Source organism: Pangasianodon hypophthalmus, chromosome 10, assembly GCF_027358585.1.
Source record: "Pangasianodon hypophthalmus isolate fPanHyp1 chromosome 10, fPanHyp1.pri, whole genome shotgun sequence".
NCBI lineage: Eukaryota > Metazoa > Chordata > Actinopteri > Siluriformes > Pangasiidae > Pangasianodon > Pangasianodon hypophthalmus.
In genome coordinates, this window is record NC_069719.1 from 11394711 (window position 1) to 11626262 (window position 231552).

Consider the following 231552-nt stretch of genomic DNA (forward strand, 5'->3'; position numbering starts at 1 on the left):
AAAGGAATCAGGGCACCTTTTACATTTATGTAGCTTAGACTACTGTGCTAACCTTACTAGTCAAACCTTAGGAGTTCTCCTGCATAGGAAGTGCTTTGGTGAGGCTGTACTCATGCGTGAATGCCAGGGCTAGTTCACTGCTACAGAGAGCTGAGTATACCCTTTTAATGTGGCAGCTAATTGGCAGTGCAAGGGCATAAAGTTACAACAACAGGAAGCAGTTCTCTTTGCAGTCTCAATATCACACCTGACCCTCAAACCCGTGTTTCCTTGAGTAGAGGCCAGTCTCCAGCAGGGTGCAGAAAAACACTGACATTCAACCCGCTAGTGTAAAAATCACTTTTTCTAAACCCTGTAGGACATACAAAAGATACCTTTCTTTTTACATTTCTTGTTGACTTTTTTCTTCATGCTAATCTGAGATGCAGGAAGAAAAATCATCATATGTATTTTAAAAATAAACACAGCGCCTGTGTAGAACATCAAGGGATCTTCTGGCTTTTCTTTTGCTTTACTGACACAATGAACCAGCGGAAGGAACCGGTCAACTCCAAAGAAAAATACCTGCATAGGCTCTCATGTAAGCTGGTCGCTTCAATAGAGGTGGTCTTTGTGTGGGAACACACTCATATAAGTTTGTGTGTCATGCCTGTGTGTGGGAGGTTTCAGTTATTTCAGATGTTTACAGTTCTCATCAGCTCTATTATGCTCAGGATGCTGTTACATTTTTTTCTGTCCATGATGGTTTAAATTTTAGCCCAAGGAATCCTTACTCTCAGAGTGGACTGATATCTTAAACTACAGTCCCTTAAAATATGATCAAATGTAAGAATGTTTATCTTTGTGTTTCAATTTGCTGTTTCCCCTTGTCATTTGTTTCTAAATAAAGATAACTTTAAGACATGGCATCATTCTTTACACACTGCCTTCATCATAAATCACACACTGCCTTGGTTCACAGTGCTTTATACTGTTCTAGCAGGATGTGTGTATTTTATGGGCTGATCTACATGAGAGAATGTGTCCGATTGTGTTAGTTTGTTTCCCACGTCTGCCAGGAATTCAAATCTTTCCCTGCTCCTAAAGAGCCACACTTGAGCTGTGACCTCATTTGCGAGGTGAGCACCTGCAGAGTGCAAACAATTATCCTATTAGTGTGAGAGGTGGCTGTCTCAGCTCGACCCTGCCTCTCCTTGCTGCACACTGCCACTCCTCCTCCACCACATCAGACGTGCAGGCTTGAGAGAAGGAGGTGTGCCCCAGAGATCAATGGCCTCCTCTTGGTTGATGGCGCACAGACAAAAAGCTCCTCTCAGACAGGCCAGCCCTCACACACCTGGATGGCAAGAGGAATCACAGGGAAGAAGCCAGGGCTTCAAAGACCAGAGAATACCACCTGGGCCAAGAGAATGCCCAGCCACAAACGTCTGCCTCCATGCAAACACATGCACACACAAACACAAATTGCAGCAACATACGTAACCACACAGGCAGACATAGAACCACACAATGCAGGACTGCTGTGTTTGATATGTACTGTTTCTCAATATCGAGATATCTCTCAACCTAATCCTTCAGATTTTACATTCAAAATCCAGGACACTGTGAACATACTATTAGCAGTAGCATTCGGGATTTGCTTCATTTAAACTCGCATCCTTCATATAATATTTTTTGGAATTCACATTTGCCATAAAAGTTTCATTAGACAGATGACATCAGAACATCATTCAACGGCTATCAAGATGCCATCCTCTTGCTCAATAAAGAACTGGCTTCTGTTCACAACAATTTCCTAGCAACTGTATTAAGTCTCGTCCTGGTCAAGTGTCATACATATTTTTCATGGATTTTGACATTGATTTTGGTTTGTGTTTACATTTAACCAATTCTCAATTAATTACCATTTGTAATAATCTCAGCATTTGGCCACTCAGAGGACACAGCAAACCCAGGGTAACAGCACAAGTAAACATTTTTACGTGTGCTCATGCCCTTGGCACGATAGTCAGACAGGAATGTAAAACCTTTTTGCAAAACAAGTAACATTCCAGCTTGCTTGCCACTTTTTGCTCAGAGCCCTGTTCTTGGCTGACAGGAGTGTTACAGATCAGCTCTAGTAGTCCAACTGCCTTGGGGTTCGACATGTATGTTCTGAGATGCTTTTCTGGTCACCACAAATGCAAAGAGTGGCTATTTGAGTTACCATAGCCTTCCTGTCAGTTTAAGCCAATCTGCTTATTCTCCTCATTCAATCTGCTTACCTCTCTCATCAACGAGGCATTTCCAATCCCCACTGAATGTTTTTGTTTTTTGCACCATTCTGTGTGTGTGAACTCTAGAGACTGTTGTGTGTGAAAATTCCAGGAGATCAGCAGTTTCTGAAATACTCAAACCAGCCCATCTAGCACCAACAACCATGCCATGATCAAAGTCAATGAGATCACATTTTCCCCATTTTGATTATGTATGTGCATGATTTTATGCATTGGGCTGCTGATACAGTGCTGGCATTTTTCTCTCTCTCTCTCTCTATGTATATACAGTCAGGTGCGGAAGTATGTGGAAAGTGACAGAGTTTTTGCGATTTTGCCTTTATACACCAAAACAATCAAGAAAATCCTTTGCATGTCCTCAAAACTGAAATTCTGAGATTCCTCCCTGGAGATGCTTTGCCGGGCCTTCACTGCAGCCACCTTCAGTTGCTGCTTGTTTGTGGGTCTTTCTGCCTTCAGTCTTGTCTTCAGTAAGTGAAAAGCATGCTCTATTGGGTTGAGATCAGGCGACTGACTTGGCCATTGAAGAATATTCCATTTCTTTGCCTTCAAAAAGTCTTGAGTTGCTTTCGCAGTATGTTTAGGGCCATTATCCACCTGCACTGTGAAGTGGTGTCTTATCAGTTTTGTAGCATTTGGCTGAATGTGAGCAGAGAGTATAGCCCTATACACCTCAGAATTCATCTTGCTACTTCTGTCAGCAGTCACATCATCAATAAGCACCAGTGAGCCCGTTCCATTGGCAGTCATACATGCCCATGCCATAACACTGCCTCCACCATGTTTGACACATGATGTGGTATACTTTGGATCTTGAGCTGTTCTTTTCTTTCGCCATACTTTTCTCTTCCCATCATTCTGGTACAAGTTAATTTTGGTTTCATCAGTTCAAAGAATCTTATTCCAGAACATGGGAGGCTTTTTTAGATGCTTTATGGCAAAGTCTAATCTGGCTTTCCTGTTCTTGAATGTTACCAGTGGTTTGCACCTCGTTGTAAACCCACTGTATTTACATTCATGGATGCATATCTTGATTGTAGATTTTGATAATGACCTTCTCCAGAGTATTCTTGACTTCTGTTGATGTTGTGAAGGGGTTTTTCTTCACCAAGGAAAAGATTCTGCGATCATCCACGTTGGTTGTCTTCCGTGATCTTCCAGGCCTTTCGATGTTGTTGAGCTCACCAGCGCTTTCATTCTTTTTAAGAATGTACCCAACTGTTGATTTGGCCACACCTAAGGTTTTTGCTATCCCTCTTATAGATTTATGTTATTTTTTCAGCCTAATGATGGCCTCCTTCACTTGCATTGAGATCTCCTTGGACTTCATTTTGGTAGCTCCAGTCGAACAGCTGCCAAATGCCAACTCAATACCTGATATCAACTCCAGACCTTTTATCTGCTATTTGTCTTGAAGTAACGAGGGAATGGACCACACCTGGTCAATTAACTTCTTGTGAGTCAATTGTCCAAATACCTTTGAGCCCCTGAAAATGGCTGTAATTCCTAAACGGCAAATGCCATATTTGTGGAACCTCTTAAAATAAAGCTGAAAGTCTACACTTTGATCACATCTTGATTGTTTCATTTCAAATCCATTGTGGTGGTGTATAAAGGCAAAATCACAAAAACTCTGTCATTGTCCAAATACTTCCGGACCTGACTATATATATATAAATATAAATATATATATGTATACATACACACACACACTACAAATATCAGCCATAACATTAAAACCACCTGCCTAATATTGTGTAGGTCCCCCTTTTCCTGCCATAACAGCTCTGACCCATTGAGGCATGGACTCCACAAGACCTCTGAAGGTGTGCTGTGATATCTTTGGTACTAACCACTGCATACTGGGAACACCCCGTAAGGCCTGCCGTTTGAAGATGCTCTGACCAGTTGTCTAGCCATTGCAATTTGGCCTTTCTCAAAGTTGTTCAGATCCTTACACATACTCAATTTTCCTGCTTCCAACTTCGAGAACTGACTGTTCACTTGCTGCCTAATACATCCCAGCCTTGACAGGTGCCACTGTAATGAGATAATCAATGTTACAGACACACACACACACACACACACACACACACATTCGTACATACGTACACGGTATATCAGGGATATATACCCATCTAGCTCGTCACCAAATTCATCTGTCCCAGTGCAGACCCATGCTTAACCACCAAAGATAGCCATTGTGCACATACTTCCACAGAAACACTGCCTCTAGCACACCTAATAGATATACTGTATATGTTCACATGACATTGGGGTGGCTGGGAACCTCACTGTAACACTGCAGTAGGAGCTGTTTGAAGCCAGCTGTCACAACCTGACAGGCTGTTGTTTTAGAGGCCTTTGGTATGGCCGAGGGGCCAAGGGGAGAAAAACAGCACCAGGAATGTGTACAAGTCAAGACCCAACAGTAAATCCGTCGTTCGCTTCCTTTCCCCCTCTGCAAATGAGAGCCAGTGAGCTTGGCCCAGGGGGAAGGGGGACGTGGGAGCTGCCCATTCCACACTCTGGACCAGCCAATCCCCCTCCCATAGCAGGCAACTGTTAAAACACCTGAGTCCAAACCTGTACTCAAGAACATCGCACTAAGCTGGAGTAAAGGGAGAATAACGCTCATTGTCAAGCTGTGTTTTTAGCTTGACGTATAATCACATAAGTTCAAAGATTACACTAAGAATTTAGCAATTCAGCAAGTTGAAAAGACTTCTCTAATATACTAGAAGATTCTTGTTCTCAGCTGGCTTGGGCCTCTATTTTCCTAACAAGTGCTCACACCCATGGGCTCCTCTTAGAAGAGAAACAAAACCATGTGTAATTACCCAGATCCGAGAAGACGCTTCAGGCATGGAAAGTATCTCTCTCTCTCTCTCTCTCTCTCTGTGTGTGTTTGTGTGTGTGAGGTGAGAGCAATCTAGCTTGCTACATCACTGACAGGGTCCACACACAAGAAAGCTGGGTTATGTGACCCCGGTGGTCTGAGAAGAACGGAGTGCTCGTATATCACCTCCCTTAACATGGAGAGTACTCCTGTGCAGGCTTTGAACTGAACACGGTTCACTGAGGAAACTACTGGTGCCCTATAGGAATAGAGCCAGAACCACTGAAAATCACCAGAAACTATGTGCTGAAATTTTATGGGGTTCACGGTGGAAAACTCAGCAGATGTTAGCACAAAGATTGCTTCGGAGGTTTCACACAGTTTTATAAAATTTAGTCTATGGATATAAAGATAGATAGATATAAATATACCGATCAGCCATAACTTTACAGATATTGGCAGCAGATCCTTTAAGTCCTGTAAGTTGCGAGATGGGGCCTCCATGGATCAAACTTGTTTGTCCAGCACATCCCACAGATGCTCGATCAATTTGAGATCTGGGGAAATTGGAGGCCAAGTCAATACCTTGAACTCTTTGACATGTTCCTCAATTTTTGCACTGTGGCAGGGCACATTATCTTCCTGAAAGAGGCCACTGTCATTAGGGAACACCGTTGCCATGAAAGGGTGTACTTGGTCTGCAACACTGTCTAGGTAGTAACATCCACATGAATGCCAAGACCCACATTTCCCCAGCAGAACATTGCCCAGAGTATCACACTGCCTACGCCGGCTTGTCTTCTTCCCATAGTGCATCCTGGTGCCATCTCTTCCCAAGGTCAGCGACGCACACTCAACCCGCCATCCATTTGATGTAAAAGAAAGCATGATTCATCAGACCAGGCCACCTTTTTCCATTGCTCCATGGTCCAGTTCTGATGCTCACGTGCCCATAGTAGGCACTTTCTGCGGTGGGTTAGCATGGGCACTCTGAACGGTCTGCAGCTACGCAGCCCCATATGCAGCAAGCTGCGATGCACTGTGTGTTCTGACACCTTTCTATCATCGTCAGCATTAATTTTACAGTAGCTTTTCAGTGGGATCAGACAAGATGGGATACCCGGTTCTCCCCATGTGCATCAGTGAGCCTTGGGCACCCAAGACCCTGTCACTGGTTCCTTGCACCACTTTTGGTAGGTACTAACCACTGCATACCGGGAACACCCCACAAGACCTGCCATTTTGGAGATGCTCTAGTTGTCTAGCCATCACAATTTGGCCCTTGTTAAAGTCAATCAAATCCTTATGCTTGCCCATTTTTCCTGCTTCCAACACATCAACTTCGAGAACTGACTGTTCACTTGCTGCCTAATATATTCCACCCTTTGACAGGTGCCACTGTAATGAGATAATCAATGATATTCACGGCAGCTGTTAGTGGTTTTAATGTTATGGCTGATCAGTGTAGATGTCAGGAAACATGCAAGGACTCACTTAATGAAGGACACTTCATGATTTTTAACCATTTATAGTTACATTTAATATTACAGAATAGGGCCTTTCGCACCGCTTTAGTTCCAGAACTAAATTTACAGTACTAAAGTACTGGGCGATTTTGCGCAAACTATTTCCCAGTACCGTTTAAAGGGTTGCATTCACACCGGCAATGGGCACTAGGAAGTGACGCAAGCCGGTCGACAGCGACGTCATTTGTGCGCGGCATTCATCAACGGAAACAAAGAAGAACGATGTAAACAACCGGAGGATGGAGGATGCTGTGATCGGAGCTGTGTTTTTGTTGTGTCTCGTGTCCATCTATCGCTGTTCTCCATACTTGCGAAATAAGTTGACACTACAGTATGTTTACACAGCGTTTTAAATCATGGTGGGTGAGGGCATTTTCGTACACGTTTGGCCACTCAACGTCTACTTACGTCATGGATAGTACCAGTTGTGCTGGTTAGACCTACCTGGAGTAGGAGCTAATTTGGTTCTCGAAAAAGGCAGTCCGGTACTAAAATCACACCCAGTTCCGGAGGTGTGAAAACGCCAAAAAGTGGGTAGTTCCACAATTAGTTCAGGTACTATGAAAAGGTTCCCGCGGTGCGAAAGGCCCTAATGACTGCAAGACATGTTAGTCCCAGTTACACAAAGCTGGAAAACTTGACAGAAAACTTACTGATGGGTACAAAGCACTCACACTGGAGACTCCAGAAATTTTAAACAAACATTTCCTTTAAGAAAACTTCACAATATCAATAATTCTACATTTTCCTTTGTTAAATAACAACACATTTTCTTACTCTGTTTATTATTAGGCTTAGATTGTGTGAAGCGTCTGCCATACAATTCCCTGGGAATGAAATGTTAGTATAGAAACAATACAATATTAGAATGAATACATTAATATAAACAGATCATTTATGTTACAGCCGGAACTAATGAGCTGCTACGGTAGAAAATTAATCCTCACCTTCTATTTCGAGAATTCAACATCACTGACATAGCAGAAAAGTTGCATTTTATCCTGAGCTCTGCTTTTGACAGCAATGCAAAAAAATGTTTAGAGGGGATGTCGTAGGCATGTAAATGCAGAACAGCCAGCTAATTGAGAGTGGGAGAATGAGAGGTGGTTGAAGTTCAGCGGCTGACTTCTGACTCCCCTCCTCTGCCCAAATCTCATTAACACTGACAGGTGTTTTGTGTGAGCAAGCACAGAACGAAAAAGATAATGTAAACATACAGTCCCCCCAATGCTCCACAGTATGGAAGATAGTGTAAACACATCACACACACACACACACACACACACACACGCACACATAGTTTCTCTAATGAGATGTAGTTTGAATTTGCTGTTAAAAACCATTAGTAAAAACATTCCTGATCAAGTTTGTGTGGGTAGCTTACTGCATGGCCTATAGGAAAAGTGATACTAATTATTCTGAGATAAGCCATGAAAAAAATGGTACTAAAATTTATCATTGATTTTCACTGATTAATATTTATCTTTCACCTGGAAATGTGGATATAGTGTATCTTTAAAAAAAGGTTAAAGGTAAATAATTGGACCATAATTACCTTTTAGTAAAGCTTGTGCTCCTTTCTAGGTAAACAATATACACTAAATGTACACTTGATGGTACCACCCCAATGACAAGCAATGGTACAGTTTAGTTACCTTTTCTTCTGAGAGTGTGTTTTTTCTCAGTGTTTGATAGTATATATGACAACAAGCTGGTCACCCCAATAACTCATACAGTTGAGTGCCAGAACCAGCAGTTTGGCCCCTGTGGGCCCCTCTGTGGCCCTCCAGGGCCCTTCACTCTCTCCACTCCAGGAAGCAGGGCCCTATTTCTGTCGTTCTCTCCACCACGGCTGACAGATAATATTTTTCTGCTGAATCCGTGTCTATAATCTTGCACTTCCATGTAGAGATCCCATTACGGCTTGACTTGAGTGGCCCAGCTGTTCAAACAGAGTGATTAATTAAAGGAATTCTGCTTGTAAAACAATCCTCCCCCCTTTCTTGCTCCTCTCCTCACAGAAATAGAGCTCTGTGCTGGCCAGCTTACAACATTATTAAGGTCCTGGATGGGTCCATTGGGCTGTTCTGCTCGCATTAAAGGCTGATTCTCCCAGAGGTATCCCACATTAGCAAGACAAACACTTGAGTCGTCCATAGAGGGGGTGAAAGGAGGGGGTGCTGCAGAACTGTTCTACTGCTCAGCGCTGAGGCAGGTGAGCTCTCATGTTGCAAACTGTGAGCAAGGGTCATTCTCTCACTCTCTCTCCCTTTCTCTCTGCCTGTCGTGAGCAGTGCAGGTGCTCGCTATTCATCACGTGAAGACGCATGCTTAAAATCCCATTAGACCTGAGTGCGTGGTGACCTAGCTCCCTCATACCGGTGTTCAGTGCAGAGGCCAGGGGTCATCTGAACTCCAAGCACTACAACGCGCCCTTCCATTGGTCTGATCCAGATGTTACCAAAGGAAAGAGCAGTGAGATGCAGTAAAGAGACTAAACTAGAGTGGGCCCAGCCGATGTGTACACTGTGGTCTGCAGTGAGCCATAAGCAGGCCTTCCATTGTCAAATGAGAAGTTGGTTTGTATAAGAAAACATCTCTGACCCCAGAAATTAGCAGTGTTAAGATAGCTGCACTATTAAGCCCTGTGCAATGACCCAAGAGCGCTGAAAAACATTCAATTCCATCCTACTCAGGTGAGAGTTAGGCTTTTTTGACCAGGGACAAGCCCATTACCTTGTGACCAGGGTTCATACTTCAAACACACTCTGCTACTTTTTAATCCTACAGCCCACCTGCTTGAACAGAACAGCAGTAAGGAAAGTGTCATGTCCCCCTTGCTAGTCTGGCTCTTTTCATCACCCAGCAAGATTAAGGGCCAAGACAGCAATATCTTATGTTAATACAATAGAAGCAAATATTAGGAGAAAAAAATAAATAGGGGAAGGTATGAAGTGATTCAGATGAATGTTAGGCATATTCATGCAGCCGTTGCAGTTAGCCAGTCAAGAGCTTCAAGTAGTACAAGTAGGTTGATTTGCCTTAACCAAAATCAAATAAACATAACAGAAAGGAGAACCAACAGTGGGCTGAGATCGGGCCATGCTGCAGTCACAAAATGTGCAAGTGGACAAAAAGCCCAGGGTCCCCAGTTTGTATTACTATCTGTGTTGAGTTCCAAATATTCTCCCCTCTTAGTTTCCTCCCAACTCCCAAAAACATGTCAGTAGGTGGATTGGCTACTCACATAGTAAAAGAGTGTGCATGTGTGTGGTGCCCTGTGATGGACTGGTGTCCCATCCAGGGTGTATCCCTGCTTGGTGCCAAATGTTCCTGGCATAGGCACCAATTTCCCCAATACCCTGACCAGGATAAAGCAGTTACTGAAGATAACCAAATGAATGAATCATGGAGAGGGAGAATCACCCATGATGGCTAGTGCTAAGCCACCATAGTTCATGAATGCCATGGAAATGCAGGGGAATTATGCCACTTCAGAGCAGCTTACAGCAGCTCTGCTTTGTTCCCCTGCTTTCAGGGATTCCAGGGTGGTATCATGTGATTCAGACCGGATATCCCTTTGTCTGTGGCAACTGGCATTTGCTTTCCTTTCCCTAGGCTCCAGGATGGGTGGCATTCTAGCAGACCTTCCAGATAAAGACCTGGGAGAATGTTGGCTTGGGCATCAGAGTATCTAGAGTGGATGACGTATTTAAAGCAGCTTCCAGCAACCTTCCTATGTACTTATGTGTACTTATGAACTTCTGTGTACTTATGAACTCATAAATGAGACAACTCTCCTAGATTATGGCAAACCCGGTTCCAATTCTCCAACACCCAGGCCTCATGTCTCAGCTGTGCTCATTAAAAGTACAAAAATAAGAAAACTCTGTTTTTTTTAAAGGTGTAGCCTACAAAAATTAAAAAAAAAAAAAAACCTCTGGCAAACAAATCCTAAGGCAGAACGTGCGTGTGCTGTTGATTTGGACCCACTGTTCTCTCCAACAAGGTCTTCAGGGAAACAGCTTGGGGGCTGGGGGGGTGTGTAGGTTAAATTGGGGGGGGGTGGGGGGGGGGGGTGTGGGATGAGAAATAAAAAACATCTTGAGCTGGAAGCCTTCTTCCACCCTATCAAATCCCGGCTGCACCTGTGATGACAACCTTTCGAACGCAGTGCACTGATTGTGTAACATGTAGAGGGGGTGAAGGGGCATCATCAAGAGGGGGGAAAACATCACGAGTTTCTACTAAAGTGTAAATCCCTGATAAGATCCATGCAGTTGTAACAAAAGACCTGTCCATAAAAAAGAACTGTGTTCAAGAAGGGCAGTGGTGGAGAAGCAGAGGCTCGGTGTTCTCTTCCATCTGTCGCTTTCAGCTGTGCCTCACCAGTTTAAGTCATAACAGTAACCATGCCATAATCACATTATTGCACACATGGTGAATTTGACAAGTGGGGGGGAGTCATGTGCCGGGGATTTGGCTGCACTTGTGGACACACGCACGCTGACACACACACACACACACACACACACACACAGTTCTTCCAGCTGTGAGCTCACCCTCCAGACACGTCTGTGTGTGTGTGCGGGCATGTTTTTATATATTGGTGGGGACCAAATGTCTCCATAAAGTTAGGAATATATGACAGTTTTGACCTTATGGGGGAAATGCTTGGCTGGAAAACCTTTTTTTTTTTTTTTTTGCAGATTTTATTAAAAAAAGAGACTAAAATAGGCAAAAGATTTTCTTTTGGTTACTGAGGTTAAGATTTGGGTTAGGTTTAGGTGTAGGCACAGCATTAATTAACCACAGAATTATTAATTATTAGGTAATCATTATTGTCAATGGAAGGTCCTTACAAGGATAGTATAAACATGCTTGTGAAATGTTAAATCCTGGACTACCTTGCACTGCTATTCTTACTCAGCATTAGATGAGAAAAGCACAGGCTTACAAATATATGAAGGGCCCTCAGAGGTTGTTTTTTGGCAAAGCATTTGAAGGTTTTTTTAGCTGCAGACATTCAGAGGAAGCAGAGAGCAAAAAAAACAACCAAATGCAAAGCTCATTGGTGAAGCTGCACTGAAATGGTTATTTATGACCCAAATACAGTATATCCGCTCTCCTCTCACTACGATACTATACAGTGATATTTCCATATTTCTGTCTAATCTTAATTCTACAATCCATGTTTACTCATGGGTTGATCAGCCTAAAAGCCAGGTGACTCAGGAAACTCTTCACTTTGTCACTGTATCCTATATTTTCTGAGCAACAGCTGTGTGTGATAAGAAAAAGTATACTTGTGCTGTCACAGAGCTCAGACAGGGATACAGCCATGTTATCAAGCTCAAAGAAACAGGAGGGTTAAATGAAGACAGAGGCTCCCCGCCTCAGGATACCGTGCGAGTGGGAAGAGGTCAGTGTTTGAACGCTTTCTCTCTCCCTCTGTTTTCCCAGAGGTGTGGCTGCACTTACGGCCACACCGCTAACAAGATCAGGCTGCAGGGTGGGCCGCCATTTGCCAGCTGTGCGTGCATTTGTGTGTGAGAGAGTATTTGTGTAAGCATGTACGCATGTGTTTGTGAATGTGGAGAAGAGTGACAGCTTGTAAAGCTGAAACATACATGTAGGTAAAGAAACTGCTAAAACATGACCAATTATCATTTAAACAAATTTGGAGCTTAAAGGCCTTATAGTTAGAAACACACTCTCAGACAGAGACTCTGGAGCTGCAGAGGTTCTAGGTATTGTCAACATGTTTAGCAGGGCCCTGATTTATTTCATAGACAGAGAACTCTGGGTTTCCCCTTCCATCCCCTGAGTCCAGCTGCTTCCCTCAGTGCTGTCTGGATCAGAGCAGGGTGCAGGGATCGGATACACATTCAGCCACACAGCCACACACACGCATGCATGCACGCACTCATGCACACACACATACACATACACACACACACAAACACCACACATACACATAGGAATACCTACCAAATAAAGAAAGCAGATGTACTTCAATCCCCAGATCTGCAAAAACAGACCACTCAGACTTTCCATGCAAAAGCCGATGTAGAGCTTTCTGCTCAATAACGTGCTGACTGAGGGAATCAGAAATGACAATCACACCCATCTTACAACACTCAGATCAATGGGTTTGTGTAAGTAGTGCACTTTCCCTCAAAATATTTTGCTCTGATTAAACACATGTGCGATAACTGCATACCATTGAATCATGTGCAGTAACAGGAGATCAGAGTGAAACATTTTTTTGAGGATTTTAAGGATCATGCTGGGCACGATCTCAACATATTGCAATGTCTCGACTTCCTGCCCAGTTTTTTGCTTTATAGTGTGGTGGTCAAAACATGAGATAAGCCTCACACCCCAGGAATCTGTGGAATGGCTTTGTTTGACTTGCCTTCAGAGAGAAATAGTTTGTGACGAAGGTTAGAAATATGATGCCCATACTTGTCTCCTATCTTTGAAGATGTCAAAAGAGCCAAAACCATCAGATGTCTTTCTTCGTAATAACTGAGCAGATAAGATGTGTCCGAGGACTGTCGAGGACCTGCCTACTTTTTTTCCACAGAGACTGTTATCTTGTTGCTGCCACACAGGGCTTCTGCTCTGTGAGAAAACATGAAATAAAAACGTGATCAGTAATCGTAAATGTCTCAAGATAATCCTTATCGGTCTTTGTGAGGAGCATGTGGGTCTCACCACACTAATGCATGCTGCACATTACAGACATGGAAGAAGGCAAGTAAAGAAATCATGTGTTTCTGTCATGGTGACCAAGGACTTCTCTACTGTTTTGTATAAAATCTAGTCAGAGACAAGTTGTAATTTCTGTTCCTTTTGAAGTGTGTCTGTATGGGAGTATGTGTAAATAGACACACATACAAATACATAAATGGCAGGCCACAGAGCTCTGGGTTAGATGCATATTCCAGGCTTCTGTCCTTGAAGGCACACTGGATCAGGCTTTTTCTCAGCTAACCTCTTCTAGGCCATTGGCTTACAGGTAGTCGTGGGGAAAGAATGTTTGCCTCACTTAAAGCTCTGTTGTCTATTTTCCAAAAAAAAAGCCTGTGGTAATTACCAAATTTTCTGATCATATAAACAACTGTTCCAACATTCCTCCTTCTAAACGACGACAACAACAACAACAGTGAGCAGATTGGCATAGTGGGTAGAATTGCCAACTCACAGCCTGGAGTGTCTAGGGTCTCTGTTTTGATCCTGGGGTTACACGCTATGTAGAGTTTTGCATGTTCTGCCCAGGTTTACTCAGGGCTCTCTGATTTCCTCCCACCAACTAAAACATATCTGTAGGTATACTCTAATTTGTCCCTAGATGCGAATGAGTGTGTGCATGGTGCCCTGTGATAGATTGGTGTACAATCCAGGGTGTATTCTTGCCTTGTGACAAGTGTAAATGAGTGAATGAAACTTTCATATGCAGGATACTGCCACAGCGTCAACAAACAATCCCAAATTTCACCATTCCCAGAATAGTGACCTGTTGCCATGATAAACACTACTCTGGTTCATCTGTCTCTAATCATTGCTCATTAGTCACTACAAACTCTGCCACTCCTCACTTTATTGCTGTCTGAGTGGTGCGTATCTAGGCCTTGTATTTTTCTTATAGTTTGCCACTAGCATATTTTCTGTTATTCGTTTATATTTTTTGATCACCCCTTTGTTTTTATTGCCATGATTGGATCTGTTTGGTTTTCTTGAATTTCCTTGGCTCACAGCCCAGATTTCTGAAATTAGCCAGGGTATCTGCGTCACCTTTGCCTTCACCATTCCATGCACCAAAGGTGAACAGTGGATTGAGTTACCCAGGACTGTTTACCCCATTTTGCAGGGCCAGAAATCTTGGAATCTTAATTTTAAATGGCCACAATCTTTCACCCTAAAATCCTATATTGGAATGGCAATCTAGTCATCCAGCAATTTTAATAGTGTTACCCTTGGTCCAGGCTAGTAACATCTTCTGACTGACCTACTTTTTTCCTGAAGCTTAGCACAACCATTTCTTCAGCAGTCACTGCTGGGATATTTCAATTCAAACGATGCATGGAGGGTCTTAAAGTGCTGCTTCGCATCTGATTTTTTAAAATACAAGTCATTCTGTCTGAAAAGAAGGATATTTATTATATTTTATTTTTCACCTTTTATAGCCAAGTATTTTCTCTCCCTCACTCCGATGGTAGCCTGTAGGTTCCCTGAGATACAAATGGGGGTTACAGGGGTTTCGTGCACAGAATCATGACTCATAGAATATTTCAAAAATAATGATTAAAACCAACCAGTAATTAATTTACCAAAATTTCATTAGCTTAGAATATGTATTCAGTTTGGATGATTGCCTTTTTCTTCTTTCTTTCTTGAGCGATGCAACATCCATACTGTTGTGGGCTCAATGTACATTTATTCATAAAAGCATCATTAAATGTGTAAAGAGAGAACCCATGTAAGATCAACTGTGATGTGTGATGTGAGGTATTGCCCTGAATATGATATATGTCGAGTCAAGTTTTTGATCAATTTTAATCTTAAAATAAAAATGGTCCATAACATTTTGGGGATTATGCACTATTTTAAAGTAATGTACTGTAAATTTTCCTCTAATTCAATAAAAAGGTTATGGGGTGGAGTGGTGAGAAATTTGGGCCCTTAAAATGAGATAACTGACCAAAAAGGTTACCCCTGTGGTAGCCTTTTAACTTTGCACTTAACTTCTTTTTTCTTTATTTTGGTTTTGAGTCTGGAGAGCAAAGTGGTATTTATCCAGGAACAAAAATGTAACAAAAAACATGTTCATCCTTAACTGTTCCAGAACAAAAAAGTTTTTAAAAATGTTAAGTATGCATTAAATAGATAACCAAGCACTTGTGAGAATGAGAGAAAAAAACTTAAGTTAATTAACCCAGACTAGAGATGGGAATTTTTGTACCCAGCTAGCACATCTCTGCATTTTTAATTTGATAACTCTATCGACAATGGGTAACATTGAATTTAGACTTATTTTGATAATAACAACATCAGTAAATTATTATAAGCTATTTCATAGCTATATGCTGGAGTACAAACAGTAAAATTCAAACCTGTGTGTGAATATGTCCTTATCATTACAAACAAAGCTGCAGTATGTAATAGCTTTCCAGATTATACTAGGTCTACATATAGCCTATATCAAAGGAACAGAAGTAATCGTTTTTCTTTTTTTTTTTTAACTGGTTCACAAATGTTACATTGTGATTGTTACACAAGAATAAAAATGTTAAAATATTGATTTTGCTCAGTGTCAACAGATTTTTTTTTTTTTATTTTGTTCTTGAGCCATTAATTGAGGTCTAATATTGGTGCTCCATAAGGAATTGCAAAGGATAGCTGTGACTCCATATTTTTATCTTATCTGTTTACCTTGGATTTACACTTGGGATATTTTCTGGACCAGCTTTAAAACTTGTTGTCAATTGTTGTGCTGACTTATTTATTTATCATTGTAAACTATACTTAAAACGCAAGTAAGTTATTGGTCTTACTATTGGTTTGAAGTAAATTCAACTGAATATGGCTTTCTAAAAGCTAACTTGTTCCTTCCTAAATTACGGCATAAACACTCCTGGGTTCACCAGCACACCAGGCAGCCAAACTCTTCTGAGATACAGAAAGTCCACTAATCATTAGGATTTAGGCCTACAGTAATGCTTTTTTAATTCCAGTCTATTTGCTGAAAAAAGCAAATGGTAGCTGCTAATGTTTAACTTGGTATATCTCTGTGATGTTTCAGGGAATTTTGCAACAGGAGGCAGCCATTTGGCATGCAGTATGATAGCGTGGCAGGTACCTCCGGGCTTCCAGAAGCTTGATAAGAGTGTGTGTCATGCTACAGATAGTACCTTGGAAGCTGTGAAACCCAACGCTTTGCAGGATGGACGGCTGTCAAGATAACACACCTGTGTACTGATGGAAAAGCATGATGTCAAAACAAGATTAAAGCAGCATGATTTCAAAACATGATGCTGAGCCACATCAGAATGAAAACATACAGGAAAGGCTGGAGCAAGTTAAGATAAAACATGTGTTTGTTCTGGGTTTGAGTTTGTGATATTATGTGAGAAATGCTGCTCAGATCTGGGATGTATATCAATATCAGACTGCATGTACAGCATACTGGTGTTGATGATGATGATGAGGAAGCCTTGATCAGAGAAATCAGCTAGAACTGATTTAAGACAAGAAGATCTTAATCTTACTCTTCATATTTAGGTTCCAGTGCTTTATTTTCCCACCACAGGAGATAAGTTGTTGTCACGTAATAACACTCATGGTCTACTGGCAAAAAAATTCCATCTCAGACTAAGGTCAAGAAGTACAAGATCTGCTGCCCTAATGTTTCACCACAAACTGACAGGATCAGATTTGTTACTGTGAGTGTGGCTTGGTATGCCATGTGCTGGTGCTTTACTTACAGCAGATCAACCCCAGGTGCTAGGATTGAGATAAAGGGTTTTTTGCGCTACATGAAGTAGTGGATCCTTTGGCACCCGAACATGAGAACTGTGATATTTCTATAGGCCATTAGTCTAGTACCAAAAGTCCCAGTGTATGGTTTTTACATACACAAAATAGCATGACCTTATAATACTAGGGGATGGGGCTACTAGCACTGTGCATTGCAGATTATGCACGTGAGACAGCATATACAAAAAAATAGTTGCCATTTTTAAAAGAATTTTTCTGAAGGTTGTGGGTTGGTTAAGTGGAATGACCAGATATCAGATCCTACAAAATATCAAAGTTAGTCCAAAGTAAATTCCATAGTAAAAGTTAGAAGTTATTATGTTATTACATGATGAAATTATGTCATTTTTACTAATGTCACCACAGCTTATAAACTGGAGGAAAATGGTGGAAAATGAATTAAACCCGTAAAATTCAGCTGGCTCCTGTCTGAACCATCTCTGTGGAAAAACATCTAAAAAATGATTTGTTCTTTTGCACTCAACTGTCACAGTGATACCTCTCCTAATAAGTCAAAATGTTGTTATGGACACATTATGATTCTATATTTCATTTGTAGTACCTTTGCAACACATTATATATTAATTTGGCCATAGAAGAGAGCAGCCACAACTACTGAGAACTAAGCTTCTGAGAGGCATGAGCTGCACTAAAAAGTATTTCACATTGATCTCCCTGGCGTACATCTAAGGCTGCTAGAGTGTTTGAGAGTGGATTGACTGCCATGAGGTCACTCGATGATTTACAGACACCAGCCCCTACGGCAGTGTTGACATTAGCAACAAGACGAACACATTTGAACAGAAAAGCTGTTTATTTGTGATTTACGTTACCTCGTAATGGTGTTCCGCTTTACAAGCTGCACAATAATGACTCTCCCAGGTACCATATCTCCCGAGTGGGCCAAACAAGAAGAGTAACGTTTACACATTTCCAGAAATCTAAAACCTTGGAGTGCTTGGCTCCAATCCACCAGGTCCTATGTCTGAGAGTGTTTATGAAGTGACTTTAAGTGGGAGTCATTACTGCTCATTTGTGCCTTTTTGCTGGTAGAGCCTGATCTTCGGGTTTTGAATCCTGACTTGATTTGAAATGCTGATGGTCCCAGCAGACTGTCACTGAGAATTAAAAGAAAAAACCAAAATGTTCCAATTTCCAATTATACAGACCAAATCTGTAGATTAAAAAAACATCACAGACCACACTGAACATCAAAACATCATTTTCATTTATGACTTGTAGTAATGTTTCTTCTTTATGTAGCAGCAAAGTTTTCTTAACAGTATATTTTACTTTAGGATGTTGGGAAAAATAACCAAATAAACTTTTTCCAGCCAGGAACAGGAATGTTCCCTCAAGGTTCAAAGTCAGCAGAGCCTTCACTACCCTGGCCTGTCCGGTGTTTCAGGTGAACATGTTTTACTGAGACATGAGACGCAATGGGGAGGAGGTTCAGGAAGAGATTTAAAATTTTAAGAGAGAGAGAGAGAGACTGAGAGAAAGACAGAGAGAGAGACAGGCGCCCGCCCCAGCTTTGACACTTTGACACACCCCAAAGAGCGCCAAGAGAATTCAAACAGCATCTCTCAGATGTTCCACTTCCTCTTGTAAAGCAGAGGAATTCTTTCATGTTACAAGTGCTTTGTTTTATTGCTGTGGTCCAACAAGTGGCTTGTAGGCCTGGTGCTGGGCCTATAGCCCCCACACTTCTCCAGGCTCAGGCCTGCACTGCGCGCTGACAGAGGAGTAGGACAAGGGAAGAGGAGGAGGAGGAGGAGGAGGAGAGCAGGGAGGGAAGGGAAGACAGCTCTCTCTCAGACCTGGCAGCCAGTTCATCAGTCCTCTTGTTATCCCAGCTGCAGAAAACCGCGCCATGGTCCATTCTTTCCGAAGAAATAACACGATGAGCATTCCAGTGTAAAGTGGCATGGTCCACAATTTATGGCATCTCTTCCTTCTTCCTTCTTCCTTATTAGGGCCTGATAGCAGCCAGGCCTTTCTTTCAGGCACAACAGACAGAAAACACAGACGCAAGATCTTGTGTTCACAGGCCTAGACTAAGATATTCAGAGGATGACCAAGCGTCCAAACTATGACACCAGTACTGGAGTACTGATGAATCCACATACACTGCTTCACACACTGATCCTGTGGGAATGTGGTAGTGTGTTATGTGAGCCAAAGGCGGTGTTAGGGAGACTCAAGAGACAGACAACAGCAGCGAGAGGCTGAATTTATTGACTTCCTTTATTCTTAAATCAATTTCTTCGAGCCAGGAACAGCAAGTGAAGCATACTAACTATTAAAAAACAAGAAAAAAGTAAAAAGGACAGTGGGCTGAAAGAAGAATATCACAAGTATGTCAGTATGACAAGTACAATTTAAACCTATGGGGATACGCAACAGTGTAGCCCTCAATGACCTCCTATAAGCGTAAATATAATGAATATAATAATCATTTACGGCCTGGTGTCTAGTTAGCCAGCTCGGATTAAACCATCTTTTCTATTAAGTAAGACAGAACATGACTCATGGCTAAATATTCTAACATAAAAAATTTATGCTACTCACTAATCATACAATCCAGTAATAAAAAAAGTCTTTAAATAACTATTGTATTCCTGTCCATAAAAACAAGCATTATGTGCATTGTGTGCATATATATATTTTTATATATTATATTATGTTATAATTTTATATTATATGCATATATATATATATATATATATATATATATATATATATATATATATATATATATATATATATATATATATATATGTATGTATATATATCTTCAACTGTCCAGTTTTTTTTTTTAAATAGGAACACCTGAATACTTGCTCATTCATGCAGTTATCCAATCAGCCAATTGTGTGACAGCAGGCTCACTGAAACTGGACAGTTGAAGAAAAAGTACCAGGCAATGTTTTTCCAATCAGTTTTTCAACTGTTTCAGTGAGCCTGTGCCCACTATAGGCTCAGATTCCTTTCTTGGATGAACGGAGTGGAACCCGATGTTGTCTTCTGCTGTTGTAGTCCAACCATTTCAAAATTCGACGTGTTGCAGATGCTTTTCTGTTTACCAGTTTAGACTTCCTGGCAGCTCGAACCAATCTGGCCAATTCTTCCAGTGATCTCTTTCATCAATAAGGCTCACAGGATGCTGCTCGCTGGATGTTTTTTTTTATTTTTCTCACCATTCTGTATAAACTCTAGAGAATGTTCTGCATGAAAATCCTAGGAGATCAGCAGTTTCTGAAATAATCAAACCAGTCTAGCACAACAACTATGCCACAGTCAAAGTTACTGAGATCACATTTTCTCCACATTCGGATGTTAGATGTGAACATTAACTGAAGCTCTTCACCTGCATCTGTATGATTTTATGCATTATGCTGCTGCCACATGATAGGCCAATTGGATAATTGCATGAATGAGGAGGCATATAGATATTCCCATTAAAGTAGCTGGTGAGTGTATAACTTTAGAAAAATGAACAAAATGTAGCTTAAAATTGCAACTATATGGAAGTAACCATTCTGACTAACCAGAATCACATTGGTATCATTCCACGCATGACAGTATAATGCCTGAAAGTAATGCCTACTAAGTTTTTACATTAGAAATGGTTTCCTGCCAGCACTTTAGGTTTCCCAAGGTGAAATCATATTGGCAAGCTGAAATGATAATATACCTCCACTTTGAATTAAAATTTATAAAATATGAACTATCCTTTCTATATAACAATCATTTATTTAAAAATTAGCTTACATAGCATGACAACGTTATTTCGTGCACAGCTAAATAACACATTGAGGTGAAATAGCCCTCCATTACTAGTTACTTACATTTACGCAAAATTATGCGAATTACTTTTTTTCCCTTTAACCAAGCCAGTTTAACACCATTTCTAAATCATTATTTAAAGGTTTAAATATCAGAAGTTCAAGAACTGCTTTTATAACTGTTGCATATTTGTGCTTCATGTGCATTATTGCAACTTAATATGCACACTCATTCACAAACAGATAAATGGCTACAAAAGACTTACAGGTGCTAATGTGCTGATCCCCCATAAATGAAGTAGTAATCAACAGATGATTTTTTTCTTCTTCCACAATTTAAGATTTATGGTGCAATTAATTCACGGTATAAATAATTCATGGTAATACATTTGCTATGAGCATATGCTGCTCACTACCACTACACCGAAAATCTAATTCATGCCTCTCCACAAAATAAATAAATAAATAAATAAATAAATAAATAAATCATCAAAATACAATGAATAACAGCTCATGTCTTAAAAAAAACTAAGCCACAAGTTTCTAACTCTGAAACTGCTCAGAGGAAATGATGTGGCTTAACAATAGTGCTTAGGTAATGTGACCGTTTCTTAAAGGGCACACATCAATCCTGGGCTTTGTATAAAGAAGACATACAGCTCACATATGGGCTTTTTATTTGATACACTTGCTGAGGACGGATAGTTACATTCAGAGTTAGGACACCTTGGCAGCGCACTCAAACTATGTTGCCTCTTGCTTTTGTTGTCTGTTCCAAGAATCTCACAATGTTAATGGGGAGTGCATTGAAGTCCAACATAAACGTTCCTATGGATTCAATCATTTGTCAGTTCCTCTCTCTCTCAAGCTTCTCTTTGCACATTGTGCATCAGGTCCATAGAAATATAGGGGAATATGCATGAGCTAAGGTTTCAGAAAATGCAAAGGCTCAGGAGGTTCTCTCAGTGCGTGTCTGTGCCAATTGAGGCTTTAGTGCACCTGTGCCTGGCAGGAGTATGTGAGAGAGCACAGCATTAACCTGGACTTCCAGCACCTGCACCCTGCTCCAGCTGCTTTTACGCTGATTTACAGAATGTCTTCATGCTTGATTCATTTATGTCTTGGGCTGGGAGGTCAATCTTCTGTGTGTGTGTGTGCACCTCTGTGTTTGGCAAACGTTCCACTAAGACATTCTGTTCACAGCCAAATCTTAAAGCACAGTAAATTAAAACAGGTGTGTGCTGTTACATTTGGGCCTAACATGTCCAATGTTGCCGTGCTAAGCCTTTTCTTTTCTGCCTTGTATTATAAAGCAAGTTTTAGCGAGAAGGGGAGCTTCAAAAGAGAGAGCTGAAAGTGGCAATTTGAGGGCCAGATACATGCTGCTTCTTCTCAGTGGGGTAAGGCTATTGAATTTTGCCTGACAGGACCACAGACTCAGTCACCACACACCCTGCAGTCTTCCCCCAGCATAGCTGGATTAACCATAGGCCCTTCTTTTCTTTCTTCAAACATCTCCAATGCACAGAAACACAATGGAATATATGTCTCTCTCTCTCTCTCTCTCTCTTTCTCTCTGGTTGCAATTGGGAGATTTACTTTCAGTTCTTAATCAAGATGACCATGACATTCAGCTTTATACTGCTGACTGTAGTTAAGAAATATTTATCTCCACATGCCACTATCACCTTGCACTCACACACAAGGCAGAAGTCCCATAGAATTGTGGACACAGGGAGCTGGAATGTGGGATTCGTCTCCCTCTCCATTCTGCTGTCCGGAATGAATCATGCTCGTTTGATGAAACTCAAACAGAGCCAATGTAAGCAGAGTCTTGACGAGAAACACCAAAAACTGTCAAACTGTTGAGGTCTGCAGTCAAAACTACAGCTGTGGATAACATTTTAGCGCTGTCATTTTCTGGACCTTCTCTCTCCCTTTCCCCTCCTTCTTCTTTTTTCCTCAAGCTCTCTCTCCCTGGTTGGAATTGATACCAGCCCATGCTTGTAAGAGTTACAGTACCCGAGCCCTAATACACTCCAGACATCCTCACTTCCTAATGACTCGCTATGCTCCGAGCCTTTCCGGGCATGCCTGTGGCCGCCAGCCACGCTTACACACATGGTGTCCAGACAGAAAACACACACACACAAACCAGCAGGCACCTGATAACACCTATCAGTCAAGAGAAGCTGCAGGTTAGTGATTCACCACAATGGCACAAGCCCATAACCAACCAAAGCATCCAGGGCAAATCCCCATACTAAATAAAAATGGCTGATAATCCCCAGAGAGACTGTATGCTTTTCAGGTATCTGGTCTTCATTAAGTTTCACTACTCTGCACTCTTTCTTCTACTGCTAAGGCATGTTAAGCATAGGCAACCGGCAAAAAATGCTGCAGAGTAAACCTAGAGCAAACAAAGACAGTGAAAAAGCCTCACTAAAAGACTTCAACAGGAACACTTACCCGTGCTTTAGTCCAGGCGCTGCCATTTGCTTGGTGCTACCTGCAATTTCAGATTAGTCCTTGGGGCTTCCTCAGCGGGACAATGTTGTTTGTTAATGTGATTTCCCCTCTCATTTCTAAATCACTGCTGAAGGATTATAGTGCTTTTTTGCATTACTGGATCCTTATGGAATTTGTGGCAAATGTATTCTCATTGAGAAACAAACCATTCATCCTTAAAAGGGCTATGAAAAAGTTGACCAAAGGGCAACCAGAGCCTGTATTCTTGAAGCATCTCACAGTAGGACAGCAATTTCTGGATCAGTTTCCTTTCAGCTCATAGTGCCATGTAGCAGGAAAAACACAGAACCACAGAGGTTTCCTCCTCTCCTAGATGATAAACCTTAATGCAGGGGTTTTCAAACTTTTTGCAGCCGTGGACCCCTTTAAGTGTAAAAGAAACTCCATGCACCCTTTCAATACAGACTTATTTATGAACATAATCCCAATATTCAAAACACTATGTTCATTATTTAAATGTGTACAATCATATTTTGGCTATATTTAGAGGCATATAGCTTTTTATTTTTACACAACACATTAGATCCAGGTTGACAGTAATTCGCTTTTGAGTTGTTGATGTTTGGATTAAACTCATTCAATTCATGTGACCAGTTAAATACAATAATAACTATAAAAACTCAATGAATATAACAACTTTGAAAATAGTAGGTTTGAAATTTCCAAAACTGTAACAAATAAAAAAATTAATTAACTAAAAACCACAGAAGCCCTGGATATGCTTCACAGACCCTACTACTGCCTTAATTAATATAAAATGATAATTATGCACTGCATCTTTACCAAAGTTCTCACAACTTTGCTCTAATTAGTGTTGTGCAATCTCTAATCAAAGCCCTCTAAATGCCTACATGATTATTACGCAACAAGAATACATTTAGAATCAGCATATGAAGTATATGAATCACATTCTAGCGCACTGTCACAAAAATTGCAGTCTAAAAGTTGTATGAATTTGGAGACTGCATGGGCTGAAACACTGTCCACTTGCCCTCTATTTATACCTGTTTAATATTAAATGCCTGTTGTATTCCCAACTTAAACCTTTCTAAAAAAAAAAAAAATAAAAATCATCTTATTTCACGTTTCATAACTTCCTTTCTAACTATCCATTTCATTAACTGTCAATATCATACGTGTTAAATAAGAATGAAATCTAACATTTGTTAGGAAACCTCTGAGGAAAAGTTATTTCAATTACTAGTCAGGGCATAATTCAGTGAGATCACTTCTACATGTCCTTACATTGATGTCAAATGTATACAGCTGTGTTGCAAACATATGCCAAGTTCATCTTGATGCCTATTACTAACTCTTACGACAGAGGGAGTGGCCATTTCACTTGGATCTGAATGTAGGAAAAAGTGCAAATGTATTTTCCCTGTGGGACAAATGCATCATGCAAGTCTACAGATGCAAGTCTACATAAATACTATTCAGTGAGAGGTGGCTAAAGATCCAGCCTATACAATTGTCTGTGTGCACTCCAAAAAAATACCATGATGATATGATTTTTGGTCTATACTTTGGCATGTTGATGTAATCGTTTTTTGAGTTAGACCGTAGTTTACATGAATACATTCATCATTCCTAACAATACACAAACCCTGTGTAAACCTTGATTGTTGCTATTGCCTTAACAAACACTTTTAATTTTATCACTCCAATCAAGTTTAAAATTACACAACCGGTCTTCAAGACAAGCCTTTTGATCTGGTTATACTGTTGAACTGACGTGTTGCCTCCTACCAGCAGAGGGTGCACACAATGTACCCTTATCCACCTGGTCATTTTTCAGGGCTATTGTTATCGCCACAAAGTGCCCTATTGACTTTAGGCCACGTATATCCGTCCTCCCTCATGCTCTCCCCATTCTGTTCTTACTCTGTACAATCACACAAACATTCACAGACATGCTCAAGCACACTTTGCTCACACGTTGTCATGTATCTTGCCTGGTGTGCCCACTGATGTCCACCCCAGCTGAAACACACACTGAGTTTTACATCCCCAGCCACTCTGCCCAATGGCACTACATCATTCATTCAGCTGTTTCTCCTGACCATGTTCATCTCGGAGATTCAATCACTACCACATAGATACATTGCAGGTATACAATTACTGGTTGTAGCCCATCTGTTCTCAGCCCCCTTCTATCACATTCATCAGGGAAAAGGAACCACCCTAAGACAATTACTGACTAGATCTTACATGGGTGGTGGACCATATCGTAAAACTACCATGTCAGTGTCACTGCTGCCCTGTCAGTAATTGAATCCTGACAAAATGCACCTCTATAGTAGACTTACTTGATAAATTCAACAATGAAGATAGGTTCATCATAAGATAAAACATTTTATATCGCAGCACATTTGTATTGGGGACATTCCGCATAATCTTAGTCTAATAATAAACAGATTTAAAATGTGCTGTTTTAAAAAAGAAAACATACAATCATTGACATGCTGAAGCTTTCTGCTAGAAGACATTTATTTAACATTATGGAAAGTGTCAGCGCTTTGTAAGAGTCAGTAAGTTTTCCACCACAGGAGGGCCTTCAGGATTTTATGCTCTCCAGTTTCTCTGTAAAATGATGAGCTGCGTTTTGGTTTTCTTCATCTTATTAATTTCAAGAAAGAGAAAAAAGAGAGGCTGGTGAGGGAATGACCATATATATATTATAGCTGCTATAAGGTAAGTGATAACAGAAACTAACTTGTCTCGTGGATGTTCCACAACATTAAATGTAACTATAAATGGTTAAAAAGTATGACATGCCATTCATTAACAAATCAAAAAGTTGGCAAATCACTGTGGTGTAAGAGGAAAAAAAAACACTTTGTGCATGCTGTTAGAGGAAAATAATCCATTTCAGTGTGGCGATGGTATCACATCACCTTGTCTTGGATTATTTACCTATAAAAGCATGCGGCTGTTATGTTTTACTGTTTACATATTACATTTTGTTTGCTCCCACTGTAGTCAGTGCATTTTAATTGACTGACTGATTTCAAGGTTGTCAGTAATATTTTGTGTATACAAAACCATAACAGAACATTTATAACAGCACATTTTATGTGACAACTTTGCAAGATGTCTAAAAGTTAAGCGCTGGTGACAGACAATATTTCTAATAAAAAATATAAATGATTTAAATATATCTTTTCTGACTGAATACTGCTTACTGTACCAAATAAGGAAAGATTTCTCCAAACATTTTTCATTTTCTCAGATCTGTTCAGGCAAAAGGACCACCTGGAGGACAAATGGTTAGGTCATCTAGGGTAATAGAGTGACAAGAGTGGGTACACTCTGTCAATAGCATCTGGCATTGTTCTTCCTGCATGTGCACTGATTCATCACCTGGAGCAGTTAGCTGAGAGGAGCAGAGACTGTTCACCATAAGCCCTTCAGCAACCCCAAACACAGCCTGTATCCCTAACCTCCTTTGACACTTCAAAGCCCAGTCGGCCCAGAGAGGCAAGGCAGGGCCTGGGGAATCATAGGAGACAAAGGAAGCGATTAAGAGATAAAGATCAGTCTGAGATATGACATTTCATCCCAGGCAGATCCGGTGGACACACTCCATTCAGAGAACAACACTGTAGAGGAAAAGGAAAAGGCAAGGCAATGCCCCCCCCCCCCCCCCCCCCCCTCCATTACTGCCTTCACTGTCTGTCTGCAAACATGGGAAAGGGTCGACTGCTCTCCAACAATCGCTTCTAGCCCGTGCTCCCAACCAGCCCACTTCAAAAAAAAAAACAAAAAAAAAAAAACACAGCAACAAGGTGACACGACTTCAAAGGAAGGAACAGCCTAAAAGCCACATTAAGAGGGAGGCCCACATTGTCAACCAGTGTCCAAAAGAAACACGCACACTAAAATTACTACATACAATTACAGATACTTTAACTTTATATTCTTTTGACCTAATAGGCCTATATAATATTCATCTTGGCTTTAATTTTCTTTCAAAAGTTATTATCAATACAAAAGAAAGGAGTAAAAAAAAGTTCTATTGTGGGCCTAATTGCCACAAGGTCAAGTTACGGATCTAGTTTCACATTTGTGCTTTCAAACTGCAGCTTGCTAACCCAGAGCACAGTCCACCTGTCTCTTTCAGGTGAGCTCAGTGGCAATATATTAACAGAGAACCTTTGAGAAAACAAGCATGCTGATTCATACCTGGTATCAGGAACCTTTGCCATGTGTTTTCACATGAATGTCAACAGAGGCCATGTGCCAGAACACTTCTGATTAGATTTAACTAGAGTATTTATTGAGTGGATCTTTTCTTTTTCTCACAAGGCAATTGTAATGTTTGCACTTGTCACAATTAGTGCTTTGTTGGAATCATCTAAGAGTTTAAAATCTGGAAATCATCCCATCATAAGAACTGAAATTATTTGGCTCCCAGTGAAATTCCTGTCAGGCAGATGCAGGACCTTCAGTCCAGTGAACAGCACACCTGTTGGAACAGTTAATAGGGATGCTGGGAAGAAAGTAGAGGTCAGTGCACAGTTAGAGGGCAGGGAGAGCCAGGAGGCAGGGGCCATATTTTAATTAGTTGTGTCTAATGAAACTGTACAGCAACTGAGTAGAAAGCCCCACCACTGAGACTCAGTACCTACTGCAAAATTACACTGCCACTCTAATAACAAAAGCGGCATTCCATCCTCACAACAATACCAGCTCTTAATACCCAACTTCCTCTGCACAAGGAAATTTCCACTGTACCAGTACCCAGTAACCTATGTCTGGGTTGAGAAGTCAAATTTAATTTACAAGAAATTTTGAAATTATTTGTTGCATAGTCATTTAGATAATATAAATAGTACTCATAATATAAATATATATTTTTATTGACTAATACTGTGTTGGTTTTATATGGAAAACATCCTCAATGTCTGCCAGTACAAGCAGCTTTTCCATAAGTCTGTTTCCCCTACTGAACAGAGAATCTCTCCAGAATTGCTTAATGTACATAAATATCCATGTAACAGATATGTACATATACATATGTAACATTAAACTGTACTTTTTGTTGTGACTGGGGGAGGTATCCTCAAGTGTACATTTAAAATAGAATAGATTTTTATTGTCATTGTTTTGAACAATGAAAGACTGTTTAGCAGCTCTCAAGGTTTTGGCATAATAGACAAATACAAATAAAAAATAAAACAGACAAGAAGAGAGGTATTCCAAAAGGTAATATATACAATGGTTAGTGCAAAATATTGTAGTAATAACTGGAGCAAATTAAACAAGAACAACAGTGCAGAATACAGTATACCTAGTGTTGTTGTATACTCTATGAATGTATATCAGGATATATGAATAATAAACATTTTATTATTAAATAAAAAATTTTCTACCTTTAGTGTGTACCTATTACAAGGTAATGTGAATTGTGTAGTTTACCTTTATAAATGCATAAATGGATCTTAAGGTCCACTTGAGTACCTTTAATTAGCATTAAAAGGTACACTACATACGCCTTTCCAGGCAAAAGATACACACTGAAGGTATAAAAGATGTACCCTTGAGGATACTACCCCAGTGACAAGGAAAGGTACAGTTTACCGTGAGCGTGTAGATAAGTGACAAAGTGTATTAGTAAGGTATTGGGCCACCACAAGCCACCAGAACAGCTTAAATGCACCTTGGCATATATTCTACAAATCTGTGGTAATGTAAAGAAGGGATAAACTTCTTCCAAAATATATTCCCTCAGTTGGTGTTTTGATGATGGTGGCAGAGAGCACTGTCTAACACTTTGGTCCAGAATCTCCCAAAGGTGTTCAACTGGGTTGAGGTCTGGTGACTGTGAACCCCTGTGCCCTGTAGATGGAGATGAGTCATCCTGGGGGAGACCACTCCCATCAGGACAGAAATGTTTCATTGTAGATCAGTTAGAATAACTTAGTATTGATTTGCAGTGACATTTTCCAGTATGAGGACAAGTGAAGCCAAACCATGCCAGCAAAATGCCCCCCAGAACATAACAGTGCCATCGGACCCCCTCACTATAGAGATCAAGCATTTGGGCCTGTGCTGTTCTGTTTGTCTGCTCCACACTCATCCACTTGTCAAGAATACGGTGAAGGATAACTCACCTGACCATATCACATTTTTACACATCGCTCTACACCAGTGCCTGTGGTTTTTTGCAACACTGAACTCTCAAATGTGCATTCTTCTTTATAATGCATATAGAGTTTATGCACTGCGACACTACTATAATATCCCTCTTTGTGTGGTTGTGGATGGATTGTTCTTGCTGACAGTCTGATCACGCCCTGCATTATAACTCTCAGTCACCTAAAGAACAGCTCTCTTCTGTTTTTACTTACATATGGCACTAATGCATGAGCATATCAGTCATTGAATGTGTGCTTTGAACCTCAGTTTCCAAGCCTATTTACTGATGGCTTTCCCATAGACATAAATGTAGATGTCACTTTAGTTACTGTAGGATGTTAATTGCTTAATATATAATTATTAATATATTATATTATATAATTACAGTACACCTATCCAGAAGCATCTGCACTCATGTTTCTCTACTCATTTATTCAGGCTTTTCCTTTGTCACCCATGTCTGTGTGTTTGGGCCATCAGTAGTTAGTTCTTGATGTACTTTAACTGTTTTAATACACACACTGAGTTTGTTGGCGGTACAATCAATATGTCCAGTGCTGCAAATGGACAGCCTGTTGATATCATTCACGTGTTTATGTGGTTTTGATTTCCCAGACAGAGTGTGAGTGCTCCTGACCAGGTGCTCTTGCAGGGCATTATGGAAATGCGACCGTGACGCCTCTGGCCATAACCCTTTCACCTGGACGAGTTCTGGAGGGAATCCAGACTCACCAGGATTAAACGGGTTGTCCCCTGTTCAGCCAACTGCTGCATGGCAGTGTTCTCTCTTGCATGACAGCCCATGGCCGAGTGCAAGTCTCAGGTACCATGCTGAATCACAGAGGTGTCTCATAGGAGCAGAGGTGCAAGCAAGGGTGAGAGTGTGTGACACGGTTAACCTCCACAGATGGAAAGCGGCTGCTTCTAAAGTTTCACCCCCCTTGGCTCGCACTCTACACACTTGGGACCTGCGTGTGAATGCAGCGCAGTGAGTGGGAGACTGAAACAAGAGGCTTTGACCTCCAGCTGCACTGACATCGGCTGTCAGCACCCAACTCACCCCCCACCCTCCACCTCCAAATAAACCCCCATCCAATCGGCTATAAGGGGCGGCGCAAGGGTGCAGGATGAAACGGGTTTGCGCTGAAGACCGCACAGAGCGAAGACTCTTTCTCAACAACAGGGGCTTTTGAGTGCCCAATCTACCGTAGGAAAGCACTCTTTTATCTGAAGCGGCTGCTTTCAAACAAATCAAGTGACTTATTAAGCTGAATCAAGTCAGGTGTGCCAGTTCTATCACGAAAGACTGGAAAGAGAAAAAGAGTAGGATGGCAAAAAAAAAGCAGGAAAATAATTTAGCTTCACAAAGGAACAATTTTGAAATTTAATTACCATCAACTATTTTTACACAGACAGGTGGGCTGGGTTCATCCAGAAATACAAGGTGATGTCTTTTCTGAAGGATCTTCTGTGTATAAACTCCTGAACTTTGAAACCAAAGTCCTTGTAAAAGGCCATCTTGTCTAATGGCTAATCTACTATATGAATTTTTTATGACTTTGTTTTAAGTTTGAGAAAGCATAGACATCAAATGTTTTGTTATAAAAGAATACCTTGCTTGAAAGAACAGGTAAAATACACTTAAAACTATAGTAGTTAAAAATGATTTTTAATAATTCTGATTTTTCTTTTCAATATCCAACTTTATAAAGCTCTCTAGTTTCACATTCCATTAAATGGTTAAGTAGGCAAACACCAGAAAAAGATTGAAAGAGAGACAGAACATAGAGGGATAGAGAGATAGAGCTGTCTTTTCAGTCTGAACTGAAAAGCATTATGTGGTAACATCACATATGACTACATGATTTACCTTACATAAATGTTTAGAGTACAGCGCTTCCTGTCTTCTCAGGACATTTTACAATGTGTGCCTTCTTTGTGAAGACAAGGCGGGATAATGAACTGCCCAACAATTACCATAACTTGGTGATTTTATCTTACTGCAGTAGAGCAGTTGAAATGTGTGTAATTGTTGTCAGTTGGCTTTAAAGAGTTCCCCTCTGCCCTCAGCCACTTCAAAATTAAATTCTTTTCCTTCTCTCTGTCCGCTGACGAGTCTCTGTGTGTATGTGTGTGATAGGCAAAGGTTCAAAGAGAAAGCGAAGCTACAACCTCAGGCTAACTAGAGCTTTACTGAGGTGTGCAGTCTTTGTTGGCCCTGAGGGAGAAGACTGTTACAACTGCCAGGTAAATTAACACTAAAAATACTAGCCAAAAATAATAGATATATAATTAGGTGGCTGTCTTACTCACATTAAGAATGGCCTGAAAAAATGCATTTGAACAACAGGGAGGTTAGCTTTTTCAGTAACCCAAAAGTATTTGGTTGTTATTTTTCATTATTTTAAACTACAAGGCACTTTTTCAATAAGCCAAATGTTATTTTATGTTTCACAGACCTACTTTTTCAAAAAAAAATCCTTGGGATATACACCATCACTGTTTAAGTTTTTCAGAAGAAAAAGGCTGAAAGTTGAAGGTAAATAGATTATGCTAATTAGACTAGCCTCGTCAGAAAAGTGTCGACGGTTTACTTAAAACTGGAGGTGTTTACCTTTAATTTAAACGGGTTTTGTTAAACTGTCCACTTATAACCTATAGCAGAGGTACTCAACTAAAATTTGTTTAGCTCCTGTTTCATAAAATTCATAAAAGTCCGGTTTAATAAAATTTCATATTAGCCAACCATCATGACTGAATGGTGACAGGTTAGCTTTAATGCTGATGATTAGTTCTTGACTATAAATAGCCTAAAACACATCGAATTCGAACTTTTCTTCTTCTTTTTCAGTTCGGGCTGATAAATACCTTGCTGTGTCTGCATCCAGGTGATAAACCCTGACCCACAGGTTATTATATGTACTTGAAAAGACACGCAGGTCATCTCACTGATAAGTTGTACCGACATTATTTCCTTTAGCATGCTGAGCTCCGCCTCCATTTTACACTCGCGCCGCTATCCGCCAGTTCAAAGCGCCGCCATCGGCATTATCACTGAATATAGCCTGTAGTCCTTAAGGCCGTCCAACTGTAAATAAGCGATGCAGAAAGTCTATTGTCTCTTTGGGGCCACAGGTTGGCGACAGGCGTCTCTTTTCATTCGGCAGGAGCTGTCGGAGACAAAAGCAGGAGACAGTCGGTCTAACCTTTGATTCCTCTCAGAGAGAGGTGACAGCGTCTCAGCACACGTCTGCAGCCATCACAACGTAGCCGCCATGTCGGCAAATTTGTAAAGGAGTCACACTTAATCAGCTACTCTAATTGCATCTTCATAAAGGAAAGCGAACTAAGTGCGATTTTAAAACGCAAGCTGATGATACTTGCAAAAGCCGGCGTGTCTGGAGCTCTTCCGCTATTTTTATATTCATCTCACGTTGTCTTGGAATTTCACAATTTATTTAAAAACACATTATGGGGACATCTAAAAAAAAAAAATAATAATCACATGTCTAAAAGTTGACGAAAAAATGTGAATAAAAAATCAAAGTACATTTATGATTTCTTCAACTGATTTATCACACAAATCAGTTAGTTGATCATTTCACACAGTGCTCTGTTTCCATACACAAATGATGCATTTGTTGCATTTGTTCATCTGCTCAAATAAGAAGTTGGCTGGGATGTTAAGCATTTCTCACATTTTTTTTCTTTTCCTTTTTTTTTTTTTTGTAAATGTGTATAGTATGAAAGAAATAAATATTATCAGTATATATATATACTTTATGTTTGGTGATTTTGTAAGCTATTTTCTCATTAAAACCCCTTATACAATCTAATATACACCATGAAAAGTTGTACAGCTTCTTCTTAATGTTTAAAATAAGGTCTCACTTTTATTTTTAATATGTAGATATAAATATATATATTTTGTCAAAATATATGCTCATATGGTCAAGGAAACAAAAAGGAGACAAACAAACATCTCAACATAAACGTTATAAATAAGCATCCAAGTGAAAATATTTAGATATACAATGGGGCCATTAGATCTTGCCTTCATTGCGCTAGCATTTCTTAATGCTAAACTCAGCTAGCGGCAGCCACAGCCCTCCACAACCATTTCCTGGTAGTTTTTCAAGACTACCCTGTCAGTCTCATCCAGGTAGAGCATTGAGATGGCACTCAGCTCGGTGGGCACACAGCAGGCCTTGGGAATATTGCTATTCAACGAGTTGACCAGTGTTTGTACAATAGCATGGTTCGTGGAATTCAGATGGTCGGCTAGAGGGAAAGGACAGTCCCCGTGGCAATAGTAGGCCTGATAGCCCGGTGGTGCCACTATCCAGTCATTCCAGCCTACGTCGCTGAAGTCCACATACAGCGCATGTCGCCGACAGTTGCGGTTGCGCTTGCGGCCTCGCTGCTTGGGGCTGCGTTTGGTCCTGCGTGTCAGTGGGTGGCCTTTGCCATCATGGCCGAAAGTGACCAACAAAGGACGCAGCTGGTCCCACTCTTCTTCTGAAGTGTGGTGCAGTGAGCGGCTCATGCGCACATGCTTGCCTTGGTGCCGCGGTGTTTGGTTCAGATGCAGAACCTCCACAGCGAGTCCATAGTTTGGTAGCCGCTCATGGGTCCAACGCAACACAGCCGGGCTCACGTCAAAGCTTTCCCAGCTGGTGGTGTTGTGGCTAACAAGGCGTGTGTCCAGGAGGCGTGTGATCAGCTGCCCAGGCCGCGGCGGCTTCAGCACCTCATACACATTGATCCTATGGAGGTCCTCATTTCCCAGATGCTGGGACTCCAAACCAGGCTCCTCAATCTGCTGCCGGTACAGTCGCAGTTCTGCCGTGGAAAGCAGCTCATCCTCAGGGATGCCGCTGAGGTTAAAGAAGAAGCGCAGAGGAGTCTCAGTGCTGTATGGTCTGTCTGACGGCACTTGCTCCATGTGCTCTGAGGTGAGACGAGACACATATGTTATGTAAGTATGTATGTAAGTAATTAAGGTTAGCATTTCATAAGGGTAAGGGTAGCAAGTAAGGGTAGGCACTTCAAATCAAGACTTTCCCTTCTATAATCTATAGACTCTAGTGGCCCAGCACTCTCATTATGTTCCCAAAACCTTATCAACAAAATCCCTGAAACTTGTGTTTCTCCACCTGTACTAGACTACAGAATGCCAAAACAATTAGATGCTACTAAGGAATTTGAAGATTATTTTAAAGTAAACCAGAAATTTGCAGGGGCCAGAAATGCGAAAGACACCTTAAGTGATACATACACATTCACTTTCAACAGTGTAAAGGGTTTATGCAACTAACATATAACTACATTTAAATACATACTTCTTTATCAAAAGAATCTGAAACAACCACCCCTTTCCCCCAGATCTTCAGGACTGTTTACTGTACCATGGCTGCACAACAAACAAAGGGGAAGGCAAATTCTCTCTGCTCAATCTGCAGATTTCTGGCAAGATCACCTCTGTAGGAAAATGAATGTTGTGCTTGCCATGCTCTTGTTCAATTTGGCCATGTTATTTCACACCCAGGACCTGATCTCGGCCAGGTGGTTCTTGTTATTGTGTGTGTTTTTGATTAGATCTGTAGTTTGTTAAATAGCAACGTTTATCATTTTCATCAAGAATAATCATTAACCTTTCACTCACATGGTGATGGGTGGCACAGACACTGGTTAAATACTGTTGTAACTGCATTCCTTGCATAATAACTGAACTGCTCTTTCAAAGTGTTTCTTAAGTGTATATTTTTGGAGTAAATACTTTGCATTGTTTCACACCTTGTACATAATTCTACTTGTGATAAGATGTATGAGCTCTTTCACTGATAACAATAGGAATTCTCTAAGCAAATTTCTAGACAAGATTCTAAGCATTCTGCTTTTCTCTTGTGCTCTCTGTGTGCCAGACAGGCCAATTTAAGACTGGCCTTAAAGACTGCCTTCCTAATGGCAGACATCTTTGCTAGTCTTTTTTTATTTACTCTCCTCTGCAGCATCCCTGCACATATGGCCCCTTAATATGATCTTTTTCAAGAACAAATATTGCCAACAAAATCAATAAAAGACAAAATAATGAGTATTCCTGGTGCCATGCTGGTGCCCCTTTATCACCTTGGCACTGTGCATTTGTTTTTTCAAGGCTCCTGGGCACTCTGTCTGCCTTAAGTGCCCACACTGTTGGCAGCAGGACTTTATTTAGAAGTCTGCAGAGTAGCATTAAAGATAATTGCATGTTGAGGACAATCCCTCAAAAAGATCCACATAATTGAAGACAGAGGTACACTGCTGTAGAGCATTTTTTTATAAGTGTTTGCTCTGAATAGTGTTTGAATATCACTTGCAATAATACGAATATACTTTTTTATTTCTTGAGTGGCACACAGAATAGCCTAAATGGGTCTTACCTTCATGATGGAATGCTCTTACAGTGTTGGCTCGGCTAGTGGACTTCTCAGGGTATTCAAAGCTGACATTGTGAGCTTCAGCCTCTTCCACTTCTCCTGACTGCAGCCTATAGAGGTCGAGCAGATACTGGGGCACCACTGCTGAGCGGCTGGGCCGCGGCCGCCTCTGCAGGCCGAACATGTGCAGCAGCGTGGCCTCAAAGTCCCGTAGCAGTTCATGACTTTGACCCGGGTGATTGCTCAACGCCTTCTTCTTCCCTTCCTCTGGTATTAGACTAGCATGGCTGCTCTCTCCCAGTACAACTTGGCATAATAAAATGACCATCAGCATTCGATTACCAGGAATCATGTTGTCTCTGGTGGACAGTTGAGGATGAGACAGAAGGGACAGCAGGAGCAGAAAATGGAAATGGAAATACAGAAAGAAGGAGGAGGAGAGAGAGGACACAATGTTTTAAGATAGGTTTACCTTTCAACAACACCACCCCCAACAATTTTGATGTCCCTGCATTATAATTCCCAGTGAAAACATTTTAGGAGGTAATAATTGCTCTGTCTTGCTTGTTTAAAGGTCAGTGATCACATACGCTATGTTCTTTTTATCTACAACAACATCCTTAAAGCACTAGTAAAAGAGCAGACAAACTATTTCTGAATGGAATTTGCAGACCCATACATTCCCCTTCCCTCTTCCCCAGCAGGATGATTAGACAAATAAGACAGGAGCAGCCTCAGGGTCAGAGCAAACTCTAACTCGATAAGAAGCAGGATCCCTACAAGCATGACCTGACTAAGGCCAAACAAAGGACTACGTTCCATGCATTTCAAACTTTTAGAGCAAAAGTCAAAAAGGCACATTTATTATTGTTTTACTGGAATGACCAATGTTTTTAAATTTTTCTAAAATATAGCTATTTAAATCCCAAGAAAGCAGCTGTGACAGATGGCAAAATTGGTTAGGTGTGGTCCACTTACCGACAGAAAATAAAGCATGGGGAAACAGTCCATGTTTGTTGGGAGCCGATGCAGGACGGGTTCCTTAAGGAAATGCTATGTGGTGCTGGGAGGCTGCTTGAGACTGGAGAGAGTCTCCTCCTGAAAGATAAAGTTCCAACCAGAAAGCGTTATTGATTTTTCGTGTCCTACCAAGCTAAAAAAAAAAAAAAAAAAAAAAACCTTTTCGGTTCATCTAACAAGAATACACCCAAAAAGTATGAAATTAACAGTTCCATTACTTATGGACAGACAATTAATCCTGATTACTCATCACAGCTCTTTAAAAGTCCATGATAGCATGGTACATGATAGCAGAGTCCATTGAGCATTAAAAAGGGGAGCATTTGTAAACAAACTTCTTCCTACAACTTCTCACAAAAGCAATTTGGTAATCCCCAGCCTCCGCCCAGAATTCACCTAAACTGGCCTACGAAGTGAACTTGCTGACAAAACATATTGTGCGCTCAAGCCCATTACATCTACTGTATGTTGAATGAGGCACACAATTCCCACCAAAAAAAGCATGAATAAATCATCTGAGTAAATACATCCTCAAAGTTGGACACAATTCCAAATACAGTTATATAAGTTGGACATAAGTACAAATAAAGGTGAAGAAGGGCAGGGCCTAAAAGATGGTACACGGTTGACAATGACCAGAGTGCAGCTGGATTGCAGTTGATGTACAGTCACCCTTATTTAGAGGGCATAACTATATGTATGGTTAATCACTGGTCAAAGTACAGTGCTAATAAAATTAAGAGTGTTTGCCCTAAATGGCCCAAATCAATGGGTCAGAGCAGCAACGCATGCATTTTGTCATCTTTTGGATTCAGTTCTACTGGATCAAGCCCAATCATTACAACAGAAATGATGCATAACAACAAGAACGCAGCGTGAGTGTGTGTGTGTGTGTGTATGTATCATGAGTACCCAATTGTTAGCATGTTTTATTGCTCCATTTGCTTGTTCTTCATGCAATCAGGGAATGAGTCTGGATCCAGATCATGGTGGTGACCCTTGTCTGACCCTGTATTCTCAGTCGTTATAGTGTGCGGCTTGGATGGGGTTTGCATGTGTGTTTGATCATAGGGCTTTACTTTCCAGAGATAAGTTCAATCAAACTGGTGTCCCATGTGTGAGGTGGGGTGAGGGATATCAATTTGCTACAGTTTTTAGTATACTAATGTAGTACAGTTTACTAGGTGCCAGGGCCCATAATAGCTTAAATACACAAAAAAATTTGCAAACTAAAATAATTTCAAAATGTAACCTCTCGTGTTCCATTTTATCAGTGCAAAAACTATGAAGAATTAAACATCATAAAATGCTCATTCTCATATAAGCACACACACACACATACACACACACACACACCTGGAGTAAGTTCAGACCACAAATTCTTGCTTGAAAACCAAATGTGCACTGTCCAAAATATTTACAGGATTTTATGTGAATGTGCTTGAGGATAAAGAAGAGCTATGCAAGCTCTTTTGCAATGAGAGCAGCTTATGGTGCAATTTGGCTCCGGCAGCTTGCTTCCTCTGGTTTGGCAGAGTTCTGTGGGCCTCACAGCATTTGACTTCACTTTCCCTAACCTGACTTAATGAGAGCGGACTATGCACATGGCCCTTTAGATGTGTTTCCTGAGGAATTTGACAAGGAACGGGGGGAGCAGGTTACCACAGGAACAGACAATAGTAAGGACCCAATTTTAGCATTTTATCTCTGTCACGCTTCATTCAGATCTCTCCAGAATGCTCTTCAGAACTTGCCGCTCAAGCTCCAAGAAGGTTGTATTGTGTAGTCCCCTGGTTTTGGGCTCTAGTGCACAGATGTATAATGTATAACAGGCCCTGGAGTTGTTAGGTTGTTAAGGTCAGCTGGAGATTTACATTCCAAAATCCATGAAACAGTGACAAAATGGACTACGAATAACAAGTTAATAACATTCTTTCCCCCCTGCATATGCTGATTAAAACGTTTTGGAGCACACATAACTTTTCACTCTATTTACATTCCAAACACTTCATTTTGCCAATACTCTGCAATACTCATGATTTGCTTAAAACTAAACAGAGAAGAACAGAACTGCAGAGTATCCATATTTCAGGTTCCACCAATAATAATATTTGCAAGTGTTTCTGTTAATCATTCACTACAGAAATTTTATAATATGATTTTTTTCCAAACATAATCTAATCACTATATCAAAATAAAGTAAAATCTGTTAAAAAAAAAAACAGTGAGTACAGGATTTAAAATAATAATAATAATAAAAAAACAGAAAGTCATCAGAGGAACTCGTTCTGCGTGTAACTAAAACTGTGGGCCACTATATTTAACTCGCTCTTCCCTATTGTTCTACTACAGCTTTAGGTTTCCTAAAATATAAGATGCAAAAATACACAAAAACCAAACATCTCGGTTTGGCAACGTCAGCCTCCCTGGAGTTGATTTATTACCGAGTCAGAGCTCTGATGGTGATCCGGTTTTAAAACCTGCTTATGTTCCGTTTTTAGCCCTAACGCCCCCCTCCACCCCGCACCCCGACCCGCAAACCCCAATTTGCGCAAAATGAAGAATTAAAATAGGTAGCGTCAAAGCCATCTGCGCACAGGACTTCTGGATATTCTTTACGCACACAATAACAGAAGATAATCATATGATAAGCATGTGGTGTGATGTTTTAAAAGGACTTAATTCGGTTTACACTCTAAACAGTTAATTATAGGTCTGCTATTAAAGTTCTCATATTCTCCTGCAAGGTTCTTCAGCGCTAAACGAGAAAACCACATGGACCGATAAAGCAGCATCTGCCGCCAGTGGGTTTGGCATTTACACAAAAACAACAAACTATTTTTGCGAAAGCGCGTGAGTCTTTAAAAGTTTTTGAATACACTAGGTAAATGTGATTTATCTGCGGGTTTATTGTAGAAGCATGTAGAAGGACTGGATGCAATACATTACTATAGCAATTAAAACTGCGGAAAACAGAGCCGACCCATGAGCTAAGCGCTCAGCGAGTCTCTTCCGGCTTGTGTGTGCGTGTGTGTGTGTGAGCACCGCACAGCAGTCATGAGCGGGCAGGTGTGTGTAGGGAAAACTGGATGGCTGTCCAAGCGTGCAAAAAACATCCTGGTCCACATCTTTACCTAGACTATCAATGCAGGATGAAATCATAGAGCTTGATGCATTGAGCACCGCGCTTCTATTCAGACATTTAAAACAAAAACTGAACTTGAATGGATACACCTTTAATTTTGGAAATGAATGAAAGGTTCACGTCTGTTTGAAAAGCCATGACATGCGGGCATGTAAGACGCTCCAACCCTGCGTTGTGAACGCGTATACATTTCACAGGCATCCACTACACGTGAGAGAGTGGAGAGCACTCACCATCGGTAGATGCGCCAAGCGTATCCTCAACACGAAGTGAACTGAGCGAAGGCGCTTTCCACAGAGTCCCAGCGCGCAGCATACACTCGGGATATTCAGGCAAAAAGCAAAGCGGCAAGCCTTTGGGTTATTAGTCCCGAAAAAGTCCCTCTATACGGACACAGCTGAGTCCACTGGGCTCCTGGGTGTAAAGAGCAATGAGACACTCGGCTCCTATCTCCACTAGTTCATCATGCGTTTATCACGGCCACTCTGATCGCGCGCCTGATGTTGCCTGCAGTTTTTATGTGGCCGCCCACTTGAGTCGCTGCTCCTCCTCCCCCTCTCCCCCCTCACACACAGCCCAACACCTAAGTTCGACCGCCCACCCCCCTGCACCCACCCGGATCCCCGGAGAACAGAACAAAAATCATACCGTTTTATTATTACAACTGCTACATGCCCCCATTTTTGTCTTTGAAAGAACAGACGGCGGAACTTGTCATATTTTTGTAATATATGGGTGGCGCACCAGCTCCCTTGGCCGCCACATGTAGCCTATTAAAATGCCTTCAGCGCTTACGGTGTACAGGTTCAATACACACAAGCGCGCACGTACACACACACACACACACACACACACACGCTCGCGCGCACACGCACACGGATGCACACACGGACGCACACAAGCACACGGAGAGAAGGAGAATATCCACAATATCTTATAGAGATTTAAATTTTTTAAATAACAGCTGCAGTTTTGTATTTATAAAATCACTTTCCTCATGGGTCCAGTCAAATGTCCAAACAAGGTGAAAATTATCATGTATTATTATGACCATGCGGATATTTTGTCACCATAAAGAGCTAATGCCCACTCGCATACATACATACATACATACATACAGAGAGAGAAAAAGTGATAGAGTCTGTTTAGACCTCTTAATTTTTAAAGCATTACAGGTGTTTACCCATACCTTAAAAATCCAAATCCTGTTGTAAATGCAACCTCTTTTTCAAAGAACCAAGTCTGAAAACAGGCCTGTTATGGCCTTAACACAAAATATAAAAATCATAAAAATACACCCTCTGGAATTAACTGCTATGCATTAAAAATACTCTAGATCCCTAGTTCTTTGGCCAGTGTGGCTTAATTAGCCTGACAAACTACACACGCCATAAATATTCAAGTGAGACTGAACAAACTTAATGCAAATGACCAGGCCGATCACTGAATTTTATGTATGCCAGTTCATTTACACGTCCATTGACATATACAAACAACCCCATGAGGTTTTGGAAGCCACTAACAACCAGTCTGTGAAGCAATTACGCTGCAAACGTAAGCCCATGTAAGTTTTACAAAATGTTTCATTAGTGTCTAATTACACCAGTGGGTTATCCAAACAGCTTCATCACCTCACAGCTCTTATAGAAAGTCATCACTGCTGAGGAGCAATTAAACAGCATTGCAGTGCTCGCATTGTTACATGACCTTTACAGGAGAAAAGGAGATCAGTGAACGTCCCTTATCACCACAATCACTGCAATTCTCCTTTTGCCCTCATTCTGCCCACTAAAGGCCCTGTAAGTGAATGAGTCCTCACAGACACCCGCTCATTAGCATACTGCTTCCCTGTCTGCTGCATTCACTTTAGAGACAGAAGGACAGAGGGTACCTTTAACTCATCACCACCCCCTCCGAATTAACTGTAAAGAAAAATTGCTCACACGTCACACACAAGGGCAAAAATCTACTGGGGAAGGGGGTGGTGGGGGGGGGGGGGGGGGGGGGGTCTATCATTACGACACTGTCATTACAATTGTCATGTAAATGTGATGAAGTAACTGCTCACTCAGTGCTATACATAGACAGTTGTCAGCCAATAAGTAGACTGTAAAGTACGCTCACTTTCTATTCATGACACATCTTCATTTATTAAAATTTGTCATGTTTATTGTACAGATATATCTAAAAAGCAATTGACCGACAGTGTAACATGGTGCACTGAGATAGGGACGAGGACCCCCCCCCATGGCTGGCTCGCGTGCAACTGCACAACAGCTGTGCACTCACACAGTTCCAGCACAGGGTGCACTGCACTCTTGACACTGTGTCTACACACATACGCCCCGGCCAACAGCCCAGCTGTGCTCTAGTGGCTGATTCTGACTTTCCAGTGGCTTGCTGTATTAACAGGTTGCTCATATGTAGTCAGTTGTCAGTATCAGGAAATACTTGGGCTTAATCATTTATGCTGTACATTCCCTATTAAGAGTTTTTCATCATCAGCCAAATGTCAGTTACAAACATAATATCATGCAGCCATGCTACCGATATCTTACAGTCTAGTACAATAGGAGTGATAGAGTCTCACAGTGAACAACTGCATACAGGCTGACCCTCACTATGGATAGCACCTAACATAGCTTGAACCTCATATGTAAGGTAAGGTACATTTTCCTTTTTTTTTTTTTTTTTAGAAATGAAGTTCCTGAGTGCCCTATTCTTTGAAAGAAATCTCATGAATGCAAACTTCACATGTTTGGAGAAAGCACATGTTGGCCCAGGTTGGTAGCTATTAGCTAAATTAGCTGAAGGGTAAGAATTAACATTCTTCCAGTGATTACACTGGGAGAAAATGGGGTTAAAAAGACAATCTGACTTTATATACATTTCTATTTGAAAACAATGTCACAATCCAGTTCATTAAGAGCATATTTCACAATTTCATGTGTGTTTTATATAAGCATAAATACCAGATGGCTATATATCTTGCACACCTTGTATATTTAGGTTTTTCCATCTGTGCCTTATGACACATCAAATACATTTGACTGATGATCAAGCAAGAAGAAGATACAACTCAGTTTGGAGATGTTGGTGAGAATAATATTAGTCATGCCCAGAGGTGAGGGCTTTGCTCAGGTTCAATTTTTTTGGTCTGTTGTTATAGCAGCAGAGTGTGCATGTATGTGTGTGTGTGTGTGCACATAATTGAGGTGTGCTCTGAGGCGTTGACCAGGCTTAGCCTCCTGAGATCACAGAGAGATTGCCTCCCGTGGGTGGTTCTGCTGCAGGCATTATGTGCAGGAGGGGACAGAGATTCCCTACCCCTGCTTAGCTCCTCTCAACACCAAGTCAACTCCATCTCTACCATTTAACACTCCTCAGCTCACAATCAATGTAAACTAATACTACTACAGGCCACCTTAAAAGGTATCTAGTTTGTCCCAAACTGGTTTTATCCTGCCATGTTTGGTATTAGGTTTTGAAGGTACATGAATCATCAGCTGCCTGGCCCTTGCTTCTGTAATCTCTAAACTATTTCACGTCTTTACCTGGTGTCATGTGATTGAAAAGGTTAACTGTGTGACATCTGCTATTGGGTAATTGTAGAGGTCAGAAGCACACCTCTGTGGAAGATGCAAATGTGAGTCAGAGAAGGTGGATAAAGCTCAGAATCTTCTCACGTGTGAACTCTCATCCACAATCAATGACTTCAACAGCAGCTCAAAGCTGACCTCAGAGAGAAAACCTCCTGTGCAATGTCACAACACACTTTACTTTTCTCTCTGTTCTTCTTTCCCCTCGGTCAGCGCCAACTTCTCTCTCTGTTCTTCTCTCCCTTCGGCCAGCTCACTAGTGGAGACACGCGCCCTGCTCATTGATCAAACACAGCTTTTGCGGCGCCTCCTTTTTTTGCTGGAACATTCTTTGGGCCCAGCTTCCTTTTGGCCACCTGTAATGGCATGAGCCGCACTAAGAATGGTCCTAATCCTTCCAATTCAACTCACGGCTCTTAAAGTCTGTAAGTACTTGGAGGTTTTGGTGTTTGCAAGGGAGGAGAATGGAGGATTGGGCAAACTATTTTAATCCATGTGATGGAAATGGCATGTAAACTTTGGTGTCAAAAGGTAAACTCTAAGGAAATGACGGGGAAGGTCTGCCAGGATTTTTCCAGGTTGTTACATTTTTTCCAGGTTCTGATACACTGAAAATCGCATTACATCCCTCTGTGCTAGAACAGATTAGTGATAGCTCCTCACTCATATTACTCATATGCATATTAACAAACACAGTGTGTTTTATATCTTAGAGTCATGGATGGGTATTGGTGTAATCAGTGTTATACTTTTATCTGTACAGTAAAAGATTTTCTTTATTCTGAAATACTTGGAGCAAGGTAGATAACTTTTAATTTAAGACATAAACATTTATCATAAACCGTATATTACGACTTATGTTTTATGACGTCAAACATTTTGACAATTACAAGTGAAAAAGAAGACTTTCCAGTGATGTCTGCTAATTAAACAAAAATACAATTTCTTTACATTTTTCAGATATTATCACTGGAATAATTCTTCCAGTCATAAGTAGCAATAATGCAATTTATTACATCTCAACAATTTAATGTATTAGTATATAATATACAGTGTATATACTATTATATTTTTCAAAAAGATTATTTGTTAAAGTGGCCAGTTGTCATTTTTAAAATTGCTCTCACCTAGTCCCACTAATAGCACTGTCTATGTCAAACCCTGCCAGAGATAAACCTGATGCTGACATTTCTTTGTTCTCCAAATTTACAGTTGGCAGAGAGATAGAAGGATGGACTGGCCTCCATTTGGCTAAGTGACTGACAGGCCTCTAATGTCCTTCCATCTCCTTCCATCTTCCACCTCCTGTCACCGGTGCTAAGCAGCTCCTGGCAGATGTTATCAGAACTGTTTGCTGAAGAGTGAGGTGTCCTGGGCCTTTTTTAGTCAGCTGCCACAACACTCTCCAGACCCTTCATAGAGTGCAGCAGTCCCAGCTATACTTGTCTGCTCTGCTAGTGGGGGTTACAGAGGGGACTTTTCTCAATGGATTAAAAAGCTTTTTTATCAGGGGCTGGTGTGCCACTTGAAGATAGTACTTTAATCTGAGGGAACAGATTGACATAGTGGGACCAGAGCAATGCACAACTCACAGCCACAGTACTGTGTCTTAGTTTATGACCTGATGATAGCCTGTCAGTCAACTACACCGGTAGTTGAAATCACAGTGACGCCAGATTTGTCTTTCTTTCACTGTCATTTTAATTAATGAAAGCACAGATATCAGGTGATTGTGCGATCCAAAAATGTTTAAATAAAAAAGGACTAAATGTGATCACTCTCAGCATGAATGCAGTGCCCTTGGATTAATCTGACAGAGATAAGTCTACCGAGTAATTCAATTATTTTATTTTATTATATTTCAGCTCAAAAATGCTCTTATATTGTGCAGCTTTGCATTTCTCATTGAAATCAGTAAAATCATAAAATCAGTATCACAACAAACTCAGTCTGATTCAGAAAGCAGAAGTGAGACTTTTTGATGCTGAGAAAATAGCAATAAATTCATCCAATCTGTACATCTCTGTACATATCTATATCTGCATTTCCTGTGCACTATTCACGCTTCCATTTTTCTCTATACCTCACCCACTCTTTTTTTCTCAGCATATTTATTTTTACTGTGCATCTATATCCTAAAGGCCTCTTAGAATTTCAGGCCATTGAGAGCCTCTTAAGTGGATGAGCAAGTGTTAACTGTGTCTTTTCAAACCTTGACATTTAATACTCAATATAAATCACTCCAGGGACCTGTTATTCTTTCAAGAATGTAATTACATACTTTCAAATAAAACTTGAAAGAGCTCAACACGTTTTTAAAACACAGTGTGTGCTCTCTGGACAGCAGGAAAGAATTCCAAGCAGTCAGAATATGCTAACATCCCAATGTGGGTGAACCATGGGATTTTGGCAAGACAGTGCGGGAAGCAGCGAGGCGATTAGCTCTTCAGTCTCGACCGAAAAGACAGAAAGAGTGATTAAACCCAAGTGAATCACGGTATAGCCATGTAGTATGCACTAGGGAGCACTTTCCCTATGGCCTCAAAAGTAGAAACAACCTTTAAGTCACATGTGCAATAATATTTTGGAATGAGCTCATTGACAAAGCAGGGGAAACGAGTATACAAGAAAATACATTTTTTGCAATAAACATCGTAAAGGGATTGGTTTTTAATTCACAGTTTGAGTCTTTACAGCTGAGGCTGTGAGTGAAATTTTCCAGCAACAATACTTCATTTGTCACCGGATGTTGTGAGAGCAGCTCTTAGTAATTGATAGAGTACTCTGTTGATGTAGGGAAACAGTGATAAAAAGCAGCATTTTTATTAAAAATCCATCACAGAAATGTTTATTAAATTCTCTGTCTATGCCATGAGTGTTTGTTTAATAAATTTGTTTGCACTGTTAACACTGTACAGTAGTTAGCTGCAGCTAGACAAGCAAATCCAATAGAAAAGTTTTTATGCGTGTTGTGAAACGCGTTTCCTTTAGCAAAACCACGAATCTATACTGTGGGCAAGTGCGTTTTAAATTCGGTTTGAAAATATCGGAGCTTCTGAGACACGTCTCCATTCAGGAAGTATACATTCACATTTATGTGGTTGGCCCACTGACGCTAAGCTCTCACCCAGTGAGGTCACACATTTGAGGCAAATGCTATAGTGAGAGTACTCAGCGTCATCTCTACTGCTTGGTGGAGCAGTGTGTGGTCAGGCAGTTAGGTCATTTTGTGGCTGCCAGATTAAAAATCACCAGTTTAACCTCCTCCTCCACCCCTCCTCCTAGCATTTCCACATTTCCAGTCTCTCTGTGGGACACAATGTATTGCATGTGAAGGCTTATGGAAAAAGAGCAACAGCATGAGCCAAAGGCTTCAGGTTTGACCTGAGAATCATAATTAAACAAGGAGGATATTTGACTCACTTTAAAGAGAGTCGCTCTCGGCTTCTTTCCGGACGGCATGTAATTACCAGGGCAAGCGCTGCTGAAGCTCTGGGAGTGGTCAGGATGTCTTGGCAGAACTCAGGGCAAAATAGCTTTCTGCGTAAGTATGGGTCTGCTCTTGGCCTTGTTTGAAGAGCCACTTACTGATACTACCTCACACAGAAATACACACAGACACATACACACTACGCCGCAAATGGCCAGCTGAATTGCCAAGACTTTCCACCTCAAACTAAACATATAAACCTTGAGTGTAACATCCCATTACAGAGCATGCCCTCTACAGTGTACAAACCTGCCATCAGCTAAAAACTTTACTGTGGAGAGAGAGCAAAGGTTATTGTGCAGGTTTTTGAAGGGGTTATGGCAGGGGGTTCCACAATAGTCCTCGTTTGTAGCTGACCTGCATCCTCTAATTTCTTGCTGGATGCTTGATTGAAAAGGTAATTTATAGGTGCACTTGTAATTATGGGTCATTTTGCATATGACTGCAATTTCAGTTTTGATAAACAAGTTCCTTTTCCTGAGCAGTGTTTATTTCTGTGCTTTGAATTGTGTGCTATGTGCATGGGGAGGGTTGGAATGAGCTGTGTTTCGGTTTCAGGCCACTTCTGCATTGTTGTAATAGGTTTGAGTCCTGATGTGTGATGGAAGTCAGGGCTTCATGCAGTTTTTCCCATATTCCCAAGATGTGCGCTATAATATGGAGGTCATGAATGCTTCATTTAAGGCCTAACCAAGAAGCCCTGGTGAAAGATTCTATATGGCTCTAAAAGTATTATAACTTTAACCTGGTTGATGACAATGATGATGTGTAACTTGATTAACATCTTCTCTGGGTGAAACTGGATTTGTTACTATATGTGAATATGAATATGTGTGGTGATTATGAAGTAGCATTAAAGGCCTAATACTGTGAGAAATCCAAAGAACAGCAAAAATACAACTCTTATGAAAGCCAATGAGTTGTTCTTTGGCTGTGTTTGTTAAACAAATAAAACAAATTTAGAGCCAACAGGTCTAATTAAACCCACACTGGTTCTCGTCTACTTTCAACCCAGGACTTAGAGGCACATTGACATGACACAAATTTTCCTCTGTCAATAAAAACATAAATAAAAAGGTTGATCCTAAAGTGAGTCACACACATTAGGCCCAGTGTTTTTACAGTAAGAGACAAAAGAGGACTGTAGCTGTAGATCACACAGTGTTTTACAATGGCAGGAGCACAGAGTCTTGGAAACTGAGTGGGGATACATTGGGAGGGGGGCAGCATCGAGAACATTCCTAATAGCACATTCAAATTCAACTAACATTAACAACCTTAAAGTTCAGTCAAGGGATTCCCCATGACAATTTTTTTCTAACTTTCAGTTTCACCATGTATGTAAACCTAACCACTATTTCCACTTAAATCAGTCTGTCATTTGGGAAAAAAAAAACTTAATGGCAAAAATTTTAAATGAGTAAACTATTTGACTTACTATTTAAATTGAAAAGGCATGGGATCATAATTTCCAAACAACGGGTCACAATTATATCATGCATGAGTTAAAACATCAACAGCCTCAGACTTCCCACTATGATTTTTGCCACCACAAATGACTTCCTTTACAAGCGAGTGTAAGAGGTTATTGGTGATCCTGATTTTCTGGAAGCTGTAATGAACCCCCTCCTTTTCCCCACCCCAAGGCAACTCTGAGGTAAGCACCAACTCCCTGCTCTCCTGCCGTTTTTCTCCCTGGAGCAACAGGAGCAAAAAAAGAAGGTAAGCACCAACTAGGGGCCTAGTCGTCACCATGGCAACAGATGAAACATGGCAGCAGTTGATGTTAAGTGCCAAATTTGTTGCATTACCCCATCAGTTTTGCCTCAAGTGCCTTGCTCCATCTGCAGGGAGCCTCTGTCTCAGCAGGGAAGAGGAGGTAAGAAGAGGAGGAGGATGAAAAGGGAGCATCCCTGGACCCTCAGTAAGGTCTTGAACCACCCGCCTAGTCTGGTTTTAGCCATATCACCAGCGTTGCCCACAGTAAGCCTCCCAGCAGGACCTCAACTTTTAGCAGCCTGTAAAATAGCCATTTTATTGCACTGTATCTGTTATTTATTTCTCACCCTGAGTAAGAGAATCACAAACAATTGGCCCATGCAGCTGCTTGTGCCAGGTTCAACCGCATTCAACCGCAAGATGATTTGCCGCCTGTTCTTGGCCCATTTGTCAGAGAACGGCTGCTAATTATCACTGGCTCACTCATTGGTGGGACCAGATCCAAGGAGACACCTGGGTACTGGCTGAGCCAGGGACCACCCCCTGCCCGCAGTACCCCCCCCCCCCACCCCCCACACACCACACACCAATCTTCAACAACTGCAGAAAACATGATTAAAGCTCTAGCCTCTTGGGGGTTTTGATGATAGTACAACAAACATTTACACAGGCAGTCTCGTTTTAGCAGCAGAGAACAGAGTGGGTTGACGTCATAGTGTAGTAAAGTACTGTCAGGTTCACATGGCTATTTTGGTCTTGATTTTAAGCCCAGCCATGTTTTGCCTTCTAAGTAAAGACACCTCCATCAGTTTGACCATAGCGATTATTATTATTGCTTGCATCTGCTGGAAACCAAATAATGCTGAGTGGTCACATTTCATGAAGCTACAGGATTCAGGTTTGTAATTTGAACCATGCAACTTCTTTGAAATGTGACATCACTGCTTTTAGACTCACATTTTGTATATTTGCCAGGGGTGAAAGCAGACATCTGGGCAGGGTGTGGGCCAGGGCATAGTTAAACCGACTTTTATTTACATGCCTGTGTTTTGTTTGGGTTTGAGTGCCATTTTTCAAGTTGTTTTTGCATGACAGACCCATTTCACAGTAATTGCTAGGCTTAAACGGAACACTGAAGGATGATCTGCAAAATCTGATGGAATGCTGGTTTCGCCAACAGACAAGCAGAGCCACACTTGGTACCACTAATACGTCAAATCGTCTAGCTCACCTAAACTTGGCCCTAGTAGCAGTGGAACCCCGACCTTATCACTAAATCCAACAATGTTACCACATCTTATGCAGCATGACCCAGAGGCCATACTGTTGCCTTATGAAGCCGGGTCTGTCCAGACCAGGCTGCTGAGGGGAAGCGCTATCTCGCAGCTGTTAGCTGAGAACTCTGAGGTCTTCCTGCATAAATTTCACTGATATCACCTCCATCAGAGGCCCATAAAGCTGATTTATTATAAATACAGCTCTCTTGTGTTTACTGCATGCATTCTTCTGCCTGCAACATCTTCGAAATGAGCACTTGCAGGTGCTCAGTGTCCGTCTTAGTGGGGCAGACTGAGGAAGAGATACACACAGACAAAAAAAAAGCTACGGGACCCAGGGAAGGAAAAACAGAGCAAAAGAACGAGAGAGAGATGAAAGTGGCTAGGAGTGGAGAGATAAATAAGAAAGGATAAAAGATAAAGGGCGTTCAAACGTGAGAATAAAGGAAAAAGGGAGAGAAAAAGAGAGAGAGATAAATTAAGGCACAGGGGTAAGAAAACATGGCAGCCATCACCCTGGTGATTAAGCTGAGGCAGAGTTGATAAGGATAATGTGCTACGTGTTATGTTACTTGGATCGCCTCATGTTCACGGCCCACTGAATAAGTCTGAGGACGGGGATGTTGGGAGGGAGGGTTGGGGGCACTACTTAAATTTGCTACAAGTAAATAAAAAACATTCAGACTTCTAACAGTTCACGGAAGCATTGCTGCTGTTGGGGTAAGTAGGAGTGAAAAAAAAAAAGTTTCCCTAATATATCAATTATGTTGGAGTTTATTAATGCATGTTTGTTTATTATTGTAATTATTATCATACAATAATAATTATAATATTATTATGATATTGTATGATATAAGATATAATATTATTGTATTTATTGTTACAATTCTGTACTGTGCCCAATTAATCAGTCCAACAGTATAGCAAGACTGCTCTATTTCAAATGCATCAACTATATCTCTTTTTGAGAAGAAGAAAATGGAAGTATCTGACCTTGCTTCACAATAAGGCATTAAAAGATGCCCAAATATGCAGTTACGTATCAAAAGAGCGTCAGTTCATATCAATTTGCTATTAATTCTTTTCTGAATAACAATATCACAGACAAACTGGGAGGAGAGGAAAAAGAGGTCTTGGCATAGTGATTAAAAAACTTTAAGCAGTGTAGCAACAACAAAGGGCAGAACAGAAAAAAGGGAAATGCAAGAAATTCCAGAAATGTGAGGGAGTTGGTTGGTGTGGATACAGAAGGAGATTTGACCAAACCCAACAACAGGCCATACAGCTGATGATGGTACTATGTGTGTGTGTGTGTGTGTGTGTGTGAGAGAGAGAGAGAGAGAGAGAGAAAGAGAGAGTCTCAGCCATTCAAAGCTCCAAATTACATGACAAACTGGCATTAAAACCCCTTAAAACTCCTGGGACCTGTGGTGGGTCCTCAGTCTCTTAAGAACATATGGTACATTTCCTATAAGTTTCATTGTAGTTATTGATTAAAATGATTTAAGCTTCATTCATTCATCTTCAGTAAGTGTTTTATCATGGTCAGGGCTGCCCTGGAACCTCAACTCTTCCTGAACACCCAGGACGGATCACCAGTCCATCAGAGGTGACAGTAACCAGAGCTCAGAATTGAACACTAGACCTTGGCACTATGGGGTTCCAACAAAACCTGCTGCACAAAAGTGTCACCCATGTAATAAGATAATAATAAGTAACAGCTTAAAAGGTGCCTGTGCATTGAGAGTGAAAGAAAAATATTTATATAAATTTAATTAACAATTTTAATCCTACAAGCTTAATTTTATAGATATAGCTTCAAAAATCAGACTCAAAACTAACATCATTGAACAATGTACACTATAAATTCCATAGAAAGATTTAGCTATGATAAAGTATTAATTCTGAGAGACTTTAGGCCTCAAATAAATATTGTGGGAAGACCATGAGTTTACTTTGTGATCATAGAGATCTTTAACAGTGCTGAGTAGAAGTGAGATCCTCTTCCTGCAGACCGAGGCCTCAAATCCTCACAGTGCCGTCATTCCACCAGGCCTGCTCTGGGCTGTACATGATGAATTCACTGTGATTTCATCTCTGTGGTTGTTTCACTCATTGCCTGCACTCAATTAGTTTTCTGGATGCTTGTGGAGCATTTTTGTTGGTGCTACAGGCATGGGATGAGAACAGAGAGAGAGAGAGATAAGATGCGGCTGAGAGAGCAGAATCTCAAGCATTTTGAGACCCCAAGTAAAAGAGCAACTTGAAAGTATGTCAGAGATTTTCTTAGGGACATGTGTTGAACTAGCCAGGATGGCTAGACACATAAGCTGGTCAATCCCTGGGTGACTGAGAGTGAGTGGATTTGTCTGAGGTCTGGGTCACCGTGAGGGCCTCTGGAGGGACAGAATGGCTGAAGACCCTGATGGAGACTCCAGGGGAACAGGCATCCCTCATCACCACTCCACACCCAGGCTGCTGGAGCGCAAAACAATTAGCCAGCGTGTGAACAAGGCCTTGTTTATTGACTTAGTGGAGAGACTTTATTAACCCAGGCTGCGTTGAATGGGAGTCACCTGCTGTTCACACTTAGGCCGTTATTGTGAGTAGGGCTGGAGACGGGAGGGCCCTTATGATGCCCACTAAAGCCTGCTGTTCCTTTGTCCAAACCACCTTCAACCAGCAATAGAATAGTTCAGCCTGCATAGCAACACGGCTTTTATTCAGCAACATTGTGGGATAGACAGTCTCAATCACTTGTCAACGACGCAATTACACTAGCTGTCACCAACTTCTGTTAAACTATACTGTGCGTGTCAAATTAGCACTGCTTTTGCATTGTTTCTCTTACATGCTCTAACCAGAGTCACAAGTCCCTTGCACATAATCTGTATGCAATATATGATGTTCAGTAAAACAGTCAGGTCTTTCATGTGGTGTAAATGTGTTTCACTGCTAGTTTTAAATGCAAGGCAACATGTCCAGGGCAGGAAAGGATTCGAGACTCATCCCAGTGAGTGAGATTTCCTCTAAAGTGCATGGTGTCAATAGCTGACTTTCAGCGAGATAGATAAAAACACAACGGCCTGGTTTTTATCTGCCTCCCAGGGACTAGTGCTGCAGATAACAGCTATTACACCGACAACCGGGAGGCGTGTGGAGATGCGTGGGCTTATCTAAGACTGCCAGTAAACTCTGTGTGTGTGTGTGTATATGCATGTGTGTGACCCATTATGTCGTTTCTTTGCATGCAACAATGTTTCTCCAAGTCTGTGTGTATTTATTTGGGGCTTGAACAGGAAATTAGGTAATTGGAAACCAAGAAAAAACTTCAGGCAAACATTCACAAATATTCATGCTGTGGACATTTACCCCTTAACCTGATTTAAACCCAGTTCAATTGCCTGAATATAAATGATGATGTCCCATTTGGCAAACATGTTTTCATTCAATGAATGCAATTTAATGTATTGTCCAATACTAAACTAGTTCTTCTATGTTCACCGTCCAGTAACATTTGTTTATGTGTTAGTTGTAAGCCCAATGAGAATGTTTCAATTTCTCTACTTTTTTATTTTCAGAATCAAAAAAATCAATAGCTGTGAAAAGATAACTAAACCATTGTTGTAAGTTGATTTCCACCTTATTATGTAAATGTTCTTATTAATTTGTTTAATGCAAGTCGTGTTACATAGACTCATAATAATCATGAAAATCTGTAAAAAAAAAAACCCAAAAAACAGTTTTTATCTTTAGTGATCTAAAATACTAGTTGCAGTACTTTAAAAAGATAACCTCCTTGAGTACTTCAGTTGATTTTTCAGACTGTGCATTTATTCTGAAATAATAGCTCAAACAAAAATTTAAATACTTTTTAATCCACTGAGCATATTAAGCATGCTCAGAAAAAACTGCAAGTACTGGCAATTTTAATTCTATCAGCACCTTTCTTCAAATAGAGTCCAAAAAATATTTTGATCCAAGGACTACCTGTACACTGATTCAAATAGTGATATCTTGATATACTGATATACTGATATTGGTAGGCAATAATATAATAAAATATCGGTAGGTGGAATGGCTACTCTAAATTGTTCCCAGGTATGAATGACTGTGTGAATGTGTATGCATGGTGCCCTGTGATGGACTGGAGCATCATTCAGGGTGTATTCCTGACTCGTATCCAGTATTCCGATAAAAGGCTCCACGGCCCTGACCAGGATAAGGTGCTTACTGAAGATGAATGAATGAATGGTAGGCTGTGACTGACTAATATGCAAATCAGTCAGTCTTAATAGAAGTAAGGAACCTTAATGAGACTATGTACAGTAAAGAAAAATGAGGGGCAAGGCTCCTCACTGAGAGCAGACAGACAGCTTGTATTTCCTCATGTCCAGACATCTGTTCACCTCCTACATGTATAGCAATTGTAGCAAAACTCTACAAAAGCTCATTTGAGTAAAAAGCCAGACTTTGCATGGTGTGCCATTGCAGAATATAAACAGATATCATTATTGAAGCCCTTATTGCTTTTTCCTCTCTGATCTGTTTAATCTAAAAGGAGAGAGAGAATGAAATGGTTTCTGTGGTGCCTTTCAAGAGAAAGGCCTTTGAGAATGAAGTGGACTAGGCTAGGGAACAGGCAACAGGCCAGATTCCAGAGCTAACGTATAATCAGCCTAGGACATGTATAATTATATCTGAGACGTGAAAGAACAGAAGGGAGTGAGAGGGGAGGAAGCGGGGAAGAGATACACAGTAGCAGAAGAACCAATGCTGCTTAATATTTGTTTTCTGTTTGGAAAATGAAGAATGGTTATGACGGCTAAAGTGGTGGCTAGGTGGTTTGGAAGGGCACAACATCTACTACATATGAAGCTTTCTCATTACATCTAGTTAAACATGTACTTACAGAAACACTATCCACATACACACACACACACGTTTGTCTTACTATCCTTATGAGGACCGTCCATTTTCAAAATTATTAGTGCAGCTAATTAACGCTATGCCTACACCTAAATATAACCCTAAACTTAATCTCTGTGACCAGAGATAAAAACGTTTGGCTCATTTATTTTTATTTTTTTTAAGTAAAAGCTACAGTTTTTGAGGGGAAAAAAGAAGAAAAAGAAAAATGCATTTTTCCTCATGGGGACCAGGCCAAATGTCCCTACAGGTCAAAAGTGTCAGATATGTGTTAAGTTATCCCTTTGTGGGGATATTTGTGCCCCACCAAGATGCCCCCAACACATACACACACACACACACACGCACGCACGCACACCCGCACACACACATGCACACCTTGCATACACAGATCTCTCTTCCAACCCACATGCGTACAGAGAGTTTATGGTGGTTAAGGCCCTGACATACTGTCCCTTAATTCAGCTCTATTGACCGCTGCCTGTTCGAATGCTGTACTGCATTTCCAACTGACTAATTAGCTGTGCCTGTGGTCACCAACAACTCCAGTGGCCTTTCCTGAGGAGAAACTGATTTCAGCTCCAGCTTTGAAAACCAAATGATTCCCAGAATGTCTTGTCTGTAATTGGAATGAACTTGCTGACTTGGTAACTGACCGTAGCCATAAATACCTGTTTTCCTTTGCATCACCTGTGCAAAGATTGTGGCCAAACCTCTGATTCTCACCTGGCAAGCTCTCTCTATTTTCCTTTTTCCCCACAACTTCAAGCTGGCCTGATGTCACACTATTTCCATAAATATGCTGTGTGTATTTTCTCTGTTTTTCCTCAACAACAATCTATTGCATTGGAAAAATACTTACTCAATAATAAAGTTACCCACCCTAAATCTTCCCCTGATCCCCTCGTTCAAGCATCTGCACAAGACAGGCTCTTTTTTCAGACTGGCTGATGGATCACAGGTAAGGACTGTGTGTGTGTGTGTGTGTGTGTGTGTGTGTGTGTGGGTGGGTGGGTGTGTGGGTGGGTGTGTATGCATGTGTGTGTAGGCCACAGACAGGGTCGGCAGAAGGAACGTTAATCACACCTCTCCTGTCAACAACAAAGAGACAGCCTCCTTCAGCAGCAGAGCCATAAAAAAACTCTCCGAGAAGGTGTCAAAGGAAAATGCAGCAAAACTGATGATGAAATTTATGAGAGAATGGGAGGGACGAGAAACAGCATTTTGAACTAAAGTGCACTAATTACACAGCACAATCATAGTCTAGCACCTTCTTTTCCCTAAATCTTAAAATGTCAAATGTCTAGTAGTTATTTATAAAGTTTCTCTTTATGAGACACTAGATATTTTGAGTCTTCCATAAAAAGAGCACTGTAGTTATTATATCTTTTTGGGAGCATGTACTAAATAGATGAGTGTGAGAAGAAGTGTGCTGTGTGAAGACGCAGATGGAAGCTGGCATGTTTAGTGTAGCACTATAATGAGGGCTGCAGTCTGGCCAGTATCACTGAGTTCATTTACCCTTAGTGGCTGTTCGAGCCAGTGAGATGTTCTCCCACCCTCTTCTTTTTCCTTGCTTTTGGCCAGTACAAATGTGTTGTTTCAAGCTTCAGTGACAGAAACTCAAGACTTTCATGGAGTGACCAGACCATGACCTTTTCCTGGGTTATGTTTCGGAGGAAAGAACACATCTTGAATTTTTCCTGCAAAAGAAAACATCATTGGGACTTGAGATTCTCTCGCGCTGTTCGTTAATGTCCACACAGCAGAGATCACAGCCATTCCTCCGCCATTCCAACCTTATTCCTGACATACAACCCCCAGGCCTACAACCTTCTAACCTCTCTCGGTCTTTCTCTCACTTGCTATCTCCCTCTCACACAAACCATTTTTACTCTCTCCAAGGCTAATACCAAGGTCTTATATAAAGAAAAACCATAGATAATTTATCTCATTCTGCACTGTGATACCATTTCTAAAAGCCATGCTTCTCCCATCTCATCTTCACCTCTCTTTGAATCTGATGCCAAGAATTAAAAGGCATGTCTTCTTCAGAAACAGTTACACAAAGCAGCTGGACAGTTACTTTACCTCTTTAACAAATATGTCCAGATTTACATCTCTATTCATAACCAGAGACCACAGTTCCTCCTACTTTTCCTTTAAGCTAAACAGATTCCTCTAACAGCTTACTGAGGCAGTGTTTCACAGTGCTTTAGTGGCATGGAATAAATAACAGAGGAAGCTGATGGGCTGTAGTGAGCCTGGGGCAGGAAGTGACATAAAGGGAATGACTCTGAGCAGCAGTTGTTTTGAATCTGGTAAATTCTTCTCAGGAACAAAAATGAGAGAGCGAAGAAGAAAAAATGTAATTTGATTAAGGTAATTGCCCACAGCAGCATTTGCAATTCTAAACAAGTTTCATCCCCCAGCCTCAGATGTAAACACTGTGTGCCCTTCGACCTGTGGAGTAAACATCTGCTACAAGATAAGTTTTCACCCTCACTGGCAGAGTGGCTGACATGACATTCATAAACACAATTTGATCTTAAAAGCAACATCCGGTAAATGACCTCCACACCCCCTCGCCCCCTCCTTCCATCTCCTCCTTCAGCAAGCACTGTGTAACCTACCACTGGAGTCCTACAAAACGTCTGCACTCATTTTCACTAAATATAACCTAACGAACAAAAAGCCTGAATGAACACACAGCTTGGTTTGTGTGGCAATTAAATGTTATTATGCATGTTTTTATGCATGGATTGCATTTTTGTGTCTTTTGTTTGTGCATTATACTGCACACGCAGCTTTAAATATGGCAAGATTCAGCTCTGCAGAGATCTGGTTCACCAGTAGGTGTAGCCACATGCAGCACACAAACTGACACTGACCCCCTATTGAGAGGACGACCCTGGCTCAGAAATATATCCGGAGCCCTGCCTCATAAAACCACCGAGTGATGGAGACAAAGAGAAGCAGAAGCAAAGCAAAAAAGAATAAAACAAAAGGGGATGAAGCAAATTAATATGCACAAAGTCACAGGCATAGGAGGTACCAGCTGACTTTTCTCATGTCAGAGAGAATCTAAACACGGAGAGATTCAGACAGGCCAGAGAGGTGGCTCAGGAGAGGTGAGGCAAAAACGATGGGCTACAAAGAGAGGCCCTAGCTGACCAGACCACCGCTGAGAAAAGGGGCAGCCTGTCAAGACAGACGACTTCCTATTTCACTCTGATTATCCCCCAGAGGCCCTCCGAGAGCCCTATAAAAACCTTCTCATTAAGAAGAGTCACTTTATAGGATCTTAATGAGTCTAGGCTAGAGAGACAGGGGAGAGAGAGAGTGAAAGAGAGCATGTGTTCTTGTTTACCATTGTGTTGAATCTGACGGTGAACTATGTTAGGCCAGTTCTTTATGGGAATTGGGTGCTAAGTTATTATTATTATTATTATTATTATTATTATTATTAGTATTATTATAATACATTCATTTATCTTCAGTAACCACTTTATCCTGGTCAGGGTTGTAGTGGATCCTATCCAAGGAACACTGGGCGTGAGGCAGAAATACATCTTGGATGGGATGCTAGTCCATCACATGGCACCGTAGACATGTACATTTACACACTCATTCACATCTAAGGGCAATTTTATCATAGACAACCTCCCTACCTAATTTTATTATATTATTATAGTTATATATTATTATAGTTATATTAAGTATATGATTATACATTAAATATTGAATTCATTATACTCTTATAATAATAATAATAATAATAATAATAATAATAATAATAATAATAATACATTGGGCAGCCATTCATAGATCAGGATCCTCTAGGAAAAACTCCTCTAGGAAAGTAATTAAATGGGCTGTCTGTCACTAATAGCAAGGTATATTTTTGCAACACAGATCCAAATGCCCAAGGGCAATTCTACAGTTGCCTGTATATATAATCAATACACAGTTCCATGTGCCCATATTAATCAAGATCATGCTTTGTTTATTTCCTGCCCTTGAAGGCTTTTCATCACATAACTGACATTCATTAAACATTACAAGAGTAGCTGTTCCTGAAAAGAAACAAAGCACTCAGCCAAATATTTAAAAAATATATAGCAAAAAAGACCTTTAATTACAGTACTGTACAAAAGTCAGAGACCACCGTTTTGTTTTCAACCAAATAGCCATTCGGTAATTACTGTTAATTATTTGGTGGCAAACAATAATGACAGGAAAATGTACAGTACATAAATTATCATGCAGTACTTATTAATTCAGCTCAATATTAAGTTCAATATTACAAATAAAATATTTAAAGATTTCATACTGTTTTTACTTTTGTGTGGTTTTCTGTTAATTACGTTTTCCCCATAATTATTGTTCATTATCGTTATTGTTCATAAATCACACAAATGCCTCCATTATTGTTTTCCACCAAATAATTAACAATAAATACTGAATGGCCATTTGATTGAAAACAAAAAGGTAGTTTCTGAATTTTCCACAGTACTGTATATGAAATAAAAAGCTTCTGAAAGCTGTTTTATTTCCCACAAGATATAAAAAGTCTCATCCTGCACTTACCAGGACTCAATGCCAAAGCTGCGGATTATAGCAGGAGAGAGGCTTAAGGCAGCTGCTAAGAGTCCAAGCAACAAGATCATAAGCTGCCCTTTGTTTATCATCTGATAATAAAGTATTATAACAGGTCCCGCTGAGCTCAAAATTGACAATATATTAATGGTTATGATTATGGCTACCAATTCTATGTAATTTGCACAGCCAGCATGTTTAGCTTCACACACTTATGATATCCTGATATTTACATATTTAACAACTGAAGGTCTATGTAGTTCCTTCATAGTCTTCATTGAGCACTAGTGATGAGTTTTGGTAATTTTCCCTTATGTGTACAATATTTAGTCCTGTGCTCTTAGCCACAGTATTGTATGTTGCATCAAGGCTCACTGTATGCGTGTATATTGATAGAATCACTATATGGCTGACTTGACTAGATTAAATCTAGGTGGAGAGTAAGAGAAGAATGTGCTATGGTGTGTGAACTCCAAAAGCAGTAAGCTGAGAACAGTCCCCGAGAAACCACCCACAGCAGCAGGGAAAGACCTCATGAGTTGCCTTGCATTGGGACCCATGAAACCTGGCTTCAATATTTTGTGTGTAGAGATGCTGAGTGGAGAATGCCTGGAATGTCCAGCCCTGTTTACAGCCCGGGTTGCTTCACACCTGCAGGTCAGGGGGCTATCACTAGGCTCCCCCTCTACAGCTAAACTCCCCCAGAACCCTCCCTTCCCACCCCCCCCCTCATTACACCAGGGTCAAGCTCAGAGGTGACCTAATTAAAAGCTCATTACATCACAGACAATCTCCATTAGCATGCCAGGTCGAGTTGTTAATCCATTAGAGCTTCAGAGGCCCTCGGTCTGAGCTTTACATTCCAGCGCTCCCGCACACACACATACTATCTGAGATTTACAGATTTACACACATATATATCAACAACACTCCCACATCACCCGTTGCCTGCCTCACAATTCAAAGAGTCCTTTACTACATGCACACACTATGCCTGCATGCACACCTATTACCTACCAGTCAGTGCACAGGTTAGTTGTTTGGGCTAATCACAGGGACTGCAAGAGGTTACACAAGGCTTAAAAATGCATGAAGAATATGCACACACTTCCACCTGTTCCACACTATCCCATATCACACAGAAATTTCCATAATAACTCATGAATATAAAACTACTATCTGCATTGCTATTCAACCTCATACAGCTTTGTGTTTTAAAGTCAGTAAACACAAATCTACAACATGCTCATCACACAGGTTACAGGTCTCTGACTTCAACTCTAAAGCCAAGTTCTTCTAGACCATCAAAACTCATCATGTGCAGGAATGCACTGTTGCAAATGTAGGGTTAAGGTTCACTAACCCAGTCAAGCAAATAATGTATTGACTGTACTCTATCAGTAACACATATGCTGCAATTTGCTTATTGGTATTCAGACACGGACAGAACCAAGGGTGTTAGCTAACCGTAAAGTCAGTGAGGACTTTCCCCTCTTCTATTCCTACTATGAAAGGGAGCATTCAAATGAAATTTATTTCCAACCAGGGGAGCCAACACACAAATCTTCAGTGTCAACGAGGTTTGGGATGGTCCCACATATTGGGCCCCTTTTAAAGACTTATGGAGAGAAACGGTGGCAGGTGTGCCTCAGGGTTCTACAAGAACAGGCCTCTATAAAAACTTTACCTGAGTGTTTGGACTGCTGCTTAGGTGTAAAGCAAGCTCAAACCATGTTTGTTCTTCTATTTCTAACTACACCTGCACAAGATGGAATTTTGATCCAAAATAAATTCTTTTCTCCACAGAGTGCTCTGCAGGGAAAAAGTGAAGTCATATATCTTACTGCCATTTTTCTGCCATGCACAAAATTACTTTTGTGGTGAATTTTCTTCCTTCAAGCAACTCTAAATTAAACCATTCTTTAAAAAGAAAATTGAAAATCTACAATCTTCGATCTCTAAATTGGGAGATTCTGTGCTGCACAGCGATTAACTGAGATGGTTAAGGTTTTGTTGAAGTGGAGAGCCGTGCACCTGCATGTTGAATGCATGTGTATTTATCTCCTGGCTGGGGACTTGGCCATACAGACCCACTCTGCCATCTCTTTGAACCTGTTTTCCCTTGTGGCTCCCCGGTCATACAGTGCTCAGTGCTTTGTAAGTGACTCCATTGTTGGGGCTAGATTGACTAGAAAAAGGGGTTGACCCAGGGAAGAAAGGCTTGGTAAAATAGGAAGAGAGAGAGAGAGAGAGAGATAGAGAGAGAGAGAGAGTCTGGAAAAAATTCTTTGAGGTCTGAGTTGGCAGGAATGGATCAAAGTGCTCCATGGTCACCTGCAACCTTTGTCCAACAGAGTGCCCTGGACTCATCAAACTCATCTCTAGAGGCCAGTCCAAATGTTTACTGTACTCAGCTACCTGAACCTACAGCAATCGACAGACAATCCACTGCCACCAATACTTCCAAACCACTATGCCCTTCCACCCCTGCTTTTTGTGTCCACCTCTACAGGTTAAAATGGATATGGGGACCAGCTACAGAAAACATTTAAATGTCATAGTCGTTCTAAACCTCCTGAGCAGGTCACAGGTTCTGAGCTTTCACAATTTGGGAGAGGCAATCACAGACCACATGCCAAAATATGATAGAGAGGCTATAAGTGTGGGTTGCAGGTTACCTTGATATGACCTTGTACTGTAAAGATTATAAGGCCCGGGATTGTAAAGGACTCTACAGGGTGATCTAATAAAATAAACCTAATAAGATATATAATGTATAATGTGAGGTTGATGACAAATTTTTGGACCAGGTTTTCATCAAAATAGCTAATTTATTAATCAGAGAGCAAATTGTAAGGAATTATATCAGTAACTCAACTGTTTTGCACATCTAAATCTATCACATTTTGCCTAAATAAGCACATTTTATCTAGATCTAAATCAATGAAAATTAAATTCTGTCTCCCAGACTGTGATATTTAGTGATATTTATCATACTCCAGAACTATTCTGCCTTTAAGCCAAATTAACTGCTTATGGTCCAGAAAAACTAAGAACCCCTTCAAACACACAATTTTCTAACATGTAATAATGTACATATGTATCATAAAATTATAAAAATATCATAAATTCATAAAAATCCATCAGATACTAAAAGATATTATTACCCAAATACAGTCACAACAGCTTCTCCCAAGTACAGCAACATTTAGATTAATTTATTTCATACTTTTGATGACAATTTTAATATTTTTTAATAAGAATTTAAGTCTTAAAATTAAAGGTACTGTATGATTTAAAAAGTTTCTTAAAGAAGAGTTTGCTATACTGTATTCTTCATCAGGTGCTTCTAGGATAAACAATATGGGTCTGCTTTTAGGGAATGAGGGTCATTTTGGAGAGGCTACAATCTGATTTGGAAATAATGGATGTGCCACAAGCCTCTGGTTGCTGATGAATGAATAATAAATTGTGTTTAATAAACGCCACTTGCTTTGAAGCCCTCGCTGGGGTATAATGAATGGGCCGGAATCTAAGTACTGTTTGGGGGAGAGAGGGAGAGGTGGGATATATGTGGAGGAGAAGGAGGGAGGTGGGGGAGTTTGGGAGGAGGACCAGAGATGGGGGTTTAAGTATGTTGGGAACGAAAGCACACAAATTGTCCAGCTTTCATTAGCGTGGTGAGTGAAGACTCTGCAGAGGGCTTGATTCCCAAGACTCTCAGATAACAAGTGGCTTCTCACACTGGGGCTTTCTGTTTCCTCCTAATAAAACTAAAAAGAGAAAGAGAAGGAGAGAAAGAGAGAGGGAGATGGAGAAGGTGAGTGGCCACTGAGAGAAAGGGGAAAGGGACCCCCACAGCCAACTGTTATCTGCCTAACACTCAGTCATTGTGGAGGTATTTTGGTTTATTTTCTCTGAGTCCAATGAATGGCTGCCGACAAGGCATTTCTGATGGCTTTGATAAGGGCTCCCTCCCTCTACGAATGCCCCCTTCCTTTAAGTTAACCTTGCCTCCAAGAGCCATTAGTGAAAGACATAAAACCGAGAGGCATCAGAGGGGACCTCCTCAATGCATTCAAGGGGTTCAACAGAACTTCCTCTAAAGTAAATCCACCTCAAACCATGTACTTTAACAACTTAAATCTATGTACTGTAAAGAAGCTACACTCATTGACACTTATTTTTTATATGCTTTAGAGAGTTATAAAACAACTGTAGAGATTGTATATAGGGGCCTATTGGCTGTTTTTTTTTTTTTTTTTTTTTTTTTGCCTAGGGCCACCTGATAATTTACCTTCACATGGTGCAGCAAAAGGTTTCACAAGAGCACTTATTTAGTGCCTTCAAAGGAGTTAATAGCCACTGGGCAGGTGCACTATCTAAGCAGAGCTGGATTCCCAAGGCTCTACCTCCTCTTCTCCTGGAGATTGACTGTTTAACAGCACATAAAAGCAGGACTGAGGAGAAATGTGGTCCATGGGTCTGGTCTTATTGCCTCCTTTTCCCTCCCAACTGGCCTAGATACAGTATAGCCTTTCAAAATACTTCTGTCCCATTCTTACACATCAGCATTTCACTCAAATTGCTTCTCATTTTGGGCTCCATTATAGAGCACTCAACCACCAAACAACACTCACAGAGGCTGCCTGTCCACCTCAGATAGCCACTGAGAACCCAAAAGCAGCAAGCAAGGGCTGAGTGCTGCAGCTGCGGGGGAAACACCAAAAAGGTGATAAACTATGACCTTTCCCCAATCCTGCCACATGTCTAATAGCTGCCCTTGCTGGCCTGTCCAAGGTGTCTGCATCTGAAGAAGGAGTGTATTTTTATCAGCTGCACTATGCCCAGCGTCTGGCGAGCCGGAGTGAAGAGGGAGAGAGAGCTGGCACGCAGCGCTGGCAGTGCTCAGGTTCCTGATAGCTCTCGGTTCACTTTGATGTGCTTAACCCCCACCCTTGGCCTCCTCCTTCTCAGGAAATTGCATTCTGTCCACTGCCACAGCAGATAAATAAGGCAGGATAGGGGCTGCACACTGTCACTAGCTGACCTGGCCTGTCTAACACCATGGCCTGCAGTGTGTTAGCAGTGTGTGGCTTCATCCGGCAACATCGTCTAGCCAGTGTGTACATCCAGATCTGCTCACACACACACACACACACACACACACACACAAAGCGCACTTAAAAGTTTTGCCATAGTTAGACTCACAATATGTCACTGAAGAATTAATGGTGACAGTTTCTCATAAGAGCAAATGTTGAGCTAATTTTGCAGAAAGGAGCACCATTCTGGGAGTGAAGTTGGCAAGAGCTTTTCCAGTACTATTCCACGGAGTTCGGATAAAAGATTAAAGGCAGAAGTAAAGTAACCACGGTGGAATGTATTTACAGGAAGCATTTGTTACATATTGTGAGATAAGTGAAGAACAATGTTTAATTATCATTCAATGCACAAATGTTTTATTCATTAGTAATGAGTTACAGATGCAGTTATGTAAATCCTCTTAAGAAACTTTGGATTATACTTCACAATTCATTAGTTTAGGAATGAGAAGGAATTATAGTTAACAGTTCATTTTTTTTGTGCTCCACCAACTAAGGTTCTGAAACCATAACCACAGGAACAAATAAATAAACAAACAAACAAACAAACAAACTCAAAATCAAAGATAATCCTGGGGCAACCTGACTGAAGTTTTAAAGTTTTTTTTTTTTTTTTTTGTAATAGTTCTTGGTTGTTTGTTTCTTGTTCTAATTTAATCAAGGCTTCTTTCTGGCTTTATAATATAATATGTAAGGGCATTTACTAAGGTCAGCAAAAAATGCCAAATAAGAATGATAAGTAGATATATAGTGTGGTAGTAGTCATCAATTTCTCTACTCTGGCCTTACAGACCCAGGTAAGTGTAGCTGTTGATGCAAGAATTATTCCTAGTGGTGATTGAAGAGAGTAAGGCCACCAGCATCTCCTGTTCCATTCCAGACAACCCCCTGAGCCTCACTGGGCCTCTGATTGACAGGTCATGAAGATACACTGACATGGTCCTCATTTCCTTCAAGTACTATGCCACCCCTCCCCGTTCCCAACACCCCTGGAAAAACACACTTGAGACTGAGTGTTGCAAAGCAGGAAGTGTCCTGGGGAGAGAAAGTTTGGTTTCGGGTCAGCGTGCTCCACTGGGAGAGAAGGTGTATTGGGGGAGGTGGATTTGGAAAGTGGAGGGAGAGAGGCTAAGCAGAAAAAAACACTGGACGAGGTGTTTTTTTTTTTTTTTTTTGAATGGTGGTGGTGGGGTGGGCGCTGGTGCAGCTTGGTCCTGAGAGGAAACATTAGCAAAGTGAGGAGGAAAAGCTGCCAAATTAACTTCTCACCCTTTCAATCACGCCCAGGAGAGTTCCTGTCCCACTTCACTTCTGCCGATCTGGGTCCATTTTTTTCCGCCTCAGTTGGGCTCACACCACGCAAAGACCCAGCACCCTCACAGCAACCCCAAAAGAGCTTGGAGCCCCAAGTAAATGAAAGAAGAAAACACTACCATAACATACCTGTAGTGCCAAAAATAATGGACAATACTAGCAGATAATACAACATTACAGAAGATAATCAATCATGGCCACTGCTTCGTCCAGCTAAAGCACTATCACTCATTTGTTTTTGTTTCATGGCATGCTAAACAATAAGAATATGGTATGGTAAAATATTTGAAATCTTGTTGCCCTACCTGCCTGAGCTCTGGCTCCAGACTTGCTTGCTGTATCCTTTGTTTGTGTTTACCTTCATTGCCACCATACTCCTGATTCTCTCTCATTTTCAGTGTGTAAAAGATTAAATGGTCATTAATCCTTCTCAGGTTTCTTTCCTTGAAAATAGATGATGGGATTCATTCTCCAAGACAAATGTAACTTTTCTGAATGCTCTAAATCTGTTTAGGCACATTTAATAGTGTCAATTATTGTGGGGCCAGACAAGGGACTCGAGGATTTCTTTAGCCGAGACCCTTAATAACATTCACTTCAATGAGAAGCAGATGCTGACCTGCTTGGTCCCTTTGAAAAAAGACATTTGAGTAGCTCTGCTTCTAATTTATGAGCCTCCTTCCACATCTGGAATTCTTTATAATTAAAACGTAAACCCCAAAGTTCTACTTCCACCTGTCAAATGTTGAAAAGATGAACACAGTAATGGGCTTCTCCAGCTTGGTCGAGAGTCATGGATTTTTTCCCTCCTTTTTCAGGTTGGGGGTGTGCCTGGATGAGAGGTTTGTGTTGATTGTTTTCCTTTTATCAGGTTCTGATTGAAAAATATTAGATGAGGTGATAAGCTCAAGAATGTTACTTATTCAATAATTCCATGCCCTTCCTATATCTGAAAACACAAGCACACTCTTACAGAAAAAAAATCCAGAACCCTACTGGGTTCTTCATTTCATCCCTCTGGGAGAACCCATAAGGTAAATCCATACAACAAAGTCTTTCGCTATCAGAGAGGGATCCAAAGTAGAATCATTTTTTTTCTAATAGTGTACTGTATGTGATTTGAATCAAAGTTCTTAATTGTGCATGACGACCATGTTAGTTATGCTGCAAACTATTTCAGCAAAGAATTCAATAAACAAATAAAAGAATTCAATTGTTATGGTCCAGGAAGTAAATTCCACATAGAAAGAAGTCCTTTCTTTTGAAAGTCCTTCAATATTGTCAGAAAAACCAATTGGGCTAAAAGCATAAAGGAGCTCGTGACTCAACATGATGGAAAACATCTGAAAACAGATTTCAGATTTAAAGGTCTCACAATGAAATATCCGGAAACATCATGCTTAAGATTAAATGATTTGCTAACCCCATTATTAGCTAATACAAGGAAAGAAGATGGATTTGCTATGGCTGGTGGATAGCGTAATTGCTCATAATAGGGTTTATTCTCTCAACAGAGCTGTAAGTACTTAGAAGAGTTTGAATTTCTGCCTGAATGTGTGTGTGTGTGTTTGTGTGTGTGTGTGAAAGGCTCTCAAATACAAGCCCCTTCATTAAATCGAATTAAGATCCAGCACCCAGCAGATTAATTTTCTTTGTCTCTTCTTTTTTCCCCCTCCCTCTCCTTTTATTCTCCTGCCTTGAAAGCGGGACAAAAGCAGCTGTGAAACTGCTCTCAAGATCCCCAAGCTGGCCGAGAGCAGCTCGTGCAGTTAATCCCACTGTGAGCATGGCCATGTGGACAGCATTCCTGCCATTTTCTCCTCTATTACCAGATCACCATAATTAAGTCTTCAGCATTAACTGGGCAGCCCAGTCTGGATAAGGGAGAGTGCTAATCTCCAGCAGCTTCCTGTGGCTACTGGTACTAGTGCGACCTCTGTGAGGCTGATTCCTAAACTCAGCACTCACTGGAACCTGAAACATGGATGTACCTCTCATACACAGTACATCAGGATCATTCATTCTTAAACAAGGCATTGAATCATGGAGTCCATGTTCCCAGGTAGAAGCTATACAGGTGCCATAAACCTGAACTACACAAGCCTGAATATTTTACAAGAGTTAAAAAGCAAGGGCAAGAAGGCAAAACAATAAATATGCAATAAATCATCTGGCTTAACAGAAAATCACATAGGATTTTTATTCACCATAAATGCAGCCTGAAAGGTCATGTGCTAAATAACATTTCCAAAATAACCGTCCACATATCGTCTGAAGTACTGCTCTGAAGCATTTCATCTGCAGACTGTGGAGACATAATTTCCTGTGAGTCTGAAATCCCATCATCTTTAAGATGAATTGTCCTTCTGGTAAATGATCTGAGTGTTTTCCAAGTTTTGAGAAAAAAGCCAAGCATGTGAAGTATATTCCAAATGTGTGATTCGTTACCAGTGCATGAAAAGAAAAATGCCTGTGAAGTACGTTATTTAATAAATAACTGTTAGTTGTCATTACATTTGAAAAATATTTCTTCTGCCTAAAAAACCATTAAGGGAGTTACCTCTGTTTAGACTGGTCAAAATTAAAATGCAAACCTCCAAACTGTAAGACTTAATTTAAGCACGCTGTCACGAATAGTGCAGCACTCCTCAAAAATATCCATATCTAAGCTATATCTATTATCATGTGCCACACTGTCACACGTTAAAAAGCAATACTATGCCTTCTGGTTCAGCTCGGTGCACCTGCCAGGAATGATGTCTAGAATGGTGATAAACCATACCCAATGGTGATTGCAAGACCAGCCAAACATAAAACATCATGGCAGCTATCATGACAGTTGTTGGTAATGATAACATGAGATGATGCAGGGTTCTACAACTATCTTTCATATATTGTATATGGTTTCTAAGTTTTTCTTCTGGCCTTGGTCTCATGCAAATTTCAACAAAATGAGCTCAGCATAGCTGAATTGCTGCAAATGTGTTGCCTATAGAGGCCAGATTGGAAATGGTTTTTTAGTTCTTCTGAAAAAATAGAATGTTTTGGCATATATATATATATATATTTTATATATATATTTTATATATATATATATATATAAAAATCGCAAACTATTTTCTATGTACTCTAAAGTACATTATACAATATATAAAATACACTGTTTGATACAGGGAAACAGAAAGAGAAGGAGAATGATAGGAAAAGAAAGGGTGATAGAGCAGAAGAATCTTTGTGAGGGGAGCTAGAGAGGGAGGCGGGCCCCTTTGTGGATCATTGGCAGATAATGGACTCATTAGCCCAAACGTAGTTTAAAAGGCTCTTGCTCTCTAAACAAACAGAGCAAGCACTGAGGAGATGGACTTAAGGGCCCAACATGGTGGAAAAGATAATGAGAGCCCCCACCTCCTACAGCCCACTCGGTTTAGAGGCCTACTAACAGGCAACCTGCTCAAACGTGACTATTATCCCACCCCCATCAAGGCCAAGGAAGAGGACCGCCCAACTGGCGGCTCATTTCAACCTCAACCTTCTCACTAAACTCCTCATCCCTTCTGACAGCTGTATACAGCTGAGAGTAGGTGTTAGACTGAATATTACCTAACAGAGAACAGGCGGCCATTTTGTGTGATCGCTCCCATGCAGAACACCTGCAGTTCACCCTTGGGAAAGAAAACACTTTGGATTGTTAGAGTAAGTTGGGTATTGGTGAGGTACATTTACAAAGGATTTGGAAATAATAACCAGACGCAGAGCTGGAGGGCATGCAGTAGAATCCCTTGAAATGTGGCACAAGCTCTGTCGTACTTGAACAATTCAGAAAAGTCATGTTCTTTCATGCTATCATATAGCAACATGCTCAATTGATGTCCTTGACCATGAACACTGAGCAACAATATAAGCAGGAACAGACATAAAATTCCTTTTTAATCAGCAAGAGTTACCACAGGGCCCAACCATACACCAACTAAAACTGTCACGAGATTTACTGTGAGAAGATCAAGCAAGCTACTGCCATTACAGGATGTTTTCCTTTGTTTGCTGTTATTAATCCCAATATATTACTCTAAAAAGCAGGGGTGCATTTCAACCAGAACTGTACCCAGGGATAATAAATGGAAGCATTGTGAGGGCCTGAACGTTTTTGTTCATCTCCAGCTGCTTCCCTGCTCATCACGCAGAGAGCTAACATGAAACACACTCACGCTATAGCCTCATTTCAGAGACATCTGTCATCCATTAAGGACACCAGCCTCGGCCTCTGAGGGATGGGGTCCGATCTTTTAAGTCTTCTGGCGTGTGTGTGTGTGTATACATATGTTGTGGTTGGGAGGGGGTGTCTCAAACCAGACACAGTTACTTTAGAAGACCAGTGCCAGCGCTGAAGTAGTGCAGGCAAGGTTACACAGACATTCATGCAGAAAGCACCTAGGCCACTGGGGAACAGCATTACCTGCTGACCCTGAGTGTCTCTCTGTCTTAAATGTGGCAGCTTCATCAGTACAAAACACTTCCTACCTCATGTGTAGGTCAGTAGTAGTGGAGACACCATGGCTCTGGAAGGGTATCTTGTTTGTTTAGTGACCACAGCAGGTGTGAAAGTATGTTTTTTTCAGACAGTGGAATTTAATTGCATATAAGGTGAAAATATACAGTGGAGCAGTTCTACTAAGAACATTATTCTTCCTGTAATGTAAAAAAGCACCAAACTTATCCTGACTGAGTAATCAGTAGATTGCGTACTGGCTAAAGCATGATTTCTCACTTATATCTCAAACACTGTGTACCAACTCTACAGAGGTCCAGATCACTCCTAAGGCATGATAACAGAAGAAAATTATGCTCATATAATCACACAATGGATCTTCTTACTGTCAAAATAGACAGATTTTAGCTCTGATGTTCTAAAAATAGGTTAACAATAAAACCAGCAATGGATAAGCTGCTTGGATGAGCACCAATGTCTTCACCTAATACTTCCCACTCTCTATTTTCTCTGTATACACATGCATACATACACAATGGGTATGTGGGAGACACACTTAGTTAATCTCTTTGACACTTAAACTGCATGATGGTCTGTTGTAGCAGCACGTTTACTTTTATGTGAGGTGAAAGTGACTAATGTTGAGACCAAGTGCTCAGCATCCAAAATGTTCATTATCACCCACAAGTAATAATTTACATGGCTTGTAATTTTCATACCATCTTTTTTGCTTCTGACCTTTCCAACCACTGGACCTCTCATAACATGGAATTCCCCATGTGTTAGAACATACTTGTTCATTTCCAGTGGATATTCTAAGCCTCATTCAGTCTGTTTTGGCATGCTATAAGTACATCTATGCTTTGCTTTACCGATCCTCCTCTGATGAAAGCTGATTTCTCTTCTCAGATTCACTCCAACTTCTGAAGAGAGATCTCAGTAGAAATACAAACCAGGTGGTGACCTGTCCATAATCAGGGTGTGGTTTGTTGCTGAATGAAAATAAAGGAGGGAGAAAAGATTTTTCACAAATTTAAATAAAACACTTGATATGGTTCCTAGAATCTAGATATAATAAAATCAACCAAGTATGCAGCACTCAATGTTCTCTTGTTTCTTGTCCAACAAACAATATCTCAGCAAAGCCAAAGCTACTTCTTTTCTAGGAGGAAAAAAAAACCTCTGTCATGGAGACAATTATGGCAATACTAACTCAAAACAGTAAAAGTGAAATACTACATTAATGCTGTCTGTTCTACTTTCAGCTTCTAGTCTGCAGCCCAAAGTATTTATAGGGCTGATCGATATCAATGTGGGAGTGTTTATAGGACTTAATAATACTCATTCTGGAATAACTCTCAATGTAGTCTGCTTCAACACACCAAATGGATGCCTGCCGTTGCATACACACAGATATTGCACTCAGGCTCCGGTGAGGTGGGATATCAGACCTGTGAATTGTAGTGGAGTTGGAGGGGGTGAGTGAATCACAATGGACAGGCAGCCCTGGAGGAGGTCATTAAGACCAGGCACAGGCAGTACTGTGCTGGATTCAACAGCCCAATGACTCACCTGGCACCTGGGGCCCAGACGGCCGGGAGGAAATAGAGCCATTGGGTGGGAGACGGTCCAAAGTGTTGCTGCTGGGGACCGGTGCCCTTTACCAATCACCCCTGTCTGCTCCGCCAAGCACGTCTAGGCCATCAACATGCTTAAACATCCAGACTAGAGATGCATACTCCACCCCCACTCCAGTTGACTGTCTACAGGCAGGACAGTACACAGCAATACATTCCATTTAAGGCTCTTTCATTTAAGATAATCACCAAAGTAAGGGCATATAAAGCAAAGGGTATATTTAGATCACAAATTTTGATTCTAATCCATCTACATAATATTTTAAAACCTAAAATCTAAAATATGTGTCTTTATATTTATTCACTTGGCAAACTCTTTTATTAAGTTACAGTGAAGGGATAAGGGACTTGTTCAAAGGGCCCAACGGCAGCTCACCAAAAGATTTGAACTCAAATTCTTCCGATCACTATTCCAGACCATTAACTGAAGAGTTGCCATAATGTTATCGTTATTATTGTGCTAGTGGTGTGCAACAGGTCACTGGCTTCTCAGGCCCTAGTCTCTCTCTCTTTCACAGGTTACATGGTCTCATCATCTTCATAGAATGGAGTGAGAATATTCATTTAAGAAGATAAGGAACCATAATGGGTCTTCTTTCTGTATTTCTGTTGGGGCCCTGCACTGTCATCCTGAGATCGATGAGAGCAGTTTCCACTCCATCTCCCAGCATCCCTGCCGGTGCAGTAATGGCCACACGGAGACATCAAGCACATTCCAAGGCCTGGCCCAATTATGGGCAGATGAACGGCAGATCTCTTTGTTTAAGAACAAAGCCAGGAGTGACACAACTGGTCTTTAAATGGAGCTCACAGCAATAGTGGTAGAAGACACAGCGGGAGGGGGGGAGGTGACCAGCTGGTTATAAACATCTATTTGGTCAGTTACTGGAAGGAAAATTTGCAGTTTGTATGTAGTAGAGTAGTCCAGGTGGTGGGCCATTGCAGCACACTCCAAGAAGTGAGAGAGAGAGAGTGAGAGCAACAACTCTTTACCACACAGAGCATAAGCACTGTGTCCGCTCCTAACCAACAAGGATAGCCTGCGGCCTATTTATACACAAAACAAATATAACTTTCAGATATTTTTTTCTTCTTAAATTGCTAAACCTATCATCAATTAAATATTACAATCACAGCTACACTCATGTTTCCATTCTCCTATTTTTACCTGCCTTTTTTTTAATGCACACAGTATTACATATTCTGGAGTTTAAAGACAACTTCGGAAAGTGATAATAAACCCAACTGGAAAAAACATTTTCCATTTAGGATCTAAAGATCCAGGATGTACTCAATGAGTAATTAATCAAATTGTTATATCTTAATGAAATACTTGCCAGTCCGCCCTAGATAACCTTACATATATCAGTACTTTACTATTTCCCTGCAGATAGCCTGAAATCCTGGATTATTACAGATGTAAACCATTAAACTACAGGGTATTAGCATTACTAACCATTCCCCAGGCCATAATCCTTCCCACATCCCTACTCTCTCGTAAGTGGCACATGTGCACTTTACTGCAAATATCAGTAACAATCTCAGTGTGATTGCACAAACACTCACTGCTCAGGTATTTAACTGTACATTCTCATATAACCCTCAGGGGTCTATGCCTACTTTTGCCTGTTTTTGATACATAGATTTAACAGTCAACAGAAAATGCCCCAATTTCAAATACACTACATGGCCAAAAGTATGCGGACACCTGACCATCACACCCATATGTGCTTGTTGCACATCCATTTCCAAAGCTAGCCCTGGAATATGTTTGGGCTAGGCCTCTTAGTTCCAGTGAATTGTGTGCTTCCAACTTTGTGGCAACAGTTTGGGGAAGGCGATAGTCAAGTGTCCACATATGTGTGGTCTGTAATATAATTTTTAGCACAGAATTATGATGATTAACAAAATGTATGTTTGGTCAAATGGTCTTGTTTTGAGTACAGCTAACCTCATGAAACAGTGAATAATGTTTTTTTAATCATGGAGTGCTGGTTTAGAAACCAAAATAACAAAAAACTGTGAAGATATAAGTGGATCTGCAGTAGTAATTTTGCTCCTACGTATCTCTGTGGCAAGATACAATTTAAAGAAAGTATCTATGCCAAATAATTCTTAAATTATTAAGCAATAGGTAAGACATGATCTTTCCTAGCATGGGCACCATCACAGACTTTTAATATACAGACTTGAATTGTACCAATTATTCAATATTTATAATATATAATAGATACTTTGCACTAGGGGGGCATGGTGGTTAGCACGTTTGAATCGCACCTCCGGGGTTGGGGGTCCGATTCCCACCTCCGCCCTGTGTGCACGGAGTTTGCATGTTCTCCCCATGCTTTATGGAATTTCTCCGGGTACTCTGGTTTCCTCCCCCAGTCCAAAGAGATGCATTGTAGGCTGACTGGCATTTCCAAATTGTCTGTAGTGTGAGTGTGTGTACGATTGTGCCTTGAGATGGGTTGGCACCCCGTCCATGGTGTCCCCCTTCTTTTGCCCCCAGTCCCCTGGGATAGGCTCCAGGTTCCCCCATGACCCTGTTTAGGATAAGCAGTAAGGAAAATGGATGGATGGACATCCTTTTTTTACTGTATTTGTATACTGAACACCGTTCACATGGCATACTGTGTACTCCATTTTTGCACTGTACTGTTTTGTATTGTAATTGCATTTTTATACCGTTTGATGCATTTTTATGTAATTGCATTTTATACTGTCTTGTATTTTAATTTAGGTCACACCACACCAAATGGAATTCCTTGCCCATTTTGTAGCCTACCTGGAAAATAAACATTTTGCTTGTAAAATAGTACAAAACCACCAGGAATAAATAGGATAATAAAGGTTTCCATGATCATTTCAGTTGAACACATACAGCAATATTACTTATAATACCAGATGATGGGATGCTAATATTCTTATTCTAATGTTGAAAATACTTACTGTGTATTTAAAGTTAAATACATATGCGAAGACCAGACGTTACAGCTGTTACCTTACAGCTGAGGAGTGAAACTCTTATACAGAACTACATATAATGTTTACAATAAAGTGTCGACATCTAGTGGTACTTACCTATAAAAACATAATTCTTTTTGGCCAACCCAAATAAAATTATGGATATTAAGGGAGAGCTATTAACTGTTGTACCCCTGTGCTCAGAGCAAAATGACCTTTTCAAAGTGGATCCATATTAATTTTTTTTTCTCTACTCTCCTCCCCCACTCCAGCCCATGTATCTATTTACACAGGTCATGTGCAGGGCATTTGACCCCAGCATGCTCATGTTTTATGTCATGACATTTTGTGTGTCTTTACTTTTTTTCTAAAAACATTGAGAAATATACTATTTTCTGTCACAGCTACCCAAAGTCAAATTCACTGAACTACACCCATTGCTAAGCAGGAAACAGAACACAGGGGTTAACTCTGAGCTTAAACCATCCACTATCTTTCATTAAATTCTGTTCACAGCACTAGAAAAGAGTGACTCCCAATCCCATGATGCATCTCTGATTATATCTCATAATACACGTTTTGTTTATATGAAGGTCGATGGAGTATTTAGTGCTGTGGAGTCTGTGACAGGGAAATGGTTTACTGGAAGGGATAGAAGTAAAGAAGTATGGCTGATTAGGTTAATGTTGGGACACACAGCACTGAACTTAACTCCCCTTGGACGCCGGAAGAGCTGAACACGCAGCGCAGGCTGATGCGGGGATTCTGGCTGATGCGGGGAATAGAACTCAGTTGTTCAACCATTCATCACCCATGTGCAATGCCATCGCGCACAACAGGTGGCAGTAATGTTCGCCAAGATGCTGCCACTAAACCCGAAGAAGAAGAAGCAGCAGACGAAGAAGACGTTCCTTTATTCATCGTGGCGAATCCAGGCGTTCCCCCTTCAAGGCTAAGGGGGAAAATACGATCAATCACACATTAACATTTTTTTTTTTTGCTAAAGTAACATTAATAGATATTCAAGCTTCTTTGCTTCTTTGTCGTAATCACTATAGTTTTCGGTAGCTGGTTACTGTTCTTTTTTTTTTTCTTCACATCCGTATTTAGACAAACCCCGCCTCCCGACGCATAGCTCTTCTTCTTCTTCTTCTTCTTCTTCTCATTATTATTATTATTATTAGTAGTAGTAGTATTGTTATTATTGATGTTTTCTGTTTTTTCTGGTGTTACTGTTGTTTGTATTGTGTAACAGATGCTTTAGCAACATACATGTATTATAAGGTCATGCTAATAAAGCTGCTTAAATGTAATGGTGTATGAGTGTTAATTGGTAGCCAGTACTACATCATTGGTACCAGTACTACACCAGTGGATCCACTGGTGTGCAGCGTGTCCAAAGTGGTCCAGGGGATCATGTAATTCTCTGTGACTGGTGGCTTATCTGAGCAGATCAAGGACTACAGAGAGGTCTGACTTATGTACCCTTTGTGTTATGTTACATAAATCTGAAAGGCTAAAGCAAGAGAAACCTTTCTATTATAAGAAGTGTCACTGGTTCTTATAACCCAATCATAGAATCGGTGCTGTTCCATCTAAAGGATTGAAGATCATTTTCTTTTATTGCTGATTGAGATGTACCCAACTCTGGTCCTATCACTAAGCATGGGGAGAAAAGTAACTAAGGACAGCTCTAAAGCTGTTTTCTTAGAGTGCTTTACCCCTTGTCCATATTCATCCAAATTTAATCCAGTTTAATTTGTGTTCTTTTGTATTTCACCTTAGATTACGAGGTGGTTGTGAAGCTATCAGACTGATTTAACTGAGCAGATTTAAGAAGCAACTTTCTACCTTTTGTGGATGTCTGATTCAGTTTTATGATATGCATTCAATGTTTATGACTCTAATATCATGTTGTTGCAGGTATGCACTGAGTAAGTAACTCAAGAGGAGTTCATGAAAGCAGTGTGTAAAGTTGAAGACCAGAAACTGCTATCAAAACCTACATGGCTACAAGTCTGTTTAAAACAAAAATATAAAAAATGGCACCAATACTCTTTTCTTGTATAAGATAAGCCTACACAGCACCTAAAAACTGACGGAAGTAAAACAATTTTACTGTGACCAATTTTTTCTCTACCATTGGACAACACTGTTTGGGGTGTATTAAACCCTATATTTAAGGGTCATATTTGATATCATGCTTTTTATCTAGGCTTTATGTTTTTCAAGACCAAATTATAGCCACAACGTTTTGAAAGTATACTGATTTTTTTTTTATCTTAATTGATGCTGGCAATGTTGATGCTGTAAATTTCGTGTCTAGATCATACTGGTGTGCATTATTTAAAGCAAGTTAATGAAAACTGAATACTAAAATACTATAGATGACGACACCCAAAAATACATTCACCTCATATACTTTTGCATTTACCTCATTTGGCTATCATTTGTATCCAAAGCGACTTATAATTAAGACAGAATACAACTGAGCAGTTGCATGTTGTGTGTTTGTTTTTGCAATATAGTGAACACAGTGGAACTAATGTAGATTAAGCCAAGAAATAAAAGATATACTAGCCTATACATTAGCAACACTGAAATAATGTGCATGAAGTGTGCTGAGTAAGAGTGATGGATAATAAATCCCATAATGTAAAAATGGCTTTCATCTCAGGGCTGATGGTAAGTTTGGATTTAACCAGGAATAAACAGAGATGATGGACTTGCTGCTGGCCAATCTACCACGCAGAAAGTCCCAGTACTGAGGTGCCCTATTACATTACAGTCGGATGAAACAGCCAAAGAGGCACTGGCGCACAAAGAGAGCAGGATTATGTGTCTACGGCCAAGAAAAGGGCTTTTGACAGTGCCCTGATAAGATTGCAAAGCCGATATCAAGTCATGCTCTGCTTCACCCTGGATGACACTGCAAAAGGTGCCATTCTGTAGAATCGTTGTAAGTTCGTGCATTCATCATTTAACCCCTGACAAGTTTGCCAAATTTCACATTCGAAATATTGATGATAACAATTTATCTAATGTGTTTGTCCCATTAATGATTGGTTCACATCAAGTATGAGAGCTATGCCATAGTCAGAATATGTGATGAACTCACAGAATGTATGAGAGCTATGCCATAGTCAGGATATGTGATGAACTCACAATATGTGTGTTCATATACATGGCAGCTGAAAAATGAGCAAATTGATTCTGATATCTTTGAGAATATTTTGAGAAGATTTTTGACATCATGCCCTTCCTAAAAAAATTAAAAAGGTAACGTCATATAAAGTATATAGCTTTAAAGTACTAATGTAACATTGAAAAATGGAGGGAGAGTAGCTGAAGAATTTCTCCTGGCCTTAAATACACATAAGAGACTGGAGTTTTTACTTTGTTGGGCTGGCAACAGCAATGAGGTGGTGACCCTGGTTTAAGCAGTACAGGGGACTACAGTAGTAGAGTGCTTCTGTCCATGCATTGCTTGCTATCTGGTAATTAAAGGCAGGATCTCTCAGCTAGGTTGTCGAAGGTGTGTCAGCAGGAGTATCAGGCATTCAAACCTAGCTCTATGTAGACACACTAGATTCACCATGGAACTGAGAAATCAACATAGAAAAAGGAAAGCTCGGCTACTCAAATAAACAATTAAACATGCTCTAGAGACACAGTTTTGTCACTCCATAATTAAGTTTAGAAGCTTTCAAATGATCTCGTATTCATGTTAAGTTTGATTTAAGATGAGTTCACTCATGTAATTCATTGTAAAGAACATGACATGCATTTCAAAGAAGCTCCAGATAACCCTAACACCAATTAATAAGTTCTCCATTTTAATGATGATTGTTTCCCAGTTAATGTGACTATTATGCTGTTCTAATGAAGATAAAACATGAAGCAATGATGAGCACTCATTAAAAATTAAAGGCAACACTAAATTGGATACAGGCAACATTAGACCTCAGCATCTACTTTACAAATAGTATGGCTTATTAATGAGATGAGTTGTAGTTGGATTTAAAAATAATAATAATAAAAATAATAATAATAATTTGCAATGAATACTAACTGCTAAACATGAACTATGCATAAGATCATGGTAAAATATCTTTGTACAGCATTTTAAACATTGCTACAGAATGAGGAGCTTGGTGTGAAGACTGTCAGCCCTTTACTCTTTAAGATCTCAGCCAGAGGTTTATCTTTTTCTTATATTAGCTCAATAATTTTGTAAAAGTTTTGGGAGATGGCATGCAATTCATGTTTTCAATTATGACATTAGTTTGCTAAAGACCTGAACAGAGGCTAATAATCTTGCATTGCAGAGTAACACATGACACCAATTTGAGTGGACAAAGGTCCCATATAGCAACTGGAACAATGCATGCTGAATAATTAAAGCTGGAGACAGTTTGCCTTTGTTTTGAAAAAAGAAAATGTGAACACTGTTTTCCATTACAATAAACCAACCATTTATTGTTGTACAGATGCATTTCACCTGTTAGACATATTGTGAAGACTGAAGGATTAAACTAGCACAAGGTTTTCTAGATTATTTTGTCCACAAAAATGATACAGTGAATATTAAAAAACTGGTCTGTTGCAATATTCTAACATTTAGCTCATTTTCACATGCCTGATTTGAGATAATAGGCAGGTCATAGTATATGAGAACAGGGAAGCTGATTTTTACAATTGCATGATCATTTTAAATCTTACACTTGCAAAATAGAAGGAACTGAAACTTTATTTAGGAAAATATATGTGGATTTTTTTTTGTTTGTTTTTTGGTATGCTGCATTTTGTAGCGTACCTAGTCATTGGTAACCCAGAGTGATGACTCTCAATAGGATCTAGTTCTAGTTACTAGTGTCTCAGGTTCAGCTCTCATACACTATTAATTGGTGTATCGCATCTCTCTTGCCCAACTCCATCCTTGAACCAAACCAAATTCTTTTGGCTTACTTTGCTTTTGGGGCCTTTCTGTTTCTGTCAAGTCAATGTCAGTTTTGACTATGTAAAACAACTTGTTTGGAGTCACATTAAACACTGGAGTTTCTTCTACGTGCAGAAGCTCTGAAGAACTGAAGATCTGGTCTATTTTATGGTATGTAAACTTTTATAAACTATACTGTTCATGTCACACTGTAAAATAGCTACATCTAAAAATCAACATTTGTCTCTTTATCAAATAGTTCAATATTTTAGGGCCTGTATTTTTTACATATAGGTAATTCATAGTAAACCATTTTTAGTTTTTTCCCAATTGTTTTTGAGATAATATTACAGTATCTCAGAGCTGATTAATGAAATAATCCTAAATGCTTCATGTGTGTAAATTAGAAATGCTAACAGATTCCTCCGTAATTACACACTCCTGAAGAAAAGGATCACTGTGGTTTATGTAGATAAGTACAGAAGAACTTCATAGGAACTTTCATCCCTACTTTTCTGATAACTGCCAATTTTATTAGATAGCTGTGTCTAGTATTTGCTTTCCATTAAAAAATGTTTCTGCCAGAGTTTTTGTGGAAGTTTTTTTTTTTTTTTTGCTGCTTTGCTTTGCTTGGTCTACCTCATTTTCCAGTTCTTTTCTAATCTTTCTACTGTGCAAATGTAATTGATGCCATTTAGCTACAATCAATTAATGTAGACCTTATTATTACAATGAGAGGCTTTTGAAATGCATCCCTGCCTTGTTGATGGAATTAGGTCATCCATTTTAAATATTAAAATCCCCCTTGAGGCCAAATTATCACAAGATACTAGGTTTGCTGTGCAACAATACCTGAGATGGTTGGGTGGAAAAGTAGGTGTAAATTAAATATGGGATAAAATGGTGCACAGCTAAGGTACAGTTCCTCTAATTCAATGATAATTAAAAGTGACACACATTACAGTTTACAAAGTACACATGTATTAATTAATGTTAGGTGTTAATGAGGGAGGACATTCTAAAATTAAAAAATTTTAATGCTTTGTTCAGGTAAATAACTTACTAACTAATTACAAGATTCTGTGTAATATTCTGTGGCATTTTAGGGACCAAACTCTTAGAAACTTAAAAGTTAGAGAAACCTTTTTAAGGGCTCTTCAACGGTTCTTTAGATAGTTAACGGTTCTTAGCTTCTAAAAATGATCCTCCTCCTAGGAAACCCAGTCTGAAAGGATCTGATTTATCATTCTACATAGAACTTTTAAAGGTCCTTCCCTGTTAATTTTATTCAAAATCATTCAACTGTATGTTTATAGGGCAGCATGGTAGTGTTTACATAAAGTGGGTATCATTGCAACCTCACAGCACCAGGGTCCCTGGTTAGATCCTAAGCTTGGGTTACTATCTGTGCGGACTTCCAGGTTTCCAGTTTCCTCCCACTGTCCATAAACATACAAATAGGTGAACTGGTTATGCTAGATAGCCTGTGGGTGTGTGCGAATGGCCCTGTGATGGACTGGTGTCTCATCTGGGGTGAATTCTCCTGCCTTGTGCCTAGTGTTCCTGGAATTGGCTCTGAACCCACTGCAGTCCTAACCAGAATAAAGTGGTTACTGAAGATGAATGAATGAATGAATGAACATATCTTCATTGTACACTGTGTATTTCTTCATTGTATATGGATATTAAGGAGTAACTAACAGTGTAACTTTCACATTTCTCCTCTCTGGCTCACAGAGTGGAAACTAACTTATTTCTCAAATATGAAGCGTGGAAAGTCCCGTGGCTCTAAGGATGATGGGAAAGGTAAGAGCTATAATGTTCCATTTGAACTTTCCATTCCATTAGTAATTATAGGATGCTTCTTTGGTCTTGTTTTTATTTCACATTACAAATGCAAGTGTAACCTCACAAGTAAGCCAAATGCAGTAAACTAAAATGTTAATGTCAAAAAAGTGCTTATCACAATAACCCTTCACTGTCTGTTGGTATTCTAAGATGAGCCAGCCATCCTGGAGACAGAGGACTTGGACAGAAGGTTTGGCAGAGGACCAGACCCTGACACCATTTCACTGGCCTCTGTCACTGCTGTAACAACTAATGTTTCTAACAAAAGGTGAACATGCATTTAACTGCAAAATATTATACACTGCATTAAGATGGTGAAGTGTAACAAAAAGCATATTACTTTATATTATCTATTTTACTTATATTTCAGATCAAAGCCTGACATCAAAATTGAACCTAGTGCTGGAAGACTGATGGATTTCCAAGTATGTTAAATAGCACACTTATCTAACAATATTAATTTTCCCAATTATAATTGTGGACATAAATTGAATCCACTACATCTACTGAACTATCTTGATAAAAATTGAACTGTAGGACTCCTTAAATCCTAAAACCTTAATCCTTAAAATCATGCATGGAAATTTCACCTATGTACATTAATGCATTTTAGATCAGTGTTACAGTTATTGAGGCCCGACAGCTAGTAGGCTTGAACATGGATCCAGTGGTCTGTGTTGAAATCGGTGATGAGAAGAAGTACACTTCAATGAAGGAGTCAACCAACTGCCCTTACTACAATGAGGTAATGTTGACCACCAGGGATATGAACACATCTCTGTAGGGTTCTACATACAGCATTTAAGGATTCCTGTAAAGGTTGTTTACATACTAATATATGGTATCACATCATAATATATTTAAGTGACTTCATTTCAATACAATAACTCAACATTTTCAATTTATACAATTTTGACTTGATCTTTTGTACCTCACATTTTTTTAGTACTTTGTCTTCGAGTTCCATGTTTCTCCTGATGTCATGTTTGACAAGATCCTGAGGGTGTCAGTAAGTTCTCTTTTAAAGCTACTCAAGATAGTGTTTAATCATCCTTTTTCAGCTGTAGAAAGATTTTTCTTCACCATAATATAAATTCTTTATAGGTAATCCACTCTAAAAATCTTCTGCGAAGTGGAACAGTAGTTGGTGCCTTCAAGATGGATGTGGGAACAGTTTATTCACAGCCTGGTAATGAGCAAATGCCTCTTCTTTTCTGCCTAAGCTAAATATTTTATTCTACAGTGAGAGTAAAATCATTTCTTATACTGTACCTTTAGCAGCTGCACAATCTTTGCAAGAGAAGAGTATGCTAGAAAGTTAATAAAAAGTTCCCTCCTTCACAGACCACCAGTTCTACCACAAATGGGCTGCTTTATGTGATCCTGATGACATCACTGCAGGGTGTAAAGGCTATGTAAAATGTGACATTGCTGTGGTTACAAAAGGTGACAACATCAAAACTCCACACAAGGCCAATGAAACTGACGAGGATGACATCGAGGGGTACAAGGACAACCTACTCCATCATACATAATTGCCTACATTAGTGAAAAACAAAATGATATTTCATTTATATGTTATTCTTTGGTGTAGGAATCTTCTGTTGCCAGAAGGTGTTCCAGCTGACCGTCAGTGGGCCCGATTCTATGTGAAAATCTACAGAGCTGAAGGCTTACCTAAGATGAACACCAGCATTATGGCCAACGTGAAAAAGGCATTTATTGGTGAGAATAAAGACCTGGTGGACCCATACGTTCAGGTGCAATTTGCTGGTCAAAAGGTGAGATTTTTCTTTAACTGGTTAACATTGATTTGTCTACACTCACACTTTAGCATGTCATTTTAAATATGGCCTCTTTCTTGTGATGTGTAGGGAAAAACCTCTGTCCAGAAAAGTTGCTATGAACCAATCTGGAATGAGCAGATCATTTTCACTGAACAATTTCCACCACTGTGCAAACGCCTGAAAGTTCAAATCCGTGATGCAGACAAAGTGAATGATGTAGCTATTGGATCACATTTCATTGATCTACGAAAGATCTCAAATGATGGAGATAAAGGTGAATATTACAGGTCATATTTTGTTACTATATTTTAATATTGTAGCCTTTTATATAATGTAATATCAGATTAAATATTTATGTATTCATCCTTTGATTTCTTACCAGGCTTTCTCCCAACTCTGGGGCCGGCCTGGGTGAACATGTATGGTTCAACACGGAGCTACACCCTCATGGACGAGTATCAGGATCTGAATGAGGGACTGGGAGAGGGAGTTTCATTTAGGGCCCGTCTACTGATCAGCCTGGCTGTGGAGATTCTGGACACGTCCTCTCCAGAGGTAGTGAGCTCTCCTGAGGTCCAAGTGGAAGGAGTGCCCAACATTTCAGAGGTAAGTAATTGAAAGATAGGAAAGTTCTTTACTGGGCAATTACTGTGAATTATTGTTGCTCTTTTTAAATGAATATTCTACATTATTCATTTAGAACACCTTTTGTTAGGTGAGACAATCTTCGCCATAGTAGGATAGAGACACTTTGCTTAAGTGTTAACATTTAAATATATTAAGCATTTAATTCAATTATAGCAACAGTAATAGTATAAAACAAGCTAAAAGTTTATATCATATAAAGGTACCAATTTTAACTGTAATAATTTCTTTGATGTTGTTTCTGTAAAAACTTCACTGTGCTGTTGCTCTTTAAGTCAAAGGTGCTTGATTTTGAACCTGCAGATCATATCGGTTGATATTGTCTGGTTTTCAAAAAAAAGCTAGAAATAATTAGGTTTATTTTATTAAAAGGTTTGTTTCCATAATATATTGTAAATATAATTCTGTACAAACTCTACAGCTTGATTAAGCCTAGATATGAATGTATGTTTTCATAGGTTTGGGTATGGCACATCCAAACTGTATTTATTTAAGTGTATACTTTTATTATATGCTCAGTTTTATGTATAATAGTACAGAAAATTATAGGAAGTTACAGAAAAAAAAAAAATTATAGAAATACCAGAAGAACAGGTATATTTATGTGTTTTGTCTCTGTGTCCCTAAATCTAGAATGCCACTGGAAAAATCGAGGAATTTTTCTTGTTTGGAGCATTTCTAGAAGCAACAATGATTGACAGAAAGATTGGTGACAAACCCATTAACTTTGAAGTTACAATAGGTAATGGGAAAAATCAACATTTACCATCCGATATTTATCCCAAAAAAAGCCAAAGTTAATAAATTGTCTACTTTATACTAGGAAATTACGGCAGTGACGTCGATATCCCTACCAAACCAATAACAAAGAAGTCCAAGAAAGGAGAAGGTGATGAAGAGTCTGAACTCATCCAAGCCTCCAGTGATGAAGAGGTGGCTGATGATGGAGAACTGGCATCGGTGTCCACCACTCCACCAATGAAACCAGTCATCACTGACAGGTATGTGAACATCTCTATCGAAGTAAAGACATGTCCATCACACTACACTGCTATTGTTGGTCATTTTCTATTCATTCCACAGGAACTACTTTCACCTTCCATATTTTGAGAGAAAGCCGTGTATTTACATTAAGAGCTGGTGGCAAGACCAAAGACGAAGACTATACAATGCCAACATAATAGACCACATTGCAGATAAGTTGGTAGGTTATACATTTTAAATATTTTAATACATTTTTGATGACTAGATGTCTAAAACTAATTCTGATATTGTTTTATTACTTAAAAGGAAGAAGGACTGAATGATGTTCAGGAGATTATTAAAACGGAGAAAGCTTTTCCTGAGCGTAGGCTCAGAGGAGTTCTAGAAGAACTGAGCAATGGCTGCAGGTTTGAAAAGTTTTCCCCCATACACCCTAGGGCTTGGTTTCCTAAATCTTGTCCTGGATGGCTGGAGTAGAAAACAGTTTGGAAAATTCCCTCCACAAAAAGCTTATTCAATGCACCCGCTAAATACCAGGCTTAGAAGGTACATTAGAGCAGGGAAATCAGCAAACTGTGCCAGCCATCCCTGACAAAACACACTGCATCAAATAATTTTCTCATCATTACATGGTGTTATTATATACATTTAAGAACTAAAATAACTTCTCTTTTAGCAACTTTCTAACACTGGCAAACAAGGACCAAAGCCAGACAGGGGTCACAAAGTTGGATCGAGAAAGGCTAAAATTATGCATGTGGGAGCTGGTACGGTACTCAAAGGAGCCACAAAATCCACAAGCTTCAAATATGGTTAATATTTAACTTTTGTTCTATGTTGTGTTTTTTTTTACTAAACTGTTGAATTATGTCTTTAGGAAACTATGGGCCAACAAGCAAAGGCGATGCGATCTCAGGTGAAAAAGAAAACTGTCAAGGATAAAGTCAAATTGGCACAAAACTTCCTTCAGAAACTGAGATTCTTGTCTGATGAGGTAATATTGATAAACTCTTACAAATAGTTCCTTGGGCTACTTGCCCATGTTATTTTACAGTCTAAAAGTGGAAACCAATACAATATGTAAAATCGGTTTTATTGCAGCCTCAACACAGTGTTCCAGATGTTTACATATGGATGGTCAGCAATGGAAAACGCATTGCATATGCTAGAGTGCCCTCCAAAGACCTCCTTTTCTCTAATGTGGAGGAGGAGAAGGGGAAAGACTGTGCAAAAGTCAAAACCATTTTCTTCAAGGTGGGATTCAATCCAGTAAAGAACTAATTTCTCACATACTCAAAAAAGTCAGACTGCCCTATAATATATATATATATATATATATATATATATATATATATATATATATATATATATATATATATATATATATATATGTATATATATATATAATTCTAAATACTTCTCTATCGATTTCTCTAGCTCCCAGGTAAAAAGAGCTTTGGACCAGCAGGCTGGACTGTCCAAGCCAAGACTGAAATGTACCTCTGGCTGGGTTTAAACAAGCAGCGCAAAGACTTTCTGAATGGACTACCAAATGGATTTGAAGAGAACAAGGCTGTCAAAGGCCCCGGAATGCACTCATCACCACCAATCAGCTTGATCTACACCAGTAAACAGAATTTATTTGGCTAACAACATAAATTAAATTTAAATCAGATGTACTTGTGTCCATAATCTAACTATTTGAAATTGCTTCTAACAGTGAAGCAAGTCTTCCAGCTGAGAGTACACATGTACCAGGCAAGGAGCCTGTTTGCTGCAGATAGCACAGGTCTTTCAGACCCCTTTGCCAGAGTCTTTTTTTCAACTCACAGCCAGGTCACAGAGGTAAGAATCTCCTCTTTATAATAATACTTTTTTACCTTCAACTTAAAAAATCCAGTTCAAATAAAATCACGTGATTCCCTTCTCTCAGATTGTGAACGAGACCCTCTGCCCCACATGGGATCAACTTCTAGTATTTGACAATGTTGAATTATATGGTGAGGCTAGTGAGCTGAGGGATGACCCTCCAATTATTGTCATCGAGATCTATGACCAAGATAGTATGGTAAGCAAGTAAATGCTTTAACATTCTAGTAGCATGCTCAAAAGCAGGTCAGCGTTGACAATGCACATTTTGATCTATTTGTAGGGCAAAGCTGATTTTATGGGAAGGACATTTGCAAAGCCAATAACTAAGATGTCAGATGAGCATTATGGGCCACCACGATTCCCTCCTCAGCTTGAGTACTACCAGGTGTACCGTGGAAACTACACCGCTGGTGAAATGCTTGCAGCTTTTGAACTACTGCAGGTGATAAGACTACAGTGATATGCCTAACAGATTTTTTCAAATTGTATTAATGCAACTGAAGGTAATTAAAATAATACAATTTTCAACAAATATTTTAGATTGGACCAGGTGGAAAGGCTGATCTCCCCCCCATAGATGGACCCACAGATATGGACCGTGGTCCAATTCTGCCGGTTCCCATCGGCATTAGGCCAGTCCTGAGCAAATACCGCATTGAGGTGAAAAGCTCTTTTCTACATGCAAGCATAAGTGATGCTATAAATATAGTACATTTCAAAATCAAAGAACTAATAATATGAGTTTATTTTCTGCAGGTTTTATTCTGGGGCCTGAGGGACCTGAAGCGAGTAAACCTTGCCCAAGTTGACAGACCACGCGTGGACATAGAATGTGCTGGAAAGGGGATACAGTCAGCTCTCATTCCTAACTACAACAAAAATCCCAATTTTAACACGCTGGTCAAATGGTTTGAAGTGGTGGGTTTCAACTGGCATGTGAATTCCAAAATTGGATAAAACTGGTCTTAATTAAAGATGACTTGCTTACATGAGAGGGTACTCCAGTCATAGGGGCCAGTGTCTTAATAAAAAGTTTATTATTCCCTATTCCCAACACACCTGATCCAACTGGATCAGTTGGATCGAATGTGTTAGAAGGAGATAAAACTTGTGCAGGGCAATGTCTCCAACACTAGAGTTGAGAATCCCTCTTTGCATCATTCCAATTTATGAAATAACAGTCAATATTACAACCGGAAAAATAACAATATTATGACTTACTAGGACCTGCCAGAGAATGAGCTTCTTCATCCTCCTCTGAATATTCGAGTTGTGGACTGCAGAGCTTTTGGCCGTTATACACTGGTTGGCTCAAATGCAGTCACCACACTGCGCAAATTCATCTACAGACCGCCAGACAAGAGTGTCAACAATTGGTCTGCTATGGGTGGGTATACAATCAAAGTTTGAATAAAATTATATTGTAAAGTTCTTGACTAAAGAGGGATGCACTACTGTCTAGACCATAACCTTTCCCTGTGACATAAAAGCAATCTCATTCTATTAAAAGGAAAGCTGGTAAGAAACACTTTCCACCTTGATACAGAGAAATGGTAATCAAAGTGGAACAATTAGCACTGTGCTTGAAAGTCCTACATAGTTTAAAGTGAAAAAATAAATAAATACACTCTTGCATTCTGTATTACCTACAGAGGAAATTGTGATCCACACTGAACCCGAACCTGCAGTGAAGAAGATGGAGACAATGGTCAAACTTGACTCAGTATGTACCACAAACATGCACTTCTGCTTTCAATTTTTCCCAAACATGCCTTTTCTTAAAGTAGGAGGCTTTTATCTTGCTAAAATGCAATAATTTTTGTTTTGCCCCAACAGGCATCCGATGCAGTTGTTAAGGTTGATATGGTAAGCATGTACCACTTTATATATGGTTAGGTTTCAGGTCTTGCTCAGATGACATGCCCTTCCATATCGTTCTATAAAGACATCCAGACAATGAAACAACCTTGAAAGAACTTGATTAAAATATTCCCAATGTCAATCCATAATTCCAAATCTGAACTATAAAAACGTAAAACCTTAAACTGGACCACAATAAAATTGTTGCTTTCCTTCTTCTCTAATGGTTACAATAAGTTGACTGGCCAACTAAAATGGTCAAGTAAATCGTAATGCGTTCAGCATAGTATCCTCTTAATCATAGCCTGATGACGACAAGGAAGGAAAAGGAAAGAAGAAGAGGAAGAAAGGGGAAGAAGTTGAGGAAGAACAGCTAGATGAGAGCATGCTGGACTGGTGGTCTAAATACTTTGCATCAATCGAAACACTCATGGAGGTAAGACACAAATTTTATACACTTATAAAAGAATTGTTGAAGATCTACCTAGTGTCTTTAGAAACATAATTAATATTAATTTATAGTTATGTTAAATTGTAATAATAATGTTAATGTAAGTAACATGTTTCTTACTATGAAGATCCTAAAAGCTCAAGAGGCTGAAAAGGCAGAGGCAGATGAAAGAGATGACACTGATGCAGATGGGGCAGGTAAAGACAGCAATATACTTCATGTCACAGATAGAATAAAAAAATAATTTATTTATAAATAAATAAATAAATAAATAAATCTGTTCAACTCTGAAAAATACAAAGAGGTAAGGGGGAAATTAAGTCATTATTTTACATCATTAATAGACCATAGGTATGAAACTACATGCTCTGTTATGAACCTATATGAATGATCCCATTCGAACTGCTAAAATGTTGTTTTTTATTGTAATGTTAATTTTAATGTAAATTTCTCTTTTAAACTCAAATATAAAATGCATGTGGCATGTTAATATATAGATGACTAGTTTTACCAGTATTATAAATACATTTCAATAAAAATGTGGTTAAACACTTAAAAACAGCCAAGTACAATGCTCCAATTCTGCCTTTTTATTGTCAGAAGTTTGCAATTTGTTTGATCATATGCAGGCTAGTAAATTGTCTATGTCTAGCCTAATTTGTTGAGAAAAGACGCTATAGTATCGCAACTTGCATTAAGAATTCATGTCTTAAGTTTGTGCACCCCTGGTCTCCTTTCCCTTGCTCACCTATGAACAGACATCAAACCTGACTCTAATGTGAAAGGAAACAAGAAGAAAAAAGGAAAAGGCAAGGATAAGAACAAAGCAGTATCCGGGGAGGGCCCACCTGACAGGAAAAAGCCTAAAATTGAGGAACTGAAAGTAAGTGTTGCTATTAGCTTTTATTTGTTGACACAAAATGTGACTACAGTAAGGTTATTTCGGGGACAGTGATGAGTCATTTGCTCTCAAGGTTATCATTAAATAGTTGTGGACAGTATATTTGTTTTTTTTTTTCAATAGGTGTACAACAGAGAGCTAGAGATTGAATTTGATAACTTTGAAGACTGGCTCCACACTTTTAATCTTTATCGAGGAAAGAGTGGTGATGATGATGAAAATATATTGGATGAAGACAGACTTGTTGGCAAGTTCAAAGTAAGCCTCATCAAACAAATAATAGAAAATAGTCTTTGCTGTATTTCTAATAAATTGATCTAAAGGTCAGGTGTTCTTTTGTTTGTTTGTTTGTTTGTTTGTTTGTTTGTTTTTGTTTTGTTTTGCAGGGCTCCTTGTGTATGTACAAAGTGTCAGATGAGCTGTATAGAGAAATGGGAATTGATTCCAACATGGGCACTTTCCAGAACATTCCACACAATGACCCAGTCAATGTTTTAGTTCGAATTTATGTCATAAGGGTATGTACAGCCAGAAAGAAGAGTACATATGTTACGATGTCTTATGTATGTGTGAAATCCTAACTAAACTAAATTTGTCCCAGGCTACTGATCTGCACCCTGCAGACATAAATGGGAAAGCAGATCCATACATTGCAATTAAGCTGGGAAAGACAGAGGTCAAAGACAAAGAAAACTACATCTCTAAACAACTTAATCCTGTCTTTGGAAAGTACGTTTATAGGAAGTTAATGTTGATAGAGAAGAAACAACTTATAAAAAAATAAGTAATTTTAATATGTTTGTGTATGTGGCTAAATATGCTGTTAACTAAAATCCATTTCCCTAATCTTTCTAGATCATTTGACATTGAGGCTACATTCCCCATGGACTCTACCCTCACCGTGTCCATCTATGACTGGGATTTGGTCGGCACTGATGACTTGATTGGGGAGACAAAACTTGATTTGGAGAACCGCTATTATAGCAAGCACAGGGCTACCTGTGGTATTCCTTCAAGCTATGCAATGTATGTGGTTTTCTGCCAGGAAATATATGTTCAAACTAATTTGCAGTCTAGCCTAACATTGTACACGTTACAGGGATAATATTTAGTCCAACATCCAACAAAACTCTACAGTAGTGTTTTTTTTCTTTACTCATTTTATCCATTTATATTTGGCAGCTATGGTTACAATGTTTGGAGAGACCCAATGAAGCCAACACAAATCTTAGCAAAACTTTGCAAAGATGGCAAATTGGATCCACCCCAGTATGGCCCTGGAGGAAGAGTGAAGTTGGCAAACAGAGTTTACACAGGCCCAACTGAAATTGAGGATGAAAATGGTATGCACCTATTTTACAAAATAATCTGATTTTAAGGTAAAGTAGTCTGCTCTCATGTAACATGAAATTTTTTATATTAAACTAGAATATTTGTATTCTATCTTAGCCCTTAATAACCACTATGGGTGCTGAATATCACCTAGATACTTTGAGTATATGCACATGCATGCTGAGACCTATGTCCGACCTAATGTATACATTATAGAGCTATGTTACATATCTACATATCTACAGTCATAGGTACCTTCTCACAATAGATGCCTATAATCTCCTACTACCTCATTATTATCTCTTTTGTTGTATTTGAATACTTTAGTTGGGGTGAGTCTAATTTGCATACTTTTTAAGTCCATAAGTCCATTCAGAACTCTGTGGCTGATAGCTTGATTTGGATTTCCTCATTAGCTTGCTAGCCTTGCCGCTAACCATGCAGCCTGCAAGTTAGCTTTGAATTGTTCAGCGCAGCTCCTTCAGCAGACTCTGTTTTTCCACATCACCTGCCATCTAGTGACCTGTGGGTTGAGTTGTATAGCCTCGTCATATCACTCCCTTCACCATTGAGATTACAAAGTTACCTGGAATCCACTAACATTCACACTGGAACCCTGTGTGCCCTCATCTCAGCAAGTGGTGCTTGAGGTCTAGCTTCCTGGAGACACAAGGCTTTTCTCTCAAAAATAGTCTGCCTGAGAGAGATGCTGTATTGGAGAGTCACCACAGACTCTCCTCTCACTGGCTGTGGGGCATTGTGGTGCCACAGGGGCACAGAGGGTGTGTTGAACCCTGTTTTGGGATCAGAACATATTGACCAGCTGAAACTGAGGGCAGTCTTTGCCAAGCACTTGTCCATTATAAACAACGATGTGGCAGTCAGATACATAAATCACCAGGAAAACACAAGAGCTGATGGTTGTCTCACACTTGCACAAAAATTCCTCAGGTGTTCCTACCCATGATTAGCTCAAGACACCCAGGAAAGTGCACCCAGAAGTGGTATCCCAGATAGTGGAACAGTTTGGCAAAAACCTCTTCTGATGCCAGATCTACTCTGATTGTGTTGACTGTGATTCTCCCTGTGACAGAGTGACTGGCTTCAACTTCTACTATATGACCAAGTCCCCATCTATGCTACAGGTGTATGTGGCAGCCATTACAGTGCACAACAGTACATTGCATCTCATTGGGGGCTCATAAACATAGTACAACATTTCTGAATTTCAGTCAGTCCTATGGTGGGTTTTCCTGACACTGTGGCATATGTTATCCAGGTGATATTCACAGCCACTGGCAGGTAGGGAGATTAAATAGAAGGCTAGTTACATATGTAACTGTGGTTCTGCAAACACAAGTTAACCTCAGGGGATTTTTTTGTCATTTGGGAACCAGTGCCAGCAAGAGCTCACTGAGAAGTTTCCAGGCAAAGACGTCACTTTGTGACTTTGTTGGCAGCTATCCAGTGTTCACAGAACACTGCATAGCAGGTGTTTTATCCAATTCTGTGACAGTAGACAGTTATCAAGATATTGACTTTGGGGTCTTATATCTAGAGATCTAAAAATTTAAAGTGGGCAACACATCAACCATATCACTAGTCTTAGACATAATCAGGTTCAGTCAAGTAGAAGTAGTACTTGACGCTGAAGTTGAAAATAAGAACAATCACTGAACAAGTCAGTTAGAAAGTTTGCTCTGCATCCAGTAGCAATGGCCACTTATCAATTGTGAAATGATGAGATCTCAAACCATGTGACTCCAAGTGTCTTTTTAATCATAGTACTTAGGTACCAGTTAAGACAAACATATGAAAATACTGTTTACTGTTGTATAATGAGGATAATTTCTGACAGGGCTCAAAAAACAGACAGATGAGCACCTTGCTCTAGCGGTTCTTAATCACTGGGAGGACATTCCACGAGTGGGCTGCAAACTTATCCCTGAGCATGTAGAAACAAGACCTCTACTGAACCCTGATAAACCTGGGATTGAGCAGGTCAGTGATCTATCTCTGAAAATCTAAATTAGTGATAATTACAATTCCTGAAATTCTGTAACTAAACTAGAACAATGGTTCTGTAAAGCAATTGCATCAGGATCGTAACACTTGGTTGATTAGCTTTATACTCAATGTGAAGAGGCATTAAGTCCTTCTCCACCATTCTATTTGACCCATTTGTTTTGTGTAGGGGAGAATTGAAATGTGGGTGGATATGTTTCCAAAAGACATGCCTGCACCTGGACCTGCTCTTGATATTTCACCACGCAAACCAAAGAAGTAGGGTCCTTACATTAACATTAATTTTGGCTCCTATAATCCACATTTAAAAGTTATAAATGAATGTCAGCTAATACATGACTGAAGCTTTTAAGTGTCATTTTCTTAATGACAGGTTTGAACTCAGGGTAATCATTTGGAATACAGATGAGGTTGTCCTGGAAGATGATGATATATTCACAGGAGAAAAGTCCAGTGATATTTTTGTGAGAGGGTAAAATGCCTTTGTTGTTATTTATGATCACCATTTAACATGATAATTTTGCTGGTTATGTCCATGTGAAGTTCAACTTTTGTGCCTCTCAGATGGCTTAAAGGTCAACAAGAAGATAAGCAAGACACAGACGTCCATTACCACTCCCTAACAGGGGAAGGAAACTTCAACTGGCGCTTCATTTATCCCTTTGACTATTTAATGGCTGAAGAGAAAATTGTCATCTCAAAGAAGGAATCCATGTTTTCCTGGGATGAGACTGAGTACAAGATCCCTGCCCGTCTGAATCTGCAAGTTTGGGATGCAGATCATTTCTCTGCAGATGACTTCCTGGGTGAGATACTCAATTGTTTTGCAAATTCACTTTCTGACTAATGTATGCACATCTTTAAGACTCAAGGTTTTCATCACAAGTGTATGACTGTCATGTCTTTACATGAGTACTTCGGTCCCCATTCAGGTGCAATTGAACTAGACCTGAACAGATTTCCTCGTGGTGCAAAAACTGCAAAACAGTGCACCCTTGATATGATTCTTAATGAACAAGACATGCCAATGGTCAACATCTTCAAGCAGAAAAGAATCAAGGGCTGGTGGCCGTTCGTAGCCAGGAATGAAAATGATGAGATGGAAATCACGGTACATGAAGACAACACAATTCATAAACTACAATAATGACTCACTAAATGTAAAAAGCACATACTTGATGACAGATTATTTCCCTTAAAACCAGTTTATCAGTGAGACTGTATCTATCTTTTAGGGAAAAGTAGAGGCAGAACTCCACCTCATGACAGGTGAAGAAGCTGAAAAGAGTCCTGTTGGTGAAGGACGGAATGAGCCAGAGCCTCTAGAGAAACCCAAGTAAGCTGATAATACTGTCAAAAATGCAGATTTGCATCTCCTTTTCTCTGATTAATACAACAATACAGCAAGTAATGTTATAGAGAAAGATTTCAGGATGAGTTTTTCATGTATAGAAGATTACATGTATAAAGGTTTTGACTGTTATAGGACACCAGTGCATAGCATCTCAAAGTGGTTCTGTGTTACTTTTCTGGGAAAAAGAATGACACAGAACAATGACACGTTGTAGCTGATTAGCATAAAAAAATAAAACAATTTTTTAAGTGTTCTAACTACAACAACTCCATTGTACAGTGAGAGACAACATTTTCTTAGGCTATGCACAGTACATGAAGCCTTATAAAGCATGCACTCTAGACACCTACAGTATGTCTTCTACATTTAAGATCTGCTGCCTGAGTACAGGCCAGTACAGGGCCTGAACTGTAGGAGGTAGTAGGTCTTGCTCTTTCTGCGAGGATTCCCATGATAAACTTTTGTGATTAAATTTGTGCTCTAAATGCATGGAAACATTGTTCACAGACACAGAAAGAAATTCCCCTCAAAGAGCAAAAGATTGTAAACTGGTCTAAGTAAAAGATCACGGTAGACAAATATTCATTTTAAATAGACATAAAAATAGAAAATGTAATCGTTTTAACTCGGGAAACGGATACAAGCTCGGGAAACGTTTTAACTCGGGAAACGGATACTTATGAAATGATTGTTTCTGCATCCAAAGTCCGGATTTGTACCAACCTCCTTTGTATGGTAAGTAGTGCTCTAAAAATAATGGTTATAGTGTAACTATAACCATAGTATGAAAATTTACATTCACATAAAATAGAGAAGAGAGAAAGTAGAGAAAATGACTATACCAAACAGGACCTATATTGCTAAATAGCAGTTGCGTTATACTGCCACATTTTACTAAAACAATTCATTTTTTCACTGTTTCTTTTCTTAAGAATGTTTCTTAACAGTCCTGAATATTTGCTGACCAATCTTTTTGTTCTACAGTCGTCCTGACACAACGTTCCTGTGGTTCATCAGTCCACTCAAAGCAATCCGATATCTCATCTGCAACAACTACAAATGGCTGATCATCAAAATAGTGGTGGCTTTGCTGCTGTTAGCAATGCTGGGCTTATTCCTTTACAGCATGCCTGGGTATATGGTGAAAAAACTACTTGGTGCCTAAAAGGCAGTTCTATTATTCATAATAATAGATAATAATAATAAAATATTACTCATTTTACACTGGCATCATCCTAGATGCAGTAACTTCAGTCTTTTTAAGTAGTAGTGATCTTTGAAATAACGAAAATGTTTGCGTATTGTTTGATCAAAACCACATTTCCACGCTACAGTAATAGTAACAAAACTGTCATGTGATTACATTTAAGACATTTATTACATTTATGTGATTGCATTTAAGAGATTTTCTTTGCTTTGGCATATGTTTTGCTAATAAGATGAGGAAAATGGCAAAATACTTTTATATGTATGTGTATTTGAGAATTGGTGTCCCCAACACATATCTCTCTAGCGCAATGTTTAGTAAATGTTTCTGGCAAATGTATGCAGTGACTATGTCAAAAGATTTAAGATACTGTGGAAGATTTAAAAGCAACTCAAAAGAAGCACTTTTAAAGGCTGGTTCCAACCCTTCAGTCTACCCTATCATTATTAAGTAAACTTGCTGAGTATTAAAACTAATACATATAAACTGTTAAGGCACATACTATTTTAACTCAAATTTAGCTTTCCATATTTAACATTTTCAAGTCTAAGTGTTTTAATGCTCTAAATTAGGTGACTAGGTCAAGGGCAGTATGGAAAGTGGGTGCAACATACAGTACAGGGCTTTAATTTACATATAAACAAATACAGCTTGATTTATCATACAATTCTTAAAATAGTGCATTGTTTGAAGGGACTATTAGGGGAAATCAGTTTCACATTTTCTCCTTGTAAGGTTTGCATTATAGCCCAGGCTTTACAGAAGACATGTTAAATGATAAGAATTCGTGCTTTGTTAAATTGTTAGACACAAACAACAGCAGGCCATCAGTGTGACTGCAAACTATATTATCTTTGTGGAAAAATAGTAGATTGACAGTTTCTTAGCTATTACTGGTTTGCACTGCTTGGGTTGATGTTACATAAGGTTTTGTAATGACTCCACATTAGCACTCCATCTTGATTGTTTATAGTTCATTTAAATTTGTATTTCCTCATTGTAAGGTAATACATCTGTGCTTTGTGTGACCAACATAAATAAATAAACTCTACCCATGTACTTATTTCTGGACCTTTTCTTCAAAGACCAAACATTTGTCTCATCTGCAATTATACACATCTGCAATAATCTGTAATAATCTGTTTCTAGCCAGGCTAGGTCAAGCTTTGCATGGACTACAAAGGGCATGCCCTACAAAGTAAAGTGATATTAGAGAAACTGGACATGGAATACTCTAAACAATACATAATTTACAACAACGCACAACACCTGATGATTAGTTGTACTTGCAAACCACCCGCAACTTTACATTGTGTCCAAAGTGTCAAAGTACCCAAGTGCACTTAACCATGTGTAGGAAAATGAGACAGGCCCAAAGTAGTCATGTGCTGAAGGGAGTCTGGTTTAGCTATTGGATAACACCATTGATGTCAAACATACTGACATGCATATTTGTCCCTTATATGAAACACCCAGTTACTATGAATAGGCCAACAAGCACATTTTAATCTTCATTTAAACTCACCTATAGAGCTTGCTTTTATATTATACTCTATTCCACACCTTAGGTGTGACATAAGGAGAACATTGCCTACTGGTTATACCTAAACTGCAGTAGTATCCCTGCCTCAGCTATGGATTCAAGATGGGCTACACTGCTTCAGGAGATCAGCAAGACATGCCATAGCTAAACCATTTAGAACTTTAAACATCACTTAAGCAAAAATTAAAACAGGCAGAGCTTTGCAGTCAATGTAAATCGTAACTGGCAGCCAATTTAGCTTGAATAAGACTCTGACTTGTTTTTTCCTGGTAACAGTGTGGACTGCAACCTGCTGCTACAGTCCAATCTAGAGATCCAATCTTATAGATTCTCTGCATCATGTAGGGTTAGCATACATTTTATTTTTGTTATGTTTCTCAAATTCAACTGTTCAGCAGAAATGTCCCATGTGTTATTTGTTAAGGAAAATGTAATTATGTAATTACATAATTATTATTATATAAAGGTAATAATGTTATTTTTATAAGACCAAATGATAGACTGCAATCAAGGGTAGTATAAATGTCCATAACTGTAGCTTTTGGTTTTGCAAAATAGTCATCAAGCTCTAGGGTGAGCAACCTTATTGCAGAGAAACACAGGACCAAATATCAGTATTTCTGTTTTAAGAGAATTTTGAATAATAATAGTTCAGCTCTTCTGCTAAATCTGGCTGGATGAATTAATATATTTGTGTATCATTAGGGCAGAAGCCAAGACTGTGTCAGTGAATATGTGCTGCGCACTAAGGACTGTATACCAGTTACTGCAATTTAAGGATAAATTAGAAAGAAAGGTTTATGAACAAATTGGTTGACATCAAAACAAATCAACAGGCCATGTACATTAAAAAAGAGGATGTTTATAGCTTGACCATCTGACTTTTTGTTTGCTGTCAGTTTGAAAAGCAGGTGGTTTGGGTCAACAGAATTTTTTACATTATTACAGCTTGCTTGTTAAAGGAATAGCAGAATAAATGTGCTCTATGAGACACTATATAAAACAGTTAAGCTTCTCAAAATGGTTCATAATTGCTCATGATTTTGGTCAAAATTTGTTCAAAACATAAAGCTTATGTTACTCTTTTGTCTCAACAGCCGTCCAGACACTACATTCCTGTGGTTCATTACCCCACTAAAAGCAATCCGCTATTTTATCTGCAATCAGTACAAGTGGCTTGTGATCAAAATTGTCCTGGCTCTGCTCCTGCTCGCCATCGTGGCCCTGTTCCTCTACAGTATGCCTGGTTACATGGCCAAGAAACTTCTTGGAGTCTAAGTAAGGAAAATAACAGGCTTTATTTTTTATCTTTAAAATCCATCTAGTGAAATGCTGTGCTGAAAATCTGATTTTGATTTATTTTTGGAAGGAAAAAATATATAATTGTTGCAGTCAGCATGTGTTGTGTTTTCTCTATGTTTTAAAGTTTGACAATAAAATGTTGGCCTGTCTAATGTTATTTTGAGCTGATTCATTTTCTTTAGGTGTTGGCTGCTGAGTGGATTTAGCAGAATTCTTTAAATTATGCTGTTGTTAGGTATGTTGAAATATGCCTTATGGTATGTGCACACTCAATGCTAATTCACCCTCTGATATTCCTTCCATTTTTTAATTAATGTATATTACTTATTTTCCATAACGGGATCAAAATTCAAGTGGTACCTATGTTGTTCATTTTTACAAATCACTAAACCTACTGTATTAGATTCAGCTATTCACCTATTCAGGCAAGTGTTTTTGATCCGTCAAATTTATTCTTTTCATTTATAAATTTATAAGCTTAAAATGTATATCCTGAGTTTATATATTTCTGTAAAGCTGCTTTGTGACAATGGCCATTGTTAAAAGCGCTATACAAATAAAATAGCATTAATAGCATTAAAGAGCATTAATTCCTGTGAAATGTGCTTTCTTTATATGTAAAGCTATAAATTGGGGCATAATCTATAGATGTATCCATAAATGAAGAATAAATATTTTGATAAAACTTGGTCACATATTGTGAAATATGTGAATTATGAAATATCTGCATTATCACTGGGGACTCCATTTATTAACAATTTGCAAACTTAGTTGTTATTGTATTTCCCAAGGCCAAAGAAAATTACTTACTATTTTTTCTCCTTTAAACCACTTGCATCAGGATCTTACCCATACCCCCTTGCTTTATACTCATAAACAGAATCTTTACTGTATACTTTACTGGTGTACTTGCAATCAGGCATGCGCTTCCGTAGTCTGATGGCTAAAACTGAGAGGCTCAGGAGGAGCTTCTTCCCTCAGGCCATCAGACTCCTCAATATGGATATGTCCACCACAAAGACCCCTTAAGACTCCATAAAGACTCTCCAGTGCCACTCTTTGCCCCTTGTATTGTTACTACACATAACACATTTTTGCATATTCATTTTTGCACATTCCTTGCTTTTTGTACATCCCTTTTTGCATATTCCCGTACATATATTTCTTATTTATTATTATTTCTTATTCATTTCTGATTTTTAAATTAGTATTTAAATGCACAGTCTATAGAGGAGTAGGCCTCTATTTTATTTTACTTGTTTACCTGCATGTCATGTGACCATTAACCCACAACGGAGAACCGTGAACATCCGAATGTGTTGTTAAATTATTGAAATAATAACTTAAAATCTCAGGGGGCACTTCAAGTAAATATTTTAGGTCAAAGTTGGCCGACAAGAAAGTATGGGAAGCCCTGCTTTGCAACAATGTTCCACTGCTGCCATCTACTGGGCATTTCTTTTCACACTGCTGTGGTAACTGTTATTCCTTGTAGTTGTGGAGACTTTTTCTCCAAGAATTCATAGAATCCGTTAGTTATTAGATTACTCAGTACAATTTTTCATTGACCTATGACTGCCCAATGGAAGATATGCTAATTACTTGCTAGTGACAACATACACACATACAGTCTTTGGTTCAAACGTTTCAGAAACGCGGCTGATGTGAGTTTAGTATCCTTTAGCACTGAAGTGTCCTTTAATATCCTTTTTGTTGATACAACACAGAAGCTTTGCGTCATTGAGGTGAACAATACAGTTCCATCATATTTTCATGAGACAGGTAATTAAATAGCAGCACGCACTGCACGGTAATGTGTCCTGCAAGTGATCGAAAAAGGGTTCCTTCGAGCCGGATTCGAACCAGCGACCTAAGGATCTCTATGAGTAATCCGCTACAGTCCTCCGCTCTACCAACTGAGCTATCGAAGGCCATACAGACAGATTGACAGCTGTTTCTTATAAGCATAATCACATAACTCAACGGTACCGATGCATCGCGCTTAGAATATTTCTTTCTGATTATGTCGGGAGAAAAATCCGACGCTCTGAAGCACTAAACAGAGAACACAGAGACATCTAGTGGCCTCCACGAGTTATTCACGACAATTTGAAGCTGACACCGGTTTTGGTTATTAAAAATTTAAACACAGGACAAGTTGCCAGTGCTCATACAAAATCATTAATAAATAACGCACAAAGGACTGTTGAAGCCTTTACCGTTTTGGTTATGTGTATCTGAGTATGCGTCTTCTACAGAAAGAAGGAAGACGTGGCTCACACGTGATTCCGCTCTCCATTTTAACTACCAAAGCAATCTGAAGCGCTAATGCTAGACAAATTGTTATTATTGTTGTTGTTATTGTTATTATTCATGATAATAATTAGTATATATTCAACATAGAAATTTAGATTTTTTAAGAAGTCTTATGATCAAAATATAATAAAAATGCTTTAAAAATGATCATAATAATTTAAAAGGCAGATGTATGTTGTTGAAGACATGTTGATTAAACGTACAGATCTTGCTATAATTTCAGTGTTGATTTCTAAGTATTTTGTTAACCTTTTTACAACCATTTAGCATTAAAGGTTGTTTCAACGTTGAAACAATAACTGACATTATTTCATCCACATTTCAACGCTGAAGGTCGGTCACGTACCGGCTGGGTAACCCGTTAAACCCTGGGTAACCCACTGAACCCTGGGTAACCCGTAACCCGTTAAACCCTGGTAACCTGTTAAACCCTGGTAACCCACTGAACCCTGGTAACCCGTTAAACCCTGGGTAACCCACTGAACCCTGGGTAACCCGTAACCCGTTAAACCCTGGTAACCTGTTAAACCCTGGTAACCCACTGAACCCTGGGTAACCCGTAACCTGTTAAACCCTGGTAACCCGTTAAACCCTGGGTAACCCACTGAACCCTGGGTAACCCGTAACCTGTTAAACCCTGGTAACCCGCTGAACCCTGTAACCCGTAACGCGTTAAACCCTGGTAACCCGTTAAGTCCTGGGTAACCTGTTAAACCCTGTGTACCCCATTGAACCCTGGGTAACCCATAACCCGTTAAACCCTGGGTAACCTGTTAAACCCGGGGTAACCCCATGCCGCAAACAGTTTTGCACTCAGGGCTCCATCAGTGGACAGTGGATAGGTTCAACAAACCAGATTTCATGTGAAAACTGTAATTGACTGGTTGCACAATTGCACTATTTGTCCATGTAGTACACAGTTACAGAAGGGATTTACTTATAATCGCACTATCTGTTATCACCCAGATGAGGGTGGGTTCCCTTTTGAGTCTGGTTCCTCTCAAGGTTTCTTCCTCATGTCGTCTCAGGGAGGTTTTCCTTGCCACCGTCACCCTCCGGCTTGCTCATTAGGTATAAATCGACACATTTACAATTTATTTTGATTTAATTTGAATGTATTTATTTCTGTAAAGCTGCTTTGTGACAATGTCCATTGTTAAAATGCTATACAAATAAAATTGAATTGAATTGAATTAAAGTGGACTGGCTTGAAGACACTTAGCTTAGACTCCAAAGCTTTGGCATAAACTCCCAGTGCCTGGAATCAGCTCTTTTGGGGGATCGAGCTTTCTCCATCTGTGTGGACATGTGTGTTTTAAACGCCCCATCACTCCTTCCAGTTCATTAAACAACTTATCAGGAAGTACAGAAACTGATAAATTACCTAATGCGACTAACAGCTATACACATAAACATTTAACTAGCGGCAGCTAAGACTGAGGCAACCAGGGGGAAATCATGGGGTACTTTTTTGAGCTCATCTTAATTGCCAACATGTTTCAGATCTGCTTTGACAGGGAGAGAGAAGGTCAGATGCCTCTCCAATTCTGGTTACACCACAGTATAAAACAGTAACTTTTACTAACATTTTACTTTCAGATTTTAATTGCTGAAATGCTGTTGTTCATTACATATCTGAGGTTTTTGGAGGTTTCTTGCACTTACACATTTCGCTGTAGTTAGGGGGGGCCTCAGTGTTTTAATCCCTACCTCTCTGTCCTGTGGATATGGATAGCTATAACTTCCACAGATAACTAAAATATCTATGTAAATCACAACCAAATCACATAGATAGATGTAAATCACAACCAAGAAGAAAAAGAAAGGTTACAGGTAACAAAACCCAAACATATGCTCTTTCCATACAGGATAGTAACCTACATAATTCAGTAAATTCAGTCTTTTAGAAGCACAGTAATGTCTGCTTGTCTAATCACTCAAATATAAAATATATAAGACCAGAGATAACAGGTCTTTAGTGCAACCTTAGCATGTCCTTTTCTAAGAATCTGCCACATACTGTCAATTATCCAATACAAATTTTTTTTAATAAAAGCAATAATAACCCTTAGATATACATTTTAGCACACACACACAGGTGGGTTATATAAAATATTTTATTGTAGCACATGTAAACACAAACTTGCATCATAAGAGTGTTTTAGTGAGAGTAGTGGGTAATGTCAGGATAGACAGTAGTAGTGCTCACAACCTACAACTGCTTCTCCAAAAACACACTCTAGTCTATTTTTTATTTACTGACAGTTTCATTAGGCAACATAAAATTTCTCCCTTAATTGGGGCTTAAGGAGTTCACAATTAAGAACTTGTTTACAAAGTATAGTACATTGCAGCCTGTTCAGTGTTTTAGAAGATAGTGCTATGTTGTCAATCTGATATTGGCAAAAATAAAAAGTCTGTACCATTAATCAGTTCCTGTTTTAATGGCCATTTCTTACAACGATAAAACTTTTGCTTTAAAAAAAAAAAAAAAAAAAGAAAGGTTTAAATCATATTTGATGTTTTCATGGGCATTTCAATGCAGTTCAGTGCGTCCACTCTATATAGGCTTCCCTGCACAGCAATCTATATAGATAAGTCATGCTTTGTACAGTTGTCTCAAAAATACACTACTGTACATGGTTATTTTGAAATGTATGGAGGATGTTACACATGCGGAGATACAGGAAACTGCATGTATCTTTTGGTGGATTTTTCTACATCCATGGAGCCATTACAGAAGTTTCTCTCTGTACCTAAAATTCAGCATGAATATAAAAAATAGTAACATGACTATTCCTGTTATGATTGTTCTTTAATTAACAATAAGGTGCATACAGTACAACTTACTTTGTTTAATTCAGGGAAAAGCTCCAGAATTACTACATCAAGCAGGATGTACGTCAGCTGCAAGGAGATGTGACAAAATTCACAAATGATTATAATTTGTATTTGTACGGTGGATTTCACAATGGAGGCAATAATTTATTTCCACTTACCTGCTTGTTAAGAACTGGCTGCTGAAGTCCGTCAAAGAGAAGCCTTATCCCCTCATATTTTGCTTCCTCTCCAATACATTTTCCAAGAAAATCTAACACCAAAGCACAAATTTCACTTCATTACATAAATATTATTAAGTCCTCAAATCTGAGAAATAATGGCCCTTATTCATGCAAACTGTGTAGATATTTGAGCTTAATGAATTATACTGTCAGGTGGCATCCAAATGATTTGCAATTTGAGCACAATTGATGAATCTACTTCAGTGGCAAGCTCATGCCCTCTACTCCCTTATTTACATATCAGACGCATATGACACACCATGATTTACACTCATATACATGTAATTTCCTAATCAAATGATCTACCTTCTTAGTACAAGGTTCAGGGGTGATTATCAATGTTATTTTCCATTGTTATTGTTAACATACTATTTACTATAATTTCATAATTATTAATATTAATTTGATGATCTAACTATAAAATTCATCATTCATCATGTTCAGACATATACCAAAGATGAAACTGATGATTAACAAAACTGTCAGTGGAATTCTTGGAACGTACATTTGTTTTACAATCATATCTTACACAACTTTGATGAAATATGTTAATCAGTGCTAAATGTGTTACTAATTAATAATCTACCATATTACTGGAGTAATGCACTTGATGGACTAATTATCATGTCTTTCATTAGCTGAATAAAATTTGTATACATACACATACTCTGTCAATTAAAACCATTCCAACGAAAATATTTTTTTGAGTTATTGAAAGAGGATATATACAGGAATTTTAAAATCAGCAGCTGCTTAACCTGGAATGTAATTCCTCATTTCATCAAATGTTTTTCTGGCTCTTTTTTGCTTGTCTTCTAAAGAGCGTGGTTCACTGTTCTCACAGAATACAGCATCTAGGGAGGATACATACTGTCAAATGATAATATTCAAATATATATGATAATATTATAATATTGTAAGTGACTAGAAATGTTAAAAAATCATGTTAAATTAACAACTAAATCCAACATAAACCCTAATTATACTAGTATGTTTATTATGAACATGTGTTATTTAATAGCAGATGACAGTCCCACTTTTTGTGTAGTACTTGTTACCTCTGAGAAGAGTGATAAGTGAAACCACACGATGCTCCTGAAACACCTGGTCTAGCTTGTTCTGCAGATAGTAGTCAGTATATGTCTCCAGTGTGTTTTTAAACAGGATGCGCCCACCCATTAAGAGATGATGTAACCAATCAGGTATATGAAACACCACTCGTCCTGCCAAAGGTTTAGGACCAAAAATAACTTTAGTTATAGTAACATAAAAAGCCTTCATAATTCTTAATGAAAATTTTTATCATTCTCAATGCTAAATGTATAGGGTAATGATAACTACTATGGATTGATAAAATAAATACATATAGATTCAACAGTACTCAGGATATGGTTGTTTTAATTAGATCACAGGCTTACCTAGAAACATTAAATAGTCATAAACTCCTTCTACAGTGATCATCTCCATAAAGTAATTCTGGTTGTGCCTCTTCTCTGTGACCTCTGAGCGATTTGCATTGTTTTTGTATAGTTCATTGAAAAGCTAAAGAACACCAAGGAGTATTCAAAGTCAAAGATACAGTTTCAGATTCAGACACTATTCTAACAGAAACAAAGCAAATAACAAACTAGAGTTTGATATTTGATATTAACTAACTCCATTCAAACTGAAAAAGCTTGCCTTTTTGTTGTTCTCTGAAGTGGGGCTGAGGATCGTGAGTTCTGGCCGGCTGGGTTTGGGTTTCGGTGACTCACATGAGTTGAAGAAAGCCTGGATAAATGGTTCTAGGTGCTGGCCTTTCTGCAGAAATGTAAATATACTAAATAAATCCATGGAATTATATAAAAGCGGTATAATCTAGTGCACTGGTTGCATCTAAGACAAAAATAACTAACCTCTTTGATTAGTTTGCTAGGTACAGATTTAATTATCTTCCCTGTAAGAGGAAAACATGAATAAAATGTTAATAAAGAGTCTGTGTGTTCTACTCATAACTACAATTATGCACAATATGTACCAAGATTGACATCAGGTAACATCTTGTCATGAAACTGCGACTCCACGCTGTGAGGGGAGAGAAAGTCTGCCAGCAGCTGGCTATTGCTCAACTCAGGGTGTTGCAGGAGTTTCTAAATAAACAAACCCAGCACGCACATGTCAGTGATTACATACAGGACATTTTGCTCTAACTGAAACAACAGTTTTTCTATCATTAATACCTGTAGGTATTCCTGAAATTCCTCACGCTTGGATGTTAAAAACTCATAGTTTTTAGGTCCAATTATCCGCTTGGATGGAAGCTGTGCATCAGGGAATGAGCCTGTTTCAAGACAAACACACATACACATATATGTGTGTGTATATATATATATATATATATATAAAGCTGTGATTAGCAAAATATCAGTTCAACAACTTTAAGCATTAAAATAAATTTCACCTACTGCCTATAAATCAAATTGTATGTACCATGAAATTCAGTAAGTTTTGACTCAAGCACATAAAATTCCAGGTATCTTCGGTAAACAGACCAATGTTCTGTCTCGTGACCCACTGAAAAGCAAGCAAAAGAAATTATACTGTAGGTCTTTCACAGAACAATCAAATTAACTTTAATTAGATAACAGTTCAATTTAAACAGTTTTGTGACTGAAGCATTTCAGGCTTTACCTGCTCTCCTGTCATTTCTCTCTACATCTATGCAATACACAGGAATCCTCTCCTTCTTCACCTCATCATCAAATAAGTCCACATAGGGAATAGTGATGCTCCAGGCCGTCAGGTTACGAGGCGTACTTGGAGTACTGATAGCCTCCACGGGCAAGTCATCCTCCACAACCATGATGGCCTCCTCCACCTAAGATGTCAAACAGTGGGGATGGATGGGAATCAGTAGAAACCATTTTAACATGTATTACATAATATTTACCTGGATTCACATATGACAGGGATAACATCAATTACACAAGCAGTTAAGATCATGAATGACATCAACAGAAACATTAATCATGCTGTTTATAATGGTTATATTAGCATAAACAGCCGGGATAAAAGTCACAACAAAACTAGAACTTAACTACTCAACACTTAAAGTATACACAGGAAAATTAATTTCCAATATGAGGTTCATGTATGATATCTTAGGATAACCTGTTGCTATATAACACCCCGAAATAATTTACACACCAAAATTGTTTTATTTTTTATTCTTACTAGATAGTCTACATTTATGCAGGGCCAAACTACTGAGGAACAGCCTATTTTCAAACTTGTCCACTACATGAGCATCAAAGAATGAGAAAGAGAGCCAAACCCATTTTGAGGTTCAAATGTCAGAGGTGGTGCTGCTGGGATACACAGGTAAATAATCAAACAGTAACTGTTATTAGACTGTTTCCATAAGCCAAACATAGTGCCTGTACACACTACCACAGTCCCATAGATATACAGTAAACTTAACATATCCTTTCTTAAAAAAATCATCTTAAGTCAGAGCTCACTAACCATATCGTCCTCTCCCTCTGCTAGGCCATAAGAGGGCAGCATGGCCCCTTCCATGGTGGTACTCTTGAAAACCCCCTTAATCTTATTGCCGATGCGGCTGATGCCAAATGATTCTCCTCGCTTTGATGTGTTCCTGAACAAAATACATATCCACACAATCACAAAAACATGCAATGTTGATGTTTAAGACTGGCACAGTGCATGCAATTGTCATGCATTTGTAAGGGGAAGTAAAGTCTTTCAAATAAACACTGCATCACTTAAAGCAGACAACTCTAACAAAAATGGACTCAATTCAAGGAAGTTCATTCAGCTCAAATCATCCATCAGTTGGCAAAGCCACATGGATAGCAATATACCATACGGTTTCCAAATGTATGTAACACTGACAAGCGCATCCACCCACCCACACACACGCACACACACACACACACACGCACATGCTCATTTGTCTTTTGAATATGAAATTTTAGCATTCGTGTATAGTGAAGGACAAGTCCCTCACTTACACAAAACAACATGGCGGAGATAAGGTATCTGTACAGGATCAGCACTTTATTCCAAAACCAGTTTAGATTTCTGTTAGAAACAATATATAACACTGCATTACATCTACATCTAGATAAAACTACAGTTACATTAAAAGATATTGTTGCCCTCACTATGGTCAACATACTGAGATTCCCCACAACACAAACACATGGGCCAGAGGGTTATCAAAAGAATCCATGCAAACAGGGCTACAGGACTTGCAACGGATCCTGACTTACTTAAGCGCAACGGTGCGCCAGGCATTAGAGCCAGATGGGTGGGTAAGAATGGATGAAACATTAGGGGAGATAGATGCAGATGAGATGGACGGAGACTCTAGGTTCATGGTATAGTCCCACTCAGAAAAGCTAGAGCCCATGGATGAATGGAAGGTCAAAGGATGGACACAGATACAAAGTGCAGCCCATGGTATGAGAGAAAGACAAACAGAATTAGCTAAGGTGGTCAAGGTAGTTGTGTAAGTTGTTGCAGTAGATCTTTTGTAGAACTTTTTCTCAACAATAGCATATAGCAGTTAGGCAACAAGATCCACTGACTGCCTCCTACATTTAGTTATCTCAAGGCATGTGGAGGCCAAAGTTACCGGATTCTGTGTGACAGGTGTACAGAGTAGACATCAGGCAATTTTAACATACATAAGCAATTTAGCTTTGGCTTTAAAAAATGGTCTCAATTTAGAAGAAACATCTTGCTAGACCTAAACTAAATTAAAGAATTCTGAGCTTCTATGTGCGAGTTATACAAAGCCACGACAGTGTTGTAGCTTTCACAGAGACATCTGCAGCTGATAAAGTAAGCAGTTATCCCCTGCATTCCAGCATGTATCTCACGTGCAGCATTATGTGGAGAATGGAGAGCTACAGGTTGAGCATGAAGCCAACAGCATACTCACCGGATGTCATCCAAACTCACGCTATTTCTGAAATAATGGGCAAAAGGAATTACAACTGTCCTCTGCAAACACTAAACCTCATGATAAAAAAACAAATAACACATATGGATATAAAGAAAAGAAAACATTCAAGGAACACGTTATATGCTGAATAAGTGAGCAAAACATTTAACAAACAATAGAATATGATAAGACTGACAAATAATAAGTGAGTAAATATAACAAGAAATGTTCCATTTTCCTGAACAGCAAGTATTTAATAGTCAGCCTGTACATTCATGTGGATGCTAAGAAGCTTGGAAGGCAACATTCAGTAGAAATAAACAGCAAACCCTGTCTGAAATGTAAGCCTTCATATCAATGTGTGATTTATCTGGCAAAGCAGACTGACTTTTTAGTGATGCACACAAAAGAAAGTTCATGGCCAAGACCAAAGCTGAATTACCATTGCAAATACTTTCCATTGCATAAACAATAAATTTGAAAGAATTCTGGTTTGATTTATGCTTTTCAGTGAAAAAGATTGAAAAGTAAACCCATAAATTCTTGTGTATGGAGTGAAATCCTTCACAACATGAAATCAATATTCACTGGGCCCTAACACTTTTCTTTATCCAAACTCTTCATCAGACAACATGCAGTCTTATGGCTAGTTCTGTGTCTATTTTGACATAAAAATTGGTAGCTTAGTTACAGATTACCACTTTGAACAAACAAACGCTTGTATAGACTATATTCAGAAATAGTTTCAGAATTTTTCTGTTGCTCGGGTCTACCTACTCATCAAAATATCTTGCATCGTTATTTGTTTGGTCAAACACCAAGTGTGCTCTTTTTTCTAACTTTTGGCCCTACTTTCAACTAATACCTGTTATACAAAGTGGAGCCCACCCACCTGCCAAGTCTGGAGCTCCTGGTTGGGGATTCTGCCCCCCTCAACAGCTGCCTAAAATACTGAAACATAGTATTCGTGTAAGTTGTTATCAAGACTTGCTAAGCAAATCTTAGTATTGTGGAAACTGATTTATATATAAACAGCTGGAGAACTGTTAAGTGCTCAGTGCTAAATACTTGGCTCATTAGTGCAGTCAAGTGTCAGGAACTGATGGCATTAAGGTGCAGTGTGCACAGAAGTGGCATTACCTCATCACTATGGCAGAACATGGGAGTAAAAACATTCTCCAACAAGGAAAGAACATGTTCGTAGGCCTCAAAAAGACAGCGCATAGTCTGCAGTTTTACGACGTCAGCATACGCACCCTCTGCAACTGTAGGGGGTTGAAAAACAATAACACATATGATGAAATCAAAGCCAATGTATTGCCATTCATGCACAATTATCTTTATCTTGCATAAGTTAAACATGACTGAACTTAAAGAGTAAGTTCTGTGGTATGTCTGCTTTTAACAATTATCCTAAAACAACAAACCAGCAACTTACCGTTTCTGATCTCCTCAACAATGAAAGGGTCAAAGCGAATTTTGTCAATGCTTTCATCAAGGCAGTATGTTTCATATATCTTTTTCACCTCCTCATGCAGCATCAGTTTTTCAGCATCAGAAAGCTCTGGACGAAGGATCTTATCATTAAACTCTTCTGAAATATGGAAAAAATACTGAGTTTAAACACATTTTTAATCAGTTGAAACAAACTCTTGGGTGAAGCAACCAAGTACTCCCAGTATTGTTGAGAGATTGTAAATCCTGGCTGAGTCTGCAACTGGCCCTGCTCTCTGAGTGGGAATGATGCAATTCATTTCTTCCCTATCAGTCAGAACAATGGTTTACAATCATAGGCATCTGGTATCTCCTGTGTACAGAATAAGTCATCACTCTCCTCCAAGTTCACTGTTTAACTGCCCTGGGAAACAACTAGACCTCAAGATGAAGAGATGTACACAATACACTTTTTATATCTGCCAACTGCTGAGTTTGTAAACCTTACCAACAGTGAGGCAGAACTGCAGCACATGAACAGCTCCTTCTTGCTTGAGGAAGTTCATGAAGCGAAACAGCAGGTCCTGCTGCTCCCGAATCTCCATAAGTTCTAGCTTTAACATCTGATTTGAAGATTAATATCATTAATACCAAACAACAACAAACAGATGCTGTTTTCTCCAGGAAAGGAAACTTAACCTCGTTCTTGCACATCATAGATTATGCATGAATTCAGAATATTTTAAGTCAATATAGAGACAAATAAATGCATCACAGAATCAGGTGAGAACAGGTAAGACTTACTGAAGTCTTTTTATTGCGTACATCTGCATACTTCTGCAGGAGCGGGACAAATGCCGAGGCCGGTTCAGTGGCAGCTTCAGGCTACAATGAAATATCCACCATCAAACAAATACATAGATATACAGCAATCATTTATTTACAGGATTAAACATTAAACATATTTGTTTAATACTGCATTCAGTTTTTATTGGACTGTTAAGGACTAAACAATCCTTGTTTGAGCTTTTTCACTATCTCAGTCACTGGGTACCTGACACTTTCAAGCTTCTACTCCTGCTGTCCCAAGGCCTACCAGCTTCTACTCCTGCTGTCCCAAGGCCTACCAGCTTCTACTCCTGCTGTCCCAAGGCCTACCAGCTTCTACTCCTTCCGTCCTGAGTCTACAAGCTTTTACTCCAGCTGTCCTGAGAGTCTCAAGCTTCTACTCCTGCTCTCCTGTGACCTATCACCTTCAAGTCCTGCTGTTCTGAAGGCTACAAGCACCTGCTCTCTCTACACAGACTGACTACTGACTATGATCAATCTGTCACCATTACTGCCAATACAATGATAATGAACGATTGGTATCCTTACCACTAGCTATTAACTTGCATTTTATATAAACTAGAATGATGGTGTGGTTATTCTCAAGATTACTTCATCCATAACACCATCCTACAATTTTTCTTTGTCACTTGTAGTTCTTGGCCTCCTTACTGGGAATTATGACATTTGTTATATAAATAAATAAATAAATAAAATTATATTCTATTAATCTCAGTTTATTTTTGTAAACTAAGCTGTGTAACTATTCTGTAAAACACTTAGCAAATTTGCTTTTAAATATTGTTGTGCATGTGAGATTTGTATTAAATTAATTTCTTATTACTTGCTACACTGTTTCACTGCTTTACGTCTTTTTTTTTTTTAGCCCAGAAGAAAACTTTCTTCACTCAAATTCACCAACAGCACAACTAATTAAAACTTACTGGAGAGTTGTCAATGAAAATATGCAGCAAGTGGTTCACAGTATCCTAAAAGAAAAAAAGGGAACACTGATTTATACATGTACAAAAACATTCATCTTAGAAACAGGTTTCTTTCCCACTGACACTCACAGGATCAGCCAAGTAATCCATGGAGGGAAGGAATACAGAGCCAGCAAGAACCTCTCTTATCAGAAGAGTAAGAGATCTGGAAAATACACAGGCATGCAAAAGAAGAGAAAAAGTAGAGAAATGTTGCTAACACTCATAATGACAGAGCTTCATTACCTGCAGTCAGTAGCTTTTGGAGGCAAAATATATGGGAAAAGCATCTCAGTAAGCTTGCGTAGGTAGAGCAGCTCATCCCTCCTGCTGCGCAAGGCCACATGCAGATCAGGACCGTACTCCTCTAACGCAGCCTGCTGCAGATGCTCGGAGTTCTTCACTAAAGCACACACAGAACAGAGATAAAGTTAACTCCAGAGTTAAGTACAATATTTTTCAAACATATAAAGTTTCTTAATGTGACTTTTTTTTCCTGCAATACACTGGTTTCAAAATCTTTTCCTGTAATGTCTAACAAGGTGGAAGACAGAGGAATCTAGAACCACTCATCCATGCAGAAAATTTCAAACCCTCTTACAGTATGTTCTTAGATTTGTGAATATAGTCTACCTTCTTCAACTCAGAAAACCCATAGGCTTTTAATATGGTTGAAATCCAGAGACAACCTGGAGCCATGGTCACTGCAAAGCACTGATTTTATGATTTCCATAAATGTTTCTAGGTTGATATAGGACCAAGTGTGGTGTTATCACTGAAAAGTTGATCTATGGTCAAGTCTTAACTTTTTGGTAGGGGCAAGATTGGCTAAAATATCCTGATGATGTTATCTTCACTACTGCCCCCTTGTGTTGCCCTAACAAGTAAGCATGCACGATGAAATACCTTTTTGTCTTGCTTTGGCAATTATTTCAATGTGTTTCATGGCAACTTTAAGTAGTTTGAGCGTTATGAGAGATGGCATATCAACCTGTGAAGCAAAAGAGAATTTCCCATTAGCAATGCAAAGAAAAGACACCTTTGATGTGATAACAATGATGGGCTATTGATGGAACTATCAAATAGCAAAATCCTATGCTAACTAAAAAATAAAAAAATGATGAAATAGTACATTACTCTCTGTGCTCGGCGGACCAGCACTGCAGCTACAAAACGCAAGGTCACTCGGAGATCATCCACAAATGCTTCATCATCTGTAATATCCCTACCAACAAGGATTCATTTTAATTGCCATATCTTAATATACAAAGACCTGAATGGATGCAATCAACATACCTGTACCATGGGTACACAAAGTTTTCAAGGACGAGCTCAAGAATCTGAGGAGAGATAAGATTCTCGACTTACCATTCAAAACTCTAAAGAAAGTCTTCTTAAACCGATGTGATATGAAGTTCTCAAACCTCTGAAAGAGACACATCCACCTTGGAGTGTACTTTTAGATCCAACCATGGCTGATAGTTCTCAAGAAGCAATGTTGGTCTAACAGAAGACAATACAAATCAGTCAAATAGTAACTTAATCTGGGTTAATCTTAGATGAGGATGAAACACTAGCAGTCAAATTTACCTGTGTCTTGTGCATTTAATTTTCCCACAGACAGCACAGCTGTGGGCAAAAGGAAACAGCTCTTGCTGCTCTGGCTGTTAATGCAGAAAAAAATGTTGACTGAAGAACTAAAAGGTGTGTATTAAGGTAATGTTATACAGTGAGGGGAAATAAGCATTCAGAGACGTTTGTTTTTGTTATTTAATAAACTTCCATTGCATATGTCCACTTAAAATTTAGACACAATGTCTTTTGACTTTATATTTATAAATATTAGGAATGTAATTGAAAATGTTATTTGGATTGAACAAATAATGTATCCTAAATGAACATGAATACAGATACAAACAGATAGAGTTTTTTTTTTTTTTTTTTTTTTTTTTTTTGGGTCTGATCCCACAGAAGAGCTATTGTAGCACAAATTGCTGAAATGTTAAAGCTGGCTATAATAAAAAGGTGTCAGAACACACAGAACACACAGCTTGCTGTGTATGGGGCTGTGTAGCCACAGACCTGTCAGAGTGCCCATGCTGACCTCTGTCCACTGCCAAAAGTGCCTACAATGGACAGGTGAGCATCAGAACTGGACCACGAAGCAATGGAAGAAGGTGGCCTGGTCTGATAAATCACATTTTCTTTTACTTCATGTGGAAGGCCGGGTGCGTGTGCATCGTTTACCTGGGGAAGCGATGGCACCAGCGTGCACTATGGGAAGAACGCAAGCTGGCGGAGGCAGTGTGATGCTCTGGACAATGTTCTGGGAACTTGGGAACTTTGCGTCCTGGCATTCATGTGGATGCTATTTTGACACACACCACCTACCTAAACATTGTTGCAAACCAGGTACACCCCTTCATGGCAATGGTATTCCCTAATGGAAGTGACCTCTTTCGGCAGAATAATGCGCCCTGCCACACTGTAAAAATTGTTCAGGAATGGTTCAAGGAACATGACAAAGAGTTCAAGGTGTTGACTTGGCCTCCAAATTCCCCAGATCTCAATCCAATCGAACATCTGTGGGGTGTGCTGTCCATCAAGTCTGATCCATGGAGGCCCCACCTCGCAACTTACAGGACTTAAAGTATCTGCTGTTAACATCTTTGTGCCAGATACCACAGCACACCTTCAGGGATCTAGTGGAGTCCATGCCTCAACAGGTCAAGGCTGTTTTGGCAGCAAAAGGGGGACCAACACAATATTAGGCAGGTGGTCATATTGTTATGGCTGATCGGTGTATATCTGCAACACACAGTAGTTTGCTCCAGTAGCCTGACCTAAGCACTGCCTAACTGACCACCAAAATAAACCCGTATTTCTATACACACACACACAAAAGAAATGTGCTTTCATATATTGAACCGTTGCTCCATATAGCTCAAACAGACCACACCGTGCACAGAGACCACACATATGTGCTCTCACATATCTCTGCTGGGCTCTCCAAAAAATATCAATTTTCTTTTAAATTTTTTAAAATATTAATGTGTACATTGTGTATCATTATTAAAAGCAAATTCTTGGAAAATCATACAGGCATTAGAATTAAATGGACTGATAGCAGCACTACAAGTGCACACCAGCTTTATAATAGATTCTGAGAGCATGTCCAGTGAACTTTTCTGATTTTTCAGGAAGGGATCAAAAACTGAAGTAACTCTAATCAAATATTAGTTGATGGCCATTGCTGTCAATAGTAAATAACTGTTTCTTGATTTGTAAAAGATTGTAGCTTTGAAACAGTTAGATTGCTCAGTCACATGTTAGGCAAATTGCTATTTGTTATTATAATTTGTCAGTAAAAAATTACTTAATTTTCCACCAGCCCTGTTTTTTTTAGTGTTTTCCAGAGTTCCAGCAACTAGTGGTAGGGTTAACGTAACAAAAAAAAACTTTCGGTATAGACCACCGACACCTCTGGTTTAAATCTGAATACGAAAACAGATACTAATTTTTTCATGCAAATTGCACCTGATGCCATTATAAAAGATGCTGTCAGTAGTTAGCAATCATGGTGGTGGTGAAAGAGCTTCCTAAAGTTCTCAGGGACATTAGTAAACAACACTTGAGTGGAAAAAACATACAAAGCCATACCAAGGACCTTAAACATCCTTGTCAGTACAACTGGTTCGATAATATTCAGGTGGAAAGTTCATAAACCACAATTAATCTTCCCCAGACAGGTGTACCATGCAAGATTTCACAACACACTCTCAGACTAATGATAAAGAAAATAAGAGAGAAGCCAGCAGTCACTTGAAAAGAGTTGCAGGATGACCTAAAAGGAGCAGGAACAACACTTACACAGAGAAATAAGTACAGTGAGTATACAAGCAATGAATTGCATTGTAATCATCTCCGTTACTCCTCTGCATAAAAAAAAGCACAGAGATGCACGTCTAATAGCATTTAGACAAATCAGAACTCTTTGAGAACAATATACTCTGGTCAGATGAAACGACCCTTGGACAATAACTCACCTTGTCATACTTAAAGAAAGAAGAGTTGGGTGTATAATCCCAAGAACACCATACCCACAGTGAAGTACGGAGGCAGGAGCATAACGATATGACGCTGTTTCTTTGCAAGCAGTATTGGGGCACTGCACAGTATCAAAGAAAACGGGAATGGGGCGATATACCAGGACAAGTTAGAGGAGAATTTAATCTAATTGTCCATGAAACTGAATGTGGGGAGAAGAAGGACTTTTTGACAAGACACTGACACCAAACATACCACCAAAATAACTCAAGAAGGTGCTTGCATGGCCTAGCACATCTTTGGAAAAAGGATTTTGAAATTTCGAGTCCCTTAGAGGAAGCCTCAAACCTTGGGGAGTTGAAAACGATTTGCCAGGAGGAGTGGACCACAGCTGAACCACAATGCTGCAAAAAGCTAATTACTTTTTAGCAAAGATGCTACGCTGCTGTAACTACAAACACCACCACTTCAAAAAAAGTGCTAATGTTGGTAATTTATCACTTGTTTTATCAAAAAAAAAAAAAAAAAAAAAACATATCTGTTTATGGTTATGAATACAGTCAGGTCTGGAAGTATTTGGGCAATGACAGAGTTTTTGTGATTTTGCCTTTATACACCACCACAATGGATTTGAAATGAAACAATCAATATGTGATCAAAGTGTAGACTTTCAGCTTTATTTTAAGAGGTTCCACAAAAATATGGCATTTACCATTTAGGAATTACAGCCATTTTAAGCAAAGTACTTCCATTTTCAGGACTTCAAGACAAATAAATCAAATAAAAGGTCTGGAGTTGATAACAGGTATTGAGTTGGCATTTGGCAGCTGTTCGACTACCAATATGAAGTCCAAGGAGATCTCAATGCAAGTGAAGGAGGTCATCATTAGGCTGAAAACATAATATATAATAAAACATAAATCTATAATAAGAGATAGCAAAAACCTTAGGTGTGGCCAAATCACAGTTGGGTACATTGTTAAAAAGAAAGAAAGCACTGGTGAGCTCAACAACATCGAAAGCCCTGGAAGACTATGGAAGACAACTAAAGTGGATGATCGCAGAATCCTTTCCTTGGTGAAGAAAAACCCCTTCACGACATCAACAGAAGTCAAGAATACTCTGGAGAAGGTGGGCGTATCATTGTCAAAATCTACAATCAAGAGACGCCTTCGTGAAAGTAAATAGAGAGGGTTTACAACAAGGTGCAAACCACTGGTAACATTTAAGAACAGGAAAGCCAGATTAGACTTTGCCAGTAAACATCTAAAAAAGCCTCCCATGTTCTGGAACAAGATTCTTTGGACTGATGAAACCAAGATTAACTTGTACCAGAATGATGGGAAGTATGGCGAAAGAAAGGAACAGCTCATGATCCAAAGTATACCACATCATGTGTCAAACATGGTGGAGGCAGTGTTATGGCATGGGCATGTATGGCTGCCAATGGAACGGGCTCACTGGTGTTTATTGATGATGTGACTGCTGACAGAAGCAGCAAGATGAATTCTGAGGTGTATAGGGCTATACTCTCTGCTCACATTCAGCCAAATGCTACAAAACTGATAGGACGCCGCTTCACAGTGCAGGTGGATAATGACCCTAAACATACTGCGAAAGCAACTCAAGACTTTTTGAAGGCAAAGAAATGGAATATTCTTCAATGGCCAAGTCAGTCGCCTGATCTCAACCCAATAGAGCATGCTTTTCACTTACTGAAGACAAGACTGAAGGCAGAAAGACCCACAAACAAGCAGTAACTGAAGGTGGCTGCAGTGAAGGCCTGGCAAAGCACAGGGAGGAAACTCAGAATTTGAGTTTTGAGAACATGGGCTCCAGACAGTCATTGACTGCAAAGAATCCAAGTATTAAAATTATGGTTATATTTACAATTATGTCACTTTGTCAAATACCTTTGAGCTCCTGAAAATGGAGGTACTTTGTTGAAAATGGCTGTAATTCCTAAATGGTAAATGCCATATTTTTGTGGAAACTCTTAAAATAAAGCTGAAAGTCTACACTTCGATCACATCTTGATTTTTTATCTATATTTTTTATACTTTTATATTTACTATATTTTTATATTAATATTTTTCTTTATATTTAATATTTTTTTTTCTATGTTGAAACAGTTGTAAAAATCATTTCACTGCAAGTCGTACTGTGTATGGTTATGCATGTGACATTCAAATTCAGATTTTATTTTTTTGTTCATATTTATAAGTAAAAGTCAAAAGACATGTGTGCAAATTTGAAGTGGATTTTTGCATTGAAAGTACATTAAATAATAACAATAATAAATAAAAAAAATCTGAGTACTTATTTCCCCCACTGTACAGTAGACAAATTACTTTAAAAAGTGTACCTTTTTCTTAGGTTTAATTGTTAAAAGGATATTGGGAAGCAGTGTCTCGGGCCCCAAGGAGCAATAAAAAGTAACCACTCCCGCTAAGAATGACCAAAAAATTACAATAATGTGAAGATACCTGAAACATAAACAGGACAGGTGTCAGTGTGTGTGTCATACACTCCACATAGCTACCAAACTGCACTTTTCCTTGTTGCTGGGCTGGGATCATCAAGGCTACATCTTTTATATCTTTACTAAGCATATTTACCCGAGAAAGGGCATGTGCTGTATCGTTAACTAGCTTGTAGAGTAAAGCTTTTAAGGCACATGAGCGGCCCTTAAGGTCCAAGGAACATAACTTATAAGTTATTTTTGAAGACATGGGCTACTATGTCCAGGTGAAAAATCCATCCTAAGATGTACAAAAGCTGCACCCATTGAGGGAAAACTCAAGCGACATGTATAGTTATGTACATTTATTTCTGAGAGAAATAAATTATAACAGTACTGATGTGAATTTATTAAACCTAGCGCCAGCTATTACCTAGTCAGTAAGACAGTAGACAGGAGCAGGAGGACGAGCAGAAAGCAGAAGACAGGGTACTGGCGGCCCACCTCTCTCCACAGCTCCAGCCTCCGCCTCACCTTCCGCAAACACACTCCGAGTAAAGCCATTCCTCCGAGCTGCGAGGGCCAAACCCAAGCTAAAGGAGCCTTGCGTTCATTTCTCCAGTTTGTCACAATAACAGTGGCATTACAGCGACAGCTGCGTTCGTAAAACTCAACTGAATGGCTATCACTGTACTGACCACAAGCAAGGCAAGTGTAACACTCTCTTCAGCCTTAGCTAGTTGTTTGTTTTGACAGACGGACAGCGCAGTTACATCACTTTCCGCCAAACAAGCCAGCGGAAACAACGAGCTCATCACGCGCATTCACCATCACACCGAATCGTTTCCTCGTTCCTCGATATCAGTTGCTCCACTTACGTCCGCTCGTGATGTGCTTTATTACGGTTCCACGCGTTGTTCGTTTGGGGTTTGGTCCCAGAATTGCGTCATATCCGGGCAGGGGCGCGCCTGGGAACACGTGTTCCTCCGCGGCATTGGTGCAGTTTGGCACTGAAGCACATGGCATGACTCCTTCCTTTCAAGGAACGGCGAAGCGACTAGGGAAACCATATGAGACTATACATACATATAAAAGGCGTCTTAATATATTCCAGCATGACCATCCACAGCATGAAATACAAACCATCACATCTCTAAAGTTTTAACACTTAAGGCTATTGCAGTAAACAGTTTTAGGACACAGATAGAAATCAAAAACTTTATTACAAAAATAAGTTACACTCACCTCATTTTACAGTATAAAACAATTTATTTGCGGGAATGCAAAAACGTTGTTGGCCACCAACAATAGTTTAAAACTGCTAACATGTCAAAAGGTTGATACAGCTTCATCAAGAGGGAGTTAACTGTGTACAAAACCGGTTGAATGGTTCAGTCAACTGTTTGCTATATAATGGAATATAAACCAAAGCTGCAGCATCCCTTTTTCCAGTGAATGATCCCATCCCTTCCCACTGAACACAGCCAGGTGCACAGAAAGTGAACCGGGCCTAGATTTTCTTCTGTCTGGTCTTGGGTGGAAATGTGATCATTCTTTCAAAACGGTGCATGATTCAATAAAACAAACAGCAAGATGATACATGATTTTAAGAGGACTTGTTTTCTAAAAACGTATTTCAATTGTTAGAAAAAGGGACACTGCAGGGCTTACCAAAAGCAGTTGACGCCTTTGTGATGTTCAAGCCTTTACAAAAGTAACATTTTATTCCAAAACTATCATACAATCATACAACCAGTAACTACATAATCTGAAGAAGCAAGGAAGCTAATTCAGTTCAAAATATGATAAAAGCAGGGCTTGTTCAGGCTCATCATATGAGATTATTTTGCATGCCCAGTTTGACTGTTTGCAGGGTCAGAGCAGCAGCAAAATGATTATATTACATTAAGTACATCTTTTGAGCAGCTGCTCTAATGCATATTTCATAGAAAACAAGCCCTGCTTTCATCAATATAAGTTTCCCTATTTACAGTACAGGCAGGGTAGTTCAATCCTCTGTACTGAGGTAGTTAACCAACCCTTTAAAGACAAGTTCTGAAAAGAACCACTTTCCTGGAATGCCTGACTTATCCATGCAAGGTGGTTACACCAAAAACCTGCAGATGTCATGTCCTTTTCATCCAAATAATTAATTTAGATAAACATGGATATTCCGACACTAAAATTGCAATTAGCACAAAAATATACATTATCATCAAGCTCCACTGAGCCACTTCAAACTCAGAGACTTTAAAAGTGCAAAAACAAAACAAAAAAAAAAAGAACAATGTTTAGTATCCTTTAGGAAGTCTGAACCTCAATTTTTTTAACTGGCATACTTTGTAATATTTGGAGCATGTTACGAGGGGGTAGGATATGACAAAATTTAAATGCATGACTTATAGGAATACAACAAGTCCAAAGGTACAAGTGAACAGAATTTCCACTGGTTTTCAAGGGTGGCAGTATGGGAGATCTGCTTCTGTAAGGCTGTAACATCATTGGGGCATTGCTTCGACCTTACCATCGTCTTCACTGGCAGCTTATGGTGTAACCCCATGTAGCAAGTCAGTCTTCACTGTCACTGGTCAGGACCAGCCTCGACCCCCTTTCCCTGCTGAGAAAAATAAAACCGCTTTGACATTTCTAGTTAAAGTAAAGTGACTACGAAAAAAAGATACCTGATAAATCTATAAAACATGCCATGTGTGAAATAGTTCTGCATTTAAATATCTTTCATATGCCAGTGGACTTTTTCAAGCCCAATTTGTGCGAAACATTTAGAAATAAAGTACTGAAACATTACAGTACTGTGTCCTTATACATCATTTAAGCAAAGCAAATAAAATTGCCTTTGCAAACCCATCTAGTCATTACAAAATAATGAGCTGCTTAGCTCTGTATATTCAAAGCAGATTTTCCAGAAAGAGAGAAACATGCAAACCTTTGGTCCATTTCTTCCACAGGGTGCCTTTTATGTGTTAGCAATTTAAAAGAGGAAAATAGTAAACAATAAATGATCAGTATTAATGAGTGGCAATTAGATATAGAATGGCCTTTCTTGTCCTGACTCTCTCACTCACACATACGTACCACGCGGCCTCTTTGTTGAGCTCCTCCTCTGGAGCCACGTGCCCCTCTGCTGGATCCTGGGCCTCCACGCTGGGAGAAACCTCCTCTTCCTCGATTTGCAGTTGCACCTCGACCCCGCGACAGAGTGGATCCACGGGCTCCACGACCCCCTCGTCCTCTACCTTGAACCTGATAGTCTTCGTAGCCATAGTACGGATCTTCATAGCCACCTCGATAATTGTGATAGTCATAGCCATAGTATTCATAATAGTCATCATAGCCATAGTAGTCGTGGGGATAAGAGAAGCCTCCCCTGCCTCCTCGTCCTCTTCCTCTTGTGGGAGGTGGCATATGTGGTGGGCCATAATAATAATAATCATCATACCTGGAGGAGGCCCAGAAATGCCTTGTTGAAAACACAAGTAATGAAATTTGAGCAACGCGCACAACACAAATTACAAACAAGCAATAAACATAACGTTAATTGCATTGCAGTATGAATAAGTAAACTTACATTTGAGTTTTAGCTGCTTGTCTCTGAGCCTTCCGCTCTTTCCTCTTCTGATCGGGTGGTTTTGCAAAGACAATTTCAATTTGTTCACCTTCCAAATCTTTCCCATTCATTTCAGATAAAGCCTGTTGAAAAATGCACAGTTAAACAAATTAGCTAATATTTCCCTCAAACATGACAAATGTGATAATGAAAGGAAACTAATATGGTACCTTATCAGCACCATCTCTGTCCTCAAAGTGAATAAAGGCATAATCCTTAAGCTTCTTCACCCTCTCGAGCTTGCCAAACTGGCTGAATGTCTTTTCTAAGAGCTCTTCTGATACAGTGCTTGCGAGGTTTCTTACAAACAGTACTTTAACCTACAAGAGACAGGACAAAAAATGTATTTCCCACCATAAGAAATTCCACAAGAAGGGTAAGAATAGTTGCCCTCAGCACATATTCTGGTTGTTTACCTTTGCCATAACCTCTGGGTCAGGGTCCTCAATGGGATCGGCCCATTCCACAGTCACCACATTTCCCCATACCTTCACCTTGCCACTCATCAACCTGCGCCGTGCTTGTGCTGCTGTTTTGTGATCCTCATACTCCAAAAAGCAGAAGCCTCTATTTTTTTTCTTGTCATCAGGCTGATGGTATAAAATTACATCGTTCAGCCCCTCTGAGAGAAAAAAATAAGTGATTAAGTATGAATCCAGGTTTCATTCATGGTCACAGTCTACATATATTGACACAGCTCATACGGGCAATTTGCTCTTGTGTTACAGAAAGAATCTTAAGTTAGAAGGTTAACGGCCATGCAGTTGTTTATCTACCTGTAACTTTAGCGAATTCCTCCACTATCTGCTCCTTGGTTTTGCTCTTGGGGATGGATCCAACAAACAGTCTATTATTGGCCACAGAGATACAAACACCAATGTGTTTGCCAGGGCGTATCTCGCTGTTGTTACACTGAAAAAGATGCACACTGTCAGTTAATTCTTTTAGGATTAATGGAAAACTGATAACTTCCTTGAAGTGTTGCACTGCTGGGAATACAAACACAGCCTTCTGAAAGTGTGCCACTTGGGGTGGGGGTATTTACTTTATAATCTATACAGCTGAGTATGCTGTCTATTTGCCAATTTCTTAATCTCAATCAAACCTGTAAAGTCTGTTTTTAAACTAATGTCTTCATTTTAGACCAGGTTTTATTGGTTAAACCTATTGGTTATCAAAATGGTTAATATTGGTACCAGTGATGCTAATTCACTTACCAGTTTAACAGCCTCCTGAGCAGCCTCTTTAGTGCAAAAAGTGACAAAGGCATAGCCTCTGTTCAGGCCACTTAGGGGATCCATCATCAGACGCAGGTCCCATATGGGTCCAGCTTTTTCAAACAGGGGGACCAGCTCATCCTCAAAGAGATCTCTTGGAATTTTTCCTACAAAAATCTAAAGACAAGAATAAGCCCCTTACTTATTCAAGTGTAAAACTTGGAAAATGCATTAAAATGAATTTTTATTCAATAAAAGTTTTCCCAATTAGAAATAATCTGCAACAGCTGCATCTCAGTATATACATAAAAAACATATATACATCTGCAAATGAAAACTACAGGCTATTTGTTATAGTTTACTGTTGGGTAAACATGCAGAAAACCTTAAAAGGCTTGTTTTGGGTGTCTGATCTTACCTCTGTCCCAACTGTGGGTTGTGCACCTGAGTGGGTTGACTCAGGAGGAGGGCCACCATATTTCCTCTGACCTGTTGTCACATCAAGTGTGTAACCAGTCCTCTCAAGCAAAGCCTGACAAATAAGAAAGATGAACATGCATCTCTGCCATACAAAAGGAGATTTAAAATAAGTGATCAAATAAAATAATACTTACTTTGATTTTTGCCTCATCTGGTCCTTTATTAGAATCTGACACTTTGGTCCCCTGCTTCTCCCTTTGCCTGTATGTCTTCATAACTCCACAAAGAAAGGCACTTTTGTTCTATGGACAAAGTAAAAGAAAAAAAAAAAATCTATAGTGGTACACATACATTCCGTATACTTACATTGGAGTGGCGATTACGAGCCTTGACAACTATAACAAAGGGCATTTTTCAAAGGCTACTTTTCTGTTAAAATAAATAAGTAAATAAAAAAAAAATTAATTCCAAGTGTCAGTGTTCATGTACTTTTCTGAAACACAGAAATTGGTACAAATTAATTAATGTAGAAATAAAAGCCACTTTCTCTCTGTGTGTAAGCAAAGTGTTAACTAGAACACACACTGACCTAGCTCCATAGTGGCTGACTGACCTAGCTTCATAAACTGTATAACGTGCACCCCTGCTACAGTGGTTTTCCAGGGCTGATTACAGTCATCCTGCACAGTCAAACAGCACTGTGCTTTATAACTGTGCTCTACATCTTATCAACAATCACTGAATAATTCAGCATTCCCATAGCTAGCCTTTGCACCAACCACTGTATGTTCCAATATAATAAACAATGGAGAAATATTACTTGCAATGCAGCCTTTTGGGTAGTTTTGCGAGCCACATAGCTCTGAAACAGACAGAGAAATATTTATCACATTAACGTCTGGGCTCTTCAACACAAACCTACCTGAACATGTGAGAGGTCACTGTCTTTAAATTGGAGGAGGACTTGCAGAGCACCTTCTTCGTTAAATTCCTTTAGAGCTTCAATTGCCCGATCATCAAGATCACTGTGAGAAACCAGACCTGAGCAAGAGATGCAAACAAAAGAATAATGCAATAAAGATCAACTGCCGGTTTATTCTTTTATCCCACTCCGCACTGTGCTATTCAAATATCGCTGGTGTCACAGCACAAATATACAGGACTAATCACAACAGATGTCATGGTGTAATTTGAGACCGCCATCCAGAAACCCTCTGCATATCAAGCTTGCTCACAGTGATTTATGAGGACCCGTCACCTGTCTTAACCACTGCCAGCTGCTCCATTGTTCCTGCATATGTCCATCTGGCAACACACTTGCCCTGACACTGTATGAGGAGACCTCCTCAGGACTGCTTAATACTCAGCTTTAAGGGTCTACACATGAAATTGTCTGAAACTGCCACCCAGGGTACTCTGTTTCCTTCAAACTGCTAAGGGAGGCACAGAGAAAAAAAAAAAAAAAAATCACTGGCCAATTTTCTTTTATGCAAAAAAAAAAAAATTAATTAATTAATTAATTTATTTTACAAACACCTTATGACTGCAGTACCCATTTTGGAAGGAAACCACAAAAAGTTGCTTTGGTTTTCCAATTCCCACAATCTTATTTTAAAAGCACATGCAACTGGATTGAAACCTGAAATGGGTGCGAATATGCTGAAAGTTCAAGGGGCCTTACCTGCTATGTAAATTTCATCTAGTTTGACAGCAACTTTTCTAGGTAACCCAGCGTCTAATAATGTCTGGAAGTGTTCTGAATGGGTAACTGCAGCCGAAGTCTCCATTGGTTCTTCAGTACCGTTTCCATTTATATGCTCTGTGGCCATGTCTCCGTTATCTGCGCAGATGCAATGAGCCAAATTAATTCAAACTGGGCAGAGGTCAAGGAACCTGTTGCCTGACCCTGTGTTCATGTTCTCGCATCCCCTACACAGAGTGCACAGCACTAGTTGAGGGACAATACAACTTGGCCCCAATTTTACTGCTTAAACACATCAGTAGGCACATCAACCTCAAACCAATTTTAATAGACACTTTCCACACCCACTTTTGAGTTTTGGAAGAATAGTCCCCTCATCTGTCAATTAACAGAAACCGCATGCAAATGTATGAACACGACCACAAATCTAACAACTAGCTCTGAACTTGAACTTCCAGCCTAGGTGTGCTTTTCCACGTGTTCTTTTGGAGGCTAAATCTAATGCTACATAGCAAGCATGTGACCAAGCACATCACAAGTTGTCGAGTCCATTACTTGCATGAAACATGAGTTCATCAGTTTATATACAAATATGCGAAGACTTGACATCTCAACGCCCAGTAATAGCGTGCATTAGTAACCACGTCGTTTCGGTTAACGTCTACTTAATAACAATAGATCATTGGATTGAACTTAATATCGGTTATCTGATATACAGCAAAAGTTACCTGGGGACACCTCATGGTCTGAAAGAACATCGCTTTGTTTCATTTTAACCGATGAGTTTCTGCAGCTTCAAATGAGGCGGTCAAACTGCAATGTGGCGCGCTAATGACGGGAGCAGATTTAGCTAACCAGTAGGCTACCTAGCTAGCTAGCTAGCCCATTTAGGCCAGGACACAAGAGCAACGTGGACACCTACAACTCCCAATAGCTACCATGCGGTATTTGACAGCTACTGTGAACCGCGCTGTCAGGCGCCTCGTATCTTAACGGACACAGAACTGGTTTATAACTAGCATCCACAATAACGTGTATTGTTCACAGCGATTAATGAAAACTCTTTCATAACTTTGCGTGCTTGTTGTTAGCCAGCTTGCTATGTGGCTATGTGGTTAGCTAGTTAGCCTGATAACTTAACCGGGAAATAATGTTTATCCTTTTTTTCTATGTTAGCAAGCAGTTTCAAAACATAATTATTTCTCCCAAGAGCAACAAAACGAGTCACATATAACTAGAATAATTACACTAATGGCTATACGTCGAGCCGAGGCCTAAGTGAGTTAAGCTAACTATATTAGCCAGATGCAAGTCAACGTGCCAACGTGCCGCCACACATGGGAGTCCATTTTCAAAAAGCCGGTCTGAGACGTCCCGACCAGTTTCTAGCTACTTTTGTTTGAAAACAAAAGAACATCAGATCACATTTTTATGCCATACATTTCTCTGCCAAGCTTAAGACGTTTATCGTACCTGTCGATTAATAATTGTTGTGTGTGGATGACTCCGGAGGGAAAACGGGAGAAAATGAAAAAAGTGACCAAAACCCCTGCCGTTGGTCCGGCGCCGCTCTTGCACTTAGCTAGGACGATGCAAAATGGCGGCTAGTATCACGCCGCGAGATTTTTTCTAAAGCACGGGGTTTCTCACGCACCCATCCAGGGGATCGCTCATGGCGCGTTTGTAAGGCTGCTGGTGCCCATATACGCTAACTAAGCATTCTCTGGCAGTACGAAAACAAAACCCTAACCAGCAGAGAGCAGCATTGTGGCTCAGGATTTGAGGATGAAGCTGTTTCCAGATTTGGTCCTGATATTCCTATGAACTGTTCAGTTTAGTGTTCTCCTTGCTCTCACACTAGGGTTCTCAGCTCCGGCTCTCTGCCCAGAAATTCCTGCCACGTGACGTTTTCTTTACTCTAAACACGCCTGATCCAGCTGTCTGATTATTCAGTAATTATTTACTATATGTAAGAATTGATCGGTTGGAACTGGGAGTGTTGTGGGGAGGGAAACCCACAAACTGTGAAGAGCAAAAAAATCAGTAGAGAAAAAAAATCTGAATTGCCTAGTACATAGTGGCCATTATGAAATTCTCCCACACGGCTGCCACACTTTAAGTAACCCTGGCTTTACCATTTGCCACCCCAGTCTAAAACCCTGGACATTCCAGTATCACAATCACTAAGCCATTTGAACAGCTCGCATAAATTGTAGTTTACACACACACACACACACATATGTTTGTGTGTGTGTGTGTGTGAATTAAATTGAAATTCTTACTATATAACTAAAAGTAAGTAAAAGGCAGACAGGTGTATTGGTAAAGATTAGAGTCTGCCCTAAAACAATATTATTTACTCAATACAGCCATCATGTGGACAAAATTGCTCATCACTATTGTACCTTACTGAGCATGATCAGCTTCTCAAAGGCTCTTCTTTTTCAGCAGAGTCCTTACAAATGTAACCTGGCTTCCATATCAAGACCCATATCAGTGCTATGTTTACCTACAAATATTCTCTATATGCCACATTCACATGCATCGAGCTATGATAGTCCACTTCATGTATATTCTGTATTTTATAAGATGCTATATCCATATGATGCTATTAAAGATGCTCCAGATTACATGTAGTAAAGTGTACTTAGTCTTTTAATTGTCCTCTATCTTGTGTTTTCCTGATATTCCTTGATATTTTATATTGTCACAATATACACTTACCAGACTTTAATAGGAAACATGTATGCCTTCTAATTCATGCAATTAGCCAACCAGGTACAATGGACACAGGCACACTGCAGCTGGAGAACTGAAGTCTGGAAAAAGACCAGGTGATGTTTTTCCTACCTTCAGCTGTCCATTTTTGGTGAGTCTGTGCCCACTGTAGCCTCAAATTCCTGCTCTTGGCTGACAAGATTGGAATCCAATGTGGTCTGCTGCTGTTGTAGCACATCTGCTGTTTTTTTTTTTTTTTTTTTTTTTTCAGAGATCAGCATTTTCTGAAATACTCAAACCAACCTGTCTGTCACCAACAGCCATGCTGTTCTCAAAGTCACTGAGATGTTTGATGTGAACATTACATAAAGCTCTTGACCTGTACCTGCATGATTTTATGTATTATATATTTGCATGAATAAGCAGCTGTACAGATGTTACTATTAAATGTTACTATTAAAGTGGCCAGTAAGTGTATGTGTATGTATGGATGGAATATTATTAAAAAATCACTTAACTTGTTATATTTGTGTTGAATTGAAAAGATTCAACCAAGGACTTTAATGGCTTCTAATGGAAAGAGTGAATTGACCGATATTCAATTTGGTTGCATTAATGAACAACAAAAGGAACATTTTTGTTGACTGAGATAGCATTTGCATGAAACCCTGGGAAATTAAATAAATCTTTTAACCCTAGATACAGTGTTCCATCTGCCAAACCATGTATTAGGTTACTTCTGTCTAAAGCCAGACTCTGGTTTCCAACACAACCAAGGATAAATGGATTAGCAACAAGGGAAAGATTGAAAGATAGTAGTGCAAGCGAATATTCGTATTTAATTTGTAATACTGTGAGTTGAATAGTTGAATAGAAATTACAAGGGAAAAGAAACTTGAAAAATAAATGATGGCAACTGTAACTTCTGCAACATTTCTTACTGAAAACCACTTAAAGTGTTCTTATACAGCAGCTGATAATGGTCGTTAAAATCTCAGATCAAGCAATTCCAGTTTTCTACCATTGTCAATAATGAGGCCTAGTAAAAATGTATAATGCGCTCATAGTACCACATTATTTTATTAGCCTGTACAGTTAATGAATTACCACATATGATGTCGCAGAAGAAAGGAGCACTCAGTACCATAGTGTGGAGCGGATGAAGAACAGTGGCTGCTTGGATACACTGCTGCATTCTACTAGATTATGTGTGTTTTTTTTAATAATGTTTAGTGTAATCCACACCTGTATTATCAAACTCAAATATTGTTTACAACAGTGCATATTCAGTTTTTCCTTTCATTCATTTAATGGACTATAAGGTCAGATAAAGGCCAGTGAGTCATACCAAGAATTAACTGGGGGGGGGACTTTTGGAGTTTTATTCAGTAGGTGTGGTTGGGAGAAACTATAAAACCCCTGAGGTGCATTTACAACAGATGTATTGGTGAGTTTTTGGTGTGAAGAAGAACAAAGGTAGTATTTCTAAATTATTAACATTTTAAATTATTAATTTTATAATGATAAACAGCTAATTGTGACTGTTTTAAAGAGAAGTAATTTATAATGTTTTGTTTTGCAGACTGTCCATAGCTAGGATGATTCTGATTCTTAAATACACTGGAGCAACAATCCTTTTACTGTCTGTTCTAACTGAAATTGGACAACTTTATCCAAACAATGACTGTGAGTTAATTCATTTATGTTGCAGCACAATTATGAATCTAATACAATACCAGAGCAAACAGAGGTTCAATAACTGATAAACTAATATGCATAAGAATCCATATGAATTGATATTTATTTTTGATATTTATTGTTTCTGCTCATTGTCTGAAAAGTTGGCTGTGAAGAGTGCAAACTGAAGGAGAACAATATTTTCTCAAAACCTGGCGCTCCTGTGTATCAATGCATGGGATGCTGCTTTTCCAGAGCTTACCCGACTCCCTTGAGGTCCAAGAAAACTATGCTGGTCCCAAAGAATATCACATCTGAAGCCACGTGCTGTGTTGCCAAAGAGGTTAAACGGGTAAGATCATTAAAATCAGAATGCTGTACCTGATATAAACATTTCTTATGAAATGTTACCGGTTTCACTGACATTCTTCTTTTTCTGGTCCCACAGGTCATTGTTAATGATGTAAAGCTAATGAATCACACAGACTGCCACTGCAGCACTTGTTACTATCATAAATTTTAGACATCATGACCTTGAAACAAACATGTTTGTTTAGCGTGTTAAAGAAATCCCTTGAATGCAAGTCACGTAACAAAAAATTACACCTTTGCTCATGTGCATGCTAAATTTTCTGTGCTTAATATTTGTTATTAAGCTGTAATTGCCCGTCTTATTATTTTAGAGAACTAAACCAAATTGCTAAGTGTAATATGTGCATCGTGCCTTTAAAATAAAGCATATGCTGCAACTATGTGTGTATGTATGTATGTATCTATCTATCTATCTATCTCTTATTATTTATTCTAGTCATCCACATTATAATTTGAATGCTATTTTATCTTTTAAAATGATTACATATAGTAGTATACAAAGTAACTAACAAACAAAAATACAAAAAAGAAAAATGATCTACCACTCAAGATCTTATAAAATATATTATTTTTAAAATAATTGTTATCTTTCAACTTGACATATACGAAGGAACATAGCAAACTGTTGTACAGAAGTAGAATTTTAAGACACACAGGACCTGCTAAATCACACACTAGTTAAAGAGATGAAAAAACAAAAACAACAACAACAAAAAAAAAAAAAAAACAAGCAAAATGGCCTACTGTGTAGATTTTTAAGTTTCAGTCTTGGGGCAGTGGTGTTTCAGTGGTTAAGGCTTTGGGCTCCAGATCAGAAGGTCCTGAGTTTAAGCCCTGGCACTGCCAAGCTGCCCCTGATGGACCCCTGCACAAGGCCCTTAACCCTCTCTGTTCAAGGGGTGCTGTATCATGACTGACCTTGCACACTGACCACAACTTCCTAACACAACAGGGATATATGAAGAAAATAAGTTCACTACAATGTACATGATAAAGTCTAAGGCTGACTTCTTATGTCAGATGAAAACTTTTGCATACTGCATGGATTTAATGACACTTTATACTACAATTGACAGAAAAACATTTCCAAAAAAAAATTTAAAAAATTATTTTCCATGAGTCCATGAAGTCAGTAGGTCTGGCACACCTAAAAGCAGTTCACGCGCTCACGTCAAAAGAGGCGTCGAGCATGCAGTGCGCGCGCGCGGCGCGGACCGCGAGAGCAGGGCCTAGCGGGCGCGCGCAGCCGTGATTGTTGTGAAGATGGCGGAGGAGGAGGCTGAGAAAGAATACAACAGAAGAGAAGAAACCGTGGCCCTGAGGAAACGGTTCCACGAATTAACCACGGTGTTACGAGACAGCGCAGACTCGGCGTTAGACGCCTCCGCTAGCTTCTGCCACGAATTTTGCCAGGTTTGGGTTTTCCTGTGATTTTGCCAGCTCGCTTTGAGGCAGATTGGTGGTGGAGTTGCACGTCTCCATCATCGCAGAGAACGGGTTAGCTTGGATGGCTAATTCCGTTAGCGCTGTCCTGCAGACTATCGGTCCGTTGACCGGCTAGGCGAAAATACCTAGGCAGCTGAATAGTCCGCAGCGTGCTTCTTTAATTAAACCTAGAAAATAACACACTTATACAAAGCGGTTAGTTTATTAGAGGTATAGGGTTTCACATTGCTGTATTTCTGTTGCAAAAGTAGCAGGTATGTTGTAGTCTGCCAAGCCCCCCCTCCTCCCCTCCCCTCCCCTCCCCTCCCCTCCCGTGATAGCTGCTCGGCTAAGTGGCTAGCTGGCTAGCTTTTTGTGGCACCTTAACGCTTAATTGCATTGATAATAAGGGAGGGTCTCGACCTAAAATACGGTCATCCACACAAGCATCTGTACTACGATGGTAATTCTAAACGACTCGATGTTATTTGTGATGACAGTATACACAATTTACAATCAAATGATGAAATCAGTTCATAAATGCTACTTCTGCAGTTTCAGGAGCTGCCACAGAGCTCGTGCATGAAATTAATGGCAAACGTTGTAGCTGCATGTTTTTTTCCCCTGCATTTTATTCGTTCGGTTTGATATATTTTTTTTCCTAGACCTTGTTGTGCATAAACAGATAGAAATGTTGTCTGTGTGAAGGGATGCAATGAGCAGATGGTTAAAATTAAGATGGCAGTAGCTAACTAGCTGATCAATGCTGACTTGCAGTGGTGGAGCAGATTTGATTGGAATTGGGTCGAGCTGGTCAGAGAATTGGGGCTGGGCAATATGGAGGCAAAGAACTAGTGATACAAGCAAGCATATAAATGCATACATCTGTGACTGAGCTTAAAGGAATGAATTACAGGAATTTATTATATGCATACAGGCTGGGACACTATGAAAAATCCATGGTATGATAATTTGACAACCCCTTATACCCCAAGAGCCCCACCCAGCCCTGTAAAAAAATGTAATTAAATAAATAAATTAATTATTGAATAAACTCTGCCGGCTCAGTAGTCCCCTGAGTGTTGACCTCCCTTCTCTCTGATGATCATATCCAGTAATCTACTACATCCATGATGATATCTGTGAAATGCTTTTTTTTTTTCTTCAACATTAAATAGCTAACTTTTAAAGGTATTCTCTAATTAAAAGATTTTCTCTAACATTTACCTAGCTTTATTTCAGGGTAAATATTCAACTTGCAGCTGACTGTCTAGTTAATAAATGTAGTGGGATATTTGTGATCCTACTATGTTGAGATAACGGTTCTCGTTTCAAAATAAATCCGAGCTTTAGTTTTGCTCAGTCCGAGTTCGCTGATAGGTTCCCTAAGATTCCTTTTTCTCTTCCCGTGAAACTCGTTTGTGAATACTATCACTTATGAGTGATTAGGAGGCTGTCTACAAGTTAGCAGAGATGGTAACAGGGTAGACATGTTTCTTAACAGTAACATTTTAAAGATTAGACAAAAAAATTATTTATGATTTCTTGTGCATCACAACAACCGTTTTGAATGATGGCTGTTAGTTAATAGGTCTAGGGTTTTGCTAGTTTAACAGTCTGGCTAAACTAGTTAACTGATCTTTTAAACCTCTACACGAGACCATATGTTGGGTTTATTGTTGTGGAAGGTCTGTGACCTTAAGTGCCACAGGTTTCAGATATTAAGTTAAATTCCCACAACATTCTATGAACAAATTGAAAACTAAACATCTAGGAACGAAAATCAACCTCTGCATGTTGTTTGCTTGTAACATTTTGCTAGAGTTGCCAGTGTTGCATTCTGCTTACATCACATTTTCAAACAGGACAGAGTTAGAAGACATAACACTGTAATGACAATTGAGTGGCAAAACCATTCGGTTGGGGTAACGCTCAAGCTTCAGTAGTGGAATGCAAAAATACAATTTTATCTGAAAAAGGAGCTTAAACTACTTTAAAAATACTTGTAATACATAACTAAAATAACATTTTTGTAACGTCACCATTCTTATCAGTGTATCAAAAAATAACAGTTAATTTACCTTTATTTCAGGTTTTCTCATCAAAACATATGATTATAAGCATTTATACATAGTGGTCTGTAAGCGATTGGTCAGTGACCCATTTTTTATTTTCATTTTGGCTCTGTAAATGGATTTGATCTAAGATAGTGACTGAGATTAACATTTAGAATATTATTTTAATTTGTTGAGTGAAACTATTGGGAACACATTTTTTTTTTTAAATACATGGACCTAAAGAGAGTTGTGTCAGTTTTTGCAAGTTATAGCTTACAGATAATTTCATTTCAGCAGGTTTTATGTAAGACACATTTCCATGTTACAGTATGTGTGCAAAGAATCAATTGTTTGACCTGCACATGTTCTCAGTGCTAAATCCATTAGGATTATATTTAGGTATTACATCATTTACAAATCACATGGCACATCTGCCTTTTTAATTGATTTATGTTGATGCCCAGCAAACACGACAGAACAGATACTTCCAAACAAAGTGATTAATCAGTATATCGAAATTATCGAAATATCGCAGATGTAAGTACTGCGATATGCGTAGTGCAAGGGCTTGTGATAACTGAATGATTTTAATACTTCAAAAAGTTATGAAAAGTCAAAGTTTTAGGGTGACGCATATAGCAGAGAATGCTTTCTTTTCCTCAAAAGATCATGAAACATGTACGTTATGTCATTTTCAGTTTTTAAATATATATATATTTTAAAAACAAACTAACGCAGAATGTTCCCAATTTCAATGGACAGTCTATCTTGAAAACCTTTTTTATTAAATATGTAAAAATCTGCTTACACAAATTACTGTCTTTCCAGCAACATGACTGATACTGTTCCATACTCTGACAAACTGAAGATTGCGATTTATGGGATGCTACAGTACAGTACATTTCTTCCCCTCTGTTAACAGATACTTGTGGAACATGGAGGCCAATGGAAGTCGGAGGAAGATCCACTGCCTTTGCTGGAGATGTACACAGTGGCTATACTATGCTTTGCCGAAGCCACCCCCTTTCTTTTTCCCGAATGTGAACATGTCACAGTTGTCCTTGAGAAGTTAGCTTTGTGAGTAGAAGTAACCTAAATATGATGGGTGCGTTACTGTATGTGACTTTAGTAAATTCAGTCATTTACACTGAAATTTTAATGTATTTTAGGAGCTGTCTGGACTTTCTGCTCTCACTCTCGGAGAAAGTACCAGGTGCCCTATGGGAAGAATTTCAGTCTTCTGTCAAGGTTAGACAATATTTATTTGCTTCACTTGAAATTTACTGTTTGGAGCAGTGGTCAGTCTGAGGCAATGCCTGTCATTACTCTGTAGAAAAAGATGCTAGATGGGGCAAAGCATTGGATGATTTGAATTGTAAAGAATTTTTAAAGTGAATAAAAAGGTTATAAATTAACTATGAAAACTATGCAGTGGATAATTACATAAATGCAACTGTGCTTTACTTGAGTTTTGTAGAATTTGTTGTGAAAGTGATATGAAACATAATTTTCATTAGTTACACTTGCAGATTCCTGTTACATGACAAGTATTTATTAAAGGATGCACGTCTCTTTATCATCATTCTACAGGTGGCACATGGTATTCTTCAGGGCAATGGGAATATGCAGCTTAGTACTCTGATGGCTCTAGCTAATGAAAGTGGGGTTTGGACCAACACCACTCTGTGTCACATTCTATCAAACAACATGCCTGAAGTTGAAAAAGGTAAAACACATTCTGGTGCTTGTTGTATTTACATGTTGTATTGTTGTATTGATTTTGTGGATCGGTAAATAGAATGAGTGGTTCTGTCAGCAGTTAGAGGTTTATTTTACAAGTTCATCTGACATTTGTGTACTTTGTTTGTTCACAGTTCATGAGCTCCTAGCTCGGGAAGGACCTACACTGCTTGATATGCGTATAAAGCACCTTATCAAACAGAAGTGTGTGGAAAAAGCTGCAGTGCTTGCAAAAACATGTGCAGAGTTTCCCGAATTTGGTGGAAAGAAGAATTTCAAGCAGATTTACCTTGTATGTCTGTGTGAGACAATGTCACAACAAGAACTCATGCAAGAGGTGAGAATATTTTAATGTCTACTGTGATTCAGTTTTGAAGATATAATATGATTCTTTTTGGTTGGGGAACAGTTAGTAATTGTTTAAGTTGGTAATTGTTTGCTTTATTCCAAATTGCTCTGAAAAATAAGAAATTCTCAAATATACATAGAACGTTGGAACGTTTTTTGTTCTGTACATTGAATTGATATATCTTTATATAACTATGTGAAGGAACAGTAGATACGCACATGTAGTCATATATAAATTAATTCAAAAGTAAATGTAGGACTAAAAGTTTTTGTAGGTTTCACACATTATTATAATCACGCTTAAGCATTTTCAAAATGCAGTTGTTTTTAAGCCAAGTAATGTTTTCCAACCTTCTGTTTCAGATAAAGGAGATTGACTGCAAAGATGCTTTGGATATGATTTGTAACTTAGAATCTGAGGAAAATGAAAAAGGTGCCCTGAGCCTTTGCACTGCTTTTTTCAAGCGCCAGCTTCTCCAAGGGGATGTGTATTGTGCCTGGTATGACCATTTTCAAGTTTTAATAAATGTATTATGCCTGTGGATGGCATGCTTTACACAACCATTCTGCCTGTGAAGTTTATTTATGGGTCTTCCTATTCCAACACCCTATTATTAGAAGTGCGAAGTTGTTTCCAGAGATTCAGGAGCTGAATCATTCAAAATTATTTACATTTGATATTTTACATATAATAGTTGAGGTCAGGTTTAAGAAGATTTCTGTGTTACTAAAGTATTGGAAGGTACATCAATTGCCTCTTACTCATAAAATAATAGAAAAGAAAATTGCGTTGGCTCTGGATATTTTGCATGTGGCTCTTCAAAAGTGATATATTGTGACTAACATGAATAATTTTTTGTGTTTCTTTGATAATTTACTTTGGCTGTATTTCAAGACGACAACTTAAGTTCAATTGTTTTAACTTAATTTGCAGGGAACTGACACTGTTTTGGAGTAAGCTTCTGATACGACTTGAATCAGCACAGGCCTTTTTGGATCAATGTAGACTGTTAGCACAGCTCTCTGGCAGTGTTTACCATATTCTTCTCCTCATCAAAGTTATCCAAGCAGAGGTAAGGCTTCATTTTAGCTAAGACACTAAGTCAACAATATTCACTTAGATGTAATATCACAAGTCGAAGTAATATTATACATTTGTTTCTTTTTAAGGTTCAGAATGAAGGACTTCCAGTGTGCATTGAAATGTGCATTCAAGCTCTGAAAATAGGAGTGAGTGACAATGAAGACTGCAACACAACTATCTGCAAAACTATCTCCTGCTTGTTGCCCTTAGACTTGGAAGTGAAGCGGGCATGCCAGTTAACTGAGTTTCTTGTTAAGCCCACTGTGGATTCCTACTATGCGGTTGAAACACTCTTCAACGAACCTGACCAGAAACTTGAGGAGGAAAGTCTCCCGATTCCAAATTCACTACGCTGTGATTTGTTATTGGCATTGAAGACGCAGTGGCCTTTTGACCCTGAGTTCTGGGACTGGAAAACTCTGAAGCGCCACTGCCTTGCTCTGATGGGGGAGGAAGCATCTATCGTGTCCTCCATTGACAAATTGAATGACAGTGAGGAAAATGAAGGGCTGCTGGATGCTGATGAGAATGAGTTCAAACATCTGGAATTTACTCTTAGTCCAACAAATGAGGCTAGTGGCATTGAAGCTGAGAGAAAGAAAAAAAGGGAAATGAAAAAGTTGAGAGAAAAGGGATTTGTGTCTGCAAGATTTCGCAACTGGCAAGCTTATATGCAGTATTGTGTATTGTGCGATAAGGAGTTCCTTGGGCACAGGATAGTGAAGCATGCACTGAAGCATGTCCAAGATGGTATTTTCCGTTGTCCAATCTGTACTAAGACATTTGAGACGAGAGCAATTCTTGAGCCTCATGTAGCATCACACGTGAAACAGTCGTGCAAAGAACGGCTTGCTGCTATGAACGCAAAAGACAAAAAATTGAGTTCTGCCGAACCCTTGTTGACTGATGGTAAACAAGACTACAGCAAATCGGCTGTAAATGTTGGGCAGGATGTGTGCCCTACCGTTGTAGGAACTTCAAACACTAATTCTAGCACTGCTGGAAATGTTAAACCTAAAATATGCTCTCCAAAACGAGGTAACCCTGTACGTGATGTTGAAAACACTGAAGATTGCTCTTGTCCTGTTACAAGCTGTCAGAAAGTATTCAAGTACTTCAGAAATTTGGTTGCACATGTTAAGGCTCACAAAAATGAAGAGGAGGCTACACATTTTCTTGAAGTACAAAGCCAGAAAGCAATTTGCCAGTATTGTCGTCGTCAGTTCGTTAATATGACTCATTTAAATGATCACTTGCAGATGCATTGTGGCGAGAAACCATATTTCTGCATTCAGCTGGGATGCAAATGCAGCTTTAACTCACATGCAGAACTTCTCATGCACAGAAAGGTGCACTCAGAATTCCAGGCACAGTGTATGTTTCCAAACTGTGGGAGAGTATTCAGTGAAGCTTACTTACTCTATGATCATGAAGCACAGCACTACATCACATTCACTTGCAAAAGTGATAATTGTGGCAAGATATTTTACTCTCTGTCTCAGCTGAATTTACATCAGAAAGAGCACATGAAGCCGGAGTTTGCTGAAGTTGAGGGCTTAAGGCTTCAAAGTGAGACAGTGACCCAGAATTCTTTGAACATCGAAGAGACGTCAAATCAAGTCGCTGATGTTCCACAAGATTCTAGTCCGCAGAACATGAAACACTCTGTTGAGAACACGTTAAACTCTACTCATGGCTCCGTAGAGGAGCCTGATCACTCTTTATCTTACACAAGTGAATCATCAGTCACACATGACCAGTCACCAGCTAGGGGCCCTTCTGTTGCACAGACTAATGAGGCAACTAAGACTCCAAACACAGCTTGTGTGACGCAGTCTGACATTGATTCTGCAAACCAGATTAATCTTCGATCATGCTTTGTGAAACTGATGCCTATTCCAATCAAGTATGATGATTCTGTTTTCTTGAATGCTCTTAAGAACTCCGACGCTATGACTCAGTCAATTTTGAAAGATAAGAAGCTATTTTGTTTTACTTGTAAACAGCTCACAACAAATCAGATGACACCTGATTTACAAAATGGAACTTCAACAAATGCATATGCACAACCATGGTCACAAAAAAATCAGGAAAATGGAGGAGATAATCTCACTCACATCTGTCCATTTGAGACATGCACACGAAAATATAGCACTTCAAAAAGTTTGTCAAGACATGTTAAAAATGTGCATATTGAAGCTTTTGAGGAGTGGAAACTGTCAAGGAAGTACAAGAGGATTGCAGAAATTGCTGCAAGAAAATCTGATTCTGACCATAAACACTCAAATTTTCAGACTGCCAAAAAACGGATAAAATCTTCTACAAAGGCAATACCCCACCAGTATCCAGAAATCCAGCAGGTGAAGCTTCAGCCAGACTGTACAGCCGCAGACGCTATTCCACATCTCTCTGGTCCTATCAACGCACAAACTTTTGGTGCCAAATTTTGCCCTCAATTTGAAGGAGCTCAGAATGAAACTCCACTATCCGATACTCCATTAATGCAATCACAGATGGCTCAGTCCTGGACTTCAACTTCATTTGATGGATACAATTCTGATTACTCTCTGCAGAATCAGTTCCCTCCAGTGATCATGCCTGATGGCTTACAGCAGTCTTATCCATTATACCTACCACACACTGATCTCCTGTCAGAAAGAGACATGGATTATGCTCCTTCCTTATCTGATGACGGCAACACACTATCAACAGGAAACATGGATTCGCACTCAAGTGTAATGAATGAAGCTTCTAAATATGTGTCAAGCTCTTTAAGGGTGTTACATGCTCTTAATGGTGATCAGACATGTGAGATATCACAAATGGCATCAAGCGAAGAACTTGGATACATGCAGATCAGACAAAACCACAACAGTGTTGTTCCACCCGATGTTAGTGATTTGCATTCTGTGTCAGAACAGAATTTCAATCCATATTTTTCGTCTTATCCAGCAGAGACGTGTTCCACTTCAGTACAGACTCTGTTAAAGCCAGAAAAAGAATACACAGTTAGTGATGCTAGTCCGCTGTTCTCATCAGAAGTTAAAAGTCAAACCCATTTTGTATCGCCCATTTGCAAAGAAGAACCTGAATGTTTTTCTGTTTCAAATGCCAGTACTACAGCAATGGAGAATGAACAGAATAATGATCTACTCGCACAAGAAATGTCACCAGTGACAAGTGAAGATGTTTCTTGTGGCGATAAGAGTGTTACAAGTCCTGGTGAAATCATGAAAATGAAGAAAATTAGATCATCAAAGAGGACTAAGTGGCCTGCAATAATAAAGGACGGAAAAGTTATTTGCTGCAGGTGCTACAGGGAGTTTACCAGCACCAAGTCCCTTGGAGGACACTTATCTAAGCGCTCTCAGTGCAAACCATTAGATGAAGTTGATCTTACTGCTGATTTGCCTACATCATTTCTTGATTTTCTGAATGATCCAGATATTTCAACCATCCCAATATCTCTTCACAGAAATGACATGCATGGCCAAGATGCCCAGTCACTTATACATCAGCAGTCAGAATCAAATGTCCTTAACAGTAGCAGCTTTACAGACATCCATAGCCCAAATTACAGTCTTCAAAACGGCCATCTGTCATCTGGAGACACATCTGAAAGTCCTTTCATAGCCCCTAATAATCAGAGTGGAAGTTCATCTACTGTGCCATCTTTGAAAATTCTTGATTTGCCAGAAACTGACACTGAACAGAACTTTAAAGCTGAAATATCTTCTACAGCTCCTGGTGAAGATGGCAACATTTTAGAAATTGAACGGGCATTACAACGCCTAGATTTAGTAGATGGACTCACCCAAGACCCCTTAAAAGTCAGAACGCCTGCCTTGCAAAATCTTGTGGCTGTCACTGAAACAACAACTAAGAGCTGTAATAAAACGAAAAGTCAGGGAGAAAGTCATGATCTGAAGAATATTCTCAAACCGTTCAAATGTACTGAAGATGGCTGTGTCTATGGTGCAATGACAAAGGAAGCTTTATTTAAACACCTAGTCCGTGTACATGAATTCACTGAGGACAAGGTAAATGAACTGAAGAGAAACCCAGACAGATTATCACCATACGTTTGTCACTTGTGCTCAAAGACATTTACCAGAACCACAGGCCTTAAAATCCACTATAAAAATGTACATCATTTGTCAAGGGAGGAAATATCTAAATTAAAAATTGGCAGACAAGGCAGAAAGACAAAAGCATCTAACTCTGCATCAAAAGATGCAACTAAGAACCTTGCCAGCCCTCAGACAAACAGCTTGTCATCCGTGCAGTCTATGTCAAGTGTAACTTTTGGCATGGCAGGTACTAATATAAAGACTGAACCAGCAGACTTTGCAGGAAAAAAGCAATGTCTTAATCAAGTTGCCCTAACAAGTAGTGTGATTAGTCCAGCTACAGATATGTTACAGAAAAATCCAGGTCCTATTTTAATATCAGAGAAGGATTTAAAACCACTGCAAAGTCCTTGTCACAGTGCAGATAATCTGAGTGTGCAGAGTTCAACAGTAAGTGTTAGTCAAGAACTGGCAGCTGGAAACTCTGTTCCTCTTGACAAACAATGTGTTTTGGAGCAAGCTGCCAATGCCTCATCCACACATGTTGGAGAAAGCATGACTGAACAAATGGACAAGTCAAAAAAGGCAAAACCTAAGGAGAGGTTTGAACCCCTTAAAAAAGAGAAACCACACAAAAAACTTGTGGCCAAAGTTGATTCTGTTGATACAAATGATGAGGTTAGTTTGTACAGGCCATACCGATGTGTCCATGAAGGATGCGTAGCCGCTTTTTCTATACAGCAAAACCTTATCTTACATTACAAGGCGATGCATCAGTCAGAGATCTTAGACGAATCAAATGAAAACATCAGTGGTGATCATAGTGATGGGTCTGCTCGTGTCCATGAATTCAAATGTCAAGTGAAAGAATGTTCAAAGGTTGTCTCCAAAGTTACAAGCTTACTCAAGCATTATCTGTTGCTTCATAGATGCACATTAGAAAAAGCTAGTGCTTTGCTGTCAGGTATTGAGGTAGGGAAATTTCAGTGTGATCAGTCCAAATGCTCTGCATATTTCACATGCCATCTGAAATACATTGATCACATTAAGAATGACCACAAAGCAATAAGAGTTTCTGCGGATGGAGACTTTGAAAGTGTAGACCTCACATTCAAGTGTGAATATGAGGGTTGTGACAGGGTGTATACCACAAAGTCAAATCTTCTACGACATTTCATGAAAAAACATCAAACAACATTTGAAACCATTAAACAGAAACAAAAAAAGGGTGAAGGAGAAACTGAATCAGCAAAAACACTTGGTGCAAAACCTAATGATGGGAAGGAGAATATTTCAGGTAACAAGATCAAACTGAAAAAGAAAAATTTGAAGAAAAAGGAGGAAAAAGCCCGTAACCACTGGACAAGCTTTGGAAAGCCTTCTCTGAAGTCCATGGACGAGGCATCTGCCATGTGTACTGGGCAGTTTCCTCTACAGTACCCATGTATGATTAAGGGCTGTGACTCAGTCTCAAGTACAGAGCGGAATATAGTTAAGCATTACACCACTCACGGTCTCACAGAACGCTACATTGAGAATCAGAGGAGCCACTTCATATTCTGTAAGAAGAACTCACGATTAAGGAACAAAGAAGGAAGTAAATCGGATGAAATTTCTTCAGACACCACTGAAGTTGAAAAGGCTGATTCTGACGAAAATGCTGATCCTGCTCAAAAGGCTGATCCTCAGCAAAACGTCGATCATGCAGAAACGGTTGATCCCACCCAAAAAGCTGATCCCTCACAAAAGGCAGATCCTCAGCAAAATGCTGAACTGACACAAAAGACTGATCCTCAGCAAAAGGCTGATCTTGTGAACTCCATGGTTAAATCCCAGGATCTAGAGCCTGAAAATAGTGCTCCTCCTAAAACTGAACAGCTGGCCTTTGCGACCTCCACATCCGAACTAATGCCAGTTAAACGCAAAAGGGGGCGGCCGAGGAAGTCGGAACAGACACTAAAAGTCAATCCAGAACGAAAGCAAAGTCTTAGACACAGCACTACAGATAGCAATCATGTCCCAAAAGTTTCAGGATCTACATCAAATTCTGCTGCCCATCACCAGGAGCAGACAGAGAGTGGAGTTGCACAAAAGCTTTTCAGTCCTTTAGGGTTTAAGGCATCAATACTTAAGTTATTTGAAGAGCCTCCATCTACAAATACTTTCAAGAGGAAATCAAGTGAAAGTGATTGGACTGATAAGCCATTAAAACGAAAACAAAAAAATCTAAATGCTAATAGTATCTATAAAAACTCTATGTATCTGAAGAAAAGTGAGGACCAAAATATGGTTCATTTCAGAAATCCTCTCAAGCTAGAGTCTGTCAATAATGTTAAGATTGTTATGGATGGAAGTTTTTCCAATGGTGCTGATCTTTTGCTGAAACAACTTCAGGACATGCGGCCTACGGTCATCCTGAAAAAGTGGCTGTGCAGTTGATGACTGGCTTTGAGACTGATGTCTCTGTCTCTTTTCAGAGCTTTGCACTCAGGATTAGATAATGTTACATGCTGCAGACAGGTACATCAGCTAACAGTTTGTCTGAGGTTTTTCAAGCATTTCATTTGATTTGGGAAGACTGAAAAAGACAGATTCTTATACAAAATATTGATTTTACATTTTGAGATACCATTATGTACATTAGGGTTTAAATGTTATGTAGAAACATATTTGTATTTATGAAGTCAGTTCTCTTTTAAAGCTTAGCATTTGCTAAATGTAATATTTTACACACATGCTGAAAAAATGTTTTGATATATCCCTATGGGATCTGTTTCTTTTTTAAGTATATATTTATTTTTTACTTCACTGTAGTGTATAGTAATGTATATGTCTTCCACACAATATTCAATAAAAGTAACCTGAATGCTTTCTGTAAATGACAGTTGTTATTTATCAGAGCTGCATGACCAAGGCTAACTTTTATTGCAGTTACTTATTGGGATACTTTTGCTACAAGCCGACTTCAAGTATTAAAAATTTAGGCTTATATATTTCTTTGGTGGCTGTAGTTGCATGTACTCAAGTTTTGTATCTCCCCATTTTAATTTGTTTGAACAAACAAAACCATTCTAATAATTAAGCAAATATGTGAAACATTTCAATCGGCCGTGTAATGTACCATATTGTCCGCTCTTCACTTAGGAATTATCAAAGAGGCAAACATTCAGCTACTGTTAACACAAGAGCACTGCACCATGCATGGCACCATTACACACATTCATAATTTATTTTAGCCAATCCATCTACCAGGCATGTTTGTGGGAGGAAACTGGAGAACCAGGAGGAAACCCATGTGGATAGGGAGAACATGGGAAACTACACAGACAGTAACTCAAACTCGGGATCTAACTGGGGGCCCTGGAGCTGTCAGGTGTCAGTGCTACCCACTGCACCAGCTTCGGAGAAAACAACATAATTAATTTAACCTCTTACAAAAGCAGCCTGAAACCTGAAAGTCATTCATGATCAGAATGAAATTTTCACTTAAGATATTAGTGTGTTATGTGCACACTTCATATAATGTGCTGAGAGCATGGAAAATATTTAAATGTCAGAAAATGCATCAGTTCTGACATGGCAGGTTAAGTGTGATGTGCACATAAATCTTAAGAGGCCTCTGCACTTCCTTTTGTTATTTCAGGAAAACAAAGTTTCAAAATGTCAAGATTAAGATCTAAGGTTTATAAAGTGAGTAAACAACATATGTGAAACCTTGGCCTGTTGGGACTTAGACAGAAAACAATGTTGATATAACCATGAAAACTGCACAAAGGAGAAATATGCTGTGAATGAAATGCTGCATATCGCCCCTAAAGGGCAAAACCAGTCATGAGGATGAATGTGCCCTTTAAAGCACACAGCCAAACAAGAGACTGATGCTGCGTCCCACTTCGCCTACTTATACTACGCACTAAAAGTATGTACTCTTTTGTGAAGAAAAAGAGTATGCAAGTACTGGTACATACTAACACGTCATGTAACGGAAGAGAACGTTGTTGCCAAGTTACGCACGCTGACACCGGAAACAAACTCCTTGCTGCATTTCAGCATTTCCTCATTTATTACTCCATATATAATTTATACTATACAGTTTAATTTACCATTCCCTTGATTTATTTTTCCTCATTTCATTTACACCTCTCTCAAATGCGTGCCAGTGAAAAGGGAGTCATTTGTAACGCGGCATTTTATTAGGTACTTGGTCTCTTCATCTGAACCTACAAGATAAACATGGTACTCTTTAACACAACATCCATCCATTAGTCTTACGTGAATCTTACGTTTGAAGGTTGACTGTCACAAAACTCCTTCCTCGCGCAAGGAGTTGTCTGCAGTATTAACTGAAAAAGTGTCCATGGATCAACGCTTCGAAAATCTACCGGAAATAGCAGACCATCCGGGTACCTTTGGGATACTTATTTCAACATACTACAATTTGGGACACACTAATTCTAATCTCAGATACTATTTAGGATGGATAGTAGGTGAATTGGGACGCAGCATGAATATCCCCTTTAAAGTGCATAGTCAATGAAAAAGCTGAATATCCCCTCTAAAGCGTTTTCCAAGCACTGTTCTTCTGTCTTCTACACCAACTACATGTCTACAGAAAAACCTGAATTATAGACGGCGTAAGCTCACCAGTTGGCTAGAAATATTATTATAAACTAGTAAAAATCTTAGTAAATCTCGGGCCATTCCCAGCGACCTCTTTTCTTCCTACGTCATAGCGATACGTCAGAAGCGCGGGAAAACCAACAGGAAGTGGCGTCGCGTTCTCCCGGCTCATCAGGCTGCTAAAACATGGCTACTTCTTCAGTATCAAAGGTAAAGTTTTACTTCTGTGCCTCTTGATAGTTTTGAAATAGTGCACGATTAGTGGTTTAGTTAACAGCACTTTAGTCGTATTACCGCTGCAGATAAGATAGTGGGCTCCAAAGTAGTGAAGCTAAAAATAAAGACGAACTTCTTTTTCTAACTCGCCTTTCCACCTTAAATGACTGCAGACGCGGTATAGCTCCTGTAGTGGGATTCTCACATTCATCTATCTTTTTAATCCATGGAGTACTGTAAAACTGCACTGTCCAGCTGCAATACATCTCAGTGTAGTTTAGGTGCTTTCGTGCTTTTTGGTGGTACTAATTGGGAAATAATATTTGTGTTATGAAGAACTTTCGCCTTTTAAAATGGCCATAATATGTTGTTTAAAATGATTTAAGGTGGAACGGGGAATTTGAATAGAACACTAGTCTTGCTTTTGTTTATGTATTGTTAAGCTTGACTTCTTTGGAGATGCTATCTTGCATTTTGCTATCTTGTCTACAAACCAAACTGATGAAACTGGGGATGTTTAGTACTGCACGAATTTATACCAAGAACAAGTTTAGACTAAAGAATGACTGACAACCCTTCACTCAAAGACTCATGCATTTATATCTAATGCTTTTTGTATTTGTGTGTCAAGGCAAGGTTTTATATTCCTTAAATAAATTTATGTTACCTTATGTTGTGTATTTTAGTTATTATTTATTAATCACCAGGTGCTTTGAGCACTAGCTGGTGGTTATTCAGTACCTGGATCTTTATTCAGTGTCAGGAAGGACGTGGTCCTGGTTAGTACTTTTCAGAGTCACATAGAAATCTAACTTTGATCCTGATCTTTCATTTCCTACATGTTTAGGGTTGCTTTGTCTTCAAGCCAGGTTCTAAGAAGAGAAAGCGACCTGCAGATGCAGGTAGCATTTCTTTTAGTATATCAACCATCTGGTGATATTTTTCCCCAAAGCTGTTACCGACAGAAGTTTTACTGTTTTGTTTTTGTAATTTTCATGATTGTGATCAGAAGACTACTTTGTTGGAAGTGGTGACTGTGCGTATGGCAAAGAACGCTTTATTACTTGTCAAAGACTTTGGGAGAAGATTAAAACAGACACAGAGGTTTGTGGCATTTTTTTAAAAGTAAAATCTTGATGGAAATAAAGTGAGACACCCCTCTGCTTCCCTTTTGATACTTGATCTTTTCATTCCCAGGCAAAGTGACTTATTCTCTCTTACAGATATTGCAGGATGACTTGAATAAGAAAATATTGGATAGCCTTTTAGCCTTCATCAAAAAATGTAGCTTAAGCTTCCAGTCCAGAGCCAATGACTGGGCGTCTCTCATGAGAGCCAACGAAATACCTACAGCTGCCCTGGTGCTTGGTATGTGCTCAATTTTTTATTCATTATTTCAGCTATAAATGTACAGTCTATTGAAGACAATAATTTTTCTCCTAACATTTGTTTCTGTTAGGTGTGAACGTACCAGATCATGACATGACGTTTCAGAGCCTATCTGACCTCCTACAGGAGTCTGTAACCCCCTTTGCCGTCTCTGTACAGGCCAAAGAATGTGCAGGTGTGCTGTTTTCCCTGTTATGAAATTTGCTAATAAAGTCATTTTTGTGGCTTTTTATATGAAATTTAATAAAGTCAGGGTTAGGTGCAGAAACCATCTTGTGTTCATACAGCTCTGAAGAATCTGATGCAGAGAGTATTAGAAAGATTGATGGGTGCTCGTGTGTCAGTGGAAGATGATGAAGAAGACCCGAGTGTGCCTTTACCACAAAAGAGGGTATCCTGCTCAATGAGTGCACTTTGTCAGTGGTATAAGACAGTTACGAAGGTGAGAAAACATTTCAAATAGTTAGTCTAATCATTTCTGGAGGTTGCTGTGTCCACCAATGCTAATGTTTCTATAAATAAAGCTGTACATAATTTTGCTACTGGACATATGGAGCTCATTGTGTTTGTTGCTGCTTCTTGCAGAAACAGACTATGAAGTCGCCAGAGAAGAAATGCAGTTCAGTAAATGACTTCTCAGAGACTCCACCAATTTTGGTGATTTTCAAAGATTTTGAAGCTTTTAATTCACGTGTTCTACAGGACTTTATTCTTATCTGCAGGTAAATGTATTCTTGTTACTTTTACTAATTCCTGTTCTACTTGTTACTTGTGTTTTGTCTATTTTTGATGTACCAGAAATTTCTTTTTTTTTTTTCACCATGTGGACATCCAAGCAGTAGGTGATGCTCAGTATAAAATGTTGGTAAACTCTATTATAAATAGCACCAGCTATCCACATTTCAGTGTATTTTGCATACACGCACTAGTTACTACTGCAATAATTTACAGACAGCAAGAGGTAGACTATCTGAAGTTGTTGGTCATGTAGGTAGGTATATTTGTTTGATGTGTTCTTGTAGGTTGCATGGATGACTGAGTTTGTAAGCTGGTAGTATATAGGGGTTGCTGGCAATATGTTTCTCACTTACTGCAGACTTGTAGCACAGTTGCATGTGTCTAGCTGGCAGTATGTTTCTCACTTACTGCAGACTTGTTGTAGCACAGTTGCATGTGTCTAAGAAAGACGTCTATAGAATATCTCTTTCATTTACTTTTTTTTCTGTGCATTTTCTCTGGATAAATTTATAGACATGAAAAACATAAAACAGATGTCTCGTTGTCTCCTTGTTGCTCTACAATTTTTAAAAAATCTGTTTCGATAGCAAAGATAACATATTGCGTCTATATTGTAGAACTATTGTGTAGCCTATTATTAGTGATCAAATAACAATGCAACTTCATTATGAGATTAGGTGCTACGGTTTATTTTAAGATTTGCTACTGGAATAATGGCTCTGTAAAGACTTTAATTCAGGAGAGAAATATTTTTCTTTATATTGCCCCTCTGTTTGTTTTACTGTTTTTTTTTTTTTTTTTTTATTGATATAACACAATGGTATAAGGTATGCTCTAGATAATGATGTGAAATGTTTGACATTTAAATTCCAGTATATTTTTCCTGGTGCTACCCCCTTTAACTGTAGATAGAACAAGTTTCCAGTCTCTGAGGCATAGTTTTGTGTTCATTAACAGTTAATTTAACTATGTAGTCCACATTATATGGCATGGTCCCCTTCTCAGAACACAGGAGCTGCCCAGAGGTCTGAAAATGTCGCCATGACTTTCAGTAAGAAACTGACTGCTTCCCCAATGTTGAAATGTGTATAGACACGAGATGCAAGGCATTTTACAAACACAAAGTGTCTCCTGTTTTCAGTACTGAGTAGAATACCTTGCACTCTATCAGAACTTTGAAATGCCACTGTGGCATTTCTTTTCGTAGTCAGATTCAGTAGACGAATCCATTTCTAACATCCTATCAGATCCCATACCAGTGACATTTACACGATAATTGCTGTGCAGTCGATGGCAGTCCGGCAAAACTAGGCTTTCCTGATCTTGTTGCTTTATGTAATATTCAATAAAAATGATATAGTGCATTTTATCAAATAATTGATATTGAAGAATGCATATTTTTGAACAGTCGGTATATCCAGGAGCTTCCGCTGATCTTCGTCTTTGGTATCGCCACGTCTCCCAGCACCATTCAGCACATGTTACCACATTCTGTGTCATCTCTGCTGTGCATTGAGCTCTTTCAGTCACTCTCCTGTACCCAGCACCTTGCAACTGTTATTGACAAGGTATTCATTACTGACAATTAGTTTATTTGTTGTTTATTATTATTATTGCTATTATTATTGTTGTTTTGTTTTGCAGCTGATTTTGACCTCGCAGTTTCCATTCAAGCTCAATGGGAAGGTTCTACAGGTGCTGGTGAGCATCTTTCTGTACCATGACTTCTCGGTCCGCAACTTTGTTAAAGGTCTGCAGGTGAGCAGATGTGACACCGTAACTGTACAATGCTTTCTGATTTCCCACCTGTTTCTGTACGTATGTTGAATAGTCATATCATGTTGAGAAAATATACTTATTCTTGTCCAGTTGGCCTTGTTGGAGCACTTCCACTCACAGCCTCTCAGTGTGCTCTGCTGTGAGAAAAAGGAGTTTCTGGTCTATGCACAGAAGTTGAGCCACCAAGATGTGGAGATGATCCGTCAGCTGCCCTCTTTCATGAGGTGACACATTTCCCATAGTTTCTGGAAAGCAAGGGTGTGCAAAATGGCAAAAATACAAAAATGTTTCACAGTACATGATGTGCATCAGTATATTTGGATTTTCTGATGAAGTTGCAACAAAACAGTAGTACCACGCATAAAACGTTGTTCTCTATCAGTTGATTTACTCACTATAACTGACAGTGTCATGCCTTATGTGTGGCTGATCTAGTTGCTAGCTAGTCTGCTTAAATTCTCATGTTACTGTCAAATTGAATTAAGCTAGTTTCTCTACTGGTTACAATGATATTCTCACTTCGTGAGGTGGCTTTCTAAGAAGCACTGTTTAAGTTTTGCTAGCATTTTCAAATTCTCCAAACTACCTGTTGGTTAGCTTAGTAATGGTTGTCTAAATGAACCCTCTGTCCAGCCTTACCTGAAGCCATTCAAAGAAGTCAGACATTCATCCCTGTCCTCAGGCAGGTAGTTTTTCTCTACATGAGAAAGATCACCACTATGCTTTCCTAGTTTGCCTGGTGATAGTCAGGTGCTCAATAGAAAGTGGAATAACTAGGGCAGATGTGATGTGTACTCAGCAAGGTAACGAGTGTGACTGTGATGAGGAATATATAGCTGATGTGACCCCATTCACCCCTTCATCTACCTTACTACCTTATATATAAATATAAATATACTTAAACAGTATAGGTGTCATTCCTTGCTTTTAGCCACCTTAGTGAAAGCCTGTATACACATAAATGTGTTTTCATTTCAGATATGTAGAGGCACAGGATGCACAGGAACAGGTCCAGCTTCTCACCAGTGATGAACATGTTAAGGTAAATCTTGATAGTTATACAATATTGTTTGCTTCCTTGTAGTGTTTTCCTATTACTCATTGCAGAGTCAACAGTGTATCCAGTTACTTTAGATGACTATTGTCTTTAGATAATTACTGCAGTAAATGTATCCTTTAACATGTATTTTTTTAAATTTATTTCATCTTTTTTAAATGCTTATTCTATAAATTAAGTTAAAGTGAAATATTAACTAAGCCTGATTTGGGTCTTTTCTAGGTAGTGTGTCAGAAGTTACTGAAGGATCTTAGAAAATACCATAAAAATTACTATCCCATCCTCCGCTGTCTGCACACACTGACATCGTCTTTGCCAAAGTATCCTCTGGGAAAACAAGTAAGATCCTGAAATGCTCTTAAATGTAACTTCTCATACTGTAGATTTATTGAACATTTAATATATGCTTGTGTTTTTTTTTTTTTTTTAAGATAAGAGAGCTGCATATATCCTGCCTTGAGAAGAATGTATGGGAGACAAATGAATATGAATCTGCTATGCAGCTTCTGAGGTAACAGATTATACCATGTGTTTGAGGAACTTATTTAGGAAGAAATCTTGTATATGAATGTTTCAGAAGATAAGTGGTAAGGCATTTTGTTACAATGACAAAAATTGTATCTATCTATATGAAATTCGTCGACAAATATCATAAGATGCCAAAAAGCAGATGAAGTTTTTTGTGTAGAGAAGTACAGATGTCGTCCCTTTGTGCTCCTCCCGAATGTGACAGTGTTATTATCAATGCAATCAATTAATGTTTTTCTCTCAGTGCTAAAATAAAAATTAAAATAGTGCTTGGAGCCTGTAGAGCTGTTCCAGTTTAATTCCAAAGACACTGCATAACATACATATAACATTACAGGACATATTTAGTCTGTTTGTTATATTAAATCACATAAATCTCATTTAAATGTATTTTTACTTTTTCACACCATTACAGGTTGCTTGCAAAAGATGAGCTTGTAACAACACTGAGAAAGTGTGTGGACATTCTTAAATCTGGGAAGACAAAGAAGATGAGAAGTGCATTGCAGCAGCTGGAGGACTACCTTGTCAAATTTGAGCAGTTGGACAGTATGTTTTTACATATTGTAGCTATACTCTTTGACTGTTTTAACTACCAAATAGGTACAGTTACTGAGTCTCAGTACGGTACTGAGATACGATAGATTGTGCCACTGGTATGAGTGTAGTGGGGACAGCAGTGCTGCAGGGATTTTAAACCATGTACTCTAACTGGCCACACTCTAACTAGACACACCTTTGTTTGTGTACCTTATAAGCGTTAGACAGTCTAGCAGTTTGTGTTACAGAAAAAGATGAGTCATCCTCTAACCCATTATCAGTGGTCAATAACTTCATAATATACTACTAGGATTTGGTTTTGAATAAAGCCCCATTGTACTCTCTGTTAGGTATGTCTGTAGAGGATCTTAATGAAGAGGAAGTTACTTCACCAGGAAAGGATCTTCAAAAGAAAACTGATCTCTTCCAACTTCAAAAAGTAAGGGTTTCTCTGGTTTGCTTGGAATTTCCTGGAACAAGATTATACTTCTTATTCCTGGTGGATTTTTGGTAATGATGTCTGTTTTCTTTCTAGACTCTTTTGGAAATGAAAGGCACTAGAAGATCGAAGAAAATGAGTCCATTTGAGGTGCTGAGAAATGAGGCACTAGGTGTTATTGATGGCCTTGTGAGGTTAGTGTGTATATATTAAAAAAAAAAAACTGATACTGTCATCCAAAAGAAAAGCTTTTGTAAGACCATGGGTCTATTATGGAATTAATGCATCTTTTGCTGTATACATTATAAAATAGTTTTAGATTAGATCATACTAATTCTTGGTAATAACACAACAGGCTATGTGACGCAAATGTACATTTGGTTTGTCATATTAGTATTAACTAATGAGCAGTAAGAGTCAAACAGCAAGGACTCTCTGGGCCTGAAACGACAGGACTTGGATGTAATGGTGGATGTTATTCCTGGGTGTACTCTCCTGCGTGTACACTATGTGGCCAAAGGTATGTGGACAGTTGACTGTCACACCCGTATGTGCCCATTCAAAAACCATGGGCATCAATATGTTTCCCCCTGCCCCCAGGTCCCTGCCCCCCTCTTTGCTGTTATAACAGCCTCCACTCTTCTGGGAAGGTTTTCCACTAGACTTTGGAACATGGCTGTGTGGATTTGTGCCTGTTCTGCCAAAAGACCATCAGTGAGGTCAGGCACTGATGTCAAGTGAGAAGACCTGGTGTGCAATCAGCTTTTTTCAGTTCATCCCAAAGGTGTGTTTAGTGGGGTTGAGGTCAGGGCTCAGGCCACTCGAGGTCTTCCACATCATCCTTGGCAAACCATGTCTTTATGAACCTCACTTTGTGCACAGAAGCACTGCCATGATGAAACATGTTTGGGCCCCTTAGGTGGAATGAAGGGAAATCTTAACGCTACAGCATACAGAGACATTTTATACAGTTGTCTAAAATGGTCAACTTTGTGGCAGCAGTTCATGAAAGGCCCACATATGAGTGTGATGGTCAGGTGTCCACATAATTTTGGCCATATAATGTATATATCTCATTCCTGCACATGCAGGGCAACATGTCATATATTGAAGACAGTCATACATGTGTTCTTTTTATTTGCACATTAAATGATGCTTTTATGAATTTTTTTCCACATCTGCAGACACTGTGTCTAATAAGTTATTTACATCTGAATTTGTCAGATTATTCTGGGTCACATGCCTTTCACATAATATTATAATGAGCATAACGCCCGTTTTACAAGGCCCACACATGTGTGGAGCATTCATTTCTTCCACCAGTTTAATAACTGTAATTCATATATTTTATATCTGACCACAAAGCATTTTCCAAGCATTTTTCACTGTGAAACTGGTATATAAATAACTAATCTTGTATAGAATGAGGTTAATAAAGTATTAAATCTGTAAAGTATTAAATCAGCATGAGAAAGTGTGTCGCTTTTAGCTTGCTGTTAATATATCATTTGAAAATGCCATTACTGTATTACCAGAAAATAAAGCATTACTGTGTCAAAAGTGATTGGACAAACAGAATCTACATGAAGCATTGTAATCTTATGATTGTGTTAATGTATTAACAAGACAGGCATTTTCTTCTAATCATGCTAATGTGCTCATAGGCAGGTGTTTTACTGGCATGACAGAGGGATTACGATTGATGGCAAAAGTGCAGTGGCTTTACTTTAGGAAAGCTCACATTACTGAGCCTCAGCAACAATAAATGAATGAACATTAAACTACACTATACCTATAAGAGCATACAGAGTTGTTTTAGAGGGACTGCAGGCATTATGTAAAATTCCTACCACATTTAATATGATCAAATATTAGCTAATATTATTAATGTAACATGCAATGAGTTCTCTTTAGGATCTAGGGGGTTTGTCTAAAATTGTATGGAAAACATAGTGGATAGAATACATTTTCTTTTTTCTTTTTTTTTTTTTTTTTTTTTTTTTTTTTTTTTGGTCAGGAGCCACCTGACACCACCAGAGTTGCAGCCACTATATGAAGTATGCTACTACAACTCCTCGGGCATTCTGCGGCGCCACCTCAATGCAACGCCACGTACCTCCATCCAGACTGCACTTAGCCACCCCTTCTACTACCTGCAGGTAGCCTTTTATTTCTTTTTAGGTCTGCTGAAATGCTCCACAGAATTCAGTGATGTGTGTTGTTGCTGTGCATTTTGCAGAATGTAAGCCTGAAAACAGATGCAGGCACAGTTTCCAATGCTGCTCCTGATATCTGCATTGCCTACAAGCTTCATCTGGAGTGTGGGAGGCTCATCAACTTGTTTGACTGGTTGGAGGTGAGCCCATCTTGTAGGAAGACACAATATTGTGGATAGAATAATGACTGTATTAAATATTTGGTTATTAATTTTTTTCCATGGTGAAAAACATTGAAAGACATTGTGTGTTTCAGGCATATGCAACAGTGGCCTCGGCTGCAGAGGGTAAGGATCCTGACTCTGAAGAGTACGGCAAAGTTGATGAACTCAAGCAGTATCCTTTATTTATAAATGAGATACATAAAGACTAGGTTTGCTTACCAGCTAATTAGCTTTGGTCGTACCTTTTGATTTAATGATTTAATGTGATTTGATACCGTGGACACAATTTGGAGTTTTAATGTTGTATTGATGCTCCAGAGCTTTGAGAGAAGTAATAATTATATCTCGATTAGGTAGACCAGATTAGGGTGGTTGTGCACTACATAATATGCGTTATTCATCAAAATTTCATATGATCAAATCGGATTCTGAAATGAGTATGACATGAGCTTTTTTCTTTTTATTTACGTATTTATTTATTAAATCTGTCCGATCGAACTTGTTTGGCTGGTGGCTACTCAATCTGCAGTGATCTTGGACACCACCATTCCCTGTGTTCAAATCTATACTTGTTCTGGTACAACTTTGAACAGTCAAAGATTCGGTCCCAGCCTGCAGATTGTATGTTTGGCTGTATGCAGAAAGAGATCTGCTAGAATGGTCATGCTAGATGCTAGATCTGTTAAAGTGGACAAAATGTGTCTTTCCAAAAGAAAAAAGGTTAATACCTATGCAGTCACAACTTTTATATTTTTCAATTGTGAATAATTTTGCAAACTGTATTGATCTCTCTCTCATTTTGGTCGAGCCCCCTTGACAGACTAAGTGGAAGTGGCCCGTTATCTAAAATGAGTTTGATGGTGTGAGCTAGCTTATGTCCACAGTGCAGTTTGACTTCATTACACACATCACTCACACATTGCATAATAATAATATTTAATATGGCCCTAAATGGCTCTGTATAGAACATGGGATAGAATTACATCCATGGCATAAAGATAAGAATTTTTGTACATTTTAGATGGGCCATAATCTGAATGGTGATATACACATCTTGTAATGCTATTATGCACTGTTTGTGATCATTAGTACTTTGTGTATTGCCTTTAACTAAACAGTGCTCGTTTCATCCAAGCGGTGTCTGAGCTGGAGTTCCTGGGATTTGTGAAGTCAACAAAGCAGAAAACTGACCATGTGGCACGACTGACCTGGGGAGGTTGTTAATGTTGATCCATTTTGGTGATAAATATGTATTTGAATAAAAATATTTTTGATATGTTTACTGTCTTTCATCTCTAACAAATGGACATGTTTTGTAGAAAGACAATTATATTAAGTGAACTTAACTGAAATGTATTTGTGCCTTTATTCATTCATTCAACTTCAGTAACCACTTTACCAGTAACCAAGTCATAGTGGATCTGAAGTCTAGCCTGGAAACAGTGGGCACAAGGTGGGAATACACAGAAATAATGCCAGTTTGTGACATTAAAAAAAAAGGGTGGAGAATCCATTGTCCTGAATAAACTTTAACACTGATGGTCCCAGTGTATTGACTGTAGCTGCATGTTTGATTGAAGGTCATTTTGTCCATTTTATATAGCATGCACCAGTTCATTTGTTAGCAGAACTGACTTGCAGAGATGTTGTAGTTATCACTGTGGGTTTCATTACATTTTTGGCTTGATAACTTTACAGTACTGTATCTATATCCACATAACATGGCTTGATATGGAAATCAGATAAGTTTGTTACTAATTTTCTTTGTGACACATAATGGGCAATAGCTAAACTAATTCACATAAAACCTGCCAAAGAAAAAGTACTTGGCTATCTGATTAATATGTATATTTTAAGTTTGTTTAACTTTGTGTGATAGGGAACAAATAATAGGACTGTTTAAAACAGGTGCTTGCTTAAAAAAAAAATTTGATACTGTTAACAGCCTTTCTTACAAAACATGTTGCTAGACTGCAGTAGTAGAAGATTGAACTTGGAAAGTTTTAATCCCAGGATACAAGAGTCTGACTTTATGAGGCTGAAAACACAGAACTTGTGAATGACATGTCAAGGACATGGACTTGTCATTCTTGAGGATTAAAGAAAACTACAATTCTGGACATCTGGATCTCCTGTCAAAACCCTCATTGCTTGCTCATGACTTGAATGACTTGACAGTTTGGAGTTTGCATAATTGTGCATAATTATGGTTCCTATAGAAGCACTCTTGGTTAAAGTTTTAGTGCCATTTGATCTTTAAACAATGTATTATTAGACCAGATAAGTGGCATGATGGTGCAGGGGGTAGCAATTCTGGCTCACAGCTCTAGGGTCCCTGCTTTGATTGAGTTCAGTTACTCTCTGTGCGGAGTTTCATGTTTCACTCCCACCAGCAGATAAGATGGCTATGTTAAAGTGGCCCTAGCTCTGAATGAGTGTAAGAATGTGTGTATGCATGGGCTGTCATCCCCTCCAGGGTATATTCCCGACTCATGCCTAGTGTTCCCAACATAGGCTCTGGATCCACTTTGTCACTAACTCAATCTAATCTCACATTGTGATAAGTCTAAAACCAGACAAATTAGCTCTCAAATGAGCTATTTTGAGAACATTGCCAAAATATAAATACCCAAGGGTCATAGCTCTGTCCCTCTGAGGACAGGTGCATATGTGTTTCACTAGGTATGTACTAACACATCATCTCTGGTGTTCAGTCATGTCTCTGCATCTCTGTGCAAGTTTGTAGCACTTCTAAGTACTAGCACTTACTCAACCCTGATGTTTAAATGCACCTCTGTTCTGCCTAAGCATGTTTAGTTAATAAAAAAAATTGCAGCACCTCATATTCTGTACAGTATAACATTTTGGCTCCTTTAACAGTTGTAAATAAAAGTCAAGTAACTGTTCCTATAAGGAAGTGATTAGAGGAAATGATTAGACTTTAACACCTAACCCTGTTTGGTTGGTCATACTGAATCTGGCCAGTTCTATACGTTTCACTGATAGAAGCTGTTATGTGTACTGAGGCTGAATTATTTGTTTCATCACTGCAGAATAAATTTATATTCTCATGCACTTTTGTGTCAGATGGCAGTTGCAGACTTTTCCGAGAATCAGCATGGATGTTCCACGTGCTATTTAAAAGTGCACAACACAAAAGATTATGTACACACAAGTCTTTATTAATAAAATGCTTTCATGTACACCAGGGTGTCAATCTTGAGTCCTCCACACCAGATTCAGCCCATGAAGGCTCTGGTAATGAGCTAATGAGTTGAATTGTGTGTCTTAACTGAGGTAAACTCTAAACACTGAACTCGGCGGCCCTCCACGACTGGAACATGACACCCCAGGTCTATACAAATACAAAGGAAAGCAAAACGAAACAAAAAAGCTCTAACTGATTGATGCAACACTTCATGAGCTCAATGTATAGTACAGAACAGCTTTATCGAGTCCCAGTCAAAACCCACAATGATGTGCAGTTTAGTCTTCTGGCTGCACTTGGTTTGGCTAGTGAAAACATTTTCTATCAAGCTTTTTATAAGAAGGATAAACTGTAAGCTGTGCAGCACTCTGGGAATACTCGCAAAGAGGTATTCAACATTTTGGATTTCCATCCATACTAACGTCTATGCACATGTGAAATGACCAGAAAATAAAGCATTGCAGTATCTGTATGGATACACTGTGGAATGCAAGAAAAGGCTCATGATACAGATTATAAGTAGGCCACTGGTAGAATAAACAGACATAAAAGGTCCGTATACATTTACAAGAGGAAGCACCCAGGTTCACAAGGAACAATAATATGTACTGACAAATTCTAAAGACAGCCTCTGTCAGCATGAGTGACACTGGAGCAGTTTTATTTCAAACCAGGTCTGTGGTGGTATCAGAGGACATTCAGCTCAGTGAACTGCAGCAAACAGCAACTTGGCATTGTGCTGGTGATCTCAAGATACATCTTTAATCAAAGAAGAAAGAGAAAGCATATCAGTCTTAAGTAACATCAACAGAGATTTATGTGAAAATGTGTGTGGGCTCTGGGGATTATTTAGGCAAGTTACTTACAGCTAGCAGGCTGTTCCTCAAATCGCCGCATTAATTGATCATGTGTGAACTTCACAAAGGTGTCGTATTGTTCTGCAGCAGAAATAAATCAATCCAGGATCAACAATGTTACTGGAGCAAATACAAAATCAAATTCAATTAAATACACCCCACTGTTCCATAGTATCAACAGATAAGTGACTTTGATTAGGACAAAAGGATAAGGGACAGTCCTTTATTTGATTACAGCTCAATGCTAATTACAACAAACACCACTATTCTTCATAGTGAGTGTAGTTCTAGTTACATTTCAATATTCAAATATGCTATCAAATAATGTCTGACAATGTTGCATGACCATTATATAATTGATCAATAAGAGCATCTAGACTCTGGTTTTTAATATAGATGCTGTCAGATACTATATTTTGTAGTCTTAAAAACACTGTTATTAGTACACATGTAGCACAGACTTTGTAACAATCTATCAGGCTCTGAAAAGGCCTCAGGAGAACATTGTCTTTAGAACTGCACTTTCCAGTACTTGTTGTTTTATTGATCCTTACACAAACTATTTAACACAAACCTGCCAACTTGGACGTCATGATCTCCTCATATTCTTCTCTGACTTTATCTTCACGTTCCTTCAAAAGGCGTTCACAAAGCATGCCGACCTGTTTTAAAGTGAACAGTGGCTGTTCTCTCCTTGTGGGTGAAACAGCTTCAGAGGATGTCTCTGTAAAATAAGGCGTTCTGTGGTGAGCATTATGCCTCAGTTATAGAGTTAAACCAGAGTTAATCTCACATGTCATGTGGCTAATATGTCATAAGACTAATATTACATTGTTATATTATCCAGCCCAACTTGTTTGCAATGGGGCTGTGTAACATGTTTTGAGTGATATTCATATTGCAAACTTAGTGACTTTCACTCAATTTGGTGACCAATCTCTGACCACCATTTTTTCCCCGTGACCAATCACTGATCACCGTTGTTTCCCAACAACCAATCACTGATCACCATTATCCCCCCCCCCCCCCCCACACCCATTTCTTTGTTCTCAATTTTAAACTGTCTCCTTGGTTATATTTACAAGCAACGAAAAGTGAAATATCTCTTCTGTAATGGTTTCCTTTGTGTGCATTCTGCTAGTATTAACTATCAGCACTTCATTTTTTGTGTTCATGACAGAAATTATAGCATTGTGTAAATACATAAATGGTTGGTTTGACTCTAATTTGTAAACAGTTGTGGTGCCATGATCAAAGATTACTTCTTTCTATAAAAATATTAAGTTACAATCTACCTTTGTCTATTCTAATAAAACTCTTTTTCTATCTCAAGTGTCTTCAGGAAATCTTCTTTCTTAATGTAAAATGCATTAATTTACAAATGACGATTCTGTTAATATGCAAATTAGTGTATGACGCCATTTGGTGACTTCTAGCGACTTTTTACCTACTTTCCCCTGAAGAGAGTAGCTACACTGGTGATATTACACATCTTTCAGACTGCATTGTTAGCAAAAAAGGAAAGATCAGAAAACTCAGTGATACTGGGCATATCCAGTAACCCAGTAACCCATGTACCTTCAGGCCAGTGAGGCCATTAACACAGACTGCTGATCAACTCACCTGGAAAAGTGGATCCAGTCAGGAGAGAGGCGTGAGACTGGGGCAGGAAAGAGGAGCAAGCCTCAGGCTGCTGAAAGCTTCCATCCAAATGCTTCCGCTTCTGCATGCGCTTATATTCCTGCTTTATGTTATGAAGGATTTGCTCTGTTTAAGAAAGAAAGAGTGGGTTAATAAAAAGGATATGTATGTAACGCTATATTTAGTGTTTAACGAGCGCACTGCATTATACAAGAGGCCATTTTATTCACTGACTTTAACGTTACGCACCCTGTTGGCCCTGGGATTTAACCGAACGGGTAATTTCTACCAGAAAAATCACTTCCACCACGATAAAGCCATAAAGTGGAAAGCATTAAAGCCTGAACTGGGAAGCAGACCTGTTGTGAGTGTGACTGAGAGCTGGCTGAAAGGACTCGGCTCATGACGCAGGTAATTTCTCGGGGCTGATGACTGCGATACCGGGGCGCATCTCCTCCTTTTCGACGAGCCGGGACTCAGCAAAGGGTCGAAATCCATCGTCCTCTTCAGTGTAGCTCCACAAGCCATTGCTGCTAGTTTCAGATACGCTTACACCTCAAAACACCACCAAAAACTAACAGAATTCAAAAATTAAATGTCGCCTTCGCTCGGCCCCTCAGCTCCTGGAAATCCGCTCGAGCTTCTGCTTAGCAAATCTGTAGCTAGCTAGCTAACTTCCCGCTAGCGATGCTAGCTATTCAAAAGGCCGTTCAGTTGCTTTTCCTAGTCAAATTGCCGAAGTTATATGCACCAGTTTTCGGTAAATATCAAGCAAATGTCTGGAAATCTTTGTATTTCTTCTTGCTTCGATCTCTCTTGTGGTCTTCGGCTTCCGTTACAAGGGAACTGCGTTTTTTTGTTTACGCTAACAGCGATTTTCACGCACATACACAGCTGAACAAATTGTACTTCACTGCTTGTTTATCTTTCACCACCATTTTTTTTACCAAGATGTCGTTAATTATTGGTTCTTTTTCTTCTTCGCTGCTATTTGTTGTCGTCAGGAAATCTAAACAATAAGGTATTTACTGCCACCTTGTGGTAAACGTTATATTGACCTTCCAGGCTTTACCCGAGATTTAAGATTGTGTTATTGCCACACACAACAGTGCTGGAGGTAACCGAGTTCCCTACAGCTCAACAATCAATAAACAATAAACAGTACACTAAATAATAAAGTGCAGGACAAGTCAACACGTTCAAGAAATTACCTGCATTAATACTGAGTCAGTGCAAATTCAGCAGAAGAGCATGTGCAAATGCTGGAATTGTACAGATGGACTGAAGCCAGGATCAGCAGCAGTGACTGATGCAGATGTGTCACATTAATGCCTGTCCATTAATGCATTCAAATCAGGAGTGCAGATTTAACAGAGTGATACGGTATAGTCTGCGCAAACGTTACAGCAGTTAAAATCGAAAGAACTCGGGTTTTGCAGCAGCCTCAGGAGGGAAGTTATGAGTTCTCTGATGGCAGAAACCCTTTTGCCAAATGGAAGGGAATGAAATGAGGTGTGCTGGGTGGGAGGGTCAGAGGGTCTGTTCAAGTTTCCTCTTGGTGTGTGAGTATTGCCATACCAGAGAGTGATATCACCATATGGAGGATGTCAGGATGCTTTGGATGATTGCTGAGTATTAGCAGCTGTCTCTTCAGGGGGATGTAGACTCTCTGTTGGGCTTTCTTGATGATGATGGTGGTGTTCAGGTCACTTAAGCAAGCTGCTGATATGAGTGCCCAGGAATTTGAATGAGTCTGTGTGGCTTATTGGTTGATTCTTTGTAATCTGGGGGTTTATGGATGTCTATAATCAGTTCCTTGGTTTTGGAGGTGTTAAGGATGAGGTCATTGTTCTTGCAAGATGTCATGGCTCAGGCCACCTCGTGATGGTAGGATGACTCGTCCTTAATTCAGATGAATCCAGTAACAGTTGTGTCATCTGTATATTTGAAGTAATTAACAAAACTGTTGTTACTGGAGATGATGAATGACAGATATTGAATGACAGCATTTCTATATGCTTTCTCTCTTGATTATATATGTATAATGTACGTATGAGAGTTTTGACTCACCAAACCTTAATGGAGCACTAATATATTCATTGTCTTAACCTAATATAGTATGAAAAAGTTTATCATACCTTTGTATGTATTTGTTTACTCTGTTTTTTTTCAGACTTTTCTTGCATGAATATATATAATATATATAACAGAATAGAGACAAAGTAAACAAAACCATCAACTCCAAAATGTATTCTATGCAGTAATCATATTAGCTATTATATTATTATAACCATTATAAAAATTGTGAATACAACTTTAATGTCTTAAGTAGCCCGTGAATAAAGACTAATGGGACAATGTGGAATATGACCTTGCACCATCTTCACAGATAATAAATAGATATTAAATGTATTGTGAACATGACAACAACTGGAAAGTTAAGAAAAATATCGCTTATGCCCTCTATTGGAGGATGCAGTACAACTACACCATGCCACACCCACCAATTTGTTATTATTATTTTTTTTTAAATTGTAGATTTATCATTTAGAATCCATATTCAGTAAATGTTTGGGCATATTTTTGTATTTGTGTTTTCTTCACTTCTGTTGCTCCTGCCATATCCTCCTCTAGGAATAGCCCTGTTGGGTCCAAACCTCTTGCATTTCACAATGATGAAGCCAACTGTGCTCCTGGGAACATTTAAAAAAAAAAAAAAAAAGAAATGTTTTTATACCTTTGCCCAGATCTATGACTTGACACAGTTTGATCATGGAGCTCAACAGAGAGTTTCTTGGTCTTCATTGCTTGGTATTTGGTCTGACATGAACTGTGAATTGTGGGACCTTTATATATATATATATATACACATATATACACATATATATATATATATATATATATATATATATATATATATACACACATATATATATATATATATATATATATATATATATATATATATATATATATATATATATATATACACATATATACACATATATATATATATATATATATATATATATATATATATATATATATATATATATATATATATATATATATATATATATATATATATATACACACACACAATTTTAATAAATTTGTAAAATGTCTAAAAACATTATGTAGTATTTTGTGTAGATTAATGGACAAAAAATTAAATTTAATTCACTTTTAATTAATTCATAATACAGTGAGGTGTGCATAAAGGGTTCTGAATACTTTCAGAACCCACTGTATATAGTTAGCTACAAACAATATCGTAATATTTAAAAAAAACAAAAAAAAAAACATGAATGAAGCAACTCAGTATGGTGTCACGACCCCTCGTTTGGATTCGATACCCTAGTCCTTAACCCTAACAACAGTCCTAATTTAGGATAAGCGTAACCCCAGGAACAATCTAATCCTGGTCCAATCCTAACCCTAGTGTAACTTAAGCTAAGGCAAATAGCAAATAGGCCTAGGTACACCATAGCCAAAACACAAAACAAAAAAAAAAAAACAAAGGAATATATTATTCTATTCAGTTTTGCATTTTTGGCACACCTGGTACTACATTTATAATACTACAAGTATGTATGTGTTGTAAACTACATCTGAACAGTATGACAATAGCAAAATCTTCTAACGAAATTCTCCTTTGCTGCTGTAACCCTAATCTTACAACTTTAAAAACACTAGTTGCTTTGAGAACTGTTCTGTTAAATCTCTTCTTGGTCACAATCAGACTGAAGATACACCTGGAAAAATGTATTACAATATCAATATTGGCAAGCCCATCACACCCTCTGAACCGACTAAAATGTTTCATGCTATTAAGTGAGTCAACCTAAAGCAATACCTTTTGATAAATCAGGAGTATACAGATTTAACATTCATATCTTCCACATCTCGAGTACTATTGCACACTATACTACCTCATCTAGTTGAGGTAATGATGTTCTTCCTCATGCCTGCGTATAGAAGCGAAAGAAGGAAATAGCTGGTTAAGTATGAGGTCAGCTAGAGACATTAACACTGGAATAGGTGGCAGTCAGTTAGTAGCTCAGTACATAGTAATAGAAAACAAAAACCCAATTTATTTAAAATATTTATTTGCTGAATGAAAGCTTTTCTCTGGACAAGTAATTTACAGTGGGATATGAATTCTGATGTTTTATAGGATACATCCTCAATCCATGAGACAAAACAGACACACAGACAGTAGGACAAAGGCATTGCTAATGCAAAGAAATTACCATTAATGTTTGATATGACTAGAATTAACAATATAAACAGTGTATGATATTTCTTTACATATATTAAAACAAAACAGCACTAACAATAGCAGTCAGTGTTAACTTTTGTTCATAATATTTCTTCAATCTCTGTAACATTGTATTATAGGAATATAAGTGGGAGACATAGGCACTGTAAATACTAACTCATGAATCCAGCTTGGAAGATTTTACATTTGTAAACAAAGCACATATTTGTGGGCAACCTGCACTTCCATTTAAATTCAAATACTCTTTAACATTTATACATGTCTTAAGAGTCTGGGCAGAACTGGGCATATTGAGTATCGATGTGCAAAAGAATGACCCATAAGTAACCATATGAAATAAATGGTAATGGTGTAGACATGGCATATCCTCCAATTACTTTGCAATCGAGTCATTCTACATCCATGCTTTCATCCACACACCAAATAAAGTTAGGTTGAGTCTATATAAAAAGGACATAGCCCACCCTTATGCTTAACAGACATGCAAAACAAGTGGTACAGAATTACAGCATTTTGGGGATAAAACTGGTTTGACTTATGACGATGAACTGATTTAAAGGTGAAGCTTAGCTCTCTTCGACAAATGAAAAATGATCTGCCCTTTTAGAAACAAAGCACAGTAACTGAGATTGCAAACACATGGCACATTCAAAGAGTAGCCCATTCGTATGTGAATACATCTGTGTAATGATAGAAATAGCAAAAATAGTTCTGTCAGAATTGCTTGGACATTGACTGCATTTCACCCTGAAGTTTTTGGATCTTAGCACCGTTTCTGGATTTCCAGGAACTCCGAATGCTATTGAATACTACAAGCCCTCTTATAAACAATAATAAACCATTTGTTTGAGGTAATATGTTGAAGAGTCAAAATGATTTCTTTGCAGTGCTGATGAACTTAAATATATCAAGTTGTTTCTACATCGAAATTTTCAAGACTGCAATCACTGTTACGTCAACATAAAAAATTCTTCCCATTGCATTTGATTTCTAAGTAAGAAAAGACTTAGAAAGTGTCTAAACCTAATTTGTGGAAAACTACCTATTTCAACAGAAATAGGAATTCTCATTGCCTTCACTCTAAAGCTAATTCTAATCTAAATCCAAGTCTCCCTGTGACTTCATATGGGCTTCACAACAGTAATCTGTGTTATGAAACGTTTAAATTTTGCAATAATTGTTTGGACAAAATAATCGAGATAAGTTGGCACAACTCTGAGTCATGTACTACATGTACAAAACAAATGTAGTCTGCAGTCAGTGGAGACAGTTAGCCAAATAGACAAACTAAAATGTTTTGGATGAATTATTACGATTAATTTAACTTGCATGCACTAGTGGTCCAAAGTCAATCCGGTTCGATGCATGAATAGCTGAATTCAGTAGCAGCATTCATACTTTAAACAATGTATGAAAACAGCACAAACATAAAGGTAATGATACTGAACTGGAGTCTACATAGTGATGTTCTTTACAGTAAAGTGCTGTTAATGCTTGTAATTCCTGATTCAACAGTAGATCCAGGCAAAGTCCTTGCCTCAGCTCAAATTGTAGACAATGAAGTTATGATTCGTGCCTTAAACACTTATCAGTTTTGTGGAGAAATGTAGGTAATAGATGAACAGGCTGCAATCGCTTACATCACAGCTGATCTCCAGGCTTGGCAAGAACTGAAAAGCTTCTATTGTATGTGCACACATGGATTAAACTAACATGGCACATTACTTCAGTTTCATTATACTCTGTCAGTTGTTTAGTTCTATCAGAGTTTAAAATGTTCTACATTATTTAAAAACATTGGTAACAATCTCAGCTGGAAAATGCATCTTCTTTGGTAGATTATCATTTGTCATTTGGCTAAGGAACTAAGCTATAAACAGCAAATAAAAACAAAAGTTTTGCTAATCTTCATAGAACCCAAAAATCATGTCTGACACCTCTTTGGTTGTTCGTTTTAGAATCCTGCTGAAATAGCTGTATTAGGAAAAAAAAACTGAGTCTTGGTTATAATAAATCCTTTCTGACACACAGGGGATATGGAACATTTTAAATTATTTTATAATACTCGTTTATGCAATCAATATATATACACACACATATAAACCTCTTAACCTCTCTTTGGCTGTAACCTTACCTATGATGCACTTAATGCTTTAGCAAAACACATTACTTCATTATTTGTGAAGGATTGCATACATAAATGCAAACCTCAAGAGAGAGTGCAGAGCCATTTAGCTGTAGTTATCAGCTTTCATTTTGAGTACATATTCAAATTTTAAGATTTTAAGATGACAAATGTAGTCATCCTATAATACACAGAAGAATCCTTCATTTTCACCCTTAAACTTGCACACTTTAAACACTGGGACCATAATTTTAATTTCAACTCAGTAAACCTTCAACTATCAACCAAGATAGAAATTAAGAAAAAAGAAACCATTAAAAAAGCAATCAATATTGTTGTATATTTAACAATAAAGATGCAGCATTAGTGTCATTTGCTCAATGTAGTAAAATAAAAGTGCTGAGATTCATTAGTAGCAATCGTATAGTGTAAAACTGCACAGTGAAATATCTGAATAATACTGATTAATGAGAATGTATATGCTGGTTTGCAGCATCCTTCACACCTGCTCTAGCTCCTTCACTAATACTCAGAGAAAGTGCTCATGGAGTGGAAGAAAGGCGACTGCAGTACATCTCAGTCACCCATCAGCACACTGCCCTTTCACACTCTGCAAAATCCTGTGAGGCCTAATGATCTGTTCCAGTTATGACAACAACATTGTCCAGGCGTGTGGCAGCATAGCCAACAATGTGAGCTTATATAAGTCTGGAGTTTTTAAGAAACTGTATTAGAACTTTGTAAATGAAGGTGTATTGGGAAACCGTGTGCACCATCATCATGCGTTGCTGTCGCAGCTGGCTCAGAACAGTAGGGACGTCCAGCATCTACAAGAACAGAGGTTAACAGGTTAAACGTCCAGCTCAATCTTCCTTTACATCACTTTCATCACCTTCCTTTAAAGGCAATAGTAAGCAACAGAAGTCAACTACAGGTTAATCTTAACCACACGTAAGGGCCTTTCCTGCGCTCCTGCCAGAATAAGCAATGTGTGCGTATACCTCATTATGTTCCAGACAGGCGACCATGATCTCAGTGAGAATGACCACACCACTGCGCCCCACCCCTGCACTGCAGTGCACAAGCACGGGCGGGTTTGTGTTCTTTGGATCGCTGGTGCTGTTGGTGTGCCGCCTCACAGACTGAATCTCCTCCAGATATGCTAGGACAGAGTTTTAGAGCAGTTTACTGAGCCAGTTACACCCAAGTCAAATTTCATTAAGGACAGAAACAAATCCTGTTCTTTACCTACTGTTAAAAAAATTGTACTGTTAAACAATTTAATGCACCTAGATCTAAGAATTTTTTTTAAAACAAAAAATTAGGTTTAAATGACATGTTTTAAGAACCTAGTATCACTGTGTGACATATTTGTGGCACAGCCATTTGAAACTTACCCAGAAAACCTTTAAAATCTTCAGGACAGCTGTGATCAGGCCAGTCTGTGTATTGCAGGTGCCAGATAGTACGCTCCTGGCCTGTCAGTAGGTGTTTAATCTTCAGGCCTGTGGTTGCATAGCAACCTGAATCTGTGCGAAAACGCGTGGTGATCTTAAAGCGCCCGTATGTAACAGTGTTGTGGCGGGACCCCAGACGGGGCCAGTAACGAAAGCTCTTTTCTCGTCCTCCCTCCTGCAAAGTGTGACATCAAAATGTCAGAAAATATGTAATCAGAAGAACCTGTTCAAGAAAGACAGGTGTATTTAACTTGACTATGAACATATGTCAAAAATACACACCTCTTCAGCAGTAACCATTGCAATAATGGCAACCCCTTGTTCCCAAACCATTTGCCAGAAGTCTTGACATGTGTTAGGGAGGGGAGCCTGAGCTGAAATATAATTCCACTCCTCTCCCCCTATTGTAAACTGGTAAAGACATGAACAGCACACTATGAATAAATAGTACTGATTAAGAGCACCACACTTTAATGAAGCAGGTGACTTACACTAAAACCAAAACCAAAAGTTCAGTTACAGGAAGCCATGCTAGCATAGGGCAGCTCTCTACGTTCTGCTACAAGACTAGAACTTACTGTATAGGTATGAAGCACCTACTTTGATATGCGAGGCATTGATATATCCTGTGTTGTTCTCTTTAGTGGGCACAAGCTCTACCCGTGTGTCATCGTAAGGCAGCACATCCAGAAAGCGATTTCGCTCTGCATTCTCGGGCAGCTGAGCAATGCTGCACTCACTGCTGGGCCATTTCTTTGGTATTTGCTCATATTCTGTAAACACCAGGCCCTGCTCCAGCTGTTGCTCCAGTAGCTTACACTTTTAAAAAAAACAAAAAAAAAAAAAACCAAAACAAACAAAAAAAAAAACCACACACACACATTCATACATAACTATGAACTCATGACTGTTATAATAGGTAGAATATATTTTTCACAAATGGAAAACAAATTTCATTATTTACTTGTTTTATAGTGTCAAAAATCTAAATTACAGAAACAATCAACAACAACAACAACTGCTATTACAAGACCATGTAATATACTCCTTTCACAGCCATAAACAGAGATGAGGTTTCAATTCAGTACTGATCTGCATTCCTACCCTGTCGTCATTAGAGGCTTTCCCATGCTCGTCTTTGCCCTCATCAGGTATGGGCATTCGGGCAAGTGTCAAGCCATTGAGAGTCGCCAGCTTCAGCGGACCCGTCTTCTTCATCTCTGAACGAATGCTTTTCTTCATGCCCTGTTGCGGGGATGGTGACAGTGAGAATGAGATTCAGAGAGCCTACTAGAGAAGCACTACTGCATACAGACTTTCCAAGAAGTCTGAAGAATGCAGCCAGCCATGCTTGCTAACCTGCTCTACTACATTCTTCACAGGTACAAACTTTACCAACCATCCCCTCCTACAGCCAGAAATATCCTGATACTCTCCATTCAATCAAATTAAAAACCACAATTGCATGTGATGTCCTGCCTAAAAAAAAAAGGCTGTCAGGCCATGTATAAAACACACAATGTGGCCAACAAAATGATCTCTTTCTATTGGTTAGTGTAAAAAATGACACTTAAAACAATAAACATTTTATTTTTTATAAGACAGAAGGCACTTCATCATGTTTACATATGATTGTATCAGAAGATATTAACTACAATATTTTCACATAAAAAAAATTACACTTAAGATTAAAGAAGAACAGTTTACAAGTACCCTAAACTCTGCATTGTTGATAAACTACAAGCATGTTACACGTAAAGGAGCTGCAGTTAGTGATAATGATAATAAGAAGCTTGTAAGACCTGTCAAAGGGTAAAAAGTAGGTAAAGTTGGTTCAACATGTTAGTGGAGTGTTCAACTGCCTCATATCTGTTCTAAATTACACCTGTTTTAGAAATACATACTAAATATGTACTTATTAAATTAAAGTTTAAATTAAGAAGTGTCCCTCAGCATTCTGGTTTGAACTATCTTTGTGTACAATGTGTAATATAAACTTTGCTTCTACACAAGTTTTTTTCTACTGAATTTTTTTTATGCAAATGCACATGTGGAGAACGTATTCTGACAGTAAAATATTCAATCAAATTTTGAATGTGTGAATTCTAGGTAACTGATTATGCACCATGTTTAGTCAAAATTTCATTCTGGTTGGCCTCAATCAATTTACTCTCTTCTGATTTACTATACTTAGTCTGTTGTTCTATTATGTTCTATTAGCAGATTAGGCTGCACAACTTATGAGACTTTGATTGTTCTACAAAACTTTAAGATGTATGAAACATTATTTTGAACAGCAGTCAACTAGAGAAGAACTTACAGGTGGTGGAAGGCCATCAATGTTTCTTCGTGCTGAGGGCACATCTGACACAGGTCTTTTTTTGATTATCTCTCTTTTAGGCTTCCATCGACTTTGGCTGCTCAGATCTCCCTCTGAAACTGAAGGCATGATGGCATCTGCCTCGCTATATGGGTACAGAGATCCTGTCTCATCCTGCTCACGGATACGAGGCTGGGGTTGAAATCCCAGAGGGTTGGGGATAACCTGATCCAAACTGGGGCTGAATGGATAGGCAGGCAGAGGTGTCTCCATTAGAGGGATTTCCATAACATTGATATGTTCCTTGGGAGCTGCTACGGCATCCTGAGACTGGGGTGTGTGTCGACCGCTGTCATCCTCAAACTCCTCTTCCTCTCCACTACTGTGAACCAGCATGGTGGCATCAGATAGTGATTTTTTGTGCCCGTAGTGCACATCCTCTTTCAGAACCATGTCCTCAGCCTCAATTCTCTCCTGGAAGACGTCAAGCTCAGAGGTAGAGGCAGAGGCAGGGAGAGCAACAGGTGGAGCGAGCTTGGACGGTGTCTCAGAGGCAGAAACGGAAACAGTCCTGTCCTTCAGCCTCATGCTTTCCAGACCATACGTCAGGCCAGCAAGCTCTATAGAGTTGCGCTTGTGTGTGTAAGGGCGTCGTGTGGCGGTGGGGATGAGCGGCTCACTCATTTCTTGTAGCGAGTGTGCCACAGGCAGGCTATCTTCCTGAAAAGTCTGCACTGAGTGGTGTACGCGGCGTGTGATCAGGTCGGGGCTGCTGCTGCTTGCATGAAGGTGACGCGACAGGTCTGGTGTGCTGTTGGCTGGCCGTGGGCGGCTGTAGGGGTAAGGCGGAGGTGGTCGATACACCTGAGCCCCCATGATGTTGGGCGCCGGGTAAGCATGGGCCTGCGCCAGCTGCACATCAGTGAGCTCAGGCACGCTGACAGCGCCCACCACTGGCCTCCTCTCGCCTGGATATGGGTATGGTGATGGGCTGTGAAAGCTGTAGTGGAGGTGATATTGAGCTGCTGTTCCTCTGTGCTCACGGATCTCAGGCTGGCTGTACACAAGTGGATCAGGTCGGCTGTAGGCATACGAGTTACCAATGTTGAGGTTCCTCATAGAGTGGCTGTGACGCTCAGGCATGGCCGGCATGGCACTGTGGTTCTTCTGGCGCATGACGCTCTCGTAGTCGGGTGTGGCACGGTATGAGGGTGGGATCAGGACACTATGGCGTTGAGAGGGCACATAGTCAGGTCGTGTGATGTCACTGCCTGTGATGCTTGGATTTGAGGACATCGGTGATGGCTGCATGTAGTGTTGTGGGTTGGTGAGGGAGCTGGTGCTGTGGGCGCTGTACACACTGCCGTTCCGGATTCTTCCATTGTACTCATGTGGTGAGCGGTCTAGACTGGTCTGAGAGTGGTAGTAGTAACCGTTGTGATTGTTCATGTAAAGATTGTCTGTGAGAGCGAGAAAGGGGCCATCAGGTGTACATTCATAAAATACTTATTGTATACATATGGCTGATAACAGACACATGGAAAGGTTTTGTTTTACCTTGTGAGGATTTGTAAGGCTCCCGGTAATGGCTATTGTAGTGCAACTGAGGTGGTGGCATCGTGTATGTCTGAGGCTTGGGCTTCAGCAAGAAAAAAAGGCACCACTGTTCAGATTATGAGCTCACCATATGTTCCAAGAGAAATCACGTGGATATAACTCAGCCATAACAGCCATTCTATTTCCATAGAAAGATCCAGAAAGGCAAATGACATGGCAACCAGCAAAAAGCTGTCCAAATAGAAAATTATTTAGGTTATGCCTACCATTGAAATTCTTGTGGAGGAGCGTCGTCTAACCGGGTTCACTGGCGTTGGTTCAGCTTGGCTGTCAAAACAGATGAAACAGAGTGAAACAAACCAGACTGCAGGCCATCAACTCTAATGCTCTCTGACAGTTGAAGGAATGGCAGCATATTCCAGGATCATCTTAGGAATACAGTGTATATTGTGTAGCATGAAACCCTGGCACAGATTAATTAAAGTTATATCAAAAGAGCTTCCTTTCAAAAGATGAAATGGAAAGAGTGGGTCTCATCTTGGAAATGCAATTGCACACAATCATACACTGCATAATGGAGTAGCCATCATGCAAAAATTTCAAGATTTTCTTGTTAGCAGTTGGTAAAAATACTTCTCACCTCAAATAGCTGATTTTGGAACAGTTTCTCTGTATTAGAGCATGCAGCAAGGATTTCCAGATTCACACATGACAAACACTGGGAATGCAATATCTACATTTTTGGGAAGAGAGGGGGATCTTTGAGCAGAAAGAGTAGGTGACAGCTGAAACAGTCTTGCTCACCCCTTGTTAGAAGGCAGAGAGGGACGAGAGAGCATTGGAAAGCGTGGAAATGATAGAGTGAGAATTGACTTCTGGGAGCTTTCAGAAGGTGGAGCATCAGATTCCTCTCTGGAGACAGGAAAGTGATAAGGATGAAGCAATAAGGAGCAAGACACATACACACCACCTAGCTAAAGAGATAGCTTGAAATACACACTTACAGAGTACTTTTGTTAATCTTATAGAATCTGTGCCGTGCCAGGCACATTCTGCACACGTATTTGGAAGTCTCCAAGTCCTCCTGAAAGAGATAGAACATTTACAAAAACAAACAGTCAGGAATCACAAGCATCTATGACTATGCACTACTGAACTCAGATGAAAACACTGGGCTATGTGTTTTAGATACTAGTTACGCCCAGCATTTTTTTGTGCATGCAAGGATTTTATATGTGTGGAGGCACACCTATCTATTAATATACATGGGCATGAGCACACAACCCAAACCACATAACTGTTGGCTATTCTGAGTAAAGAAAAGCATCTGAAATGCCTGGAATAATGAGTAGAAGCACCATTGACTTTACAGAACTTACAGTCTGAAACTGAATGGTGTCTTCTTTGTTGGCCAGCTCCAGGGCAAAAAAGGACTTGTTATGAGTCATGTTGTTAATGTCATTCCATCTAAATGGGGAAAAGAAAAATTCAGCCATGCAATACCCTCTAAATGAATGCATCCATATCCAGCCATAGAAACATAGAAACACACACACACACACACTATATGGTCAAAAGTATGTAGACACCTCACCATCGCACCCATATGTGGGCCCTCCCCAATCTGTTGCCACAAAAGGTGGAAGCACACACATTAATCTAAAATGTCTTTGTAAGCCGCAGTATTATGATTTCCCTTCACTTGAACTTCACTTGGGCTGAGTCTTAACCTGTTCCATCATAATAATTCCCCTATGCACTATGGGAGGTCCATAAAGTCATGGTTTGTCAATGTTGGCAAGGAAGAACTCGAGTGGCCTGTACGAAGCCCTGATCTCAACCCCAATGAACACCTTTGGGATGAACTGGAATGCAGACTGCAAGCCAGGCCTTCATGTCCGACATCAGTGCCTATCCTCACTAATGCACTTGTGGCTGAATGGGCACAAATGCCCACAGCCACACTCCAAAATCTAGTGGAAAGCCTTCTCAGAATAGTGGAAGCCGTTATAGTAGCAAAGTGGGGACTAACTCTATAATGGGATGTTCAGCATGTACATATGAGTGCAATGGTCAAGTGTCCACATACTTTTAGCCATATAGTGTATATGCACACATGTATGGAGTACATGATGACTCCTTTCCCTTTTTCGATATAAGTAATATTCAGTCGGAATCCACTTCACAAATACACACCGGAATAAAAGCGGTGCTCTGCCATTTTTGTGCTTAACAAAAATCCCATCCAGACAGGATCCAATGAGTATATCTGCACCTTGGCTGTCCTGTGTGGTAGTAAATGCAAAAATGTTAGAAAACAGTTCTCAGTAACTGAAGTAATTAGGCACTACATATGCCTGCCAATACTGGGGTCAGAGCATTATGACACTTTAAGCACCAACATAAGCCATATGTATGAATTTATTTTCTGCAACTTTAACATGAAATGAAACATTAGTCTTTTGCACAGCAATGGTTTACCTTTGCTTGAAAACTTTCTTGACCATAGCCCTCCATCTTCTCCACTTCTTGCATGTACAACAATTCTGCTTCTGGTACTGGCATACCTCTATCGGTGCAGTTGGAGTTGAAATTCGAAAACACAGAAACACCATAATCAACAAACTAGTGCTTACCTAACTACTTTATATTTCAGATCTACCCATTTTCACATATGCATAATAAAAAAAGCCATTAAAAACCATTAAAACTCTACAGCTACACATAATTAAAATGACACAGATTATCTGCTGCACAACAGGATAACCCTGGATTTTTAAAACATCCAAACACAGTTTCTTACTAAAGTCCTTGACAAAGGATCAGTGGGTTTGCATTTTATCTGCTTGTCTATAAATCAAAGTCTTAAAATGCAGCAGATGTTTCTGTGCAGCCATTTACCAAAGCTAGAGAAAGGCACCATAAAGCATCTTTACAGATGCTTTCGAGAATGTTCAATGTCCAGTGTCTGTTGTGTTTTTTTTTTAAACAAATGTGAAAAAATACAAATAAAATCTGAAACAGTTATGGCTGTTATGAAGATGTTCTCACCGGTAGCTTTGATAAAGCAGGGCAACCTTTTGGGTGGCCTCTTCAACAACCCTCTCATCTTCAATCCATTCCTATAGAAAAAGAGGCAAAAGGGATTCAGTGTATATCTGACCACTAAATAAGACTAACATGAAAAGTAAAATAAAACAAACTCACCATGGGGAAAAGAACAAATTTTTGAAGAAATTCTTGTGAGTCATAGCGGTTGAAGTCTCCAAAGTCAGCTAGAATCAGGAAAAATACAAGCCCTTTAATTTTAACGCAGTTTAATATTCCGGTTCTATTTAAAAGAGGTAAGCCAAAAATACACTGATTCAATACACAAGCTACATATACCCACTTTCTCATATGTGGCGCAGATACATAACCTTAAGCACTCAAAGTTTCGGAGCAAAGCCTTCTTAGCCACCATGTCTTAATCATGTCTAGTGATCATGTCCAGCAGCCCTGGTAATTACTATTATTATTATTTTAAATTATTTTTTTTACATATTAAATACAACTAGCTCTGCTGCAGACCTTCTTTAGTACTATGCAACAAGGACATCCTTTAGAAAAAAGCCATTTGACATGCAGGGAAACTATTTTAGCCTTTGTAACCATAGTAGTCCGTCATTAACAGCAAGTCCAGTCATCCTGTTAGAAATGTACACAAGCTATGCTGACAATCCAAAGTATTAGCATAGCTACAAGGTTCCAACGACAGCATTGCTCATATATAAAAATAGCCTGTGTTAAACACTTGATCTAACTGACCCAAATCAAACTAAAGACTTTGACTGTGCAATTATTAGCCAGAGTATGAAAGCGTAAGAGTGGCATTCTTTCTCTGTGTGAGATGCACACGGGGAAGCAGTTTAGATCTGGCTGCAACTGTTAGTGATGTCAGTTCCACTGCTATGTTATCTCCAAGCCAGTAACTTGTGCTGCCAGCTATATCTTTGCCAGAAGAGTTTGAGATTCTTCCCCTTGGCAAAAACTGAGGCCAGAAATCTTAAGCCTACAAGCTCAGCTAGCTTAGTTCGGTATTGCAGTTTGAGTAACTTAATTATAAGTGGCCAAACAGACAAGGGCAAAGTCAAAATACAGCTCACGGTATGGCATAACTAGGTATGGAATCTGAATTAAATCTAACCACCCATGTGAAAGCATAATCCTGAAAAACATACTGTTGGGATACCTTGTACAGCCAAGCTAGCTAACCGGATGGCTTGTTCAATTGAGCAAGGAATCCTGCCCTCCAGAACATCTTTCTTCAGCTGGAGGTAATACTGGTATCTGTTGGAGAGCATTTGAACATAGTAACAAGAAACATCATTAATGGAGTTATTTAAATCTTATTTTTCCATCATCTCAACAGCACTAATGATGAGCTATATCAGTTCAGACACCATGCCTAACATAATCAATATAGACCAAGCATCTTAGTCACCTGGTTATCTCTTGTTGTAGCTGGGAAACAGTCGGCACATAGAATATTACTCCAAAGTAAACAGTGGGTTCCTGTCCATACTTGTCAAGTTGTTTCTTCAGAGGCTTATCTAAATCAATCCATCGCTGCTGGTTTTGTTTATTGAAGTACCAGAGACTGAAATACATTATCTGTAGAATGAACAGAACGTCAGTAAACTGTACAGGTTAAAGAAACATACTGCCTTTTTTTGGAAAAGGCAGGGCAAAGAAAAAAATAGAAAACTAAGACCAACTTCCACACGACGAGCCTTCATGATGACTCAGAAAAAAAAGTATAACAATAATTAATAAACCATAACAATCCGTGAACTTGCTCCAATACAGAACACCTGCCGTATGGCTGTTCATAGTCTCTGTGTGGTCACTGAAGAATCTCAGCCATGACTATGTGGTTGGCATGTTGTTTAGCCACAGATCCAGACATCCTTTATTCAAAAAACCCCAGCTGCATTCTCAAGGACACTCAGCCACGGTAGGTGCTGTGCAGTTTAGTGTTCATCATATGTGACATTTCAAGGCAACTACATGCATGGAGATCAAAAATACAAACTTTGCACGTGGGTGTATTTTGGTCAAACAACAGTCTATCCCTGTTTAATCTGACCAAGAGACTCACTTGTGTACTAAACAGTGAGTGAAAGTCAAACAGTCTTAGAAGAACTCAAAGTCATTTGTTAGGTAAGAAATCACTGGACTAATGGGAAAAAAAAAATTAAGTTTCAGTCTTTGACATATTGATGCCTTTACACTTTACATCAACTAAAGACAAACTACAAACAAAGTGCAGTGAATGAAATGCAATGATTTCAGAAGAAATAACCAGGACTGCTTAGACTATATTATGGCGGTAGAGCGGGCAGTTGTTTGGGCAGACAATAATGGACATACGCATTTCGTTACTGATTGCGCATTAGGTTCAAAAAAAAAAAAAAAAAAAAAACATAATCAGCTTAAAACAATACAAACCTCTCGTAACTCGAGTCTCTGAGCAACTGCTTCCAAACATTCCTGGCCTGTGCTCTCCACAGAAAGTGTAAACTCAACGAATTCGCCATTAAGCAGTTGTATGCGTGTGACCAGGCAGCTCTTGCTGGAGACAGTGTATCTTCGTGTCCTCTTAAGTTTTAATCCAAATGGTAAGGGCATGTTTCACCAGTAACATAGACCTTTCAGAGGCCAGAATGATTTCCACAGCTTCGCTTTAAAATTAAGCCATGGGTAAACAAGAAAATGTGTCTGACTCCAAAAGGCTGTTACACGGATCCCTGGGGAAAAAAGTGGAATCAGACGACAATAGATTAGGAAGCGCGCTTATGACTTGAGGTCTTGTGTGGATTCAGAAACAAATATCCATTACTTGTCATTTATGCCCATAAGATATACATTAATCCTAAGCCATTTCAGCTCTAGTCTTACTACGCAGTTATTTCATATTTGTGCAAACAGCATATTCAATACTAAAATTGTTTCAGTGTGTTATTGATGACAGATGGCAACAAATTACTGAAATTACATGACAGTCACAACTGTATTCATTCAGTGTTTAAAGAGTCTAACCCTGCTGAAAAAACTTACCATCAGAGAAAGGACTGCTCAAGAAAGCACTGATTTTAGCATTCACTGCTATTTAGAAATATGCCATCAAGAAAAAAAAAACAATTAAGCAGCAAGAATGTGTTAACTCTTAACTACTAAAACTATCAGATACAAAAAGGAAAACAGAGGGATGGCAAATCTAGATTTTAAAAAGCAGCACCTGTTAAATCTCAACAATAACAACAGTCCATGCTGAATAACTGAGTGGCAGGAGCTCCATACTGTTGTACAAAGTCTGATGACAACAGTTCGGATACCACAAAAACACCCAAAGCTAGACGAAACCCGATACACAACACCATCATACCCGTGTGTGGTGTGGTCGATTAGGTGTTAACCAATTAGACAGACAGAAACAATGTCAGGGATCGACAGAGAGCGTGTGATGAAGAATGAGGTATGAGATATGATGAATGAGGTACTTTATCTAATAAAGCTCCCTCCCAAATTCCAAACTGAACAACACTAAAGGTATCTGTCGAGCCCTAAAACACAAACTCTGCGGTCCGCTCGTTTAATACTTAGCGACACACTATGTTTTCGCCAGCAGAACAAACCCTGGTCCACTTCTCAACAGGTTGTTGTCTGAAGCTGACGGCATGGCTGCAGCAACAAGTGGGCGCACAAACAATTCCCGACTAGCAAACTCGGGAAGTAAAGTCACTGTTTACTGTTAGCTAGTTCTGCAAACGACAAACTGCGATAATAAAGACGCGGAAACTAAAACGGTATGCATTTAAAACAACTCGGATACAGGGTTAATTTCAGTCCATGCTAATTTCGAGCTAGCATAGCATAATGGCTGGTTAAAGTACCATTACTGCGTGTAAGTGTTTGTGTTTAGGTTAGCTAACGCCAGCTAGTAACTCCGTTACTTACCTTGTCAATAACCCGCCTCTGAGGACCATTTAATTTACATGAGTCGTTTCTGTAGATGACGCACACTTGGCATTAAGACTTGCAAACTAAGTACATGTTTCTTGAAGTTTGTGGTGAATCACGCACGTTAGACTCACGGGTCACACTGGAAGCTGCTCCCATACTTCACTTCCGGCTAGAACACGAACACATACACACACACGCGCGCGCGTGCGGCGCAAGCTTGGCTCCATGTATGTACCCATCCGCGGGACTATTTTCACAGTTTCAAGATGCCATTTTACCCTAATACTTGCTTAACCCATAGCTAAAGTACACGTGTCGTACTCACGTGCATATAAACATTAATACAAAAAGTGGACATTACATGAGTTAATGACAGAAGACCAAATAAGGGAATAACGCAGCGCTATGATACACACAGGAATGAGGTGTGTTACATCAGACAGCTGGAAAGCCCTGCAGTGGGAATGTCAGGAATGAGGCAGCTGCCTCCCACTTAGCGCTTTATCTAAACCGGTTACATTACCACACAGCTAAACAACATGTACAATGTGTTTACACCTTTTTTTCTCTTACTGTAACAGGAATTCATCCAGGTAGTAAACCTTTATGGATACATCTTCACTTTGTACTTTGTGTTAATGATTTGAAGTCAGTGACTCAGTATAGTGAAGAGGTATGTGACTTCTGACGTGTCTGTAATATCAGCTGTTTCATGGTGCGTGGGTTTATCTAGGGTGACAACTTTGCTGTTTTTGCTCTGCAGATTGTATTGGAAATGACACCGTGACTGCGAGAAGTGACTTTTAAGGCATTTGGTTTGGATGTGAGCAGTTACTTCAGAATTCACTCGGGATCATCAACACTGTGTACACATTGTATTCACTTGAACTCACACACACTGGCTCAGATGGTCGCGGGAAAAGCAGGAGGTGGATCGAGTTAAAGCTGTATATATTCCTCGTAAGAACAAACTATTTAATCAGTGAAACCGAAATCCTGGATTAGCACAAACTCATACCACAAATTGTGGTCCTTACGCCAAGATGAGGATCATAATTCCAAATAAGTCAAACTATACATGTCATTCTCAAGACTGGTCTGAACAGTCAGTTCAATCTGGAAGATGTTAGAGAAGGTTTTGAGGCATTTTGTTGAATCCAAGCACTTTAGAATTGAACCTGGTGCTGTCATCAGCAGTCACATCATCAGGACAGCCGAGACATCTCAGTTACACTGGCACTCATACATGCACAAGTTGAACTAGAGTGATCTTGTTAAGATTTAAAAAAACAGGACTTCCTTCACTGAGAAACCTTTTATTCTAAGAATCTAGAGTGCAATTATCCAGTTTGTTATCCATGAAAAAACAAATTAAACATTAACAAATTCATATTAATTTATTTATTAATAAAAGTAATTAAATAAACGTGGAATTGACTATGAGCACCTGCATTGAAAAATCTTTCCATCAAAATAATCCCTGCAGCATTATGGTAGCTAGTGTTTAACAAATCTGTGCCTTCATCCTCAAAACTGTGGTCTTGATATGTTCAAAAAAATGTTTGTCTTTAACAATGAAAATATATATCTTTAGTTCTCCATGACCTACCATGGCCCTTACTAATCTCAATAATTCATTATTGCTTCTAAAAAGCTAACAAATGTTGTTTTCTAAAGCACATTTAATGTTTTGCCAGTAGCTCTGCTAAATTGTGAGATTTCAGTCTTATGAATACCTCCTTTACTGTTATTAAAACTTATCTGGTTCATATGTTGTGCAACAAAAGCAAAATACACCAAATCCAAATGCTGCATTTAGGATGAACTCCACAGTTTCTGTTAGCTTTCTTGTACATTAACTAATGAAGCAACAATACATACAGACCAATTAACAATTGATCAGCATTTCATGATCACAGTTTCATTGTCAACAAGGTGGTGTACATTAAAAATGTCACTCTCCAAATGCTTATGAGCTGCATTGTACTGTTCCATGTAAACTATTTACTGTATTTATTTAGCAGCTGTGAACTGGACAAGTGATGTTATCTGCAGCAACATAAGTCCCTTCTCTTCAGGGTGGTTGCTTTGGATAGGGACTGCAAAAATGCACTAGGAGGTAATATTCTTCCCTAAACTGTAAAATAATCTAAAGTTCCACCTGAGACCAGAAAACCATGAAGTAAACACTCAGCAATGTCTTTATTATAGTTACTTGCCCTTGGAAAGTTAACTGAATACTTGAACTGAATAGATATACAGTATGTCAAAACTCATCATCACTAAGTTTCACAAATGACTCTTGTTCAATGACCTCTTGTGAGCTGTGAATCTCAGACACATTTAAGGACTCTGCCATGTTTCTTCCAAGTTCATCAAGGTCATCATTATCTGCACAGCTCTGATGCCTGTCTTCTTCATTGAGCTGATGGTTTTCCAAACCTGCAGATATTGCATTTCCTTTTTTATGATCTCGTTCCAGGTCCATTAGGTCCTTTTTATCTTCTTGTCTAACAGATTTAGCATTCTCTGAAATGCTGCCATTTACTGGTGTGGTATCTAATCTAGGAGTGACACCATCAGGTTCCCATGAGTCCTTATCCCTTAAGGGCGTAAAAGAGAGAAGGCTGGTATTGTCTGTCACAAAATTTCCCAACTCTTGCTGAAGACTTGAGTTCTTGAATCTGTACGATAAAGAACTGTCTCTTTCCTTGTTCTCAAGAACAGTAACAGAAGAAGAAGGGGGCTTTTGCAAATCATTCTGCAGTGCTTCCAGAAGGTGGCGCATTTTGTCCTTATAATAAATATGGATAAGAAACGTTTCGAGTTAGATTTATTAGAATTGCAGAATTTATTAGAATTACAAACTACTAGTTGAAGTGTGTATTACAACTAGTACATTATTTAATTAGTTTATTTATTTAAAGCACAAAATAGGAACAGAGCTAATAAAAATGGTATATTTTGACTAATATCTGTTAAAAGTACTGTCAATCATGCTCAAGTACCATAAGGTGTCTGAATAACACTCACTTCAGCTAACCGATGTTTATTCATATCAATGTGACGCTCAAACACCCGCTCCAGTACTCTGTAAGAAAATACCACTGTTCATAACTGGGAAAAGCTACTTGCAACCAAAAGATCAGAAAACTGTAACTGACCTGTCAGAATAGATGCCCCGTAGTATAATCTCATTTGTTACATCAGCAATAAACTCCAGATACATTAATTCTTCCTCTCTAAAGAAAAGCACAAGGGCAAACTTTGACATCTGACAGCAAATCATAAAAAAACTGATTACATTCTGCTTTCAACATTTTAAATGCTAGATATGATCTATTACAGATGTGGTCTATTACAAACTCACAATATCAACACCTACATGATTTCGATTGCTAGTATTAGTTGAGTGACACAATTAACCTACAAGCTTTCCACAGAGGCAGCACAATCCTATATTAAAGAACATTAATACCTTAACATGTCTGAAGATAAAATATGAGATTATGCTTACTCTGCTGTTACTTTTCTCATTATTGGGGACCTCATTCCCTCTGGTGATACCCTACAAAACAAATCATGGTATTTTTATGTCATGTGTACATAACAGGCCCAGAGTGCTTTATAAAACAGTATGCTCCAAGTATGTAATTCTCACCTTGAGGAGCTAAGAAAAAAGTCACTGGCTCTGAATTTATTTGCAGTGCCATAATATCCAAATACGTTTGACTCTTCATCAGACCACTCATGGCCAACACTGCATAGCTGTAAAAAAATAAGGCAATTTCAGCCATGTATAATAAGGATTAAATAATAAATAAGCAAGCAAGCAAGCAACATTGGGATGATAGAACACTTCAGCAAATGTACCTTGGGTGAGTCCTGTTCTGCTGAAGATCTTCGCTTGCTGCAGAGAAAAAGAACATTTACATCAAGCATTAGAGTATATTTCTGTATTATTTTGTAAAAGGAGTGTGAATCCTCATATTACGTATTAGCAAAATGGATCTATGGTTCTATGACTGAGTGGCTGTCCCAGTGAGAGTTTTCCCTTCTGCTTGTGCTGAGTACAACATATAGCACAGTCGCCACCTTGTGACCGTGACCACACATGGGTAGCCTATAAACGGTCCCAGCTACATCACGCTCATCAGCACACAATGTGATGGTGCAGATAAATAAATAACATGATTAGAAAAAAAATCAAAGCTTTAGAGTGCTATATTTTGAATGCATTTCCTCAATCTCTTGACAAGAAGAGAATGAGAAAGATGACCCTTTAAAGGCTATCTACATCATGGTTAGGAAGTGATGACTTTAGGACTCAGCAAAGAAAAGAGTAAACAGGGACTTCCCTGGCAGTCCAGATAAAAAACAAACCTGTACAAGGTATACTACATGCATGATTATAAATATTAGGAGCATGTTTCAAGAAATTGAATAACAATAAACTAAACCATCTATAATATTGTACCTTCTGTGTTGACTGTCTGGTTGATTATGTTTAGAGGGTGTCCTTTCTTCAGCTCCTTTCCTACTTGCAGGAGTGTAATATCGATAGTTAGACAGAGTGGATTTGCAATCTGTTTTCAGAGTTCTGGGGGTGAAAGGCTTTTCTTCTGTGAAGCAGTGAGCATGTTTAAGTAGAATGTCACCACTGTAGGTTTTCTGTGTAGGGTCTTGAAAACTTTTAAACTTCTCCTGACTTGAAGATGTGGCACACGAAAGAGTAAAGTTGTGCCTTTGAGGTTTTGGGCTTCTGTAACTTAATTCTGAAGACGGCCGACAGTTCTGAGACTGTGTGGCCATTTGGGAAGGATACACAATTTGCTTACAATGGAATGAAGTACTGAACCTTGGGGAGGACATGTCAGAGTCACCTGAGTTAAAATAGGCACTCTCAGCACCTCGAGCAGAGGGTCTGGCCTGCACAGGAAAGAGAAAGACGTTTTAATTCTAAACTCAGTGTTCGCATAAAATAGAATATTTACTCACAATGAAAATCATGGAAATCATCTTACATTTCTGGATGAGCAAGAGGTAATATTATCCAACCTGAGGCTTCTCTGTGAAAGGGACCTTACTGATTGTGCCCGCTTCTGGTCAATATCTGTTTGCATAAGCAAAGAGTGAAGGTGATCATGAATTGTATTTCTATATAATAGTGCATAATTCCTTAGTAGAGGTAAGTGAGGCCTTACAAATATAAATACTTACATTTTACATTACAACGCATACTTTGGGGTACTGAACAGTCTACTGCAGCTGAATATGGGGGAAAAAGATAGAAAATATTAAAGAAGCAATGTGTCATCATTGTGTTAATAGTATTAGTATTAATAATTAGAATATTGATGATAATATACACTCACCGAACACTTTATTAGGAACACTATAAAGTCTGAAACCAGTCTGAGATGACTTTTGCTTTGTGATATGATGCATTATCATGCTGGAAGTAGCCATTAGAAGACAGGAAATTGTGACCATGAAGGGATGCACATGGTCAGCAATAATACTCAAATAGGCTGTGGCATTCAAGCAATGATTAATTGGTATTAACAGGCCCCACACCATCACACCACCTCCACCAGCCAGGACTGTTGACACAAGGCAGGTTGGGTCCATGGATTCATGCTGTTGGTGCCAAATTCTGACCCTACCATCTGTGTGCCTCAGCAGAAATTGAGATTCATCAGACCAGGCTTCATTTTTCCAGTCTTCAAATGTCCAGTTTTGGTGAGCCTGTGCCCACTGCGGCCTCAGCTTTCTGTTCATGGCTGCCAGAGGTGGAACTCGACGTGGTCTTCTGCTGTTGTAGTCCATTCGCTTCAAGATTCAATGTGTTGTGCATTTTGAGATGCTTTTCTGCTCACCACAATTGTACAGAGTGGTTATCTGATATACTGTAGCCTTTCTGTCAGCTCGAACCAGTCTGGCTACTCTCCGTTGATCTCTCTCATCTACAAGGCATTTCAGTCTGCAGAACTGCCGCTCACTGGATGTTTTTTCTTTATTGCACAATTCTGTGTAAACTCTAGAGAATGATGTGTATGAAAATCCCAGGAGATCAGCAGTTATACAAATACTCAAACTAGACCGTCTGGCACCAACAATCATGCCATGCAAAAATCCCGCCATGCTGATGGCTGATGTGAATATTAGCCGAAGCTGCTGGCCTATATTTGCATGATGTTATGCACTGCACTGCTGCCACACGATTGGATGATTAGAGAATTGCATGAATGAGTAGGTGTTCCTAATAAAGTGCTCAGTGAGTGTATGCTCTATGACTTACCTTTTGCTGAATACAGTCTTTTGTAATGAGAGATCATGTGATCTTCAATAAGGCGTTGATTAGTCAGTTTACCAGTCGAGCCAAGGCAGTGTGCTGGAAAGGCACCAAAGATTCTGGGTTACCACACATAGATATACCTTAATCTAAATATATATACTTAATCCAGTGCCATACTGGAGAGCTAATTAATCCCATTAGCGAGCACAGATACTGGAGAGGCGACCAAACAATAATAAACAGAGCATGCATATTTCATCGTTTAATTGTTTTAATTGAGACAACACTAGCTAGACTTCAACATTAATAAAGCAATATAAATAATATACAAAACAGTCAGCAGAACACAGTATCATTAGGAGAAGATAAATACAGTCTCTGTAATTGCAGTTTACTATTTTGGTAGCTAGCTCATTTGCTAGCTCAGCAGTGAGTATTACCTCGCTTTCCATCCATGATTGGAAACACAGCCAAGTATCCCATGCTCAGAATACAACAGAACTGTCGCTGTAAACAGCTACTTCTACAGACATATACATTACAGTGCTATCAACAAAAACATCCAGAAATTCACTTGACTACCTAATGGCAGATATAAAAGCAGCACATCTTTCGAACTAGCTAACTAAGTAGCATCCCGTTACAAAGCTTCTCGGTCGCCATGATGGTTGCTAAGAGTGCGTCATGACGTATTACAGAGGCACGTACGGTCTCGCGCTCATGGATAATCTACATGAGTGGATCCACAAAGAAGCTCGTTAAAGCAGCAGAAACCGCCCAAAAATCTCGTGGAAAAAAACAACAACTAATAATTAGATAGAGTGATCTTTGCACATATTTGCAATATACATTTTATTCAAAACCCTCTCCTGAAATGGTGTAAATGGCACATTTTAATTTTATTTGTAATTATGAAAAGCTATACAGGGATGCACTTGCACGTGACAGTCTATAACAAAATTATATGCAGAATGGCATTAAATCTTGCTACACTGGTTTATCATTATTAATAGATGCTGGGCTTTAAGAAGGGCAAAGCACAATCTCATGCATTATTAAGTGGGATTGTAGGGTCACTAGGTGGTTCCTACATCCAGCTTGCAGCACATCTTAAAAAATCATACACACACTTTATATTCTTTTATTTTTATGTATTTATTTACTCATTCACTTTTAAAACACTACGCGAAAGAAAAAGAAAGAAAGAAAGAAAAAAGAAAGCCCACTTTAATGTGCATTAATATTACAGTATTGATCTAATTAGATTATTGTAGTTTACTGCATGCATTATAGCTTAGTGTACCAACCCATAGTAGACAGTCCTACTGAAAATCAGCATAATTCATACGTTTTTGCAGGTCAATACTATTATACTGAAGAGACCGAATGGATTTTCAGTGAAGAAGCACAATAATGGTATAACCTAATTTTGTCCAAAATGATCCTGTCTCGAAAGCAGACTATGGGATTATATAACTCTGGATTCTTATTGAGATGTGATCCCCATTCTCATATGCAATGTCCTGCTTACTACACACTACCTTAGCAGTTAGTAATAATATATCAAATGGGTGGAGTGCTAGTTTGAAACAGGTTTCTGTTGAGCTGAGTGAATGGGCTGTTTTGGTGTAGCCTGAGCCAGTAGTCCAGCCAGGATAGATGAAGTGTCTAGCCTGTAGGTTAGTACTGTGGCTGTGTACTAGTCTGACACGCTGTTTAGTGTGGGAGTGTGGGATTGTGGGTGCAGCTGATGTCTCAACCCCCCACGTGTCTGCGGGGAAACTGGCCACGCGCAGAGCATCCACCCAGGAACCAGTAAGTAAACAGTGTTTCAATGCGTCTGCTTTGTTCTGCATTTAATTCTATTCTATTTTGTTGTATTATATTTCATGAGCTCTTGTATCGATGAAGGGTTTCACCAGTGGGGTTTTTGACTGAATGATGAGATGCAGTAAGGTGCAGCACAAAGCCTTTCTCTCCACACATAACCACCGCCTTCTTCCATCTGATTTCTCTAGCTGGTTCGTTTGTTATTTTTTCATTAGCTATACAGTATGATAATAAGCTACGTGGGTGTGATGTGGAGTTGAATGAATTGACCATAGAGCCATTATATACAGAGGCGTGCACGGGCACGATGCGCGCTCCCGTGCCGACAGAATTACTACCACCTCAGACAATACATTAAAACGATCAGAGGGTTAGGACACGAGGAGCCAGCTGACCCGGTCTTAACACATTTCCGCCTTCTGCAAAGATTTTTTTCCACCCAATGTAGCCCAACAGCTGGTTAGTGAATTAACATCATAACCCCAAATCTCTTTTGGTCGACTGAAGAAAAATCACGATGAAATTTCCAGTTGAGAATCCAAGGAAACAAGTGAACTGGAACCCCGAGCAAGGTGGGTGTTTATCCAGATTTATTTAGTTCTAAATAACCTGACTTTATGATTTTCATATTTTTTGATGATCTCATATGCATGTCAGGGTCTACCGAAATTAACACCAGTTTACTTCTTTATTACTGTACATCCTTTTCTACCATTTTATTTGATAAAATTTTTTTACCCTTATACATTTTTGTCCATGCAAATTCAATTAATCATTTAACTGCTAACCTATAGGTTATAATGCAAAATAATTGTATGACTTTTGTCTAAATATCTGAGTTGTTATTCTTGAGCCTGGGTATTGATAGATCTATGGGTGGATGCCCTGAAGAAACGCTATGCCCATGTGGTCAGTGGTAGCTTTCTAAAAGCATGACACTTTATAGTTTATTATAGTGCACCTTTATTATAAAATATAAAATGTTATATTATAAAAAGATATAGAGATTATAAAATAATAGAATGAAGATTATGAAGTGTAGAAGTGTCATCTTTACTCCCGAGATGGAAAATATCATAGCAGTGAACTGCATAGAAAAATAGGGAAGTGATTTTGCTGTCCACCAAAGAAAGAATTTAGTCAGTGGATTATTCTCCTGAAAGTGCATACAAGTACTTTACAAGACCTGAACATTTCAGTTATTAATATAATATATGCTGTAATTATTATGAACTGTTTATGAAAAATATCTGGAACATTTAATTCCTGTTTCGTTGATGATAGTTGTACAACATAAATGCTCACAATGTTATCTAAGCCTTTAACTGATTGTTAAATGGGTTCATTATACTCATAGTTCTTCACAGGACACTGATAAAGGGTCCCTTCCAATCCTCTGATAAATGGATTAATATGTCACTTGATGCAGGTGCAGCTTTTGTCACTCAGCACTCTTCCTGCAGCATTCTTGAGTCGATCAAGTTCATATACTGATGATCAGATGATACTATAAAACAAGTGCAAACCACATAGTTAAAAGTTAACATTAAATAACATTAGTTAACGTTAATCAGTATTATGTGAGATCGTCATGTTAGTATCATGTGAAGAAGTGCTAAAATAACATCCATTATATTTTTATATTCTCATATTTAAAAGCCATGACATAGATTTACAGATTTACAGGCTTATTAAAGTTTATTAAAGTAGATTTCAGTACCTAGTTAACAAAGTGTAAAATGAAATTTAAAATAAAATGCAGATGGTTAGGAAATGGTATGGGATATCCTTATTACAGTCCCAGTAGAATTTAGAATTAAAAAAGGTGTTTATATATTAATGATTATATTAGTTATCAGTATTAAGATTTTTAAAGGAAATATGTCATGTGGGTCACTGGGTCAAAGCTGGGTGGGAATTTGCTTTGCTGACAGTATATCCTCAGCATTACATCATTGGTGTGCTCGGACTCCACCCTCGTGCGCCACAGAGGGAAGCAATTCCCATAGGGTGGGCAAGGGGGCTTGTCGATATGCATCTAATAAGAATCTTAAAATCTATGTCTCCTTTTCTTTGTCCCTAACCCTGCCCTCTTCTTATAAATTCTCTTATAGCCGGAAGTATACCTTATTTGAAAATCAGTTTATTTTGTAGCAATTAGTCTCTGTATCCCTATAAGGAAAATAACAGTGATTTAAAATATCTGGAAACATGTGGTCTAACCTCACACTGCATCATCGTAAATTTCCACTGAAGCTTTCATTTGGATTCATTGTGATATAGTATCCTAAAAAGGGCAAACCAGGCAATCAAAATGAAACTGTTCCCTATTTAGCCCTAAACTGGAATGGCCCTCTGAGCACTGATGGTTGATTAAACAAGCAACACTTCACAGAAGATGTATTGAAGCAACAGATCAGCAGTTATGTTGCATGTTACTTACAGCTTTAATTACAGTTCTCCAAGAGGTGGTGTATTTCTGTGTATGTTTCTTTGCAAAGTTCTGATGAAGTGTCGTGTGGTGCCAGTGGCTAACGTAGAGTAAATAAATTAATTATTGCCCCTGTGTTTTACTCTTTATGTTAGACATAGGTTTCAGACAATAGTTAAGAATTCAGTAGTAAAACTAATTAAAAGTGCAAAGACTTTGCCCCATTTCGCTTATGTATCTGAAATTAATGACATTAATTAAAATATGTACCAGGTATTTCCAGTTGTTCATTAGGCTGAATCATCAGCTGACTAAATCCTGCTCTGCCATTTCCTCTCTTTAGTGGTGGTTCAGACAAACTTGGCCCATCCAAAGAAGCCGCAGCCAGGTGTGGTACAGTCCTCCCTGGTCCAGGCCAGTGTAGCTGCCATGCAGAACCCCATGGGCTGTGAGGCAAAGGCAAATGAACACTGCCCCCTGCCACGGCTCTCCATCTCCTCACGCTCAGCGAGCATAGTGACCAGCATGGACGCCGTAGCTGATGGCTCCGCCCTCCACTCTGTGATGAAGTGGAAGACGGTGCTGGCTGTGTTTGTGGTGGTAGTGCTCTACCTGGTGGGGGGTGGATTAGTGTTTCAGGCGCTAGAACAGCCCTTCGAAAGTGACCAGAAAAACACCATCACACAGGAGAAAGCTCTGTTCCTCCAGGGGAACCCGTGTGTTTCCCCCTCCGAACTGGAAGCTTTAATCAAGGTAAGCGCATTGCCAGTGGTTCTTTCACAAAGCCCTGTTATATTATCCATATGAAAATGGACTCATGAATATGTCAACTAACTGAGTCAGCTAACAAGAACTGTTTATATTCTTTTATCCAAATACATATTTTAATTAGTTGATATTTAGTACTAAACATACATTAATAACACAGATACAAAATACTTTTATATGTTTGAGAAAGCCTTGAGTGAAGCTGAATAATCTATCACAACCTATGCACAACAAAAGCCAATTTTCTCTCAAAATGGTAACATATGTATGCATTCGGCATTATTAAATAACAAACATTCAGTAAATAATAAACTTAACAAACATAGTAAATAATCAATTTTTTTTATCTTGCTTGAGAAATATAATCTGACACATTTCTATTTACTTTTAATAACTAATGAAGTTAAAACAGTTCAGTGGTAGTGGACTCAGAACTGAGATCCAAAGGACACCCGGAGGACTCAATTATGTGTCCTTGAAGTGAGAATAAGAAAATGTTAATGTTAAAGTAACAATCACAGGTCACTGTCTCATATTAATCTTTGAGCTCAAACCCAAAATTTGTTTGGGTACGAGATACACTGAAGATATTTAATATGTTCAGTGTATAGCAAAAACAAAAGAACTGGCCTTGCCATTCCAATACTTTTGGAGGGGATACACAATATGGCCAAAAGCATGTGGATCATCCCATTCCAAAACCATGGGCATTAATATTGAGTTGTTCCCCTTTTCTGCTATAACATCCTCCACTGTTCTGAGAAGACTTTTCACTAGATTTTCAGGGACCCAAAGGAGTTCAGTGGGGTTGAGGTCAGCGTTCTGTGCAGGCCACATGAATTCTTTCACACCAATCTTCTCAAATCATACGTAGATAGATAGATAGATAGATAGACATAGTATGTGTGTTAATGTTCAGTGAGCTTAATGGTCTAATGCTCTATACTCATCCTGCCATAGGCACCTCAATCATGCTCATGCACTCACTATAGAATCCCCCAGAGGAACATACAATCCTTATTCTCTGTCCCTTTCAGACATCCAATGCTCTTTTATTCCTGAAAGTATGTTCCCTACCACCAAACTCTGCTCATATATGATCAAGCCATTGACCATATGTATGGTCTGCTGAGATTATAACTCTCCTTCTGAACCACCTTTGGCTGCAGCAAGAGTGCACTTACATGATTCATCACAGGATGTTTCAATAGCGTTAAATCATTTCAAATCATATTAAGATCCCCCACTACTGTTCCACAGCGTCACACACAGCCTGTGACCTGGTTTAAAAAAAAAAACCTTTATGTTTTTGTCAACAACAGCAAGAGCGCATGTTAATTATCTAAATTATAATGAAAGAAGCCCACAGAGTGGCCTCGAAAATAAGAGTGATGAGATTCCGGCATGCGCAATCTATCTCCTGAATTTGATGCCTTGTCATGCTTGTCATTGTGTGTTCTTTCCATCCTGGAGTGTGAGACCAGCTGGAGCTATGCAGTGCTGTGATTCTGCCTGATGGACGCAGTTAAAAAAATATCACTTTTTCAGGGGGCTGAGCAGTACTGACTCAGAATGTCCAGTATATCACTGTCATGCTGCCAGGATGCTGTTTTTTTTTTTTTTTTTTTACCTGGGTGGAGAGATGACTCAGAGAGGACAAAACATTCTTAATGACATGCTGTATTAGATGCCTCTAGCTCTGGGCTACTTTAACCTCTTTGCCTAACTGTTGTAACAACATATTAATTAACATCCCTCTCTCTGTTTATTATTGGCTGAAGCTCTTATTTGATTGATTGCTCTTGCCAATTTTTCTAGGCTTAATTACACATTCATAAAATACAAACAGTGTTCTTCTTAGTGTGTAGAATAGCATACTGTGTTATGTAAGGAATAAAACACAATGGGGCATGCTGTTACAGGAAATTAATCAATGATAGGGTGGTGTGATGTGTCCCAACATGAAGATTATTTTCCAATAAGAGGGTGCCCTAAAATAACACATTATACTTTTTTATTCATTTATAGTTATGTTTAACAAGTTAGTTCCTTTTATCAATTTTTTTTATAACAGATATAAACAGTTACTCAGCAGCCTCTCTTTTTCTCTTTCCTGAAGTTAATAACATGTCGTTTTACCAAGAAACTGCAAAGTCTTATACGTCCTGAATACTTTCCTGTGTCAGAAAACCTAAAATTACCACTTTACCTCTGACTGTGACAAAGGACAGACACAGGGGAGTCCTTCCAAATTGTCTCCTTATAGAAAATTTCACCATTTAAATGATTACACACATTTTTTAATTCGGTTATGTGGGACATCTTCCAAACAAGTCTATACATATACATGTGTAAGTTGTAATTATAGAAATGATAATGTATTAGAACAAGTGCATTTATATAAACCTTGCAGCTGGAACAACTGATTGAGCTGTGCTGGAGCTATAGTGCAAGAGTCATAGCTATTTTTATTACTGTGCTTACATTTTGCCCTCACCTTCCCATGCAAACAGATGGATGATAAACCGGATTCAGGGATTTCCTATGCATGACAGCAGATGAATTTATTTCCTCTCAGACATTCATTGTCTGTTTCTTTGCACTGTTCTTGATACTTGATACTCGAAAAAATCAAACTTGCTTAAAAATACTCTCACAGTTTGAGAAAAGCACTCACATCCCATGAGACTGTGCAGTGATTTGTCAGTGAGGAGAGGAGAGATTTTGTTGCAGATTACCAAAATTTGTCCGCAACAGGGCTAAAATTGAAATTGCTACTGCATGTTGTAAGGACATGAGAGCAGCTACAAAAGGCAACTTCCATTCACATAAATGCATCTATGCACAAAAGGGGTGTGGTGTGGTGAATAAATCGAATCTTTTCCGCTAAGTCATTAAAAAGCTTCAGCAGAGAGAAAGAACACTTCAAAAGGGCATATTCTGAGTCTATAGGACTAGTTGTCTCTAAAATAATTTATTTTGCTTTATTGTTAAACCATACCAAATTAACATTTGTAAGTATTAGCACAGCTCGTATTTTACACAGCTCTCAAAATACTGTGCAACATGATTAACTATTATAATTCTTATTCAGGTTATGAGTTCTGACTTATTTTTGATCAAAAACCCATTTTATGCTAGCTAATTTGCTATTAGCAGTCCTGATGCACACCTCTAACTACTAACCTTGTAATGTGAGTTGCATGGGTATGACATGATCAAAAATGATGAAAGGCATTACGGTGTTGTCACCTTAATATGACAGGTAAATATTTCATAAACAAGTTTTGTGACTAGGGCAGTGAATAACATGATTTCACCTCCCAGGTTTTGCCACCGCTCATGTATGAATGTCATCCTGGCTCTATATAGAAAGCATTCATTATTCAAGGTGGGATGTTGAATTAAATCCACATGCATGTTTACCTCAGCAGTGTATATTAGTAGATTTACAAAGTTTATGAACAGTATTATATACAGTGTAGTTCGATACAGTTTAATAATATTTCTGTTAAAAAAGTACATTATAGTGTGAATCGAATGAGGTAAATCAGAGGTATCTTTGTGGTTATCCATATTGAACAATGTCTTTTGCTGTCAACGTCCAAGTAATCGAAGCTGTAGGTTTTAATTAAAAATAGTTTGTTTGCTTTCTAGTAGTCTTAACACTGCAATAATATTGAGTACTTATGTAGTCAGTATTAAACCTGGGAGTAATATTTCTTAGAAATTCTATAATATTGACTGACAATATTCAATATAGTAGTCACTGAACATAGCAGCATGTTTAATTAGGATATATAATGTGATTGCTGCAGAGTGTGGATTCTTCTGTTCCTTCACCGTGATTAGTACAGGAAAAAGTGAGTGATGGTGTATGTCCGCTCTCCACCCTTCTCTTCCTCTTGTGCACTCAGTTACATTTGCAGTGATGATATGATCAGAGATACATCGTATTTTATTTTAGCAGATTTTCCTGGTGGTTTCACAGTAGAATGATGACAGATCTGAGTGCCCTTAGGATTATTGTTTGATGTAATAAATACAGAATGGCCAAACATGACAGATTTGGTATAAAGATGTTTCTTTTTTCTACATTAGTAAGTTGTATCCATTAATGCTGTCTTAAAATGTCTGTACATTTTGTCCTCCTAAGCATTCGATAGATGCGGTCAGTGCTGGGGTTAGTCCTATCGGAGACACAGCCTATAACTCCAGCCACTGGGACCTCAGCAGTGCCTTTTTCTTTGCTGGGACCGTCATCACCACAATAGGTAACATTTTGTTACCTTCATTAAATGTTTCCAGATGATGGAAACTCACAATTTGTACCACTATGTGCACCTTCTCTTCTTTCACTCTGCTATTGGAAGAGTCAGTGATTTATTCGAGTCATGAAAGAAAAAGAAAAGGTTACCGAGAGCATGTCATATTGCTTCTGCGTATTGACTCTGCTAAATCATCTCATACGTAAAGTTATATGGAATCGTTCTTGGAATTGAATTCTGTTTGGAAAATAACAGTGTCCCTTTTATCTATCCATGCAGATAATGAACACAACAAACATACGCTGAAATGAAAGACAATAAACATACACTAAAATGGAGTCAGAGCTGGTTGGATGTAATAATGCAGTGTGTAAACCTCGGTTACCATTGTACCTAACGTGCAGTGATATAATATGGGCTATAACTTGGACTGTTTTGATTCTATTTGATCTCTTATTCCTGAAACAGAGATTTTGAAAAGATTTGAAGTGCACACATGCTACATTGTCACATTGAAATGAGTTCACATTGAGTACTCCAATCAGACTTACATGTGTGTCAGCAGCTTTTGGATACAATAATATCCAAAGTCTTATTACTGTATATTATATAAGCACTTTGCAAACCTTGATTCAGTTTGTAGTGTTTGATTCAATTTGCTCGAACGGTTCGAATGAATCAGAGTTACCATCCCTAGTATGAAATGTTTCATGGACAGCATATGTTTATTGAATTAAATAAACAGAACTGAAAATTTTGTTTTTAGATGTTATTGTTCTTTGATGACACTGTTGTTTCCCAAGGCCTGAAAATGCAACTGTGCTTCCATGATCAAGTCTTGCATTCTTTTCTCCTCGGCAATCTGTAATTACTGCCATGGTGTTTCTGTAGAACCTAACAATTTTCTTTGTTGTGACAGCATTATCTTAAAATAGTGGATCAATAGCTGACGTATTGCTTAGTAGGAGGCAATATTTTTTTTCTACACCCATGTATGCAGGCTATGGGAACATTGCACCCAGCACGGAGGGAGGCAAGATTTTCTGCATCCTGTACGCCATATTTGGAATTCCTCTGTTTGGGTTCCTACTGGCTGGCATTGGTGATCAACTTGGGACCATGTTTGTTAAGAGCATTTTAAAGGTGGAGGGAATTTTCCGGGTAAGCTTTATTATTATTATTATTATTATTATTATTATTATTATCAGTGTGATATGACTTTTCTTTTAATTTACTATAGTACCATAATGCTATGGATATTGGATACATTTTTTCTTATCTATATTTGGCATGTTTCTGTTTTCAGCAGAAACATAGGCAGATAAGTCAGACTAAAATCCGCGTCACCTCCACCATTCTCTTCATCCTGGCTGGGTGCATTGTCTTCGTCACCATCCCAGCTGTCATCTTCAAACACACTGAAGGCTGGACTACACTGGAGGCCATCTACTTTGTTGTTATTACTCTCACAACTGTTGGTATTGGAGATTATGTAGCAGGTACAGTTGACTTTTCTATCTAGTTTTATTGGTATTATACATCAGGGGTGTACAAATATGTGTCCTGGGGGCCTAGAGTATAGCGCAGTGCTTGTCACGGCTAATTTCCCTGCTAAAGCATATCTGATTTTATTCATCAGTTTATTCCCAGGTGTGCTGTAACAGGGAAAGCATGGACTTTGGATGTTTGGGATTGAACTTGGGCACGATAGTAATGTATGCACAAGTGTACACTGTAATGAAAAGGTTTTCTATTAGTAATGAGATAAAGTGCATTTTGGGAATTTTGTGCCTTGTATGAGGTTTAGCAAGAACAAATGATTCATCTTCAGTTATTAAGCATATAATTCAGTGCTATTAATTATTCAATACGTACACTGAAATAAAAGGGGAAGGTATAAAGTTATGAGAGTGAGGAATGTAAGTCTGGTCTCACCTACAGGTCCTGGGAAGATACTAATGAATCACTATACCTTTTTTGACACACCCTGATGTTGTGATACATAGAAACTCAAGAAGGGCAAGAAAGATGCCATGAAAATCCAAGCCTAAGTGGTGGCCATTTACTGTTCAATTACCAGCAGCATTTAAGATAGTTTCAGTATCACATCGAATGCACATAGCAAATTCTTAGCTGTGTTAAGTATTACAATTTGGCTGTTTGTTTTCAGGTGGGGACAGAATGATTGAATACAAGAAGTGGTATAAGCCACTAGTTTGGTTCTGGATCTTAGTGGGTCTGGCGTATTTTGCAGCAGTTCTCAGCATGATAGGAGACTGGTTAAGAGTCCTTTCCAAGAAGACTAAAGAGGAGGTATGATATGACGAGCACTGCAGTATTTTTCTTCTCCTTTATGGCATCATCATACAGTCTTTCCTGAGAATAGTGGATCAGTTATTCAATAACTATTTTTTGCATTAATAATTTAAATCCAAAATACATCATTGGTTAGAAACCATTCTGCTTAATAATGATATACAGTAGTAGATCAGTTGCTTTTATTGGTTTTAATGGATAGTAAATAAAACCAACAAAATGTTCATCAGAAGAGTAATGAGTGTATGTCGATTAGTGGTAAGATGAAGCAACTGGACTTGTGTTATAGACTTTGGAAATGTTTTGCCATTTAGTAGAACCCCAATTTTGCCATTCAGTAGAATCCCAGAGGATGAGCTGTGAAACATTAAGATACTGTATTTTGACCATAATGACTGACTGTTTGTATGTCAGGTCGGGGAGTTTAAGGCCCATGCGGCTGAATGGAAGGCGAATGTGCGTGCTGAGCTGCGGGAAACCCGGAGGCGCCTCAGCGTAGAGCTCCATGACAAGCTCCAACGTGCTGCCACCATTCGCAGTATGGAACGCCGACGCCTGGGTCTGGAGCAGCGTGCACGATCTCTTGACATGCTCTCTCCAGAGAAAAGAGCCATCTTCTCCAGCTTTGACAGGGGTCGATTCACCACATCCTCACAGGAGAGCATCGACACAAAGCTGAGCAATCTACGAATGAAGGCAGAGCACTACAGCAAGCACACGGCCTCAGAGGAAAACATCTTCAACCGCTTTGGCTCTCTTGGCAAGCTGACCAAGCGCAACAGAAACAAAGACATGCCGCCAAATATCGCAGAGGATGCAATGCGACTCAGCAGCAATGGCAGCAACAACACACTGGCTGAGGAGAGACAGGAGGCTCATGAAGAGGGGGATCAGGAGGAGGAGGTGACAGAGAAAGAGAACAACACCACGCTCACCAATCTGCCACAACACACTGAGCAGCAAGAGCAGCTGAACGGTTTTGTGCCCGCTCAGGCCAAAGAGAGAGAGACAGAGAAAATGCTGGTAGAGAGAGAGCATCAGCCATAGACAAGTCAATGAAAATGGGCGGCAAGCGATTCATGAATGCCACAGAATGTGCCTTTCTGTTTTGTACGCTATGGCTCAAGTCATTAAGATGAATCTTAGTCAGTGTCTCTTATTCTCAAACAACTAATACATCTTGGTTGCCAAAAATGTGAGCTATCAGGGGTCATAGAATCGTCAGTGAAATCTTCTCAACTATGAAGCATGCTGTATTTTTTTTTTTACCGTTTCAGAGTTATTTAGTGCTACTTACAGTGCAAGAGACTGTGATATAGCAACATTTATCTGTGTTTTAAAGAGGGGCCATGACCATGGCTTTCCAGGAGCCATCTCCTTGATGTGAAACTGCTGCTGTAATACTCAGTTACTTTGTGTTCAGTTGTATCAAAGATGTAAGTTTATAGAGAGCATGTCAGACTTTAATACATGTTTGGCTTTAAACCCATTTCAGAAATGTAAAACTGCAAACTGGTTCAATAACACCTTGACTTACATTTACAGCGTTTGGCAGACACCCTCATCCAGAGAGACTTACATTTATCTCATTGATACAACCAAGCAGTTGAGGGTTAAGGGCCTTGCTCAAGGGCCCAGCTTGGCAGTGCTAGGATTTGAACTCACAGCCTTCTGACAGGTAGCTCAAAGTCTTAAGCACTGAGCTACCACTGCCCCTGACTTGAAGAGTGAAACTTTGATATAAACAATGTGCAGTTTCTTGTTGATTATTTGCCAATATTCCAACAATAAACAGATAAAGAAATAGAGTTAGTTTCTGTGAATGAATGATCCATGTCTGTCAGAATGTGCTATGCTAACATAATCTGTTTACATGTAAATGCAAAACTAGTTAAAATGAAACATCCACCCGCCTGGTTGATTCAAGAACCTGTTTGACAAAAGAATCTTCTACATTTCTATTTGAATTTACAGCATTTGGTGGGCACCCATATTCAGAGCTATTTACAGAAATCTTCTGTCCATTTAGTGCATTGCAAATTCACCTTGTTTTAATTAGCCAATAAAATTAACTTTGTCGTGTTAGAAACATTCTCATACGTGACTAGCTCAGAATGCTTGAGAATAATGCTTTTTTTTGTGGAAGAAAACCTTTTACAGTCATTTTCAGAATGGAACATTCATCATTTACCCAGGTTTATTTCCAGTCATTTCATTGTTGTCTTTATTTTCCATTTACCGGATGCCAGAACAATCAGCATATGCTTTGCATCTTCAGTGTGCATGAAGCCCAACATATTAATTATCCAACCATCCTGATACCTGACACAGCCTAGATATGAATGTAGACTGTCGCATCCCCGAAACTGAATAACAGCTTTAGAGCTGGACCCTCCACATAATAGAAATGGCAATTAAACCATTCATCCAACCTTCATTACTACATTAGCAAAAAAAGCAGAAAACCTTAGGGATAGTTAGATTTATTGCAACTCTTGCATTCAGAGATTAAAAAGTGAAAATATGTAACTGATGTTTTAGTGAATTCAAGTTATAATCATTTTGGCACATATTTTACATTATAAAATATTTTTATGGCAAGCAGCTAAAATAAGACTAATAAGCATGAGTGTGATAATAAACATAATACTGCATGTGCTCGGTGGTCCAAGATTCCACAAATAAAAACATTTGTCTTTATGTACAAAACTGAGCTTCAACTAAGATCCACTTCTTTTAATGACATATGTCCCCCCCACAGTTTCTGGTTAGGAATTTAAAAGATATTTATTTAGTCATATGCAATTTTCAAGGTATACATTTTCTTTAACTGAATCTTATAGTCTTTAGATATCAATATTGTTTTTTTTTTTATTTTAGTGCCAGAGTTGTAGTTCATTTTGGGAACAGTTGTTCTAACATTACATGGTTACACACTACACAGAGTAGGCCTGCTCTGCAAATATGAAGGCAAAAGTGGTAAGCCTATAACTACTGAAGAGTGCAAAGAAAGTGTCAAAGAAAGTTTTTTCCTTTTGAAATTTGCTTATAAGATGTTTTTTGATGATCTTAAGTCAATGAGTGTCATAATACCAGTACTATTTGCTGACAAATAGTGTGATCCCTGGATCTTGTTGTGCCTGTGCATGTGTGACTATCCTGTAGGATTTAAAGTCTGGTAATTCTCTTATACAGCGCTCAGTTGATACAGCCAGCTGTGGCCATGACCCATGGCATAAATTCTATCATGTAACATGAAAGAAAACTGTTTATGTGGTTGAGGAGGCCTTCCCCTAGCTCCATCTGTAAGAAATCGATAAAAAATAAATTGGTACATGGCTTTACATGTTCAGTTCTGCATTAAATTACAGTAGCACTGTTTCATCTCCCTGTCAGTCTAGATATAAAGTTAGTGCAGTACAGTAGAAATCACAGGCACATGGATTGTGAGTTTCCTGTTACAGGCATCCTACACTACATGCTGAGTACACCATGACTTTCCAGTGGGAGGGGAATAGAGAGAGAAGGAAATGCTTTGGTGACAAACACCAACACCTAAATGTGGCAATGGGAACAGTACTGCCTCTTTGGAACAATTCTGTCAGCTGGGAGGAAATAGCATAGAAGGAAACGGCAGTTAGTTTGTTTAGTGCTAAAAGAAGGGTAGGGTTAGAGCTGATTTCGGAGGACAGACAAGTGGGCATGGCTGATGAATATCTCTATGAAAAATAACCAGATAACTGGCCTTGTACTGACGCAATAAGTCCATTACTCAGAAATTCTGGCATGTAACCTGAAAAGCATTCAGTATTTTTTTTCAGCCTGTTGCTCTTTCTGACTATACGGGCAAGGGCAAATTTACTTGGCCTTAGCTGTATAAATGACGTCTAACAAAAACAACTACTATTAGTGGTAACAACAACAGCAACAATGGTTCTGTTGCATAATATAATTAGACAAAGCAATTAAGCAGAGAGAAAATAGAAAAATTAAGAGGAGAAGTAAATCACTTTCTGTCTGCCTCTTCAATAAAAGAGAAAGCTTTCAACACTGCTGACTCATCTAATTTCTAAAAGCTTCTCTGGCAGCGAACAGCTCGGGAATGTCCCCATACATTAAGGACAAAGCTGAAGTAATCCACAAATTGAAATCAGCAACAAGATAACTTCAAGGGCAGTGTGGAGGATATTAGAATGCCAGACAGAATGCAAAGAAGATTACAATAGTAGAGACATGTTAACATTTATAGAACATACACAGAAAAATGATGTCACATGGAAGCCCATATCCATCCATTCCAACATAAAACCCCAGCAGAATAATCCAAAGCCGAGCAAAACCCTCTCTCTTTCTTAGTGTCATCCAGAGTCTGATTTGTGTGGAAAAAAAATACTATTTTGGCAGATGTTATAAGGAGGCCCTCTAAAAAGAAACAGGATGGCTTCATATATACAGCATTATTATTATACACTCATCCTAGGTCTTCCTAGGTCTGAACACGCTGAATCGGACATTGGACACTGAGTGATGAATGGACATGGTTGGTATTGATCTTATTTGGAAGGTGTTATCTGTTGCATTCTGAAAGAACCTAGATAATAAATCAGCAAGGGGGACTGAAGGTCTAATACACATACACCACATGTCTGCAGACACTGCATATTGTAAATAGGGAGGAATAGGAAGGGGGTTTAGCTGCAGTTTCTGTAATTTTGAATAACCTTGTTCAGCTGTGAAAAGTGAAATGCCTGAAATGATAGTGAACTGAACAGTGCACAACACATTTGTAATTGTATACTTGTTTTGACACGTTATTGGTCAGAGTAATAACAAACTGATGCTATATAATAATGACATGATATGATAATATAATAGTTTTTGAGAGCATTATATATAAAAATAACAATCGTGCATAAAATATTCAGAAATACAAAAAAAAAACAAAAAAAAACAATAAAGTGACTACTAAGAAAAATGGAAAATTAGGAAAAATAATGGCTATTTTGCAATCTGTATGTGTTCCCCAATAAACACAAAGTTTCTATTAGTTCTATTACTCACCTAATTTATGCCTTAAAATCCAAAGAAGCTGTACGAAGGTATCCTGGCTGGTCAGACTTTTAACAGGAGACTTAAGTGTACTGTTCGAACTATACCTGCAGTGCTAAGGATATTTTAGACTATGCTGTATGGCACAGTTATGTATTGTGTTGTGCTGTCATAGGGGTTCCAAATTATGAAACATATAGTATATTCCATAAAGCATATGGTTTACAAAATTTTCATTTTACATCATTTAATGAGCCCTCTTGTCCTGTAGATTGGGTCTTTGTCATCCTGGAACAGATCACTCCCATCTAGGTAGAAATGTTTAATTAGGGGTAGGATAAAGGTGATCAATCAGATGAACTTTGTATTGACGTGCAGTGAACTTTCCCTCTAAGGGGACAAATGGAGACAAAACAGAACAGCAAAATGCCCCTGATGCATAACAGAGAGAGCAGGTTTTCTATTTATTTGTTGCCTTTAATGTACAAAGTATACATACGCATAGTACACAATGTCTCCAGAGAAACAGGAGCTTTCAGACAAAAGTACTTCATCGGCTGTGCAAGCAAAGTGCTTCTGAGGCTGTAGGAGGTGAAACCCAAATATGTTGCTATAGAATCTATGTATCTATAAACTGTAATAAATTGCTGTAAATTTTAAAGTAATTTACTGGCAATTTGGGTTGGCAGTAAAGTACTGTACAATTTACAGTGAACAGCTGTAAAATAGCTATAATCTTGTATAAAATGACCCCAGCACACTTGCTCTTTTGGCTGATGCAGGATACATCTGAGTTGAAGGTTATGGGTCTTGTCCAACCATGACTGCTCAGCAGTACTGGGATTCAAACACACAACCATCTGAGCTGTGACGCAAAGCCTAAATCACTGCATTACACCACAACACAACCACAACTAGCTTGCATTGATTCAACTACTTCTAGCACTGAATTAACGTCACTAAAAGATTGTTATTAATTAGTGCAAGCCCTTTGTGCTAGCTGTGGTGGCTCAGTGGTTATGGGTTTGAGTTACAGATCAGAAGGTCATGTGTTCAAATCCCAGCACCACCAAGCTGCCTTGATTGGATCCTTGAGCATGACCCTTCAGCTCAGCTGTAGCCTGTGTCAACATACTGGGTTATGTGCTACTTTATACTATGTATGATATTATAGTACTTTACTGTAAATGTTTTACAGTTGTCTACTGTAAATTTTACAATACTTTAGTGGCAACCTCAGTTACCAGTATACAGTAAGTGCTAACTGTATCTTCAGTATGTATGTAAATAGCTTATTTAGGTTCTAATAAATGTATTTATTCATTTCAGTTAAAAATCCCAAATGACTCATATCTTATATTTGAATGAATGTTTATGGATAATCTGTCACTGACTACAGAAGAAAATGACCTAATGGGTGCCAGTTTACTTCATTGCTTAAAGACTTCCCCTGAAACAATAGGTTTTTAAACGAATTTATTTATTTTAATTTAATATTAACAAGTGTTATCTAATAGAAAAGTCTACAGTTTTAAAAGCACATGTAGTTTAAACTAGGAACAAACCGTCATTCAGTTGCAGAAGCTGACTTCAAATTTCTATTTGTCTCCATCTAGCGTTCAAATTGTGAAAATGCACAGTTAATTTGCCCATTAAGCTTGTCAATTCCACTGAACAATGCCCTCATTTTTCCTCTCAGTGAGGGCCCCACCTCTTTAAACACCTTTGTATATATACAGACTCAGATATACAGACACATTTGTAGATATCTACTGTCAAAAGCCAGAATTTGATATAACTATCCGAACTGTTTGCAAAGTTCACTTCTACCATTCATTTGAATGTTAATGGGTTCAGAACAAATATGACCACAGTAAATTAATTACAAATGAAAGATCGCTGGCATGTATAGATATCAAAGCCTAAAAATACAATAAATCTTACAATAATCTTACAATAAACAATAATCTTACAATAAAAATCTTACAATAAACAGAAAAGCATAAGTGAAAAGGGAGGTTTAAAACAGCTTAGAGTACATAGTGTTTTTACAAAAAAAAAAAAAAAAAGACTAATGCATAACTTCCTGTTGTTTTTTTCCTGGTCCTACAGTGACCACAGACTCCAGGTGGGAGTAGAAGTGTAACCACATGTAATGATGTCATTGTGGATAGAAAATACTGTGTTCATTCAGCTGACTGTGTTTGTTCATTCTTCACTGCCTCATAAGTAATTAAAGTATTGTGCTCTGGCTGTTTTCCAAATCGTAGCCAGAACATTTACTAGCCAGAATGCAGCAAACATAACTGCATGTGATTTTTAGTATACAAATTAATTAATTGGTTCATTTGTTGAATTATTCTGTGTTGGTCAACAGATGACAGCCAAGTACAGATGCTTAACAGATGCTCTCTCTCTCTCTCTCTCTCTCTCTATTTTTTTTTTTTATTTTAATTTTTTTTTTTTTTACATTTTTTAAACCAAATTTTACATAACCAGTAGAAAGCTTTCAGCTAGAATTTGTTTTTTAAACCATGTAAATCCATGTAAAATTAATCATATGTATGTATATATATATATATATATATATACATACACATATGATTAATATATCATATATTGATATGTATTAATTATAGTGTACTTTGCATATCTTCATTATACATTTGCAAAACAAAAAACAAAACTGGCTCTATATATGAAGTTAATTCACCTCTACTGGAACTCATAATGCAAATTCACTGGCAAGCAAAGGCTAATGATAAAACAGTTTTTATCAAGGTGTCTAAACTCACCAAACACAGTTAGCACAGTTTGCAAAATGGTTGTTAGTAAAGGAAAGTTAATGTAAATTTAAATGCGTCATACAAAAATTTGTAGACATTTGCTAATAAATGCTATTACAGCATACACATCTTGTACAGGCCAGTGTGAATTACTGCATTTGCAAACCTTATTTAGGTATTTTTTTTACTGTTTTGAGTCATGATTAAGTTATAATACAGCTATTACCGTGTGGATTTTGTGTTGTGAATATGTATTTTAGCAGAAAATAACTACTTTGCTTGCAGCTTGTAAGTTTGTGCTATACACGTGTAAGTAGATAACTATTTTATTTGCTTTATTCAGTGAAACAGTTTCAGTGGAAAAGATAAATAATGCTGATCCCTGTTCAAGATTGGGTTGTCAGAATCAAGAGTCAACATATCTGGAATATGCAGAATTGTGTTTCAAAAGAGTCAAAATCCATAGTGGTTTGCAAAATTACAGCAAATTATGTTGCTTACACTGCATCAGATCAGAAAGCCATAGACTTTATATTGGAAAGGAATGTCTTTAAAAAAGTGACAATAAAGTTATAAAAGTATTGCATTATTATCATGCAGTAGAGGAGGAAGATAATCTCAGTACAGAAAAAGTCTTACTTAACTGATGCTGACACTTCATATAAAGACTTCGAATCTCTGTCTTGGCACTTTCAGTCATTAAACAATACACTACTGGATCTAATACACTATTAATTGTTGTGGTTGCAACAAACACCATGTAGACGTTTCTTAGTTGCTTGGCAATATCACATTTATCAGTCTCCCACACCCCCCTGACAAACATGACAACCTGGAAGGGGGTGAACGAAACCACATATACAAGCAAGAGAATGCACAGCAGCTTGCGGATCTTGTTACGCTCGCTGGCCTCTGTGGATGCGCTTTTTCTGAGAGACACCATTATCTGGTGAAAACAGAAAGCCATCACGAACAAAGGGATAAGAAACGACAGTACCACCCTAATTATAGCCACATGGGCTCTATTTGAGTCCATAGGTATCTTCTCCTCACACAGTCGACTGATAGAGAATTGCCGCAGTTCATCTTTGTGTGCCAGGAGGCCGATGTGCAGAGAGATCTCTATGAGCCACACGAATATGCTCACCAAGGCTGCTGTTCGCACCTCATGCAGTCTGGCAAAGTACAGAGGAAAGACCACAGCAAGGTAGCGGTCCACAGAGATACAGCAGAGCAGTCCTGATCCCACATAGAAACTGTTGTACATGATCACTGCGATGAGGCTGCAGAGAGTATCGTTCACCGTCTGCTGCATAGCTAGCATGATCCATACAGGCAGGGTAAGGGTATATAACAAGTCACAAATGGACAGACTGACCAAGTAGACTGCCAGGCTGTTTCCCCTTCGCATTATTATCCATGCTACATACAATGACAAACAGTTACCTGCAAGTCCAAAGATGAAAAAGAGAGAGTAGGCTGCTGGGTACATGTAGGCATCCACTGTGTCATTGTACGTACATGAAGAATTGTGTTCACTGATGGATGTGTTTTCGTCCATGATTGCTGTGAGGAAGTTTGTGTCTGTAGACAGCAGCATATATTTTTCAGGTAGTGCTGATGAGCTGAGTAGGTGTTCCAGCCAAATGCAAATTCAGTTAATGCAAATACAGCGTAATCGGCATAATGTTCTGTCTAAGAAAAACTGTCATCTGATATGGAATATGTTTTTTTTTTTTTTGTCTCGGAGCAAACTGATTGCTGATGGAGTAAAACAGTGGACAAGGAAACAAAGCAACAGAAATGGATCACTTTGGGAGCATTAAAAAGTCCCCAGGAATGACTACTGAAAGGGGAATAAAGCTAGAGGTTCAGGGGTGCATGTAAAAAAGCTGCCCTTGATTGGTTCTGGGCCACAGACAATTTATGTTCTGTGGAACAGTTTCCATTCCCTTGGGTTCCCATAGGCCTAATCTCAGCTTCTATAGCCCTATACAATTTCTATATAGAGTTCTTGTTTTTAAGATATCTGACTACTCAGCTACAAAACATACCTCAACATGTAGCTGTTTTATGTTACACTGACATTACTTACACATACTTCAACTTGAGGAGGAGCATTCCAGTCCACCAGAGGAAGCATTAGATCGTGAGGAATGCAGAGGCTGTACATTTGAATCGTTGTCTGCTTATTATTATGTATTTACTTATCTATTTTTGCTATGAAGCTCTTTAAGACGAACTGATAACAAATATAAATTCCTTACAGACATTGCGGAAGTGACTTTTATTATTTTCAAAACACACAGAGGTAACACATATACAGCTCTTTTCCCAACCTGCTTCATTACAAGAAAAAATAAATGAGTTTTCCTTAGTAAACAAATTTACAAAGAAACTAAAATTCATATTTTGAGAACATGCACCAGTATGACTTAATGTTCCTTGTCATGCATTGTTATGTAACCTTCCATAAACAGTAATGTGCAGCATGTTAAATGGGTGGTGCATGGGTCAACACAAGGTCAACGCAAAACAGCAATACTGTTAGAAACGAACTGCAGGAGCTGCCTAGTATGGTAACTGTGTAGACACAGTTTACAAGTACTGGCAAGTACTGTTGCAGATACATGTAAATCCTTGAGTATATCCAGGACACTCAGCTTGCTATTGATTATAAACATTTGTGTACAAAAAAAAAATTTATACATACTTATGCAGTGCTTATTTCTACCATTACAATTGCTCATTGGCTGATGTTTACACACACATTCTCTCTCTCTCTCTCTCTCTCTCTCTCTCTCTCTCACACACACACACACACACAATATGCACATATTGTAGTTCTGGCTCTACAATACGACTGGTCTTATTTGATCACTCCTTTGGACATATGTTGATATAACTGAGCGTTGTAGTGTGGTGGCCACAGACCCAGTGGAGCTCTTTCTTCTTTTATAGATATCACTGACTTTCCTCTTGAAGTAGCGGCCACTGCATACATAAAGCACTGGATTAAGACAGCAGTTCAGAAATGCTAAGTATGTGGTGAATTGGGTTCCAACATCTAAGATATGATACCAGGTATCCAAATCCAGGACGTTAAAGTCACATAGTACATCCAGAAAGGTGAAAATATGGAATGGAGCCCAACAAATGAAGAAAAACAGGGTCACAGCACACACCAGCACCATGGCCTTTGTGTCTTTTCTGTCCTGTGGGTAAACACCATCCCTTCTTTTGTGAAGGACCCACAAAACATTACTGCTACAGAAGACAATTGCCAGGAGAGGAAGGGCAAAGCCCAACAGGTCCAGTTGAAGATTGTGGGCAAATTTCCAGGAGGCAGAAGGGTAATGAATAATGCAGGCTTCCGTCTGAAGATATGGCTCATACTTCACTGTCCTGAAAGTTGCAGTGGGTATGCCCATGATCACTCCAAAGAGCCAGAGACAAAAGCAAATGGCCTTTGCATTTCGTCTCCTCCTCAGCCATCTTGCTTTCATAATCAGCACTAGTGCAAAATAGCGGTCTATATTCACCATCACCAGCGTGTAAATGCTAGCATACACATTGACAATAATGGAGAGATTGACAACCTTACACAGAAACTCTCCATATGGCCAGTGGAAGTAATTGAGGATGTTCATGGCCCAAAATGGTAAACAGACCAGCAGGATCAGGTCAGCTAGTGCCAGGTTGCCCAGGTAGATCTCAGGCACGCTCCACTTTCCCCTCTGGAAGAAGAACACCAGCAATACAAAAGCATTCCCCAGAATCCCGGCCAAACACACAGTAAATATGTATGGTGGTACAATAGCATGAACAAGAAGCCAGTCTGATGAGTTGAACAATGCAAGAGGGGAAAGTGTGGAATTTTGAAGCTGGACTGTTACCACAGATTCTCCTTGATCCATTGCTTAAAGATAAGAGATAAGAGAACATCATTAAGCAGCATTATATCAAAGCTTGTAGTCTAATAAAGTGAGAAAAAAATGACTTACCTTGCGAGTCAGTTTTGTGCTTTTTAAACTAATACTTATCAAACTACTAATGTAATGTAACTACTACCACAGTGCTGAGATGGAGTGCAGTGGGTAGGGTTTCCTTGATTTCACTCAGTGCAATGCTCGTCCTGAATAACTGAGCAGGGAGCAAGCATTATGGTGTACATAACAGCATTCCTCCCCTCCCACAAGTCTTGAGTGATTAATCTTGTTTATAGTTCAGGCTTTTCACCCTGAAAATGCAATCCGTACTGAAAAAAAAACCACACATAAAATCGTGGATGTGTTTTAAAGGTTTTTGTTGACCTGTTTCTGTAAACCTGTACACCTTCATATATCGACAGCGTATGTATATACTGTATACTGTATATGTGTATGGTCTATGTATACTGTATAATATATTGATGGCTCTGTTATGCTGTGAGGGACATTTTGCTGGCATGGTTTGGGTCCATTTGTATGATGAAACATTTATATTCTAGTGGGAGTAATCTCTTGCAAGATGATAATGCTCCCAGCCACAGTGCATGAGCTCTCTCTTTCATGGTTTAATGAGGAAGAAAATGATGTAAATAATATAGCTATCATCTTCACAGACACCTATGAGAGAGTTGTATTACACCGGACTCTCCACCACCATCATCAAAACACCGACTGAGGGAATATATTTTGGAAGAATGGCATTCATCACTCCAGTACAGTTTCAGCTACTTGTGGAATCTTTGACAATGTGCAGTGAAGCTATTCTGGCAGCTTACTAAGAAACTTTATGTTGTTTTTTCTTTAAATCCATCTATCTATCTATCTATCTATCTATCTATCTATCTATCTATTCTATATAAAATAAGTGAAGTATGTCACACATGAAAACTTTTGAAAAGCTTTATTTGCACCTAAGCAATAAGAAGGTTAAATTTATATACATTACAGTTATTTATAACAGCAGCTTTTTTCCTGGGAGAAAATAATCTAAAAAGAGAATAAGCATGACAGCTGTATTAGTAATACAAGAGTGCCAAATTTAAAAGAAGAAAACTGTGTTTTGGATAAAGATTGAGACACAGAATAGACATAAATCAAACAAATTGTGTAAAATTAAATTATGTAAATTATGTATTTACAAAATATAATTAACTTAACAGTGGTAGATGCACCAACAGTAAACAAAGAGATGCTTATTTAATGTGTCAAATATCTAACATTTACATAACAGTAGGGGTCACTCTAGATCCATCTCATCTACAAACCTTAGGTTACACTCTTGTGCACTCTGTATATTTTACACTGGAGTTGATTTTGTGAGATGGATAGACTCCCCAGCCCCCCAATTCAGAATCTGAACAAATACTCCTTTAGCCTTTTGCCTGAAGTGTTTTCCTACAATCACATAGAGAAAAGGGTTGAGCGAGCTGTTGCTGTAACCAAGGTAAGTAGAGACCTGCGTTCCTATGTCCAGACCATGTATCCACAGACAACCGGAGATAACATTAAAATAATAAAGTGTGTCCAGGAACATGAAAATCTGAAAAGGCAGCCAGCAGAGAATGAAAACTGACAGGACAACAAGTACCAAGACTGCAGCCTTCCTCTCTGTTTTCACAGCTGAACATCTCCTCACCTGTTTGTCACTCAGAATTGTAATGATATGGTAACTGCAGTAAGAAACAAGAGGTACAGGAACCAGGAAACCCACCACATTGACAGTCATGTTGTAACGCAGCCTCCAGCCATCATGAGGGTAAGCCATGTAGCATGCTTCTGCCTCAAGGTCAGGGAAAAACTGCACTGAGCGAAACAATAAGGCTGGAAGACTGAGCAAAAAGCCTGTGAGCCAAATAGCCACACAAATAGCCTTGGCATGGCTGGTACCTTTCCGTCTCCCCAAGGACATGGGCCTCGTCAGAACTAGGTACCGGTCCAGACTGACCAGAGTGAGGAACAGCACGCTGCTGTAGTAGTTCATACCAATTATGAGGCTAACCACTTGGCACATGGGCTGTCCAAAGTACCAGTTGAACTTGTGAATTATAGTGATGACCCAGAAGGGAAGGCAACACATCATGAGGAGATCAGCAGCAGCAAGGTTTCCCAGATAGATGTCTGCCACAGAGCAGTGGCCTTTCTGAATGCAGAACACAGCAAGGACAAAGGCATTGCCGAATACGCCCAGCACACAGATGATAGACATGTAGGCTGGCTGTATGGAATAGATCCAATCCCAAGCCTCTGTGCAGTTACATTCCAACAGCTCCCAGTCAGAGAGTGCCAGCGATGGAACTGTCGTCATGTTAAAAATCATCGAAAAGGCTGCTCCTCGGAATGGATGGACTGAGAAAAAAGTTTTGCGGTGAATGCTAATCAGGTGTAGATAGCAAGAAATGATGGTGTAGTGAGAATAGAAGCCAAAAAGTCTTTGGAGGGCAGAGCAGAGTGAGGCACCACCCTTTATTAGAGAGAGGACAAAGACTATGCTTGGTTGCTAATGGAGCTAATGAACTCTTTAAATAAATGATGCTATGACGAACATCAAATGGAGGCAACAGATGGCTGATCTTATCTGCTTGATTTGACACTGGGATAACTGCCCTGCTTAGAGTGCCATGCACCTTTTACTTGTGGCATGGCAAATGAGTATTAAATGATAATCAAGGATGTGATCTGTCTTACTTTTTCTTGTATGTCTCATTTGTAACAGTAGAGTAATATCAGTGTTCTGGCCATTTTTCTAAATGAGATGACTACCTGGGAATTCAGCACTCAGACGGCCACTGTTATGAATCATATATAAAATTGTGAATACTATTATTTGTGCAAAGTCTTTCTGACCTCTATTAACTACCATGACCTTAAGCTGTGCAGTGCTGGAATATGAATGTCTAATTCTTCATAGACTTGGGCTTGAATTGCTACTGGCATTTCTAGGTATAAAACTGTAGTGTAGTATTTTCAGATTATAATTACAAGACTGAGATCAGTGTTTACAAATCATTCCCTTTACTGAAAGCAAAAGAAACATATTCCAAGTTGTTTCCAGCCCGCCAGTACTCACCCACACAAAATGATGATAAAGTCTTGTTTATTGCAAAGCGTGGTCCTTGTGGTTATGTGTGGGTGATCTATCCACCAGCGTCTGCTTGACAGCATGTCTCACCGGCAACAGCCTTAGGGGAAACATAAGCCACACCACTCTTTCCACAAGTGGCGAGACTGTGACACATTATTCAGTGTAACCCACCCTTTATTTTCTGGAAAATCACTTTGAAGCCTTTGACTAATGTCGTTGACAGATTTTCAGTCCAGGGCACTCAGGAACTGTTTCAGACAGTGTGATTTTGCCACTGTAGGTTACATAAGACAGCATTATGGAAATATTCTGAAAATATAATATACTGAAAACAGCTAAAATTTTTGAGTATTTATTTTTAATATATTACAGTTATTATCTCCCCTTGTCCCTTGGTAACAGTGACAGTAACAATGGACATCCATTTGTCACCTCTTTGTTGTGTATGATTACATCCCTTCACATACAATACATATTTAAGCACACTAGAAATCACATAATATATAATTTATTTATGACACTCCTTATTTACAGAGTAAAGATATATAAGATATATAAAATTTCTTCATAAATATAATAAAGTTAAGTCCATCAGTCTGAGCAAACTATGCAATAACTACTTCATTTATCAATTACAAAAAAAGGAAACATTCATTCAGTGTATATGTATTATTCAGAAAAGATTGTTTCACAAAACTGACACAATTATTTTTAACTGTTAAAGAAATCCTCATATGAAACTGAAATATATCTGAATATTTTCCTAACACACAGTGTTAATTACTGTCATATCTTAACTAGCCTGATAGTAATTATACTAGCATGGATCTTTATATATTATGTGGAAATTCTACTACTGCATTTGGTACATAATAATACATATTTTTGATAACACATACAAATACAAAGGCAGTTAAACATCAGGAAATTTCTTTGAGAAATATAAATTAACAACATTTACTTAACTCATGACATTACAAACAGTTCCTAGTGGACTCAGGATTTGGTAATATATTTTATAAGCAAATGCTTATTTAATCTATTTAATTACTTAAACAGTTTGCTTTTTTTTTCATGCAAATGTTTTCCGTGTTGATGAGTGGAGCTCCTTCACTTTCTTTCTGAAGTTTTTGCCAACTATCACATAGAGGATTGGATTAAGCACGCTGTTGCTCAATGCCAAATATGTGAATATCTGGTTACAGATATCCAGGCCATTTTCTAGTCTACACCCACTTAATACCTCAAATCTCATCAAGATATCTAAAATGGTTACTAGGTGAAAAGGAACCCAACACAGCAGAAAAGCCAGAAGAACAACCAGCACCAGCACTGTGGCTTTCCTCTCTTTATTTACTGCATTGAACCTGTCCATTACTTGCCAGTGCAATGCTTGTATGATCTTACACGTGCAGTAGGAAATGACAGTCACAGGGATGATGAAGCCCAGCAGGACAAGCAGAATGTCGCAGGCCAGTTCCACCGCGTCGCTGGGGTAGGTCAGTATGCAAGCGGTGACTGAGTACTCTGAGATGTACTTTACATCCCTGAAGTTGAGTGTCGGGACACTCAGGATGATTCCCAGAATCCACACAGCTAAGCAGCTCAGCTTGGCATACAAGGTCCGCCGCATTCTGCCATAAGTCAGCGCAAACACCAGAGCCAGATAGCGGTCAGCGCTCACCATTACCAGGAAGTAGACGCTGCAGTACATGTTCATTTTGATGCCCGTGTTTACCAAACGACACATCAGCAAGCCAAACCGCCATTCAAAACCACTGGCCACATTGATGGCCCAGAAAGGTAGGCAAGACGTCAGAAGGAGGTCAGCTGCAGCCAGGTTACCCAGGTATATCTCTGCCACAGAGCAGGCTTTCTTGTGCAGGCAAAATACTAGCAGGACAAAGAAATTTCCCAGGATTCCTAGCACACAGATGACAAACATGTATACTGGCTGCATGGTGTACAACCAGTCCCATGCCTCTGTTTCAGGACACAGGCTATGATTTGTGAGATTGGTGGGGAAGGTTGAGGGTGATGTTCCTGGGATTTCTGGTTCCATCTGGTAGCTGTCAAGAGAGGTTTTTTCTTTTGTGATTTTTTTTTGTTAAATTTAGCTAGCCTCTTAGAACACATAGTAATATAACTGATAAGTAGCTCAGGCATTTTTCTTAATTGTGGTTGTGCACTTATAAACAGGAATTCTATTGTGTTCAGAAACTTTATCACAGCCACAGTTCTGGAGAAATTTCTCTTCTCTTTGACGTAAACTGATTAACAGTCTCTGGAGAGGAAGTGATTAACAATTTTAACAAAAATATTAACAAAAAGTGGAAGATGCAAAGGAAGGAAAAGGAGAATTGCCAGACTACATGCATAAACAAAAGTCAGATAATAGGTTTAACCTTATATAAGCAGCAGAGATCACCTGCTCTGCTAAATGTAATTTTTATATCCTGGAATGGCCAGACATGGAGGCCATTGTGTTATTGTTAACAAAGTAACAGTGTCAGTGTTATTAAAATATTGCAGTATAGAATTATTTTTAATGCTTGTTTAACAGAATCATTATTTTCAATGTTGAAGATCTTAATAAAAAGCCAATAAAATTAACATTCAAACATTCAATATTTAGTAGGCTACTTTATCAGCTTTTATAGTTATTATAATAAATTATTAGTTATATTATGATCCAAGTCAATATTTTCTTACTAAAACAATGATTATCAAATCCTTAGCACAATATACCTACAGGGAGTCAATTCTTACTTGCTTTTTTTTTTTTTAAGTTTACACAAAAGCTGTACGCACCTTGTATGAATGGGATCTCTCTAAAAATCAATCCAGATGTGCTGCTACCTTCCTTCCCACTCTACTGAGCATACCACATGTCTCACTGCTTTAAAACCCAGTGAGCTGGATCTTAAAGCAGTGATTCCAAATCTTTTCCCTCCTCTTCTCTTTTTTTCACAGTTTCCTGGACCAAAGAAGAAAAAGACATTTTTCCCCTGAAGCCAAATATAGAATATAGTCAGAATATAGTCAGAATTTTTGATTCAGTGTCTATGTTTCTTTACTTTCTTTGTTGGCCTTAAAAGATTAATTTTATATTGGCTTTTAATTCATGACCCTGTAGAAATATGTTTAGATATCCACCAGTGCTCCAACTGTTGCAAACATAAATATTTGTGAGTTGAAAAAGAGGTTGTTGAGATTAAATGATCCAAAGCTTTGTACTGAGTAATGATGATATAGTAAGGGAAATCACATGTATCCCCAATGAGTACTTTTGACTTTGCAGTGGCATTAGAATGAAGGACCTTGACCAAAACTAAATGGGAAAAAAGATTTATCTGCTTGGATCTGTTAGGAAGAGAGCCTGGAGAATACTCACATTATTTAAACTTAGCATAGATTTTAATGACTTATGTTGTTTCACCACAGATTCTGACATGTACAAAAATGTCCCACACATGGGTTGAATAAAACAAATATTTAATTTTGAAAGGATGAGTAATGCAATATATTGTATGACCAACTTGCTTCACTGCCTCTTCAGCAGCTCAGTTGGAACAATTTTGATACAATGTGCCTAGTTTAATGGCAGCCTGAACTACTCACCATTGTGATTAATTTTTTTATTTTAAAAAATTATTTATTTATTTTGTGAATTGACTCGTGTGGATTTCCACCTACACAGACACATATTGTCATTATTGACCACAAAGTTCTTGTGTGACTGATTAACTATGTTTAGGATGTACTCATGTTGTGTGTATCCAGCTAATTGCCATTATTGACCAGTTATTGTATCTTAGTACTCATGGTCTGTATGTATGCGTAAAAGCATTCTCTCAGATTTTCCCTCATGAGGCTTCTCTCTAGAGTTTCTACTTAGAAAAAGGCACTGAACTTCTAATTAACGTACATTTACAGTAGTTTTCAAGTGCACTCAGCAATTGTATGACCAGACATCCATATGCCTATGATCCACAATGAAGGTGTCTCACCAACATTGTGCCTCTATAAAATCTTTAACGCTCAAACACTCTGACCTAAGTCTCAGTACATAAGCATTTATGCAATGCTGCAAAACTAATGTGTCTGAGTATTTATCTGACTGTTATTTAGGTTTGATCTTGTTTTCCGCTCTTTGGATTAGTCTAGTCCAGTCTATTTGCTCATAACCTGAACCTTTGCCCATTGTTCAATATTGTTTGAATGTTTGGTTATGCCATAGGGACTGATCAATACTCCCTACATTTTCCAAGAATTTGTAAATGATGCACACAGAGGCATGCCTGGAATTTGTGATTGCCTACACTGACAGCATTCTAGGCTATTCAAATTCCTTTGAGAAATTCATCATGTTAAAGAAGGTTTCCAGAGAATTATATATATATATATATATATATATATATATATATTTTTTTTTGTAAAAATGAAAAAGTGGTTCCCCCCTTTGTGACCATGTCGTCACTGATTTGAGGAAGCCAACTAGCTTTTCATCATCTACAATGATTACAGTAACTTAGAGTAACTTAAAACCTCATTATGCCCAGAAAGCCAGACGAGCACTGTTTGCCATGTGCTACTGCCTGGATTCTAAGAATACCAAAGTCGAACACCCTTTTACACCTTTGTAATACCCCTGAAACTTTAGATACTATCTGAACATATCCTGTTTTGTTGTGGCTATCACACAACATAGATTCTACAAATCTCTAGAACTGTATGGAGGGATGGTAACAATATTCTACCTGTTTAGATTAGTTCTACAAATCCCTGCAACTAATAGCTCTTCCAGCATTACAGAGTTATTATCACAACAAGTCTTTAGATATTTCGGCATACATGAGGACATAGTATGAGAGAGGCCTTCCCAGTTGACATCTTTGGTCTGCAAGGCATTTATGGATTTGTTAAGTTGGAGATAGATTGGCAAGAGCCAACCAGGAGGACCTTCTGTGTAGAATGTGCAAAAGAATGGGCTTGCTTCTGGCCAAGTATGCACAGAACTTTCTTTGGCACTTTTCTTTGACTAGCTTATAGTTTTAGCTCTTGCATGAACTATTACTTGGCAACTGAATAGGTAACTTAATATACAAATGATACGTTGATGTGTACATTTACTTGTAAACATGTATCCCTTATTATTCCTTTTTAAGCACATGGCCTTCAGTGGCACAGTTGAAGCTCCTAGGGATATTATGAGACTTTTCAGCTGGAAGTTACGGGTGATATATCAATGGATGATTATTTTATTTGTTAAAATGAGCTTAATTGAATTCATGAAATTTATTAATTCATATTCAGTAGTCATCTTACACTGATCAGTGTGGCAGTACAGCAAGAGCCTGTCTTGGCACAAGGTAGGAATTCACCATGAATGGGATGCCAGTCCACTGCAGATCATAACACCCATGCTGGAGGGAGCCTGTGTTCAAAGAGAAAACCCACACAGAAAAAGAGAAAATGCAAAACTCCACCAAGCCAGTAACTAGAGCTCAGAATCATCCCTGACCCTGAAGCTGTGACGCTACCCACTATACCACTGTGATGCTCATTATTGTAACAATTATACTATATACAGTTACATTGTGAAAGCATAAGCAGTGGTAATGATAATTAGATTTCTCCCTTACTCAGGAAATGGTATGCACTCAGCTGGCTCATATTATCTCTAAAAGGGCACAGAACATTATTACATTTCTTAGCTTTACATGTATTCATTTATTTTGTGTGTATTTTGTATGTTTTGGCCAATGGCCATATGGTGCTTATGTGTAGTACAGAAGAGAATATAAACCTTTTCAGGCTAGTGACGCAGCAACCATTAACAGGTTAATGAGTTGTGTTTGCTTTTGGTGACATGCTTTTATTTTAGTGTCAGGTGGGTAAACAAGTAAACACTTTACTTAGTGATAGTGACTCTTAGTGATAGGAAGACAAATATAAGACAATAATACTACTCAAACAATGAAAGCACATTTTCCATTTTCTTTTAAATGAAGGACACACACATAGTATGTGTGTTTTCTGATAAATCTGGATATTTGCTGTGGAACTCAGAAGGTTTCCACACCACTCATATTTTTCCTCTCAAAAGGCAGAAATTGGCCCATTCTGCATCTACTTATAGCAGACATGGTGTCTGTGTTTCCTCACAAAAGTATATATTTAAAATCTAGGTCTTAAAACAACTAGCAAATAATGGGTAGTTAGCTCTGGCAAGCCTAGTGGGACACCGTAACTTTCCATTCCAAACAGTGAACTGCACTTTCCAAACATGATGACGCAGAGCACCTAAGTATGGCTAGGTAACATAATCCTGAAAATGCAAACTAGGAAAAAGGTAAATTGAAAAGCAATTATAATTCTGCAATTAATCTGCATAAATCTGCATTGAAAGCCTAAAAAATGGATAACTATAACTTTCACTAGATATCTATTCTGTGTTCCAATTGTTTTATGTAAAAGGTATCACAGAAAGGCTGTATTTCTGTCTGTAGTCAGATTATAAATGCTCTGTGTTATTATGTTTCCTAACACAATTTATGTTTCCGCTGAGCCACACTAATAAGTCTCTCAGCTTTCTAGGCGTCACCACTGTGGTGAGTTTTGGGGCTCTGTTAACTGCTGCCACAAGTGTGGGCGGAACAAAAATCAGCAACATGGATTTAGCAACATACAGAAGCAGAACAGCTCCTTAGAACAGACTATCCTAGCACTATATGAGCTGTTGGCCAGTTACATAAATCTGTTTTTGATATGAGGTAGTGTGTTAGCACTAGCATGTTTTTACATATGAAAAATAATGATTCCTTGAATTTTTAAATTTTAGATAAATACAAAATGTGATTAAGAATATTTGGCATGCACAGTACTGTATATCATTCAATGATAATTATTATAAATGTTTACTAGTAAAACACCAAATGTTATTGTGATATTTCTACTCGTTTAGGTACAGGAACACACTATCAGTGCTCATCTTTCCGGTGACGACTTTGTCCAAAGTGACATTAAGAAGTTATGTAAATAATGCTAAGAACATCATGGATTACAGAAATGCTGTCCTAATAGCCCAGAGTAGACACTTTGGCTTGCGTCTAAATAAGTGCATATAAACTAAAACTGAGCCAGAATTCTTGTGGTGTGATGTGAGTAAAACTGGAACAATGACAAACTTTACATCCTGTTTACATTCTTTATATTTTAGTGCCCTCTTGTGGCTAGAAAGGGACTAAGTTCATACCGTATAATATAGATATAAATAAATAAAAGGTAAACACACCTGGCTACCCTGGCTAGTGTTTCTGCCTCAAAGATACTGGGTCCCTGGTTTGACCCTGAGCTTGCGTTATTGTCTGTGTGGAGTTTTGCAGGTTCTTGCTGTGATTGGGTTCTCCAGTTCGTTGTCACTGTGACTCCGAGCAAGATAAAGTAATTAGATTATGAAGATGAAGGAATTAATGAAATATAACAATACAAAAATTATGCATAACAACAAAACATGCTGAAAGTATTAAGTTTTTATTCTTAAAACACAAAATCTCCTATAATAGCAGTTATTTGATAGTAATTTGATAAATCATAACCTGGTCACTAGTGCATTCTTTATGGCAGGCTATGATATGCTGGACAGTTGAAGACTGGAAAAATGTAGCCTGGTCTGATGATTTCTGCTGGTAGGGTCAGAATTTGGTGTCAACACCATGAATCCGTGGACCCAACCTGCCTTGTGTCAACAGTCCAGGCTGGTGGAGGTAGTGTAATGGTGTGGGAATGCTTTCTTGGCACACTTTGGGCCTGTTAATACCAATTAATCATCACTTGAATGCCACAGCCTATTTGAGTGATGCTGACCATGTGCATCTTTTCATGGGCACAATATACCCGTCTTCTGCTTCCAGCATGATAATGCATCATGTCACAAAGCAAAACTGGTTTCATGAACATGACTGTGAGTTCAGTGTTCTTCAGTGGTCTTCCCAGTCACTGCATCTGAATCCAGTGGAACACCTTTGGGATGTGGTAGAATGAGAGGTTCGCAGCATGAAAGTGCACCTGAAAAATCCGCAGGAAGTGCATGATGCAATCATTTCAACATGGACCAGAATCTCGAAGGAATGTTTCCAACATCTTGCAGAATCCATACCACGAAGAATAGAGGCTGTTTTGAGATTAAAGGGAAGCCCTACCCAGTATTAGTATAGAGTACTCAGTGAGTGTAAATGACGTGCTCAGTGAGTGTAAATAAAGAGCTTTGTGTTCTATATTACACAATTAGCACAATTCTATATTACACAATTAGCATTTGGTCATATTGTATTTGTACCTTTAAATAAAATATATGCACATATGCCTGTGTCCCAAGTTGAAGGATTCTCAAAGTTTGTAATCATTACTGTTATTCAATTTACTACATGAATGTGATTAATTCTCCACAATGTGCTGCATTTGCTGAATTTTTACATTGTAGAAAAAGCTGCATATAAAAGGAAAGTTAAATATAGTTCTCTTTGTTCAGTTTTATTCAGTCACAATGTAAAACATCTCATTGAGAGCCAATGGATGTCTTGGCTCTTTTGCACTATTTCTGAGCAAATTTATTGTGCCTTTAACTCTTCTCCAAACTTTGTGTAATGTGTTACTGGCTGAGAAATAAGAGACAATTTTTGTGCAGAAGAATGTAGAAGTATGTGCTGATTTTTAGTCATAGCTCTGACATGTTGAGGCAGTGTGGGTGGCTGTCACTTGAGAGCAGCAGGGATAAGATACAGCTATAAGAAGAGACTACAAATGAATATATAACTAAATATCACGAACAGACTGTCAATCAGTTACATATATCTCCAATAAACATCAGTGTACTGTTTATATTCACATCATTATGTAAGTATAATGAAAAACATTATTATGCATTACTAAGAGGTTTTCAGGTCTAATAAATTTCTGCTTGCAGGTAACCTGGTATGAATTACATTATGATTCAACAGTTGTAAAGGATTGCTATTTCTCAGGAGAAACTCTACAGTGTTAGTGCTGTAGATCTGAGCTGACAGAATGTGTCCAAAAACAATGACCCACATTGCAGATTGAAACTGTCTGCACTGAGCTGTCAGGTTGAGGACAGAAAGCAATGTAAAGGTGTGTCTTGGCAGGTTCCATGTTTTAGTGCACACTCTGGGCTTATCAGTATGAAAATCATAAGGATTGCTTTAACCCAAGCAGTCTATTATTCGTGAGAATGGTGCAAAAACATACAAGGACACTGACTTATAGCTGAGATATTTCCACAGCATGATCTGCATCATAGGAACTTAGTGGCCATTTATTAAGAGTGAAGGGGTAAATCAATAATAACAGCCATGGTTTCACAAGTGCATCATTTATTAGGCAAAAAGTGGGCCGAATAATGGGTGGCCTCCAGAAAAGAAATCCTAATAAATCACTTTAATTTTCAAATCAATCATAATCATAATTTCCCTTATGATTAAAGTCCATTAATATTTGACCAGTGCTGGAGACATTACACTACTTCTATGTTACCATAACAGTATATTGTGATTTGGTGAAACTGCATTTAAAGACTCTCAATATATTTAAATACATTGCTTTTTCTTAGGCTTTAGGATTACAGATCTGACTATTCTGCTGTAACAATTTCCCTATGGGAGCCCATTAGAGAGCCAGAGCTCTGTGGACGCATTTTTAGCGCCCTGTCTATGCACCCCATCTGACCTTCTCCATGGCAACCCGCTTTAAAGTACCACTATAACTGCGCATAATGTGCGCTTATGGCTTTTTCCCTGGATAGTTCACCAGAAGAAGGAAAACAGCTGGGAGAAAAATAAGAGGGTCAACAGCGAGGGCACTATCATCTGGAGCTCTCTTTTCCTTGGCTGGAGAAGAGACAGTTCATGTCCTTAATTAAACAGGATTAATCACCATAGCAACAACTGGACTGCATAGCAGATTCCAACACACACACAGAAATGGGATTCTGGAATAAGGAGCTGTATAATATGGATAGATGCCTAGAAAAAAGGTACCTGATGCAAAAATATTTAAATATCTAGCATTTCACTTCAACTATAATGTCTTTTATACATATAGTGTTATATAAAGTAATATAACTGGATCTTGTACAGAAGTAAATGTGTAACTATAAAACATTTTTTGTATAGAACACATTCATGTTTTATCATAACACCTAGACAAATGTTGCTTTAGTGTTGCTAATTTATATACAAACCACTTTCTTTGTGTGTGACTGTGTGTGTATGTGTGTGTGTGTGTGTGTGTGTGTGTGTGTGTGTGTGTGTGTGTGTGTGTGTGTACGTCCCCTACTTCCCTTTAATGTTTAAAGATTTGCTGTCCTGTCATCCAAATAATTGAGGAACACTCCTCTTAATAGCTTCTAAGGTCTTCAGGGATATTGAAGTAGGTTCAGCACCTAAAGCCAGTTAATCCATTTTAACATCCTGAACAGAATAAACAAACACAGCTTACTGAAGTATAAGCTTCCAGATAATGTTGTAGAAGGGAATGTTTTGTGTGCAAATATTGGTTATTCATGAACCAAAGATTATCGTCATAACCAACACCTCAATCTCCTCAGTACAGTTCCAGTAAAGTGTCTTTAAACGGACAGATCAGAAAGTGAATGCGTAAACCACCCCAACCACCACAATGTTCCCAATGGTGGCAATGATGGCGATCCACAGCCAGATAGCATCAGTGGAGACACGCTGGTGCTCGTCAGGTTGAGTCTGAACTAAGGTCATGGGAGCCGCATTGACACTGGCAGAGGAGTTGAAGAGGGAATGTTCAGCGCTGTAGTCATCATTGGGTGATGAGTCCATGAATGCTCCTGTCATAACCGGGATCTGTATGAAAGAAAGGTCAACATTTTAAACCAATGAAACGTTGTAAATCTGCACAAAAACTTCATTAAATTCATGTTATTGTTGAGCTTAGGTACTGGTACATAGAATATGCATTTCATGATAAAATATGCGATAGAGAGACAGAATTTTAGCCTATCTACTAAATTCATTCATAAATCTGTGCTATACTCACTGAGTTTACAGAGTTAAAAGTCTATTCAACTCCGAGTGCGATTAACAAGCCAGAACACATTAAGTGAAGGACACATTTTGAGAACCAGTCATTTTATTGGCAAGCTCTCTCTACATTTAGAAAATAATACATTTCCTGTGGCCATGCTTCCCAAAGCCCATATCCTTATTAAATTGATTATTTAAGCTTATCTAAATCACATCACAGAATAGTTTCCAAATTGGAATAGATTTTTTCATATCCCTCATGTATATTTTCACGCAGGCAAGATCAGTGGTGTGAACTTCTGCTTAATTATTGGGTAATAAATATTTAAAAAGGGGAAAGTTAAAGTGAATTATTTAAGACAATTACAGTCCCAAGAAGGCTCAGTGCAAGACCACAAGCATATATTCATATCCAGTGTATTTACTGTATGAGTGGGAGTCTCCATACAAGCTAAAATACCTTTGAGGCATGAAAGAAGATGTACAAATACATACGGTAGGAACCATCACTCAACCTGTAGTTTTATAGCACGATGGAAAGAGACGTGAGCCTAACCTGGGAGTAACTGGATGACAGGATTAAGTCCAAGTTATGCAAAGACTCTAAAAAGCTTTTTGGCATGCAACTGGATGACTCATCCTTACATTTAAATTCATAGCATGGTAGTGTCCTTTGCAAGTTACTTGTAATCTTTTTATAGTTTTATGACTTATGGCCAGCATCTAATATGTAAAAAAAAGAAAAAGGGAAAGAAAACAGAGGAGTCAGAACAGTCACAATAGCATTAGCCTACAGTTTATATAACTATACATTAATGCTTTCATATTGTTTTTTTTATGCTGATGATATAATTGCAACAATAAGCACAATTTGCAATAGATGTGAAATCCAACATTATCCAACATTAAGTGAAGTAGTGAAGTGAAGTGACTTGTGGCCAGGTATGGTGACCCATACTCGGAATTTGTGCTCTGCATTTAACCCATCCAAGTGCACACACACAGTAGTGAACACACACACACCGTGAACACACACCCGGAGCAGTGGGCAGCCTTTTTTGCTGCGGCGCCCGGGGAGCAGTTGGGGGTTCGGTGCCTTGCTCAAGGGTCTCACCTCAGTCGTGGTATTGAGGGTGGGAGAGAGCGCTGGTCATTCACTCCCCCCACCTACAATCCCTGCCGGACCCGAGACTCGAACCCACAACCATCAGGTTCACCTTCGGGTTGCAAGTCCGACTCTCTATCCATTAGACCCTTTGCCAGAAAACATCTAAAAAAGCCTCCCATGTTCTGGAACAAGATTCTTTGGACTGATGAAACCAAGATTAACTTGTACCAGAATGATGGGAAGAGAAAAGTATGGCGAAAGAAAGGAACAGCTCAAGATCCAAAGTATACCACATCATGTGTCAAACATGGTAGAGGCAGTGTTATGGCATGGGCATGTATGACTGCCAATGGAACGGGCTCACTGGTGTTTATTGATGATGTGACTGCTGACAGAAGTAGCAAGATGAATTCTGAGGTGTATAGGGCTATACTCTCTGCTCACATTAAATCACATGCTACAAAACTGATAGGACGCTGCTTCACAGTGCAGGTGGATAATGACCCTAAACATACTGCGAAAGCAACTCAAGACTTTTTGAAGGCAAAGAAATGGAATATTCTTCAATGGCCAAGTCAGTCGCCTGATCTCAACCCAACAGAGAATGCTTTTCACTTACTGGTCTCCAAGGAGGAAACTCAGAATTTGAGTTTTGAGAACATGGGCTCAAGACTTCAGGCAGTCATTGACTGCAAAGGATCTTCATCCAAGTATTAAAATTATGGTTATTTTTACAATTATGTCACTTTGTCCAAATACCTTGGAGCCCCTGAAAATGGAGGTACTTTGCTTAAAATGGCTGTAATTCCTAAATGGTAAATGCCATATTTTTGTGGAACCTCTTAAAATAAAGCTGAAAGTCTACACTTCGATCACATCTTGATTGTTTTATTTCAAATCCATTGTGGTGGTGTATAAAGGCCAAATACTTGTCCAAATACTTCTGGACCTGACTGTATATATATATATATATATATATATATATATATATATATATATATATGCATGTATGTATGTATGTATATATATATATATATATATATATATATATATATATATATATATATATACTTTACTCAGAGTGTAATTCAGAGTTTATGTAAACTACTCTATCCTGGACGTACATAATGAGGATGTGTCTGGAGATAGGTGAGTGGCCAAACAGTAATGGAAGTAATTAAGGCCCTGTGTGGCCATATTGAAGCACCTGAGCAATTATGTAAGAGAGCAGACCCAGATATTGAAATTTACAAGGCTCTCATAATGCTTTTATTGGAAGTGGTATCCTACTGTTTCTGTTGCCCTTTTCTTTGTTGTAACATTTGTGACATTTGCTTAGGCAAAGGAGTATATCAGGTATACAGTAATGAATCACATTTCACACAGTTCACTTCATTATTATTATTATTATTATTATTATTATTATTATTATTATTGATGTTGTTGTTGTTGTTGTATTACTTGTAGTAATAATTCATCTCAAAGCACAACCACAATGAAACTGATAGAAAAGGTAATTAATTACGAAGGTTATAAATTCTTGGAGTTAAGGGGTTTAAGGGGTTAAACATGCCATTAATAAAGAAGCCATCAAGATATAACAAAATATTAACAAATGTAAATGTCAGTCACGTCATCATTTTTCATCATAATCACATAGCTGCTACTACTCAACTAATGCAGCTGCATTAATTTAGGGATTATTTGAAACATTTAATAAAATTACTGTACTAATCTAACAGACATAGTGTGTTACTTATTCTCATGAACATTTGATTTAAACCATGCTGAAAGATTAATCAGGCTGATTTGATTCATTCATTCATCTTCAATAACAGATGTAACCTAGTCAGGATTAAGGTGGATGCAGGAACACACTCTGAATGAGACACCTCACCAGTGCAAGGCACCATGTGCACACATTCACACAGACTCACTCACACCTGGGGCAATTTAGAGCCAGGATGATTTTATGTTCACCAAAAACAGAAAAAAAAGTAAAAAATAAAAATAAAAAATTGAGATACTTCAATCAACACATTTGCTACAGCCTACAATAAATGTGCTTGTTAATACAAAATATAAATATTAATTACTTGTTAAATAGCATAGCAGTTTGTTAGATTATTGTTTGTTAGGTTTTATATGACAAATAAAGCATATAATGCTGTCCCAATTTACCTGAAAAATGCAGACCTTTAAATGCACTTACAATGAACAATCTGCCTTTAAAGAGAGACCACAACTCCTCTGAATTTAATAGACTTTTAAATATGTTTCATGACAAGTAATGTTATAGCATTACCTGTTAGTATTTGAGCTGTTTTCATATTATTCAGAAGTTTATTTGTCCAAGTTTACTGATGTCCCACACTACCTGAATCCATAGTAAAACTATCTGAAGCATCTACAGTCCATCAGCGAAATACTAACAGGAAAGTAGTGAAATATAACATAAACTTATCAGCAGGCCCAAACATGATAAAAAATACCAACAATTCCCTAATATGTGTTGCTAGAATACAGGACTTTTAAAACAAACCACTGTATTCATGCCACTGATAAGGGATTTAAATGTAATGGGAGCTTTCCTGCACACAGTAAAAATATTATCTCAGGAATAGAATAAAAAGAAAAAAAAAACAGTGAAATGGGTGAGGACTCACTCTTTCTGACTCATTTTTGCCTTTTCAGATAAGGCATGATGAAAATATGGGTTAAGAAACGAGCATGTATTAGATGGACCTCAGATGTGAAAACGCTGTTTAGAGTTAAAGCCTGTCACTTTGATTATTTCATGCACATTGCCTACAGAGTCAACCTTAATATAATACAATGCTGGCATCCTACTGCTGCCATTGTCACAGTACATGGACTGAGGCCCCTTACTTCTCAGCATCAAGTGCTCTGCCTTCTCTGCATTATTCAGGCACTGGTTCTGTTCCTAATATTAATGAACTGAACTGTGGTCATTTCTCTGGGCTACGGGATTTATCATGGTGTAAGGGCAAGATCATTCTCAAACAGAGAACTTATGCTCAGGGTTCTCTGAGTGTCTGAATTTCCACATGTACACATACTTCTGTCAAATTCTGGAAGAATGGTATACATGGTGGAAAGATTAAGGCTCTCTTTTAAGAAACACTCTTTCAGCATTTGTTCAGTCACTGTCAGAACAGTTTGTTGTTTCAAAAATGTCATTTAGCCAGAGAGAAACATGTGGGTATACCTTAACCTTTGGCTTAATCAAATAATTTTAATAGTGATTAAAATTTAATAGTCATTTTAATAGTATTTTAGATCGCTGTTATTTCTCAAATGAAACCTTAACCACAAAGTAAACTGGTACCATATTGCTTTACTTGTTTTGTCACTGGTTTATTTTTTGAGTATTTAGTACATGCAACACTAGCTCTGTCTTTATATCCACTTTAGCATCCATCTCTTAAACATGACACCACAAGCAGTGGATGATGGAACATTACTTTGAATAACAGTAAAATAGGGAGCACAGACAGTAGTAAATATTAGTGTAAAACCACATTCATGCAAATCTATGAATGCTTTTACTGCTTTTAAATGTGCCAAATTCCTATCTGTCCCCTTAAACCACTCTTCACATAGTTGTCTCTAGCCTGTTGCTAGGGTAACGTGCCTAGCAGTGAAATAGATCTTCCTGATAACTGATGGAGGCAGACAAAAGAGTGTTGTGTGTTCTGCAGCACTTAGTTGATGCTCCTATTTTGGATGCTAAAAATCACACTGTCAGATCAGCAAACCATTTGACTATTGCACACCAAAAGTTTTTGCCTTGCTGTTTACTTTATTTAATTATTATACAATTGTGTCTTTTGCAAGAAGTTTTTGTTAACGGGGTCATTAAAACTAAGAGTAAAAGTTGCTGTAATCTTAAAGTAGTCCATTTGTTTAGAGTCAATGTTGGCTTCATGCTGCAAGCTGCACTGAGCAACTTTAGGGCAAGAGTAGAAGAGATTTTGCTGGATCAAAGCTGAAGGTTTCATACTCTTTTTCATGTCATGCAATTAAAAGATATGGAGCTAATTAGGTGTAGTATTAAACAAAATTAGAAAATTAGCAACATTTGGGAATTATGATTGTGTGAAATTATTATTATTATTATTATTTTAATCTTTTGACTACTTTTATAATTACTAGTTAATACAAATAGTGATTAGTAGAATTAGTTGTCATAATTTTGCTGGCACTTGATCTACCTTATCTACTTTACCTATCTCTCTACCAGTATAGCTTCAGTCAGAGGTCAGTAAATCATATAATTATCTACTCTATTTTTCTATGTTTTCTTTATGGTGAGCTGCTGTGAGGGGTGTGGTGCCAAATCATATTCTGAGTTAATTCATTAGTAATTGTGACTGTTTATTTCCCCCTTTGGTCTTGATATCCCAAACACAAGGTATTAATGTAGACTCCAGCTCTGTCCTTGGGCTCAGTTTATGCCTCATATATAGCTCAGAACCAAAAAAAAATGACACCAACAACCTGTAATACACACGTTTTTAGTTCACCTTCTGCAGTTGGGTTAAGTCAGGTTTACTTCTGCCAAATGTACTACATCAAAGAAGTAAACACATGCAGGTTTAATTTAAATGGACTAAACACTGCATGTGTGAGATCTTAATGGACAGCTTAATCATACATTAGGTCAACTGGACTAATGCAAAGTTGTCTTAGCTACGGCCACTCAGTCAACTGTAGTATGCCATATGGTGAAACAATTTGGACCTAGTGCTCAGCAGCAAATAATATGACTATCTATAGTTCCCTCCAAAAGTATTGTAAAGGCAAGGTAAATTCTATTTTTGTTTTTGCTATACACTGAAGACATTTGGGTTTGAGATCAAAAGATGGATATGAGATGATAGATCAGAATTTCAGCATTCGTTTCCTGATTTTTACATCTAGATGTGTTTAACAACTTAGAACATGGCACCTTTGATGGCATACCGCCCAATTTTTAGGTGACCAAATGTATAGGAACAGATAGTCTTAAAGTAAATTAAAGTAAATGACACTTAATATTTGGTTGCATATCCCTTGCATGCATTAACTGCATCAAGCTGGCAACCCAATGACATCACCAAACTGTCCAACAATCCATTATCAAGTTGCTGTTGTCAAAAAACAAAACTCTTGTCAAAAAAAGTGTACTCACACCAAAAGTGTGGCTTTGTAGAGTGACATGTTATACTGTAGTATATTATGTAATGTGCTACTGAGCTCAAGGGAAGGATGTGCTTGTTTTTAGAAATTCTTTCATTTTCTTTTGACATTCCCTGCAATCTGCACCTGTCAAAACCACATATAACATATATTCTGTTTATATGCATTTTTTGTCCATATGTCTGTCTCTCTGTGTCTTTGTATGAAGAGCCAAAGGATAGGAGATAAGAGATAAAATAAGTGATTTTGCAAAACTGTCCAAGACAATGAAGTCAAGCAGTGAATCAGACGTTTTCTGTCTCATATTACAAACCACACACACTGCTTAGTGTTTTCAACAGACTTCATGAGTTATGGTAAAAATATTGTCTCATATCCCCCTATGTCAAAGCTTTCTTCTGATTGCATGTTCCTCACTATTACATAATGCTACAATATCTTACAGACATTTAGAGTCTGCCAAAAACAGTTCAGGAAATGCAAGCCAGGATATAAAACATAACATTTCTCTGTGGGATTGTCATACATCCAAATGTCATCATTAAGGTTAATTTTTGATTTGACGCAAGTCTCTAACAATAATATGACAGTTCACAGATACAGAGCTACATAGAGATATAGGGATCGCTACACACATTGCAATATGATGTCTGAGTTTTACTCATAGCAGCAGTGAATGGTTTTAAGGTGAGAAATAAGAGAATCTAGTACTCCATGGACACATCTGCAAAGATGAGGTGTGTGGCCTTTACGGGAAATATAGCTTCATTTCTAAATTTTGTATTTTGTAATGTTGACGTATTGATTTGCTTCACATTTGCATAGCTTTATATTAAACAGGCAACAACAAACAGTAGCTCATAAACATTTGCACACACCCACACACACACACACACAAAGAAGAAAACACATTGTCTAGACACAAAACACAGTGTGAATAGATTACAAGGCATTGTACAACACAGACAGGACTGGACTGGTTTGGATAACGAGTATGGAATCACCTGTAATGACCGTGTCTGTGCTCTCACTGTCTTTATAGACAATGATGATATGGTGATTGGAATTGCCTAAATAAGAGGATTACTTACAGAGTACTTCCATTCATCTGTCTCTACCTCCCCAGGTTTTATCCAGGAGATAACAGCACTTTCCAAATGAGCTTTGTAACTTTGTCAGAAAGCATCAACTTCAGACTGCATTAGACTGTTCACATTGAGGTGAAAGTGCTGTCCTTGGGTTCTGTGCCCAGTCAAGATATAAATTTGTTTTAAGGGAGCA

At 38.8% G+C, this 231552-nt stretch overlaps 15 protein-coding genes, 1 long non-coding RNA gene, 1 other non-coding gene and 1 pseudogene across 38 annotated transcripts in view; 6 read left to right on the forward strand and 12 right to left on the reverse strand.

The window, feature by feature from the left end:
• Positions 1–32396: 32396 nt before the first annotated feature.
• bmp4 (bone morphogenetic protein 4) lies at positions 32397–40712 on the reverse strand. The gene is made up of 4 exons (XM_026934460.3): positions 40459–40712; positions 37039–37158; positions 36064–36419; positions 32397–34591 (listed from the first exon to the last, which is right to left on the reverse strand). The coding sequence occupies exons 3-4, from the start codon at positions 36410–36412 to the stop codon at positions 33732–33734; spliced, it is 1209 nt and encodes a 402-aa protein (XP_026790261.1). The 5' UTR covers positions 36413–36419; positions 37039–37158; positions 40459–40712; the 3' UTR covers positions 32397–33731.
• Positions 40713–80251: 39539 nt separating this feature from the next.
• LOC113538567 (otoferlin) lies at positions 80252–99875 on the forward strand. 2 transcript variants are annotated; one of them, XM_034307793.2, is made up of 42 exons: positions 80252–80454; positions 82021–82089; positions 82282–82399; positions 82502–82556; positions 82745–82876; positions 83078–83140; positions 83236–83320; positions 83476–83635; positions 83726–83912; positions 84006–84192; positions 84301–84524; positions 85197–85305; positions 85387–85564; positions 85647–85767; positions 85854–85954; positions 86224–86314; positions 86425–86541; positions 86649–86801; positions 86985–87174; positions 87268–87392; positions 87481–87615; positions 87700–87861; positions 87960–88079; positions 88176–88337; positions 88644–88806; positions 89072–89142; positions 89256–89285; positions 89584–89715; positions 89858–89927; positions 90489–90613; positions 90755–90889; positions 91018–91149; positions 91233–91360; positions 91487–91657; positions 91814–91974; positions 93822–93964; positions 94158–94246; positions 94362–94460; positions 94553–94794; positions 94921–95099; positions 95224–95324; positions 99190–99875. In XM_034307793.2, exons 2-42 carry the CDS (start codon positions 82047–82049, stop codon positions 99368–99370), a joined length of 5370 nt encoding a protein of 1789 aa, XP_034163684.2. In that variant the 5' UTR covers positions 80252–80454; positions 82021–82046; the 3' UTR covers positions 99371–99875. The 2 variants fall into 2 exon arrangements, with proteins under 2 accessions (XP_034163684.2, XP_026789520.3); XM_026933719.3 differs by lacking the exon at positions 99190–99875 and adding an exon at positions 96327–97595 and having other exon boundaries at positions 80253–80454.
• Positions 99876–101236: 1361 nt separating this feature from the next.
• On the reverse strand, positions 101237–101325 carry trnay-gua (transfer RNA tyrosine (anticodon GUA)). Its single transcript is given in 2 exon segments — positions 101237–101272; positions 101289–101325. It is a non-coding gene; the product is annotated as a tRNA-Tyr (tRNA).
• Positions 101326–103813: 2488 nt separating this feature from the next.
• On the reverse strand, positions 103814–120543 carry LOC113538767 (sorting nexin-14). 9 transcript variants are annotated; one of them, XM_026934123.3, is made up of 30 exons: positions 119910–120536; positions 119381–119501; positions 114559–114632; positions 114393–114471; positions 114265–114308; positions 114106–114193; positions 113875–113959; positions 113215–113371; positions 113059–113134; positions 112930–112974; positions 111962–112042; positions 111666–111780; positions 111162–111317; positions 110864–110988; positions 110616–110674; positions 109721–109747; positions 109047–109175; positions 108277–108409; positions 107443–107629; positions 107242–107325; positions 106992–107092; positions 106790–106901; positions 106668–106708; positions 106453–106572; positions 106191–106314; positions 105831–105995; positions 105531–105626; positions 104710–104801; positions 104561–104617; positions 103814–104466 (listed from the first exon to the last, which is right to left on the reverse strand). In XM_026934123.3, the coding sequence occupies exons 1-30, from the start codon at positions 120038–120040 to the stop codon at positions 104428–104430; spliced, it is 2943 nt and encodes a 980-aa protein (XP_026789924.1). In that variant the 5' UTR covers positions 120041–120536; the 3' UTR covers positions 103814–104427. The 9 variants fall into 9 exon arrangements, 8 of the variants coding, with proteins under 8 accessions (XP_026789924.1, XP_026789925.1, XP_026789926.1 ...); XM_026934124.3 differs by lacking the exon at positions 109721–109747; XM_026934125.3 differs by lacking the exon at positions 109047–109175.
• A 137-nt stretch (positions 120544–120680) lies between these two features.
• syncripl (synaptotagmin binding, cytoplasmic RNA interacting protein, like) lies at positions 120681–128279 on the reverse strand. Of its 9 annotated transcripts, none has more exons than XM_053237429.1 (13): positions 127914–128279; positions 126420–126578; positions 125661–125779; positions 124933–125040; positions 124737–124850; positions 124319–124495; positions 123878–124013; positions 123518–123723; positions 123272–123421; positions 123063–123184; positions 122570–122933; positions 122421–122447; positions 120681–122093 (listed from the first exon to the last, which is right to left on the reverse strand). In XM_053237429.1, the coding sequence occupies exons 2-13, from the start codon at positions 126565–126567 to the stop codon at positions 122058–122060; spliced, it is 1707 nt and encodes a 568-aa protein (XP_053093404.1). In that variant the 5' UTR covers positions 126568–126578; positions 127914–128279; the 3' UTR covers positions 120681–122057. The 9 variants fall into 9 exon arrangements, with proteins under 9 accessions (XP_053093404.1, XP_053093403.1, XP_053093402.1 ...); XM_053237428.1 differs by having other exon boundaries at positions 120681–122090; positions 122570–122954; positions 127914–128272; XM_053237427.1 differs by having other exon boundaries at positions 122570–122954; positions 127914–128272.
• Positions 128280–130563: 2284 nt separating this feature from the next.
• Positions 130564–131727, forward strand: cga (glycoprotein hormones, alpha polypeptide). The gene is made up of 4 exons (XM_026934199.3): positions 130564–130634; positions 130741–130844; positions 131000–131187; positions 131284–131727. Exons 2-4 carry the CDS (start codon positions 130757–130759, stop codon positions 131356–131358), a joined length of 351 nt encoding a protein of 116 aa, XP_026790000.1. The 5' UTR covers positions 130564–130634; positions 130741–130756; the 3' UTR covers positions 131359–131727.
• A 687-nt stretch (positions 131728–132414) lies between these two features.
• Positions 132415–146162, forward strand: znf292a (zinc finger protein 292a). Its single transcript, XM_026934525.3, has 8 exons — positions 132415–132620; positions 135612–135766; positions 135859–135937; positions 136280–136415; positions 136564–136766; positions 137141–137277; positions 137712–137850; positions 137948–146162. The coding sequence occupies exons 1-8, from the start codon at positions 132471–132473 to the stop codon at positions 144368–144370; spliced, it is 7422 nt and encodes a 2473-aa protein (XP_026790326.3). The 5' UTR covers positions 132415–132470; the 3' UTR covers positions 144371–146162.
• A 67-nt stretch (positions 146163–146229) lies between these two features.
• On the forward strand, positions 146230–157184 carry orc3 (origin recognition complex, subunit 3). Of its 2 annotated transcripts, none has more exons than XM_034308339.2 (20): positions 146230–146761; positions 147615–147669; positions 147780–147871; positions 147991–148135; positions 148227–148331; positions 148444–148598; positions 148742–148878; positions 150303–150462; positions 150539–150652; positions 150764–150897; positions 151652–151715; positions 151953–152069; positions 152162–152241; positions 152674–152807; positions 153149–153237; positions 153334–153431; positions 155255–155396; positions 155477–155593; positions 155710–155789; positions 156736–157184. In XM_034308339.2, the coding sequence occupies exons 1-20, from the start codon at positions 146738–146740 to the stop codon at positions 156839–156841; spliced, it is 2148 nt and encodes a 715-aa protein (XP_034164230.2). In that variant the 5' UTR covers positions 146230–146737; the 3' UTR covers positions 156842–157184. The 2 variants fall into 2 exon arrangements, with proteins under 2 accessions (XP_034164230.2, XP_034164229.2); XM_034308338.2 differs by having other exon boundaries at positions 146232–146761; positions 147777–147871.
• A 1594-nt stretch (positions 157185–158778) lies between these two features.
• On the reverse strand, positions 158779–162284 carry LOC113539001 (akirin-2). Its single transcript, XM_026934524.3, has 5 exons — positions 161683–162284; positions 161306–161449; positions 160257–160406; positions 159692–159763; positions 158779–159584 (listed from the first exon to the last, which is right to left on the reverse strand). Exons 1-5 carry the CDS (start codon positions 161849–161851, stop codon positions 159574–159576), a joined length of 546 nt encoding a protein of 181 aa, XP_026790325.1. The 5' UTR covers positions 161852–162284; the 3' UTR covers positions 158779–159573.
• Positions 162285–165415: 3131 nt separating this feature from the next.
• On the reverse strand, positions 165416–180239 carry ptpn21 (protein tyrosine phosphatase non-receptor type 21). 3 transcript variants are annotated; one of them, XM_026933992.3, is made up of 20 exons: positions 180064–180239; positions 178555–178853; positions 177548–177717; positions 177296–177393; positions 176272–176339; positions 176116–176186; positions 175546–175633; positions 175261–175349; positions 174444–174531; positions 174069–174148; positions 173869–173976; positions 173331–173391; positions 173065–173146; positions 171508–172967; positions 170292–170432; positions 169788–170006; positions 169470–169598; positions 169128–169362; positions 168732–168892; positions 165416–168557 (listed from the first exon to the last, which is right to left on the reverse strand). In XM_026933992.3, exons 2-20 carry the CDS (start codon positions 178732–178734, stop codon positions 168429–168431), a joined length of 3657 nt encoding a protein of 1218 aa, XP_026789793.1. In that variant the 5' UTR covers positions 178735–178853; positions 180064–180239; the 3' UTR covers positions 165416–168428. The 3 variants fall into 3 exon arrangements, with proteins under 3 accessions (XP_026789793.1, XP_053093505.1, XP_026789794.1); XM_053237530.1 differs by lacking the exon at positions 180064–180239 and adding an exon at positions 179164–180053; XM_026933993.3 differs by lacking the exon at positions 173869–173976.
• A 222-nt stretch (positions 180240–180461) lies between these two features.
• LOC128319134 (uncharacterized) lies at positions 180462–181512 on the forward strand. Its single transcript, XR_008302523.1, has 2 exons — positions 180462–180742; positions 180833–181512. It is a non-coding gene; the product is annotated as an uncharacterized LOC128319134 (long non-coding RNA).
• spata7 (spermatogenesis associated 7) lies at positions 181456–187082 on the reverse strand. The gene is made up of 11 exons (XM_026933802.3): positions 186808–187082; positions 186371–186463; positions 185290–185337; positions 185094–185182; positions 184547–184998; positions 183943–183979; positions 183731–183837; positions 183587–183637; positions 183234–183311; positions 183103–183160; positions 181456–182863 (listed from the first exon to the last, which is right to left on the reverse strand). The coding sequence occupies exons 1-11, from the start codon at positions 186848–186850 to the stop codon at positions 182336–182338; spliced, it is 1584 nt and encodes a 527-aa protein (XP_026789603.3). The 5' UTR covers positions 186851–187082; the 3' UTR covers positions 181456–182335.
• A 604-nt stretch (positions 187083–187686) lies between these two features.
• kcnk10b (potassium channel, subfamily K, member 10b) lies at positions 187687–199788 on the forward strand. Of its 2 annotated transcripts, none has more exons than XM_053237821.1 (7): positions 187687–188769; positions 190972–191381; positions 195553–195670; positions 196665–196825; positions 196971–197163; positions 197835–197977; positions 198395–199788. In XM_053237821.1, exons 1-7 carry the CDS (start codon positions 188715–188717, stop codon positions 199025–199027), a joined length of 1713 nt encoding a protein of 570 aa, XP_053093796.1. In that variant the 5' UTR covers positions 187687–188714; the 3' UTR covers positions 199028–199788. The 2 variants fall into 2 exon arrangements, with proteins under 2 accessions (XP_053093796.1, XP_026789465.2); XM_026933664.3 differs by having other exon boundaries at positions 187687–188182.
• A 6538-nt stretch (positions 199789–206326) lies between these two features.
• On the reverse strand, positions 206327–207910 carry LOC113538848 (ovarian cancer G-protein coupled receptor 1-like). The gene has a single exon (XM_026934253.3). It carries the CDS (start codon positions 207413–207415, stop codon positions 206408–206410), a length of 1008 nt encoding a protein of 335 aa, XP_026790054.3. The 5' UTR covers positions 207416–207910; the 3' UTR covers positions 206327–206407.
• A 185-nt stretch (positions 207911–208095) lies between these two features.
• Positions 208096–209977, reverse strand: bdkrb1 (bradykinin receptor B1). The gene is made up of 2 exons (XM_026934359.3): positions 209820–209977; positions 208096–209734 (listed from the first exon to the last, which is right to left on the reverse strand). Exon 2 carries the CDS (start codon positions 209730–209732, stop codon positions 208668–208670), a length of 1065 nt encoding a protein of 354 aa, XP_026790160.3. The 5' UTR covers positions 209733–209734; positions 209820–209977; the 3' UTR covers positions 208096–208667.
• Positions 209978–210786: 809 nt separating this feature from the next.
• LOC113538847 (B2 bradykinin receptor-like) lies at positions 210787–212288 on the reverse strand (annotated as a pseudogene).
• Positions 212289–213281: 993 nt separating this feature from the next.
• Positions 213282–215082, reverse strand: LOC113538846 (B2 bradykinin receptor-like). The gene has a single exon (XM_026934251.3). It carries the CDS (start codon positions 214946–214948, stop codon positions 213959–213961), a length of 990 nt encoding a protein of 329 aa, XP_026790052.3. The 5' UTR covers positions 214949–215082; the 3' UTR covers positions 213282–213958.
• A 7139-nt stretch (positions 215083–222221) lies between these two features.
• Positions 222222–231552, reverse strand: part of LOC113538914 (uncharacterized protein C14orf132) — a 10439-nt gene continuing 1108 nt past the window's right edge. The window contains exon 2 of the mRNA XM_026934351.3: positions 222222–223781. Coding sequence (XP_026790152.1) covers positions 223548–223781 — 234 coding nt within the window. The 3' untranslated portion in view covers positions 222222–223547. The remainder of the gene's footprint in view (positions 223782–231552) is intronic.

Bases quoted from the DNA above. Each gene is read 5' to 3' on its own strand.
- bmp4 (XM_026934460.3), bottom strand. From the start codon at position 36,412: ATGATTCCTGGTAATCGAATGCTGATGGTCATTTTATTATGCCAAGTT. The intron at 34,592-36,063 runs GTAAGACCCATT...GTCTCACCTCAG, and splicing joins AAGAGCATTCCATCATGAAG to AGCACATGGAGCAAGTGCCG.
- LOC113538567 (XM_034307793.2), top strand. From the start codon at position 82,047: ATGAAGCGTGGAAAGTCCCGTGGCTCTAAGGATGATGGGAAAG. The intron at 89,928-90,488 runs GTAAAGACAGCA...ACCTATGAACAG, and splicing joins CACTGATGCAGATGGGGCAG to ACATCAAACCTGACTCTAAT. The intron at 90,614-90,754 runs GTAAGTGTTGCT...TTTTTTCAATAG, and splicing joins CTAAAATTGAGGAACTGAAA to GTGTACAACAGAGAGCTAGA.
- LOC113538767 (XM_026934123.3), bottom strand. From the start codon at position 120,040: ATGGCTTTACTCGGAGTGTGTTTGCGGAAGGTGAGGCGGAGGCTGGAG. The intron at 114,194-114,264 runs GTATGTTGATTG...CCTTGTTGGTAG, and splicing joins TTTGTGTACCCATGGTACAG to GGATATTACAGATGATGAAG. The intron at 112,975-113,058 runs GTGAGTGTCAGT...TTTTTCTTTTAG, and splicing joins TGGATTACTTGGCTGATCCT to GATACTGTGAACCACTTGCT.
- syncripl (XM_053237427.1), bottom strand. From the start codon at position 126,567: ATGGCCACAGAGCATATAAATGGAAACGGTACTGAAGAACCAATGGAG. The intron at 123,724-123,877 runs GTAGATAAACAA...TTTTTCTCTCAG, and splicing joins GGAATTCGCTAAAGTTACAG to AGGGGCTGAACGATGTAATT. The intron at 123,422-123,517 runs GTAAACAACCAG...TGTCTCTTGTAG, and splicing joins ACCCAGAGGTTATGGCAAAG to GTTAAAGTACTGTTTGTAAG.
- cga (XM_026934199.3), top strand. From the start codon at position 130,757: ATGATTCTGATTCTTAAATACACTGGAGCAACAATCCTTTTACTGTCT. The intron at 130,845-130,999 runs GTGAGTTAATTC...TTGTCTGAAAAG, and splicing joins ACTTTATCCAAACAATGACT to TTGGCTGTGAAGAGTGCAAA. The intron at 131,188-131,283 runs GTAAGATCATTA...CTGGTCCCACAG, and splicing joins TTGCCAAAGAGGTTAAACGG to GTCATTGTTAATGATGTAAA.
- znf292a (XM_026934525.3), top strand. From the start codon at position 132,471: ATGGCGGAGGAGGAGGCTGAGAAAGAATACAACAGAAGAGAAGAAACC. The intron at 136,767-137,140 runs GTGAGAATATTT...CTTCTGTTTCAG, and splicing joins AACAAGAACTCATGCAAGAG to ATAAAGGAGATTGACTGCAA. The intron at 137,278-137,711 runs GTATGACCATTT...CTTAATTTGCAG, and splicing joins GGGGATGTGTATTGTGCCTG to GGAACTGACACTGTTTTGGA.
- orc3 (XM_034308338.2), top strand. From the start codon at position 146,738: ATGGCTACTTCTTCAGTATCAAAG. The intron at 148,879-150,302 runs GTAAATGTATTC...ATTTTTGAACAG, and splicing joins GACTTTATTCTTATCTGCAG to TCGGTATATCCAGGAGCTTC. The intron at 151,716-151,952 runs GTAAATCTTGAT...GGTCTTTTCTAG, and splicing joins CCAGTGATGAACATGTTAAG to GTAGTGTGTCAGAAGTTACT.
- LOC113539001 (XM_026934524.3), bottom strand. From the start codon at position 161,851: ATGGCTTGTGGAGCTACACTGAAGAGGACGATGGATTTCGACCCTTTG. The intron at 161,450-161,682 runs GTCTGCTTCCCA...TTTCTTAAACAG, and splicing joins CTCAGTCACACTCACAACAG to AGCAAATCCTTCATAACATA. The intron at 160,407-161,305 runs GTGAGTTGATCA...CTTATTTTACAG, and splicing joins GACTGGATCCACTTTTCCAG to AGACATCCTCTGAAGCTGTT.
- ptpn21 (XM_026933992.3), bottom strand. From the start codon at position 178,734: ATGCCCTTACCATTTGGATTAAAACTTAAGAGGACACGAAGATACACT. The intron at 177,718-178,554 runs GTTTGTATTGTT...TTCATTCTACAG, and splicing joins AGAGACTCGAGTTACGAGAG to ATAATGTATTTCAGTCTCTG. The intron at 172,968-173,064 runs GTAAAACAAAAC...TCGCTCTCACAG, and splicing joins GCCTTACAAATCCTCACAAG to ACAATCTTTACATGAACAAT.
- spata7 (XM_026933802.3), bottom strand. From the start codon at position 186,850: ATGGGATACTTGGCTGTGTTTCCAATCATGGATGGAAAGCGAG. The intron at 185,183-185,289 runs GTAAGTATTTAT...TTATGCAAACAG, and splicing joins TATGCGTTGTAATGTAAAAT to ATATTGACCAGAAGCGGGCA. The intron at 184,999-185,093 runs GTAAGATGATTT...TTTCCTGTGCAG, and splicing joins CCTCTTGCTCATCCAGAAAT to GCCAGACCCTCTGCTCGAGG.
- kcnk10b (XM_053237821.1), top strand. From the start codon at position 188,715: ATGAAATTTCCAGTTGAGAATCCAAGGAAACAAGTGAACTGGAACCCC. The intron at 197,164-197,834 runs GTACAGTTGACT...GTTTGTTTTCAG, and splicing joins TATTGGAGATTATGTAGCAG to GTGGGGACAGAATGATTGAA. The intron at 197,978-198,394 runs GTATGATATGAC...TTTGTATGTCAG, and splicing joins CCAAGAAGACTAAAGAGGAG to GTCGGGGAGTTTAAGGCCCA.
- LOC113538848 (XM_026934253.3), bottom strand. From the start codon at position 207,415: ATGCTGCTGTCTACAGACACAAACTTCCTCACAGCAATCATGGACGAA.
- bdkrb1 (XM_026934359.3), bottom strand. From the start codon at position 209,732: ATGGATCAAGGAGAATCTGTGGTAACAGTCCAGCTTCAAAATTCCACA.
- LOC113538846 (XM_026934251.3), bottom strand. From the start codon at position 214,948: ATGGAACCAGAAATCCCAGGAACATCACCCTCAACCTTCCCCACCAAT.